Here is a 288,358-nt window from a genome sequence, read left to right on the forward strand (position 1 = left end):
ACAACGTAACCCTAGCGTTAAAAGGAAAAAAACTGTAAAAAAGCAAGAACCTCCTCCCCCACAACCTCGGTCCCTATCTCAGACAAACCCCACCGGGAGTGAAGTGCACTTACAGCCTCGGTCCCTGTCTCAGACCGACCTCACGGGGAGTGAGGAGCTCCCACAGCCTGTTCATCCAGAGGCTGATCCTAACGTTTCACTAGAGCTAGAGGAGGAAATGCAGGAAACTTGTTCTGAGATGGCTTTAGAAAGCTCACAGCATGATGGCTCAGAAAACGAACTTGAAGATCCAGGGAGTAGCTCTGATGAGGATGTTGATTCCTCAGAGATGATAGCTAGACTACACAAAACTTTCAGTAGTTCTCAGCTGCTTACCACATTACAGATAAATGCTTTTTTAGATCTGACAAAAGGGGTTAAGAAACTCAAAATTGAAACCTTCTTTCCCAATCTCTCACGTTTTTATTTGTCATGTCACGTAGTAATGCAAAATGCCACCCTTGAAGAACTTGACCAACAAAAACGCTACCGTCTGAAAAAAATGATGTTAAAAGTGAAAAAGACGATACAACACAAGTTCAAAAATAGGGGGCAATGTTAACTTAAATAAATAAAAAAACATGGCCTCTCTAAACGTTGGCTCACTCAACATTAATGGATGCCGTAGTGCTGAGAAGCGTTTCAGTCTTTTTAATTTTCTGTTCCTAAAGAAGGCTAACATAGTATTTCTACAAGAAACACATACAGACAACAGTAATCAAATTCAGTGGTTAAGTGAGTGGAAAGGTCAGGCTTTTCACAGTCATGGCTCAAACATGAGCGCTGGGGTCGCTATATTGTTCTCTGCAGATATTCGAGAACAAGCAATAAACGCAGTTGAAATTATACCTGGAAGGATGCAGAGAGTAGATATTGATCTACACGAATTCTCGCTTTCCTTGATTAACGTTTATGCTCCCAACATTGGCACAGAACGCGTCCGTTTTTTTAATCTTTTGGATAAAGCCATCTCAGATATCCCTCAAGAAAGGATCATCGTTTTAGCTGGAGATTTCAACTGCACTTTGAATCAGAGTGTAGATCGGAATCATGGCGAACCTCATCCTCGCTCAGCAGAAGCACTTAGAACCGTGGTACAAAACCATAATTTAGTAGACGTGTGGAGAGAAACTCTACCCATAGACAGGCAGTATACTTGGCTAAAATCAACTCCCGGAAAGATTCTTACAGCAAGACTCGATAGACTTTATACTCAAAAATTCAACAGAGGCAGATTTTATAACTGTTATATTCATCCCACTCATCTTTCTGATCATCATTACATTTCTGTCGCTGTCACTACCACACTGAGCACTTCCCGTCAACATCACTGGCATTTTAACAACAGGTTATTACAGGATCATCACTTTATTCACGCCTTTACACTTTTCTGGAAGTCTTGGAGAGAGAGAAAGGTTCAGTACACATCAGTAAACCAGTGGTGGGACATTGGCAAAGTTCAGGTTCAGATCTTCTGCCAACAATACACGGAAAATAGCACCAGAGGAATCAAGGAAAAGATCAACTTTCTTGAAAAGGAAATACTGAAACTCAACAGCTCAATAAGCGAAGAAGAAGAAACAAGAACAAAAGTAACGCTGGAGAAGAACAAAATTCTTCTGAAAAACTTGTATGAAGAGAGAGATCAAGGTGCCATGGTGCGGGCTAAGTTTATACAATATAATAAAATGGACTCATCTACATCTTTCTTTTTTGCGCTGGAGAAAAAAACCAGAGAAAAGAAGTCCATCAGCCACTTGAAACTGCCCAATGGGCAAGAAACCACCGACAAAGATGACATCACTTTACAAGCGTTATCTTTTTACGAGAAACTGTACAACAGCCAGCCATGTGATCCCGAAGCAATTGAAGAACTCCTGAATGGACTACCACAGCTGAGTGAGTGTGAGAGGAATGAACTCGAGGAATCACTCTCGCTTGAAGAGCTCAATACGGCTGCTCACCAGCTGTCAAACGGAAAGTCACGGGGGCTGGATGGATTGACCTCTGAATTTTATAAAACATTCTGGCCTTTGATTGGCCCAGACCTGCACTTTGTCATACTCAGATGTATGGAATCAAAAGTTTTACCCCTTAGCTGTAGGAGAGCTGTAATTACTCTGCTACCCAAAAAAGGAGACCTTGGTAGCTTAAAGAACTGGCGTCCTGTGTCTCTCCTTGGGACAGACTATAAAATCTTTTCGAAGGCATTAACAAACCGCCTTAAAAGATTTTTGGCCACAATAGTACATGAAGACCAGTCATACTGCATCCCAGGACGCTCAATCTTTAACAACCTTTTTCTGGTGCGAGACCTGTTACACCTCACAGAGCTATATAAGGCAGAGATGGGACTAGTGTCACTAGACCAAGAGAAGGCTTTTGACAGAGTAGATCATGGCTATCTCTTTAAGACCCTAACAGCTTTTGGCATTGGTGGACGCTTCATCTCGTGGATTAGGCTGCTGTACACTGATGTGTACAGCATGCTGAAAATAAATGGAACACTAACAAGAACGTTTCCCGTGCACAGAGGTGTTCGACAAGGCTGTAGCCTGTCCGGTCTGCTGTACACTCTCTCCATCGAGCCCCTGCTAAGACGCCTGCGAGAAAACCTGCAAGGGTTTTCAGTGTTAAGCCCTGATCTATCTGATGTGACCATAATCAAACTCACAGCATACGCTGATGATGTGACGGTGGTAATCAGATCTGAGGATGACATCGGTCATATGGTTTCTAGCCTCGATGTCTTTCAGAGAGCATCATCTGCACGCGTAAACTGGAACAAAACTGATGCCTTGCTCCTAGGCCAATGGCAGGAGGAGAATATACCTCACCTCCCATAGGACTGTTCATGGAGCAAGGAGGGAGTGAGAATACTTGGGATCTTCTTTGGCACAGATCGTTATATGCAGAAGAACTGGGATGGATTGACCAGTAAGGTTACTGAAAAGCTAAATAGATGGAGATGGATTCAATCACAGCTGTCCTACAGGGGCAGAGTCCTAGTGATAAACAACTTGGCTGCCTCGATGCTATGGCACCGTCTGACAGTATTAGATCCACCTCAAGAACTCCTACACCAACTTCAGAAGTGCTTTGTGGACTTCGTCTGGAGCGGTCACCATTGGAAACCATCCGACGCACTGAGTTTACCAGTGTGTGAGGGCGGGCAGAGTCTGATCCATCTTCAGTCCAAGGTGAAGGCCCTGAGACTACAAACTGCTCAGAAACTGTTGTACTGTCCAAGTACTGTGCCATGGGTTAGTTTTGGGCTTGCAGTACTGAGGTTTGCGGGAAGAATGGGACTCGACAGACAGATGTTCTTAATGTCTAATAGTGTCACAAAGGCCGTGCCTGTCAGTCACTATTATGGAACAGTTTTTAAAATCTGGGCTCAGCTTAGAACGCAGCGGAAAGATCATTATGGTCTGAACGAACCACTCTTTTACAACACCTGGTTCCCTGAGCAAACTGAGTCTAGAAGCGAGATTACTGCTTTCATCTCAGCAGGAGTAGCCAAGGTGGGAGATCTTATTGACCAAGATAAGCGAGAGTGGATACAAGTACACCAACTTTCCAAAGAGATTGGAGGCAGGTCAGAGAGGATTGTGGGGAATGTGGTAAGGACTTTGAAGGCTTTGTTCCTCACACCCCTACTGACATTCATAAACAACTACATGACTGGAGATCCTGATTAAACGTCTTTTCCAGAGTTGTACATAACTCCCAGCGAAGCTCCAGACGACGATGGCACAGGCCAACTTCTCTCGTACACAAGACTTAGAAACGTCCCCTTTTCAATGATAACAAAAGACCAATTGTACAACTTCTGCATAAAAAACGAACTTTCAGGAGAGCTCAAAGGACGGACAGACACAAAGTGGAGAATACACCTATCCACTCCTCCGTCTCAGTCCCCTATGTGGAGGCTGCTCTATAAGAGTCCCCTACCAAAGCGATCTGGAGACCTACAGTGGCGAGTTCTTCACTCCGCGATGCTGACCAATACCTTCCTGTTTAAGTGTAACTTCACGGACTCTCCCCTCTGCAGGTTCTGTGGACTACCAGACACTGTGTTCCACTGCTTCTGCGACTGCCACAGACTGGACCCTCTTTTGAATACACTGGACAGAATAATTAACAATCTCGGGTCACCCTTTTCTAAAGCAATGTTTATTTTAGGTTGTAAATATTCCCGTTCACGCAGGGAACGATGTACATTGATCAACTTTCTAGTTGGACAGGCAAAAGTAGCCATGTGGAAATCCTATAGACTAAAAGCGGAAGGAAGAGAAATCAACACCGTGAACTTATTCAAAGCTCTAATAGAGTCACGGATTAAACTTGAACATGAATTCCATATAATGAATGACAATGTGGAAATGTTCGAAAAGACATGGTGCGCCAACATGGGTTTGTTTTCTATAACGGATGATGGTGAAATTGTTTTTCACTGGTGATTGTCTGTATTAATTTAACCATTCTTCACCTCCATGTTTAAATGCGTAGATCCTCTTTCCTTTTTTCCTTTTGAATGAGTGATACTTTCTGTTTTCCCTAAACAATTGGTAAATAAAGTGAGTTTAAAAGTCAAAGTCTCTCTCTCTCTCTCTCTCTCTCACCACGGTCCACTCTCTCTCTCTCTCTCTCTCTCTCACCACGGTCCTCTCTCTCTCTCTCTCTCTCTCTCTCTCACCACGGTCCTCTCTCTCTCTCTCTCTCTCTCTCTCTCTCTCACCACGGTCCTCTCTCTCTCTCTCTCTCTCTCTCTCTCTCACCACGGTCCACTCTCTCTCTCTCTCTCTCTCACCACGGTCCACTCTCTCTCTCTCTCTCTCTCTCTCTCTCTCACTATGGTCCTCTCTCTCTCTCTCTCTCTCTCTCTCTCTCTCTCTCTCACTCTCACCACGGTCCACTCTCTCTCTCTCTCTCTCTCTCTCTCTCTCTCACCACGGTCCACGCTCTCTCTCTCTCTCTCTCTCTCACCATGGTCCACTCTCTCTCTCTCTCTCTCTCTCTCTCTCACCACGGTCCACTCTCTCTCTCTCTCACTATGGTCCTCTCTCTCTCTCTCTCTCACCACGGTCCTCTCTCTCTCTCTCTCACACCGTGGTCTATTCTCTCTCTCTCTCTCTCTCTCTCTCTCTCTCTCTCTGCGCATGCGCGGTGGAGGAGTGAGCGTGGTGTGTAGAGCGCGTGAGAGTGGTTTGGCGTCTTGCCAAAGTTTTTCGCAAGTTTGTCCTTTTTTCTTTCATTTAATTTATTGAAGGTCTAGTTATTGAGATAGCGGTGGTTAGTGGGTGAGAGTGAGCGGGACGCCATGGCCTCCGTGGGGGACGCTGTCTCTCCGCCATGGCGTCAGGTGTGTACCGAGGAATGGAGAACAGGTGGAGGAGGTTCTGCTGGCGGTGGGAGAGCAGGTCGGGTGTGAGAACATCTACTCCGCCTCCCGAATGAACAAAGCGGTGGTGATCTTCCTAAAAAAAGAAATATTCGCCAACACGCTGTGCGAAAGTGGAATATTGCTGAAAGGTGACGTGCTACACGTCACCCCTCTTTCTGCCCCTGCGACGCGGGTCGTTGTTTCTAACGTCCCCCCCTTCGTTAAAGACGAGCTGATCATGAAGGAGCTGGCCCGCTTCGGAAAGTTTGCCGGCCCCATGACGGACATCCCGCTCGGCTGTAAGAACTCCGCGGTGAAACACATCCTGTCTTTCCGGAGACAGGTTTATATGTTTATTAACAACCGAGATCAAACACTGGATATAAACTTCAAGTGTAAACACGGCGACAGCAGCTACACCGTCTTCGCCACCACTGAATGCCTGAGGTGTTTTGGGTGTGGGGAGATCGGACATAAACGGCTGAGCTGCCCACGCAGAGCGGTGCAGACGGGGAGCTCCGGGGGAGACACGGCTGGGGTACAGCAGCAGCAGCGCGGAGACAGCCAGCAGGGGGACACCGGAGAACGGGGGCCTGGAGCAGAGAGGGGTAACGACACACCGAGGTCATAGCGAGAAGAGGTCAGTGAGGAACACACCACTGAAATAATCATAGCACCCAGTGCTAACACCGACACCTGCGTCCATACCTGCAGTAACACCGACACCCGCGCCCATACCAGCAATTGCACCGACACCACAGACAGTCCTCACTCTAAGCCCTACACCGCTATCACCGGTAGAGACAGTGACCCCACACAACCGCAACAGAAGAACCTACAGGACAAGAACATCGAGAAGAATAAAACTAATTCGGGAATAATAAGGGAGAAGATGGACAAGGTGGAAGAATCGTCTAAACAAGCACAGCGTAATGTTGAGACGTTGGAGGACTTGGGCCCAGAGTGCAGTGAAGGAGCGGCAGGAGAGGAGCCCCCCACAGACATGGAGGAGGAAAGGGTCACCCCAGAACAACCATGTACTTTCAACCATCCAGAGCAACCTGAAGAGCTTTACACCGTAGAGCAGATCAACCGATTTCTAGAACTGACAAAAGGAAAACGGAACATTTTACTGACTAAGTTCTTCCCGGACAGGAGGATCTTCATTAAATCCGTGCAACACACCATAGGTGTAATGTTGCCAAGGAGACGTTACAGATTGAGGAAATGGGCAGCAACCGCAAGAGAGGATTTGATGTGTTCTTGGAATGCATACGGATATACTGACGATATACTGTTCTGACAAAGTTTTTTTTGGTGGGGTGGTTTCTGAGTTGGGGGGGTCTGTGGGGGTTATTTTTTTTTCTTTTTTCTTCCCTCCTTCTCTTTCTTCTCCTTCTTTTTCTTTTTTTTAAAATGGAAAAAATGATTTTCAGAAGTGTAGATATGTAAATATACCTAAAATTGAACCTAATAAAGGTGTCTTAAAAGTCAAAGTCTCTCTCTCTCTCTCTCTCACACCATGGTCTATTCTCTCCCTCTCTCTCTCTCACCACGGTCCTCTCTCTCTCTCTCTCTCTCTCTCTCTCTCTCTCTCGCTCTCTTTCACCACGGTCCTCTCTCTCTCTCTCTCTCTCTCACCACGGTCCTCTCTCTCTCTCTCTCTCACACCATGGTCTATTCTCTCTCTCTCTCTCTCTCTCTCTCTCACCACGGTCCTCTCTCTCTCTCTCACACACCATGGTCTATTCTCTCTCTCTCTCTCTCTCTCTCTCTCTCTCTCTCTCTGCGCATGCGCGGTGGAGGAGTGAGCGTGGTGTGTAGAGCGCGTGAGAGTGGTTTGGCGTCTTGCCAAAGTTTTTCGCAAGTTTGTCCTTTTTTCTTTCATTTAATTTATTGAAGGTCTAGTTATTGAGATAGCGGTGGTTAGTGGGTGAGAGTGAGCGGGACGCCATGGCCTCCGTGGGGGACGCTGTCTCTCCGCCATGGCGTCAGGTGTGTACCGAGGAATGGAGAACAGGTGGAGGAGGTTCTGCTGGCGGTGGGAGAGCAGGTCGGGTGTGAGAACATCTACTCCGCCTCCCGAATGAACAAAGCGGTGGTGATCTTCCTAAAAAAAGAAATATTCGCCAACACGCTGTGCGAAAGTGGAATATTGCTGAAAGGTGACGTGCTACACGTCACCCCTCTTTCTGCCCCTGCGACGCGGGTCGTTGTTTCTAACGTCCCCCCCTTCGTTAAAGACGAGCTGATCATGAAGGAGCTGGCCCGCTTCGGAAAGTTTGCCGGCCCCATGACGGACATCCCGCTCGGCTGTAAGAACTCCGCGGTGAAACACATCCTGTCTTTCCGGAGACAGGTTTATATGTTTATTAACAACCGAGATCAAACACTGGATATAAACTTCAAGTGTAAACACGGCGACAGCAGCTACACCGTCTTCGCCACCACCGAATGCCTGAGGTGTTTTGGGTGTGGGGAGATCGGACATAAACGGCTGAGCTGCCCACGCAGAGCGGTGCAGACGGGGAGCTCCGGGGGAGACACGGCTGGGGTACAGCAGCAGCAGCGCGGAGACAGCCAGCAGGGGGACACCGGAGAACGGGGGCCTGGAGCAGAGAGGGGTAACGACACACCGAGGTCATAGCGAGAAGAGGTCAGTGAGGAACACACCACTGAAATAATCATAGCACCCAGTGCTAACACCGACACCTGCGTCCATACCTGCAGTAACACCGACACCCGCGCCCATACCAGCAATTGCACCGACACCACAGACAGTCCTCACTCTAAGCCCTACACCGCTATCACCGGTAGAGACAGTGACCCCACACAACCGCAACAGAAGAACCTACAGGACAAGAACATCGAGAAGAATAAAACTAATTCGGGAATAATAAGGGAGAAGATGGACAAGGTGGAAGAATCGTCTAAACAAGCACAGCGTAATGTTGAGACGTTGGAGGACTTGGGCCCAGAGTGCAGTGAAGGAGCGGCAGGAGAGGAGCCCCCCACAGACATGGAGGAGGAAAGGGTCACCCCAGAACAACCATGTACTTTCAACCATCCAGAGCAACCTGAAGAGCTTTACACCGTAGAGCAGATCAACCGATTTCTAGAACTGACAAAAGGAAAACGGAACATTTTACTGACTAAGTTCTTCCCGGACAGGAGGATCTTCATTAAATCCGTGCAACACACCATAGGTGTAATGTTGCCAAGGAGACGTTACAGATTGAGGAAATGGGCAGCAACCGCAAGAGAGGATTTGATGTGTTCTTGGAATGCATACGGATATACTGACGATATACTGTTCTGACAAAGTTTTTTTTGGTGGGGTGGTTTCTGAGTTGGGGGGGTCTGTGGGGGTTATTTTTTTTTCTTTTTTCTTCCCTCCTTCTCTTTCTTCTCCTTCTTTTTCTTTTTTTTAAAATGGAAAAAATGATTTTCAGAAGTGTAGATATGTAAATATACCTAAAATTGAACCTAATAAAGGTGTCTTAAAAGTCAAAGTCTCTCTCTCTCTCTCTCTCACACCATGGTCTATTCTCTCCCTCTCTCTCTCTCACCACGGTCCTCTCTCTCTCTCTCTCTCTCTCTCTCTCTCGCTCTCTTTCACCACGGTCCTCTCTCTCTCTCTCTCTCTCTCTCACCACGGTCCTCTCTCTCTCTCTCTCTCACACCATGGTCTATTCTCTCTCTCTCTCTCTCTCTCTCTCTCTCTCTCACCACGGTCCTCTCTCTCTCTCTCACACACCATGGTCTATTCTCTCTCTGTCTTTCTCACACCATGGTCTACTTTCTCTCTCTCTCTCTCTCTCTCTCTCTCATCATGGTCCACCCTCTCTCTCTCACCACGGTCCACTTTCTCTCTCTCTCTCTCTCTCTTTCTTTCCCTCTCTTTCTCTCTCAGCATGATTCTCTCTCGCTCTCTTTCTCAGCATGGTCCATTCTCTCTCTCTCTCTCTCTCTCTCTCTCTCTCTCTCACCATGGACCATTCTCCATTCATGAAGCTGAACTCTGAACTCACCATCATTCCCCCTTGCAAAAATGAAACAAAAATAAATAAATAAAAAGGTACAATCAGTTGGCAGCAAGAGAGCTGCTTGCTCTTACAAGAAATGAAGGAAGGGAAATGACTTTGCAAATTCCATGGCACTATCCGGTGCCACATATATCATTACTTTATAATTTTTGTCATTTACACATGCAAACGTTATACTTAAATTTCTTTCTGATTAGGTTGATATTTTCTATTAGGAAAGTAAAGAGGTAACTGGAGCTCTGGCGTCACAGCACGTATCAGCCCGAGACACACACACACACACACTGCTTTGACCTTTGCACTGATTATTGGTGTGCATTTGTTTTGCTCTATTTGTGTTATATAACTGCTTGTATAAAATGTCTCTCCTTTCAGTGTATTTGCAGTACAATAACTGCAGTAACAGCCATGCCTGTAAAGTACATTGAATTGAACTGAATTAAATTAAATTGACATTAGTTTTAAAGTTTTAAATTGAAGTTTGCTCTTGTAAAATGTGTTTGTGGGTTTTATATAAATGCAAAGTATGTAATTTACTGCACATGAAGCATGTAAAGAATTAGCTGTGGAACTTTAGATAACTTAGATAACTACAGTAGTTTTCCAGGAATGCTGATAAACTCGTGAAGGCAAAATGTGGTAATAAAAGTAAGTTATTTTTACTGCATGCTATATACATCCAATCAGGTGAACAGTGTCAGAAATGTAAAAACTTTTATGTGTGGTCCCACTTTTTAAGGGATGGAACAAAAGTAATTGGATAAAACAGCTCAACTGTTCCATGACTAGGTGCATGTTATTGCCACATTATTTTACTTACAAGTAAGGTAAGAATTTAAAGGTCTAGAATTTATTTAAAGTGTGGCGTTTGCATTTGTGTTGCTATTAACACTCAATATGAAGCCATCATTAGGCTAAAAAAAAAATCTCAATCAGAGACAGCAAAAACATTAGGTGTGGCCAAATCAAATATGTGGTACATTCTTAAAATGAAAAAATGCACTGGTGAGCTCAGGAACACTTAAAAAGGCCCGATAGACCAAAGAAGACAACTGTGGTGAATGACAGAAGAATTCTTTTCCTGGTGAATGATGCGGAGAGTATGGAGATCGAACTGCTCACGATCCGAAGTGGCCGTGTACTGTATGGCAGCCAGTGGAACTGCATTATTGATGATGTGACTCAGCAGGATGAGTTCTGAAGTGTTTACATCTATATTGTCTGATCACATTCAGACAAATTATTCAAAACTCATTGGGTGGTGCTTCACACTGCAAATAAACAATGATCCAAAACATACAGTAACATTCAAAAGCAACCCAAGGTTTTTTTAAAGCAAAGAAGTGGAATGTTCTGCAATGGCTACGGTAAGTCAATCACCTGAACTGAATCCAACTGAGCTTTCATTTCAATTGCTGCAGGCAAAACTGAACGCAAAACACCCCAACAACAAGCAGGAAATGTAGACAGCTGCAGTTATGGCCTGGCAGAGCATCACCACGGAAGAAACTCAGCACCTGGTGATGTCTATGGGTTCCAGACATTATGCAGCCGTTGACTTTTCATTAAAGTGGCATAATTCCTACTCTAATCACCTGATTTGGGAGTACATACTCTCAAATTAAAGGTGAACGTCTGCACTTTGAGCATATTTATTATTTTATTTAATTTGATTTCATTAGTTAAGTTACCAAAGATAATTAGTAACCCAAAGACATTTTTTATAATCCGTTTTATTATCCGCATATCTTTATGATCCTATATTACTCGGAGTGCCAATACTTCTGGTGCTGACTAAATATTTGTGCATCCGGTTTTGCTTTATTTTATTAGACCGTTTAAAAAGTAAGGACCCACTGTAGTGTTTTGTCATCTGTTGACTCATCCTGCTGTGTTGAGTTAGGGGGCTTACATTTTCAATACTATATGACAAGTAAATATGTTCCCAGCTGTGTGTCCAATTTAAATGTGTTTTAGTGAACGTACAATCCAGTAAATATCACGACAGCATGTTAAGTCTGTAACTGGTGTACTTTGTGGTACTATATGTAGTCTACTGCCTCCTCACCTTTGAACCAAAACCCTTTAAAAAAAAGAACAAGAGGGCAAGAGGAGAGAGAGTGCTGGAAGTTGTACAGGAAGGAAATAAAAAGAGAACTATGACCTCCTGTCTTGCAAGGTTGCAAAACTGTGTCCACATGGACATAGCTACCATGATTTCCATGTACGGTATTAGGGACAATAATGTAAGCAACATTAAACTAGAAAATGAACAAAGAGACACAGACTGCCATGTTGAAAAAATGGTTCAATAAAGTGGACAACATCCTTTAAAAATGGACTTTCCAGAATAAAAAAAACAACATTAAAAAAAAAAAAATGTTTTGTAGACCGCTAAAACCTTGCGGATAAATCTTCAACAATCACAAGAGGAATGTGCCCTCCTCACCCCACCCCCCTTCAACCCCCAATTAAACCCAAAAAAACAGGAAAAGCATGTGAGAGTAGTAGAGTCAAGGTAATTCAGCGCCAAAAGAAATCGCAAAACCAGTGGCATTGTAAATAAAAAGGCAAAATAGGAGTGTAAGAGGAGATCTCACAGAAAAACAAGCACAAAGATGTAGCAGAGGCCTGGTGTCACGATCAGAAACATGACATAAACTCATAAAATGAGACATAAAATCCCACCCCGCACTGCAGCACACTCCCTCCGAACCTCTAGCACTGAGGCTAGATTGGTGCCATCATCTCTTAGAGTACAAGGAAGGCATGCATCAAGACTCTTCTCTGTTCTGGCACCTAGGTGGTGGAATGAACTTCCCCTAGATGTTCGAACATCTGGCAACATTGAGTTACTGAGTCACATGAGTCACTGGTGGTCTTGACTTCCAACCAGAGGTCAACATGCTGACCTTGGCTCCAGAGCTCCAGCCTGGTGCAGCCTTCAGTTGACCTCTTGTATAGGCCTAAATATTGATTTTGATTATATGATTTGAATTTGATTTATTTGTAAATATACTTTTTGATTCATTAAACTATTTTTATTGTTTTTTTTTTTTTTGAGAAACTGTGTCTCTTGACTGCCTTGGTCCCTCACAAATAGCTTACCCAAATCATAAGTCTGCTATTATCTATAGATTATGTAACCAATCTCGTCTTTTTCTTAACAGTATTCGCGTTAATTATGAAACTGTATATAGTTTCTTAGTAGTTCTCCAGGAGACATGAAAGAAATAACAGTTATTGATTAGTGAACTACCGCATTCACCTGTGCACTATTACTATTACTTACTAATTCATTAATCCGAGTTTCTAGTTAGTTAATAGTAGTTACTAGAATGTTAATATTACGTTATTCATTTCTTCCTGTGTCGTTAATCATTAATGACGGATCAGTATTCTAAACTGTTACCCAAGTGTCTGGTGTTCCCTTTGTTATTGAAGTGTGTGGTGTCATTATGCCAAGATCTAAAGAGTTTGGTAAGGCCTTCAGAAGAAAAAAAAAAAGGGTTGTGGATGCCAGTTAAAAGTCTTTTCCCAATAGCTACAGTTTCTCAGAATTAACGAATCATGGGTTGTCATTGAGTTGACCTAAACATATTTTCTGCTGACATGAGCGAATTCATTCATAAGACGTTATTTTGGAAATGTATGTGCAACGTGCAGATATAACGGTTATACATAACCTTTATTAATTCAGTGATCTCTAGTATTGTGTTAGCTATCATGTTTATACGTTACTTTGTCGAGTGATTTAATTGAATTTTAGTGAAAGTTAAAACATTTACAGGTGCTCATGTCTAATCATCTGTCATGAAAAGCACACACTTTAGTATGCAATGCTCAATATGTTTTGTTTTTTTTTTAAAAAAAAGAGGAAAAATTATTTAGTATATGTAATATAGTATATGTTATTCAAATAGCATATTGGTAGAGGTTAACTTTGTTAAATTACATTACTTCAGAATGTGGCATACTGGACATTTGTGTGATGATGTGTGATTGTGCCAGAACATTGAAAGTCAATGTACAGAAGTTGCTACAGATAAGCTGCATGATGTTTTCTATGAGGCTGGGTTGAAATTTTAATGCCATTGTTTGATTAAAATATTAATAATTAATAAATTGTGACTTCAATTATTTGGTATCTGAATGTATAATATATATATATATATATATATATATATATATATATATATATATATATATATATATATATATATATATATATATAATTTTTTTTTTTAAATAGATCTCAAACATATTGCATAAAGTATGCCCATCCTCTTGTTATGACATTTTCCAGTCATCTGAAGCAATGAATCACTTTGGTAAACTCTTTCATCAAAATTTAATCTAAAATCTTGCATTCACTGTGAAATTTGGATTAAAAAGTGTGACAACTATTCCTTTGAATGTTGTGGATTGTCTCTGTCATACAGAACTGCTAATTCAGCACTTTCTACATTATGCAAGTCTTAGGAAAGGGGAAGTAAAAGCACATGCTTTATCAACATTTCCTGCGAAAGACCTTTTGACATGTTTTATCAACACGTCCTCTGAAAAACCTTTTGACATCAAGCGTTGCTTTGCATTACAGACTGATTTAAAAAAAAAAAAATTTATATATATATATATATATATATATATATATATATATATATATATATATATATATTAATTTGGGTTTGAAACCCGTCTGAAATATTTTGCAGTTTCAAAGGCTTAATTTGTGGCTATAAAAATCTGTTCATAAACAAAAATGTTCATAAAAAGTCAAAGTCAGAGTGATTGCTATGATTTAACATAGGTTTAACTGCCCCAAATGTCAAATGAATGTGTCTGTTAGGTTGTTTAATCACATTTTATTGGCTTCCAGCTTCTATGGCTAGAACACCCTGGAGGCTTACTCCTGAAGGAACGTGATGAGATAATGCAACCATGAATATCATTGCTCACGGCATGGATAAATGTAATATTGAATGATTCTTATCAGGTGAACTTTTTAATGAAATGATTAATAAACTCAAATCTTAACCAAAAACAAAAAACATATAAATCTTTCTTACAAATCCTGACAAAAAACTTTTTTTTCATTTTTATTTTGTACTCCCTTTTTTTCATTTTTTTTTTAAAAAGGAGTTTGTACTCATTCTATTTACCGATACACTGCAACTGCAGACATACATCATAAGTCACTTTCTAAGGTTGGAACTGCTGAAAAGACAGAATTTGCACGCAATACCATGATTCAAGCAATATAACAGCAATCCTTACATTTTTTCATCTTCCCTGAAGTCTAACGATTTTCTGATGAAATCAGTCATGAGTTATAACGAAATACATGTGTCATAAGATGTGTGCTCTGCTAGAAAAACAGTCACCAGTGCCAAAGTGACATTGTGAGACTTGGACAGAGGCAGGTTTGACACAGGATTTGGCTGTAAGACTGAAAAACATGATGAAAAGCAAGAGGTTGACAATAACTGCTGTTATTGTGCTTCTGCTTAAAATATCAGATTGCTTTGCTGATCCAGGTAAGTTGCATCTTTCTTTACATTTAATCACATTACTCCAAATTGAAGCCTTTAAAAAAAAAAAAAAAAATACTCAGCAAAGTAATATCAAATTTAAAAAAAAAATGCATAGAAACAATGGTTAGTGAAGAAAATAAATAGTAGTCCAAGTAGTGTTTCGCTATTTAACATTGCATTAAAATGACATGATCCTAATTTATTAACAGTGACAACAAAAAAATAGTACACAAACAGTACAAAATGTGAAGTTGTATTGTGCTTCGTAATGCAGTGCATGCTAAATTATTTTCATAGATGGAAATTTCTTGATCTACAATGCACATAAGAACAGATGCCTGACAGACAGCCTGCAATTTTTAGAGGTGTGTAACCCTCTCAGCACAAAGCAACAGTTTCAATGGACTTCTGAGGACCGAATCTTCAATGTTGCCCAGAAGAAATGCCTTGGCGTAGGGAGCAAGAAGGAGGGCAATAAACTGCAGTGGTACATCTGTAATGCCAAAAATGACCTCCAAAAGTGGGAATGCACGAACAATTCACAGTTTAGTCTGAAGAATGAATCACTGTACTTGTCCCTTCAGGGAGAATCTTATATTCTAACACTGTCCAGAAAGCAGGAAGACAAAAGCCAGTGGACAATACATGGAACAACGGACAGCATTTGCTCTCAACCATATCAAGGTATTACACAGAAAAGAAAATATTCAGTGGTTCAGCAAATATGACAAAAATATACAAAAAAGCAAATTATTAGAATTACTTAAATGCTTTAAGTTCTGTACATTCTTGTAAGTTCTTTAATTCTGTGTCTAAAACCCCATTTGTATATTTTGCTTACTTTACTGGGTTAAATTTACTGTCAATTTAAATGCTCACAAAGCTAGAAAATAATGTATGCTTGAACCGATTGCATGCTAAAGTGGGGGTGTGACTTCTGAACTCAGTTTGCATATTATGTGTTCACAGAACATTAAATTGATTTCATTTTGAGCATTATAGATGGGTTGTTTTCAATATTTGCTGTTTTGTGTAAGCTTTAAGGACTAAGGCTCTTGTATTATGAAATGTTTTTAAAGATCATCTGTTTCGGTAAAGTTTTCTTGGTTCACCCTCTTTGTGTTTCTCAGTCAGATATATGATGTGCGCACACACAACTTAATCTTGGGTTCTGCTAGTTCAGTCTTTATGAAGGCCGACGTGACTGTAATTACTCACCGACCATTAAGTAGTAATGATAATGTTTAGATGATGTGTACTTTATACAGCATTAAGCTTTCTGCAGTTCATTTATCTAAAATTTCAATAAAACAAGAAAATTTCTAGTTAAACATACTTCCATTTTCTAGGAGAATAATCCTTGGTGCCATATAATCCTTACTTTAAAAAATGCTTAGTTAAATTTACTAAAATGTTTTGTAGGTAAGTTGTTAACACACTTCTCTTGAGTAAATTTCACTCCAGTATTTATTTTTTCAGTGTATCAATAGCATCAATAAAAAGTAATGCTTTTTCATATGGACAACACTAAGGAACTGGAACATATAGTTCCTACTACTACACAAACATTAAGGCTGAATAAGCAATAGTCCAAACCTATAATCACATTATATAGAATTTTTTGTAAACTGTATTGAGAATCCATACACCTACTATTACATTGTAAAGTTGTAAAGTAATATGCAAGAGTAACACTGAGAGAAACTGAGTAACAGGTACTCTTTTCTGTATGTTTGCAGAATTATATACGCTTAAAGGAAATGGCTATGGTCGTCCGTGCCATTTTCCATTCAGGTACAAAAATAAATGGTATTCAGACTGCACAAGAGACGATTCCCCTATCAAACACGAGTGGTGTGCAATTGAACTGATATATGAAGATAAGGAGCTCTGGGGTTATTGCCCGACACGTCAGATAGGTACAGTTATATTACTTTTGACAGTTACATAATTACAAAATGTAAAAAATATATGTGAATGCTGAAATGAAATGTATACATGTTATAGCATATAACATACAAAAGTGCCTATTTAGAGGTTTATATCCTTTACAGATGATTTCTGGCGCAAGAACCCTCTCACAGGCGTGTACTACCAGATAAACAAAGAGTCTGCACTTACTTGGTATCAAGCCAGAAAAAGCTGTCAGCAGCAAGGGGGAGACCTGTTAAGTATCACTGAACCCCATGAGCAAACCCTCATATCAGGTATTATCTGAATACATAAAAGAAATTGTGTTGCAATAAAACAACATTAAATGCACAGATATAGTATACACATAAAAAATAATGGTGTATATATATATATATATATATATATATATATATATATATATATATATATATATATATATATACTGTAATCGATCATTTTCATTATTCACATAGGTTTGACTCAGGGAAATGGCCCACCGTTGTGGATGGGGTTAAACAGTTTAGATGCCTCAAGTGGATGGCACTGGATCAATGGCCAACCTTTACGCTATTTAACCTGGCTCAGTGGTGAGTATTTAGCTGCACTATACAGTCCCTGCTGGAGTAAACCAGGAAGATCATCAATATTCCGTGTCATGTTTTGCCATAATACAGCAATATTTATTTAACCTGTGATTTCATTCATTCCTTTTTTCAATCTTTTGCTTTGAATAGGGCAACCATCTCCTCAACCAGGTCATAGCTGTGGGGCAGTAAGTCAGCAATATGATTCCAAATGGTCCACTGATGTTTGTTCTGTGAGACATGGATATATCTGCCAACGAGTCCTCTACACTCCCACTATTCCACCAGGTAATCAGTGTCTTCATTATAAAATTGTTTATTTCACAAAACATAGCTTGTCTTTGCTTGACCTGTCATTTTAGATTCATTTCGTGTCACTTCTTGTCCAGTGGTGCACACAGGTTCTTGCCCCAGACCATGGATACCTTACACAGGTCACTGCTACTATCTTAATCGCGCCAAAAAAACATGGTCGGAGGCAAAAGATGCCTGTCGGCGTGATGGTGGAGACCTGTTGAGCATTCTCAATATAGAAGAACAAAGCTTTGCCATCTCACAACTTGGATACTGTGAGTTCCCATGCATCTGCTTTCCAGGATTACATGAAATGAAATGATTTATTCTGTATGATCTGTGTAAGGTACAAAGAAACTGAGAATTACACATTGAAAAAAATGTATTTGCCCATTAGAAAATTGTACATTATCCAATTTCGTTGTACATTCAATTTAAATATGTTTTGGTTCAACTAAATAGTCGTTTTAAAATACTTTGAAAATAAGATTATTTAGATTCATTATCCTAATGTAACTAAAAACCAACTACTGCGAGCACTCTGTGTGTCTGACTGGCACTGATATGATTATTAGTGATTGATTATTATGATCATGTTTATTAGTGTCTCACAGATTGGCAATTGGTTAACAGGTTCTGCACCTTTAAGAGGTCTCCCAATTATCATATGGAGAGGCTGTGTATCCAGGTGGGACAAGAGAACAGTGCAATGTCTAATAAACCTATTTAAATTTAGGTGTGTTTTTTCTATGAAAAACCAACCTAAACCCAAATTCACCCACAGAAAAGCTGCATCTCCATCTGGAATGACAATGACATTGATTACACAGGTAAATGTTGGCCTGCTCTAGCATTACTGCCTGTCACACTTTCTCCAGTGCCCTTAGGATTACCACTCTTCAGCCTTGCCAACATGCCTACCGCAACCAAAACCATACAGGCCTCCCCGGTCAATAAGGCTGTACCAAGCCCCACAGGCACCGTTAATGCATGCTCAGTGCCACTGGTTCCATGTGGTTTCCTCTGCACCTTATACCACTCAGGCATGTTTCCATATCTTCCTGCAACTAGACCTTGGGTTAGGTGTTACTACCTCAACACTCCTCGTTTCTCCTCACCTGAAGCTGCTTTCCTCTGCCTGTTCAACCAGGACTTTCAGGAACTTCCGCTGGTTTACTCCAGCTACTCCCATATCACGACAGTTGATCAACAAAGTTGTTCCAACAAAACCACGGCATCCTACCTCTACCGGGTAGATGATGGTTCTACAGACAGCCTCTTTGCACTCAGTGACGAGATCATAGTACTTCAGCGTATTAAAAGGCTGTTGTCCAGTGAACGTTAATCTTTGCTACTATTAGAAGAAGAAGAAGCAGCCTTTATTTGTCACGTATACATTAAAGCACAGTGAAATTCTTTTCTTCGCATATCCTAGCTTGCTAGGAAGTTATGTGTGGGACAGAGCACAGGGTCAGCCATTATACGGCACCCCTGGAGCAGATAGGGTTAAGGGCCTTGCTTAAGGGCCCAACAGTGGCAGGTTGGTGGTGCTGGGGTTTCAACCTCTGACCTTCTGATCAGTAACCCAGAGCCTTAACTGTTGAACCAGCATTAAAACACATTGTAAGTGAATCTTCCATAGAAGCCTATAGACTACAGGCTTTTCTGGAGTTCTACAGGCAGTGTGTCAGGCCTTCAGTGGAGAACTGAAACAGTTTGTGTAAAATGAATGACCAGTGTGATACTCCAGTGAAATATCTGATCATTTGATTCGCTAAAATATTGAATTTTAGCAACCCGACATGGTTAAATAACGTAGACACGTTTAAATAGTAACATTTCAATGCTACATTTTAATGAAATTTTATTGGAGGCTGGTCTTCTCATTTTGTCTTAAAGCGATTGCCTCTGTTAGATATAGTGCTAAGTTGTGCTGTGACTCTTTGTCATTTGTTTCAACCTAATTAAACAGTAAAGACGGACGAGTTGTGGATTGGCTTAAACGACCTCAAGACTGCGATGTTTTTCGAGTGGAGTGACCACTCCAGTGTTTCATTTGTCTCATGGGAGAAGAATGAACCAAGCCACAGTGCTGATGATAAAGAGGACTGTGTTTTAATAAGAGGAGAGGTACATTCGCTCCTTCACAAACACAATTTATGAGAAGCTATTCTACACATACTCTGAGCAGGGCTTACGCAGAACTACCAGTAGTTCTGTGAAGAATATACACAGATTAGGAGATACAATGGCTCATTGAAATGCATATTTTTTTTCTAGGAGGGCAAGTGGGCTGATGAAAACTGTAAAAATAAGTATGGATTCATCTGTAAGAAAGATGCCCAATCAAGTCCATCCACTAATGATACGGTTCTCACAAGTCCTGGCTGCAAGCCTGTAAGAGTTTGGTTTGCTTTGGTTTGGTTTGAGTGTTGTGTTGTTACTATCATATTATAAATGAAGCTATAATTAAATGTCTAATTTTAATCCTCATAATTGTCATAATGAAGGGTTGGACCAGATATGGGTATTACTGCTACTTCATAGGAACAGAAACTAAAACCTTCGAAGAGGCCAAACAGATGTGTGTGAAAACAGAATCTTATTTGGTTGACATCACAAGCAGGTCAGAACATTTTTGTCATGCAAAAGGCCAGTTTTGGTTCTAAATAATAAATATAATATAATTCATAACATTTTAAAACCTGTGGGTCAGTTTTTTTTCTTTTTTCCCCCAAGTAGCCCATTCTTTATTTCTGTATCCTATTTCTTTTCCTATCAGAGTTGAAAATGCTTTCCTGGTCAGCTTGGTAGGGATACGACCAGAGAAGCACTTCTGGATTGGGCTCTCTAATAACAAGGATCGGCACACTTTTGAATGGACTAACAGCAGAAAGGTTCCGTACACTCACTTTAATGCTGGAATGCCAGGTGAATGCTAAATCTGAAATATGCGATTGAGTATGCTGTCAGTAACATTGTTCCGGTACACACTGCAAAGTTTATGAACGCTTGTGTAATCAGTGCTACAAAGCTAAACATACATGCAATGACTATTTTCAAACCACAGGGGGGAAACAAGGCTGTGTCGGCATTACCACAGGGACACTTGCTGGATTATGGGACGTGCTAAGTTGTATTAATAAGGAAAAATATATCTGTAAACGGATGGCTGAGGATGTCATCACTACTCCAGCCCCCATAACTACCCCTGCTCCCAATTGCAGCAACGAATGGTTTCCACTTATGAACAGAGACTTCTGTACAAAGGTATATTGGGGATGAGCATTAGCCCATGACCATATGGCAATTGATTGGCTATTTAGAATTTTTTTTAAAATTCTTAATATAACAAAATGATCAGAGTAATGCAAAATGAAAATCATTGAGGGAAAAAAATTGTCTTAGGCTATTTTACTAACCATGAGCTTTACTAGAACATTTTCTAGTGCTATTTCACACATTTAATGATTTTTTTTCATACTCAAATGTAACCAATTGCTGGCCAATGAAACCTTTTGTTTTTGTTCAAGCTATTTCACGTGGAACAGGGACAAATGAAGACTTGGTCTGAAGCGCTCGACTTCTGCCGGGAACTTGGGGGCGATCTGCTGAGTATCCACACTGCTTTCGATTTGCAACTGACTGGCAATATCTAGTAAGATTGAAAATATTTTTTTACTTATATGCAAACAAGATCTTATTATTATGGTTAGCATATTAGAGCAGCGCATACACCATGTTGGAAGGAGAAGGCTATATGTCAAAGGTTTGTTATGGTGAGCACAGTTTAATACAGAAATTCAGTCCACATTACAGTCTGGTGAACCGTATGGTTCCTCATAAGCACAGGGGGCATGCTGAAGCAAAAACACTCTGTTTTCGTGTGTCTCTCTTTAAATGTAAAAGCACTGCTGCTCCCTGCCCCCTTTCCTGAAGAGGGCTCTGCCTTTACTGCTCGTGCTTCAAATACTACAGCGGATGTACCTTTACAGCTCATGCTTCAGATACTAAAATGATTCACCCAAAATGTACACAGTATTCAAAAAGACAATCACCTTACTGTTTTGTATATAATAAAGGTGCGGTTAGGAATTATACAGACAGTAATTATTTTCGGGTTAAAAATAACAATGGCGATATAGCACTGATCTCTGTGAGTACAATCATAAACAATGGTAAATTTAGCCGTATTAGCCGTGGAATCTGCTAACAAGTTCATTCGGAGAGGAGATTTGCAAACATTCACAAAATATAAAGTGCAATACTTCCGTATTCTGGATATGAAGCTGGATCATGAACAGTTGGTACTGATCCATTCTTGAGAATCAACTTTTTAGCAAATCCTGCTTTGTATTGACCCTTGTTCACAAAACAGTCTGGTGTGAAATGATTCGCACAAACATATACGACTTTAGGTATATTTGGGGCACTTTTCCTTCAAAAACACTGTGTGTTCAGTGGCTCTGATGCCGGGAGTACATGAAGACTCTTATGTTCATTCTTACAGACAGCAACAGAACACTTACGACGCTTAAGAAGCTGAGACATTCTTCTTATCACTGCAGCTGCTCCGGCGCGGAAAACATGGCAGACTGTGTGCAGCTCACTCAGGGGAGGATCTATGCTAATAAGGCAGAGTCTGTGGGTGGGGCTTATTCCAACGCGACGTCACATTAGGGCTCATTTTGAGACACTGTTTATGATTTATTGGGAATACAAAAAAGGAGTGGGTGGATTTTTACCATTGTAGGGTGGTTGTGTACACACACTGCCGACACACATTTATGTTCAAACACCATTTAAAAGTGAATATTGCATAATAGGTCTCCTTTAAGTTTGAACCACTTCTGAACCAGGTCTGTGTTCACAGATTTTAAAAAAAATAACATTTGGACCTGCACCAGTTTTATCAGATCTAACAATACATTGTTAACCTAGGCCTGTTCTAAATATGTTCCTAAAATATGCTAATGGGCCATTGTTCAAAAAGCTAAGCTGTTTGGCCTTAATCCAGTCCAGTGTTAAAAACATGCAAGCATTATGTACGTATTTATATTTGCAGCACCCGTGGAGCATGGATTGGTTACAGTATCCAGGATCCCTCTGTTGGTTATGTGTGGAGCGATGGATCCTCTGTAAGTATTGTTTCTTTTTTTAATCGGCAACCCATAACTGAATCTTTAAATTGATTGAAGAGTATAGGCTTGTATGGACTGTATGTTCAGCTACGATTTGGTGTTTCATTCAGACGTCTTATGAAAACTGGCAAGATGATGAACCGAACAATTACAACAATGTGGAAAACTGTGCTGAAATGACTTTTTGGTGGTGGAGAAAAACAGGAGAATGGAATGACTTGCACTGTGAAGACAAAAGGGAATGGTTTTGTGAGATTCGAAGAGGTAAAGAGACCCAAAAACACCAAAAGATTTTTTTTTTATTTTAAAACTACCGCATACTCTACTCAAACAATATTCAGTTAGAACACCACAACCCACACCATATTATATGATTAGATTGCACTGATCTGTTTATATCAATGATTTCATGTCACAGACTTTTCAGGCTGCTAGAGGACAAGATCGGTAACTTGTAACTTGGCAGTGCTGTGACTTGTCAGTTTCTGCTGGGGCTCTAAGCAGACAAGAATGCATTTAATAAAAGACTGCTGTTTACACAGAAGTCCCAGAGAAACTCTGTAAAGCTGATGTTGTACCATTTTATGCGAAATAGTATATAATAGAGGCTTTTGATGGGACAGGATGCAAAATAGTGCACAACATCGAACTTATGCACAGCCTGGGCTGGGGCACCTAAATTAATCATAAGCTACTATATGAATAAATATTTCGTTTTTTCAGTCCAGCAATCAAAAAATTTTCAAAGAAATATTGCAGCTGATATGTTCAATTTCAATACTTAAAATAGAGTGGCTTTTATTTTTAAATTGGTTTTAATTTTAGAGCTTTAGACAATGGGAGGGAAAGCAGGTGAAATCATGTGTGCTTTTAATATTAGCTAGCTAACTGTCATAATGTCAGATAACAGAAAATATATATATATTTTTAAAACAACAACAACAACGAAAAAGACTGTATTTCATTTGGACTAGTTTTATCATGGCTTTTGTTATGGCCCACATTGTTGTCATTAACCCATATTAGAGTGTGCTGTGAGTAGAGGTCTGATTCGGCTAAGATGGTGGCATAGTGCCTCTTTTACTGCAGTAAAGTTAGTTTCATGGTCAGACATTTATGTATTTCTGGTTAATCATGCACGAACAGCAGGACAAACGATGGCAGCTGGTGGTTTTTAAAATAGGCTGTCTGTCTGCAGACAAAGCCGGCCAGCAGTACACGCGCTTGGTCACAGCATTACCAGTCAACCAATCACCTTTAAAGTACAGAGAGAGCTGAAAGAACTGTTTTTTGCCTCATGACTTCTGAATTACATAAGTCTTGGCTATTGATCTGCCCTTCTGTGTAATTCTCAATCTCTCCTCATAAGCAAAATCATCAAAACACTGTTCCAAAATCAGGTCAACAACATTAGCAGTGTCTGCCATGTCATACCCAAAAGCAGCTAAGCTGCTAGCTAACTTTCACTGAAGAAGGTAGTGACAACCAGCTAGCTAGACCTATAAATAAACTAATAATTTCAGAAACAAATGCAGATCATCAAGCCACTGCACTTTGCCAGTCTGTGGTTGACTGATGGTGTTGCGTATGTTTAAGTTTGAAATGTCAGTCAGTCATATTCATTAGCATTTCAGTGACTTGACTTGGTGGCACAACCACTACACTTTTGAAACAGTAACATTAGCAATTAATATTATCAGTTAACATTAACTTGCGTAAAGAGGCACTGTACAGTATGTTATATTTAGAAGCTCAAGAAATGAGTGCAGATAAAATGGAATGGATATTAACAGAAGTGAAATGGACTTTAATTAAAGTCCGCCTTTTATTTTATTCAGTTTTTATGTAGTGTTTTAGTTGTCGTTAACCATAGTAAATATGATTGTGAATTCAATAGTGAAAAATGTGCTCTGTTTCCCTCTAGGAGTTACACCAAATGAAGTGGAAATTACAACTGAAAGTAAATCTTCTACAAAATTTGCAATGTATTTTACACTTTATCGTTTGTATCACCATCAATTACTGAAAATATTTTCCTAAGAAAATTCTGTTTTCTCCCTACATTTGCAGCATATAATAAAACAGACGATGGCTGGACTATATTCAATGATAATCAGTATTATATCAGTGAATACATGTATGTCTCTATGGAAGAAGCAAGGTGGTTCTGTAAGCAAAGGCATGGTGATCTTGTGGTCATTAATGATGAGAAAGAAAGACTATTTCTGTGGCATCAGGTAATTTTGCTAATAGAGAGCTGCATCATGTCATGGCCATATACGTACCTGTAAAACTTTTGTTTTGCATTGTTATGTGGTTTCTATGTCTTCATTAAATATTGTATTTATCATTTATTCCTTTTAGAAACAAATACATAGTGATTATTATATTGGCATGATAGTTGATCTGGATAAGTCTTTCAAGTAAGTAAATCCACCGACATTAAAGCACATTAAATACATTACTAAAGCATCAATACATTATTCACTATATGTGTGCACTACAAGGTGGATGGATGGGTCTCCAGTTGTATTCGAGGCATGGCAAACAAAACAGCCTGCTCTTCTGAACAGTGAAGAGTATTGTGTAAAGATGACTTATACTCAAGGTAAGTCAATCATCTAAAATCATAAATAAAAGATAAAAGTGCATATAATTACGCTACAAAGCATCAAATTCTACTTACCTCTGTAATGCTAGTCATCAAGAGTATTATTGATCAAATAATAGTGTGAGACACCAGACCATCACATGCTATTGCATTAAGAATTCTCCTTTACTGGAACTAAGGGGCCCAAACTTGTTCCAACATGGCAATACCTCCAAGTACACCAAGTGAGGTCCATGGTATGGTTTGCCAAGGTTTTCGTGGAAGAAGTCCCCACGTCAACTCGTCCAACATCACTGCCTGACCTCAGTAATGCTCTTCTGGCTGATGGAGCAAATCCCCACAGCTACGCTCAAAAATTTAGTGGCCTTCCCAGAAGAATGGGAGTTATTATAACAGAAAATTGGATTAAATATGTAATAGGATATTCAAAAAGCACACATGGGTGTGATTGGTCAGGTGATCACAAACTTTTGGTCATATACATCATATTTGTGTTATATTTGTTGTTATACTAGTATCATATTGCTTGTGAAGAAATCTTGGAAATTCTACAACCAGAGTAACAGACTTGTGTCTTCTCAAGGGCTTTGGGAGAGTATAAACTGTGGTGAACAACATAATTTTATCTGTAAACGAAGTGGCTCTGTCGAAGTCAATTCCACTGCTGCCCCCACTGAGCCCCCAAGGGGAGGCTGTGCTCCTGACTGGGTGAAGTTTCAGAGAAAGGTAAATGAGACTTTACATCAAACACATTCTTAGTAAATTATATCATATTATAGTAATAATAACTGGACTAAAACATTGTGCAAACTCATATCAGTAAAATGGAGAATTTTATTTCTTTTGTCTCCTTGACAAAATACAAAGAGTTGTATTCAGAATTGAGTTATGCACCCGTACTGAGACTTCAGACATACTGTAACTATAGACCTAAGGTGATAGTTCACTGAAACTGAAAATTCATAATGGAAATCAGGGGGAGAGTGGTTGTTTGGCAGTTACGGCTCTGGGTTACTGATCAGAAGGTCAGGGTTCAAGCCCTTGTACTGCCAAGCTGCCACTGTTCGGCCCTTGAGCAAGGCCCTTAACCCTCTCTACTCCAGGGGCGCTGTATCATGGCCGACCCTATTCTCTGACCCCAAATTCCTGACATGCTGGGATATGCGAAGAAAAGAATTTCACTGTATATATGACCAATAAAGACTCATTATCATAAAATGCTTTTTTTTCTGCGTCAATCTACACTCCACACCCCATAAGGACAAAGCAAAAAACAGATTTGAGATAACTTTGAAAATTTATTAATAAGAATAAACTGAAATATCACATTGACATAAGCATTCGGACCCTTTTGCGATGACACTTGAAGTTTAGCTCAGGTACATCCCACTTCTTTGGATCATCTTTGATATGTCTCTACAGTTTTACTGGAGTCCACCTTTGGCAAATTCAGTTGATTGGACATGATTTGGAAAGGCACACACCTGTCTGGATAAGGTCTAACAGCTGAAAATGCATATCAGAGCAAAAACCATGAGGTCAAAGGAACTGCCTGCAGAGCTCAGAGACAGGATTGTGTAGAGGCACAGATCTGGGGAAGGGTAGAAAAACATTTCTGCCTCCATAATTCTTAATTGGAAGAAGTTTGGAACAACCAGGACTCTTCATAGAGCTGACCACACAGCCAAACTAAGCAATCGGGAGAGAAGGGCCTTGGTAAGAGAGAAGGCCAAGAATATGTTGATCACTCTGGTTGAGGTTCAGAGATTATGTGTGGAGAGGGTAGAAACTTGTACAAGGTCAGCCATCACTGCAACAGTCCACCGATCTGGGCTTTATGGCAGAGTGGCCAGATGGAAGCCTCTCCTGAGTGAAAGACACATGAAATTTGAAATTTTGGAATTTTCGTCTGGCCAGTGTGCCATGAAGCCCAGATTGGTGTTACAGGGGCCTGGCAGCCAGCTCTGGGAAGAGTCCTGGTTGTTCCAAACCTCTTCTATTTACGAATTATGGAGGCCACTGGGTTTTGCTTTGTCATTATGGGGTATGGAGTGTAGACTGATGTGCAGGAAGAAATAAAGCAGTTTGGCATAAGGTTGCAACATTACAAAACATGAATAGAATAAAGGGCTCTGAATACTTTCTGAATGCACCGTATTTATCCAGAACTTTAATATTCACCTGCATAAATAAGTACTGCATGAAAAAAGAAAAAAAAAAAACCTAAAAATCAAATAACTAAGAGTAAGTACTGAATGGCCATTTGCTTAAAAACAAAATGGTGGTCACTGCACTGTAGGTATGTGCATATAACAACTCTGCTTATTTGCTTACAGTGTTACAAAAAAGAACTGGACCTGAAAACATGGACTGAAGCCAGATCATACTGTAAACATCTTGGAGGAAATCTAGCCTCTATTACTAGTGGACTCCAGCAAGGTCAGTTCTAATAACGATAATCATAAAACTAAACAATCATGCTTAGTTTTACTGCTTTAACTCATTTGAATTTTTGGTTGTTAACTGGTGAATGAAGAGATACATGAACAGATAACATAGAACCTGGGGAATTTTATCAACATTCTCTTTCTCTTAATTCCAGAATGTTTGGACAATATTAGTATTTTATTACTGCTTGGGAGATATCACAAGACTTAAGTGTTCTTACAAATATGAGTTTAATTTAAGAGGACAAGGGAGGTAGGCTTCAGAGAGAGCAGTGCTGATTTTTTAAAAACAAGTTATTTTTATGTACTGCTTGTCAGTACTGATCCAATGAACAAGAGTGAGCCAATTAATAAATTAATTTAATTTTTTATTTAGTATTTTTTAGCACTTTCCTTTCAAATGTAAATCACTGATCCGACTTGAATAATAAGACACTTCTTTTCTTTGACTCCTCACTACCTTCACATCCATCCCTCACATAATTGTAAGTTGCAGTGTAGTAAAAAAAAAAATATCATTAAGTCAATGAGTCACCAGACCACTTGGCATAAGTCAGGAATACACTCTGGAGGTTTACATTTACATTTTTGTTATCTGCTGTCAAACAATTGCAGTCCCACAGCATCAATAAAGAGCTATATTGTTCAGTTTTGGGGTTTTTTCGCTGATAATTGAGAGTGTTCTTAATAGTGAAGTCTCTTAGCTAGATTAGCTAATTTCCCCTCTTAACACATCACATTTTAGAGCATGATGATGTCACATTAGGTGAACCATAGGTGTGAGCACGGCATGAGAGGCCGTCTTGTTTCAGCATATGGCGTGAGAGGCCATGCTGTCGGCCTCTGGCAGGAGCATGGCATGGGAGGCTGCCTCTTCACCCTCTGGTTTGAGCATGGTGTGGGAGGCCATCTCGTCTGGCTCAGGCAGAGCGTGAGGTTGGCATGGGAGGCTGTGTCTTCGACCTCTGGCAGGAACTGAATTTGGGAGGCCATGCCGTCAGCCTCTAATAGGAGTCCAGCAGGAGAGACCACCTCATTGGTCTCAAGCTGGAGATGAGGTCAACAAGTTGACCTCAGACTGGAGCTCGACAGGGGAGATAACCTCATTGGTCTCAGACTGGAGATGTGGAAGTGAGGTTGCCACAGGTGGCCTCCGGCTGACGCTTGGCTGTGGAGGCTGCCCTGTTGATCTCAGGCTGGAGCTCTGGAGGTGGGGTTGCCACAAGTTGGAGCAAGGCTGTGGAGGCCACCCTGTTGGTCTCAAGCTAGAGCTGGGCTGTACAGGCCACCCTGTCGACCTCTGGCTGGAGCTCTGCAGGGGAGACCAAATAATTGGTCTCAGGCTGTAGCTTTGCAGGGGAGACTGCCACATCTCAACCGTCACCTCATAGAAGACAGCTTGCCTCCCCAAACAATTTTAAATCAAAATTAAAGTCACCTTTTCCAAAAATCACTCTCATTTGGCATACAAACTTGGCCACACTTCCCAGGCTGAGATTAGCTGTGTCAGTCAAAGGCTCCACCCATTGGAGAGCTGAACCAATGAACTGGGACAACATGAACCCCAACCAATGTCCCTCTTTGGGCTTGGGGTCAAGCTAACTCCCAAAATAAAACTGACACTGAAGGAAGAAACCATTCAAGAAACTTTCAAAGCCAGCAAAGGGAGCCAGAGCATCCATGTTGAGCCACTGGAGAAATCGCACGGAATCAAACGCCAGCCTGGAGGTCCCAGCATAGCACTCCTCAATGACTCAGCTGGTTAGGCTGGTCTTAGCTGGTCAATGTTTGTCAGGCTGAAATTTACAAATTAAAAAGGCTGACTATATTTGTTCAGACAACTTGGCAGAAGCCCTTATCCAGAGCGACTTACATTTATCAAACTGAGCAGTTGAGGATTAAGGGTCTTGCTCAAGGGCCCAGCAGTGGCAGCTTGGTAATGCTGGGATTTGAACTCATGACCTTCCGATCAGTAGTCCAATTTCTTAACGCTCAGCTACCACTATCCTAGTTTAATAATTTTGTTGTAGAATTTTCAGATATAGTCTAGATTATTAACAACTGAAATAAGTAGTTAAGCTATGCTACCAAGCCTGCCTGACTACTCTTGTAATTTGAGACAGCTAAAGCCATTGTTTTAAGACCTTGCTTTGAGACCAGCTAAAGCCAGCTGAACACCAGCTTGGCCATGCTGGGAGACCAGCTAACCCACCATCTAAAATCATCTGAACACGAGCTAAAGCCAGCTGAACACCAAGCTGCTTTAGCTGGTGGGTCAGCTGGCAGACCAGCTTGGCCAAGCTGGAAGACCATCTTAAACCAGTTACATACATCTACATCCAGCAAAGGCCAGCCAACCAGCCTAGGCTGGTTGTAGTTGTTTTTTTTTTTTCAGTAGGGATACGAGACAAAGTAGAAGCAGTGCGTTCTCTTTGTCATTGTGGTCAGCTTTCTGTGGCAAAAGCGCAAGCTCCAGACCATCTTGGTCAATGAAACCATTTGGATTCAAAGTAGCAAGTGGGTTCAAAGTATAGTGCGAGTAGCACCATAGTTGTGTTTGGATGAGGTCCAGTTCCAGCAGTATTTCAGGCTGGACAGGATTCAGTTTTAAATGCAGTCTTTTAGGATTTACTCAACCAAATCTGACTGCCTATGAGTTATGATTACTCAGCTAATCATGGTATGCATTAATGCATTAATCATCTTACTTTAGATATGTTTGTCCACACATAATTTTTTTTTACTTGTGCATAATTTTTATGCATACCCATCTTTTTTTTTTTTTTTTTACTTTTTACGGCCAGAGACATATCTTAAATATTGGCCAATTTGTAAACACTAGAATTAATTTTTCCTCCATCTACACATTACAGTGTCTGACAGGAGACGGATTACGTGCACTCTACTCTCTTCACTCCCACTGGTAGACTCTGCACCAAGGCACTCCATATTTGCATAAAGTTAAGCTTTGTCGTGCCGCTGGACACGCCCACAATGGACACAACCAATGGTGGTTGTCACTCATGTGGCTGGAAGTCACCAGCTCTCATTGAAAATGAGTGCTCTCCAGCAGCTTTATCGCTGCAAGTCGCTGTATGTGTGAACAGCCCTCTAGTTATGATTAGTTTGTTAATTTATGCCCTGCTGTCTCCATTCCTCATCGTTAACTCTCGTTCATTGTATGCATGCCTTTCCTGTTCCTGTTACCTCAAGTGCGCTTACTCATGTCTGTTAAAGTGTTCGATTATGGATATTCCTTGTTTAACCCTGGCTGCTTGTTCTTGACGATGTTTCTTGGATTCATCTTAATAAATACCACTCTCTGTTTATGCACTTGGCTACTTGCATGTTACACCTAATCAGCAGCTGTCACGAGTCGTGGTCGAGCCAGAAGCAGGTGCAGATAATGACTTTTATTGAAGCAAACGTACTAAGAAGCAAAGACACTAAGACAACTTGAAATAACACTGTGGCATGAAACAAAACACTGAGACATAAACAACATGAGTCTAAGACAACTTAACCTAATACTGTGGCAAAACTAAACATAAACTAACAAGATCAAGAAACATGGAACACAGCGGTCTAAGACAACGAAAGACCAGCTAATGGTGCAGACAAGGACTATATATACACGAGTGCTCATTAACCAAAACATGAATCAGGTGCAGGTGGTCATGTGACAACTAGAGCAGTGCAGTGGCTGATGGGAAGTGGAGTCCAGAGTTTCCCGATACGTGACAGAACCCTCCCCCAAGGGCGCTACTCCCGGAGCGCCCAAAATTATACGTCCTCCATCTGGTGGTCCTGGCCCCCTGGAGAAAATGTCCCCCGCAAAACCAGGAGGCCGGGCGGCTTCTACAATGGCACAGGGAGGCTGAGATATTTCCTCGCCAGAGCATGAAAGCGGGGCGACGTCCTCGGCAGAGCATGAAAACGGAGCGACGTCCCCAGCTGAACTGGAAGGCCGAGCGACGTCCTCAGCTGAACAGGCGGGCTGAGCGACGACCTCAGCTGAACGGGGAGTCTGAGTGACGACCTCAGCTGAACGGGGAGTCTGAGCGACGACCTCAGCTGAACAGGAAAGCGGGGTGATGTCCTCGGCAGAGCATGAAAGCGGGGCGACGTCCTCCACGGGACAGGAGAGGGGAGCGAGGTTCTCCGCGAGGCCAGGGAGAGGAGCGAGGTTCTCCGCGAGGCCCAGGAGAGGAGCGAGGTTCTCCGCGAGGCCAGGGAGAGGAGCGATGTCCTCCGTGGAGCAGGAAGGGGGAACGATGTCCTCCGTGGAGCAGGAAGGGGGAGCGACACACTGAGAGAAGCGAAGAAAAGGAGTGACGTCTTTAGCGGAACATGGAGGCAGAGCGACATCCTCAGCGGAGCAGGATGGCAGAGCGACGACCTCGGCCGAGCAGGAAGGCAGAGCGACGTCCTCGGCCGAGCAGGAAGGCAGAGCGACGTCCTCGGCCGAGCAGGAAGGCAGAGCGACGTCCTCGGCCGAGCAGGAAGGCAGAGCGACGTCCTCGGCCGAGCAGGAAGGCAGAGCGACGTCCTCGGCCGAGCATGAAGGCAGAGCGACGTCCTCGGCCGAGCATGAAGGCAGAGCGACGACCTCGGCTGAGCAGGAAGGCAGAGCGACGTCCTCAGCTGAACAGGCGGACTGAGCGACGTACTCAGCAGAGTGGGCAGGCTGAACGAGAGCCATAATAGGGGAGGGAGGGTGGGAGATGGTATTAGCCCCGACCACAAACTCCCCCTTGTACCTGGACTCCTCCTCCTGTTGGCGTGGCATGGCGTAGTCCTTCATGAACATAGGCGGTAAGTTGAAGCCCAGGTAATTCCTGGCGACCTGCTGCTTTCGTAGCGCAGCTTGGTAATCTTCCGACTGTTGGCGTAACGTGGCAAAGTACTCCACTAACATTGGTGGCATCCTGACGCCCCAGTTATCCATCCTGGCGATCTGCTGCTTCTGATTGTAGGTCTTTCGTTCTGTCACGAGTCGTGGTCGAGCCAGAAGCAGGTGCAGATAATGACTTTTATTGAAGCAAACGTACTAAGAAGCAAAGACACTAAGACAACTTGAAACAACACTGTGGCATGAAACAAAACACTGAGACATAAACAACATGAGTCTAAGACAACTTAACATAATACTGTGGCAAAACTAAACATAAACTAACAAGATCAAGAAACATGGAACACAGCGGTCTAAGACAACGAAAGACCAGCTAATGGTGCAGACAAGGACTATATATACACATGAGTGCTCATTAACCAAAACATGAATCAGGTGCAGGTGGTCATGTGACAACTAGAGCAGTGCAGTGGCTGACGGGAAGTGGAGTCCAGAGTTTCCCGATACGTGACAGCAGCAGTGAACTAAAATATGCCAGATGTGTTTGGACATGCCCCTCAAGAGGAAAATAGTTTAGAATAGAATTTTGTTTGGAGGAAAATGGGAAATGCAGTAGATAAGTTGTATACTGTCAGGCCCATAGTCTATTACCTATAGAATGCAGTGTGTTTCCTTAACATTTTGAGCTTTAATAGACTGTAGGCTCAGAAAATCGGCCAAAGCTTGGTGAGCTCAAGTTTTGACTTCTTTGACTTTTTTATTCAGAGGGAACTAAATCTTCAGTTGATTTGAACACTTGAACACTTACGGTGCTTCTTTTTTCCTCCATCTTTTTTTGTGTATAGCCTTTTTAACCTTAATGATGGATGGTGATAACCCAGAAGATTTATGGATTGGCTTCAGTAACTTGGCAAAAAAAGGATTTAAATGGACAGATGGGAGTGTCGTCAGTTATACAGGCTGGGCCAAAGGACAACCATCAAGAACAGAATATATGGTTAGATGACAAATTCCTTTTTGTTTGTTTGTTTGTTTATCAAAGAGCAAAATCCTTACACTGTTCTGGTTAATAATTTCGCCTATGCACTTTTTACACACTTGATGTCAGTTAGAACATTATGTCAAAATTACAAAAAAATATATTTTTAAGTGTACCGATTCATATAGTGACATATCACAAGGCCATTATTGGTAATTACATTTGGTTATATGACATTTCCACCACACAGCATATTTTGTTTTTTGATAGTTAACCCAGAAAGGTGTGTTAATTTACAGCTGTGTATGCAGTTTTATTACAAATGAACGGCTGTGATTGGTGGGTTGTTGGCCATAGATTAGCTTATAACACAATGGGCCCTTCCACATTTTGCTGTATTGTCCGCCATGCAACTACAAATAAAAAAATTAACAGCCAGCTTGTCTTGAGTGACTGGGCTAGTGACTTTGCCTTCGCAAGTCATTACCCCAGGCATTCAGGACAAGCAGGCTATTCATTTATTGATTTGTAGTTGCATGGTGGACATGAACCAGAACCAGAGAAAGAAAAGAAACCCTTCTTGCAAAAGTTTTCATTTGGTGTCATGTTAAAAAATAATATACTCATATGACAAACCTCGATGCTGCTTGTTCTGAATCCCACTGCTGCTGCACTGCACATCAGTCATGATCTGGCTGAAAGTAGAATGATATTTGGTGTAATATTGAGTGTTAATGAGCGTTTTTGATTAGCACTATTAATGACTACTTACACCATGGGCATGGGTATACAGTATCTTTTCTCATTCGCATCCGTTCACTGCAGAAACATCTGTTTCCCTTATTTTTGAAGGCATCTTTGCTTTACAACATTTTACTACATGTGTGTTAGATTTCCATGTATCTCAGGAATCTCAGATCTCCCGTCATTCCTTCCAGCCGGTTCTACAATTACTTCTATTAACCTTTAGTTCTGTGCTTAGAAAGTGTGGTTCTCCTCAGAGCGTTTCAGATCGATCTGGGGAACCTAAATGAACACACACTAACACATGCATGCTCAAATGGACATCCGAGTTTATTCATGCAAACCAAGAGTATTTATACACATTGTTAACAGCAGTGCATGGACGGTTTCTACTGGCGCAGGGGCCAGACAGATTTAGACAAAACACACAGCTCCCAGGGTCATACTACAAAATAAGTATACTGTAATAAAGATGGCAGGTGATCAGCTTATTCAAAGAGGTAATTAAATGTATACATTCATCATAGGTATTTGATAGCAGTTCATAATATAAGAGAGTACATGATATAAGAGAATTTCCTTTCAATGTGCCTGAAAACTTGTTTCTTGTTTCTGTTTTTATTACAGTGGATGTGGGAAAATGAGGTATTTATTTATTTATTTATTTATTTATCTATTCGTTTATTTACTTACTTACTTATTCACTTATTTAATTATTTAGTTATAGGAAACATGACATTTATATGTTGTTTTTTTTTTTTTTAAGGAACCAACTTGTATTGCAATGGGAAGCATGCAACGACTTGAGCTGGGCAAGTGGGTAACAAAAAGCTGTAATGATACCATTGGATTTATTTGCAGTCGTGCTATTGGTAAATCTACAAGAACCATTTTTGGATCATTTGAAATAAATTTTTTTATGCTTTTATTAATAAACAGCAGATAACACATTTTGAAATTCCAATTGTAAGTCTAAGTCTTTTGTTTCTGTTCAGATCATTTTATTGACCCAAGCCCGACAAAGACACCCACAAATTTAATCAAGGTTGGAAATGATTCTTACATGATCTTGCCAAAAAACCTGACATGGTATGACGCAAGGCGTCAGTGTGAGTTGGAGGGTGCTCATCTTGCTAGTATTCGAGACTTGCTTACTCAGTCTTACATTGAGCTGCAGACCTCAAAACTTGGACAGCCCCTATGGATTGGCCTTAACAGCAAAGAGGTATGGCACAAGAAAATGAAATACTGAAGAGGAGGATGAAGGACTTATCATTCAAGTAATTTCTGGCAATGTTCTGTACATAAATACATCAAAAAGAAAAAGAAAATATGTTTATATATTGCTGTGTACAGACAAATGGATACTTTTTGTGGATTGATAACTGGCAGCTGAATATGGAGAATTGGGCCTACAGTGAACCAAAGAGGGACCACCCTTGTGTTTACGTGGATGTGGATGGAAAATGGAAAACTGCCTATTGCAATCAAACTACCTACAGCATGTGTAAGAAATCAACAGGTGAGCTATACTCAACCGCAAACAAGCACAACATGAATGAATGATATTAATTGAGTAATACATCCCATACTTTCTCTTTATTTTATTCACAGACATTGCTCCAACTCCACCAGTGCAGTACCCTGGTGTGTGCCCTGACATAACTGAAACTGAACCAAAGATGACATGGCTGCCTTATAGAGGGCACTGCTATGCATTTGTGACTGAAAGCGTATCATGGAGCAAAGCCTCTCAGCTCTGTTTGACAAGAGGTGAGAAAAGATTATTATTATTTAGATATGTTTAGATATTTATTTACACATTATTATATATACAGTTTGTCCATACTAAGATTTATTTCCCATCAGGTGCCAGTCTTGTCAGCATTGAAGACACAGATGAGGCCAAGTTTATAGAGAATTACATCAGTTTTCTTGGGAATGAAAATGGCAGGTTCTCGATAGGCCTTTTTAAGACATATGAAGGTAATACTATTTGTATATTTATACTGCTGCTCACCAAAATAGACTTGGTGGCAGAAACTTGTATATTTAAGGCATTGACACTGTGTTGGTTTTGTGTTTGTGTTTGATCCGCACAGAGCACTGGCTGTGGCTAGACAGAAGTGTCGTGGATTACACTAATTGGGAAGAATCTACAGAGTATAATGACTATAGCTATGACTGTGCATTTATCTCCACCACAACTAAACAATGGGGAAAACAACACTGCTTATATTCTCATGCACCGTTCATCTGCAAGACAGCCAAGGGTAATTGAAGTCAGAGCTGTGTGTTGCATGAAAATGTTGTTCAGAATGATTCTTTGTGTCATAAACATTTCTATTGATTTTAATTAGTTCAAAATACTTCAATTTCACAATTTCTTAAGCAAGACCTTCAGCATAATGGAACTCTTTCATACTAATGAAATGTTACGTATGTAACAGTGATGACTATGACTATGTATGGAGGACCACCAAGACAATTTTCTTTGGAACTGGTAATATTGTTTGCTCATTTCATTGCTGACTGCAAATAGCAAAACCATACATTGTAATTGTGGCCCCCTTCTATATCACAGACTTCTCATATCAACCAGAATGAGTAATCCAGCAGGTCCTCCATTCAGTCACAGAACCACAATTACATGCATACCCTTCCCTTCTACTTTTGTTTGCTTTGGACTGTTTTCTTCATTGTCTATTCAAATTACAAATGACACAAAAAGCATAATTTGCTGGGTGGTTGAAGCGTTCGATGAGCCCATTCATCTGTGAGTGGTAGACGGATGCCCTCAGGTGTTTAACCTGCAACAGTCGACACAAATCAGACATTAGTTTGGATGTGAAGGGCGTACCTTGATCAGTTAGTATGTCCTTTGGGACATGTGGCTGAATAGGAGCACGAGTTCCATAGTGCAACACCTCAGGGTACCTGGTGGCGTAGTGCATGATGGCCAGGATGTATTCGTGACCCTAGGTGGATTTTGGGAGTGGCCCTATGAGGTCCATGCCAATCCAGCCGTGTGTGTTTAGGCAGCCCCGCCTTGCAGCCACGCGCTGTTGAGTGTGTCCAAGACAGAAGTGGTACTGAATTGGAACTGTTCTTTCAGCACCACAGTGGCAGTTGTTGACAAACAATAGGCCATGTGCCTGTTCTATGGACACATTGAATCATGGTAAGAGTAGTTCACCCAATTTTATGGATTTATGTCAATGCAAACTCCTTTGATTGAACAATTTAACAATAATATAATTAGCCAGAAAGGATAGAGCGCTAGGTGGCATGGTGGCTTAGCATGCCTTGCACCTCCAGGGTAGGGGATTCAAATCCCACCTTCACCCTGTGTGTGCAGATTGCATGTTCTCCCCATGATTTGGGGGTTTCTTCCATGTATTCTGGTTTCCTCCCCGCTCCAAAGACATGTGTTGTCGGCTGCCTGGCATTTCCAAATTGTCCGTGGTGTGTGAATGTGTGTGCGATTGTGCCCTGCGATAGGTTCGCACCCCATCCAGGGTGTCCCCCGTCTTGTGCCTTTGGAAAGTTCCTTTGGAAAGGCTCCAGGCTCCCCCGCTACCTGTGTAGGATAAGTGGTCTGGAAAATGGATGGATGGAGTACTATATTTACATATTTGAATCTACTTACTCAACTTGTTGACAAGATAAGAATGCTAAAAGGAGGATGACTGTAATATTACTATATAGATCTTTATACATAGATCTTTTAGTAATGCCATTTTAAATGCTATGTAATACAGTATCTACAGAGGATTTTCTGGGCATTGTAAATGTGTATTCATGTGTAATTTATTGACCTGAACATATTTTTCCTTTTACTATTTTTGCTGCAGTTGCAAAACCAACCACTACTCCAGGAATTAGTCCTACAGGTAATAGTCCAGCTAATTCAATACCTCTATTAAATACTCATGCACTGAAAACATTTCTTAAATATGTATTTAATCAAAATTCTTCATATTTGCTTGATTTCTTGACTTTAAAGGATATGAATAATGTCTCACTTGATGTCACCATTCATTACCGTTATTACACAATGCAAGATGCTTCTTGTATTTTTTATTTAGTTATAATGCTGCATCTCGCATCTTAAATGTTGCATTCCCTGATTTCTTGGTAGAAGAGGCTGCAGCACATAGGAACCTTTCTGGTGTGGCTGTGGCTGTGGTAATTGCAGTGCTGTTTGTGTTGGCTGGATTGGCTTACATCTACCACAGAAGGACCAGCAGACAGGTTGCCACACCTGCATATGAGAACCCCATGTATTACACTACAGAATCCCCCTTGTCAGAGGACAAAGATACCAAATCATTAGTTGACCACATGGAAAATAATGAATAAGTTTCATGAATGTGCTTTTTTTAATGAGTTCTTTCTTATATTAATCAATTTATTCTTTACATTAAACATCAACTAATGTGAATATTGACCAAATGCTTCCACATTTGGGGTGTTAGCTAAGTGGTTTTGAAATTATATCAGTGCTTTAGGGCACAATTGTTTATCAGAAACTGGATGCTGGTGTTTCACTTAACAACTAGAATTGCATTGCTGCTCAAATACTTGTTTGTCTTAAGTTAAATAAAAGAATATCAAAGATTTAGTCTTCATGCAAGTTCTTCATGTAATACACGTTTTTTTTTCCATGACATTTTTTTAAAAATGTATTTATTTATTATCTAGTGAAGCAGTTTGGCTGCATTCTTTTCTGTACCACTGGCACTAACGGAGTGTAGAGACAGATGCAAGTGCAGTTCAGTGCTTTAATAAGAGCAAGCAGAAATATCCAAAAAGTAAGGCAAGATCAAAGTCACATAAACAGGCGTACGTCAGGCGCTGAACAAACAATACAAACTAGGCTATACAAGACACATGACTGAAGAACCAGAACAACAAACTCAGAACCGAAGGTTTGGTTAAGTCAGATGATGAACACAAATTTCACAACTTATTTCACAAGAATACTGTAAGTGAGTGTCTCCTTTTAAAGTGAGTGTTTGATTGAGTTCATAGATTGTGTGGGCCTGACAACCAATAAAAATGTATACTTACATTTTTTCAATTAAAAAAATAGACATTTAATTACAAATAATGCTAAAAAGGGTTAGCCTAACCCTAAGTTCAAAACTGTGTTAAACAATATAAAGTCAGAAACCAGTCAATAAACTAAAACATAATTTGCCTATACTTTAGTTAATTAACTATATTTTTAAAATATGCGGATGCATTATCACAGAAATAAAATAGATAAAGTGAAACATAAAAATAACAAAATATACCATTAAAATACATAATGCACCGATCAACCATAACATTCAAACCACTGACAGTTGAAGTGAATACCATGGATTATCTCATTACAGTGGCTCCTGTCAAGGGGTGGGATTTATTAGGCAGCAAGTGAACAATCAGTTCTCAAAGTTGCTGCAAAAATGGGCAAGTGTAAGGAACTGAGCAGCTTTGACAAGGGCCAGATTGTGATGGCTAGACGACTGGGTCAGCGCATCTCCACAATGGCAGGTCTCATGCGGTGCTCAAGGAATGCAGTGGTTAGTACCTACCAAAAGTGGTCCAAGAAAGACAACCAGTGAAATGGCAACAGGGTCATGGGCGCCAAGGCTCATTGATATGTGTCAGGAGCAAAGGCTAGCCTGTCTTGTCCAATCCCACAGAAGCGCTACTGTACCACTGTTACATGTCAGTGTTTGTGTGTTCCCTCTCTGCTCCCCCCCACACTGTTTGTTTGCCCTTCTGTCTCTTGCTGTCTTCTTATAGGTGGAGCCCTGTGGCAATCTCCATTAACTGGTTGACAAGACCTGACCTATAGGAAGGCAGGAACCCGGCTAAAAGAGGCCGAGCTGTCTATTTAAAAGGAGCACGTTGAAACCATTGTGTTAGCCTCTTGGCTCACTGCTAGGCTGTTGTTTTGATTGTCGCTTTGTTCTCTGCGCACACAAGATGGAGGCAGGATTCCAACCACCCCCAGAGGTGCGAGGCAAACGTGCTAACCACTAAGCCAACATGTCCCCCACACATCTTTCATGATAGGCTCCAGATAGACAGACTCTTCATTGCAAGCTATGAAGATAGATTTTTTTAGACTTTGAACAATTCTGCATGTCAAGAAAGGGGTAGCACATAATGTAGTATGGTTTGTACCATGGGTCAATGCATCAAGCTTTTTTTACCCCAGAGTCTAGAAGTATCAACATCCACAGGCAATTGCTTTAAAACTACATGGGAACCCCGGCCTCCTGTAAAATATCATTTAAATGCAGCAATGAAATGTTTCTATGTTAAATGTAGAAATGTGTCTATATTATTATTAAGTCTTGGTGAATTTCACTATTTTAACAAATCAAATGATCAAATATCTCACTGTGATATCACAGTCCAAAGCTTCATTGCAAACCTATGGCAGATTTAAGTGTGCTTTAATTCAAAGATTAAGGTTCATCGGACAACAGGCTTTAAATATGTTGTTTTATGTTCACCTGGGACACACAGCTTCATTAGGAGTCAGTGAGTGAAGGTGGGTTGGTTTTGCATAGAAAAAATATTGCAATTTTTATTGAACAGTGCACCCTTCATTTGTCCCACGTGGACACTTCTCTATATGTACTACTAAGTACTACTGTTTATTGTTTGAGCTGGACATCTCAATAAATTTGAATAATCATGTAAGTGGTGCAGCAGATAGCAGTGATGAGATTCCCTTTGAGCAGTATCCAGTGTATGATTAAGTGCAGAATTGTCAGTATATCTAAACAACATTCCCAACTGTCAAAGGTGGAACTTAATTCTGGAAAGAAAAAAAATGCAGAAGAAGTTAATAAAGCATGACAGTGAACTGTAGAATGTGTGTGTGTGTGTGTGTGTGTGTGTATATATATATATATATATATATATATATATATATATATATATATATATAATATGTAGATATAAAGAGTATCTACCAAGGCATTAATAAAAATAAAAAAAAGAATTAAAAATGTTGAATATCGTGGAAAAGTAAATTTTCCCCATAATTGAATTTAAATAGTGGAACGTTCATATATTCTAGATTCATTACACATAAAGTGAAATATTTCAAGTCTTTTTTTCTGTTTTAATCTCAATGATTACGGCTTACAGCTCACGGAAATCAAAAATCCAGTATCTTAAAATATTAGAATAAAGAATTTATAATACAGAAATGTTGAACTTCTGAAAAGTATGTTCATTTATGCAGTGATACTCGGTCGGGGCTTTAATCCTTTTGCATTAATTACTGTGCAAAAGTATCAATGTGGCGTGGCATGGAGGCAATCAGCCTGTGGCACTGCTGAGGTGTTCTGGAAGCCCAGGTTGCTTTGATAGCAGTCTTCAGTTCGTCTGTATTGTTGGGTCTGGTGTCTCTCGTAGATTCTCTATGGGGTTCGGGTCATGAGAGTCGGATAGACAATCAAGCACAGTAACACCAAGGTCACAAACCAGTTACTAGTAGTTTTGGCACTGTGGGCAGGTGCAGAGTCCTGCTGGAAAAGGAAATCAGCATCTCCATAAAGCTCGTCAGCAGATGGAAGCATGAAGTGCATGAAGATGAACGCTGCATCGACTCTCGACTTGAGAAAACACACTGGACCAACACCAGCAGATGACATGGCAACCCAAATCATCACTGACTGTGGAAACTTTACACTGGATTTGGATTCTGTTCCTCTCCACTCTTCCTTCAGACTCTGGGACCTTGATTTCCAAATGAAATGCAACATTTACTTTCATCTTCCCCGTGATTGTGGTTGTGTACTGAACCAGAATGAGAGATTAAAGCCTCAGGAAACCTTTGCAGGTGTTTTGAGTTAATTAGCTGATTAGAGCTCTTCTCAGATCGACATTTCTGTATTATAAATTCTTTATTCGGATATTTTGAGATACTGGATTTTTGATTTCCATGAGCTGTACGTGGTAATCATTGAGATTAAAACAAAAACAGCCTTGAAATATTTCACTTTATGTGTAATGAATCTACAATATAAATTACGGAGAAAAAAGAACTTTTACACGATATTAAAATTTTTTGAGATGCACCTGTATGCACAAATGCATAGAAATAATCACAAATATATGCATAGAGTAATTATATTTTCTAAGCCTGATAAGACCAATGTAAAGAACAGTGCTTCAAGTTGTGTCAAAAATGTTGTACAATTTGAGATGAATTAGAAAACTGGGATGACTGTAAAAACAGTTAAATAAACCGGAGTTAAAGGGGAACGCACTAACCGAGGCTATGGAACTATACTGTGTGCTAACATTATGTTATAGGCTAATGATCATATGTTAAGTTTGTGTTAAGGTCACCTTTAATAGATCTTGAGAATGGCCTTTTAAAATCTGAGAATAAAAAATACTACTATATTAAGGCAAAGAAAAAATAAACAACTTTTGTCATCTGTGTCAGGGGAGTAAAGGACATGCCCTGGGACAAAATTGAAAGTGTGCAAATACTTCAATCATTATCAGAAATCAATATAAATGTAAAATCTTTCAAATAAATAAATAAATAAATAAATAAATAGAGGAATTCCAGGGCAAAATTAAGAGCTACTGTCCTTGTTTATGATTTTTCCAACATTGTAAAATAAATTTCTAGAAAAAATATAGCAATGGTTAAAACACTTACAACAGTATCAAAGACAGGTTGGTGAAGAAAAAAAAAAGTGCAATATTATGATGCATGCATACAGAAATTGCAAAGTATGCAATGGCACCGTATTTATTGAAATGATCAAAAAAAATTTTACTGCTATATGATTAGCCTCAGCAAGCTCGAAGGGCTGAGAATGACTGATTGAAAGACTAAAGGTGAAAGAATGAAAGACATGTAAGTGAGAAGAAGTGGAGAGAGAAAGCAAACAAAGTCCATACTGTAATGCCAATAGGTGTACTGTGCCAAAAGTCCCATCAATCTCCTCTGAGACACTTTTTAGATTCAAGCTAGCATGATTAGCCTGCCAGTAAAAAAGTGTTGGTTAGCATGTCAGGCTGTTGCATATATGGGCAAGTTTTATAAAAGATAAAGCTACACCAGCAACATTTACAGCAGTTTATATAAATTATTTATTGGAGTAATCTTTTTAGTACGTTAGTATATTTATACACATATATCAACAGTGTTGACTATTATTTTGCTTATATATATATATATACATATATATATATATATATATATATATATATATATACACACACACACACACACACACACACACACACACACACACAATACAGTATACAGTCAAAATAATAGTCAACACTGTTGATAAGGTTGATGTGTAAATTAAAACATTTTTACACCATTTTTCTTTAAATGTTGGAAATGTTGCGGTGTGGCACATGTATAAAGACATTTCCACATGAATACTCATAGTCATAATGAATTTGTGAAAAATGACTGCATTATTTTGTCTTTTCTTCTTTTCTTTAATTGTCAGAAAAGGGTTTGAACCGTGATGATTTGATCATTGAGAAGCCATATTGTGGAAAATAAATACAAATAGCCAGAAAAAAAGAGCTTATGTTAAAATATAGGTAGAAAAAAAAGGGTTTCTCAGAAGTTTCTTAAGGCAGACTGTGGAAGCAAAAACTAGTCTAATTTTGTTATTTCACATGTGTTGTGTAAGATTATGCTCCTATTAGACAGTAGAAACAGCATACTTCTGTAAACTGGCTAAATGGAAATGCCAGGTAGATATAACTGAAAAGATGCTTTGTTCTTTACTGGTTGTTCTTGCAAAGCACTGTCCTTAGCAATATTTAATGTTAAACTATTCTGGTAAAAAAAAATAAAAATTAAATAGATTGTAAAATATTGAGATGAATCAGCTGTAATATATGTTTTAAAAATACAGTACATTTGAATAATAATTAGGTAACCTGCATTTGCACCTACATTCTAAGCCTATACAGTAGTTGTGCATGCTCTTGGTGAGACCTTTGAACGGTACAAGTATTAACATTACACCTAGGTTTCACATAGCAGCATCAGCACACTGCAAATCAGTCAGTGATGAATGTACATATCTCTGCTCCAGTTTCCAGCCTCATCATGTCTGTCGTTGTCCCTCTCCTTGTTCCTGTCTCTGTCTCGCTCTCGGCCACGGTAGTGGTATTTGTGTTCAAGGCTGTAGTGCTGTTCATGTTCAGATGATACATAGTGGTGTAAAGGCAGCGTATGTTCATTAGAAGGGCGTAGCTGTCTGTGATGACTATGCTGCCTGTTGCGCTGATTGTGCTTCAGTTTATAGTCCTGTCCACATTCATTGTGATTGTCCGTGCTCTTGCGGTGATGATGATGGTGGTGGTGATGGTGGTGGTGGTTTTGGTCTTTATGGATTGTAATCTGGGTTGGGTGTGCCTCTGTTTGGTCCAATCCTTCTTCATCTAGCAGCAAACGATGGCTCTGAGGCTCGGAGTGCTTACCTGCCACATTATCTATGTCCATGTTTTGTAAGTGGGCAGGGTGGTGGTTGTGCTGTTCGGTGTGGTCTGTGCTGGTCCGGCAGTGATGGTGACGGTGACGGTGGTGGTGGTGGCTATGTTGGGGTCTCTTTGGCTCACTCTTCAGGAGGCGCTCCTCCTCAGCTGCCTCTTCCTCCCTCACTTCCTCTTTTTCATCCTCTTTCTGCTCCTCATTCCTGGGATGCTCCAGTTGGTTCTCCAGAGATCCCTTCCTCTTAGTAGCCACTGCCCTCCTGCTTTTCGATTCATCCTAATGTCAGAGATTAAAATAATGAAGGTAAATGAATACTCCAACATTGCACCCTTCAAAACATTTTATCTAATGTTCTATCTAGACTGATCAAGATCATTTTTATCAAAATTAGCTTGACATTCTTAGCTTATACAGATTTTTTATTTCACAGTTTCATTTTTTTATTATTAAGTGTAGCTTTCCCAAACCAAATAACAGTCTCTTGTATGCAGAGGGCTTATTCTGAGGACTCTAATGATACATAATCTGACATGTTGTTGAAAGGGAAATAAACATCATTGGGCATGAATCGGTTGTTAAGCTGGTTGATGACATTTCTAAATTAGACTATCCACAAAAAAGTATTGCTAATTAGGATTCATAACACTCATAAGCAGTATCCCATGATGATTTTGACATGTCCAGGTATGATGCATATTTTAAAGTCTTCTTTGAGTATCCATTTAGATGATGGAGGCATGTCATCCCATCATACAGTTAATACTGTAGTATGTATTTGTTATTTATTTATTGTCATTTGTAGCAGGTTACAGAAAAGTGATCAGATCGTTTTAAAACAGAGGCTTCTAAGATGCCTTAAGACGCTTCTTCTTAAAGAGAGTCCTGGTCTGGAAAGCTCACAGGAAATAGCTATAGGCATACCGATCTGGCATACAGATTTAAAGCCATTCATCCATTATCTTGTATTTATTTTTGTCAGGGTAATGCATACAAATTAAAAAGAGTATATTCTGGGTGGTTTAAAAAGTGTTATTGTCCTTAATATCGGGGAAGATGAAACTCTATATAGCACTATTCAAACTAAGTTAATCTACTGTTGTTTAATAGAACATCCAACTAAAGACTAAGACTACTTCCTAAGACACCAACTTTTATACTCTCTCTTATAATCTATTGAAATCCAGCATATGCCATATCACTTACCAGAGTTTCTTCTACCTCATATCTGTCTTCTTTAAATAGTTTTAATTGATGGAAAGAAAAAGAGTTACAAATGACAGCACACACAATGGTAAAAGTGTTCTCAACCACTGTATTTTATATATCTTCTTTTTTTATTTTATATCTTCTCAACCACTGTATTTAACTGAAAAATGGAAGCGAAAACTGAATAGACCCTCCACTGCCATTGTGCATGCATATCTACCTTAGCAGGTGTGGGGCTGCAGGGAAGTGTACTCTCTGTGGGCTCCACTGCAGGCTTGGCTGTTTCCACGTCTGGGGGGTGAGTGGCTCTCCAGTAAGACTCCAGGTATTCAGCTATGTGCTCACAGGCATCTGACAGCTGGTTCTCATCTAAGATTACATCAAAGACCTCCTAAAGGATGAAGAAGCAAGGAGAAATGTGAGGGTGAGAATTAAACTTGCAGGAATTCATTCAATATTTGTCCACTGTATCTGTAGCATAGGTACCTTGTACTGAAAAAAAAAAAAAAGATAAAGTAAACAGTAAACATTAAAAATACACAATTCTATAATGCAAAGTCAACATTAAATCATTATACTAAAACAAAACATTAAAAACGTCAATTAAACTATATGTTGTGTTCATTTAGTATCTTAATTTATTAGTTGTGCATAGCGAAACAAAGAAAAGTACATCTCTGACATTTAAAAATAACATTGTCTTTATTATCCCATGAAACTAGTCTCTGATTAAGCCCTCAGGTAAGACTCAGGTGAAAGAGGACATTCTACTTGTATTTCTAAATGCAATGTTTAATTTGTCAAGAAATATAAAAGATTTAGCAAGTCGTCTGTAATGTTAATAACACACAGATAAAGAAGATGTGCTTTTTAAAAAATTTGTTTTTACAAATTACTTTTACAAATTAGCAACCATAGCAGAGCATATAGTAAGGTTGAACCAATATAAACATTTTGTCACCAGACAATTCAAAGCACTTAAAAACATCACCCAATGAAAAAGTCAAGACATTTGATGAAGGTCTGGAATGGCCAAATAAGATGCTATAATTAAAGTTAAAAAAAAAAAAAAAAAATCTGTATGTATTACTTCTAATACAAGACCAGGGGTCTGGTCCTACAATAAAATGAGCACGAAGGCAAACTTACATTGGGACACTGGGCGAGTTTATCTGCGGCCACCATCTGAACATTGAGATGTTTAGTTTGGGACTTTCCCCTGGTCTTTATCAACCTGGTGAGAACCTGAAGCATCAAATAAAAGAAGGGACAAATGAACAGGAAATAGGTGATAGAAAATAGAGATATACTGTAAAAGTTTTCAGTTAGTGGATTGTGGTCTATTACTGTAGCTCTTGTTCTATTTCACCCCTCAAACGCACCAGAGGCAGTGAGAATATCCTGAGCTCTGAGACCTGTATCAAGGCCAGATAGTGATGTAGAACACAATATTTGCAATTAAAAACAATTAGACTACATGAACACCATATGGATCTATGTACTTAGCCAGTTCTGGAGCAACAAGTAATCCATCTTCCAAAGCTGCCAATAGTCCCCTCTCATCTATTCTGCCCTGGTGAATGTATATCCATCCATCTTCTACCGCTTACTCCTTTTCAGGGTCATGGGGAACCTGGAGCCTATCCCAGGGAGCATCGGGCACAAGGCGGGGTACACCATGGTGCCAGTCCATCGCAGGGCACACTCACATACACACTCACACACCCATTCATACACTACGGACACTTTGGACATGCCAATCAGCCTACCATGCATGACTTTGGACTGGGGGAGGAAACCGGAGGAACCCTACGCTGCATGGGGTTTTCCCCATGGGGAGAACATGGGAGAACATGCAAACTCCACACACATATGGCCCCAGCGGGACTCGAACCCCGAGTGAGGCGGACGTGCTAACCACTAAGCCACCGTGCACCCGGTGAATGTATGTATGAACACACACATTATGAGCTCTTTCCTACATGGATCTAGTCTTGAGTTGGCTTGTGATTTCACAACTGAGCTGCCAAACTCCCTTAATTCAATTAATGTGCAATACTTGGGCTGAATGGAGTTTCCCTCCATTCTCTCCAACATTATCCACTCAAAGTTTTTCACATGTCCCTTTGTCTAAACCACCATCACACCTGTGACTAAACACTGATAGCATGAATGAGTTGTTTTCACTCACTATACCATGCATTGTCCACCGTTCACTAGGTCCGTTTGAGTCCACTAACACGCATCACTAGACTGGAGCTCAGAGAGATCAGATTCTCCCTGTGCACTCCTCTGAGTATTCCTCATCCCCCACTGTCTGGGCAAATAGCAGGCCTGTGGCTACATACTGTTAGCATGGCTGTGTGGATTTCTCTCACCATACTGTGGACTATTCACAGTTTAGCCTGGATCTTTGTTAATATTGAAATCTGAGGCTGGATGTCTGGCTCAGACTGAGATGTGTCCTTGTCTCAGCAAGAGGCACAACCTTTAGTGTGCTAAAGATGCAGGATTTTCTAAGGAAAATCTGCTTCGGAGTGATGCCCCATTGGCAAGAAATAGTCACTAAGGATGCTTCCTTTGCTGGCTGGGGAGCAGTGCAATGCGCCCTGGGGTGACATTATAACACATCAACTATCTGGAATTGAGGGCAGTCTAATAGGTCTAACAGTAAGTTTTTCTTACTGGTTCTAAGACATCATCATTGGAAACCTCTTCCACAAGCAGATCTGATCAAATGGACAAATAGATTTGGCACAACCAGCCAGGTCACCTGTGCCTGCAGGTTTGGTCCCTCCAAATGAAATGATTGGATCCAGTGCATTGGATGAGCTGCAATAATACCTTTCCTTCAGGGACTGCTAGACAACAGCAAGACCATGGATTGCATCTCTCTGAGTTCACAAGAGCTCAGCATGGGATCTCCTCCTTGTACACCTCCTTATGACACTATGCAAGATGGATCTAACATTTCTGTTAGTGATCACTTCAGCAGAAAGAGTGGGAGAACTCCATGCTCTGGTGATAAGCTCACCTTGCATGTGTTGTTGACCAAATGACTGTGGGGTGACCTTGTAGGTGAATTCAGTATTTCTGCCCAAGGTCATAACACCATATATTTTAAATCAATCCACTGACTTTGCAGCAGTCCATGAAGTTGAGCAGAGTATTCCGTGTTGTGCCATGCACATAATCTACAGTACTTCTTAGACTAAACCATAGCGATCCGATCTTCAGGGCAACCTCAGTTCCAGTTCCAACCTCAGTTCCATCCTCAGTTCCAGAGGAAAGACACATGGGGTTCACTGGATGGTCGACATCATCACCAAGTCCTATAGATGGGCTGGATAGCCCCTACCATGACATGCCACTCCACCTGGGTATCACCATGCACTTTGCTCAGGTTCTGCAAGATTAACATCATCCCAGTGGTATGAGTGTGGCAGGCATATCCAAACACCAATCCAGCTATTCCTAAGATGTATCTGCTCATCATAATATTTTGAGATACATTATCTAGGCAATTCTCATTGCCCTTGGAGGATAGAAGTGGTGAAATAGAACATTCTGTAACTGTGGTTCTATGAGACCTGGGTAAACACCAGAATTCCTTGTCATTCACAACCAGCACAAACACGGCGAGAACCCACGGAGAACGTTCCAGGAAAATATGGTTTTATGACAGCTATACTTTATTACAAACACAGTGTGATGCATCACTTTGTGACTTTGTTGAAGTTCTTGGTATCCAGGTGATTCCTGGCAGCTATCTGGATTTCACAGTACCAAAGTTACAAACCTACAGTAACTAGAATTACTCTGTGAATGTGAACTTAAACCTTGGGAGAGGAGATCTTGACATAGACGAGAATTGGGGCCAGGGAGGTCTTGCTGAGTTGGAGAGGGTGGTTTATAGTGTCTGCATCCAGAACCACCAGCTGCAAGCTACGCGCAAGCTCAAAGATCCTCTCAATCTCCCCTTGGATCTGAGCTACAGGCACAGGTAGAGATGTTTTATATTAAACCAGCATACCCTAGTTAAAGAGAGTTTTAAACACCCCCTTCTAGTCAAACCATGAAAATAAGAACGATGAGTTCCCTTGAAACACAATAGCCTTAAGGTTATCTTAACTGTCACAGACTCTATTAAAAGAAAAGAAAGATTGGATATTCTATTTCTATTTATTTTAATATAACCCCTCATAATTACTCATAAAGACAACTCATAATTCGATTGCTGTGATATTAATACAAACAGGCATGTGTAATATTAATGCAGAAAAAAACCACAATATAGTGATATTGTGATCATGCTAGTGATCATGCTAAAACCAAACAGGAATAGGTTTGGGAGCAATACATACCAGCGGCATCTGAGGCAATGAATGGAATAGAGTGGAGAGAATCCATTTAGATTCCCTTATATTAATGTTGGTACTTCACATCTGTCCATACCTCATAGTAAAATAAATATGTGCTTTCTACTGTTTAGTAAACAACGTATTCAATGTAATCCCAAAACACATACTATAAACGTCTGTAGTGTTGTTTAGTCAGAACACTTGGCATAGGTATCTCACCAAGGCTAGAGCGTGTGTTGGAGCGATCCATTATAGCATGTTTGCTAGGGTTGTTTAGGATTGACCGCTTAGCGAGAGCAATGTCTGCTGTCACTCGAGTGATGGTTATTCTGTCAAAGGAAAAAAAGAGAAAGATGTCCCACCATATGTATTTAATATAATACCATATAAGATAACTTTTTTAAGCAGCATTAAATAAACAGATGACAATGGAATAACTATAAACCTGATCAAACTTTACTGACACTAAGACAATAAAAGAACACCAAAATAATTACAATCTGTATTCTGCCAACATGAAGTAACTACATACCTGCCTTCAAATCTGTGTTTTAAAAAATCAAAGAGGGCCTTCTGCATCATATCTGTAACCTGCAAAAGACACAGCAGATTTGTTTATTTTTTTGTTAATCACCACATAATCTGTTCATGTTAAAGTGCACCTATTATGCTTTTTCAGATATTACCTTTCATGTAGTGTGTATATAGAGCTGTTTGCAAATGTAAAAAGTCTGCAAAGTTTCAAACATCAAAGCGCATGACAAATAGAGTTATCGACTCCCGAAAGAAGGAACCGATTCTGAACAGCTGAATCGATTCATTAGTGATTCCAGACTTTACTTCCTGTACTAACCTATGTAGGTTTGTAACAAAAACCCCCGACACTGGTCTTCATCGGCTGCTCGTGAACAATGTGTACGTGTACCAAATGCATAGTTTTGTGTTGTATATACGTGTACAGCCATTGCACAGCTGTAGGCCTCTGCTAACCAGCTAACTCACATTATTGTCAAAGTACATACAAACTTATCACTGAGAAACCTCCTGTTCTCGTCGTGCTTGCGCTGATGGTCCGGGTCGATCTTCCGATGTTTCGCTACCAGACTCGGGCTCAAATTGATAAGGTAAAACCAACGACATTATTACTGAGCTGAAATTTAGATGTGGTAATGGGCATTTCCTTTCCGACACGCACTGTAAACGGTAGCCCAATCACAACAGAGTAGGCTCTCTGAAAGGAGGAGTTTAGAGTTAACGGATCCTTGAGTGAGTCGTTTGTGACACTGAGAAAAAGAGGTGATACTGCAATGTAAATTATGAGAAAATTAAAGTTTTTTGGGTTTTTTTTTTACCTTGAATGCATGTGAACCTATTGTATGAGACCTATAAAACAAAAGTAGGCACGTTTATGTAGCATAATAGGGGCACGTTAAATCCTGAGAAAGTAGACTGCAAAATGCAAGTTGTACAGCAGAGGGTGCAGTAATCCCTGTTTATACAGTAAAATAACCCTTGTACAACATACTTGAACATCAGTGTAAGACAAATTCAATACCATAATACTTCTTAAAGGTTTTATTTAAAGATAGTTTACACCTTTAAAGGCCAATATTTGATTAGCCCATATGGTCATCTTTTTATTTATCCTTTAATGATCCATTGCAGTTTACATTGAGATTTACATAAGGTAGAATTCAAAATGGCGGAAGGCGAAATGTTGGCTCTTTTGAAGTTGTAGGTCACATGACAAAGTATTTTCGTATTTTATTCATACTACACACATATACTGATCAGTTTGTATGGTATCAACGGCCAAGCAGTACGTACTGAACCTAACGAAGTAGGTACTGTCACAGTATGTGATTTCGGATGTAGTCCATGATTCGAGACCTCTTTTAATCTTGCTCCATCTGCCTGTGAGTAGATTAGTTCATCTATGTGTTTAGAATTATTTCTGCTCATATTTCATTATTTTTCATAATATTTGTTCAGATTACTTCATAGTCACGTTTGTATTATTTATCGTTTCGCACGTTCAACAACTTGACCACATGGAAGTGCTGTATCATTAAACGGACATGCTAGTGCACATTGATACCTCACTTTATGCCCCGTCATCATTGAAGCTACTGTATCTAGTGCTACGTCTGTCAAGTCAATCAAGAGTGTTTGGTGATCTGGTGATGTGTGCCTCGCTACACGTTTGGGTGCCAGAAAAATGAATGTCATAAAAAATGAGCCCAAAATGCAGGGCCTAACAAAGGGTCTGACATTAGAAGAGATTCAATCACCTCGTAACCCTTGAGTGAAGGCCCCATCAGCACGACAGGACGCATGGAAGGCACAACGTCATATGCTGCCAGTTGTTCCCCCTACCAAAATCATTTAAAAATAAAAAGTGTTTTAGATGTTATGATTTAAACTATAAGTGCAGTTATTTAGGATGACAGTTCATTGATTGACAGGCAGAGTGAAGCTAATAGTTGGGAATACAAGGGAGGCACATCAGTATGAGGAAATGAGAATTAGCTTTGTTAATTCTGGAAAATACAGTATGTCACTCTGGAGGTACAGTATCAGAGCCGCATACTTACTGATTTCTTCTTCACTTGCTGAACTGTGGTGTAAGATTTAGACAAGATAGATTACATTTAGTGCAATCGTGAAAATATAATACTATAACTCATTTACTCACTTCTCAAAATGAATATTGTATACAGTTTTAATGGAATTAGTATTGTTAGACATTCTGCTAGACAGAATCCATCATAATCATGTATGGTCTAGCCTAATTGGAATAAATAAATAAATAAATAAATAAATAAATAAAGGAGGAGACTAAAACACTGCAGGTATTCAGCAAGTTCAATTTACCTACTGATTCATCTGAGCTCACCTGTTGGAGTAGGAGTGACTTTCTTCGAGTTCATATCATCTTTGGCAGAGCTTGCTGCTTTGCTGAAGTGACAAGCAGGTCAAATGATCATTTGTAGAAACCTTCGGCATGTCTAAAAATTTTTTACACTGCTATGTAAAAGGTTTTCTGCAATGTCTGAAATTTTCTGGACATATGTGTATAGGTTGCTTTGTAAAGAAGGAGTGATATACTTGGCTAGAGCTTTGGCGGCCTTCCTGGCTTGCACCTCTCTCCGAATGAGAATAGTCTCCAGATTGACTGGGCTGGGGATGAAACCCACTTCCCCACCTTCTTTCACCAGCCGCCCAATCCACCAGTCATTATTGAATTTCTGTAAAACCGTGTATACACACAATAATTTTGATGTTGCTAAAATGTAGGTGGTTTATAGGGCAGTGCAGGTGCTCCCTCACCTCTTTAACATGCAGGAAGTCTTTAGCCTCAAAGGCAACTCCTTGTCCTGGGATAGGAACATTGTCGTCATCGGCAGGGGTGTAGGTGTAGTTTGTGCGTACAGCAAATGCAACAGGTTTAGACTGCCAATAAGAAACAGGCAAGACAACTGAAATGCTATACAGTATATTACATATTATGCATCTAATTTTTTATATATATATATATATATATATATATATATATATATATATATATATATATATATATATATATATATATATATATATATTCTGCTAGCCCACTTGTTTTTAGGTCAAATTGATGTAAAAAAAAAAAATTAAGATAAATTAGAAATGAAAATGATTAAGAAATGTAAATGTCTGTTATGAATTGTGAGAACTGGCAGGGGTGGGTAGTATAATTAGGCTTGAGGGGCTAAGGGGCTAAGTTTCAAAGATAAAAAGACATCAATATAAGGTTTAAATTTTGGCATCCCCTTTAAAATTATTTGCTGTTAACAAATTTCCTGGACTATTTTTGACTTATGTGGAACTATGCATAACAGCACCACCAGTGGTTATAAGAAAAATACACAGGAAGGTATAAAGAAGTGAGGCTGGGGCCGATTTCTCTCTATCCCAGACTGTAGACTCCTCAGTAAAAGTCATGTCAGGTGACAAGAGAGTGAAAAGAAATGATTTGATATACATTTGGGATTATATTTTTCCACTCATGTCACTGGCACGTCTGAAACACATCATCAGCTGTGATTGAGAAGGTGTGCATGTGAAATACAGCCATAGCTGTTATGAATGCAAACACGGTTTTTCAAACAAGGTTTTTTTAGGTTTTTCCCTAAAATGTTACTGATGTCTATGGTCTATTTGTCCAGCTAGGGACATCCTTATAATCCTTATTTACATCAGTGAACCATCTTATGGCCCACTTCTATTGGCAAGCATTCACAGTGATGTACACAGATGGAATTTATGTAAATTAACTCCCAGCCACCCCAAAAATGCCATTGTATGACCCCAATTAAGGCCCCCTTCATATGAATTGGGCCACTGAATAGAAATGCACAAGAGGACTACTTTTAGTGTTTACTATTAGTTCTAGAAGTGCGTCTATTGAATATCTCAGCATGTAGTGTTGCAGAGACACGCTCCCAAATAATCTTCTTCTTTTGGCTGCTCCTGTTAAGGGTCACCACAGCGGATCATCCATCTCCATTATGGAAATCAGGTTTATGATCCGCTTATTTGATTTGGCACAGGTTTTATGCCGGATGCCATCCCTGACACAACCCTTTTCATTTTATCCGGACTGGCACTGAGAGTGCACCAGCTTGTGCAATGTCAGTGACTGGGTTTGGTGCCTAGCGTAGGGCTCAAACTCCTGAGATTAAGAGAGTCATGCTCCACCTACTGAACTAGCTGGGCACCACTCTCCTAAATAATCTACAGAGCTGGAATCCCAAAAGAGATTCTGGCAGAACAAGATAACACTTTCATGTAGTGTCACACGCACTATGCAGAGTGTTCTAATTACTGGACAATTTGCAGCAGTGTTTACCATCCCCAGAGGGATAGACTGGTTGAGTGATTTAATTAGTCCCTCAAAAGCATGACTCATATTCACAAGGAGGCTAGGAACTGGGTTAATTGGCTAGAACCTATTGTTTGGGTTAATTGGCTAGAACCTATTGTTTTGGTTTATTGGCTAGAACCTATTGTTTGGGTTAATTGGCTAGAACCTTCCAAACTCTTTTTACTTGTAGATCAGCATAGCAGTGGTTAGGTGGAGCCCTGGAAGGATTAGTGTGTGTTTCTAATTCTTATTTCCAACCATTGTGTTTTCTGGTTTTCCAGATTGTGCCTGCCCTTTTGTTTCGATCATGGATCTGTCTCACATGTCTCAGCCTTCTTGTTTTTTTCACCAATGCTTTGAACTTTGACATTTTGAATGTCCTTAATAAATAATCCACTGAGTTTACAAACTTGCATCCCACCCCAGACTGCTCATTACAAAATCACTGCAATGTATTTATTATGTCTGCGTTCTTACGCAGTGCATGAAAAGGGTCCACAGGACAATGCGTAAGTTGAAGCAGTACGTACATTTGTTTGTACTGCCTATATTGTAAGAAATGTAGTGTACCTTGGCCTTCTCCAGCTGGACCTGAGCATTCTTCTCCTTCTCCTCGGTGGTCCCTGAGTCCTGACGGTCCGCCAAACCCTGACAGAAAAAAGGCAAAAGACATGAACCCAAAATCTTCCTATGCACACAATTCGCCGCACAAAGGGTTCTTGCCTTTAACAACCATGCTTGCTGATACTAATCTTTATGTTCAGGTCAGTCATACTCACCATAAAATGCAAAAATATACCAATGCTATTAAATAAAAATTATAGAAAACAGTCTGGTACCAAGTGATCATGATGCATTTGCCACTGGCAAAAAAAAAATTGGCACAATTGAAAACAGGTCATGATTTAGAATAATTATCAAAACTGTGTGTGTCATACCGCCACGATATCAAATAATGTCAATTTCCATTCTTCATAATACCATGACTGGATTTCATTTAGATTTCAGGCCAATATTTTACTGGGAAAAAGAACCAGCGGCTGACATAACTTATACAATATCATGAGTTTTCTGTTTTCTTTGTCACTTACTATGTACTATGCTGTTTCAGTTTAGTGTTGCAAATTCAAAATTTGTCATCACATGGATGAGACCAACATACAATTTTTAGTTTAAATGAGAAGCGTTATGTTTGGAGAAAGGAAAACACTGCATCCCAGCATAAGAACCTTATCTCATCTGTGAAACATGGTAGTGGTAGTATCATGGTTTGGACCTGATTTGCTGCATCTGGCCCAGGATGACTTTCCATCTTTGACGGAACACTGAATTCTGAATTATACCAGTGAATTCTAAAGGAAAATGTCAGGACATCTGTCAATTAACTGAATCTGAAGAGAAAGTTGGTCTTGCAGCAAAACAATGAGCTTAAACACATGAGTCGTTCTACCAAAGAATGGTTAAAGAAGAATAAAGTTAATGTTTTGGAATGGCCAAGTCAAAGTCCTGACCTTAATCCAATAGAAATGTGGAAGGACTCATGCCTCCCTGCAGCATGGCATGTTCACGCAGGTGAGCAGGAACCCTAGGCATCTTTCTTCTGGTGTTTTTCACAGTCAGTAGAAAGGTCTCTTTAGTGTCCTATGTTATTGTAACTGTGACCTTAATCACCTTCCGCCTGTAAATTGTTCGTATCTTAAGGACTGTTCCACAGGTGCATGTGCAGTAATTGTTTACGATTCATTGAACAAGCATGAAAAACATTGTTTAAACCCTTTCCAATGAAGATCTGTAAAACTTATTTGGATTTTACAAAATTATCTTTAAAATACACTCTCCTGAAAAAGGGGCGTTTCTTTTTTTTGCTGCGTGTATAAGGCAGTGAGGCATCAATGACTGTCATTTCACAAATGAATTAGGATCGAAGTTATAGCTGGAATAATTTCAAAAGTATATTGGTGTCAGTTTCTGAAGCAGTATATTTAAGTAGCATGAAATTGTGTAGTGTATTTTTGTGTACATCCTTAAAACTGGGTTGAAGGAAATAGGAAGTAATTGCAAATTGGGAAAAAATGGCTTAAACACAAATAAATTAGCAATGCCTTTTTACCCAACATGTTTGCATGCTCCTTCAGGAATCCATTACAAATGTATTACTGGGAATAATGTCAGGTGTCAGATAAAGGAGGTGGATGCAAGTGCAAGCAGTTTATTAAAGAAAACACACAGGAAACAAACAACATGGGAACAAGAAGACTAAACATGATCTATGAGCGTGAGACAAGAAACATATACATGTGATAGGTGACAACAGGCTACACACGACAAAAACTAAGGAAGAAAACACAGAGGAAATGGGACTAATTAGGGAGGACACAAAACAGCTGCAAGTGATTACAGCCCATGTATTTTGCGAAGCTACAGAGAAATAATGTCCTTGTTGACATGAGATTATGTAATAACTCTAGGTGAAGCAATGCAGATCCCTGACCAAATGACATAATATACAGTCTGTAGTCTGAAAAGGATGTGGCATAATTTTGTCACGGTGGGCCCCATGTGCAAGCATTACATGTGGGCTCTATTCAGTGCTTCCTCTCCAAAAAAAACCAAACAAAAAAAACAAAAAAAAAAATGCTCAAATAAAGACTCACTAATATGACAACAATCTAGTCCTTTTAGCAAACAGTGCCCTTTAAATACACTGCATCAAGCATACCATTCATTCATTCGTTCATTTTCAGTTACTGTTATCTCCTGGTTAGGGTCTTGGATCCAGAGCCACCAATGAGAGGGGCATGAGAGACACCCTGGAGGGGACACCAGTCCATCGCAGAGCACCATAAACACACACATGTTCACATTATAGTAATTCCTTGGAGCAATTTAGAGTATCCAATTCACATATTGGGATGTTTTTGGGAGGTGGGAGGAAACCCATAAAGATACAGGGAGAACATGCAGAGAAACTCTGCACAGACAGTAACCAACATCCAGGAGCAAACCAGGGACTCTGCAGCTGTTAGCTAGCAAACTAGTAGGTACATTAAAATTTGTTTACCTGGTTATGATAATTTATGACTTACCAGTCTGAGTTTGTTGTCAAATTTTGATTTAGTTATAAATAATGTAATATTTTACTTGCGGTCTTAATTAATTTTCTGTAAATTAATTCTATATTAACATGAGACTAAGGAGGAATAGATGATGATATAGGAGGAGCACAGAAAGGACTGTTATCAATTAACTCAGTCAAGAAAAGGAGCTTTTTTTGTCTATGTTTTCCATAGGCATCTGTTCGCCCAGCATCACACCTCCCGCTGTTCAGTGTCATGCCAAGCACTGTAGAAACCGGTACTTAATTATTTAACAACACTATGAGCTGCTCAGCCATGCTAAAAGGCTATGCTACTTATTCTATTCCATCCAGTGGACCATGGCATGAAATTTAATGCACATCTCATAACATGGGCAACAGGAAGTCATGCGAAAAAGCTTTGTTTCTGTGGACTAGCGCCTGAAGTTAATTTTAATGGCAGGTGATTGCATTTATTGCAGTCAACTGGGCCATTTCTTGGTTACCTCCCTGCTCTGGTTAAAAGGGAGGGCTCACAAGTAGAGAGGAGGCTGCTGGTGAGCCGAACATCCACTTCTTTGGGTCTTTAGCAAGGAATGGGCCCTCTCCTTACCACCTCACTGCCTGTAAGACTGTGTCATAGACCTGCTCCCTGGGGTTACCCTGCCATCTGTATAACCTGTTCCACCTGGAAAGACAGGCCATGGAACGGTATATCAATGACTCCCTTGCCGCCAGCATTATCTGACCCTCCTCATCCCCCCTGGGTGCCAACTTCTTTTTTGTGGCCAAGAAAGACCACTCCCTTTGCCTTTGCATTGATTACCAGGGCTTGAACAGCACCACAGTAAAAAAATAAGTACCCCTTCCTCTCCTCAACTCTGCCTTAGAGCCACTTCACAGGGCCACCATTTTTACCAAATTGGACCTGCGGAATTGGACCTTTTCAGGATCTGCTAGGTGGACAAGTGGAAGACAGCATTTAACACTGCCCTGGGTCACTTTGAGAATCTGGTCATGTTCTTTGGCCTTACTAATGCCCCAGCAGTTTTCCAGGCCCTGGTGAATGATTTCCTCAGGGTTTCCCTATACCACTTCATTTTTGTGTACCTAGATGACATTCTAATCTTTACTTGCACCTCAACTGAGCACATGCACCACATCCATCAGGTCCTTCAGCAGCTGTTAGAGAACTGCCTGTTTGTTAAAGTGAAGAAGTGCCAATTCCATGCCCGCTCAGTCACCTTCCTGTGGTATATTATAGAGAGTGAGTGGGTGAAGGCTGTTCCTGAGAAGATCTGGGTCATTGCCGAGTGGCCCAGACCCACCACCCTGAAGCATCTACAATGGTTCCTGTGGTTTGTTAACTTTTACCACTGCTTCATAAGGGATTACAGCCAGATAACAGCACCATTTATCATGCTCACCTCCACCTACACTTACTTTGTCTGGACCCCTGAAGTGGAGCACTCCTTTGCCAAGCTAAAAAAGTTGTTCACCTCCACCCTCATGTTAATTCATCCTGATCCCTCTTGACAGTTTATAGTGGAGGTAGATGCCTCGGACTCGGAAGTAAGCGTGGTCCTGTCCCAATGCACAGCCCCAGACCAGAAACTGCACCTGTGTGCCTTCTTGTCCTGCTGGCTGTCCCCCATTGATCACAACTAAATCATAGTGAATTGCAAATTGCTAGTGGTCAAGTTGGCACTTGAAGGGTGGAGACACTGTCTCAAGGAGGCTGAACAACCCTTCATTGTATGGAACAACCTTAGGAACCTAGCCTACATCCAAACCATCCAACAGCTCAACTTTCCCTCTCCCATCAATTCGCCTTTGTGGAAGCCCTCTCGAGCCCTGATACCATCTTCCCTCCTTTGTGAGTGGTGGGGCAGTCATGTGGTAAAATGAAGCTCAGATCAAGGAGGCTCAATGCACCCAACCCAACCCAGGTAACATCCCCCCAGGCTGCCCATTTGTCCCTGAGACTATGTGTTCCCAGGTCCTCCAGTGGGGTCCTCCCAGTTCTCCTGTCACCCTGGTTCCAGCCGCATGTTGGGTCTGCTGAGGTGACACTGGTGGCTGACCATGGTTGCCAACACCAGGCCTTTGTCACTGCTTGCTCAGTGTGTGCCAGAGGTAAAGCTTCATACCACCCACCTTCCTGCCTCCTTCATCCCTTGACTGTTCTCAGCTGCCCCTGGTCCCACATTGCCTTGGACTTTGTCACCAGCCTTTCCCCATCACAACTTAACACTACCTTCCTCACCATCATAGACTGCTTTTCCAAGGCAATGGCTCAACCCATGCTTCCTACAGCCCATGAAACTGCAGATCTCTTGGTCAGCCATGTTTTCTGCCTGCAGGGAATTCCCCAGGACATCATCTCTGACCATGGACCACAGTTTATATCTGAGGTATGGAGGTCATTCTGTAATGCTCTCTGTGCCACTGTAAAGTTGACCTCAGGGTTCCACCCCCAGATCAATGGTCAGGTGGAATGGACCAATCAGGTGGAATGGACCAATCAGGTGTTGGAAGCCGCGCTTCGATGTGTCACTGCCAACCACCCCTCAACCTGGAGCTCCCAGCTACCCTGGCTTGAGTATGCCCACAAGTCCCAGTCCAGCACCACCACTGGTATGTCCCCCTTTGAGTGTTCTTTGGGTGATCAGCCTCCTTTGTTCCCCATCCAGGAGAATGATAACACAGTTCCCTCTGTGCAAGCCCACATCCGTTGATGATGCAAGGTATGGAGAGAGGCCTGTTCCACCCTGCTCCACTTGGCTGTTTCAGATCCAGTTTAATAAATGAGGCTCACTGTTGGGAAAGTATATTTGTTTGATAGTTTTTCTTCATTTAACACTTAATCACAGACTAATGACAGTTATCAAGTCAAAGGAATTTCTCATAATTTCCATAAGTATAAAGTGTATTCACAGGTTTGTGTGCTGGGATATTCTGCTCGGGTTTGATCTTATACGTCACACATGAAAAATGCTACCTGCCACCAGGAGCTCAATACATCTTAATGTAAAACACCTCAGCAAACTAATTTAGACTAATTTCCTGCCTGTCACTAACTGAGCACTGGCAGGTTGCCTGCATATTCATTTATTGTCTGATCGTGCCAGTGTCAAATGTTAAAATCACTGTTCCAGTTACACATTACAGTACTGCTGCTATTCAGTAGTAGTGTAACTCTTCTCATAGGTAAAGCTCTGGGACTTAATGGGTATAGAGTTTTGGTAAACTGGTATATTTTAATGGTGTTAGCCCCTGAACCACCACACACATTCACTCAGGTTTGTTTATGTCCCAGTGTGCCCCCATGTCTGTGTTAATGTCTGGCTCTCCCTCTGTCCCTATTAGTTATGCTGTCATAGCTAGTCCTGCTGGAGTCCCTGCTTACACTCAATCACAATGTACATTCCTTTGCCAAGCTACAGTATATATGTACTCCTGCTGCCTCATGGTGATGCCCGATCATGACTCCTTCTGCCTGCTGGACTTGCCTGGCCTGTCCTGATGCTTTATTTCTGCTTGCAGCTTCCTTCTCATGGGAATCACTCGCTGCTGCTGAGAATGTCTCTAAAATAGCCCTAAGACTGCATCACATCCAGTGTCCCCAGGACAGGATCAAGATCCACTGCAACCCTGACCAGGATAAAGTGGTTACTATGGAAGAATGAATGAATGGATGAACGAACGATAAATTACATGAAAGTGAGTGGCATGACAGAAACACCAGTCTGAGCTACAATGCTAGATAGGTTCTCTATCTATGCCTTACTGTTGTCAGTCATGATTGCTTCTCTGTAAGGAGATTAAGATCACATAGGTCAGTCCAGGATTTAGAGAGACAGAGGGAGAGACAAATGCAAAATCCTCTTGGTCAAGCAGCCTTACAAGACTGCAAATAGAGGTACATGTACCATTTCAGAGCAAGAGAGAACCCCTCCCCCATTCAAGTATGAATAAACCTGTTACTTTGTATAAAACAACAGTGTGTATGTAATTAAAATCCTTTATTATAGCACAACATGTATTTTCAGTGACTTTCTGATGTCTTACAGGGCAACCAAATGTTCTGCTTAGAAATGCAGCTGATAGTTATAGCTGTGTTGTTTATAAAGACAAATCTCCTAAATGAAATTGCACAGTAAAATAGCTGACCTCTTTATTTTAAAGAAACAGATGGTTGGTTTTTGTTGTTGTTGGTTTTTTTTGCATTGTTTACTTTACCCTGCAATAATCATGTCCAGATAAGTGCAAAACTGTTGTATTTTTAGTAACTAGATTAAATAACCTAGGGTTGCAAAATATATTGTTTATGAAGTTACAAATGGTGTGCAAAGGTAATTGGAGGCATGTTTGCACAGCAGTTAGTGCTGCCCCTCACAGTTTCATTGACCCTGGTTCAATTATTAGCTCGGGTTACTGTTTGTGTAGAGTTTCTCTCCCTATGTCCGTCTGGGTTTCTTCCGGGTTCTCTGGTTTCCTTCCACCTCTCAAAAACATGTGGATTGGCTATGCAATATTGGCTCCTAGGTGTGAATGAATGTGTGAATGTGTGTGTACATAGTGCCCTATAATAGACTGGCATCCAGTGTATTCCTAGAGGTATTTCTGCCCAGTGTTCCTTGGATGTGTTCCAGATCCACCACAAGCCTAACCACGATAACGTGGTTACTGAAGATGAATGAATGAATGATATTGTGCAGCCCTAGAAATATGAAATGATATTGAAATGGTTATGCAATATCAATTTACAATACAATTAACAGTATAGTCTCAATCTGAGTATATGGCAACTAAATCCAGTGAAGAGGAGACACTCGGGCTCACATGGATTATGGCTGAATGCAACAGATGGCCCTCTCCTCAGATGGCACTTTCAAATATAGCCTACCTCATCACCCATCACACACCCACCCACACACACACACACACACACACACACACACACACACACAAACAATATTCAAAGGGAATGCATCTTACCTTTTTCTTGGGTGGCATACCGACTACACTTGTTTGTTGCTTGTAGCTCCACGACTACTGCACAAGTGAACTGTTTGCAATCTCACCCAGGGAAGTACATGAGATCCCCTTTAATCCTTTCCTTTCTAGAACAGATGACCAATTTCTTAAATATGCATGCTAAAGCAAGACTTGCTTCCTATGTATGGTGATCATTGGTTCCTCTTGCTGTATTACAGATGCAAAAAAAAAGAAAGAAAAAAACCCCCCAGAAAAATGGAGCGTCTGTCCGGCAACACCGAAAGCTTGAGCGCATCTCATACTCTAGTGTGTGTGTGTGTGTGTGTGTGTGTGTGTGTTTGGGGGGTGGGGGGACTCAGCAGCTTTGAGGGCTTATTTCTCGAGCGTGGCATCTGTTGCTTTCTCCCTGCATCCTTCTATGACCTGAACTCCAGCAATCGAATCTAAGCCTGATTCACCTAAAATAAGGTACCTAACAAACTATCCCTACATAAGGTGTGAAAATTGTGCCAGTAAAAAGTATTGAGATAAAATGGCATGGAAAAGCCACGGATCGGTAACGTGGCCGAAGTGTATTATGGATCCATCCAAATGTTTAGAAATTTTCACGAAGCCAGCAAAAGAATCTGAATTGTGAAGTCAATGGAGCTAAAATAAGTCCAATTTTAAGAGAGACGGTGTAGTCCTGTTAGGATTATGTCACAGTACCAAGAGTTTCACATTCACAGAAAAATTTTATTGCAAAATCTGTTGCAAAACTGTATTTGGCTATACTAAAATGGTTTTCCAAAACACTGTTGTACCTATGGAAAACATTTCATATTCAGCTGCAACATGTGTTCCAATAACTGTATCAATATGCCAACATTTATTATTTATTAACATTGTAAAAACAATTCAGGAAACACTATACCAAATAATGAAATTTCAATATTTACAAAGGAGCTCAGTTCTGTCCACATGCCAAAGCAGTTTTTTTTTTTGTTTTTGTTTTTTTTTTTATCTCTGCACAGTCCAAACAAATTCAGGCCAAACTAGATAGAAAACTGTCCAATCTGGCAACCTGCCTGAACTCAAGCTTTGACTACTTATTAAAAGGGGGGGGGGGGGGTTCAAAATCCTAGCACTTCCAAGTTGCCACTGTTGGGCCCTTGAGCAAGGCCCTTAACCCTCAACTGCTCAGTTGTATAAATGAGATAAACGTAAGTCGTTTATGAATGTAAATGTAAATGACACTGCTGCTCAGGACCTATAGCAGGAGTGTACTGAAAACATAACATTCACAAAGGTCTCCCAGACATACATAGTACACTCCAGTCACAATTTCATTCAATTTACGATACTTTTTTATTAAATAAAGAAAAATGATGACTGAAAAGATTCTTTGTTTTATTTATGAATCATAAACAATGCAAAACAATGTGGTTTTTTTTGTATAAAAAATTGCTATAAACAGACATTAAATATTGTAAACAAAATGTACTACAGATTTACCATATTTTAAAAATAAATGCATGTATAAATTCTCCCAATTTCACCGAATAAACAAAGTCTCAGACTTGGGGAAAATTATCTATTGGAACATATTTCCAGAAATCACAAAAAAATAATAATAATAAAAAAAAGGAATTCCTGTACGGACTGATTATTTTCCTACAACAGTACGTCCCAAAAGTGTTTTCTTCCTCTTATACCACAGCAGTGTGCAAACAAATAAATTATTTTACTTATTAGAGTCATTAGTTATAGTTTTATTATGAAAACAATTGTTTATGAAAACAATTGTTTATTATTAATGTTATTGTTAAAATTGTTATTACATTAATATTATTATAATTGCTATTACAGTAAAACAGTTTGCAGATGATGGTAAATGCACCACAGAATCAATAGCTAATAATAAGAATCTAATTATGCAAATACATTGACAGGTGCTTTGACTTTTTAAATGCCTGTGCCTTTTTAAAATCTTTCAATAGATCTTTTTGCTGGATTAAGGGAGAGGGCATAAGATAAATTTTCCTCAAACAAGTCTAACTGCAGACAACATGACTGAGCTCTACAGAACCATTTCTGTTGTAAGATATATTGCAAAGATTGCAAGAGGGAAAGTGAGTGGACCAGAAATGTGTGTGAACCATAATACGTAATCGAGTGTCAACAACATACAGACAAACAGTCAAAAACAGACCTGTATAGCATAATTCAAATGTTTTAGCCACTCAATGTTACTTTAGTTGATGTTATTCATTTTGTAATAATACCCCACCAAAATCTATGATGATGAGCCTCTGCTGATAATTACTAAATAGTCTACCATTTAGTCAGTCACATACATACACTCCAATGTAAGTTTAATTCCAGGCATGGCTTGTACATACGCCAAAATCACATCTCCACTTTTATGATTGCTCCCCTAAACCCCCACCACACACATACACATATCTGTCTGTAAACCTCTTAGAGCATGGCGTGTCAGTGTAAAGCCGTGCTCTGTAATACACAGTGGACAGGGCATGGTCATGCACACATCACCTTAAAAATACCAGCCAGAAAAATGGTCTATAAGCTTCATGCAGTCTGTTCATACAGCCTGGAAATAAAAGCTTGTACCTAAGGCCTAAAGCCTAAGATCTGTACCTGAACAAAATATTTCTACAGATTTTTATGATCTAATTTGTTGCACTCTGGTTACATAATATATTTAATTGTCTAGCTAGACTCCTAGGAGGTTGAGGTGAATTTAATGGGTGTCATTTGTTCATTAGCATAGTTAACGTTATTTAAACTAGCTGGCTAGCTGCTAAGGAGCTACTCTATTTATGTCCTATGTGATGAGGCTAAACTCCCTGTAGACTTGCTTAAAGTTGAAATAGAATTAAAAAAATGACTAAATGAGCTGAATAATGTAATTTATAATATAATATAATATAATATAATATAATATAATATAATGTAATGTAATTTAATAGTACATATTAAGTACATATTTTAATGGAACATTTAGCATTTACCTATTAGCAATGAGACTGCCAAACAAAATACTCAAAAAGGAGTACATACATTGCCCATCACTAATATTTGCACCCTCAGTAAATATGGCCAAAGAAGGCTGTGAAAAATTTGTCTTTATTGTTTACACTTTTGATATTTTGTTTAAAAAAATTCACAAAAATACTCTGCTCTCACAGATATCAAACAATTGCAAACACAACACAGGTTTATAAAAATATATATATATTTGTTTTTTGGCCACTCGAACCATCCTCTTCACAGTGCGTTGAGACTATATAGACACGCGTCCTCTTCCAGGTCGATTCAGAACATTTCCAGTTGACTGGAACTTCGTAATTATTGCCCTTATGGTGGAAATGGGCATTTTCAATGCTTGTACTATTTTCTTATATCCACTTCCCATTTTGTGAAGCTCAACAACCTTTTGCCGCACATCACAGCTATATTCCTTGGTCGTACCCATTGTTCTGAATGACTAAGGGAATTTGGCCTATGTGTTACCTCATATTTATACCCCTGTGAAACACGAAGTCATGGTTGAACAATTTCCTGTTCCTAGTCACCTGCTAAAAAAAAAAAAAAAAAAACAATGGGAATATATTTTTCTCATATGAATTCATAGGGGTGCCAATAATTGTTTCACACCTATATTTAACAAAAATATATATATTTTTGGATAAACCTGTGTTGTGTTTGCAATTGTTTTAGATCCATGAGAGCAGAGTATTTTTGTGAATTTTTTTTTTAATCAAAACATAAAAAGTTTAAACAATAAAGACACAGCCGTCTTTGCTCATATTTACCAATGGTGCCAATATTAGTGGAGGGCACTGTACATACTCAGCAAAAAAAAAAAAAAAAAAAAAAAAAAAAAAAAAAAGGAATGGTGAAGCTTTTTCATTTATCTGCAATATGGCGTATCCACGTGCCAAAAATAGGTCTTAATGTAAGCATGTCCTTCACCTGGTGCTCTGTGTAGCTTGGCATATTGGTGTAGTGAGAGAGAGAGAGAAAGAGAGAGAGAGAGAGAATCACTTCCCACAGCAGAAGTGGGAAAGTCATCCTGCAGTAGTACAGTGGCTAGACAGCCAGACAAACACTTAATATAATTCAGCTTTGCTTAGTGCCAACAGAAGAGTGAGTGTGGGAAAGGAGAGTGTTATATGAGGGCCAATGAACTGAACCTTGAAGTGAGAATAGAAGCCTGTTTTCTTCACTTTGGTTAATTGCTGAAGACTGCAATGTGAAATGTTTTCCAGGTGTAGAGTGTATGTATGTCTGGACGGGAATTATCCACTGGGTAATGTTTTTCCTTTCCTCACTGCTGAGCCATCTAACGCTTTTACAGTCAAGGTTCTTTTGAGTGGAATATTAAGCATTTTAGCTGTTTCTTCATCCATGATCCTCCCTGCCTCCCCAGAGTCAATGAGCACAGGAAAATAGTTGTTTTGTGACCGATATGATAACTTTTCTGGCAGCGTTTATTCTTCCAATTTCTATCATTGGTGTTACATGTTCATTCACCTGGTTATATCTTGACCCTTTTGGCCACACATAAGCTCAAAAATGTCCTGTTACCATTGGATATACACATTCCACCTTATCTACAGCAGTCATTTTCTTCAGGTGAAAAGTGTGTGGTCGTGTGAGAGAGAGAGTCATCACAAAATGCAAGTGCTGGTTCATTCCATCTGCTAGCCACTGCAAGCGTGTGAAAGGGTCATGCTTAATCTGCAGTTGACTGTTTTCTGTGTTAAGAGTCTCTCACCTGCATCCTTTCTTGCAATAGGAAGATCAGAAAACTTCCCAGAACTTTGAATGTTTTTCTGGTCGAATAAGCCATAGGATGAAGCGATTTACCTCCAGGTTAGCGAACAGGCTTGATTTACTCAGATGTGACCCAGATGTTGGGGGAGTTGACGCTGAAGGGAGGCCCTCTGGTGGCATGGTGGTGAACTGCCCGAAAGAGATGTGTCGTGTAGAGTTTTGGCAGGAAACTGACTCTGAGACTGACCCTCAATATTATTTAACATTTACATCTATTGCCTTTGATTGGCTTACAGTCTTCCTAAATTAAAAGTGTTTTTTTTTACTCTGTAATGGTGATCTAAATGTTGAAAGTATTTTATTTAAAAAAAGAAAAAAGAAAAAAGAAAAGAAATCAAGTAAAAGTACTATGGATTACTTATACTCAAAAACGTACTGTTACGGTGAACCATGTACTCAAGTACTGTAATGAGAACACATGTAGTTCGTTGCTTTCCACCCCAGCTTAAGTGTTAGTCAAGCACTATTAATTTTTTTTTTCCTTTTTAGCAGTTCTCTATGGCAGTGGTTTTCAAAGTTGGGGCCGCGGCCCCCTTGGGGGCCTCCAGGGGGCGCCCGGGGGGCCTCAACAATTTGGTCGGAGCCACCAAGCCCATCCCTTCCACTAGTATGTTTTCTCTTTCTTACTCTCAGACAACAACAACAACACACACACACACACACACACACACACACACACAATCAATTCCTAATGTAATGTAAAGATGTAAGATGTAATTATTAATAAAAAAAAGGGGGATATATTCAGAAGTCTGTATTTTTAATGTGTTTTAAAGATATCTTGCAAAAGGGGGGCCTCGGTCAAATGTTAATGCCATTTGGGGGGCCTTGCCCTGGAAAAGTTTGGGAACCCCTGCTCTATGGTACTATCTACCCAGACAGCACATACACATCTGGCCAACATCAGCACACTGTGCACAAATTACAGGTTGTTTGCGAATTGATTAGACATCAACACAATGTCATTTAGGGTCACAGGTAATGGATGTACTTACTATTCTTCTTTCTGTGTTACTGGCTAAATAAAGACTCATGTGCAAGCTGACGTGCTGAAAACGTGCAATAAAGGTGTTTCATTAGACATGTACAAAAATTGTGTCATTTACAGAGGACAAGAGGTGCATGACTATTCTCTTTATTTTGTCACATCAAAGGCACTTCAGTGTCATCTTTATTTGTTCCTAATTATTCTTGATGTGCTTTGTATATTAAAATAGATGTTCTTGATTAATTTAAAAGCCTTTTGGCTTTCCATATCACAGACCACCTGACACATCTACAAGGGTCCAAGAAGCCAAAATAATGTGGCAAAAAAAAAAAAAAAAAACAGACACACCCCTTAATATGCCCAGTTTGTTTTCTGCAGTACCGTGCACATCTACAAATTTCAAAACTAATTGTAATGTGGTGCACTTATAACAACAGAGTGTGTTGAGAAACAACTTGTTGCTAAGGTTCATTCAAAGACTTGCACGAATAATTTCGAGTAGACCATGCAGGTATTAAAAAAAAATATTATTATTATTTAAAATTTTTTGGATGAGTTAGTGGGCGCACTGGGCCTCTGAGTGGAACTTCTGAGTGGGTTCAACCTTAGCGACTAAGGTTGCTGTCTTAATTAAACACATAGACATAAACTATTTTTAATGGAATTGAGTGCTTGCAATGCACAGGAGGATTCAGCCAAACAGGTCACTGACTCACTTCTGTGTCTTATATTGCAGTTTAGCAGGATGTTGCTGAAACTATAAAAATATGGAAGCATATACCCTTGTAGCAGTTCGATTCTGCTATAGATAGATGGCAGGGGCTCGGCTGGTCAAATCAGGAAGAGTCACGCACCCTGAACATCGACCCTGAACATCTGACCCTGTATTAACAGGTTGGTTTTTTCATTCACAAAAAAATCCTCATTTCAGCCAAATGAACAATGTTTGAATACAGCTTTGAAGAAAAAAAAATGCAGTATGACATTCTCAATATCTCTAAATCTACAACAATCATATGTTGACTTTTCTTCATGCTCAAATTTATTATGATATGATGTTACACTGCTAAGGAAACCTACACGGGTTCAATCGCCAACATAGATCATACTAAGCACGTTTTACTTACATAGGTGGACTGTACTCTCCGCCAGTGTCCCAGACCACAGCAAAGCATCAAGAGCACATCCAGAGGTCAAGATGAGACAACATCCCAAGCGAAGCACCGGTCACTTCACAGCTCCCATAGAGCGGTTCATTTCCCAAAGGGGAGACGCATTAGATTTGTGCTGTCCATGTAGAGAGTGTTGTCCATATAGACTCCACTCGTATCTGTAGCACACAGACAAGAGCAGAGAAACTCCAACCTACCTCTGGTGGATGAGTTGAACCAAAAGATTGAGGGTTACATTCATAAACACAGATTTAGATTGGCTCTGGCTTGAGATTCCACAGGCACAAGCTTCAGGTGTGTGTGTGTCTCATCCTTGTGATCATCCCTCTAATGATACCTCTAATGTGAGTCTGCTTTATTTATTTACACACACACACACACACACACACACACACACACACACACACACACACTAGTTAAAGGATTGATTCACAGCAGCGTAAATGTCATTTTCCCATCTGACTTTCCCTGCGTCAGTCTCTCCCTCCGACTCCAGCCAATGAGAGAAGAGAGCAGCACCGCGTCTCTGTGAGCATCTCTGTCTCCAGTCCGTTTAGGCAGAGGCTTGAGCTAACACTCCCTCCCTTTCTCTCTTTCTCTCTACTTTTTCTTGCCAGTCCTTTACCTCAACAACTCCTCACAAATGTACCTCCCCAGATCTCTCTCTCTCTCTCTCTCTCTGCCTTATTCTCCCTACAGAAATTCCTTTACAACTTCTCATTATTATCTCTCCCCAGAGCTCTCTCTCTCTCTCTCTCTCTCTCTCTCTCTCTCACTCTCTCGCTCTCTGTCTCTTTCTATCTCTCATTCCGTTTCCCCAATCACCTGAGACCCACACAACTGTATTGTGGCTTGCAGCTGCATATTTTTTTTCTCAGTTTTTGCTGTCCATCCATGTTGCTAAACAACATGCCGGAGTAAGAAGCGCATGAGACCTGCTGCCTGAATTCAAATGTGTCTCAGCAGCATTACAGGTCTCCCCTCCTCTCCTGTTAGCCAATCAGAACCTACACTCTCTCCTCATCATTCCCATTTGATCAGATTATTTTATCTGTCTACTGAATCAGCATGTCTTTTCTTTCTCTCTGTCCTCTCTCTCTCTCTCGGATTTCGATTACTCACTTGAAGAATGAGAGCATGCATAATTTAATCTACTGCATCCATTTAAATGGAATAAATACGAATTACGCCTCTTTTCATACAGCCAGAGGAGGCACTTGAATAGTTCCACCCTGGCTGGTTTATTGTTTCATCTTATAGCATCAAATATTTTAATTATTCATCATAGCTACTAGTTAACAACCTGAGGAATGTGATGTCTTGTTTACTCTGATAACACATACTGGTACTTGTTTAGTCTTTTTGGTGACATTCGTTGCAGGGCTGCAACTAACAATTATTTTGAAAATGGAGTGATTATTTTTTTATTTCTATTACTCTGTTAGATGGATAATTAGAATAATATTTGACTATATTTACAGTATTTTAAACTATTAATACTGCTACTCTTAATTAAGCCATAAATTCCTTGGGGGGGGGGGGGGATTGGGTTAGGGGGCAATGGGTGGACGACTTGATGTCTAGACACACAACATTTATTATAAAATATACTGTATATTGTGTATGGTAAGAAATGCAACACGACTTCCCACCACCACTGCATAATGCACAAGCTTCATGGCATGAGTTAGGTTTTGGAAGTGAGAAAACGTTTATCACATAAACTGACCATACATGAGACAATGTTTTCTGACAGAACAGGAAAGATAAAAATGATAAATAAGAACATAAATGTGCGATAGAGCTATAAACCCAAAACGCTTGGACAACTAATAAAATAAAATAAAATGCATGTCTGTTAATAAACATGATTCAAGCAAATACAGTGCACTTCTACTTTGTCTCACAATCCCACAAACAAATGATTACAGATCAAAATATTATTCCCATAAAGATATGTCATGGGGTCAACAGCATAGTGTAATGTAAAGCGGTTTTATATATATATATATATATATATATATATATATATATATATATATATATATATATATATATATATATATATATAGTTTAGAGGACTTTGGTCATAATGTTTCATCTGTTATAACATGCTTCACCATGTCCATCACTTTACTTGCATAAGTATTTACCCCCCTCCCCCTCCTCTCTGCCCCCCCGCCCCTTTGATTGCAATTACAACTTCTAGTCTTCAAGGATATGTCTCTATCAACTTTGCACATTCGATATGAATTTTGTCCATTCATTTTGTTCGACATTGTTTGATGACAGGTAAACTGCAATTTTCTCGATCGGATTGAAGTGTTATGTGTCCCACGGAAGCAGGGTTATAAATACTTATATGATCACACAGTTTTTGTTTTTGTTTTTTTACCTGTAAATAATTCTGCAACTTTATTGCTAATTATATTGACCAGCACACTCACACCCCCCTCCCCACCCAAAGCAACCCACCCCATCCCATTCAATATTCCAAAAGTATTTTGTGCAGATCCATGACATATAATAACAGATGAAGTTGATTTGAGTTCCAGATTGCAGCATTACAAAAATGTGGGGAAGCTCAATGGGGGTGAATACTTATGCGAGGCAATGTATGAAGTTTAAATTCAATAAAGGAATGTTGGGTGGAAGCCAATGGCTTGCTACACCTCAGTTCTCTTTATTTCTATTAATATTCCAACTATCTTTCTCTGCTTAGGCAGAGTAGTCCCAGAGAAAGTAAACGTGACGAGGCTGTTAGAACTGTGTTAGTTGTACAGGTTGTAAGATGAATGAAACTTCATGTGTGTTGGATGGTCTGACTGAAAATCACTTACATTACTGCTAACAATCGAATGCCTTATAGCACCTGTAAAACACTTTTCCCACATACATTTTCAATAAGAAATTAGCCACCCCAAACTTTCAGAAATAAACCGGGGGAGGCATATTTTCAAAAAAAAAAAAAAAGAAGCTATGTGGACTCCTATTATTAGTTTGTCTTCTCTGAAGTAACATCAGTGAAAAAAGAGTGTGTTCAATGTTATTAGTAGTTGTTAATATCCACCCCATACATTTCTTTACCCAAAGCGGTCACCAGTAGCTTCCCCTCAGAACAAGGTCTCAGAACAAGGTCTCAGAACAAGCTTCCTCTGTTGAACACCTTCAGTTTTGTCAGGAAGTGAAAGTAAAGAAAAGTCAGACATGTGAGCAGATTTTTCATGATGTAGAGTATCGGAGTCACATAACCAAAGATAGTCACCAGGCAGATGCGTAAAACCAGGAAGGGCAGATCCTGTGCTACGACTCCTAAAGATGCTAGCATTGGATTGTTAGGAGTTACAACCACACGCAGAATGGAGAAAAAGCTTAGGATGTAGATAGGAAAGGCCCAGTTTGAGTTGTAGACCTCCTGAACCCCAGCCACTCTGATCATCTCCACTGTGTCCAGCCAGAACACAAATGTCTCCAGGAAGAGCTCAGAGCGAGGGTCTCGAACCCAGAGGAAGCTAAGAGAGCCTGAATCAGAGTGGGAGGAGTACACGTAGGCCATAGTGGAAGAACGTGCGATGCCATTCATGTCTGCCCAATGTCCTGATGGTAATGTACTCGTGACTTCTGACCTCGGCTCCGAGCCATTTGCACCTCTGTTACTCTGCATGTGTGATGACACCGTGGACACCTGCTCCAGAACAGGCCCAGGACTCTCAAAGTCCAGACTATCTGCTTCATGAGACAAAACCACTTTTTAAAATCAATTCATTTCATTTAAACCCATTAATATCAATTTAGTTAGTAAATCAGCAGTCACTGGGCACTTTTAATAGGGTTTTGGAGCCTATCCCAGGAGGCATAAAGCACAAGGTAGGGGACACTCAGGACGGGGTGCCAATCCATCGCAGGGCACACTCACCCACATTCATCCCAATCAGCCTACCATGCATATCTTTGGACTGGGGGAGGAAACCGGAGGAAACCCCCGAAAGGAATCGAACCCTCAACAATGGAGGTGTGAGGTGAACATGTTAACCACTAAGCCACCATGCCCCCTAGTTTGCAGGCAATTCTTAAAAACTGTTTATATACACCCACCGCCCACTTTATTAGGAATAGCTGTACACCTGCTCATTCATGCAATTATAAAATCAGCCAATCATGTAGCAGCAGCACAGTGCATAATAAACATGCAGATATAGGTCAATTGCTTCAGTAAATGTTCACATCAAACATCAGACTGTGGAAGAAAAACATGATCTCAATGATTTTGACCATGGTGTGGGTGTTGGTGTCAGTTTGAGTACTTAAGAAAACTCTGATCTGGAATTTTCACGTACAAAGGTTTATAGAGATCACACAGAATAATGGGAACTGTTCTTGTTGAGGAGAGAGGTCAGGGTAGAATGGTCATCTGGTTCGAGCTGATAGGAAAAGCTTCTCAGAACATATAACATGCCAAATCTTGAGGTGAATGGGCTACAAAAGCCAAAGAAAGAACGTTCCACTCCTGCCAGCCAAGAACAGGAATCTGACACCGAGACAGCACAGGTTCACAGACACTGGACATTAAACATCAAAGAAAAAATATTGCTGCTCAGTTTTGTAGTCTCAGATTCAATAAAATCACATTTTCCACACCCCGATGTACAGCTCTTGACCTATATCTGCATGATTTGCATTGTGCTCCTGCTGATTGTATAATTACATCCATAAGGCGGTATACCAGTGTTCCTATTAAAGTGGACATTGACTGTATAAAAACATTTTTAGTATATATTGAATTATCTCTCAGTTCTAACCTACTGTATAATGTTGATATGTTTGTCTACAGTTGAAAATTATTTGAAGACTTATACGTCTATAAATACGGTATTTATTTCAGATCAATACCTTCAGTAAGACATACCTTGTCCTCTCAGGCAATATGGACGAATTCTTTCTACAATGTCCACGCAGATAAGGGCAAAGAGCACCAGTGAGACAGGAAGCTCACTAAAGTGGTCATATAAAACTCCCATGTCCAACTGAACCTGCGAAGACATACAGATGAGTCAGGAGAGCTCTTCAACACTACCTGTGAAAAATCCTGAAAAATAACTGTCAATTTGTCATATACGCTAAATTATTTAAGTAAATAAATATACAGTATCTCACAAAAGTGAGTACACCCCTCAAATTTTTGTAAATATTTGATTATATCTTTTCATGTGACAATACTGAAGAAATGACACTTTGCTACAATGTAAAGTAGTGAGTGTACAGCTTGTGTAACAGTGTAAATTTGCTGTCCCCTCAAAATAACTCAACACACAGACATTAATGTCTAAACCGCTGGCAACAAAAGTGAGTACACCCCTAAGTGAAAATGTACAAATTGGGCCCAATTAGCTATTTTCCCTCCCCGGTGTCATGTGACTTGTTAGTGTTACAAGGTCTCAGGTGTGAATGGGGAGCAGGTGTGTTAAATTTGTTGTCATCGCTCTCACATTCCCTCATACTGGTCACTGGAAGTTCAACATGGCGCCTCATGGCAAAGAACTCTCTGAGGATCTGAAAAAAGGAATTGTTGCTCTACATAAAGATGGCCTAGGCTATAAGAAGATTGCCAAGACCCTGACACTGAGCTGCAGCACGGTGGCCAAGACCATACAGCAGTTTAACAGGACCGGTTCCACTCAGAACAGGCCTCGCCATGGTCGACCAAAGAAGTTGAGTGCACGTGCTCAGTATCATATCCAGAGGTTGTCTTTGGGAAATAGACGTATGAGTGCTGCCAGCATTGCTGCAGAGGTTGAAGGGGTGGGGGATCAGCCTGTCAGTGCTCAGACCATACGGCGCACACTGCATCAAATTGGTCTGCATGGCTGTCGTCCCAGAAGGAAGCCTCTTCTAAAGATGATGCACAAGAAAGCCCGCAAACAGTTTGCTGAAGACAAGCAGACTAAGGACATGGATTACTGGAACCATGTCCTGTGGTCTGATGACACCAGGATAAACTTATTTGGTTCAGATGGTGTCAAGCGTGTATTGCAGCAACCAGGTGAGGAGTACAAAGACAAGTGTATCTTGCCTACAGTCAAGCATGGTGGTGGGAGTGTCATGGTCTGGGGCTGCATGAGTGCTGCCGGCACTGGGGAGCTACAGTTCATTCAGGGAACCATGAATGCCAACATGTACTGTGACATACTGAAGCAGAGCATGATCAGTATGCAGTATTCCAGCATGATAACGACCCCAAACACACCTCCAAGACGACCACTGCCTTGCTAAAGAAGCTGAGGGTGAAGGTGATGAACTGGCCAAGCATGTCTCCAGACTTAAACCCTATTGAGCATCTGTGTGGCATCCTCAAACGGAAGGTGGAGGAGCACAAGGTCTCTAACATCCACCAGCTCCGTGATGTCATCATGGAGGAGTGGACGAGGACTCCAGATGCAACCTGTGAAGCTCTGGTGAACTCCATGTCCAAGAGGGTTAAGGCAGTGCTGGAAAAGAATGGTGGCCACACAAAATATTGACACTTTGGGCCCAATTTGGACATTTTCACACATTTCAGGTGTACTCACTTTTGTTGCCAGCGGTTTAGACATTAATGGCTGTGTGTTGAGTTATTTTGAGGGGACAGCAAATTTACACTGTTACACAAGCTGTACACTCACTACTTTACATTGTAGCAAAGTGTCATTTCTTCAGTGTTGTCACATGAAAAGATATAATCAAATATTTACAAAAATGCGAGGGGTGTACTCACTTTTGTGAGATACTGTATGTACCTATTGTACTGCAGGATACATAAGGATATATTTCATCAAGGAAGTTGTTAAGCTTGTCAGTCACATACTCGTAACCTAGAACAATCCTAATCAAAGCTTTTACAAAGTTGGTTGTAATAGAAAACCATTAACATTCCACAGGTGCAGCGCAAGTTAATGATAAAACTGATGTTTTTAGTGTGGCTCACTGAATGCCTTTCATTCAGAACTCTACAAAAAATAACTTGTACTGAAAAAGCATCACACCGAAACTCAAATCAAACAACTTAATTCTAATATCAACTAGCTATAAGTACAGACGTATAATTTCTTACTATTATTTGGAGTATGCCAAAGACAAGACAAGGTTTGTCATCTCACTGCATTAGGACTTCAACATACAGTTAGTTTTGGGCTAATTGTATTGTTTGCTACATTAACCTTCTAGCCCCTGGGCAAAGCTAGAGAAGCAGAACTTGTCTTGACTTATTACCCACATTTAATGTGAGTAAAAAAAAAAAAAACCTTAAGTGATAAAATGTAAGTGAAAAATTGTTTTACTTGAACAGTTCCCTCAAGAGGTTATTTTCAGGTGGGTTAACTTTCAACACCAACTGTCACATGGTTTGTAAGGAAGTAAAGACCTGAGTAACATTTGAATTTGGTATCTGCCAACGTTGAAATGTTGAACGAGATGCTAAGCGGATGTACTATCTGATCATGATATTACCTTTGAGCTGGCAATGAGAATGGCAAAACATGGAAGCGTGCAGAGAAGTGCATGGGCGAGAGTCACAGGTCTCCTGTGAAAGCACAGATTTTGATGTCAACATGTTCAGTTTAATCAAGTTACACATCTATGGTGCAGAAGAAGATATGGACTCCTCAGATATGTCAAGCTATAGGCATTTCATTCTATGAAAACAGACATTATGGGTTTTGTACAGGCTAAACACCAAGAGATTATATCCTATATTTCATGTTTGACATTTTCTTTTTTTTTTTTTAGAACATTACTTCTTGTACATGATCTTACATTTTTCAAAAATCCTACTTCTATTAGGGTGGTATGATGGTGATGCACCTCCAGCGTCCTGGGTTAATTCAAAGCTTGGGTTACTGCCTATGTGGAGTTTCTCATGTTCTCACCGTGTCTATGTGGGTTTTCTCCCACCTCCCAACAAGATACTGTTAGATAGACTGGCTAAATTAACCAAGAATGAGTGTGTGCATGGTGCTCTGCGATGGACAGGCATCTCACGGGATAGTCTATAGATTCACTTACCAGGATAAAATGGCTACTCAAGATAAATGAATGATATGAATGAATTCATTTTAAAATACAAAATGAGTAGCAAAATTGGGTAAACATTCAGACTCCTTTTCCCGAGAAGATGATTTTTTTCCCACTCTTATTTGCAATTACACCGCTATACCTCGAGCCATCAGGAGGATTCCTGCACTTGTAAAGCGATTCTCTGTGTATTTCTGCATTTGATTTTATTTCTAACATGTTAGCTGTAAGAAATTAAGATACACTGAAGGTAGTGAACAGAACGTAAGGGTTAAAGGTCACTGAAGGGTCATTATGTACAAATGCAAGACACACTTACCAGTTAGTAACTTCTTTAAAAATTCCCCAGGACTTCAGGATGAAGTACTTCAGTGGCACCCAGACAAACAGGGACACAGAGGTCACATAGGCTATGGATGCTGCCACCACCAACCAGTAAGCTGTAGTGTTGTTGACGTTTACAAAGCTCATAAGCGACGCAAATCGCTCCAGAACCACGAACACAGGCACACACAGACATATAAACTCTAACACCTCATACAGGATGAGCTTGACTGTCCTTCCAGAAGGCATCCTGACTTCCTGACACTCCAGAAGTAATCAGTGAGAGCCGAGTCAGGTGCATCCACTACCCCCACGTCTAGTTCACACACAGCTAACTGACTGCTGCTATGGACTCTGGACACTGCTACTGCTTACACTGCATTTCCATTTTTATTGTCTTAACGATGAAGAAGTCACGCTTCTCTTTTTATGGAGGTCACAAATAATCCAGTAAAGTGGTCAAATGAAAACTATACTCTGTGTAGTTTCGGTTTTGATGTGAGCATGAAATTGTGGAGAGGTGATGGATAGGTAAAATATCTCTTCTCATAGGTCGATATTCATTCATGCAGTTATCCAATCAGCTAATACTGTGGCGGCAGCGCAATGCATAATATCATACAAGAGCTTCAGTTCATGTTCAAATCAAACATCCATCCATCCATCTTCTATACCGCTTATCCTTCAGGGTCACGGGGAACCTGGAGCCTATCCCAGGGAGCATGGGGCACAAGGCGGGGTACACCCTGGACAGGGTGCCAGTCCATCACAGGGAACAATCACATACACACTCACACACCCATTCATATGGACACTTTAGACACAACAATCAGCCTACCATGCACGTCTTTGGACTGGGGGAGGAAACCGGAGTACCCGGAGGAACCCGCACAGCACGGGGAGAACATGCAAACTCCACACACACGGCCCCAGTGGGACTCGAACCGCAGGCCCTGGAGGTGTGAGGCAAACGTGCTAACCACTAAGCCACCGTGTGCCCCCAAATCAAACATCACAATGGGAATGACTCTGGCCTTTGCATTCGTGCCAGGCAGTTTGAGTGTTTCGGAAAATGATGGTCTCCTAGGATTTTCGCACACAACAGAACAGTGTGGGGAAAAAAATCCAGCAAGTGGCATTTTGTGGCCAAAAACATTTTGTTGATGAGACAGGGTAGAGGAGAATGACCAGACGGGTTTATGGTTTATATATTATGCTGCTGTGACATGATTGGCTGATTGGATAATTGCATGAATGAGCAGGAGTACAGCTGTTCCTAATAAAGTGACTAGCAGGCATGGTGGCTTAGTGGTTAGCACGTTCGCCTGGATTGCAATGGATTGGCACCTAGTCCAGGGTGTCCCCTGCCTTGTGCCTTATGCCCCCTGGGATAGGCTCCCCGCGACCCAGTAAGGATAAGCAGTACAGAAAATGGATGCATGGATGGATGCAAACTTGAATCCAAATATGCTTCAAAAAACAGATTTCCCTCTAGTGGAAGGAAAAATTATGACAAAAAAGTAAAGTCATGTTTACATATACAAATATTTTTTATGTTTTATCCTTCTCATATTGACTTGTAAAATTCAGGATCTTTAACACTTCACAAACTTTTTCCCCAGTCATGAGTACAAACTCACCATATTATTATTATTATTATTATTATTATTATTTATCGTCAACTGTCCAGTTTGCGTGAGCCTGTGCCCATGATAGACTCAGGCTTCAATTTGTGGCTGACAGGACTGGAACCCAACGTGATCTTCTACTGTTGTAGCCCATCCACCTCAACGTTCAATGTTTTGTACATGCTGACATGCTTTTCTGCTCACCACAGGTGTAAAGTGTTATTATATAACTTACTACATCTGTCCTGGCAGCTTGAACTATTTTCCTCTGACCTCTCTTATCCACAAGCCGTTTCCACCCACAGAACTGTCGCTCATTCAATGTTTTGTTTCGCACCATTCTGTGTAAACTCTACATACTGTTGTGTGTAAAATTCCCAGATCAGACGTTTCTGAAATACTCAAACCAACAGCCGTGCCATGATCAAAATCACACATTTTCTTCATTCTGATGTTTCACGTCAAGAGTTGATACTGAAACTCTCGACCTGGATCTGCATGATTTTTTAAATTTTTTTTTTTTTTTGCATTGCGCTGCTACCAAATGATTGGCTGATTAAATAACAGCATAAAACGTGCAGATGTTTATAATAAAGTGGACAGTGAGTGTAAATGCTACTATTAACATCTAAATGTGTATAATTATTTTTTAATATATAAACTGATATTTTATGTTGACCATTTACAGTAAACGGTACATTTTATTTGCGATAGAGTTATATTCTAGGTAGAGGTTAGTTTCAATAGTCATACTTTTACCCAATGATCCGAGATCATTTCACACCCAACCAGAAGTAATAATCAATAGACCTAATGCTCATTTACTGCTTATTTTACTTTCAAACAAAATGTTTAAGCGCATTAAACATTAACGTTAAGATAACGCTTCCCTTCTTCTTATTTTTCACCGTAATAAGCCCCGAACACACCACACCACACCACACCACAATGTATATTTGGGCTAATTTTATTGTGAATACTAATCATTCAGATGATTAAAATAGTACATAAACAACTAGATACATTTAACTGAACTGATACACCAAGAACCGTTAAAACATGGAAACATTCTCCCTGTGAATAAAGTTTCTATCAGGATCACAGCTGTGTGTAAAAAGCAGTGGACCACCGTGGAACTGGCTCATTGTCCCCAGGTCGAGATCTTTGAACAACTCTTTAATATTTAGCTATTCCACCTACACATATGATACCAGGGCAAAGAGGATACGACCTCTGATCCTAACGAACTCGATTTCAGCCTACGCAAATCTTCCAAAATGATTAAAAATGTAGTGACGTTAGGGTGGACGACACTCATTCCCACATATACATCATACACAACTGGTTCTCGATGCAGGGGAATCGAGACGTCTCAAAACGTACAAGGCCATTTTTTTTTTTTTTAGTGTTTTTGAAATCGTAAAATTCCCAGCGCCTAAATATCCGGATCTTTCCGTTAGCCGCTTTAGTCCGTCCGTGGTTAAAATGTTTAACAACTTGAGGTGAGCTCAAACTTGAGACTGTGAGTCAAAATCAAAAGTGCATAACATCATCGAGTAATATTACTACATGCCTTTCACCGTGCTCTTTCATCATCAGAAGGAGCAGCTGCTGTAACACAGGTTCTCATATTATACACACATATATATATATACACATATACATATATATATATATATATATATATATATATAAAATATATACACATATACATACATGTATATATGTATATATATATATACACACACACACACACACACACACACAGACCTACATTTTAAAGCAGAATATCATTCTTCTCTTATATCAAAGTACAGTGCATTTAAAATGACAGTCAAAATAAATAGACATACTACAATTAAGAATCAATTTAACACTGTGTTAAAGAAATGTTTCAAGAAGCTAGGAAGATGGGCTGCACCATCCTGCTGAGAACTGCAGGAGGCGCTGTATGGACTACGCCACTCTGTTAGGGACCATGCTGTTGCTGTACTACACAGTCCGACAGGAGAGGTGGAATGGCTGCTATGCTTTTTTTTTTTTTTTTGTGAGAACTAATGACACGCGAGGGCCGTACACTCGTGTATGCAGACTGACCTCGCAGGAAAACGAAAACTTCTCCTATGAAACCCTGTAGCAACAAACACCTGCGACTGTCAGAAGTTCCAGAACAGAAGGGGAAATTATGTACATGTGCATGCTCCGCTTGTGTTCCCCCCCCAAACAAGTAAGTGTGAATCTGTAGTAGGCATTAGGGTGGCACCGACGCAGTCAAATAACTTAAGAGTGAAGGACCGAGAAAGAACTTGAGAGACATAGATCGAGACAGAGAAAGAGAGCTGGAGAAAGAGTGTGAAAGACAGACGGTGAGACAAAAATGGTCGGATGGAGCTAGCGAGTCAGACAGATAAGCGAGGTAGAGAAATAGAAAGAAAGATGGAGAGAAGATAGAGACAAATAGCAAAACAGAGGATATAGCGTGAGAGAAAGACACAGGCATCATGATAGAGAGAGATAGATGGAGATGGCGAGAGAAAGAGAGAGAGCTAGTGAGATGGCTAGAGAGAGACTGACTCCTCTGTCTGCCTTTCTTCAAATTGCATAATGTAACCAGTCAGTAGTGAATCGATATTCGGTGTCGTTTACTTGGTCAGACAGACGGGTTTCTACCCTCTGGGTGCGTTACTGAAAGAGCGTAGTGTGTATGGACATGTGTACGTTCATCAGAAACAACGACGGTCAACTAAGAGTGCGGATCAGTCTGCACCCGTGCTGTGCAGCCATGTTGTTTTAGTGTTAGCTTGCACCTCTTTGTTCATGAGAAGGGTGTGTATGTATACTGGAGAAGAGAGAAATGTGTTCGGGGTCCTATAAGAGGGCTTTTTCTGGGTAAGGGCTCTGTTGAGGGTCTGTAGGATTGGCACAGCTGTAGCTGAGATTTTGGGTCAGGCCTGCCTGTCCACTGGCGGTGTTCTGGTATGCCTGCTGCACTTCAGCAGGAGCCATGCTGCCCGCAGGAGCGCTGTACACGGGCGCCTGGCCTATGTACATGTGCATATCACTGGTGAAGAAACACACATGTTGAACGTTGAATGGATTACAATGAATTATAGACTCTCCAGGGCTTGAAAATAACATTTATAACATTTCTGTATTTCTCAGGAGAGCAGTAGAGTGATCAGATGTTACCTGGGCACTGGTTGGCCTGGTAAAGGAGCCTGGTTCATGGCAGGAATCTGCTCCACATTGTAACCCTGCACCCCTGTAGCAGCCACCGCATACTGTCCTGCAGATGTTTGCCCAGGATACACCTGCGGACACACGGCATATACTCATGCTCGAAATATTGAGCGTGACCGATTGTACTAAAGTTCATTTGACGGAGCTGCTCACCTGCTGTGAGGTGCCGGGCTGCTGCATGTAGTACTGCTGACTCTGCAGTTTGGCGTACATGGCATACACAGGGTCCTCATTCATCAGCTTGGCATACAGTGAGAGTGCCTCCATCACCTTCACATTAAGCTCAGACAGCTCTGAGTGCTTCCTGTAAGGCAGTGTGAACAACATGAAAAAATATGTTCTATGAAAAAATTCTAGAAAAAATAAATAAATCAGAGTTTCAATTCAATCAATGAATCCATGAATTAACAATGACCTGTCAATTTCTTCCAGTTTCTGATCAATGAGCGGACCCATTTGGTTGCAGGCAGCTGAACAGAAAGAGAAAAAAAAATAATTAAACACACAGATCCAAATAAAAAATTTAAGAGGAACTCTATAATATATATATATATATATATATATATAGTATGCAGAGCCAAGGAAAGGCCCTATGACCTACCCTCGAGCTGGAGCAGCTCACAGGCGTCTGACTCATTATCTGTTGGATCTGCACTCTGGATCATCTGGAGCAACTGATCCATTTTCTCCTGTGTGGATTACAGCATCGCAAAATGACTCCCATACGAAGGGTCAATCAGGTAGCTTTTATCGAGTTGATCCATTTACAAGACATAACGCACAGGAACTAAAACTCCCAATAAGAGCATGACGCACTGATTCGTGCAACTCAAATTATGGGCCGTGCATTTTATTTACAAGAACCCTCACCTCGTCTATGTAGACAGGCTCAGGCTCCGGTTCAATGGTCTCCACCTGGATGTCCTCGCTGAACTGCACGGTCTTTTTCTCCGTTTTCACTGGGAAAACAGGGTAACAAAGACATCTGCGTGACCTCAGCTCGAGTGGCGCATCATAAAACGTAAGAACGTCATGAAACAGAAATACAAAGACAGGAGTATTGTAGTGACAACAGACCACAGCAAGACGACAAAGATAATAAATCTACTCACTCATCTCTGGCTCTGCTGTCAGGTCTGCTGTGACAAAGTTGGATGGAAAAAGGCCCACGCCCTGATACGTCTCACCTTTCCACCAGTTGGGGTCACTGTAATAAATAAATAAATAAATAATTATCACACCGTATGAGCACACCCAACTGACATTAAGCAGTAAATATGACGTATGATCAGATTCATCAAAAAGCTATATAAAGTTTAAATCCCAGCATTGTTCTAAGGTAGAGGGTGACCTGTCATCTAAGATGGTGATGATCTCTCCAGATTTGAAGGTCAGCTCGTTGTCCTCTGCTGCCTCAAAATCATAAATAGCCCGAACTTTCCTTCCCTCTGCTTTGTGGGAGGCGAGAAGGCTGCTGGCGCTTGGGTAAAGCCCAGAGAACGAGGTCTGGTTCTGCAGCCGCTGCTCCTTTAAGGACAACTCAATGGCTGCATGTAGGAGATAAAATCAAAGTCAGCCTTCTACACTTTGAGCACTGTTACAGTGTGGTAAGGCATGGCAACTGAAATAAACTCTTTATCCCATATTTTGTGCTATTTACAAATGACTCGTACCAAACCCAAGCGCCAATGCTTTTATAGAATGTATACTCTGGAGGGGGAAAAAAAGGAGACCAAGGTTCTTTTCGCCATAAAAGTGTTGCTGAGCACTCAAAGTCAGGACCCAGTTCATGCAAATACATTTAACACAGCTTCTTAAAAGCCTGTTTGTCATCTAGGGACATTACAACCGAAAGTCTGAGGGGCACACCTTTGGCCAAGTCCTCTTCCTCTTTCTTGGTTGTGGATGTTGCTGGGTCTTTGGCCACTAAGGCAGGGCTGGCTTTTGCTTGCTCTGCTGCCTGCAAAACAACATACAATCATTGATCCAGCTTGCACATTCCTAAAATTTGACCTACAGTTTACATGCTTGTCTAGTTATTTTATGTTTTAGAAGAAAGCGAGGGGGGGAAAAAAATGGACAGATGGATATTAGATGGATATTGTTATTTATTTTTTTACACCTCCCATTTATTCCCGAATAAATGCCCACCCACCAGCCAAGTCTAACCTATAATACAGCAGCTACCAACACGGAAGGGTGCTAGCTAACAGCATCTTTTTAAGCTGCGTCACAGGGCAACGTAACACACTTGGAGGAAAGCGCTAACTGTACTTGTCAACATACGGAAGCTCACAAAAGCCCACAACTACACTAGTGTCATTGTGATTGATAGGGTATTCCTCCCCTGCCACCCAGACAGCATGTCCAATTTTGCTCTCTTGGACTCCTGACCACTGATGGCTAGGACATCGTTGGGATTCACAGAACTCACGATCTTCAGTTATTCGGATCATTCAGAATGTCAAACATACTTCTCCTTGGCTTACTACTACCAGGCATTGTTTACTGAAACTGTCCAGAAGCTGCAGGGGAGGAGAGTGGAAACAGCATTAGTGTACTAACCTGGGAGCCGACAGCGGGGAAGGTGACACCCTGCTCTCTCAGGTTCTTGATCATAGCTGATATGAGACTGAGCTGGGGGTCGTTTCGGAAGTCCTCAGCCCATTCCACCATGAGGGCCTTGAGCTTCTCACATACTTTTGGGTGGCCCTGATTAAAACAACAACTAATTCTCAGTGTCGGCTAAAAATTAACGGAAGGACCACACTCTCATAAACCAGTGAACATACCTTGTTTAAGACACTGCTAACTTCACTGGCAAACTCTCGCGAGCACACCTCCAAATGGAAGATTTTCCCACAGTTTGACACACAAGCCCCTAATAACTGTGTAGGAGGGGGAGGGAAAAAAAAAGTACAGACTCATCACAGTCACGTGACTTAAAAACAAGCAGACTTGTTTTCCATGACAAGACAACAGCATACAGTCTCCTCCGAAAGTATTGGAACAGCAAGGCCAATTCTTTTGATTTTGCTATACACTGAAAACATTTGGGTTCGGGATTAAAAGGTCTATACGACACGACAGATCAGAATTTCAGCTTTCATTTTCTGATATTTACATCGAGATGTATCAAACAACTTACAACAAGGTGCCTTTGGTGTCAACCCACCCAATTTTTAGGTGAGCGGTTTGAATCTGATCAAATTTCCCTAACCCTTCTCCCATAGACAGCTCTCTGGTCTTCATATTGGTTTATCTGTTTTAACAACAAATGCAGTCTTCACAGGCAAAGCCCAGTCCTCAAACCAAGAGTAGACATTTAGAGCTATTAACTGCTTATACAATCAATCAATCAATCAATCAATCGAACAGGGCACACCTGTGCAACAAGAAAACACCTGTCAATCACATGTCCCAATATTTTAGTCATTCCAGTACTTTCAGAAGGGACTGTACGACATCAGTAAAACCAAAACCACTTCACAAGAATCAAGGGAGAGAGACTTAAGGATGAACAAACGTACTGTCAGAGCCTGCATGGCTACATGGGGATCCTTGTGGTTGACTCGCCTCATAATGGAGCGAAGGCATTCTTTAGGTCTACAAAATGCAAGAAACTAACCATCAACCCTCATTTGCTCTGATATACTGTACATAGACACTCAATCAGAAAGAAGATGAATAGAGTTCAGGACTAGGTAGGAGGACTCACCCGGTGCGTGACTGTCCTATCTTATCGCATATGTCCAGTATGAGGCCCCAGTCCTCAGCCGTGTTCATCTCACTGGTTGCTTTCTCTGCAGAGAAATATTAAACAAATTAAAAAATAATACTGAACGACACCATGTGGCAGACTTACACGGGCTGTCATTACTCATGACTGCATGTTAAAATCATCATTTGTACTAACTTATTATTATAGACATAAAATGCAAATACACCTGAAACTGCTTACTTGTCTGATTTTTTAAAAGGGACAAATATATCTGAAAATTGATATGCATGTTTTGTGAAGGCCTTCAAGATTTGTTATATATTTCTGCCATACAGTTTTGCCCTGACTGTATTAAAAACCATGCCATGAAACATTTTCTCCATTTCTCCATAATAATAACTGATATGGTTTAAAAGGGATACTAAATGAAAGCATAACACCTAAAGTAAAATACTGCTGAACTTCATTACAAAAATAAACAACACTGACAGCACCATGAAAGTGTACTTTTTTTCACATTTTAACCATTAATAAATATTAAAGTAAATAAAAGTTTATACCCAAACTCAACCAAAAAGCAACACTCCAAATATCAAATAAAAATACAGACATCCAAAATTAATCAAAAAACACTTCAAACACCACAATAAAATCTGTCAGTGATGGTTTTTATTTCGCCTCTAGAGGTCGCTCTCATACCGTATAATGACAGCGGACCCTTCTCAGCCGCTCCTGCAACTTTAAGCACTTAAACAGCACAACGTATCATTTATTAATGACTTAAAGACTGCAAAAGGAATAAAACACTTCAGGAACATGCTGCTATAGGAAAATAATCCATATCAGGGTGGTAGACTTAGGCCTCTGGCATACTTCGTTTTTTGTTTTGTTTTTTTTTACACGTACGCTAGTGTATGCGCACAGTCGTATGCATAACCTTTCAAAGTATACTCCATATGACATGTACGCCTACACATACGGTCGACGCATGTGCATCAGGACAACTTGCACTAGTTGACTACTACTTGACTCGACTGGCTCGAGTCAGTACAGAGCAGTAAAGCAGGTATTCTGGTGTGAAGGACTACTACAACGAAGAAGAATCACAATATGAAGAACAAGGCTTGGGCAATCTCTCACATCACGCGTACTGTACGCTGTTCCTAGCGTGCACCACTTTGTAATGATTATTTTCCTATAACAGCACAGCCCCGTTGAGTTTAATCCCTTACTTAATTACTATTCTGATATGCTATATACACCTCGTTTTTTAAAAAATATAATCATTTGCAAATTGCTGCGGTCTAAGATATAATAGAATCAACTTTGAGGCGTCACAATAACCCGTCGTGGATTATTTTCCTGTAACAGCACGCCCCGCTGTGTGCGTACTTTCTATTCTAAAAACCTGCTTTGATATGCAGATGAGCATACCGATCTCATGAATATGCAAATGACGTCTATGACGTGATATTCGCCAGCACGGCCTTTGACCTGATAGCGGTGCTACCAGAAAACACCTCTGGTTAGAATAAAGCCGGCTGGCTCCGTTAGCCAGCCGCTCCCTAGCTTCGCATTTGCAGTGTCACTGTAGCTCCTGGTAAAGCCCACAGACTAAAATAACAGCCCTGACCATGACAACTTTCACTCTAGTTTTCATTCAGGACCGAAAGTGTGTTCTGACATGTTACACCCGTGTAGATACTGTGTGTGTACTTAAACACAGTGAAAATGACGTACCATGCTAAGTGCTAACATCAACTAGCTAACTCTAGCTAATCGGCCAGTCGCTTTTAACCCCATTCAAGTCTACTGCTAGGAAACAAAGACATATCTGTAGCAAAATGTCGTCGTTCTTGCTGCTGTTATTTTCACGTACAGTGGCAGCAAAATACACAGACACAACAAATCAACAGGGAAATGTAGCCAGCTGCTAAGCTAACAACAGTACAGCATCACAGCCAGCCTGTGTCTGTGTGTGTGTGTGTGTGTGTGCTAGCTTGCTAACAAGCTCCACGACATTTCTACAACTTACCAACATCTTGATCAAAAGGATTGGACGTGAAAAGAGGCATCGCCGAGATATAATCAGGAACAACAGCAAGACAGATCTAAGCTATTCTTTTCTCCTCTCTGTCACTTCTTAGCTGTTTAATAAATGAACAGACATAATAAAATATAAAATAAAAAAAACTATAGCAGCTCTAACACTTAGACAGTCACTCCTAAGCAGCCTATAATTGGTGCATTATGGGTAAAAAAGGAACCCAGCAGCTCGGGAAAAAGCTGCCTTACTTTCCACCCGTATTTCTACAAAACCCACCTACTTTATTTTTGTAGTCCAATCGCAGAAGGAAACCGGAGCTGTCGATTCTGACGAAGCACGGGATGTAGCCAATCACTGCACAGCGGGCGGGGTTTAAGAATACGGGTGTTAAACAAAAGAGAAAAAAGAAACACAAATTCGAACGTGTCAGTCATATATTTAAGGGTAACTGCGTTGTTAACAATATACGTCGTGTATATAAATAAATATTTGATTCATGTAACACTGATTTGATTTAGTATTTGTGTCCTTTATAAATCTTCTTAAAATAAAAGAGAACAAGGGAAATTTCTTCAATCATATGATTGAATCACATGACTGACTTTTTGCACAGTCACACGTGGGACTGAAGTGAAGTCATCATCCCTGCCTGTCTGAGATTTCATAATAACAATGAATATATCAAACACATTGCTACGGTAGATATCATAATAGTGTGTACCAAGGACAGATGAGGGTATGGAAAAGACCGGAAGTCCATGATAGAGGTTTTAAAAGGTCTTCCAACTTATGTTTGAATGAACGAAGAAAAAACAACACAAATATTAAATCATCAATTTATACACAGTTTAACAACAGTGTAGAATAATCCAGAAAGGAACTGCAGTGTACATCAGTAATGATAGTCAATGTAACAGTACAAAAATTTTCCAGAGAAACAGGATGTTTTGGCCAAACGTTCTTCATCGGCTGTGCAATTACTGTATAGTGCTTTTAAGACTATTTTAGGACAGGGGTGTCCAATTTTATCCGGAAAGGGCCGGTGTGTGTGTGTGTGGGTGCAGGTTTTCATTCCAACCAAGCAGGAGCCACACCGGCCCTTTCCGTATAAGATTGGACACCCCTGCTTTAGGAGGTTGATGCTGTAATAGCTGTAGTTGAAATATTCATTCCATGGAGCTTCAGTGTTCCAGAAGTGTAGATGAGCTTCTTCTCCGTACGTTTCCACACTTAATTTCTCCCAAATAATGACGTCATTAATGTTACATCCATTAGCATTGAAAGTAATCCTTTTATTTTGATGGCACAAAAGTGCTTGACAAAACAAGCAGCCAGTCTCCTTTTGTTTTCTCCATTGTACAGTTGATTGCAGGAAAGACAATATTGTATGTGAGCTTCTTACTCAGGACTTGTGCAAATGATACGGAGTTTTATTGGAATGTATACAGTACTGTGCAAAAGAAACACTATAGGGCAAAGATACCTTCAAAAATAATTAAATTAAATGTTTCTATATTTTTAAAAAATACTATAAAGAGCAATAAACAGTAATAAATGAAACAAAGTCAATATTTGGTATGATGACTCCTTGATTAAAAAAAAATTAGTAGTCTCAGGTACTACTAATTAGTGCAGTTTTATAAGGAAATGAGCTGTAAGTTTTATTGAGTGTCTTGCAGAACCAGCTACGGTTCTTCTGGAGACTTTGACTGTTGCACTTGCTTCTTATTTTTGCAACAAAATCCAGTATCCTTCATTGTAGAAGTCATCAAATAAAAATGTATAACAAAGATTGTACTTAAACAAAAGTTTAAGACTTTTGCACAATACTGTAGACTAATACCTCTCAAACTCTAAAGGTAAATCTACATACAAAAAACATATAAATATGCATACTTCTAACGTATTAGGTGCTGGATTGAGTTAAAAAAAAAAAAATTTAAATAGCTTATACGTTATTGTGACATATGATATTTCAGTACAAAAATGAATCTTTATATCTTTAACAAACGATAATGATCAAACAGTGGTGTTCAGCCATCTATATATTTATGTTAATCGCCTAAACCATCAGGCACTATAAGCAATGTCATCACAGATGGGTATTTTGCTTACTAGTACAAATAACCTGGAAAATATCTAAGAAATGATGAATTATTTAAGCAATGACATCAACACAAGTGTATGTATGTGGCTGAAAAAACCCTTTTGGAAAACTGTGGTTCAGTACGGAATGTTTACATGGGTCTTTTTCTAGACATGTCCTCAGTGCCCCTTCACTCCATCAGCATGTCAGTCTATTTGGAAAACAAAACATGGTGACGTCCTGTAAACACCCAGCAGAGCCAGATCCTTTTACTGTGTGCAAAAAAAACCCAAAAACAAACAGCATGCACTTCCAAAACTTAATGACAAGTGCGAGAGAAATGACTCATTTTTACTTTGTAATAATTTGGTTCTTGTTCTGTTTATGTTCATCAGAGGATAACGCCTAAGAAGGCCATGTCATGTCACTGAGATCCGTACAGAATGTTTATCTGCTTACAGAGACACAAACATGTTCTTCTGTTCAAGGTTCGTCTAAACATCTTCTAAGATCCTAAAACAAAGCCTGTTTGAACTGCCTCAAACTGCTTCTTATCGGTACACAGAATTATGTCATGCTCTGTGTTTCATATATATAGTAGTGGTTCAGCACAAGCACTTCAGAGCGCTCTCATTATTCTATCCTGCTTTATTCTATCCTGTATTAACCATCTTTCTGTAATAAACCTTTTTACCTTCAGAGGACGAGTCCGCGAGTGTTGTCTAATTTCCATGACAATTTAGCGTCTCCTGGCAGGGCTGCGCGAGTCTTTTCAGCTTTTCTGGACAACAAGCAAACTGGAGGACACTCGTCGAAAAGTTTCACCCTGAAGTCTGCGTTGACGCACAGGTGGTTTGCCCTTTGTTATGCAGAGTGAAAGCCCTATGCAGCCCTACCAGTGACTGGTAGGAATCATCAAGAATTTAGAATTAGAATTTTATAAAGTCATTGTGTATTGCTGTCTGTGTGGAAGGGAGTCAATGATATAAGAAATGTGTGTATTACATTGAGAGAGAAGTATTACATGGAGCGATTTCTTATAAGAAGTTCCAGGAACTTCGCCTCTGCGACAGCAGAGATATTGGTGTTTCTTAGATGACAGCTTCAAAACTAAGATATATACCAACAGGTATATATATAGAGAGAGATAATAACGGTAAACATATTTGCTAACGGAAAGAGTCTGGTTCTAGCAACAAATAAGTAAAGAGAGTACTTATTAAGAAGCGCAAGAGGCGCAGTATTTTTGCGACGGGTTATTATCAAGTGGCATGCCCCATTGACTCATTCCATTATACCAGTGGTACATGATACATTTGGCCATCTTTCTGTTATAAATCTTTTTTTACCTTCAGAGGACGAGTGTTGTCTAATTTCCACGACACAAGAAATGTAGTAGAAGAAGCATTAGTATTTCCAAGATGGGGAAATTTATTACTGGTGAAAGGGATGAATTTGGACATGGAATTAGAAATTAGAGAAGCCATGTTATAAAATCTAGTGGAAAGCCTTCCCAGAAGAGTGGAGGTTATTATAACTGCAAAGGGGGACTAAATCTGGAATGGAATGTGATTACAGTCACATGGGTGTGCTGGTCAGGTGTCTACATACTTTTAGCCATATAATGTACATTTTTATGAGAGCCAGGTAAGGAAATGTTTTGGATGAAGCACCTTCACAGAAATGTATGTCAATCACAGTGTATGACAATCATTGGTAATGCTAACTCTAATTGAAACACAGTGTAGAAAACAAATCACCTCTATCCTATCCGTACAGGATTTCACATACAGGAGTCTTTTTTGTGATTGTTGCAGCCAAAAATGCTTGATTTTGCTGCGGCTTTTTGAGTTTTTTTGTGGAAAACTACTTGAATTGGCGAAATTGCATTTGCGCGGGATTGTTTTGCATGGTCTTTCACAGTGATGTTTGCTGGTAAATGAGATCTTTTAGCTGTACTTATGTTCGGCACAAGTGAATTGGAGGGGGCTTTGGCTGAATGCATGTTGTGATGAGGTCACATGGCACGTCTTGGCCCAAATCTGCAGAAAATATGCGGTAATTAAAACAAATTGTAAGCTCCTGTGAATGTTGCGGAGTTTCATGGATTTTGCTTTAATTTCTGTTATCACAAAACCGCAAAATCCTGGATGGTCTGTCGGTCACCTCAGATGTATGTATTTTTACTACTTTATATGAGTTTTCACTGTATTTTATTGTCTACTCTGTCTATTAAAGCGATGATACAAATTCCAGAACCTGTTGACCATCATTCATTACCTTTTCACCAAATTATGGAACAAACAAACAAATAAATAAATAAATAATAAAAACTGTTAAGCAGGGGGAAAAAACCTCTAAAATTCTATTAGTCCGAATCTTTTTTTTTCCTCTTATAGTATTATACTGACTCACTCTGATTACTCTGTCAATTTTTTACTCTCTCTCTCTCACCTGATTGGCTGCTGACTCCAGCCTATCATTCTGTAGTCACACTTCTTTAATGACTAAAGTGGGGTATAATTTGGGCTTAGGCCCATTAAAGTATTTGCTTCCTGACAATTTGGCCCAGGTCAAATCCAATTCATTACCCTGGCACTAAAGCTGAAGGATAAGCGTTGCATCTCACTTTCAATAATTGCCGATTTAAATGAAATAATCTGAGAAAGCTTTGATTCATTTGATTCACAACTCAGGATGGAATCCAGGAACATACAATGTTCATGGTTCATAACATTGGTTATGTGATGATAGTCTCACAAACCAAATTTAAAATTTCCTTTGTAATTTTCTTTACCAGCTACCCAAGAGTCATGAATTAGATTCAATGAACCAGCACTGTAAAAGGATAAATGGGAGTATCAGAAGTGAATCAAGAATCTTGAGATCATTTGTTAGCACACTACTTCATATGTGAAACCCAAAACTGCTGCGTTTCATTATGTAGACAAAAAAAAACTTTTCGATTTGGTCATCCTTGGAAATCGGTTCGTTCGATTCACCTAAATGAGTCATTCAAGAAAAGTAACCGCTATCACTCCATACCAGGTTAGATCACACACCATGTTTATTTATATCTGATTTATTGTATTACACAGGGAAACACGTCATAGCTTCCCTTGACAATTTTTGAATTCCATTTGTTGCAGACAATGAGAGTATATGGAGCAATAATCAATATTCATATACATTCATTGCGCATAAACACACATCTGTCACAGAATGTCAATTCATCAGATTGAGGAAAAGGATCAACATTACATACAGTGCATTCTGCAGTGGAGAGTAAAGACTTCATTAGCGTCGTTTTGCTATGTGACGAATAAAAACAATATAATTACTCATCGTATTACATTATTGTATTACACAAGAAGTGTGTCTAAAGATTTCTTTAATAAATTCAACATCCATTATCTACATGGAAACCAAGAAATAAAAAAATAGGGCATACATTTCTCTGTAGTAGTTGTGAATTCTTTCAGTCATTACATTAAAGAGCGTTTTCAGCCAAAACACTCCATTTATAAACTCAACAATTATTGGAAAAAATACCAACTGTATTTTATTTCAGATTTAAAAGGAAAAAAAAATAAGGATGATTACATGTATACTGCAAGTTCAAAATGTACTGTTCTATTCATAACTAGCTACTGCATATATTTGTGAGAGATTAATTTATGATAAATCATACCACTGATAATCTAGACAAGAAAAAAATATATATAACCTATGGGCCTTCATGTGAACAACAGTATATTCCCAACTGAATAAACAGTCTGTGTAGCTTATGGTGTTAAGTGATTCTAGCTTACTGCAATTAAAGCTTGCTATATTGCACTGGATAATGCACTGGCATGAATTTTGTTTATTACATAAAGTAGAAAGATTTAATAAAAGTTATTTACAAATGTGTGCTTATAATACATTACAGCATTTCCAATTTTACACGAACATGACTGGCAATCTCTAGTCTAACGCAGTTTATGGCCGTGGCGCATGACTTATTATTTGTTGTCTTTTTTTTCCTTGTCCATCTAGTGTCATATAAAATTGTCTTTTGGCAAAACCATGTTTCTCCTTGCTTTGGAAGGATGTCTTGTAACAGTGACCACCTGAGAATTTTCCATGATTGTCATGTCTGTTCTTCTCTTTTCTCATCAATGGATGCTATAAAACTGGAACTTGCACTGTAGGGATACCAAGAGAAGCTTAATGAGCTGATTTATAACGCTCATACAGACTTTAAATAGAAGACGGACATATAGTGGATGTAAAAATTCGACACACCCATGTTAAAATGTCAGGTTTTTGTGATGAAAGAAGATGCATCTCGTCAGATCTCTTTTCACCTTTAACGTGATAGAACACCCAACAAAATTCCAGTGAAAAATACAAATACAATACAAATGTTTTAGGGGAAAAAGGAAATAGAAAGAAAAGTACAATAACCTGGTTGCCTAAGTTTGCACTTTTACTCCATTTTCCTAAAACGTTTGTTTGTTCTGTTTCAACTTGAATTTTGTTGATTGCTACATCATATTAAAGGTGGAAAAGGATCTGATATCATTTATCTTGGTTTCATTTTTTTATATCACAAAAGCCTGCAATTTTAATAGGGATTTTTTTTTATATCCACTGTACATGAATGTGTGTTTGCAAGTGAAATTATTACTCACTTTCATTCGCCCATTGACAAATGTACCCAATGCGGTCTGTGCAGAAGAAGTCGTTCCACTTGGCCTCATGGATGAGTCCTGCGCAGTCTTCTCCTTCTTCATGGCCGTGGCTCCAGTTATCTGGTTGGCCTGGTTTCCAGTTCCTAGTGTCACACGTGTGGATATAGTCGATTTATTATACATCGTATCTAAAAGGCTCACAGGGAGACTGATACACAAACATTTCGGGGAAATTTGTTCTTTTGTTTGTTATGATGTAACAGATTTACTCACGTAAAGGAGGGAAGGGTCCCATCGACCCATCTCCAGATGTTTTCCTGTACTATGTCTGTAAGACCCAGCCAGAAGTAACTCTTTCCTGCAATTTGCCTCTGAATCCAAATCTACAAACAAAACACACCAATACACACATATGCACATTTACATATCAACAAGGTTGCCTTCCTGTACATTAAAAATGGGTAGGAGTTTCATTCCATGCAGTTCCATGAAACAAAATATTAGATCCATTTTGAAGATCGATTTTCAAGAATCTAGCTATGAACTGTTAAAGTTTAGCAACTAAAACAAAATTTGCAAACGTTATATACCTGTTCATCCTCGTTATGGATGGTAAGCATAATAGAAGTCTTATTTTTGCATATTTCTTTTGCTTCATCGAAATTCAATTGCTCTGACGGAGTGGAGAAGTAGTAGCACTTGTCTTTGTAGCTCTTCCACTGAGGTGGGCATCCTAAAGAGTAAAAGGGTAAGTAGAAATAAATGAAGAGCATTCATTATTTCTTGTCCCTGTTTCATGGTAAGTAAAATAAATAAAAATAAAGTCAAATAAATATATATGTTACAAATGGACAAAGACGGCTTAGATGACGGTATGTTGCTGATACCTGCAGAAAATTGTCTGTCATACCATGCTTCTCAAATGACACCACCTGTCAGCTGATCAGATATAGTATATCATTTCTGCTGAGAATACGAAAAATATTGTAGACCAGCTTTACCAGCAAGGTTTTGACGTGACAATGCAGTGAGATAGGGCCCAAGTTTTATCCATTTTATTCACTTGAATAATGACTTTAAGGTAAATAAGTAATACATCCAAAACACAGAGATGTATACAATATAGCCTCATTATTAACCATTTAATTGAGTCCTAAAGCACTTGTCTGGCTAAAATAAATGTGTAGTCACTTTGTTGTTATTATTTGACAATAACAAATAATCAAATTTCCTTCAATATTCAAATTTCCAGACGGTTTTACCTGTTGTGCTGGTGGGAGGAGGTTCATAAACTTGACGAGACATAGCGCTTTGTGGTTCTATTGGTCGCAAAGGTTTAGCCACTTGAGGAGGAGGTCCAGGTGGGCCAGGTGGTCCCCGTAGACCAATAGGACCAGCAGGGCCCGGAGGTCCTTGTGGTCCTGGAGGTCCTGCTTGCCCTTGCGGACCCGGAGGCCCCTGAGGCCCCTGAGAACCTGGTTGACCATCTCTGCCAGCAAGACCAGGTAAACCAGGGTCACCCCTCTCACCAGGAGGCCCAGCACGACCTCCTGATCCTCTTGAGCCCTTTGATCCAGGGTTTCCCCTTGGTCCAGGAGGACCTTTGAAGCCAGGGACGCCTGGAATTCCGGGGGGGCCTTTGTCCCCTTTAGGGCCAGGCACACCTGGAGCACCTTTTTCTCCACTGTCACCTTTCTCACCTTGTTTTCCTGCAGGCCCCTGGGGTCCTCTATCTCCCCGAGGGCCTCTGGGACCAGGTGGACCTGTAAACAGAATATTATTAAAATTCCATTAGTTCATTAATGAAACACTTCGAGTCTTTAATATTCAAACCGTGAACATATTTAACCACTACCTTGAAGGATAGTGAAGTTGGTTATGAGTTGGGAGTGCTTGCTGTCCACCAGTTTCATTTCTTCCATGACTATGGAGAGGCTGCTCACTTCTTTGTCAAGCCTGGCAGCAAGCTCTTCTTGCTGGGTTTTGAGCTCAATGCCATCTACTCTGGCTTCCACAATGCTGCTGTTGAGGCTCAGCAGCAGGTCCGAGTGTCTCATTACTGTCTCAGAACAGGTGCGAAGACCATTCAGGTCAGTACTGATGGATCCTAGCAGCTGTGTAGCAAAGCTCACATTCCCTGTGATGCGGTCCATGTCCTCCTCGTTGCGATCCAGACGTGCCTCTAAAGTGTCAAACCTGTTGGTGGTGGCATTGTCATGATCGCGCTGCTGATCCATGAGCTCACGCAGATTCTGGTCATGATTGTCCGTAATAGTCGAAGCGTTCTGAAACTGCTCGGACAGTGAACTGAGCTGTGATGTTATGTCCTCAAGTGCATCACTATTGGAACGGGCCAGTGCTGAGTTGTTAGCAGTCAGCAATTGGAGGTTCTGCACTTTTTCTCTGAGCCAATCAGCATCTGCCTTGGTCTGCCTGGCCACCTGTTGTAGGCTCTGGTAGTCATTCTTCAGCTTCTGGACTGCCTGGCTGGTATCCTCTACTGAACTCTGGAGTGTGCTGATGAGATTTCTTTGCTGGCTCTGAGTGAAATTAAGAACATTGAGGCTGTGGGTGGAGCGACTCTGCTCCCTTGTCTGTACCTGAAGATCTGATTGGAGCCGTTCCGTGTCTGACTTCAGTCCACCGATCAGGTTGTTGTATGTGCTTAGTGTACGATTGACAGTGAGGATGGTGTTGGTATTGCTCTCCAGAAGGTCTCTCAGTGATACATGGCCACTCTGCATATCCTCACCTACAACCCGTAGCTGATCCAAAGCTGCCCTGTTGCTCGATGCACTCACGGCAATGTCATTAATTTGGTTTTGCAATGTCTGGATTTCTGCCTTGAATGATAGGATTTCACTCGTAGCATTCTCTGACTTCTCTCCCGTTTGATCATCTGGACGGAAACATTACATTCCGTTAAACCGAATATGCATTAATCGCACTGTATAAAAGCACTTTAGAGACAAAGTTGTGGTGTGTCTTTAGATAGAGCTCACCAAGCTTCTTCAAGTCTGTCTCTACAGCAGTCATTTTGCTTTCATAGTTCTCCATCCCCTCAGTCACATCATCCATCCTCTGGACCACTGACAAACACAACAAAAACACTAAGATATGAATTTCAGACCAACCCGTGTGGTTCGTTTAGGTGGTGAGAACACGGCAATCACACTTACTGTAGGTGCAGACCTATAAATTGTGCCATCTACTGTCAGGTAAAAGAAATGTATTTAATTCATTAAACTTGACAAAGCAGGCCTCACCAGAGATGCAGAAGTGCCAATCACACACATGCACAGCATACACAGTGGGAATGCATACCATATGCACAGTCACACAGGAAATGCATGACATTTAATTTCCTCTGGAATGTCGAGTAGCCACTAAGAGATCCTGCTCTGCATGTTTGGGTGTCTCCTGGACTGCCTTGGTGTTCCCGATCAGTATCTCTGGCACCACCTCTCTTCATTATTGTAATTTTTTTTTTACATTCCTCTACTACATAGACACGCTGTTAGCATTTGTCGCATTTAGTGCGATAAATTGGATTTCTTAATTTAATTTATACCACAGCGTGGCTGAGTTTCAAATCAGAAGGTTCTGATTCATTTTCTGTAAAAAAACAAAACAAAAACATTGCTCTGACATAAGTAATAGGTTTATATTAATGTGCCCATTCTAATATGTTATTGTTTCTGTAGTAACAGCTCTTTTACAGGGACTCATATGGTATGTTCTGTTAGGAAATGTTTACAGTGCGCTACACTAATATTGACACCCTTGGTAAATATGAGCAAAAAAGGCTGTGCCTTTATTGTTTAACCTTTTGATCTTTAAAAAAAAAATACTCACACAAATCAATTCACACGCGAATGTTTGCCGAAATAAAGATTTTAAAATTGTCCAAAATTGTTCTGATACACATTTGGATTCTTGTCACGTGTCCACATATAGCTTTCACCACTAGAGGGTGCAACCTTCATCTACTTTCCATGAACAGTGTATGTTTAAGAGAAACTCAAGTTCTGTTTCCTGTGTTTACAGGTCGAGGCTCATAACTATAATTATAAAGCGTCTTCTTAAACTAGTATACACTTTATTCTCATTTAAACAAATAGGAATGAGTAAAAAAAAAAAAATCAGAAAAGAGAGCAGTGATCCTTTATAGAGTCCTCAATTAATTTGCTCTTCTTGTTTTTATTTTCTTCCACCGATTCGTTATTCAGTAGAGTTTGTTTCATCATCGTTTAAACTGAAACCCACGCAAAAATAAAGTGTTTTCATTCCAGACAGCACTTGTGTAACCAAACACAAAGCAATAGCATGTTTTGCAGAACAACATGGAGGTCCATTTCAAAGGTTTGTTTGTTCACCTCTCACTGGGAGTCCATCAGTGGGAGGCCAAAGCTGTCTTGCTGTCTGTCTCTATCCTCACCTCTATCCTCAGGAGCACAGGGCCAAACTGTAATGACACGGTCTCCAGACCATGAGTCAAAAAGTGCCTTATAGTCAATCTGCTGCTTCTGTCCTTATCTAAACAAACAATATCATTTACAGTGATGAGTATTTAAAGTATACTGTCTAATTAGGATTACGTTCCTGATTTTGGGAAAGTGGGTGAAGATTTGAGTCACAATTAATGTGCAATCTAGTTAACAGTTATTTGGGACAGAATGGAAGTGCCTCGTGTCTAAGCACTCAAGTACTGGAAGGCAAAGTAATTTAGACAACCATATCAACTGTCAATATGTGTGTCATGTCAATGCCAGAATCAGCATGCAACTACAGTTCCCAGACAACAAACATGTCCGCCGAGAACTACACCACCCATCCACCACAGACTCTCTTATGTTCACGTTCTCCTGATTCAATCACACTCACAGTATTTAAGGACTCTCACTTCACTCACTGCAAAGTATACACGCTGTGTTTCTGTACCAGTCTATACTGAGCTGTTGTTAATTGGTTGTCTTTCTGGTTTTGATCTTGTTTCTGGTTGCCTGCCCTAGTTCACATTCATTACGTTTACATGGACAACACTATTCCGATATTAATCCGATTAATATGCTACTCTGATTAAGAAACTAGCATGTAAACAGTGATTATTGATGACCTTAATCCGATTAAAATCATACTCAAAGTAAACACAAATGGAATTAAGACATGTGGAGTATTCCTGTTTTAGTCGCATTATCGACGTGTGTTACAGACATGTAAACCGCATATTTACCTACATGTATTTCTGCTACTATATAGCAGGTAAGTACGCGGTTTGTGACGCAGCCCACGGCTTCAAGCAGTCGTCTATTTGCACGTACAGCATGACAAATAATTAAGTGCACTTGAAGCTTTCGTAAAATTAAAACTGAAACACCCAGAACTGTATACAGTTCCATAACGAAGACCAACTGTATGTCGATATGTGAAATTCTGGAGGGACGTCGGACGGCGTGACGTGGGGACGTAATGACGTGTGACGTTAATCCATCTATGTTCTATAACATGTAAAACCTGAACATGAAAGGAATATTCTAAAAGCGACTCATGTAAACACCTTAATCACAATATTGTCTTATTCAGAGTAAGGTCAATAATTAGATTACTGCAGTCCATGTAAACGTAGTCATTGTTTCTTCATCACCTGACCCTTGCCTGAATCTCGACATTGCCTTGGATTACATTTCGGTTTTGTTTGCAATTCTCAATAAAGTACTGAATACATGCAAATCGTGAAAATGTGGTTGCTAGGACAAGAAGTAAGATTCCCTTATGCTAACACTAAAGCATGCTATGGCATAAAGGATATCCATAGAAGAAAAAAAAACATAACCCAGGATAATTTTGGAGGGAAAATTCCTGCATCTCATAGTGTCTCGGTTCACTGGATTTTATTTCAGTAGTTAGGTTGTTCTTTCTGGACATATATTTAAAGGCTTTGAATTCAGAAATGGCACGACATAAACTGTGCAGCAGGGGCAGGATTATGATCTGCAAACTTTCAGTATATTAGTCTTTTGTTCTGTTCAAAGTAATAAACTATTCTGGTTTAGTTTTCAGGAAAAGGCCATAGAAAAGGCTTGTATCTCCAAAACAATAGTTTTACAGTTGAATAGTTTTGTATTGAACCCTATTTAGATTGAATCATCTCAAATCTTCAAGATGCTCACAGCTGTTTTGACTCCAGGTGTAGTTTTGTGAGATATTGACTTGAAATCCTTCTGTTCTGAATCCATGGTTAACAGCAGTACATAAAATTCATAATTTACACATCATTTTCCAGTGGGTTTCACAATAGTTTAAGTTCACAAACAGTAGAAATGTCACTGAAATGAAGATCATGAAGATAAAGTTTTGTAAAAACATCCTGTTTCTAAGAAACCATATGGCCTTCTGACAAGATGTCTAGTGGTATAACACAAATATTCTGACAAACAGTGGAAAAATGATGACAATTTTCAGCTGCCTGTAGACTAAACAAGCAAAGTGTTTAGACAGAAGTCTTTGTTTTGCCTGAACATCATAATGTAACTGTATCCAATTCAACTTACTGTTACTGTGTATAATGTAAACTAAATTTCAACAGAATTTCTTGAAGAGAATAATGAACTATGTACAGTACAGTCTGAAAGTACTGGAAAATGAGACAACAGATCGGTATATCAGCTTTAATTTTCCTGATATTTCATCTAGATGTTTTGATCAAGTGATCAAAAATATTGCAACATGTGACTGACGGGTTTTTCTTGTTGCCCAGGTGTGCCCCATTAGACTGATTGTTTAAACAATTAATAGCTCTGAATGTCTACTCTTGGTTTGGGCCCTGGGTTTTGCCTGTGAAGATTTGTTGTTAAAAAGGATAAACCAAAATGAAGACCAGAGAGCTGTCTATGGGAGAAAAGCAAGCCATTATGATGCTGAGAAAAGATGGAAAACGATCAGAGCCATTCAACAAGTATTGTGCATAGACAATACAACAATTTGGAATGTCCTGAAAAAGAAACATACCACTGGTGTACTAACAAATCAGACACGGAACAGGTTGGGAAAGGAAAACGACATCGGTTGATGACAGAATAATTGTGAGAGCTGTGAAGAAAAACAAAACAAAAATATCAACATCACCAACAACCACCACAGGGCAGGGGTGAAGGTATCACGTTTGAAGAAGACAGAAGTTTAGAAGCCATACCACAAGATGCAAACCACTGGTCAACAGTAAGCATCAGAAGGCTAGATTGGAATTCCACAAAAGTTCTGGAACCAAGATTAACCTCTATCAAAGTGATGGAAAGGCCAAAGTGTGGAGAAAGAAATGATCTGGCTATGATCCAAAACATACAAGCTCATCCGACAAGCATTGTGGAGGTAGTGTCATGGCTTGGACTTGCCAGGCTGGTTCTGGAACATTCTCACTGATCTTTATTGATGATGGAACTCATGATGGTAGAGAATGAATTTAGAAGTTCACAGGAGAATTTTGGCTGCAAATTTACAGAGAAATGCATCCAACCTAATTGTGAAGAACTTCACCATGGAGCAAGATGATGATCCAAAACACAGCCATCTCAACAAAGGGCTTCATCAGGGGGAAATGCCAAAAAAAAAAAAAATGAAAAGTGTAAGGTTTCAGACTGACCAGGTCAATCACCAGACATTAACCCAGTTGAGCAGCATTTCACCTCCTTAAGAGGAGACTGAAGGGACAAACCCCCCAAAACAAACAACAACTGAAATAAGTTACAGTACAAGCCTGGAAAAGCAACACAAAAGAAGAATGTAACAATGTAATATTGTTTGAAGACCAGCTGTTTAAAGTGACTCAGCTGTTGGACATTTAGGGGAAGTTCATTCCACCCCCTAGGTGCCAGAACAGACTCTTGATGCATGCCTTCCTCGTACCCTGAGAAATGGTGGCACCAGTCTAGCGGTGTTAGAGGTTCGGAGGGAGCGTGGGACAGTGTGGGGTTTGATAAATGCTTTGAGGTAAGTGGGTGCTGGTCCACTTTTGGCTTTGTAGGCAAGCATCAGAGTTTTAAATCTAATGGGGGCAACTACAAGAAGCCAGTGGAGGGAGCGTCACAATATGGTGGTGTGGGAGAACTTAGGAAGGTTGAAAACAAGTCAAACAGCTGCATTCTGGATCAGTTTCAGGTTAAATGGTGCTCAGGGGCAGACCTGCCAGGAGTGAATTGCAGTAGAACAGTCTCGAAATGACAAGACACTGAACCAGCACCTGAGTGGCGTGTATGGATAGAAATGGATGAAATCTTCTGATGTTGTAAGGGAGAACTCGACATGAGTGTGTCAGATTAGCAATGTGAGAGGAAAAGGACAGGTGATTGTCCATGGTTACTCCAAGGTTGCATGCAGTAACCGAAGGTGGGATCAGAGAGTTGTCCAGGGAGATCACAAGATCCTGACATGGTAATGAATCAGCTGGGATGAACAACAGTTGATGGAGTTGCCATCCATGATGAGATGTCTGCCAAACATGCTGAGATCTGAGCGGAAACATGAGGGTCTGAAGGAAGGAAGGAGTAGATGAGTTGAGTGTCATCTGCATAGCAGTGGTACAAGAACCGATGTGAGGATATGACCTCACCAACAGATCGAGTGTAGAGGTAGAACAGAAGAGGACCAAGTATTGCGCCGTGTGGGGTACCAGCGGAGAGTCTGTGGGGGCAGATGTGGATCCCCTCCATGTCACCTGGTATGAGCAACCTTCCAGATAGGAAGGAAACCACTGCCATGCTGTACCAAGAATTCCAAGACTCATGAGGGTGGATAAGAGAGTCTTGTGGTTGACTGTGGTTGACTGTGGAATGTGCTGCTTTGAAGCCAAACTGGTTGGGATCTTGGAGGTTGTTCTGTGAGAGGTAGAGAGACAGTTGATTGTAGACAGTGCATTCAAGGATTTTAGAAAGAAAAGAGAGAAGTGATAGTCAGTAGTTGCCAGAGGGATCCAGAGTGGGTTTCTTCAGGATGGGAACAACCCTTGCTCTTTTGAATGCAGTTGGTACATGACGAGATGACATGGAGCCATTGATGATAGTCGTGATGAAGGGGAGGAGGTCTTGTGAGATGGTCTGGAGCATTGTGGAAGGGATTGGATCCAATGGGCAGGTGGTAGGATTGCAGGACAAGATGACCTGCAGGATCTCTTCTGTTGCTAGGTTAGAAAAATGTGCCAGTGAAGGAGAAGGGGAATACTCAGTGGGTAGTATAGTTGATGTAGAAGTGAAGGCAGATTTTTATCAATCTTCTCATCATAAAAAGTGGCAAAGTCTTCAGCAGTCAGGGAGGATGGAGCAGGAGGAGCTGCTGGGTTGAGTAGTGAAAAGATGTGGAGCTTGCGAGGGTCTTGTGCAGAAGTTTCCAGCTTGTCCTTGTAGAAGGAGGTCTTAACAGAAGTCACTTCAGATGAGAATTTGGACAGGAGAGTGCGGTAAGAGGCAAGATCTGTGTCGAGTTCTGATTTCTTGGTTCACTCTGATTGCTGCGTAACACATGTGACAGCCAAGAAACAGGGTAAGAAAGCTTCCTATGTTTAGAGGATAGAGGGCAGAGGAGGTTCATGGATGAGGAAAGTGAGGAGAGGAAATTGTCTGTGGCTAACTGCAATGGTAGGGAGGAAAAGGAGTCAGGGTCTGGAAGGGATGATAGAGTGCAGAAAGCTATGGCGGAAGGAGAGATAGAATGGAAGTTTTGATGGGTAGGAGAGAAGTATCGGTAGCTGGTTTTAGGCAGGATAGGAAGGGTGCTGGTAAAGGATACCAAGTGATGATCTCAAACCCAAATGTCTAGCAATGTTTACCAGTGTTTAGCAAAAACAAATGAATTGACCTTGCCATTCCAATACATTTGGAGGGGACTATGTGTGTGTAAATCATGTATTTTCCAATATGACCTGTTCTGTACCGATCTATATAAGAACATTAGAATAAAAGGGCTGTTCTTACCTTTGTATCCTAATACAGCCACAGCTATTGTGAGCAGTGCACACAGGACGAACAAGAGAGCAATGGCTGCCCTTAGTGCCCAGTCGTTTTTACATTTAGTACATTCATTCCCCTCCTGGATACCTGTAAAAGAAAGAAAGCAAAACATGTCAGTTTCACAATGCTGGAAAACAAGACCAATAAAAATGCACATTCTATTCAAATCATACGATATGGCAACTGAAACCTGCTTTGCTATTAAATTCTTCTGCAAAGTCTGATGCATTTCTTTACTGCTTCACATTTAAATGCCAAAAGACCAAAATTACAATACAAGTCTTGTAATACCTGATCTGACCTTAATATTGTCGACCATCGAAGGAACAAACGAGTTCCTGTTATCACTTAAGTCATTGAAACAAATATAAACACTATAAACAGTCGTTCTTTCACCAGCCTCCCGTTTTTCTCTCACTCGATGCTAATAAGAAAAGAAATGCAGCTTGCCATGTTACCAAGAATCCACAAAGTGCTCCATCCTGAAGACATTCATGTCTCAGGAAAGCACTGACACTGTAGAGTCCTTCCAAAAATGCTAAATGAACATCTCTTCACAGAAAGATTACACAGGTTTTTAAAATCTATGTGGCATGTTCGCCAAACAAGCCAGTGTTTCATTTGTTATTATAGAAATGATAACATATTACAACCCCAATTCCAAAAAAGTTGGGACGCTGGGTAAAATGTAAATAAAAACAGAATGTAATGATTTGCCAATCTAATAAACCCATATATTATTCACAATAGAACATAGAAAACATATCAAATGTTTAAACTGAGGAAATGTATCGTTTTAAGGAAAAAATTAGGTCATTTTGAATTCGATGGCCGCAACACGTCTCAAAAAAGTTGGGAAGGGGCAACAAAAGGCTGGAAATGTAAGTGTCCCAACTTTTTAGGAATTGCATTAATAAAAACCTTGCAGCTGAAAATGTCATAGAATGCTGTTAGAAAATGAATCACCAATTCTGACCAAACAGAACTGAGCATCCAATATTGTTGTAGTATGAATATCACATATAAACCAAAGTAAAAGGTTGTAGTAGTTTTTTGTGTCAGTGAATCAAAACTCACAAGAAGCTTAGACTTTTGGAGTCTCCTGTGTATCTAATTTTATTTGCAACACTATTTCATGTAAATCATGGGGCAACATCAAAATCCATATGTAACATCATGCTTCAGCAGAAGCACAGCAATGTTCATAGTCAGCAGAGGCTGTCTGTGCAGTAAGGGGAGGAGTCGTGTGGAGCTAAAGCTGATGTGGTCAGGCTTCAGCAAAATAAATATCCACAACCACAATACATTTAGACATTCCACAGCTGGACTGACATTCTCCCCCTTCTCCCAATTTGATCAGAATGTGAGTCTTCATCAGCAGATGGTCACAGTGGCAGCCCTGGCATCTAGGCTGTGCTCTAATAAGAGCCCCAGGAGGGAGATGGAGGGGATGAAGAGGGCAGGTCACATCTTTGGAGCCAAACATCTGTGTAAACATCACCTCAAAGGGCCCCGGATGTGGGAACTGCGGCCCCCAGTGGCCCTGCTCACACTGAGGTGGTCTGTGTGTGGGGGATGAAGACTCCCCTCTAAGATCTTATCATCTAAGAGCTCAAGTTTAACATCAGCACATAAACAAGCACTGCCAGACAGAGATAGAAACACACACAGAAAGATCCTTATGGAAAATACTGCACCGGAGGGTACAGCCCTGTATGTGTTTACTGTTTGGTCCATTGAATGAAAAGCATTTTCCCAGAGATGCCATCCGTTCTCTCAGCATCCTTTGATCTGGGGCATAAATCAGTCTCTTGAACAGCACACTGCTGGTTGAACTTCTACTGATGTGGTGGATGAACTTATGACTTTTTTCTCAAACTTTAAACAGCAAAAATAAAATAAATAAATAAATAAAAAAATCTGGCTCACATTCATAGATTGACACAAATCAGAAAATACAAACAACAAAGCCAAAAACACTAAAATCAACATTAACTCAAAACGGAAAAGGGTAGGTCCTCATTGCTGACTGGTTACAGCACGTGTCAGTCTGAGAGCCCGAGGAAAGAGAGCTGGACAGCGTTTACCTAAAGTAAGCTGGACTATTCAGAAGTACTACTCTTCACTATTATAATATTAGTAGGCTAACTAGAAAACAGACTGAAACATATGATTTTTCCTTGTGCTAGTTATACACCGTGTCCAATCAGATACGAGAATAAAGACCTACTGTTTCCAGTTGAAGATAATGTTATTGCATTTTCTGATTTGCTGTCGTGTTTTTGATTTGTTAACAAGTTTTGCACTAAGATGACATCGTACTCACACAGTCCTCAATCTCAAGCCAATGAACACAGAAATCTGATCGACTCTGACGTCAACACAACTGAGTTTAGGCATAGTGAACTGCCAAGCTCATTAAATAAAGGCTATAAGGAAGCCAGATGTGTCGATCAGCAACCAACCTAACTACAGGGTTTGAGCCATGAAATTCCCAAAAAGTAAATAAATACTAGAGCTTCCTTTTTGTGGTTAAGGTATGGCAGAATCTAACTCGATGTTCTCTGTGGCATAACTGGCAGTGAACAAATATAGTAATCACTATCCTCATACTGGCCCAAAACTCAGATCTGCGACTAAAGCAATAAAGGCGTAAGTACACTGCAGGTGGGAGTCATAAACATTCTACATTTTCTGTTGCTGATGAAAGAAGTAAGCATTGTGAAATAGATGTGTGGAGGAGGTGGTGGAGACATAGAAGGCACTGAGGGGTATGTGAAGGAAAGGAGAGGGGGGATAGAGTGAGAGAGGAGAGGGAGAAAGAATGCTGAGGTTCACATCAATGCATGTAAAACAGCTGTGTTTCATTTGGACTCAGGAAGTCTGTCAAAGAATTCCTCTATTTTTTTTTTTTTTTTCTGTACCTGGAGCAAGAGCCCAGTCACACACAAACACTGGTGATGGAAAGAAAAAGACAGCTATATCCAACCACAGATGCTTCAGGAATAAAATGTATGACAGACAATTTCTCCACAGAGAATACAGAAGAAAAACTGCTTAAAATACTCGTGCAAATCCTCAAAATGTGCAATCTTTCTATGTTTTTTTTTTTTTTTTTAAAGAAAGTCTATTGTCCTGTAAATAATGGCCTTCACTAGTTGAAAACAACTAGGTTTTTCACATATATATTATTATTATTATTTAATATGATGTACTTTGGATGATTAAAAGAAAATGATATTTACTCTAAAATATATAATCAACTCCAGAATTACTGGCACGTTATAGGAAAAAGGTTGAAAAAAAAACCTGCATAAAATAAACATGACACATAATGATTCGATTAGAGAGCGAGAGAGAGAGAGAGAGAGAGAGAAAAAGCAACAAAAATCAATCCATCCATCCATCCATCCATCTTCTATACCGCTTTATCCTTTTCAGGGTCACGGGGAACCTGGAGCCTATCCCAGGGAGCATCGGGCACAAGGCGGGGTACACCCTGGACAGGGTGCCAATCCATCGCAGGGCACAATCACATACACACTCACACACCCATTCATACACTACGGACACTTTGGCACGCCAGTCAGCCTACCATGCATGTCTTTGGACTGGGGGAGGAAACTGGAGTACCCGGAGGAAACCCCCGCAGCACGGGGAGAACATGCAAACTCCGCACACACAGGGCGCCGGCGGGAATCGAACCCCGGACGCGTGAGGCGAACGTGCTAACCACTAAGAAACCGTGCTCCCAAGAACAAAAATCTTACAACACAAAAGAGACAGATGGTCCAATCTCAATCCAACCCAAAATAATAAATCATTTTAAATAGTCTGAAACAATTTTTAAAAAATGTATGTAAAGAAATTTGTCAGAAAGAGGATGCATAAGAATATTGCTCCCATGTACAGGGGGAGGATGGTGAGGGCAAAAAGCTAAAAAAAAAATTAAATAATAAAATAAATAAATAATAATAATAATAATAATAATAATAATAATAATAAGTATATAATAATAATAAGCAGCCAGTTTTGCAGCTAGGTGTCCAGGGCTCTTGCAAAGCCTGAAGACATCATGAATTCTGCTACGCAGCAGGATATTTTACACTGCATCTTGAACATCATTATAGCAGCAGAGTCCAAACTCCCGCCAATTACCCGTCATTTATACGGTGCTATCAGGCAATCGCTGCAGAGCTGATCCAGATGTTTGTGCTTCAGTGATTTTCTGATCTTCTAAACGCTTCAGAAGCCTTGTGTGTGTTCCTGGTCAGTGAAACAAAGTCTCCATTTGTTTAATTACAGTGGGTCGATTGTAAACGGAGTACCTGAGATCTTCACGCTCACCAAGAACCCATGGTTAATATTTTATGTTTGTAGTCTGCTGGCTGAATTTCTCGAATACCTTCGCATAAATGAAGATTTTTGTAAACGAAAGTAGCCTAGAGTATTCGGGGTTATGATTAAAACTTGATTGGCATGACGGGGATATCACGAGTCAAAATCTAGATGCTGATGCAGCATGAGCCGCAGTTCAAGAACTTCATACAATTTCATACAATATGTCTTAGATGAAGCACGAGTTAGCCTTCACCCTCCCCAGTTAGTAGTTGACGTATGACAGGAGAGATTACCACATCACACTCTTAGATTGTATTCTTTTTTTAAATATATATATATATATATATAAATATATATATATATATATATATATATTTATATATATATATAATTATATATTATATTATATTATATTATATTATATAATATTATATTATTATATATTTATAATTTAATTATTTATTATTTATAATATATAATATATTATATAATATAATATTATATAAATATATATATATATATATATATATATATATATATATATATATATATATATATATATATATATATATATATTCTTATCTAATTTCATTTATAAATGTTAAATTACACTTGGTATACTTTCTAACTCTCTGTGCTGCTGTAATATGTGAATTTCCCTCTGGGATGAATAAAGTGATCTATCTATCTATCCATCTGTCTATCCGTCCATCCGCCTCCCTCTGTTTTCTCACTGTATCTTTATTTTTTCATTTTCAGGGAGTTGAGGTGAATTTATTTATTTATTTATTTATTTATCATAATCAGCAGCAGGTTCCAGTCAAACTCGGAACTGTATAAGAACCATGTTGGCACCACAGGTGTGAAAATGCTGCAGATGCCAGTTCTTTCTTACTGAATTAATAAAGACAGGCAGGTATATACACTGTGTTTCCTAGAAACAGCAGACCCCCTGGCTTCCTTACAAAGAACTAAACATTCCTCCTTTTCAGTTAATCTTCTTAAAATGTTATTAAACACAGCAGTGATTGCCATTGCCGGTTTTAATGAGCATTTGCACGAGGTCTGGTTGGTCATGTATGAACTTTAGTTTGCTGATTCTGTACTTCATTCGTGTTATTCGTTCTTCTTTCCGTTCCTCCCCCCATGTATATTACACGACTCCCAAAGTGATGCTGCACCAGATCATTTCCATTTCCACAATCCAGTGTACTGCTGTGCACTTCTGGGACCAATAACTACCCCTCCACTCATACATCAACAATCATGCTGAAGAATGTTAACAAGTAAACACTCACAAAAAAAAAAAGAAAAAAAAAAGGGAAATAACCACAGAGACAAATTACCACACCATTATGTCAGTAATCCTGTCCACTGTACTGTTTGGAATCTGTTTTTAAAATCCTGCTTTAAAAAAACAAAAAAACAACCACCACCAAACAGGTTTATGACTCTTTAAATCGACCAGGCCTCTGAGAACATCTGGAGCTCATTAAACATAGCATGAATCAAAGTATGTATGAGAACATTTGATACACCAACATGCCAAGGACTGAAGGATAAACATCTCAAATGTCGATTCAAATTACAGTTAGGATGCAGAGAGTGCTTCTCTAAATGGTGCCATTGTGTGACAGGCTTCCTCTCAAAGTAATGGATGCATTTATTGATGGAAACACATGACCCAAAGCTGACTCTTTGTCCTAAGTATGTGATGTATAAGATCACACAGGCAACAAAACCTTTTCCTTTTTTTTTTTTTTTTTTTTTTTTTTTTAACTCTACATAAAAAGGCGAGCTGTACTTTGGTCAAAGACGCAGATTATAATATAGTGCTGCAATTGTTCTGTCAGCAGAATGAAACACTTTTGATCCGAATGTCATCATAAACAAGGTGTTTCCGGAGGAAAGAGTACGCTGTCCTCGCTAACGGAATAGCCTTTATGACATCACCTACGTAAAGAACGAGAGTAGAGGAGCAGGAATGTGTCCTCTCGTGAGCTCAGGCAAAGGCAATAAGCGCTTGCTTATACACTGGGAAGGTTATTAGGCCATGTGTGAACTGTTTTCGGCTCCGATCGCTTCCATATGTGATCGTGGTCTCATGCAACAAAAAGTAATTTGGCAGAAACCTAGCCAATCCAGTCTCTCTCGCTCTCTCTCTTTTTTTTTTTTATTAACAGAAAGAGCTAGTGTTGATGTCACGTGAGGCTCTGCCCTGACATAATCGATTTCACCACGGCCATTGTTTGTTTGACGTGACAGAGGAAATGTTGTTCAAGACTTCAGTTGAGAGGCAGGCTTGAAGGTGATTATGTCCCGCCCCAGGGGAGCCATTTGCCTTCTGTTATCATAAGACACACCGTTAAACAAGTCACTTATTTTAATCTGAAGCAGAGGCAGGAAAGAGGATATGTGGAAAATGCGACCTTCAACCCAAAATCATTCCGAACCAGAAAGACATTCGGACTAGAATCTCAAACAGGAAGTCAAACGTTACGCCTATTTTAAACGTTATGCCTCTATTACAGATACCGTCAATCATTTAAACTATTTAAACTTTATGTTCCAGTAGAACATATCAATAGTCAACAATACACAGTCAACTTCAGGAGGTATTATCAACTTTTAGGGAAAATAAATGTAATGCTTGGATATTTTGAGCTGAAAAATGCTTTTTACGTTCAACACAACTTTTTTTATTATTATTATTATTATTATTGTAAAGCCTTCCATGGAGAGAATAACAGTACTGAACTTGTCATATCTCCAGTAATTTCTAACAAGATTGGAGATCATTTTCAGTAACCGCTTTATCCTAGTCAGGGTGTCGGTGGATCCAGAGCCTATCACAGGAACTCTGGCACAAGATGGAACTGATAAAATGCCAGTCCATCACCAGGCACGATGCACACACACACACACATTCAGTCACACCTGCGTAGCCAATCCACACGTTTTAGTGGAGTGGGAGGAATAACCCGGCACATCCCTTCAAATATTTACTTATGCCAGGTAAGCGTCTATGTCTGGAAGCTACAGTGTATCCTGTAATATCCAGAACTGTGTTCTTCTCCACTTAATTAGAAAAAATTACCGTAAATTTTAGGGTTACCAGTAAAGTACTGTAAAAAATTTACAGCAAACAGCTGTAAACATATTTACAGTAAAGTACAATAATATTTTGTATTAAATAACACATAATCCAATACATTCGCTCATTTGGCTGACAACTTACAACCCCAATTCCAAAATATTTGGGACATTATGGAAAATGCAAAAAAACCCCCAAAAAAGTTGTTTGAATATTCACTTCACGCTGTACTATAGTGAAAACACATTATTAAAACATTATTTGATGTTTTAGTTTGTGAATTTAATTTATTTTTGAAAATGTACACTCATTTCAAATCTGATGACGGCAACACACTCTAGAAAAGTTGGGACAGTCGATTGTTTATCGCTGTGTAACATGACCTTTTCTTTTAATAACACTTATTAAGCGTTTGGACGCTGAGTGAAGACACCGGTTGGTCAAGTTTAGCAAGTGGAATTTTCCCTCATTTATCCATTATGCATTTTTTCAGCTGTGCAACCGTATGAGACCTTCATTGCCTTATTTTGCGCTTCATAATGCGCCACACGTTCTCAATGGGAGACAGGTCAGGATTGCAGCAGGCCATGCTAACACCCGCACTCTCTGCTTATGCAACCATGTGCTTGTAATCCAGGAGTGAGGTTTGGCGTTGTCCTACTCTGGATGGCAGCACATGTTGCTCCAAAATGTGTACATATCTTACTGCATTAATGGTTCCCGCACAGATGTGCAAGTTACCCATGCCATGGGCACTGACACGCCCCCATACCATGGGCACTGACACGCCCCCATACCATGACAGACGCTGGCTTTTGGACCTGACGCTGATAACAGCTCGGCCTTTGCCTGGAGAACACGACGGCTGTTTTGTCCAAAAACTATTTCAAATGTCGACTCGTCGGACCACAAAACACAATTCCACTGTGCTACTGTCCATCTCAGATGAGACCGAGCCCAGAGAAGTGGGCGGAGCTTCTGGACAGTGTTGATGTTTGGCTTCTGCTTTGCATCTGTGGATGCAGCGGCGAATGGTGTTGATTGGCAAATGGTTTACCAACGTATTCCTGATCCCATGTCAGGATCTCCATTACAGACTCATGACGGTTTTTAAGACAGTGACGTCACAGGGATCAACGATCACGCACATTCAGAAGTGGTTTTCTTTTAATTATATTGTGCAATGTAGAAAGTGAAATGCCCAAAATCCTACCGATTTGTCTTTGGGGAATATTGTTCTCAAAGTGTTGGATTATTCGCTGGCGCACCTGTTGGCAGATTGGCGAGCCTCGACCCATCCTTGCTCTTGAAGGACTAGACTTTTTTTGGAGGCTCCTTATATACTATGATTAGACGATCGCCTCACCTGTTTCACATCACCTTCTTATTCCAACTTGTCACATCACTATTAGTCCTGAATTGCCCCGTCCCAACTTTTTTAGAACATGTTGCATGCATCAATTTCAAAATAAACGTTTATCTTCAAAAAAAAAACTATACAGTTGATTAGGTAAAGCATCAAATACCTTGTCTTTATACGTTTTTTTTGTTTAAATACAAGTCAAAGTACATTTACAAATCACTCCTCTTTGTTTTTATTAGCATTTTCCATACTGTCCCAACTTTTTCAGAATTGGGGTTGTACACTTGAAGCAGAATACAACTGAGCTGAAGGTTAAGGGTTTGCTCAAGGGTCTTGGTCTTGAGCATATAACCTTCTGCATACAACCCTGTTGCCAGTACATTACTGTAAAAATTACAATACGTTTTTTCTTCTTGAGGAGAGATTGTATCTGCAGCACCAGGCCCTGCATACCATCACTACAGCACCATAAAGACAATAAATTTCTTTAATAGCGCTACACACAGCACACTACCCCATCTCGCTCTCTTTTCTCATTTGCTAGCATATTAACATGAGGTCATATCTAGTAAAGAAAGACCATATGTTACAATGGGGCAAAGTTACAGAACAGGCCTGAGGGGAACAGATTTTCTTAACCACATAAACCATGCACTCATCCATACAAAACATCTATCAGGTTTGGGCACATGTAGACTAGAAGGTGTTCAGTTATAAAACCACCATAAGGGATATTAATGTCAGGACCATGGGTCGAACGTTTATTTTAAAGTGCCTCAAGTGGAAATGATAGCAATGACCTAAATGATAGAGGGCATAATCAAGAAAGAAAAACGTTCCTGGATTTAATCATTCATTGCTAAAAGCTTTTAAAATAACGGGAGAGGACAAATGCACCACAGGGATTGGTGAAAGAACACTTGAACGCATGAACGCCAAGATGGATTTTTACTCCAGGACAGCTCTGTGGTTTTGACAGATGTGTGATGTCATGCTGTAGCTCCACACACCTCTGGCCTTTGCCAAAAGCTTAGTAATTCACCCACTAGTCATATTTTGGCATGTAGCTTTGAACAAGGATGGCAGTGAGAGAAGAACAATTAACATTTCTCATGAACAATGTGTTGTATTTAGAAGATCACAGTAAATACAAATGTTATGTGTCTTTTTGAAGACATGATGGAGATGTCTGGGATAATCACAGACGATATCCATTGTTGCTTATTCACTGCAGGCATTTGCAATGCTCATTGTAGAATGACAGATCACATAGCTTTTCTGCCATTGTCGAATTTTTTCAGCGTGTTTTAGTGACACCAACAGTGGTATTCCTCTCCCAAAACGTCCTTCGTTAGGGAGCATGAGATCACTGAAACAAATGGTTCCCCAAAAGCAAGGCTGGCAATAAAAATAGCAATAAATGAATGATGACATCAAATAAAATGACTAAATCCGTGTAATAAAAAAAAATGGTGAAACAGGAAATCACGTTCAGAAACAGCCAAATCTTGTGCTGTAAAAATTAAAAACAGATCTAGAATTTTTTATTAACGTAATTTAAGTATGCTGACATTTTTTTTTTTTTTTTTATTCAGCAAAGGCAAATTAATAGAAAAAAAAAACACGGCATGTTTTACTGAGACATTCTTATGGCTGTGTAGGAGCACGAAGATTTTCAAATCTCCAAACCTTTTCATTTCAACCCACACTAAATATGGAGATTTGGTGGTTTGGAGCTGGAGAGGCTTATTCCACTGGGTGGTCCAGCCTGATACCTTGCTTCCTGACTCAGCACTTGCCTTCAACGCATTGAAAATCTGTCTGTTACTGCCACAGCTGAACCCCCAAATGCATGTACTGCCTACTTCAGCAAATAAAACCACTATATTCAACTAAGCCTGCATGATGAGAACGAGTGCATCGTACTGAAGAAGGTTGCTAGAACTAATGGTGCTAGAACCATTACTGAAACACATAAATACGAACATACAGCTGTGCTTGCTTCTGTGATCCCCATATTATAGTAATTCCGTGCCAGATCGCCTACGTACAAACAACTCGTCAGAAAAATCCTAAGGAAAGGAATTCTTCTTTGATTGAAAACATTGAGGAAAAAATAAAAATGGATGAAACATGACCTGAAGGAAGGTCTTCGTGACTGCCAAAGTAATCAAAGTTTAAAAACTAAAGGCAGAGTGCCTCTGTGTTGGCCAGATCTGAAAATGGGATCTCCAGTAAGCAGTGCTTTTTGATTCTAAACAGAGCAAATGAAAATACACACCGAACTTATGCTAGCACTCGTTTTTTTTTTTTTGTTTGTTTTTTTTTCAGGCCAGGAAGTATGGAGTTGGTTTTGGCTGGCAAGTGAGCCAAAAGCCTTTCATTAATATATCAGACAGGGTGTAGCACTTTGGGCCTGCAATGAAATAAACACGTCACACTAACATATGTGTTATTTTTGACTAGGTGCCTGCTGAGGAAGAGAGGCACTATGTCCATCCATCATAGAACAGCACACTACCATATGAAAGCCTGTTATAGGGGTGCTGTTTATGAGCAAGATCATCCCTGGAGGTCTGTCGCTGTGACGCTGTTTCCTGGAAGATATGTATCTGAACTCAGCTCTGGATCGGAACGTGTTTTTCACAGCTGGTTGGAGGGAACAACAGATGGCCTGCTTTTAAATGTCAATTTATGTCCATTTGTCCAGAGCAGATTGTTAGGGAATCACTAGTGGCTTATTCGCAGAGAGCACAAGTCCTGTGTCCACCCACTTCCTGACCTTTAAACGATCCAGTGCTCATGGGTCCAGATATAGTACGAGCAAGCTTATTGGGACCTACCACATAAAATTGACCTGTACATGTTATTACAGTTTTCGCTTTGTTGTTCTTCAAAATACCAATGCTCATCTGTAAGATGCTAAATCCATTCTTGTGTTACTGTATTTGTCATTTCCAAAGAGCTTGTTTTTCCTAAACTAATCCCCTTTCCACAACTCCATGGCTCATGCCAAGGACTTCCTGCTGAATATCTGGATATATAGAAAGCGTCCCGTCTTCTGCTGAATAGTGGTTGTTCCGTTCTCCTGATCCAGGGAAACGAGATAAGGTAAAACTATATAGACTAGACCCTCAGAGACTTTTGGAGATAAGGGAATGTTCTCTACTCTGTCTATCCGCTCCCCACGAAGAGAGGTAAAATAAACAGGTACACTACTCCCAGTGAAAGCTATTTGCATGTGTCTCAGATGCGCCGCAAGACAAGGATCTACGATTCTCGCAAGTCAAAGAAATGACAGTAAGATATTTACATATGCAGGCAGCTTTCCATATCAATCCCTAGTGACATGGCAGGAAAGCTTACCTTACCTAGCTTTCTCTGAGTGAGTATTTCCACTAGGCCATCAGGGTAAGAACTATATCGAACTTCAATTCAGTATGAAAATGAAATATGTCCAAGTTTTAATTCAATGCGACACCACTGAATCCACAGTGTAGTATTTATTCTGGCACTGGTTCTGTATTTCTTAGCAGTTTTGTACCAAAGGGACATGAATTTAAGTTTAAAATTTGAGGTGTTTTTTAAAAACACTCATGTTCTACCAAAAACATCACATGAAACACCAAATTTGCAAGTCGTATACATGCAACAAAGTCCGAGCGTGGATGTCAGAAAATGTGTTTGGGATTGTTTTATAACTAAAATCACCAAATGCAATAAAAAAAAAAGCTGAAATTCCTGACTACATGCAGTAGATGGAAATTCAGACTAGAACAGAAATATTAATTCGAATGCTTTTTGCTTTAATCAAGCAATGCAAATTGGCGAAAACTGCAAAAGCCATCAGGTATGTCAGACGTTACCCTACAACCAGTCCCCAGTTACTCCGAAGTTACCCAGTGGAACTGATGTTCCACTATAGTTCCACTGGTTACAGCTTCCCCAACACAACATTACATACCAGTACAGTTACAGTTTATGTTGATATGTTGTGCTTTGTTTAATTGAAACCAAAAACTACAGTAACAAACAGAAAGTGAAGCATGTGTCATCAATGGTGTGTAAAGTTCATAATAATATATGTGATAAATTATGCAGGTGCACCTGTGAAAATATTGTATTGACAATGACAAAACACTGGAAATGGTAGTGTTCAGCCACTATATTCAGCCACTGATTGATGTAAATGAAAGGAAAAAGTGTCTTAGTAAGGTGTTAGGTCACAAAGAGTGGCCACGACACGACACACAATGGCTTTGGCATAGACTCTACAAATCTCTGGAACTGTACTGGAAAAAATTCAACAGCATCCAGAAAATATTTCCTCAATTAGTGTTTTAATGATAGTGGTAGACAATGGGACACAAATCATAAGTCCCAATCTCCCGTAAGTATTTATTTGGGCTGTGATCTAGTGACTGTAAAAGCCCTAGCATATGATTTTCATACTCATCAAATCATTCAGTGAGTCCTCATGCCCTGTGGATGGAGGTGGAGTCAAACTGAAAGAGACCACACCCATCCAAATAGAAATGTTTTGTTGTAGGATAAAGGTGCTCAATTACAATAATGTTATATACAGTAGATTAGAAGTGACCATATCGTCTAAAAGGACAAGTGGACCGAAACTACGCCAACAATTATCGTCGTGTCTCACGGTACAACAGAGTCCCTGATTTTTTTTTGTAAAGCTACAGTACAAACAGGAACACTGTTATTAATATATTTAGACCAGTTTGGGACATTCATAGCCAAAAAAGGTGAACTAGAACATGACCGAGTTTTCATACTTCAAGTACTTAAAAACTCTTTGTAGTGGTCATGTTACAGTATACAAATGAGCTGAATGTTGCAAATCAGTGCAAGGAACTGAATTTAATCCCAGAGCACTCACACTATGGCACTCTCACACTAATCACGAATGCATTTATAACAACTATATAACTGTGACACCAAAAAAACAACAAAAAAAAAACAAGTTATGAGCATGGTTTGAAAGTGTTTCAGACCTCACGTGGAAATACCACCAGAATGGTTTCTCTCCTTGCTCAGAATTGCGGGTTTGCTGCAGGAAAGAGAACTGTATATTTACTATGTCTATATTTTCACTGGCTAAAAAATAAGCCCTGTGCTAAGATGCCGAAAATGTACTAGCAAGCACACCCCCACAATTCCTTGCTCTGCCACCGACACAGCAGGAGCCTGGCCAATCGACCCCCACGCTCTCCAGATTCTCTCGCTCCCTGCCCCCTCCTTGGCCAATATCAGCACCAGTTAAACAAACCCTCTGAGACTGGTGCAGGAAACAGGTCGGCACCTCCGTGGATTTAAACTCTGTCTATGGAACACAGACATTTTAAACAGCTCAGATCTCAAGGTGGATCTGATTACTCTTGCCTCGATGAAGTCATGCTATGTATACATTGCTGCGTTAATGAGAAGTTACAAAATGTTGAAGTCAGTTTTGCTGCAAGCCATAAAGGACATCTGTGGTATTTTTCGACTGCTGACTCAGTAGGCTGAAATAACATGAATTAACATCAAACTCCAATGCAGTGTCCACTCCAGTGGTCTTCAGAGGCCAGTACAGAGCTAATACAAAATAGGAAAGTACAATTTGCACTTATAAATCTTTGACCTGTTTTGTATGGAACAATATGTACTTTTATTTTTATTTTTTTTATAATGATACCATGGCAGTTACATTTTCCTAGCACATGTATATGAATGACAACTCATCTGCACTGCATTTTTCAATCACTGACTACGTTTACACGGACAGCACTAATCTAATTATTGGCCTTATTCTGAATAAGACAATATTTTGATTAAGGTGTTTACATGAGTCGCTTTTAGAATATTCCTTTCATGTTCAGGTTTTACATGTTATAGAACATAGATGGATTAACGGCACACGTCATTACGTCCCCACGCCACGCCGTCCCTCCAGAATTTCACGTATCGACGTACGGTTCGTCTTCGTTATGGGACCGTATTCAGTTTTGGGTGTTTTTATTTTAAATTTTTACGAACGCTTCAAGTGCGGTTAATTATTTGTCATGCTGTACGTGCTAATAGACGACTGCTTGAAGCCGTGGGCTGTGTCCCAAACCGCATACTTACCTACTATATAGTAGCCGAGATGCATCTATTTCGCCTACTATAGGCCTATAGTAGGTAAGTATGCGGTTTGGGACGCAGCCTGCTCTCTTGCTTGCCGTAAAACGGTTGAGCACTGTCGTGTGTGATTGTGTCCTGTTGCAAAATGTGGTGAAAACTCTCACACGATGTTAATAGTGTGATTAAGGCGAGTACATATCTGTAACGCATGTCGATAATGTGACTAAAACAGGAATACTCCACGTGTCTTAATTCCATTTGTGTTTACTTCGAGTATGACTTTAATCGGATTAAGGTAATTAAAAATTGCTGTTTACATGGTAGTTTCTTAATCAGAGTATCGCCTTAATCGGGTTAATATTGGATTATTGTTGTCCATGTAAACGTACTGACTGATTTACTGGTACATTTGTACTGTAGTAGCCTAATCCTGAGTAAAAATTTGCTATTTATTATAAAACTTTAATCAGATTATGGTGCCAAGACCACTAAAAAAAAAAAAAAAACCCCTAAGTTTTTTAGTTTAGTAAAGAAAGGAAACCAGTAATATTAATGGCTGTTTAAACAATTAGTATTTCTGTTCAAGTGAGCCATGACTCACTTGCCCTGTTGATTTATTTCATACATTTAGTAACTGGGGAAATTTATTTCACGGCTTAGCTTTCTGACGTCGTTTCTCCCCCCTTTTTCTTCTATAGACTCGTCATGCTTCAGGCCTGTGTGTAAGGTCATGTGGTACAACTTCTATACTCGTTTTCCACAGCGAATAATAGTGTTCTAATCAGTATTGTGGTAAATTAAATCACTGAGCTATATTCCTCCAAATGATGAGGATTAACTGGATGGCACTTACATCATCTCTGCAGAGTCTTGTACTTCCTAATGGCTTGCTTCCGAGCACACCCACATCGTGATCATGCCTAACTCATGCACACAATCTAAACCAAAACCATTTGGAGGCAACAGCACAGAAGAGGTCCAATACTGGTGTTCTCACAAATCTGTCAGATCTCTACAGGTCCATCATTCCCACTTTGCATGCCAGTTAAAGACAGAGTCCAATTCTTGCCTGCCAGTTTAGAAAGCATGATTAAAGCGCTTTGATCCCTTGCCTGGATCTTCTCACGTCACAAACATCACAATCCCGGTCATGAATCCTCCAACCTACTGGCTCCCTGATGAACACAGCTATGCACAGGCATCTGGAATCTGCATATGGAGTTTAGAGCCAGCTGCTTAACCCTTTCATGATTGGTGTCCACACTCTCAAACAGTTCATTTACGGCTGTTTTTAGACATATATCAGATCTCAATCACCTTCAAACCACTCCGTTAAGTCCAAGTGTTGCGTAACCATCTAAAAATCTGCATATGTTTGATAATGTATGCATGAAAGAGTTAAAGAATAAACAATATCCCATGAGTATGTGATATTGCACGACTAATGTAGTATAAGCCACATGTTTACCTTTAGACTTGACTGAAATCATTCTTCACATGTGTTAAAGTGCAGTGGGGACATCTGCATTAAGTGTTTTTGGCACAACGTGTAGAAGTTAGGAGTAACAGTGACTCGTCATTTGAAACTTAAGCAATAGTCTGGAATGCACAAGATGTGCAATCTCAAGCTTGCCAAGAAATAAAGTCTCTTTAGTACTTTATTATAGAAGCCACTGAAAGCTGCAGAAGGCTGTAAGAATCATAAACATGACCATCTGTGCATCTTAAGGTAAATCATAGCACAATATGGAAACGTTTACGAGACTAAATATTACTTTTCAGTGCATGATGCAAAAAAAGAATACCTTTTCATCGTTCGTGCTAAACATAGAAAACGCCCCTCTTTGAACAAAGTAAAACTAGAGAGGTCTGTTCAGACTACTACCTCAGATGACTTTAGCATATGGTGGCATGGAGAACTGTGTTAAATACTGGGACATGACCCTGTATTCATCTGCTTTATCCGTACAGCTTAGTCCATCTTTAAAACACATTTTTGAGGGAATTCAAAAGGAAGAGACACTTTTTTAAAAAAATTATTATTATTCTTCCCAGGGCCAAATAATCTATGCTTTGACCCTGTGGTGAAGTGTAGGCGACTCACCAAACCGTTTGTAGCCAAAGGATTGCACTTCCTCCTCATCGGTAAAGTCGTCTGCAGAAAGATGAAACGACAACAGTGTTAGACAATGAGTCTCATGATAGTTTTCCACTGCGAATTCATCATAAGGAACCAGAGTGGACTGTTGTGATGAACTGAATGCATTACTAGGACAAATCAATCTTTTGAACAGTAGAAAAGCTTAAGACTCAGTGAAACAGAATGCAGTTGTAGTACAAGCGAGTCTGAACAGTCCAAGCTGTCAAACTGAAGGCTCATTTTAGCCAACCAGTAATAATACTAAACAGGATTTATCTGGATTACTCTCAGTCAAAAACTGCCAAACCCAGCATGTAATAACAGTGCTATGATTCCAAGCGTACAACTACTTTGCAGAAACATGTGTTCTTCTGCTGTGACTATTGAATTAACACTAACTGCAAAGTCTGTTCTCGGGTTAACAAAACAACACCGTCGTCATTTCCTGTTCTTTGGTCTTTATACAAGTATCACACCTGTAGGAAAAGAGGGATGACACCAGAGCCTTGTATCTTCCTTTGTTGGAAGACAGAAAAATAAAGAAATCAAGCTTTTTTTTCTTCAGGCGAATAACCTGCAAGCCACACATAATGACATCAGACAGATGTTTAAGGCAAGACAGTCATGCACCTAACCACCTCTGTTGGCTCGGGAGGCATTAACCACAAACCTGCAAGAACACATAACATGCAAGTGGAAAACAGAACAAGCATAGTAGGTGTTAGTCATGGAGCAGGCATGACGCCTTTTCCACATAGTTACAACCTGAAACACAGTATTTTGCCTAGAAGATGATAAAGTAAGGCAGTGGTTTTGAAAGTGGGGACTGCGGCCCACTTGGGGACCACCAGGGGGCGCCCGGGGGGCCTCAACAATTTGGTCGGAGCCACCAAGCCCATCCCTCCCACTAGTGTGTTTTCTCTTTCTCACGCTCAGACAACCACACACACACACAATCAACTCCTAATGTAATGTAAAGATGTAAGATGTAATTATCAATAAAAAAAAGGGGGATATATTCAGAAGTCTGTATTTTTAATGTGTTTTAAAGACATCTTGCAAAAGGGGGGCCTCGGTCAAATGTTAATGCCATTTGGGGGGCCTTGCCCTGGAAAAGTTTGGGAACCCCTGAACTAAGGGATTCCACATGCTGCCTATACGTGCGACAATATCCCACATGGATCTGATCACATTTTTACAATGTTTACATTTTTTTTAAAAATGTTCACGAGAGTTATTTTGCTCTTATAGACGAATACCCACACAGCTGTGTTACATAGTTCACAACAAATTCCACTAAATCTGATCCTGTTACAGCAGCAGCAGTCCATAATCCATCATTTTGTTAGTGTGAAGTCACTTTGAAAGAATTTCGACACATTTCAGGTGTTCAGAGCCTGCATAAAAAGCAGGTGATAAACTATGAGAAAGAAAGGGTTACAGATAAATAAATAAATAAATAAATAAACAAACAACTTAAAACACAGTACTACCTGATACTAAAGGGGTGTTTCATGAAAATACAACTCATTTAAGAGTTTCGAAAGTGTTATTCTTTTTGTGATGTGAAGGTTTCATATTCACATCTTTCACACGAGAACCAATTCACGGAATGGCTTTACAACCCCGCTTCACAAAAAGAAAAATATATTGTGTGAAAAAATAAGTACACCCTATGGAAATTGTTGGGTTTTTTTTTTTGTTTTGTTTTTTTTACACATATTTGGACAAGCAAACATTTGATTCTTTTTGAAATGGTGGCTATTAATAAATTTGATACACTATCAAATGACACATAAAACTGACACTTTGTAGTAATTTTCACAATTTAAATGAACAAAACAAACAGATCAGTCACATGGGAAAAGTAAGTACACCCCTACATTTATCACACCTCAAGATCAGGTGGAACCGGTTTTATTCATACCCCTCTCATATCTAATGTCTGGTGTTCCCTTTGCTATTGAGGTGTGTGGTGTCATCATGCCAAGATCTAAAGCAGTGGTTTTCAAAGTGGGGCCCTCCAGGGGGCGCCCGGGGGGCCTCAACAATTTGGTGTGAAAAATAAATTCTCACTCTCAGACAACCACACACACACACACTCAATTCCTAATGTAATGTAAAACTGTAAGATGTAATTATTAATAAAAAAAAAAAAGGGGGATATATTCAGAAGTCTGTATTTTTAATGTGTTTTAAAGACATCTTGCAAAAGGGGGTCCTCGGTCAAATGTTAATGCCATTTGGGGGGCCTTGCCCTTCAAAGGTTTGGGAACCCCTGATCTAAAGAGTTCTATACGGCCTTCAAAAAAAAAAAAAAAAAAAAAAAAAAAAAAAAAAAGTTGTGGATGCCTATCTCCAAATTATTTGATACACATCATTCCACTGTAAGGAAAATCATCTACAAGTGGCGCAGGTTTCAAACGACTGCCGATTTATCCAGGACTGGCCGTCCCATTAAATTCAGCCCAAGAGCAGACCGTCTGATGCAAAAAGAAGTCTCCAAGAACCCCAAAATTTCATCACAGGATCTGCTAGTGAGTCTTGCAACTGTTGGTACATGCTTCTACAATCAGAAAGAGATTGACTCAGAAATTTGACCTGCATGGGAGGTGTGCAATGAAAAACCCTTTGCTGTCTAGAAAGACCATTAGAGCAAGACTACAGTTTAGATTTGTTCAGGTATATCAACTTTATTCCTAGGCACTGTTTCAAAGATGATCAACTGTTTGCTTGTCCAAATATGTCCAAAAAAGCCAACAATTTCCCTGGGGTGTACTTATTTTTTCCACATATCTGTATCTATTAAAAGGTTGTTGCTCTGACTGTGATAGTCAGATGAATGTCTGCTTTTTATTTCTCCCAGTAGAGGAAGAATGTGTAACCTTATAAATTCAGAAGTACCTTAATTAAGGGTAGTGGATAAACAGCTGAAACCTCATCTTTTTCTGTATTTCGCACGAGATGACAATTTAAGGCGGGGGGGGGGGGGGAATTAAGAAGTATTTGGCAATCGCCTGAGCATATAACTCGTATAACTATAGAAGATAAATGCATGTAAATATTGGACAATAGGTTAAGACTATAATGACTATCAGTGCAGGATTACAGAATTCATTTCTGTCAAATCTGTATGGATAAATGATTTGCCAAGATCTGAGAAACTGCTGGTCACTTAAAGGGGCCACAACATTTATAGTTCTGCCTTACTTACCAATTTGCATTGCTCTCAGAGTATCCTTTGTAGCAAAGAACATGACTCATTTAGACAAACATTAAGCTCCCCAGTCCTCCATTTTGGTTTTCAGGAGCACACTGGGGCTCTTTTTTTTTTTTTTTTAAAGACTGCATAATTCATGACTCCTTATTTTCCAGTCTTCATAAACATACATACAGCCTGTCTTGGAGCTGAGAGTCAGCGTTTTACTTCAATCCTTTTGTCATATAAATAAAACAGCAAGAAATATGCTAAAATACTACAATACTATGCGTTATTTATGAAGTCACAGAAGGCCAGTACTGAGCCAAGCAGATGGTAGAACGTTTGAACCGATGCTTGTTCTCTGTCTAAACAAAACAAAACAAAAAAACCTTCCCTTTTTGTGGGTAAACAGTTTCTAAAAATGACCGAGGTCAGTGAGAGTGTATTTGGTATACAGATGCTTGTGTTCAACTCTCCTAAAATCAGGCCAAAAACACACATGGGGCCAACCAGCCTTGACACACCACGGGGAGTTAATGGAGGCCAGATGTTGGAATAACACACATTCTTTACACAACGAAAAGAGGAGATATGCTATAAAGCTACTATACTGCGGAGTAGGCCATGACAAAATAGAAAGGTTTCCACAAATTCCTCACTCGTACTACTACTATAGTACATAGGGTGGCTAACTCAAAATATTGTTCCAGCAACAGTTCTCAACACATTTTGTTGCATACGGCATTAAACAGGCTAATAGGCTAAGTCAAAACAGTACACCACTTTAGGTTTCCATCTATCTGTAGTCCATACTACTGTACTAAATAGTATGTAAAATAGTACACTGCTTTAGGTTTCTATTTGTACTCCATACTACTGTACTACATAGTATATAAACAAATCCTTTTGTACTCGATACTAGTTAGTATGTAAAATAGTACAGAACTTTAGGTTTCTATTTGTACTCCATACTACCGTTCTAAGTAGTATGTAAAACAGTATTGCACTTTAGGGTTTCATCTAACTGTACTCCATAGTACCATACTAAATAGTATTTAAAATAGTCCAACACTTTAGGGTTCCATCTATCTGTACTCCATAGTACCATACTAAATAGTATTTAAAATAGTCCAACACTTTAGGGTTCCATCTATCTGTACTCCATAGTACCGTACTAAATAGTATTTAAAATAGTCCAACACTTTAGGGTTCCATCTATCTGTACTCCATAGTACCGTACTAAATAGTATTTTAAATAGCCCAACACTTTAGGGTTACATCCATCTGTACTCCATAGTACCGTACTAAATAGTATTTAAAATAGCTGAACACTTGAGGGTTCCATCTATCTGTACTCCATACAACCGTACTGAATAGTATGTAACATAGTACAACACTTGAGGGTTCCATCAATCTGTACTCCATACTATCGTACTAAATAGTATTTAAAATAGCCCAACACTTGAGGGTTCCATCTATCTGTACTCAATAGTACCGTACTAAATAGTATTTAAAATAGCCCAACACTTTAAGGTTCCATCTATCTGTACTCCATAGTACCATACTAAATAGCATGTAAAATAGTACAACACTTTGGGTTTACATTTGTCCTCCATACTACCGTACTAGTTAGTATGTAAAATAGTACAGATCTTTAGGTTTCCATTTGTACTCCATACTACCGTTCTAAATAGTATATAAAACAGTACACAACTTCAGGTTTCCATCTATTTGTCTTCCACAGTGATAAATAGTAGGTCTGTATATAAAAAAATATATATGCATCAATGACATGTAGTAAACATATATCTATAAATTTAAAACCGTTTTTTCAATTCATTTTGTGAAACTTACCCTTCATTGTGGAATGAAGCAGAAGCACCTTTGCCTTATCAGTGGCGTCAGTTTACATCAACTGCATGACAAAATGAATGACGGTTCAAGAAAGGAAAAATTTGTTGTCGAAAGTCCTGGTTCCAAAAGTATTTTATTTCTCGCAAGCTGTCCGATGTTTGCTGGTCCACCTGAGATGCGAGTGCACTCTTTATGCTCAGGAGGTGGTCTGCTGCAGCAATCCCCACAAACTGCTCCAGGGAAGCACCACTCGGACTTTTAACAATAATATTTCTCTTTCTCCATGCAGATGTCTCCGCGGTGAGAAGAGCTGAGGTGAGGTAAGAGAAGGATGCAGGAGGAGGTTCTGGAGGAGTGTGCAGGCTGTGTGTTGCCCACTTGCTTTTTACATTACGGGAGAACCTCCAGCTAAGGCGCCGAATAGTAAAGAGAAACCAGGTGAAAAAGCCGAGAGGCTCTCTAAAGCTCAGTGTGCAGAACTGCACATCTGGAGTTCAACTTCCTCCAAAAAAGCCAGGGGTGGGAACACGCACACGCACGTACACAGAAACTCACACACACAGTAAGTGTTCCTTCTGATCTCCTCATCTTACTCTAGCGCGCGCGCACTCACTCACTCTCTCTCTCTATCTCACGTACACACACACACATACACACACACACACACACACACAGAGGAGTTAAGGGGAAATTGTTTCCTTTAATCAAAACATTGCAAAACCTGAAAGAAAAAAAAAGAAAAAATCTGAAAGTCAATGCTTTATACTCAAACTTAAAGGTGACTGAAAATGTGCGCGCGCGTGTGGGTGTGTTTTAAATAATGGTATAAAAGAACTACATTTGGTTTTCTAAAGAAGCAAAAAAACAAACAAACAAACAAACAAACAAATAAATAAATAAGTATTTTGGGTTAAGTAAAGAATTTTCTAGTTGCCACAAAATGTTCCACCGCAAGGAAACTTCTACATAATCCTTATATTTATTGTGGGATTATTTCTCTCTCTCTCTGTGGTACTAGAAATAAATCGTCAAAGATCCAGCGATCAAAAGGATCACTCTGAAGAACCTTTATTGTCATATAAATGTATCTGGAACTTGAAATATTTGCAAGGTCCAGATGAGACATACAGTACACGTGCACGTATTTTGTTTATATTTTGAATATGAGGAAAATAATGTACCTAGATTTTTGTCCACATAGAGTTGTAGAATACGCTAAATGATGAAATATCAATAGTCCAACGTTAAAGTCATCAAAGTTGTTTTTAAAAAATAATTTAAAAAATAATAATAATAATAAAAAGTTGCTGGAGCTTTAAAACCATGTTTTAAACAATGGTTGAGGAAGCATAAATCTGTGAGGTGAGGTTTGATTTGAGTTTTGATTATGGGCGTTTATTGGCTTTGTACAGTAAAGAGCACCATTTTATTATAACATTTGTCAAGACCTTCAACAGAAAGCAGGCAGCACAAGGAAGGTGGAAAGCTGTTTATTTCTTTATTCAGACTTTCAATGCACTATATTACTAAGAGTGCAACCATCAACCACAAGTTCGAAGTTTGAAGTCTGTCCCCAACACTACAGCTTCTCAGAATGAATAAATCATGGGTTGAGTCAGGCCAACGTGCCGCAAGGTTAGCCCTTCTGATGTGTTCCGGTCAAATTTCCTCTAGCATCTGACTGGCATATAGTTTACCAACTTTTGTCCAGAATATGTGTCTGAACACATCAAATTAATGATGGCTGATTTCATCGATTTTCTGTATTTTTATTGATGTATTTCTTCACATTTTCTACATCTGTGCTATTCCGGTCAGATTTGACCAGATTTAACCCTGGTTATAATTCTGACCCGGCTCTGTGCACCAAGGGATGTAAAAAAAAAAAAAACCCAAAAACCCCAAACAGTAACATGCAAAAAATACAGCCAATATATTTGCAAGGCATATGTCATTGTGATTACACGTCACCACTTACGTGCATACGTGATGCAACAGAAAAATGTCCATCAAGTTGTAGGGAGATACAATGGAAAATGAATGAATGAATGATATTATGTCTACCAAAGAACCGGCTTCCCCTTTACCCCAACCACAAAGTGACTTCTTGTTCACACAGCCTCTTTTTTTGCCTGAGTGACCATGAGTGAAAGTGGTAAAGCTAGTCACCATAAATGGTTAATGAGCCACTTACCACAGATGGCAGTTAAATGTGGGTACAGTAAAGCTAATTTAAAACAAGATGCACCGCTCCTGCATAGTTGAAATATAATGATCAGTGTAGCTTTTTTCAACTAGCTAGAAGAGAGGAAGTAGGGTACACAAACATTGTACACAAACCACTTGGATCCTTCATGAATTGTTTTTTTTTTTTTTTTTTTTGCTAAAGTGTTTGGGATCTTTCACTAGCTTGTGTTTCACTGCACCTCTTCCTCACTCTACAGTTACTGTCTGACAGTAATCTGAGCACTTTTAGAATATTACATCTATGGGACTTGAAAACATCAGACTCATTATAATACCAGAACTTCAATGTCACTGTTGGGTTGCGAATAGTCAATATCTAAAAGGGTTTTGTGGTATATAAAAAAAAATGAGCCTAGTGACAAATCTATCAGCTTTTTGTGGAGACATTATTTCCTGTCCTGCATGAAGAACTAATCGCCAACGTTTCCCAATAACCAGTCCCCGATCACCATTGTTCCCAATGACCAATCACTGATCAGCATTGTTCCATATGACTAATCCCACTGTTCCCCAATAACCCTGATCAGCATTGTTTCCCAACAACCAATCACTGATCAGCATTGTTTCCCAACAAGCATTCAACCAGTCACTGATTACCATTGTTCCAAATGACTAATTAGCACTGTTTCCCAATGATAAATATCTGATCACCATTGTTTCCCAATGACCAATCAATGATCACCATTTTTCCTAACAAGTTGATCACTGATCAGCATTGTTCCAAATGACCAATCACTGATCACCACTGTTTCCCAGTGACCAATCGCTGATCACTATTGTTATCCAATGAGCCAAATTGTGCATAGAAATAGATTAGCTACAGTTTCTAACTGTAAACCAAAGGGTTATGGGAAACAGGAGGCTTAGTACTGAGAGGAGCTGGGAACATCCAGCATTTTTGTGCTGTTTTTAATTACTGACCAGATAGAACAGATTTTCAGGATCAGAGCCAGCCATGTGAGGAGGGCACTTTTTAAAAGTCCTATAACTTAAGTTCTTTAAACTTCTATAACCAACACTTTCTATTTACTAACCCTTTAATCATTTACAATTTCATTAATACAACTAAACCCTTTATAGCATTTATTTTATCTTCATTCGAGTTATTTGTTATTAGCTGTTGTGTTGACTGCATTTATAATCCTCTTGATGTTCATTTCCACTTGAAAAAACCATAACAATAAAGTATTTATCTACATTTTCTACTCTACGAGACTATTTATCGCTTAATAGCTGACGCTAATCAACATGACTAATTTTGTTTTCGAACTATGTAATATTTCTATAATAGTTCCATGTCACAGGTGAAAAAAAATAAAAAAATAAAAAAAAATTCTCATGTTTTCCTGAATTACTAGATCTGACTGGCTTATGTCATCATAATGTGTGTGAACTATGTGCTACAGTATGTTGTAAACAAGGATGAGGAAAGAAGGCTTGAGTTCTGGATTAGCGGGCATTAAAATTCTTTAATTGGATCACGTCTGGCTCGTCACAGTATAAATAGAAGAGTTCAGGAATAGATAAACATCACGCTCACCCTGCATGAAACACACGGTTTCACATCAAGCTACCAGACGTTTCTGGTGAGTATTACCGATTATATAACTGTAATCACTACTTACTATCTAATTTCATAGATAAACTGCCCATATATATGTTATGTTCTGTACTTGTACTGACCCTGGGCCTGATCTGAATTACAGCTCAAAGAGCTTCTAACTTTGTGATATTGTTATCACAAAACATGTTAAAAAATGTATTTGCTGAACTGCGTTATATTTAGGAGTATATTTTACCGTGAAACATTTGGATCCATACTGATATGTATGTAATGCACGTAAATATTAATGCATTCGATTAGACGGGGAGTATTGGAGTATGAGTGATTAAACTATTTTACAATAAAATACAACAATGAGAATTTGTCTTTTGAGCATGTTTGAGGCATGTCCTTACTAATTTTATGTACAGCTTAGAGCTTAACTAATGACTTACTTAAAGCACTGAATACTTATCCGTATATATCTAGAATGATGAGATAAGATTACAATAGCGTGTGAGTGTAGCTAGGCAAATATCAAGCCGTTTCATAAACTAGTTCAAACAACACACGGCTATACATTAGCACGTGTTGAATGGTCAATTCTGATTGGTCAGAAGGTGTTGATTCATTTCCTATAACAGCTCGTCACAGACAGTTGTTCCAGCTGCCAGGTTTATGGGTGTTTTTTTCTAATATGTTGTGATTTCTATTGTAACAACTTGCGACAGGGCTTTGTAAGACCCGAGTGGTGCAAAAGAAAAGCGTTCACCCTGATGGCATTACTCTCTCCCCTGCCAATCAGAGCAAAGCCAGTTAATCTGTGAGCTCACGTATGCAAAAGTGGGTAAATAGTGCGTTCCTCAAAGTGGGTTACATTGCATGGTCTTGCAACAAAAACTGCAGAGAATTTTTTTATTTATTTTTTTTAATATGGTGAGGAGACATTTTATTCAGCATTTTTGGAAAGAATCTTAAGTGTCAGCATTTTGTAACAGTTAGAGGTAAAGCTGATCCTTTAAGTTCTCAGACACGTTCTTCAGGACGACGTGTCTTGCAGTTACTCTATCAAACACAGCATTTTTTAATTTTTGTTTCGTCTTATTAATGTCGCTGTTAAAAGTAATGACAGAAACGAATTTGTTTTGCCACAACATTAACGTAATTATAACTATAAACCAATCAAATTCTTTAATTAATAATACTAATGAATAAATACACAAACGCTGCGGTTTTAGAAATAAAACACTAACTAAGAGCGATAATGGCATCGCACAACATAATTTCTAATTATTTTCCTGTAAATGCATGCCGTGTCATGTTTTACTCCTTCAACTTAAATTTCGCACAAACTCTCACTCAGGCCCGTGGATGTTTAGTGATGTTTATAATAAACCCTACCTCTTCTCAGATTTTGCCGTGCTGGAGGAAAGATTTTGTCTTTCCGCTACACATTGACACGAAGTAAGCCAGAAAGTCCCGAGTAAACACAGGTTTAGATGTTACACGTGAACACCCGTTAATTCTGCAGATTTGGGTTCAATTGGAGCTCATGGTCACAAGACCTCATAAGCATTTCCTCACATGCTTGCAGCATTACAGTCATTTTAACACAGAATCTATAACTCCTTCACGTTTGAGTGGTGTCGCTCGGGTTTGTCTGGTAACATTTCTGTATATGAGATTCATCAGCCACATTTTCACCCGGTTGCAGAATTATAGGCACCCTGCCAAAATGTTTGCATAACATAAACATTAAATATAATCATTCAAAATCACTTCGACTCAACAGCTGCCCTCATCTCTACCTCAAAAGCATATGTGGCAAAAATTATGAAGAACAAAACCTACGGTTCAGGGATGCATCGTTAAATTAGATTCATTTTGACTGGGCACTTGAATTAGTTGATTTAAATTTTCACCCAAACCTCAGCAACTAAAAATAAGCAATCCTATAAACAATGTCAAGATGAATTTAATGAACATTTTTAATATAAATATGTTTTGTGAGTAGAAGGTCAGGGATAAATAAATAAAAATTAGCCAAACTATTATTGTACATATGTAATTGATGACACTAATATGATGTAATATAATATAATGAGTGGATTATAATAATATAATTCATATCCTGCCACTACTACTACTACTACTAATAATAATAATAATAATAATAATAATAATAATAATAATAATAATAAGGGGGTCCACCAACCACCTGTCATGAAACCACCTTAGCTAAAATACAAGCAAACATGCAAAATATTACACAATATTACACGTTGGAGCTGTTTTGAAAGGTTGCAAGAAAAAGTCCTTCCTGTTAGCAACCAACAAAGTGCAGAGCCTGAACTTAACCGAGACTCATTGGAACTACAAATACCAACAAAAAACACAACCCAAATCAAACTTTTTGGCCATGAACACCGTTAGGACAGGAAAACAGTGACTGGAAACAAGATAAAGCTCACATATCAAGGAGAAAATATAATGATGGATTATTGATGCTTTGAGGCTGTTTTGCAGCTGGTCCTGGAGCTCTTGTGAAGATTGATGGTATTATGATTTCCGCTGAGTACCAGGATATTTTAGCCCCAGACTCTGTTGCCTCTGGCAGGATTTCTCTACAAGTGTTTCCAACCTTGTTAGAATTACAAGGATGTGCAAAATGCTGTTATTCTCAACCGTGGAGTTTTCACCAGATATTAATTGTGGGGGTAATTTTGAAACCAAATGTTCCAATGCCCAACCCCGGCCCCCCCCCCCCAAAAAAATATATATTTTTTTTTTACATTTTTTGTTTAATAACATCACTTTTGTGATGTTCATGCTCAAGATATCAGTAATGGCATGACATGTTATGCTTTATACGTATTCATTTAAGCTCATTTTCTTTTTCAATAATTCAGTGAATCTTGAATGATGATTTGTAGTGGGAACAGTACAGCGCTGTTTACTAAATGCTTACACTACTACTACAGTCCTTCTGCCTGCACTCCAGCTCCCCTTAGTGTTCACTTTAGAGTTGTTATTTTACAGAACCAAATTCTCTTACCTCAATAGTAACTCTAACTCTGAAAGACTGACGGATATAGGCATTTTTATACTTTATTTAATGCTTTTAGTCTTTAGATTATTTCAAATTCAGATTACGCTACACATATACTGTGTGCGCACTTCAGTAGTAGTTGTAAATGTAACAACAACAACAAAAAAAACCCCAAAACAAACAAACAAACAACAAGGTTAAAGGGCACAAAGGTGACATCTTGAAACTTGACTATAAAAGCCTAAAAATAGCAAAGTCCTGAAACAGGTTTTTGCTTTAACTATATGGAAAAGATGTCTCGTTAAGCACTTTTTTCCATTACTGGTCAACTACTAAAAATTTGTCGCCCTACGACCCCTTCTGTCAATAGAACATTTCAAGGTTGAAGTGAGTGTAAAGAAATAATCTTATATTTTTATTGTAATCTCATAATGAGAATTAATATTTAACGTCGAGTATATTCAAGACTATTCACTTTGATCTTGGATCTTTATCAGAAAAAGATATCCTCCATTATAGGAATAGATATGGGAACTTTAGGAGTTCTTCCACAGAACCAAACCAAAAGAACCCTTTAAGGTGCTAAATTGAACATTTATATCAGTGGAATCAATTTGCTTATTAGTAAATGCAGGTTTCTTAACTAGACTCTACGAGTGTGGAGCGACTATAAGGAGAAGATGCGGGTGCTGCTGTTCTCTCTGGCTTTACTGGCCTTGCTGAAGGTTTTCCACTCAGCTCCCAGTCGCGCTCCACCGGCTGTATCGACCGAAACTGTCAAACGTGAGTCTGAAATGATAACACCTCTCCATGAGGTACAGTTTTATCGAGTAGCTGCTTTCAACATGCTTATTCGACTGTCACACACGGTACCATTCTGCCGATTGTTTCAGGACTCTCTCTGGAAGGGGAAAAGCTCGTGGATGAGGAGGTGCAGAGAGCTCTCTATGGCATTAAGCAGATGAAAGAGGTGATGGCCAGCAACGAGAAGAAACACAAGCAACTGATCAAGACGCTTGAAAACAGCAGAGAAAAGAAGAAGGTCAGCAGCACTGCCTAATATGTTCAGAATTTATCGCAAAGTCCTCGCAAAGGCTCTTAAGGTGCTGAAGAAACACTTCTGGTGTTCATCTTGTACTCATCTGGCTACAGACCAAAGATGTGAAATACTTCCAGCCTTGATCAGTGTAGTGAAACTATAGAACATCTCTAGAGAATCTCATCTAAAGCGAATAATAATGATTCAGTGATTTAATATAACAGCCATGTATCTGTCAACAGGAGGTGGCTGAGATGGCTCAGCATGTGGTAAAGAAGTTGGATGAGGCTGAGCAGCAGTGTAAGGAGACTTTGAAGTCCTTGTGGGATGAGTGTCAGCCCTGCCTGCAAGAGGCCTGCAAGAGCTTCTACAACAACACCTGCCGTCGTGGCTTTGCTACTTTTGCCAATAAGGTGGGATGAAAACTAGACCGTATCCAGAGACGATAGCACGCCTGACACAACATACTGACCACACTAAGCCATTTACTTAGAAGGTCAGAAGGTGTTGATTAGTTGTTTTTTTTTTTTTTTTTTAATTGCAGCTCTGAAAATGCTGGCTACAAGGCAAATCACAGGTTTATATTACAGTTGTGTGCAAAAGTTTGGGCACCAAAGACCAAATGACATTTCATTGATTTCTGAATTGAAAAGAAGTAAACACAACATCTACAGCAAGCTATTAAAAAAAAAGGATTTCCTACAAATGTTAACGCATAGTTACTGTACATTTAATGGGCTTAAAAATAACATCTTAATTGTGTTATGTGCAAAAGTTTGGACATGCTACTAAGTCGACTTCGTAGTACTCACTTTGGCTGACATCACAGCTTGTAAAGGCCTAGCCATCTAGGAGTCATATTCATATGCTTTATTATTATTATTATTATTATTATTATTATTAACTTGAAGAGAGAGAAAGAAGGGAGGCTGGTGAGAGAAGAACTGTTTATAGTTACTATAACAGGAACTAACTGGTTTTGACAATTTTCCTAACAGTAAATGTAACGGTAAACAGATAAATAAAAAGAAAAGTACAATGCGTCATTCCTTAATAAATAAAATTCATCATCATGGGCAAAGTGAGACTTCAAGAGAGGTAACCAAAGTTGCCACATCACACTCTGGCATTGATTATTTTCCTATAATAGCATGCCTTATGATTTATTCCTTTTATATATATATATACATATATATATATATATATATATATATATATATATATATATATATATATATATATATATATATATATATATATACACACACACACACACACACACACACACATACATACACATACACACATATATAATAAACCATGCTATATATTCAGTGTGACATGTTTTTATGGTTTTTATCTGTATGTTTTTGTTCTTTTCATTTGTCTGAGTAATTTTTAATAATCTTTTTAACTTTCCTTGTTTTAAACCGTATGAGTATGAAACAGATGCTCCACAAACACAACTGATAATGGTGATGATTCTTTCGTTTTAGCTGGAAGGCTTCTTCCACAGGGTAAACGCACACTTTGGTGTGCCTAGCACTCGGGAAGAACTCACTGTGAACAAGAGTGCAGAGATGGTCGACTTGGACTTGAGGAGGATAGAGGACTCCTTTAACGATCTGGTCTCCAAAGTTGACATCCTGGTAAACCGCAGCATGGCACTCGTATTCAGATTCCACAGCAAGCTGGACGAAACGCTGCAGCAGGTCTTCGCTCCAAAGCCACAGGAAGATAAGGAGATCGAAGCGCCGGACTCGGACTTCATGCAGGGAATAGGAGTAGGGCTCAAGGAAGTGTTGGAGTCCTTTGTCGACTTTACGAGCAGCGTGATGGAGGAGTTTGAATCGGTGATCACGCAGGCTTTTGATGACCTGCGTGGGGTCATAGAAGAAGAAGAGACGGAACAAGGTAGAGGTGTTTGAAGGTCGTTGTCAACATCAACGCCGGAATCGGCGTATACTAGAAATGTCTAGTATTGTCAAAGCTCGTGATAACCTGTATAATCTAGGTTTGTCGTAAAATCTTGATGTTCCTGGAGACTCATCCAAAGGTTTCTAAGTTCAGTCGCCTTCGTTTATAACCATTAAGCAGAAAAAGATGCACATGCCAACATTCAAAAAACTTGTGGTGCCCCACATATAATGGTTTACTGTAATACCTTACATGATGCTACGTTTCAGAGAAACATCTGCTCCCTGGATTCATTCAGAACAGGACGTTGTGTAGAGATCTGCGCAGACAGTCAGCAGAGTGCTGGCAACTCCAGAACAAGTGCCAAGCCTGCCAGGGACCTCTATTCTCTGGTAACGGTACCACCAAATCAGCTGTGTTAGCATATCATTACAACATTGCCAATTATTGTGCTACAACTTATATATGAATGTTAATTAGTATAAAATATAAGTGAAAGTCTGAGTAATGTGATTTGTTTAATATGGTTGCTGTTTGTCACTGAATTGCGTCAGAGTGTCCAAGCATGCGGGAGTTACACATTGAGCTGAATGAAGTATCTGGGCTTCTGGAGGTTGCTAAGGAGCAGTATGAAGAGGTTCTAGGTATTGCGGAGCGTCACACTGTGGACACCATCAGCTGGATCAACAACATGGCCGGCCAGTTTGGCTGGGTGGCTGAGCTTGCTGATGGTGGTGTCACGAATGAGAACTTCTTCAGCGTCACCACGGTGAGAGGAAAATTCAATTCGATTCGTATAGCGCTTTTAACAATGGACGCTGTCACAAAGCAGCTTTAGAGAAACAAATAAATTCAGGATGTACATTTAAAATGTATGAATTTATCCCTAATGAGCAAGAGTGGCAAGGAAAAACTCCTTGAGACAATATGAGGAAGAAACCTTCAGAGGAACTCATCTGAGTGATCATGGATAGTGCAGTTATAAATAAATCCCTTCTAATAAATGGTTAAAAAGCACAACTGTCTAACCAGGATATTCATTATAGTTTTCACATGAAGTTATTTTTGTTGAACTTCTCCACTGTTCACGGATGAAGACTTGAGTGACAAATTGCAGTCCTTAAAACCATCGTAGCATAACTGTTCATTTCATATGAATTGTGATCCAAAGTCATCTCCATGGTTTTTAAGTGGTACCATCCACGGTAATCTCAGGATGGATCTTCAGGCTGTCCATCTGGAGTGATTTCCAATTTCCAAAACGGTTCTGAAAGTGATGCGGTCGTACCGCTGAAATATCAATTTCATGCTTTGATTGAAACTCACGTCAGGTGGAGAATGAAGAGGCAGTTCACGTTCCAGGAGAAGGAATGAACACTCCGGCGGCTGACACTAAGGTTGAAGTGAACATCCTGAATGCTCCTCCTCTTATATTCACTGTTCCAGGCAGCCTGCAGCCACAAGACCCTGCTTTCATCCAGTACATAGCCAATGAGGCTTTGGGTTTCTACAAACACAAGATCAGGTAAGACAGAGCTCCAGATGATACATGGTTACACATTTCCAGTCCCGGAGAGCCAGATATCAGCATGGTTTGGTGATTTCTCTGCCCAAACCCCCTCTCAGCACCTAATAATAAATTATTTGGTGTTTTCAAGCAGGGAAATCCCAAAATTGTGCTCGACTCCAGGCTTCCAGAACTGTTATATAACACAATGTTTGCGCAAGGAAAAATACAAAACATGTATATTTTATAACGGTATGATTTAATGTCATTGTAAACAAGTATTGTATCCTTAATGTCTTTTAAGAAATAAAACCATTGGTCTGAGCCCTGTAGCTTAACTCTTTGAGGTGACATCTGGTTCTACACCCTGATATTTGTGCTACAATGCTAAAAGGGACGTCCAATCTTACCCGGAAAGGGCCGGTGTGTGGGGGTGCAGGTTTTCATTCCAACCAAGCAGGAGTCACACCTGATTCCACCTGTTTAATCAGCTGATCTTGGCTTTCAATAGACTCAGGTGTGGCTTCTGCTTGGCTGGAATGAAAACCTGCACCCACACACACACACACACACACACACACACACACACACACACACACCGGCCCTTTCCGGGTAAGATTGCCCACCCCTGGTGTAGGTAGTTGTATAAATTGGAGATCACTTTTGACAGGGTCACATTTTGTGTTTACAGGATGGAAGATGCTTGAGACTGTCCGGAGAACGAGGTCTTTAACACTTGGATAAACGAATGTAGGTGTAGAAGTGTGGCGTACCTGTTAACATGGCATACATTTGAGTTCTCCGGTACAGTAAACTGTTTCAGTGTAATGGTAATGGTTTAGTATAGCAGCTAGGGTAGGGGGTCGACCATACAGCTCAGCAGGTTAGAATCAGTCCAATAAAAGGTTGTAACTCAGCCCATCAGATCAATTCAGAATTTATGCTATAAATTAATATTAACTTGTGAGCCGTAATTCAATGGAATTTTTTTTTTAAAGAAAAATAGAGCAATAAACCCAGGACTATAAACTCGGCCACTGACAAAATGTGCAACAATTTAACACAAGCTCCTAATTAAATTAATTTAGAGTTTCAGGTCATAACACTACAAAATGTAGAAATGTATGCAAGACACAGTATGGTAAATCATAATTTGGACGTTTGTTTTTTACTTTTGGTAATGTACTGCAGTCTGTTCATGTGTTTTGTATGTGATATATATATATATTTGCGCTTGTGCATTCAGAATGTACATTTCAGATTAATGCCATAACTGAACACATTTAGAGTTGTTGTTGATGTGATACTGGTCTAATAAACTGATTTCTTTTTGGTCCAGCCCACTCGATATTGGACTAAGCGTAAAATGGCATGTCAGATAAAATGAGTTGGATCTAGACACCCTTGATCTATTAGTGTCTGATAACGTCATGATGTGTTTATCTTAATAATGCTCTAATATTAAACACTATAAACTTCTAGGGTTAATTTTTTATTATTGTTATTTTAATTTGTACTGTACATACAGTAGGTTGGTCGGATGTCATACACCTGACTTAGCTTCTCAAATAAATTAAGCTTTACCTGAAAACTGCTTCAATGATTACTTGGTCAAGACTCACTCCTAGAAACAAATTCTAGCATCTCGCTATTTTTTTTTTTTCTTCCCGACCAAAAGACATCCACCATTTCTCTCGTTTGTTTTCTTTCCATTATCCTCGATGTAAATAAAAGTTCCATCAGAACTGCAAGTTATCTGATAATCTGCAGTTTCTTCTGGAGCTTTCACGATTATACATCCTCACTGTGTCAGACCATCCTTTCGTGCCAAAGTTAAATTTGGGTTAAAATACCACAGTCAGGTTTTATTGGTAGACTTACTGTGCAGGTATAATAGACATGAAATTGAAGTAAATTAAGCGATTGATAATGCTGTGAAACACCGAGTTAGAATCGCAACCATGGATTACATATGAGATTTGGGATATCTGGCAACCACTGAGCAGGTTTTATAGAAACAAAAATACTTCATGGTATTTTATACCAGACTTACTCTTCCGTTAGGGGAGACTGGGGTTAGATGTAACATTATCAGTCACTTAATCAGCAATGTTCTACAGTAATGACAAGGGGTGTAATGATGCACTGTTCTAAAACAAATCGAAATACAAAAATGTGACAGTGTGCATCGTGGAAATGTGGGCTAGCAATATATTAATTATGCATCTAATGCAATTACACCGTTTGAACGCCAGATATCTTAGTCTGCACAACCCATACAGTTCAAATATATAGAGATATAGAGAGCACACTGGTCACATGATCATATTCTTGCATCATTACCGGGAATCTGCACTTGTGTACTAACCGATAGCTCCAGATTGCAATAACCAACATGCATTATAGGTTATAAGGTTACACAACCACATGACAACAGTTTAAAAAGCTCTCTCAGCCTTGTGCTCTGCAATTTACAGTGCCTGAAAACGAGACGGCAGAACCCGGGCATTGTAGCCAACTTTGGAGCTCTATTTCCAGTTAAAATGATGCCTCAGGTGCTGTTACAGAATTTTGTTGCTCAACAAGGAAAATACATACATAGACCATAACCGGCATCATATCTGCAATAATACAAGGTCATTAATATGGTTACAAAATTGTTATCCATCATCAATCTTGGATACAAAAATTCTCCGGTTTTCCGAACGAACCGTGCTCAGTTTATGACTTTTCACTCAATTTATCTTCAGTCAGATTTTGTTTCAAATATTCTGAGAAGCAAACTGAATCAAATCAGGACCGGAGTGTATCGTTACACCCCTGGTAACCGCACATTCTGCACATGCTGAGTAGCATCCTCTGCATTCCTGGAAAAGAACAGCAATTTAAATCATAACACTCAACAATATATCGTCATTAATCAAGATCTTGAGGAAGGAAAGCAATTTTCCTCATCTGGAGAACATTTGCAAAATTTACAAAAAGAAAAATTGAGAGAAATTACAACTGACCCCACTCTCCCCTTTCGGTCAGTCGGTGGCTTCTTTACAGCAAACAGTGCTAATGCGTTATTGTGTAATTCGAATACTTTGCGTCAATCACTTTGAACGAACATTTCTTTGATGAAACTTGTACACAGCTGTGTGAGCTGACGTGCACACGAAGCCAGAGACGATTCAAAAGCATTACGTACAACTTTATTTTTCACTGTACAAATTATTCAGGTTAGTAATTTGTTGCCAACATGACGGTACACACCTCCATACTCTGCTTCAACCCTGCAGCCCAAGCGCTTCAGTTCTCTTCTTCAAAAGTCTCCATGATAGAACAAAAGAGATCCATTAAACTGGTCCATAGCCCTTTGAAAACCACACAGATGTCAAGGGGCGGGGGGAAAATGGAAGGAGGAGTTCGTTCTTATGACAAAAAAACCCCTCGAGACCGAAACAAATGGATAATGACACAAAGGTAAAGACCTCTCTACACACACACACACAAGGCTTTTCAACTCGACTTTCACGTGAAGTGCATTTCAACTTGCGTCAAGAACCACAGACAGACAAAACAACTCAATACAGCACCTGTATTACTTTGTTACTGAGGTAATGGACTGTTAATATTAGACCAGTCTTATCTGCTTTAAACAACAACGACGAAATCACCGTTTATAGATCCGCGGTTCAGGCACAATTCAATTGCAGACACTCCATCAAACTGACAGTATGAAAGGACAAAAATGAAACACCAGGAAGTGATGAAAAACCACCCTCAATTCTCCCTGCAGAATGAGATGGCTTCCATTTAGAGAACAGAACTTGTATCACCCAGTGGAAGTGTAACAGTGCCCAGAACATCACCCTTTATCATTCTAACAGTCAACCTGTGGAGGGCGACAGAGCAGCGTCGGAAAGCTGGGGACGTGACGAAGCAGACGGAACTGTGGGATTTCACCCGTTCTTAAATTTACCTCGGTGATACAAACGATAAAACAGGTTCTGTTCCAATATGAAATGCAGGGATTTTATTTCTCCATGGAATTAACTTTGCTTTTGTCATAACACGGTATGAACAAATCTCGCAGACCCTATTGTTAAAAATCTAACGAATTTCTAGGTCCTCTTTCAATATATAAACCGTCAAGCTGAAGAACTAATGTGATTTGAAATGGCATTTTGAAGGGTGCTGTTATAAAAAGTAGTAATAAAAAAAAAAAAAATCTGAGTCTAAGTCTCTGAAACGGTCAAGACTGAACATCGCTTTTCCAAAAGATTGCTCTTTTGATGATGGAGTGAACCTGTGCGTGGATCCTGAAAGGAACCACACCCATCAAGATAGAAACGTTTCGTCGTAGGATAAAGGTGATTTTCGTACTGATTTGCAGCGACCTAAAATTTCTCACAGCATGATAAAGCGACAGTATTTCCGTTTCTCACCTAAAGTGACTAAACATTTGTGCAGATTTGAAGTGTTTAGTGTCGGGCTCGTGTAAATTCAAGCTCCTGGAAGTAATCATGACAGTAAGATGCAGAAGTAAAACTGACAGACTTGCATTACACAATGGAAAAAGAAAAAAAAAAAAATTGTACAAATATCATGTGCGCAAATTATAAACAGGTTTTCCCAGAACTGATGCTGATTCATCGCCTTAGTGTACGGTTAGTGCACTCTTAAAAGATTTTTTGGCTGGCACTAAGAGTGGGTTCACAAATATAAATCAATCAATCATGATGGATCAAATTAGAACAGATTGCTAAAACAAATCATCTATTTTTCCCCATTCAATAAAAAAAAATCTTATTTTCCACCACTATTTTAACTTACAAAGTCAAACTTCACCACCCTCCAACCCCCTCTCTCATGCTCACACTCTATTCATACATTCATAATTTTCACTATTCTCTCTCAGTCACAGCATCACTGACAGTCTTAGGTGATACCGTCGTTTTCAACCACAGTTATTGGTCACTTTTTTTTAAAAACAAACTATTGAAATAAATGGGGGGGGGGGGGGGGGGGGGGAGAGGACGTGAATTGTAAAGTAAAAATCAATAACAATAACAACAAAAAGAAATCAGTTCTTGATCTTAAAACAGTCAGAAAATGTAGTGTTTGTGTGAAAACTAAAACAATAAACGGGAAAGAAAATAGACATTTATGTAATCAGCACTACGGTCATTACTTTCTCTGCAGCTCCCGCTTTGTTCCGAACCGACATGCTCGCTTCCCTACCGAACTTCACTTCACACTTATCCTGAACTCAACAGAGGGTTAACAAAATCCAAAAAAAAGGTGTTACACGGTGCCTCCTACACCGCTGTAAATATAACAAAAAAAAAAAAAAAGAGAAGTCAGAGGAAAAGGAAGTGTGCACAGATGGTTTAGGGGGAGGAAGCAGCAAGCCGGTTTGGGACCAGGCAGACGGCTCTACAGGTTGTCTCCAGGCTGGTACTGCGGCTCGGTGGCAGTGAAGTAGTCCTCCAAGAAGGACTGGATGTACTCGAAAGTGGGTCGCTCGTCAGGGTCTTTCTTCCAGCACAGGCGCATCATCTCGTGCAGCGACTCAGGACAGCCTTGAGGACACGGCATCCTGTAGCCTCTCTCTACCTGCTCCAGAACCTCCCTGTTCACCATGCCTATACAAAAAGAAACGCACAGAAATGATCGACACGTGGGTAGACATACGTGTTCAGCACAGATACGGTCAACAGTCAGCCAGCTCTAGACGTACTGTCGCCCTTGATGAAGGTGTAAAAAGGTTATGAAAAATAAATAAATAAAACGTCTGTGGCCCAAACATGCAGAAAATCTGCTGTAATGTAGAAAAATTTCAAGCAATTGCAAGAATTTTGCGTTCATTTTCGGCGAACGCAAAATCTTAGAGGGACTGATAAAAGTACAGAAAAAAAACTGAAATAATAAAAAAATATATATTTCGAACAAACCCACATCATTATTGTGATTGCCCATAGAAATTCATAGAAAGAAAATGGAACTGTAGTATGTTCCTACTTATATTTCACAGCGTGGCCAAATTCCACTACCCATTCACCTACACCATGAATCAGGGAAAAGTGTGTTGACTTTAACCAATCAGGCAGGAACTATAAAAACAGCTCCATGCCTGAAAATGCACACAATCCAGTGTGAGCAATAATTCATGGGTTTAAAACAGCCTGTCTGGAAGAGGATACAAGTGTACTAAACCGTCATGAAGACTGTAAAGAATGCTTAGAGGAGCAAAAATGTCTCCATGGAACATGGGCGATGATTTGCAGAAGACAGCAACGTTTTGCGAATGCTCCAACATGACAACGCCCCCTACATGCATTGTTGTGCTTTGGAGCAAAACTGTTCGAGCATGACGGTGCCCCTGAGCACAAAGCGAGCTCCATGAAGACGTGTTTTGCTAAGAAAGAACTCGAGTGGCCTGCACAGAGCCCTGACCTCAACCCCACTGAACGCCTTTGGGATGAAATGGAATGCAGAATGTGAACTGGGCATCTTCAAATGACAGCAGTCTCCGACCTCACTAATGCTCCTGAAAGATGGCTGAAAGAGCAGAGCACACTCCAGAATCTAGTGGAAAGCCTTCCCAAAAGAGTCGGGTCTATCCGGAACTCTATATTAATCCCCAAGGTTTTGGAATGGGATGTTCAACGAGCACATATAGTGTGATGGTCAGGCGTCCACGTAGTTTTGGACATACAGTGCATGTATTTTTATCGTCGTAGAATAAATACACTTAAAGATTAAGCTAATTAAGTGCTTCACAAACCAATCTTTACCAAGAGTGGAAATCATTCTGGAGCTTACTGTAGATTCTGAACCTGCATATTTTGATAGATGACTGGCCAATGGTTACTCACTTGACTTTAGTTATGACCTGTACTAAAGTGGCCTATCAGCACCATCTACTTCTAATTGATAACTCTTACATAATTTACCCTAAGTGGATGCTTGATCAGCTGCTCTCTGCAGCATGCACAACTCGGTGTGTTTCACATGTGCTGTGTAAGTGCCTGCTCACGACTACCTAATGAGAGCTTTGCATCAGTTTTAAGTGATCATTACGGTTTGTTTCTTCCTGCTTCCCGACATTCGACGCATGCCGCTCTACAACACTGACGTGCAGTAGCTAATGCTGAGCTTAGCCGGTCATGAGCAGTCGAATGTGGAAATTTAGATCCTTCAGTGTGCATTACCGAGTACACGAATACCCGAGGATTCGGGACTTGAACGAGGAGTTCGTGAATTAGGCATGAGCTCGAACGACGCCGAACTGACGGGCGCAAACATAACGCACAGACAGAGAAAGTGGAAGGATTGTAGTTAGGCCTTGATCCTGTCCGGTTTTTTTTTCTCGTGTGAATTCTGAATATGCACATATGAAAACGAAAAATAAATCCGGTGAATTTCCCAGAAATCACGAGTCGAATCCCACGATGCCACGGCCATCCATAACCGGGAGTCCAAAGGGAAAAACGCCATGCTCTCTGGGAGTGAGGGATGGTATACGCTCCCTCCCCTGTCAATCACAGCGACAGTACCCAATCGTGGACATATGCGAGTTCATGCATGTGTAAGGCGGATAAAGCTTTGATCAGAGTGCGTTACGCCGCCCTGGGATGCTGCAGAAGTTAAAAAGAAGAAGAAGGAAAAAAAAAAGTAGTTGGCTAACTTCACATGTCTTGGAGGAAGCATGTGGGAGAACATTAGGGAGAAAATTCATTTATTCCATCAAATCAATCAAAAATAAAAATAGAACTAAAAGACGGACACTTGGAGCAGAGAGGAAAGCATGAGTAACCCAGTTACTGAAGTCGCTAGAAAGTTGTGGTGAAAGCAGCAGGAGGGCTTCAGGCCTGGCCAGCACAGATGGCAATAAATAAGAACTGGTGCCCAGTCAGCCTCCATGCATGGCTCATCCAGATGGCAGCCTCCGTTCAGTCATCACACACCCAGCAGTATCCAGCAGGTGGCGCACAAGAGCGCATACCGAAGTGCCGCTCACCATACTATTCAACTCATCATGTCCTTGATAAGGATCCACAGATAGCCTTTGTTAAGCTGGCTGCCAGTGAAGGTGTTAATTAAAGTTGGGTCACGTTACAATGGCAGCTGCCGTGTAGGCCTGAGTGAAAAATCTCAACCAAGCGGCTTAATACTGTAGAACAAAAGAACCCTGGTCTTTTCACAACAGTGAAAAGTTGTGCGAGCTGCGAGTTTGGTTTGAGTGCACGTATTATATGTGTGTGTGTGTCTCTCACCTGGGTATGGCACTCTGCCCTTGGTGACGAGCTCAGTCAGCAGGATCCCGAAAGACCAGACGTCAGACTTGATAGTGAACCGGCCGTAGAGAGCTGCCTCAGGTGCTGTCCATTTAATAGGGAACTTGGCTCCTAGAGGAACAGAGTTAGCTGTCAAAGAGTTTCCGACCCTGATCGTGTCAGAAACCAGTATTACAACTCCAGTCATCTGTTCTCTAAAGTTTCAGAAGCTGCCTTGAAATAAATATACTATAACATTATATTACAAACATACAGACAGTAGCCCGTTGAAAAGGGAGCGACATATAAAGATAACATTTGCACACAAACACAATGACCACATATAGGGAGGGACGCTCAGATCGTTCGGCCGCCGGTCGCTTTCGGCTGACGATCGCATTTCTATGACTCGATTGGTAGTCTCTAAATTTGGCCGATCTCACGGACCGATCGAAATTTGATGACGTAAAACTTTAGCGCTGCAGTCATGTCATCACCGGTGTGGAATTATTATGAGGTCTCAAGAAACCATGAAAAATTCGCCATTTGCCGTGTAGGCCTATTAAAACGTTCCTTGTAAAATGAATGCGTTGTGCTTATTTATTTGATTCTCGATTAAAAATAACAATCTACATCAATGTAAATAATATAACAAAGTATTACTTTATCTGGGGGACAAAAACATTTCTTAATAAGGTAGTGTTACAATATTGTAAAACCATGATCAATGCCATCATTACGATTTGAAAAAGAACAAAAAAAACAACTAAAGAAATGAATACGTTCACAAAGTATAGCCCTTGGTTTAATAAGAGTGTCATTTCACCTGTCCAATAGGTAGCCATTTGGCTATAATGAGTGTTTACGGTGAGTCTGGAGTTCAGCAGTGGGGTGCACTGTAATCAGACAGCACACCCGATCCTTACCAAGTCTGTCCGTCTAAAATGCAGCTCCCTAATCCAAGGATTCTCAAATGTTTTGGTACAAATTTATTTTATGAAAAGAATCCAACTACAGTTCAGAGGGCAGCACAATAATAAAGTAGTTACAATGAGACTTTCCATGATATTTGTACCAAATAAAATATCCAATGAGTCTTGCTACAAGTTTGATTTACCTACGAAACTGGCAGCTCAGTGTATGATATAAAGCAGGGGTGGGGAATCTTATCCAAAAAGGGCCGGTGTGTTGGGGTGCAGGTTTTCATTCCAGCCAAGCAGGAGTCACACCTATTTCCACCTGTTTAATCAGCTGATCTTGGCTTTCGATAGACTGAGGTGTGGCTTCTGCTTGGTTGGAATGAAAACCTGCACCCACACCGGCCCTTTGCGGGTAAAATTGGACACACCTGATATAAAGAGTAAAAAAAACAAAACAAAACAGCGATCCAGGGTGGAGGAAACAAGGGCGCCAGACAGAAAATCTAAGCTCTAAATCAGTCTAGCAGGTCTTCCAGCAGGGGGCATTAGGGGATGCAGCGACACAAAGTGAGCTGAGGCTGGGAAAAACACTTTTCTTCAAACTATAGACATCAATTTCTAGTTATATACTGAAAGATCCCGAAAGCCTGGTTTCTGCTTACAAAAACATTTAGATTGTTGCATTAGATGACTCATAAAAAGACACAATCAAAATAAATATAAATACACTCAATGTTTCGCTTCCAGGATCTTCTCACACATCTAACCCATAATCTCAACCTCCTGGCCTTACCCCTCTATATTTCACATAGCTTCTGCACATGTTGTGTGCACAAGTTTTCACCCCCCCTTGTACTTTTTTATATTGTGTTATGTTACATCCACCCTGGAAGGAACACATGCATTTATAAACAGATCATGTGACACTTTAATTGCACACATTGAACTAATTATATTATCTACAGTGACTCGTTTCACACACGAATAATTACTCAAACTATATTGATTCCCCCCCTACCCATTTCAGTAGTATGGGCTACTTTGTGTAAATCCATCCCAATCACATCCGTTCCAGTTCCAACACTACAAAATGTGGAACAGTTCAAGAGGGGGGGGCGGGGTTAATACTTGCAAGACACTGAACACACCGGTTTAGGTTCATTAAACCAGTCTAAAAATGCTTTATACAACCACACACACACACACCTTGTCGTGCAGTGTATTCGTTATCCTCGATCAGCCTTGCCAGGCCAAAATCAGCGATCTTGCAAACCAGGTTTTCTCCCACTAGGATGTTGGCTGCCCGCAGGTCTCTGTGGATGTAATTCATCCTCTCGATGAAGGCCATGCCATCGGCGATCTGAAAGAGATCACAGAAAAGCAGACAAGGGAAAATATAATAGCATTAGGGAAAAGACAAAAGCAATTACAGTCAAGGACATTAGTATTTTAATTAAGGACATGTATAACCTCGAATTACGACAATTACCAAAATCCTAAAGCGGTGCAGCTGATTAGAAAACAACCTTAAATAGCTCCGTGTCAGAGGGAGTGTGAGGAATAAAAGGACATAGGAAATGTTAGTCAAATTCCCAGTGCATCACTGACAAGCACTCGTTTAAGAAGCTGTCCAAATGATTTATGTTTATCCGGCAAATACTCCCCTCTGTGGCAGAGACAAGACAGAAACGCTGGAAGGCTTAATTAAGACAGTGTGGTGGTGACAGCAGCTTGAAGAGAAGAGAGAAACAGACGTAGAGAAAGTGGGGTGGAGGGGAATAAGTTGGTTTAAGAGCAAAGTGCAAATCTGCACTGGCACATTAAAGTGCAGTGCTCCCTCAGGAGAGGAGGTTAAGTGCTCCGAGCGTTAAGTGAAAATGAGGATGAGAGCTCCTGGGAATGGGTGGAACCTGCAGATGGTGAAATGCCATGGCGCATTAAACAGAAGTGACAGGCAGACAGGGGGAAAAGAAAAAAAAAACCTTCTGCCAGACATTCCTCAGAGCTAAACTAGACAACTGACTGTTGACTCGTGTAACAGTAAACAGCTGGTTCTATATGACACGACAGGCCTGCAAAATAGGAAAGACATGGTGTGAAGAAGTGCAGAAGAAGGAAACGTAGGAGTGATGTACTCTTACCTGTGCTGCCATGTCCACTAGCTGGGGAAGCTTGAGGTATTTGCCTTCACCTTCCTTTAGGAAATCCAGCAAACTCCCTGACACACACACGACATCACAAGGACAAATTTTTTTGTTAAAACATTCCTATATTACTTAAATGCAACCAAGCCAAACTCTCAAATGTTGAAACTTCCATGAAACAAAGTCATGTTTAAACAGATGCCTGAACTCTATCGCACGGGTTTGGATGTGTTCCTAACCGACAGTGGCATTTCACGTTTGTTCTTTTTTTTCCAATTCTACACAAAATAGGTATGATACTGCGAAGCGACGAATCCAAATGACATGCTAAAATGACCTCTCGCACCAATCCTGTGGTGTGTATGGTGTGCCGATTTTTCGGTTCCCCCACCCACTGCACGCTCACGAGTTCTCTCTCCACACCAACCCGACACACATTTTAAGCAACAAGCAACTCACATATCCTATGTTAGAGTGAACCTAGGACACCATTTTAGTTATCTACTCATTCACCCACACACGCACGATGCAATATTTATTATGCAGACATCCTGCCTCTTAATAATCCCTGCCAAAGTCTAGACAGCTACACCTGCGCGTTAAAATTCTCACGCCATATTAATACTAATTACAGAGCACATCCTGTATTACCTTTGCCCATGTACTCGGTCACAATATAAATGGGTTCCTCAGACACGACGGCATACAGTGGCACTAGCTTGTCATGCCTGAGCTTCTTCATAATCTGAGCCTCCTGAAGGAACGCCTCGGGGGACATGGTGCCAGGCTTCAGCGTCTTAATCGCCACCTTAGTAGTACCGTTCCAAGTGCCTACACCGGGGAACAGACAGAGGGAGAACCAGGGGTCCAATTATATAAATTATATGCAAACATTACCATTCAGAAGCATGTAGAGTCGAGCTGAAAATAAAAGAACTAGTGATATCGGTACAGATACACTGCAGCTACTGCTTTGAGATTACTGCCATTTTTTACATACTAAAAGAAATAAGGATCGTGAAAGAGAAAAAAAAAATTGAGATATATTGCTTTTTAACCACAGCACTGTTGAAATCTGGGGAAAAGGAGTTGACTAATTTTCTAAATCAGAAACTCTGACAGTATTTCCAGCCATAATTCAAATGATAGGTTTAATAAAAGAGGTCGACGATAGTGGACTTCACTGATATCGATAAGTTTATTTTTATAATAAACAGTACTGACTGTACTATGAAAATGTACTGTACTTTGTTTTAATGAAATAAACATCTAAATATGAATATATATTAACTATTAATAAATATTAAAGTAAATAAAAGATATACATCCAAAATGAACTAAATAGTAACAATAAAAATGGAGACATCCAAAATTAATTAAAAAACACTTCGAATATCACAACAAAATTCGTCATTGATCGTTTTTTGTTTCGCCTCTAGAGGCCGCTCTCATACAGTATAATGACAGCCAACCCTTTTCAGCCTCTCCGCAACCGGGGAAAAACCGTGTGTGGATTTTTGTCTATAACCGATAGATTAGCAATTGTTTATCGGCAAAACTGATCAATTGGTCGACCTCTAGTTTATAGCAATGAGCTGATGCGTTTTCATTTCTATTGTAACAATTCGTTCACAGAAACGTGTTTGGTAAACAACGCGCAATAATCTAAAGCTTTCTGTAATGACGCTTATTTATCATTCATGGAAGGAAGCTCCAGTGTCAGGGCTTTGTAACAGTCAGTAAGTTTTCTTCAGGACTTTTTTTGGTCTTGGTTTTTTGGTTTTGGCTTGTATCTTTCTCATTTGTAAGTCGCTTTGGATAAAAGCGTCTGCTAAGTGAATAAATGTAAATAAATGTAAATATTACATGTCAATATAAATGGTTAAAAGTATGACATCGATCATTACAAATAAAAAAAAATCGCAAACTACCGAGATATACATGAGGAATAAAACACCGGTACGAGCCGTTATAGGGAAATAACAGCTTTGGGGTGCTAAACAGCCGTATCACACCACCCAGTCATAGATTATAAGCTTAACACCTCGCTCGGTTGCATTTTATTCCTTATATATAATTCATAATACGCATGTATGTGGAAACGCATCGTTTCTGAACGAGCATACTTTATGGTGCACATGAATTTCCACTGAATATCAAAAGCAGGTTCGAACCTGACTGTCAATACTGCTCAAGTTCCACTGCTGTGTGCAGAGAAAAATTCCTGGGATTGCATAATCACATGTGGTATGCCAAGACTTGCTGCAGGGTAGGCTTTGAGAGGGGCGATGAAAGCGGTAAGATGTGTTTACTAAATCACACTCCTCCAGAGACAGCCACACTGAGCCTCAAACTGCTCGTAATAAACAGTGCGCAGTTCGGGATGTGTAGTTTAAACGCACAGCGAGTGAGGCTGTAATGTTTGTGCGGATTATCGAGGGATATTTGAAGTAGAGCGAGGGTGTTTAAAGTCCGGCTCCAGGGCTCTGTGCGGACCGTGGGACAGATGTTAACCGGCCAGCGGCTTCTTTTTAAGAATGCATGATACTCGGGTTAGCACACTGTATTTTTCCTTTCACCTTGCAGCAGACTGTGTTAACACAGTTAGCTAAATGCTAAATTGCAAAAGCCTTTTCCCCCCTCTGACAACACCTGCAAACGCAGGCATGTTAAGTGATGACGTTCTACAGAAAACAAGTGGTGAGATGGAACTTTAAATACAATACCTCTCTTATATAAACCTTTATTATCTAATCTCTGTTGTAGCACAGTGAAAATACTCAACATCTTACGCATTGGAGAAAGCATTCAGACTAGTGGTTTTTCCATGTTGGGTGCAAAATCACAACAGTAAGTCGTTTAAATGTTAATGAGACCCGACAATGGTTTAAAATGTGTGAAGGAATGAAAAGAACAACGAGGACGATGAATATTCATGAGATCAGCCATCCACTGAAGTTCTTAACACCGTAAGATGTGCAAAAACTTTTGTTCTTAAACATGAATTGGGAGGTAGAAGCGGGACTACTCATTATGCACTCAAAAGCAGAACTGTTTAAACCCTGATCACTAGAAAGGATGGCAAAGAACACTGTGTGTGCGTTTAACTCTTACCCATCCAGACCTCTCCGAAGCAGCCTTGGCCCAGCTTGAGTTCCAGGCGAAGCGATTCACGTGGGATCTCCCAGGCGTCTTTAGCCAGGCCCTGAGTTTGGGGCTTCACAGTCGGACAGACTGTAGTGAGCCTGTAACAGAGTCCGTCTGCATGCTCTAAACACAGACACAAACATCAAAACAGTGGGTTGGGTTAAAGTGAGTAAACAGTCAGTAGTCTGGTGGCTAAATAAATAATAAAAAAAAAAAGAATGCGTGAAATTTATACTGTGTGCCTTTTAAAATGCATCACTCGAATAACTGCGTTCAAGTTCATCGTCTCATACAGAGCAGCTTCCCAAAGAAGTTTTGGTGCCTAAACAAGTTCACCGGACAAACTGGGGGGAAAAAAAATAAATCCAGCCATCTCATTTCTGTGTTTATTTTTGCACTGTAACATTCTGGACCAAGCGTAGTATATGCGACTGTGGCGGCGAGCGTGTGGCTGAACGTCAGCTGTGGATGGAGAGGCGGCGGGTCGAAACGGCAGGTAACACGCGTTTCTCACCTGTGTTGGATTAGCCCAAGTTTAACTGTGTGTGTGTGTCTGTGCCTTCAGTGCAAGCGAGAGAGAGAGACAACCAGCACAAAGACGTGCGCGTGCGTGTGTGGTTGAATGTGTCTACTGAACCGCAAAAGTAGAAACAGAGCGAATAAAAAGCCCTTCCGAGTTGTCCTCAGCCTTCCACCTCCTCATTCCCAACCCAACCCATTCTTAACGTATGGAGCAGGCTGCATCAAACACTACCCCCAAAACGCACATCTTCAGCTTTAGATCATCAATAACCACCATACACCAAATAATACAGTACGACATTTCATTAGTTAAGCAAAATCTGAGCTTACTGGTATCCAGATAATATTCAGGGTTAAAGCAAGCAACATTTCATCCATTCATCCAACAATTTTCAGTATCTCTATCCTGGCCGGGGTCATGATCCGAGAGCCGAGCCCAGGAACAATGAGTGTGAGGCAGGAATACACCCTGGATGGGATACCAGTCCATCACGGGCACAACGGACACACATTTATACACTCGTTCACACCTAGACGCAAATTTAACATGGCCAATATACCTACTAACACCCCCCTACTAAACAACCCCACACCCCCATTCTTGCCCTGAATTCCTTGATGCGCCATGTGGAATCTGACTATGCTTCCTGAACAGATAACCAAAACGTTGGAGCTACACATTAAATAGCTACAATCCTGATATTTACAGAACTCGATGCATGAGGTAAAATAAGACCCGGCACAAAAGTGGACTATGTCGAGTGCGCATGTCTAAGAGAAGTGAGGGAGGTTTTACCGCCGGTGTTCTGTTCACTACTTAGCAATGGATGTACTCGTCACGCATCATAACGACTTTCAGCAGCTGAGAGAGAGAACGTTTTTTTTTTAAAATCACCAACACATCCGTTTTTATAAATACTGTATGAAATATACAAAAGCTTGAATTCAAGTTTACCATGCTGCTCAGGTGTTGTGCAACGATACCTGTGTAGTGTTTGACCAGTTTCTGCAGTGTCTCAAACTGGGCTCTTGTGGTGATGTAGTAGCCACCGTTATCAAGCTTGCGGATTTTGTAGTGCTTCACATTGTCACCCTTCATGTCATCCCAATCGCGTATGGACAGAGAGTAAGCCCCTGTCAGAAAGAAAGAATTCACGCATGTTCTTACACACGAAACATTCACGCACCACACACCATGCTAACGGCTCTCTGCTCTAGCATATCTACGGTGTTATAGAACAACGTTAAAAATCGATTCCGACTGAGCCTCACCTTTCGTCGTCTCGCTCTCCCTGACCAAGAACGTCCCTCGCTGGTTTCCGGGAACCAGTAACAGTCGCTCAGCATCTTTGCGTCCCATTTTCCCAAAGTACCACCTGTGTTCATTCAAAAATAAAATAAAATAAAAAGAGACACGGAAATGAATTACAGCCCGGCTGCAATGTTGAACTCTTGGGAGCTTAGAGAACAGTGAAATATACACAGACGTGACGTAAAATTGCACGTGCACAGCCTACGCTTTTATTTTCATACATTTTTTAAGTGTTCATTATTTATCACCAGGTTCTAGCCTTAATCATTCAAACTATTATTAGCATACAGTGTGGTCACACAGAATTATGAAAAGAACCCTCTTTATGCATATCAATCCCTACTGATTTTATATACTGACTTGCACATCTGTTCATTTTTGTCACCCCTCAAAGAAATGAGTTTAATTGTGCGAGTACATCATAACATGCGCGTCATGGGCTCATTAGAGAAGTAGCTGACACTTAAATTGATTTACATAGCTCTGGAAGAAGCAGCTTCGTGTTTTACACAACTTACAGAAATAAGAAAAACAGAAGCTGTCTACTGGACTGGTTTATTACAACATCTCCCCGAGTGTCATGCTTTAATGCACTAGGAAAGAGCTAAAGGGTGCAGACGTGATTTCTCTCGTCCTCCTTTCCCATTCGACGAGAGGACAGCGCAGTGACCGAGTGCATTAATGCATCCAGTGGAAAAGCTTAACGTGAGAGTGGTGTGACGTGTAGAGAGAGGCTCTTTTGTTATCTAGTCATGCGTGCGTTTTTCGAGCGCTTGGCCGCTGTAGTGCGATTGCCAATCACACGCTCTTAATTACAGTGAGGGTAGAAGTAGCAGCTCATGACATGGGATCAGTAGGAGAGGAGTATCTTACTCTTCAGCCTGGATGGAGTCTGCAGGGGCCACATAATTGCTTGGAATGTAGCCCTTCTTGCCCGTGTTGATGGAACGGGCCTCCCACCAGTCTCCCTCTCTGTGAAAGTGAGCCAGCACAAGAACAGCATTAATATACATACACAGACAGCCCTGCGACGTTAATAAGCCCTGGCTGGCCGGCCAAGATATCAGCACTAAGAAAATAAATAAATAAATATATAAAATGCGATGAATCCTGGGTATTCAAAGCATTTACATAAAACACCATGATGAGCAGAGTGGAATCATCCATCATGCTGTTATTAAGAGACAAACTGGATGGCTGGACTGAACAGCCGGCCCATTAAAGAGCATTAACCCAGATACCCTTCTGTACCAGGCTGCAATGCAATGACAGATTAAAAAGAATAATAATAATAATCAGCATCCAAAATCCTGTCAAATTCAGTTCAGCCTGCTAGATCATCTTTTAAGCAAAAGCAGAAAAAAAACCCAATCAAAATCAATCAATGCAGCCCCAGTCACAATGCACTCATGTCAACATGAACTATTGTTGATCAATGCATAAAGCAATGCACTCACGTGTTGTTGATGATCTGAAATCGATCGCCTTTTTTGAACGAGAGGTCATCGGATGTCCTGGCTTCGTAGTCATATAAGGCCACAAAAAACGTCACACCACCTTAAAAAAACAAAACAACACAAGAGTGTGGATTCACGGTCGTCATAATGGACTCGGTTTAAAGCTGAGGTCTCGGCAAACTACATACAATTAAATACAAGTCTCAGACTTAACGCATAATGGTTCCAATCTCTGATATAAACACCGTTTAGTTGAGGATTTATAGAAGCCCATAGGGGATACTGATAGAATTACTCGGTGAAATCAGTTAATGATAGGCTTCACCATGTCTCTAATTACAGAAACAGCTCCTCCTCTCATGAGGTGAGTGGAAATGGGCCTAACTGACAGGTGAAACCCAGCGGGCCAGATTAAACCAGAGTGAATAAACCCCACCCACGCAGAATACCAGATTATCTCTCATTGAATCAGACCTCGGCTCGTGACACGCTCAATGACTGCTGTTCTTATTTTACCAGAGGAACAACAGATACACAAGTGAGGTCTAGTATCACCTACATGAGGAATAGAACCAAATACGTATGCTCTTTGCAGAATGCACAGAGAACATGTAGTTAACTAATCGAGCTGCAGATATTAATAGAAGTGCATGTGCATGCTTGTTATCGGCTCACGTGACACGGTGTGTGTGCCATCATGTGCATCATCACACCATTAAGATATCCGATTATCTGAATCTTCCTTGTCCCAGCGCACAAAATGGCCGAATTCACTTGCTGAATGCAATCTATGAGAAGTTTATAGACGTCAGACAAAGATTTAGTTATCAGTGGTTTCTTTTTTTTTTTCTTCTTTTTTTCCCGGGTGCAGACATGACAAGACAAATATTCCACAGAAAAAAGTGCTGAAAAGAGACAAGCAGTATCAATAGAGCTATTCACAATCTTGCTTGAGGAAATGAAGCAATTCTCACAGAGAACAAAATCACACTCGCTCAAAAATCACTCTTTATTCCACACATACGACTGGAACAAAAGCGTGACACATTAGTGCAGGATTTGCGTCAGTCGAGTCGTTCGCATAAATTCATTTGTATACATTTAACATGCTGACGTAACGGTAACAAAGTCCTGCGTTTTAGGAAATTCTTGAGAAAACGAGCAAGCAAACCGAGTACTAATTCACATTACAGCTGACACAAATGTGTTTTGTCTCCTTCGTGTATACCGTGTTTATACTCTTCAGATAGATAGAGAACAAGATCACAATCCTCAGCCACCCACCTGTGACGCCACCAGGGAAGGGGTTGCTCACGGTCACTGTGGAAAAGGAAGAAGCAGCTCCACCGAATGGAGTGATGGCGGATGAGGAGCCACCAAATGGAGTGATGCCAGAGGCATGGCTGTTGTAGCTGCTGTTGGGACCCTTGAGGGCAGGTGACTGGCCAATCTGGGTGGGGTCTGGTCCATAGTGGCCCATGTGGGAGGGAACAGGGGTAGGGTTAGGAGCATCTGGTCGGTACTTCAGCGATGGTGCTTTGTCCTCTTTACTTTTGACGCAGCCCATGATCAAGCCTGTAGAGAGATGGCAAGAGGTTAGGGTACCAGGTCAAATCTAACTCATGACCCCTGCTCTACTGGTTTCTCATTTAATACCCAACACTTTAAACACACATTATAAAACGCCAATAATGTTCATTTTAGGTATGTTTTTTGGTTCTCCAGAGAGATGTCGTGTTCAACAGCCTGTTCATCAATTAAGCCCTGGCCCTTGGTCATCCTGACATGCGAATTTATTGGAAGACACACTGGTAATCAGATATAATCTAATCGTAGATTATACCGCTCTAAATTCAAGTAGCATTTAGCAATGACTCACTTGAAAAGTATTCTACATGGTTTAGAAATCCAAACCGATTGTGCTTCCTGGTCATTAACATAACCAGCTTGGACTAGCAGAATAGCGTGCAACTTAAGCTCGGACTACAATTTGGAGTTCGTTCGAGTGTTCCAAATTTAGATCGTAACTTGGGATGTGTTACGGAAGAGTCGTGCGTAATTTCCGACAAAAGCGTAAAACCGGGCGCAAGGTTCTAGCGCAGAAACGGACAAAAGCGATAGCTTTCAAAGTGTCTGAACAAGTTAGAGCAAGAGACATGGCAGAGATTGAAATAAATATAAACAGTCGTGGGTAACACAAGCGGAGGCAACAGCAGAAGAAATGGTGGAGCAGGTTCTTCGTCCTGTAAACTGTCCTGACCAGACTGCAGGAATAATTCCTTCTGCTAAAGATTCAGTAAATTCAATCCAGGTAAAGTGTTCCTTAATTGTGTATGTGTGTGAATACCTGGTTACTTGCTTGAGGCGAACGTGTTTGAATAGAGAAATCACTGATATTAATCACTAGAATTAACTATACTCACATGACATCAGTTAGAATACAATGAATAAAAATGCTACACCTGGCAATATTTTGATGCAGAGAGCAGCACTGTTCTGGTGTGCAAATAGGACTGTGCGATATGGCTATGCATAGGGTAGGAGGATAATCACCCTTAGACAGATATTTTCCTATATATCGTCATCAGTATCGTCAACTAGCGGTGTGCTGTAACAGAAATAAGCATGGAGGAGCGTGACACAGAGCACGAAACTCCCTGCAACCAAAATAAAAGCTGAGGGGGAAAAAATGGAGGTACGTCTGTCGTCCGGATTCCTGAAACCTCGAGTTGAATACAGTGACTTTGTATTTAATATTGACTTTGTTTTTTGTACTCGTTTTCATGTTCAATGTCACTTCCAAATAAAAGGAGGAAAGAAAAAGTGCTTTTTGATCATTCTGTGGAGTAAACACCAGCGAAAACACTCATGAATGCACTCGCAGTATTTCTTTCGTCAATTTTAAGAGAAAAAGTAAAACACACACACACACACACACACACACACACACACACACACACACACAGAGTGGAGGAAATAAGTATTGAACGTGTCAATTTTTATTTTTTTTTCAGTAAATATATTTCCAAATGAGGTTATTCACATGAAATTTTCGCCAGACGTCAGTATTAAATAAAGTAATCCGGAAATATAAAGAATTCACAACATTAAAGTCCGTAAATGAAGTTCTGTGTAATAAAGTGGAATGACACGGGGGGGAAAAAAGTATCGAACAAACTAACTGAAATGTATTTAATACTTAGCGGAGAAGTCTCTGTTTGTAATGACTGCTTCAAGACGCTTCCTGTATGAATTTCTTTATTCGTGTTATAGTTGCATTTTAGTGTCAAAATTAAAATAAATAAATAAATAAATCAGTCTACCCTGATAAGACTAGGCTTTTCTTTCAGGGTTCAGAAAAAAAATGATTTCTATTTAAAACACTCAGGAAATGCATATCAATTATTGTACCCCCAGATAATCACCGATCCTCCACCAAATGTCCCAGTGGGTACGAGACACTATGGCTTATAGGCCTCAATCAGTTTTGGCCTTAACTGCCCAGCCGTGCTAATATCACACCTTTCACCTAAAAAAAAAAAAAAAATTGGACTAAACAACCAGGAGAGTCCAAAAAACATGCAGCTTTTATAGAGATTCAAACAGAAACCTTGAACATGGGGTCCACTACAAGCTTGGATAGCCACTTCGTGATTAAACAAATAGCGAACAGGGTGTAGACTGGAGTGTACTAATTCAATGAACTGTCCTATATGTCCGTGTTAGGTTCCTTGCCTCATATCTCCTGACCCTATGCCACCCTGTTCGTGTTTAATCCTCCTACTCTGACAGGCTAATCCCTTACAGGACACTCTGTCCACTGATGCAAACAGTTTAAGCGACTCTCTTTAACAGTGAGAAGCAAAGGATTTCAGGAGTCAGACAGGGTTACTTTAGATTACAATACTGTCTCGAAAAGCAAAAAAAAAACTGGTGCTGCACAGTTCCTGAAACGCAATTCTGGCAATGAATTAAATTCTTACATTCCAAATCGTGGATGTTGGATTCGTTGGTTTACGTCAGCTGTATTGTCTTCATAAGGGGGAAAAACATGCAAGAAACCATGAAACGCTGGAAAAGAAACCTCACAGAAACGTGCTCGTGCCATATTCGTTTATAGACGTCCAGATGCGAGAGTTTAATCACAGGGAAGACATTATATTACCGACAAACCCTGAGGAACACTGTCAAAAGATTAAACTGGTATTTTTAGAAAGTATTTGGATCGGTTTCTGTTGTGAGCCATTGTATAATTTATTTATTTACTTACTTTTTTACCAGACTGCACTTTCAAAATTGGTGAGGACATGTCTGTAGTCTAAGTTACACCTATGGCTTAAAGTAATAGTCACCAACCCTTTTCCTTGAGCTCTAGGTCCCTGTAGGTTTCATCTCGGTTTTAGTTGATCAAGACCTTCTTAAGGCTTCTAATGATTAGACAGTCAGGTGGGTATGATTATGGTTAGAGCTAATGGCTCTGTCTGAATATCCCTATCACCCTACCATACAGTAGGTCCAAAGCAGTACGCAAGTAGTATGTCCAAATGCTGAGTATAGGATGACCTACTACTTCTGCCGAGATTCTGCAGTAGGGAACAGGCGGATACTGTGCTATCCCATAAGGCAATGGGACTCGTGCGGGAGAGCTGTCAGAATAAAAAAATAGCGTAAGGCAGAATGTCGGCTTTTTTTTTTTTTTTAAAGTTGTAGGTGAAACGACAATGCCGACATGGTGGATGTAGCATGTCCGGATTGTCTTCGTGCTACACACGTATGGAAACTCGAGTCTGCGATCTGGACTACCGCCGGCGCTCACTGGAAGAACTACGGCAACTCAAAAAGCACATTTTTTTCTCGTGGTGACAGTCTCTATGTTCCAGATGGTATAAATCACCCTCCGAAGGGCACTTTGAAGGGACAGCAGTTATGCTGTAAGATTGCTTCAAGCTGAATTTCCAATAAAAATGATAGTTTGAATAGTTATTAATACGTTGAAAGTAATAGTTTTTCGAGTGTGTACAAAAATGCAATTAATGATTCAAGTAAAACCTTGTGTGCTTTATCAGACTATCTTGAATAAATGAACAAGACATTCTGTAGGAGACATCGGTTAATATTTCAAAATTGATTTAGCCTCATACGCTGTTAATTACAATAACTAGCTGAAAGAACTATTGCTAAAAATAGAGCAACGTAGGGCTGCAACAACTAATCGATAATTAAAATAATCGATAACGAATGCCATTATGGATAAGTTGGGTCTGTGACGTTACCGTGGATTTTGTACAATGTTCAAAGGACAACACTGGGCAGAATGTGAAAACTTTGTCTTTTTTTTTTTTTTCAAAAAAACCATACAGGGGAAAAAAAAAAAAAGGGCCTTTTAATCAAACTAATCGATTAACCGAAAAAATAATTGTCCAATCAATCAATTATCAAAATAACCATTAGTTGCAGCCCTTGAACAAAGACTTGAGACTTGGCTTGGACTCCACCTCAGAAACTTGAGACTTGACTTGGACCTCGGTATGTATTGAATCAACCGCTGAGTAGTAGGTACTGAATATAATGAAGCAAAGTGTCACAGTAAGCGATTTCAAACACAAACAAAAAAAAAGACAACCTACCACACACCCCCTTAATACAGTTTCATGACCTATTCCTATATTAGACTCATTCAAATTTATACAATACATTTCAAGCTATTTGTTGGAACTTTTCAGTCCTGAACTTTCCCAGTTGACAACATTTACAGGTGGCTTGTTTTTCTAGATACTAAAAGGCTTGAATTCTACTAATTTAATTCAACTGATAAAAATCATGGCGTCTATATATGATTGTTCGGCGTTTAAGCTCGTTTAAACTCGGTTTGGTTTCAGGAGACGACAGAAACGTGCACTTTCTGGATTGTATTTAAACTTAAGAAACAGCATGAAAACTCTTTAACCAAGGATACGATGAAATCTTTACCAAAAGATAGAGTAATCTCGTAAAATATTCAACATTGTCAGTACTCCTGACTTTACTGTAAGATGAAAAAGAATGGCTACAAAGAAAACCACTCCTGCATTCCGATTCTAATACTTATATTATGTACTAAAAGTACGCACTACGTTGGATTGGTTGTTTAAACAGTTAATAGCTCTGAATGTCTAGTCTTGGTTAGAGCCCTGGGTTTCACCTGTGAAGACTGCATTTGTTGTTATAAAGGAGAAACCAACACAAAGACTAGAGAGCTGTCTATGGGAGAAAAGCAAGCCATTTTGAAGCAGAGAAAAGAGGGAAAATCAATCTGAGCCAATGAACTGGCAGAGGCCAAAGCCAATACAACAAATTGGAATGGCCTGAAAAAGAAACTACTGGTGTACTGATAACCAGACGTTGAACAGGTCAGTCCAAAAAAACACCAGCGGTTGATGACAAACATTGTGAGAGCTATGAAGATCTCACAATCCAAGCTCGAAGAAGTCTTCGAAAGCAGAAATATAGAGGCCATACCACAATATTCAAACCACTGGCAATCATCAGCAGTGAGATTAGGAAAGCCAGATTGGAATTCGCAAAAATTAACGCAGAGATGAGCCACAAAAGTTCTGGAATCAAGATTAACCTCTACCTAAAGCTGCGTTTCCATCAAAATCACCCAGAACAATTAATCCCAGGAAATTTTTCAAGGTACCATTTGGTTCTTCCAGACCGTTGTTGTCTGTGATTAGGCAAATTAATCTGGTGATGTATGACTGCACACGACAAGCCCTTGGCGAGGATATGAAGCCTCGAAGAATGCTGCAATCAAACCCAATTACTGACAGAAAGCAAGCTGATTTCAATGATGTAATAATGTAAAATATTTGCTCAGCTCATAAAAACGGACGGTCTGGAAACGCTGGAAAAAAAGGTCTGTGTAGATAAAATTTGGGGTTGAACAGCAGCAGATACACTTGACTGAATTCTTGCACAGCGGATCAGCCCTGATAAACACGCGGTCGTTTTCTCACTCGAAGCCCCTGCTCACCCCACGGGTGGAACACTGCTCCGAAACCACACGACATGGGCTACTAAAGTTTATACAGCACTACAACATAGGTGAAAAGGAAACACATTAAGAGATTGAGAGAGATTAAGAAGACTGTAGACATCATGTTTCCCGAACAGACGTTTAAACCGTCCAACACGACGGCCATCGCTACAGATCGTCTTCAGCCTAGAGCAAAACCTCGAATTTATCAGCAAACTCTTTTGCTATCTCGAGCTCAAAATAGAGAGTAGAGTAAGCTACACGCCGAGCATTCGAGTAACTCCCGCACGCCTCAGAAGTCTGAACCAGCCTCCAAAGACTCGCCACGTGTAATTGACAAGAAATCAATTTGAATCAAATTGACGTATTGGTCACATTATACTGCTTCAAAGTGTGTGACTACATTAAAGCGCTTGACGACATGTAATGGAGTCGGGAATGAAAGGGCAATAAATGCCAGCTGGTGACGAAAAATAGTCAGGAACTGTTGTGTTTAACAAACCATTATGTCCAAGCTTAATGGAGAATACTTGTAGCTCCTCGAACAGGCTGTAGCTGTACTGTGATCATTCACGTGTGGACTATTGATACAACATTTGATCAGATTCTTTACAATACCTTGGTTAAGTAACACTCAAGTATTCTTCGGAAATGAGAACGTTCTTCCAGCTTCATCTGGGTACTCCTTCTCATTAGTTTATGTTACTGCTACACTTCTATGCTCACACTCTCTCTCACTCTCTCTTCATATATAGGAACAAAGGTGTTAACAGAACAAGCTTGAGGTTGGGCTAACCGTAAACACAACTCAGTTTGAATTAGCTACTTAAATAAATATACGACACAAGACAGAGCCACAATGAACAAACACTTCATATGGGTTTATCCCGGTACCTCGTGTAGGTGTAACGAGTACATCACCTTTGGCGGATTTCTGAATTAAGATAAATATTTACAGCAAATAGAAAGTGCAAGTGTGTCATTACTGTGGAGTTTGTGTTTCATTTGCCAAGCCAAGTGAAATAGTAAGAGTTGCAAAACAGAGCCCCATGTTTGAATGTGCTGGTAGATGTGTGTGTGTGTTGGGGGGATATGAAATTGTACAAAATTGTTTACGTGGTCTTTCGCAGTGATGTTCGCTGGGAAACGAGACGTTTTAGCTGTACTCGTGTTCGACGCGTGTGAATCGAAGAGCGCTTTGGCTGAATGCGTATTGTGATGAGGTCACATGACGTGTCTCGGGCCCAAATCTGAGGAAAAACTGCAAGCTCCTCTGAACATTACGGAGTTTGCTAGACTTCGCGTTCATTTTTGTGATCGCAGAATCCTGGAGGAGGGACCGTCTACCCCAGTGCCTGTCTGACCACTTGGACGCCATGCTGTGAACGTAGCGTGATCGTGTGACCGTGTGACGCAGAGATCCGGGTTCGTAGAAAACATCCCAGGCCAGATGCGAGAGTTTCATCGCTGAGGAGAAGTGGTGTAAAACACTTATTACCGACACCCCCTTGATAAACTAATCCAATCCAAACAGGGCTATAGGTGGACTGATGTACTATAGTATTATAATATTTGAGAAATGGCGCACCGTTATATCTAGTGCTGTCCCCTGAGTATCACAGAAGCATTGTGAGTATTACAAGAAAAACAACTTCATAATAAATTCCTGAGCACAGAGTGAAAAAACAACTCTCGCCTTTAAAAAGAACTCATCTTTTACCAAGCACAGCAATGTTACCTAAATAGTGCATGAACAAACAGTCTCGTGCTTTATTGTGATCCTGCGGCGCTGTGCTTGTGAATGCTTCTTACGACCGCACTCGCTCTGTGAACACAACAGCACAGACCTGATTAGCTGGCTAACTCTAGCGTGCTAGCTAAAACACAAGGCCTTGTTGAAAAAGAGCGCTGTCTGTTATGATCAGTCAATGTGTTGCTAATGCAGATCTGTGGAGCGAGTGAGTGAGCGAGCTCCTTTCTCTCTCACGTTGCGAAGCATGCAACGCTTTGATTGGAACATCAACCAACCATACATGTTACGGAGCAGAAAGAGACGAGTAATGATTTGTGAAGAGAAACGTTTTCAGCAGAGTTCTGTAAGAAGCAGGGAGATGGGGGTCGTCTGGTGTGGCGAACAACCGCAAGCAATCTGCTGACAGAGGGCCGAACGGTACAAGTTGTCCTCAGGGCTCTGTGTGTCTGCGGTTGATTACTGAGATCTTCCTTGCCAAGTAATCAAGAAAAGATTTGTCGTCATCCTTGAGTCAATACACAAGTTCATAATAGAAATTTAATATCGGGTCCTTGGCTGTACAATGTGCATCTGCCCTGGCGTATGATTCTGCACTACTGCAGGTTGACTAAGCGCATCTCTGCGATGAAGTATTCATTTTGTCAAGCAACTTGTTTAATTATAACGCCAAATACCTCCTCTAAAAGCTAAATCTACTTAATAAACTAATAATTCACTACTGCTGCGCTGACAGTTTCCCACCACAGTGAATAACCTACACCCAAAACAATATCACCAGTAAATACAACCAGCAAAACGGCCTCGGAAACTTTCATTCAATCCTCGGTAGGTAATTAAAAGCAACGTAGGCGAGTCAGTTTACCGTCGAAAGCCTCAATAAACGTACATGAACTTACAATTAAAAGTAAGACTGACAAGAGCGAGACAACAAGAAATAAAACCGAACGAGGCAATCGAGGAAAGCTACACTGCACTTCCTGAAGTCAGCGTGAGAGGATATTAGTTACTCATTGCAGAGCTCTTTATACCGAGTCACAGTGGGAAGCGGTAGAGCAATATCCATGACACGTAATCAGAGATAATAAAACCCGCCAACACAAGTATGGTTCTTGCAACATGTCCAGTTGTACTGCTCAAACAACTCGTTTTTTTTTTTTATGTGACTCAGCTCGACATAGGTAACTACCCACGAGTGCACTTGAGGTGTGGCAGGACGTGATTATTAAACTGGTGCTACAGACCAAGTCAATGTAGTGATGATAACAAGCTAAAACGTACATCAGAGGTGCCAACATTGCTATCAAGAAAAAAAGAAGAAAAAAAAAAACACCCTGATTATATGGTGCCTATCGGCTCAAAAAGCCAAAGTTCACGTAGATAAAGTTGCCTCAAAGCTACAGTAAGTAGTACCTGAAGCAAATGCTCGTCTTTCACATCCCATGTCCTTTCCTCTACAGCGAATTGTCTTTTCTGACAAGGGAATTTCATTTGTCTGATGTGATCGCTTTATAGAAACACACTTTTTTTTTGTGTCGAGTTTTTTTGTGATCGTTGCAGCCAAAAGTGCTTGATGACAATTTCACCATGTGAATGGTTTCCCCCAAGAAGCCCAAGAAGAAGTATTAAACCAAAGAGGTCGAGCAAACGTGCAGGATGACTCGCTCTCACCTGATGTATGAAAGATTAAAATAGAAAAACACAGACAGGCACGGACACCTCCCGTTAGTCAAAAGCCAGATATCAAGAGTTGCTAAACAACTTCAATCAGCTGACTATCGTAATTCAACCCAAGGAACCTGCCACTTTGTCACTCAGTGGCATAAACAGAGGATTACACAAAAGGTAAGACAATTAAAAGCAACACAGGATAGCGAACGTACAGTCACTTCCAAAGGTCTTGGAATAGCAAGGGGTAAAGGCATCAGAATCCACCGTTTGAAGAAGACTTTAAGAGCACAAGTCCGTACCACGAGATGCAAACTACTCATCAGCAGTAAGAGTCAGAAAGCCAGATTGGAATTCGCAAAGAAATACAGAGATGAGCTACAACAGTTCTGGAACCAAGATGAACCACTACCAAAGTGATGGAAAAGGCCAAAGTGTGGAGAAAGAAAGGATCTGCTCATGATCCAAAACATACGACGCATCTGTGGAACATGGTGGAGGTAGTGTCATGGCATGGGCTTGCATGGCTGCTTCTGAAATGTGCTCACTAATCTTTATGGTTGGTGGAAAAAAATTGAAGGCTTTACACTGGCCACGTCAATCACCAGACCTTAACCCAACTGAGCATGCATTTCACCTCCTGGAGAGGAGACTGAAGGGAGAAGCCCCCCTGAAACAAACAACTGAAAGAAGCTCCACGAAAGAAGAATGCTCAAGTTTGGTGATGTCAGTGGGTCGTCAGCTTGATGCACATAATTGATGCAAGCAATGGATCTGTAGCCAAATATTAAGCGTTGGGACGCACCGAAATTTCGGCCGCCGAAAATGGCACTTGGGTTTTTGGCCTAAAATATATACCGCCATGCCCCGCCCCTCTATCATCTCCTTTATTTTTTGATCCGAAACCCAAATGTCTGTCGGTAAAACACAAAAGAATTGGCCTCGTCATTCCAATACATTCGAGAGAGCCTGTACTAACTTTGCTTTCTTAGATTGAGAACATGCAAATGTGCTGTTATACACAACAAGCTCCCTTTTGGGAAAACCTTAAAGGTTGGGATCTCTATTACAGCACACAGTTGAGACAACACTTAAAGCAAACCATGTATGCGAGTATACACACACACACACACACACACATACACACACACACACACACATATACATACAAAGGATACCACAAGAAAGACCTTTCCCTGTGCCAGCAATATGACACAAACCAACAAAAGATTAACCTTTCAAAAGCCACAGGCAGTTCACCCAGCAAGAGTGTGCACAAGTATAGACAAGAACATGGAATCAGATAATGATTTAGTCTGCTTTCCCACTTAGCCTTGCTTTTTTTTCCTTTCCTCTTTCCAACTGCAGGGCACGTTTTAAACGCAATCCTACGGGACGCAGGGTTTTAAAAAAGCGCTTCCGCCTGCAAGGTTTTTTTTCCTTCATGGGCACCAAAGTTGAAAGAAAGTTCAAGTGACGTCAAGCGCTGATCAATCAGGGCAAAATCTGGGGGCAAAAAAATAAAATAATTAATAAACAAATCTTGCTAATGAGTGACTATAAGGAGATTTACACACAATAGCAATTTGGCTGTTTTCAGGCATTCCCCTTAGACTAGCTACATAGCCAATACTAGCTAGCAATATTCGGAAGAGCTTGCAATTTTTCTAAATTACTGCAGATTTGGGCCAAGATTTGTCGCCACCACAACGCACATTCAGCTAAACCCTTCTTTGATTTACATGTGTCGAACAAGAGTACGGCTAAAACGTCTCACTTACCAAACAAACGTCACTGCAAAAGACCGCGCAAAACAATTTTGCACGGTTGCAAATTCAGCAATTCAAGTAGTTTTCCACAAAAATAACAATAAACCTCCGCAAATCGCATTGCAAATTTTGAGCTTTGAAGATACGGCAAAATCGAGCATTTTTGGCTGTGTCAATCACAAAATCCTGTGGTAAGAACATTTTTATTATCATATCCTGCATTTGAACTAAAGGTCATAACTTGTAGCTCGTATCGCCCCTTTAATTCCTACTTGGGATGGTCTCCTCATCCCTGACCTCAGCGAGTGACATAATGAGCCACGCGTATACAAGTACTTACTTTGCATCGATCAATCGCTTGACACGAACATACCGACTAATACAGTTCACGGTTCTGCAGAGGAAAATATACAGAAAATCACAGTTATTGGCTTGATTGTTGCTAACAAAAGACCAACATGGAGTAGATGGGTTTCCCCCCTTCGTAGACCACACACGGTGGTCGTGAATGCCGTAACTTTGAGCTCCCAATTCTGAGGCAAGTCGAATGCAGCAATAGTGTGTATGTTGCGTGTCCTGCTTTTATTCCATATCATTTGTTCTGGAAAATAAATAAATAAATAAATGAATCCATAGTATAACCGTATTAGAGCAGATGTTCAACTCAGCAGCTAGCCAACGCAACCAAGTCCAACATCATGTTATTATGTAATAACCTAAACCACACGCTTAATCCCTTTAATTCTGCTGCCAGCCACACGCGCTCCGTGGACAGGTTTTAATCCGAGAAGTGAATTTAGAGAAGACGTTTTCTGCTATTTATATCGTCTGTTACTCTGGTATTACAGCCGTACTCAGCATCTGGAAGACACAAAAGCTACATTACAAACTGAATCCTTCCTTTCACAGTACTCTCCCCGCTACAAATAACATTTGCACTGAATCAGACTATCAGTTTCGATGAAGGAGCCGCTTTGAGAATGCCGTGTTTGTAAATAGAAAGGCAGGCCGTGAAGGCAAGGCGGCGTGTGTAACTCTGTAAATTAAGCTGCCATTCTCACAGCTCTGCAGAATCGCTATGGCATCCTGCCGCTACTGCCAATCAGAGCCAAGAATGTGTGTGTGGGGGGGGGGGGGTGGAAATACTTCCTTCCGAATCCATTCATACCACAAAAGCCACCTGCTGTGCCTGTCAAAAGCTAGAGCGATGGGGTGAGGGGGGGAGAAACAGGAACACGAGATGGAAGATGAGAGAAAGTTGAAGTTAAAAAAAAATGTAAAGGAAAGAGGGAAAGGCTGGGCACTTTGTTGCGTAACATCTCTATATAAACAGATGTGCGTGAGGAGTCCGGACACATGCATTCTGAATTCTCTCGCCGTTCGAACGATCTGATCACCTCGGACTTTCCGTGCATGGGGTACGCCGTTATGGAAACGTGTCTCACACGATGCTTAGACCCAAAAAAAAAAGTTGAATCTGGCTTGACACTTGACAAAGAAACAACGAGTACAACTTCAAGTTCACATCGTCCGTGTTGATTAAATCCTAAGTCCTGTAATCGTCTTTCCGCTGTAGCGGATTCATTTGTTGTCCTTTGTTAAACAATCATGTTCGGTACCGTTCTATTCCTGGAAAGATTTCCGCCTTTGCCGGAGATAATAAACTGCTGAAGAACACAGGACAGCCGCCTTTTTAAAAGCAAACATTAGGGACTCAGCCATTGTTGACCCTCTACTCCTTAACATCTCCAACGTTAGAAGTTTGAGAGAGTGCTCATGCACTGTTAGCAATGCAAGAAGTTTCAAGGACATTACGGTTCCAGAATAAGAATTGCACTAGGAAGCCCGAGAACAACACGGAAAGCGAAGTGGCTGTGTTTGTTTGTTCTCCACCGGTCCGTTGCTTGGAACTCACGTGACTTGAAGTTACACTTTCACGTCTGTTTACCAAAGATCTCGCTTAACTGGAGCACTCGCTGTGTCTTTTTTTTTTTTCCCTTCCTCCAAATAAGCGACCTTGTTTCAGAGACCGAATGGAAAGTGCAAGCGCACTGGAACTGGCAGAGTTTTGCTCCATTGAGAGAGTTGGAGGATAGTTAGTTACTCCACCGCTTGTCTAACATCAGACACAAAGAAACCTGCTGTTGTTCAAGTGGCTTTATTGTTATTTCAAGCATATACAGCTGGTAGAGTAAGGCCGCGAAACGAAACAACGTTCCTCCAGGATAGGGACGGGCGAGATCTTATCGTTTGCGATATACCGGTACAAAGTATCCCCACAATAAGAATTCGTCTTCACGCGACAATTAACGATACAGCCTAGTTGATGACATATTTCTGTGTGCGACGGTTCGCGACCCGTGCAGAGCGAAAGCAAGTACGGCAGAACGCGGACGTGAAGCCGAGGAGGAGTATCTCTACGATCTGGTACTGGTTTGGTTACAGAAAATCAGATGTACAGCAAACGACCGTAAAACAAGACAAATAATCGTGTTTTCCATTTGAATGAGAGAATTTTTTTCTTACCCCACTGACATAGTTTTGCTTGTTTTAAGCAAAAACTCAATTTAGATTTTCTTTTCGTCCAGAAAACAAGATATATCTTACGGGATTTTACTTATCTAGTAAGTGGAAAAAAAGAAAAATGTGGTGAACGGTACTATATTAATATCGTCACTGATATCGTTATCACAATAAATACCAAAAAATATCATGATATAGTTCTAAGTCAATATTGCCCATCCCTACTCCAGGACCATGGTGCTACATAAAAACACACGCTAACCAGGAGACGACTAAATAAGATCTACACACTCTACACAACACAGGACAGTACAGTACTACGAAACCAGGACAATAGGCAGAGTAAGAGACAGTGTAGCGCTGTTTTAGTGTGGAAGTGTCTGATAGAACACGTAGTGCAGAAGATAGGAGGCAAAGAGTAACAATATCATTTAGAAATGGTATAAATGTAAACATAACATGCTGTGACTGAGGACTCAGCAGATTATATAATACCAAACATGGACATAGAAGTTATTGTGGAAGCAGCCAGGTAAAGTGTAGAACAGTGTTGTGAGCCAAAATATTACTCTGGATAGGGTGTGTGTGTGTAGAATAACAGTGAAAACGCTATATAGGTTGTGTGTGTGTGTGTAGAATAACAGTGAAAACGCTATATAGGTTGTGTGTGTAGAATGAGAGTGAAAACGCTATATAGATTGTGTGTGTGTGTGTGTGTGTGTGTGTAGAATGACAGTGAAAATGCTATATAGGCTGTGTGTGTGTGTGTGTGTGTGTGTGTGTAGAATGACAGTGAAAACGCTATATAGGTTGTGTGTGTGTGCGTGTGTGTAGAATGATAGTGAAAACGCTATATAGGTTGTGTGTGTGCGCGCGTGTGTGTGTAGAATGATAGTGAAAACGCTATATAGGTTGTGTGTGTGTGTGTATAGAATGAGAGTGAAAACGCTATATAGGTTGTGTGTGTGTGTAGAATGATAGTGAAAATGCTACATAGGTTGTGTGTGTGTGTAGAACGACAGTAAAAACGCTACATAGGTTGTGTGTGTGTGTGTGTGTGTGTGTGTGTGTAGAATGACAGTAGAAACACTACATAGGTTGTGTGTGTGTGTAGAATGACAGTAGAAACACTACATAGGTTGTGTGTGTGTGTGTGTGCGCGTGTGTGTAGAATGATAGTGAAAACGCTATATAGGTTGTTGTGTGTGCGCGCGCGTGTGTGTGTAGAATGAGAGTGAAAACGCTATATAGGTTGTGTGTGTGTGTATAGAATGAGAGTGAAAACGCTATATAGGTTGTGTGTGTGTGTAGAATGATAGTGAAAATGCTACATAGGTTGTGTGTGTGTGTGTAGAACGACAGTAAAAACGCTACATAGGTTGTGTGTGTGTGTGTGTGTAGAATGATAGTGAAAACGCTATATAGGTTGTGTGTGTGTGCGTGTGTGCAGAATGATAGTGAAAACGCTATATAGGTTGTGTGTGTGTGTGTGTAGAATGATAGTGAAAACGCTATATAGGTTGTGTGTGTGCGCGTGTGTGTAGAATGATAGTGAAAACGCTATATAGGTTGTGTGTGTGTGTGTGTGTGTGTGTAGAATGATAGTGAAAACGCTATATAGGTTGTGTGTGTGTGTGTGTGTGTGTAGAATGATAGTGAAAATGCTATATAGGTTGTGTGTGTGTAGAATGACAGTGAAAATGCTACATAGGTTGTGTGTGTGTGTGTGTGTAGAATGACAGTGAAAACGCTATATAGGTTGTGTGTGTGTGTGTGTGTGTGTAGAATGACAGTAAAAACGCTATATAGGTTGTGTGTGTAGAATGACAGTGAAAACGCTATATAGGTTGTGTGTGTGTGTGTGTGTGTGTGTAGAGTGACAGTAAAAACGCTATATAGGTTGTGTGTGTGTAGAATGACAGTGAAAACGCTATACAGGTTGTGTGTGTGTGTAGAATGATAGTGAAAATGCTACATAGGTTGTGTGTGTGTGTAGAACGACAGTAAAAACGCTACATAGGTTGTGTGTGTGTGTGTGTGTGTGTGTGTGTGTAGAATGACAGTAGAAACACTACATAGGTTGTGTGTGTGTGTGTGTAGAATGACAGTAGAAACACTACATAGGTTGTGTGTGTGTGTAGAATGACAGTAGAAACACTACATAGGTTGTGTGTGTGTGTGTGTGTGTGTGTGTGTGTGTGTGCGCGTGTGTGTAGAATGATAGTGAAAACGCTATATAGGTTGTTGTGTGTGCGCGCGCGTGTGTGTAGAATGAGAGTGAAAACGCTATATAGGTTGTGTGTGTGTGTAGAATGATAGTGAAAATGCTACATAGGTTGTGTGTGTGTGTAGAACGACAGTAAAAACGCTACATAGGTTGTGTGTGTGTGTGTGTGTGTGTGTGTGTAGAATGACAGTAGAAACACTACATAGGTTGTGTGTGTGTGTGTGTGTGTGCGCGTGTGTGTAGAATGATAGTGAAAACGCTATATAGGTTGTGTGTGTGTGTGTGCGTGTGTGCAGAATGATAGTGAAAAACGCTATATAGGTTGTGTGTGTGTGTGTAGAATGATAGTGAAAACGCTATATAGGTTGTGTGTGTGTGCGTGTGTGTAGAATGATAGTGAAAACGCTATATAGGTTGTTGTGTGTGTGTGTGTGTAGAATGATAGTGAAAACGCTATATAGGTTGTTGTGTGTGTGTGTGTGTGTAGAATGATAGTGAAAATGCTATATAGGTTGTGTGTGTGTAGAATGACAGTGAAAATGCTACATAGGTTGTGTGTGTGTGTGTGTGTGTAGAATGACAGTGAAAACGCTATATAGGTTGTGTGTGTGTGTGTGTGTGTGTGTGTGTGTAGAATGACAGTAAAAACGCTATATAGGTTGTGTGTGTAGAATGACAGTGAAAACGCTATATAGGGTGTGTGTGTGTGTGTGTGTGTGTGTAGAGTGACAGTAAAAACGCTATATAGGTTGTGTGTGTGTAGAATGACAGTGAAAACGCTATACAGGTTGTGTGTGTGTAGAATGACAGTGAAAACGCTATATAGGTTGTGTGTGTGTGGGTGTGTGTGTGTAGAATGACAGTAAAAACGCTATACAGGTTGTGTGTGTGTGTGTGTGTGTAGAACGACAGTGAAAATGCTATATAGGTTGTGTGTGTGTGTGTGTGTGTGTGTGTAGAATGACAGTGAAAACGCTATATAGGTTGTGTGTGTGTGTAGAATGACAGTGAAAACGCTATATAGGTTGTGTGTGTGTGTGTGTGTGTGTGTGTAGAATGACAGTGAAAACGCTATATAGGTTGTGTGTGTGTGTGTGTAGAATGACAGTGAAAACGCTATATAGGTTGTGTGTGTGTGTGTGTGTGTGTGTGTGTAGAATGACGGTGAAAACACTATGTAGGTTGTGTGTGTGTGTGTATATAGAATGACAGTAAAAACGCCATATAGGTTGTGTGTGTGTGTGTGTGTGTGTGTGTGTGTAGAATGACAGTGAAAACGCTATATAGGTTGTGTGTGTGTGTAGAATGACAGTGAAAACGCTATATAGGTTGTGTGTGTGTGTGTGTGTGTGTAGAATGACAGTGAAAACGCTATATAGGTTGTGTGTGTGTGTGTGTAGAATGACAGTGAAAACGCTATATAGGTTGTGTGTGTGTGTGTGTGTAGAATGACAGTGAAAACGCTATATAGGTTGTGTGTGTGTGTGTGTGTGTGTAGAATGACGGTGAAAACACTATGTAGGTTGTGTGTGTGTGTGTATATAGAATGACAGTAAAAACGCCATATAGGTTGTGTGCGTGTGTGTAGAATGACAGTGAAAACGCTATATAGGTTGTGTGTGTGTGTAGAATGACAGTGAAAATGCTATATAGGTTGTGTGTGTGTGTGTGTGTGTGTATAGAATGACAGTGAAAATGCTATATAGGTTGTGTGTGTGTGTGTGTGTGTGTGTGTATAGAATGACAGTGAAAACGCTATATAGGTTGTGTGTGTGTGTGTGTGTATAGAATGACAAGCTGCGTTTACATGGACAACAATAATCCACTCTTAATCCGATTAATACCATACTCTAATTAATTAACTACCATGTAAACAGCAATTTTTACTTACCTTAATCTAATTAAGGTCATAATCGAAGTAAGCAATAATCGAATTAAGACAGGTGGAGTACTCCTGTTTTAGTCGCATTATGGACGTGTAGTAGTGACATGTAAACACCTTAATCACATTACGAACGTCGTGTGGGAGTTTTCACCGCATTTTGCGACAGGACACGATCACACACGGCAGTTTTACGTTTTACGGCGAACAAGAGAGTTCGGCTGCGTCCCAAATCGCATACTTTCCTACTATAGGCCTGTAGTGGGGAAAAATACATGTATCTCGGCTACTATATAGACGGTAGCTACGCGATTTGGGACACACCCACGGCTTCAAGCAGTTGTCTATTAGCACGTATAGCATGACAAATAATTAACTGCACTTAAAACGTTCGTAAAAAAAATAAATGAAAACACCCAAAACTGTATACGGTACCATAACCAACACGAACTGTATGTTGATACGTGAAATTCTGGAGGGACGTCGGACGGCGTGGCGCGGTGACGTAATGACGCAGGCTGTTAATCTAATTATGTTCTAAAACATGTAAAACGGGAACATGACAGGAGTATTCTAAAAGCGACTCACTCATGTAAAACACCTTAATCACATTATTATCTTACTCAGATTAAGGTCAATAATTAGATTATTGCAGTCCATGTAAACGTAGTCACTGTGAAAACGCTACATAGGTTGTGTGAGTGTGTGTGTGTGTGAAGAATGACAGTGAAAACGCTATATAGGTTGTGTGTGTAGAATCACAGTGAAAATGCTACATAGGTTGTGTGTGTAGAATCACAGTGAAAATGCTACATAGGTTGTGTGTGTAGAATCACAGTGAAAATGCTACATAGATTGTGTGTGTGTGTGGAATGACAGTGAAAACGCTATATAGGTTGTGTGTGTAGAATGACAGTGAAAACGCTATATAGGTTGTGTGTGTAGAATGACAGTGAAAACGCTATATAGGTTGTGTGTGTGTGTGTAGAATGACTGAAAACGCTATATAGGTTGTGTGTGTGTGTGTAGAATGACTGAAAACGCTATATAGGTTGTGTGTGTGTGTAGAATGACTGAAAACGCTATATAGGTTGTGTGTGTGTGTAGAATGACTGAAAACGCTATATAGGTTGTGTGTGTGTGTAGAATGACTGAAAACGCTATATAGGTTGTGTGTGTGTGTAGAATGACTGAAAACGCTATATAGGTTGTGTGTGTAGAATGACTGAAAACGCTATATAGGTTGTGTGTGTAGAATGACTGAAAACGCTATATAGGTTGTGTGTGTAGAATGACTGAAAACGCTATATAGGTTGTGTGTGTAGAATGACTGAAAACGCTATATAGGTTGTGTGTGTGTGCACAATGACAGTAAAAACGCTATATAGGTTGTGTGTGTGTGTGTGGAATGACAGTGAAAACGCTATATAGGTTTGTGTGTGTAGAATGACAGTGAAAACGCTATATAGGGTGTGTGTGTGTGTGTGTGTGTGTGTGGAATGACACTGAAAACGCTATATAGGTTGTGTGTGTGTGGAATGACACTGAAAACGCTATATAGGTTGTGTGTGTGTGGAATGACACTGAAAACGCTATATAGGTTGTGTGTGTGTGGAATGACACTGAAAACGCTATATAGGTTGTGTGTGTGTGGAATGACACTGAAAACGCTATATAGGTTGTGTGTGTGTGGAATGACACTGAAAACGCTATATAGGTTGTGTGTGTGTGGAATGACACTGAAAACGCTATATAGGTTGTGTGTGTGTGGAATGACACTGAAAACGCTATATAGGTTGTGTGTGTGTGGAATGACACTGAAAACGCTATATAGGTTGTGTGTGTGTGGAATGACACTGAAAACGCTATATAGGTTGTGTGTGTGTGGAATGACACTGAAAACGCTATATAGGTTGTGTGTGTGTGGAATGACACTGAAAACGCTATATAGGTTGTGTGTGTAGAATGACAGTGAAAACGCTATATAGGTTGTGTGTGTGTGTGTGTGTGTGTGTGTGTAGAATGACAGTGAAAACGCTATATAGGCTGTGTGTGTGGTTGTGTGTGTAATGTATAATGTATGAAATCTCTGGCAGTGTTCAGCTACAAATCTGACCACTCACTAGTCCAACACCTTCAAGCGCCTGCTTTCAGTCCTACAGTTTGTAAAAGTCTGTTACACTCTGGATCCTGAGGGGAATCTTGAGGAAAGCCCTGGTTTTGGAAATGGACTCAGGCCTGAATTACTTTTCGAGCTGAGAGAAACAATAAAACAATAACAGTGGCGTTATCACGAGGCCTCTGCTTCACCAGGCCTGGTGTTTGCACGGAAATTAAGAACCCAGTCATGAACTTTCACAGAGAGAGAGAGAGCCACGTTTCATTACACACATCTCTCTACGCTTAACAAACAAACAAACAAACAAACAAACGAGCGTGCCCCAACCATTTTCTCCCCCAAGTCCTCTCGATGCACAATGTAACAAAAATAACCACTAATTCAGTGTGAAGTGACAAATTAACACCAACAACAGTGTTTCCGAAACATCAAACAGACTTTCGCAGCCCGTTTCTAAATGTCCTTACCTTCACACAAACCTGCCTTCTTTTATTTTCATACGTCTTCCGCCGTCCACGCACTCGGCAAACGCTGGAAAGTGCAACTGTTTGCTACAAAATGACAATCCCAGTCTGCCGCGGTGTTTTTTCCATGCTTCACACGACACCACGCGAAACCACCCAAACTGGTTGTTACTGCTGGTGAAATCCGTTACAGAAATCAGGTCGCGTCACTAACGGGCGAAGAGAAATGGAGACCAAACAGTGGTAAAGAGAAAGAGGAGGGAAAAAAATAGACTTTAAACCGGAACCGGTAGAGAATTCATGACAAAAAGGTAGCCTGAGGAATTGTGAGTGCTTCCCACAGTGCTCCTTTTTCCTCTCCTTCTTTTCTTGTGCGCTTGATACAACTTGCACCAATGGCTGTAGGCCAAACGGCTCCCTGCCCCCTGCATAAGTGCACTACGTCGTGTGTAAAATAACGCCTTCTGGACGCACTCTAGCGCACTTCATGTCCCAGACGGAGGAATTTGGGACCGGGCCAATACATCCCAATACATCCCACAATATGGCCGCCTCGGGAATCTCTTCCGGGGAGAATATCAGTTTGAATGTGTTTGAGTGGAAAGCAAATATGATTTGTCAGCAAATTTGTGGGAAGTGCAAATATCGCAGTTTTTCCCCTTCATTAAACGGAGAGGTTTTATAACACAGACAACTTCTTGGTGAAGGTTTAAATTAGGCTTTTGCCGCCCCCTGCCTGTGGGTTATATGTAATGAAGTTCCTGGGTTTATTCCTCTTTCCTTCTGTACACACACTTTTCAAATGAATGAATCGTGTGAATATTTTCATGCTGTTGTTTATTGACTTTAAAACGACCCTAGCAGCATATATTAGATTGACACTGAATGGCATGGACAACATGAAAGTACTGGGTCTTGGCAGATGATGAATACCCATTTTAGTTCACAAATGAAAATGTTACCGAAAGTAGTAAAAGTCTATATTGAAACAATTGTTCATATAGTTTTGTTTGCTGTTCTCACACTCAATATATAATTTAGTGAGAAATGTGGGAATTAAATAAACTGACTCATGATATACATCGCCGTGCATAAGTATTCGATCCCTTGAGTCTTCCTACATTTTGTTGTGTTATGAAATAACATAATAATTGGGCATTTTAGCTTTTTTTTTTAATTCAAGTCAATATTTTCACAGTTTCCGCTGACGAGAAGCACCCTCACAACATGATACTACCGACATCATGCTTCACCATGGGGATGGTGTTGCTAGGGTGATGAGGAGTGTTGGGATTTCACCAACTGTAGTGCTTTGTGGCAAGTCCAAAAAGTTCAGTTCCAGGCTTCATCAGATTACAGTCGAGTTTTTCGCATGTTTTTTGAGTCTGTAAATGATGGGGTTTTGTATGACCTTTTTCATTGATTGCTTTCTCCTCGCCATTCTTCCATAAAGCTGGGCTTTATGGAATGTCCAGGCTGTGGTTGTCCTGCAACTGACATCAATCTAGCTTATAAAGACCCCAAAAGAATTCCATTAAAGATATTAAAAATATATAAACTATGTGTATAAAGTAAAATAAGTGCGTGCAAGAAGGCAGGAGTTGTGGAGGAACAAAGGGTGAGGATTTTTAGTTACTGTCATAGTGAAAGAAGGACCAAGTAAGAGCACTGTACTAATGTGATGATGTGACAATAAAGTGACTGAGTTACAACAGATGTGCACTGGACATGTAAAGTGACTCATTCACAACCTGGTGGTGAGAACGGAATGGAGGCTATTTAATAGCTCTGATAGCGTGTATGTAACAACCGTTCATTAGCCTGGTTGTCTGCCAGAAGGCCGACATCTGATGTGATTTTGTAAGCCTTCCTCAGCCACTATGGCTGATAATTGAGACTAATAAAGCTGGAAGATTGTTGCCTGTGATGAAATCGGTTCTTTCATCACCAGGCCTGGATGAATACCACATAGGGTCCTGGGGATAAGATGACTCCAAGGGCCTCTGTCAGTATGCCTCATTTCTGTGTACTGTGTTCATCTGTCACTCTTCATTACTGGGATAACATGACATGACCAATTAGATAAGAGACATAACTGACTTAATGGGCAGAGCTGTGAAGTTCAAGGCTGCACATTGGAGCCCTGCCATTCGCCAACTGGCTCAAATTCTGCTTGCTATTATTAAAGGTTTTTTTTTTGGATAATATTTCATTTCATGTTATATTTACTCCTCTTCCTTGCTGTTACTGAAAGTGTGTAGATTAGCTCATTGCTGCTCTATTTAAAGATATACACTGAATAAACATTTCCCTATCCAGCCAACCAATGGGATGCTAATGTGCTTGAGCTCCAGGGCTTAAGTCCTGCCTAGCCCATATATTAATCCATCCACGCTGCCACTCCATATAGTGAGCCAAACAGTCAGGATCAACTGTGTGGTACAGTAGTAGAAGTTGGTGAGGTGTCCGGCAGACCTTACTGTTATGTTGGTTTGGAGGGACTAGATAAGATCATTAAGATAAGAAGCAAAGAGCTGCTGACACCTTCCACTATAGCTCTCTGGATGTATATAGGGGTATGCTGTCCCCCAAAACTTCCTGTAGTCAACTATCAACTCCTTCGCTTGATGCTGACATTGAAAAAGAGTTTGCTATTATATCACAACAGTGACATTGCTCTGCTCCCCTCTATACAGGCTCCTATCCATTTGTGATTAGACCCAGGATGGTTGTATCATCAGTGCACGGAGAAATGATGTAGGAGCTGCATATGTTGACGCACTTATTCTTAAACAGAAATTACAGGAGGGGGCTTAGCACACATACCTTGGGGGAGTTGTAATTACTGGTTCGTTCGATGGTGTTAAATGCCAGGCTGTCATCAGTAAATGACATTCTCGCGTGTGTCCTTTTCTCCAGATGTGTGAGAACAGTGTACATCATCAGAGAAATGGCATCTGTTTGGAGAGAGTCCGTGGTGGCAGGTAGGAATGAACAGATATGGGGTTCATGTAGCTGGTTAAAGTATTTCATAATAGTAGAGGTCCGCACAGTGGTAATCATTAGTAATCATTCTAACAGGAGACAGAAGGTTTCTTGGGAACTTGAATGATGGTGGTGCTCTTTATGCATAAGAGGTTGTCTGACAGGCTTAAGGAAAGGTTAAAGATATCAGAATTTTTTAGCATCTAGCAAGGTACAAAAAACATCATAGGATACATCTTATGAAGCCCACTAGAGTTATGAATTCAATATCATTATCTAATGGTAGCTAATAATACACTGAAGAAATCAAATGGTATGCCTCCAAATAATTAATATTATTTACATTTAAGGTTTGACCAGTATTTGTTTGTTTGTTGTAATCAGTAGGGCTAGGTAATAGTTTGCTTTTGTGTTAGATAGCTAAACTTGCCTGTTCCTGCATGACATTACACTCGCTATCAATCCCTGTTGTTGGACAATGATGAAATGAACAGAGAGGGTGTAGTGGGTATTTCATTAAAATTCAAACGGACCTATCACAGCCGGAAGTCATCCAGTTCCACATCATATGACATTGGTAACCGCACTGAAAATAACAATAATAATAATAATAATAATAATAATAATAATAATGTCTTACTGGGGTGGCCAGAGGGGTGGTCATGCTAGGGTGGCAGTGGCCCTTAGCCATCAGAATTAAAAGTGTTAATTAAAAGAAATAGTTTATTCCAATAATGGAATATGAACTTGCATATTTTGAATACCATATTTCCACACTATTAGCCATTCATAAGACTTTTGTGACGCAGTTATCTGCATCAGCCAATCATGTGGCAGTAGCGCAATGCAAAAGTCAAAAGTTAATGCTCATCAAACATCAGAGTTAAGAAAAAGTGCACTAAAAAAGAAAAACTGAGTTAAGTGAAGTTAAACTGAGTAAACGCAAAAAAGCTGTGCAGCAAACTGCCTGGAAATTTTAAATTAAGTCAACTTTTCTTTATTTTTTTTTTACAGTGTGTGATCTATGTGACTTTGATTGTGGCATGGATGTTAGTACAAGACGAGCTGGTTTGAGTATTTCAAAAACTGCTGATCTTCTGGGAATTTCATACATATAGGAATATTTCATACATATACACATTTTCATATATATATATATATATATATATATATATATATATATATATATATATATGTATGTATATATATATATATATGTATGTATGTATATTATCTGTATTTTCATTGTATATAATCCATGGATAATCTGGGTACTGTTGTATATACAATGTACATATCTCTTCCATATATTTATGACTATACTTATATATAATATCTTTTTTGTTTTATACCTATTAGAAGTTTTCTATTACATCATAGTGTATTTACCATTCATACTGTTCTCCATATATATATATATATATATATATATATATATATATATATATATATATATATATATATATATATAGCTACTGCACATAGCCTTGTTATTTATTTACTTAGCCTACAGTATATACATTTTCATATTCAACCCGCACTTTGTTAATTTGCAAGATGCTACTATTTGCACTTCTGGTAGATGCTAAATTGGATTTTGTATGACAAATAAAGTTTTATCAATCTAACTATCTATCTATCTATATATCTATCTATATATCTATCTATTTCTGTAAGCAGAATTTTCATTTATTCATATATTCCGTGCGGATAAAAGGCTGTGTATGTGCATTATTCCAATGCTGTTATGCGTATAATATACAAGTACCATAGTGTATACAGAAAAAAAGAATTACAATAAAATTATAAATCTCAATCATTTGTATGAAAACGTATCATCAGCCACAATTGTTTAACTGTGACAGGCATAATCAAAGGCCTTGGGTGCACTACAGTTTTGTTCACAGTGACATGGAAATGAAAATGGATCACATTATCCTTAGGACCCTTAAACAAGGAACTCGATGGCAATTACATTATGAAACATTTACATTAATTCTAATGCTTTTTGTCCAAAGAGACTTACTAGTGAGGCAGAATCCAATCTAAACTGTTGATCATTGATGGCCCAGAAGAGGTTCTCTGGAATTTAAGCCTTTGAGCCACTAACACACCTATAGTACTATTCAGTTGTATTTGTTGTGCCAGTAATATAATGGTTACACAATGCAAAACAGCTGAGGAAAGGACAAAGATTCAATTATTTTAATATTAAAAATGCTGCCATTAAGCTCTGCAGTCAACATTATAGATATATCAATCAGTATATATAAATATATATCAGTTAGGGGTGCTATTTACTGGGTTTCATTGCTTATATGTATTTAATTCCTTATATTGTGGGTTATAATGTCATTGTCAAAAGACCAATTTTGATCAATTATTAATCGGATATGTCATCAGTAATGTTTGTAAGGGAGTTATAGACCATATATACACTGTAATTATGTTTGTTTGTTTTGTTTGTGGTGTTTTGAATCCCCATTGGGCACAAAAGTCTAGTGTTAATGCTGAAATTAACTCAGGCATACTGATTTGTGTGGTTTATGTACTTTTATACTTAAGACACGTCTTTTAGAGTATATTGCTTTTTTTTTTTTTTTTTTTTACATGTATTTATCATTATCGAAGTGGATTAATTAATCACTTTCATCAAGGTGGTACACCCTAGATTGTTATTTTCTTTTAATATGGTTCTTAATTAAACTATAGCTGACAACAGCAGAGCATCAGTATATACGCAGTGCCCAGTAAGTATCCTGTTGCCCCACCTACAGCAGTGTTAAACATGCTGTAATTTGTAATTTACCTTTAGCACAACCTGCTGGACAAATGTCTATTAATCACAGTAACACTATGATATTGCTATCATACTGTAATTGTGGAGAAGAAAACTTTCTAAAACCAAATTTAGATTTGTGTATCACTCTGTAAGCTAGCTTTCATCGATTCATAACATTGTAGGCCTAACTTTTATACAGTGGCTTTAATTAGTATTCACCCCTCCAGAACTTATCGTCATTTTGTAATGTTACAACCTGGAAGTGAAATGGACTTGCTTATCTGACTTTTGGTGGATAGCCTCCTTCGGGCAGAATCGTACTTATGCCATTTTTTTCTTCATTTTTTTTTTTTTCAATAGTGGATTTAATGTTGCTCCAAGGAATATTCAAAGTTTGGGATTTTTTTTTTTCACAAGCAAACCTTGGATGATAGTTTTTCAGAACTTTGTCCCCGACTTGTTTTGATCACTCATTGTTTTGATGCTGTTTGGTTAGATATGTTCTCTAGCAAACTTTGGGTGATTCCACAAGCATGTGTATTCATACTGAGATCAGGTGACACTTTAATCAAATGTATCGGTTTCACAGCAACCAGGGTGAATTATAATATTGTCTTTGTAAATAATTTTGGAATAGCCCATTGATAAGCCCCACCCCACTCACCCACCCCGGACCCCTTTCCACTTCAACATTACAGGTGCAGATTTTGTGCAGATTCATGATTTACAATCCCAGTTAAGTCAATTCAATTCAGTTTTATTTGTATAGCGCTTTTTACAATAGACATTGTCTCAAAGCAGCTTTACAGAAATATCAACACGGTATACAGATATTAAAAGTGCGAATTTATCCCAACTCAGCAAGCCACTGAGTGGCGATGGTGGCAAGGAAAAACTCCCTAAGATGTTTTAAGAGGAAGAAACCTTGAGAGGAACCAGACTCTGAAGGGAACCCGTCCTCATCTGGGTAACAACAGATAGTGTGAAAATGTTCATTATGGTTTTATATGAAGTCTGTTTGGCCTTAGAAGCAGCCGTAGTCCCAGCAATCTGGAATTGGAATGGATGAGAGCTCCATCCAGAGGTAAGACACCTGAAATGGATCAGGCAGGTCCGGAGAGAGGAAAGGATCAGGATCTCTAGTATCTACATAAAATCGTGTGTGGCTCTATAGAAGGAGAGAGGGAGAGAAGAGATTATTAGCACTGTGCTTAGCATAACAGAAAGTCTAGTCAGGGTAGGCTTGAGTAAACAAATACATTTTAAGCCTAGACTTAAACACTGAGACTGTGTCTGAGTCCCGAACACTAATTGGAAGACTGTTCCATAACTGTGGGGCTCTATAAGAGAAAGCTCTTCCCCCTGCTGTAGCCTTCGCTATTCGAGGTACCATTAAATAGCCTGCATCTTTTGATCTAAGAAGGCGTGGCAGATCATAGAAAACCAAAAGGTCACTCAGACACTGTGGCGCGAGACCGTTAAGTGCTTTATAAGTTAATAATAGTATTTTATAATTAATTTGAGATTTCACTGGGAGCCAATGCAGTGTAGATAAGATCGGGGTGATGTGGTCGTGTCTTCTGGTTCTAGTTAGGACTCTAGCAGCTGCATTCTGGACTAACTGGAGTTTGTTTATGCTGGAACATCCAGACAGTAAGGCATTACAGTAATCTAGTCTAGAGGTGACGAAAGCATGAACTAATATTTCTGCATCATGTAGTGACAATATTTTTCTTATCTTAGAAATATTTCTGATATAAAGAAGGCGATCCTAGTAATATTATCTACATGAGCATCAAATGATAGGCTGGAGTCAATAATCACACCAAGGTGTTTTACTGCTGCACATGATGAAACAGAAAGTCAATCCAGAGTTACTATGAGATCAGAAAGATTACTTCTAGCTCCACGTGGTCCCAGTACAAGTACTTCTGTCTTATCAGAATTAAGTAAAAGGAAGTTAGTTAGCATCCAACGTCTAATGTCCTTTACACAATCCTCAACTTTATTAAGTTGCTGTCTGTCCTTTGGCTTTGCTGAAACGTACAGCTGTGTATCATCAGCATCACATTGGAAGCTAATTACATGTTTACGAATAATTTGACCTAGAGGTAGCATATATAAAGTAAAAAGCAGTGGGCCTAAAACAGAACCTTGTGGAACACCAAATTTAACCTCAGTATGCGTGGAGAAGTCTCCATTTACATCTACAAACTAATAAGACCTGAGCCAGGAGAGGACTGTTCCCTTAATGCCAACAACATTTTCTAATCTATCAAGGAGAATAGTATGATCTATAGTATCAAAAGCTGCACTAAGGTCAAGTAACACAAGCAGCGAGACACAACCCTGATCAGAGGCCAGTAGTAGGTTGTTTACTACTTTAACTAACGCTGTCTCTGTGCTATGATGAGGTCTAAATCCTGACTGATACATTTCATGAATGTTATTCCTATGCAAGTACGAGCATAACTGCTGTGCTACAACCTTTTCTAAGATCTTGGAGATGAAGGGGAGATTTGATATTGGTCTATAGCTGGACAGTTGAGAGGGGTCAAGGTCAGGTTTTTTAATCAGGGGTTTAATATCTGCTAATTTAAGTGATTTAGGTACATATCCAGTGCTAAGGGAAGAATTGATTATATTTAAAAGTGGTTCAATTTCTCCTGGACAAATCTGTTTAAAGAAACATGTAGGTACAGGATCGAGTATGCAAGTTGATGAATTTACTGAAGAGATTACTGTAGCTAGTTCGGTTTATCTAAGAAGAGTAAAACATTCTAAACATTGATCTGATATTGCTATATTATCGTCTATAGGGTTAGTTATAATACTGTCGGGTTTTACTTTAATAGCCTGAATATCACATCTAATATTTTCAATCTTACCAATGAAAAATTCCATGAAATCTTCGCTGCTATGTAATGTTTGAGTGCTTCTTTCTGTAGTGGTTTTATTCCTAGTTAATTTTGCTACCGTGTTGAATAGAAATCTAGAATTGTTTTTGTCGTCTCCTATTAAGGTGGAGAAATAGACTTTTCTAGCATCGCTAAGAGATTTTCTATAGTTCAGTAGGCTCACCTTCCATGCTGTTTGAAATACTACCAATTTGGTTTGATGCCATTTACGTTCTAACTGTCGAGTGGTCTGTTTTAAGGTACGCGCTTGATCATTATACCAAGTCCAGTTGAGTTACAGTTTGTAACACAACAAGATGTGGAAAGGTTCAAGGGATACTTATGCAAAGCACATGTATGTGCTGTTGTATAACACACCTGAATACAAGCACTCCTGTGTCTTATTGAGACGTTCTGTCTTTTCCCTCACTATCTTGCACTGGTTTATAATCGGTTGATGGAAACTTGGAGCGTGTACTACCTTTGTGTGCTATTGAAATTTTTTGGCACATGGAAGTCTCTTCAAGTTCTAATTAATTGTGGTGGTATTTCCATAATTATCGCTGCGGAAAATGTTAAATTAAAAAATGTCGAACCAATAAATGAAAAGAATGTCACGCTGATTAAAAACAAGTTACTAGTGTATGTAATGCAATTATTGGTTAGAAAATGCCATTCTGAAAGGCACTAATTGCTCAACAGCTGGATGGCACTTTCACACTACTGTAGCTCACGACACTCAAAAATGCTTTCTTTGGATGGATAAGTGGTTTTACTTGAAACCTCATCTGAAGTAGAAACCACTGCAATACACAGAACCTAGCAATAACAGCACAGGACAGGTGTGTAATGGGACTGCAGCGGTTGAAATGGTTTTTTGAATGGTTCTCAATAATCATCTCTTGGCAGTATAAGCTGTAATGTAATATATTGCTTAAACTACAATTAGATGAGTAATTCAGATGAATATATCTTATTTCAACCAGTTCAGCCTAGTCTTCACATAAGAACCCTGATTAACATATAACACTGCATAACATACGTTAGTCTCAGAACACACAACGTCAGCAATCACATTTGCAGCACAAATTGCTTAGGCCTATATGTGGGCTGAAACCATGAGCATGACTCATCCTGACTCATTTCTCATACCCCTCCCCTTGCTTCTTCCCCAACATTCCTGGACAAAACTGAAGAACACTGCCCTTAATTAAAATGGAGAGGACAACTTGTGAGCTGAGTGATTCAAGTGGCCCTGATTAAGATTTTCAAAAGCACGAGATTGCAATGTGGTCTATATTTATTAGAATTAAATGGGCTATTGCTAATAAAGAAACCCACTAAACAAACAAACAACATTACTCTGAATCCAGGTATTTAAAGTAAATTAAAGACTTAACAGGCATTAATAAATAAACCCAATTTCCATTTTAAAGCTGTATAAAACCTAGAACAGAGACCTTTCACAAAATATTTGAGGCACTTGAAGCAGATCTGCTTAATTAATAGAAATTAGGGGACACTTCAAAACACGCAAGCTAACAGAGGGTATAGGTTGTGACTCTATTTTACATTTATGTCAATGCTTTTATGTCATGAATGGTAAATGGTCTGCACTTATGTAGCGCTTTTTTAACCTTAGAGCTTCCAAAGCGCTTTACGCTGTGTCTCATTCACCCATTCACACACACACTCACACACCAATGGTAGCAGAGCTGCCATGCAAGGCCCTAACTTGCCAGGAGCAACTTGGGGTTCAGTGTCTCGCCCAAGGACACATGTGGAGTCATGTGGGCCGGGAATCGAACTGTCAACCCTTCGATTAGTGAACAACCCGCTCTACCACCTGAGCCCCAGCCGCCCCAACTGAACCTTTTATGTGTTGCAAAATGATAATGTAGGCTGAAATGAAATGGTGGACAGAGCTCCAGTTGTTCAGAGGAAAATATATCCTTTACTAATCCACAGGTTCCCAAGCCTAATCCTGGAGTACCCCCTGTCCTACACATTTTAGTGTTTTCCTTGTTCTGACACATCCACTTCAACTCAGAAAGGGGCTGTTAATTAGGTGTTAATCAGGGGTTTTGGCAGCAGCAAAAAATACTCAAATGTGCAGGACAGACCAGGTTTGGGAAACTGTGCTCTCATGCATTCATTGGCAATATAATTACAGCGAGCCGTAGACCGACCTGCGACCGCACGATGGCGCTCTTGAATCGTTTAAACCAGTCACACCATATATATAAATATATATATATATATATATATGCTCTATATACGCACACACTAATACATGCACACTGATGATGCAGCACGCTACAATTCACGCTCCAGCGGAACCACGCACGGCAGGCGGAATGAATGGCTTTTAACGTCACACTACGTCACGTTTAACGAGACGTCGACGTGAATTATTGGATTATTGTTCTCGGAACGCATGATCCGTTTGTCAGGGCAGTAAAGCGGATTGGGTTACAGGATTTATTGAAAATATACCATATAAACTTGACATGCTAAATTCGGAGTGCTGTATGCAACAATATGGATTGAAGCATTTAATTGGTGTTAAAACAGCACTGTGGGGCTATACCCTTTGCAATTGTCCTGTTTACACTTAAGTTAAAACAAAATTATTTCTTTCCCTTACAAATGACTTTATTTCTGTGAACATATAGCCAGGTTTTGTCCTAAGAATCATTGATAAGCATTCATGAGAAACTATGCGGGTATGGGGGCAATTTATTCCACATTTAAGGGATCTTCTCACTTAGACAAACCCTTGGGGTTCTGTGTAAAATCCAGACAACAGACTGATTCCCTATAAGTAAAGGTAAGAACCCTTAATTATCCAATGAACCATTAAATAACCACTGCAGGACATTTTAAGAGGCTGAATAACGAGCTTTGGTGTTGCGTCGATCCGTCAGCACCACAAGTGTGGACAGCTCCCCGCTGTCTTTAATTATTATTATTATTTTTTTTCATGCTGTCAGTTCTACGTTTTATTTATATACCATTAATCAGTTGACATTATAAGCTACAATTAATAATAATAATAATAATAATAATAATAATAATAATAATAATTAAAAACTAACTAACTAAATAAATATATATCTGTAGGCTAGAGAAAGACAGATGCGCGTGCAATCTTGTAACATCCGGGAATGGTGTCATCTCAGCTTCCTGTAGAATTGCGGGGAAAAAACAAAAACAAAAAAAAAATAGTGCAATTTGTTTCATCCTTTTAAAAAAAAAAGAAGTTTTAAAGCGAAAAGTTCCGTTTGAGGCGTGTCAGAGTAACTTATCCGTCGATGAGGAAGAAATTACACAGTAATATTCCGGGAGGAAGGGGCTGATGACGTCTGAGGCATACTTAATGGGACTTATTGAAAAAAGGGCAAGAGTCTCCATTCATGGATAAAAATCGGAGGGAACTGGAGGGGGGGTGAAAGTTGAGCAAAAAAAGGACATGTGGACGAACGAATAGGCCGTGCACGACCAATCTCACCGACTATTTTTTTTGTCCGCAAAAAGGCTATTCTTTGTTTTGTTGTTTGTTTGTTTTTAGCAGCTACTTATTGTATAAAAGTCAAAGGCGGTTGATCAGGACGAGCCCATCAGGAAACGGCGTTTCAGAGAAGAGGTGCCGTGAGAAAGATTACCTCGTCTCTCTTTCTCTCTCTCTCTCTCTCTCCCTCTCTCTCTCTCTCTCTCTCTCTCTCACACACACACACACGCTCAGCAGCCGCACCCGAAGCGCGTCCCGCAGCCTCGCTCTCTGTTCAACCTGCCGTAGGTACGTGACCGTTTTTGCCTGTTTAGTTTCAAAATCACAAAATCGTGCATTGAAGGAACTCAAACTCCAGGATGCTTCATGTTTTTTTTCCTCTTTTTTTTCTTTTCCTGTTTTGTTTTGTTTTTAAATTATTACTACTACCAGTTTTGTCGGCTTACGGAGAAAGGACTGTGTTTGCGTCAAGCGAAGGCTCTCCTTAAACTTTTGAAACCCGACCGGATTTTTTTTTTTAGAGAATTAAAGAAACGCCGTGTGGAATCTGTAGCACGTGACAGCTCAGAAGTTTATTGCGTTATTAGAAAAAGCTTGGAAATTGGGCAAAAAAAAAACAAAAAAACCCAACAACAACTAAATGAGCACGTTTTAGGCGTGTTACAGTGTTGAGTTGAAGCGTGTAAGTGATTTAACTTTTTTCCCTTTACAGCATGGCCAAATCTAGTAGAGCTACTTTGGCTCTGCTCATCTACGGGATCTTAATGCGCTACAGCGCCCAATGCACACCCATCGGAATGGGCTTCCCCAACATGAGGTACGTACACACCGCCCAAATCCTGCCTTTTCTCCTTTCATTGTTTAATCTTAAATCTTGGCAGTTGGTTATAAGACGAACGTGTGCAGTCTGAATTTCATATGTCGGAGATTTATTTATTTATTTATTTATTTATTCATTTATTTGGATTAGGCTGTAGATCTTATTTGGCAGAAGAATGAACAGTTTTATGTTGGAGCATTTAAAGTGAACCATTCTCAGAAACGTGGAGCATTTTGCACTAATATTACCCGAGAACCATTTCTGTATGGATTTGCCTCATTGTGGGAAACGGACCGACTGCCATTTGAATCCAAGTTGCTTCTACAGGAAACAAAGACATTTCTCGGGGAGTGATTACTCTAGGGGTTTTAGGCGGTGTATTTCTATGCATGGGACGTGCCTATATGAAAATGAGAATGAGTCTGTAATGACGGCCGAGTGGCGTCACACTGCAAGCACGAGCAGTAAACGAATAGGAAGCTGCTGTGACTGTAAGCCTCGGGAATATCAGTGTGAACTCGTTCATGTGCACCAGTCTGACTTTCCTACTGGCGCAATGCTCACGCTCCCAGCAGCAAGACTCACATTAGCGCACTGTGTTTAAATGCCTGTAACGAACGAAATGCACCTTAATCATCTTAATAATCATCATTAAAAATGAAGTCGCATTTTGCTATTTATAGCCTATCTTTGCTATTTATAAGCGTTAAAACGAAGTAGCGTTTTGATGGGTATATAGCCTGTGTGTGTGTGTGTGTGTGTGTGTGTGTGTGTGTGTGTGTGTATAGCCTATATCGACTTCGTTTTAACGCTCACAGCGAGATGAAATCTCATATGTAACGAAAGTGTGACAAAATGCTTTAAAAAGCAAAAAAACAAACAAACAAAAAAAAAACAATTTAATTCTAACAAAGACATTGATTGTGTACATGTAGGCACGGTTTTATTAAGGATAGAGCCCATGTGTATTCAATTGCGTATTTTCTATTTTTAAATGTTGTTCTTATTATTTCGTTTTAAATATGGGCGCGAATCCAATCTAATCTAATTTGCAAGCAAATCGAATTATATACATATATTATAGAGGTATATATATATATATATATATATATATATATATATATATATATATATATATATATATATATATTATAGAGGTATATATATGTATTATAGAGGTCTGTATGTGTGTGTGTATATATATATATATATATATATATATATATATATATATATATATATATATATGAATGATGAATGATAAAATTCTCATCTGGTGCAGTTAAAAAATTCTTCTTTTCTCCTGGATCCGGATTTCAGGCTAGAAAACGACGTGTTTGGGGACGAGGGAAACTCGTTAAGTGAGCTCTCCTATGAGCCGGACACGATGAGCGCGCGCAGTGCTCCAGCCCTCCCGGAGGACGCGTACACACTGTATTACCCTCCCGAGAGAAGGTGAGCAATACACACCCCCCAAAACCTCACACACACAAAATATTATACATGCATATATGTGATCGCATTCATACTATTTCTTTTCTTTTCTTTTTTCTTTTCCTTACTTTTTTTTTTGTTTGTTTTTTTTTGTGTGTGATTAAGGTGATCATGCATGTAGATGCACAATTGCAACAGTCAGACAGACAGACAGATAGACAGACAAGACAGACAGACAGGTACAGGATCAGGAGACAGATCGATTGATTAAAGGAAGAGGACAGTAGTGTTTGGTTCTTCATCGTTTGATTGGCGTGAAACAAAATCGGAAATGCTAAACGGAACACTGTCGTGTGGTGTTTCTTGTTTCTGCTTACCCTTGTGTGTGTGTTTGGCGTTTTATCTCAGAGCCGAAACGCATGCAGACGGATTGTTAGATAGAGCCTTGAGGGACATCCTGGTTCAGTTATCAGCCCGAAAATATCTGCATTCTCTGACGGCAGTTCGTGTAGGGTAAGGGCATTTCATTTTAAGCGTTTACCTGCCGTCGACTTGGTTTCATTTTTTTATTATTTTTTTGTTTGGGTTTAAAAAAAAAAAAAAATTTACACTCTTCCCTCTATTCATGTCTCTCTCTCTCTCTCTCTCATGGCGGTGACTTTTCCGTTCCTGTCTTCGACTCTTCCCTTTTTTTTCTTTCTTTTTTTCTTTTTTTTATTCCCTCTGTTCTTCTCCCCGGTATATTTGTTGTCTCTTTGTACTTGAACTAGCTTCGGGTGTGACACTTGGGTTGGGTTAAATTGTGAGTAGACAAAATGAACAACAACAGGAAAAATAAATAAATAAATAAATTAAATAAATAAAAAATCATAAAAATAAAAATAATAATAAAAGTTAAACAGTCTATCGACGGTCTGAACTGTTGATTCCCGAGCGCCTTTTATTGAATCTGTATTCCAGCCAATATAACGGCGCATTAACACATCAACATTTCACTTACAGCCTGAAAAAAAACAAACAAACAAACAAACAAAAAAAAAACTATCACTTATAAAGCTTTTCTTGATCCCGAGTTCTGCTTCCGGTGTTATCTTATATGTGAAAAAAAATGTGAATATATATCGAATTTCCTGAATGTTTGTTTTGTTTTATTATGATGATTTGTTTTGTTTGTTTGTTTGTTTGTTTATTCCACACCTACACTGAAACCTGTTAGCATGCTAGCATTTTCTTTAGCTCTAGGCTAACGCGCGCGCTTGTGTTCGCAGTGAGGAAGAAGAGGACGAGGAAGACTCGGAGCCACTGTCGAAGCGCCACTCGGACGGCATTTTCACGGACAGCTACAGCCGCTACCGGAAACAAATGGCCGTAAAAAAATACCTTGCAGCAGTGCTGGGAAGAAGGTACAGACAGAGGTTTAGAAACAAAGGACGCCGCTTTGCTTATTTGTAGCGCGCACGCGCGCGCGCGCGAGAGAGAGAATAGAGCAACTGCCCTCCCTTGTGTCCATTCAATCATACAGTCAAAAAGTCATTCTAACTTAAAACTGAGCAGTCGGTGGATCTCGCCTGTGTTCTTTTAAACATGTATTTTATGTACGAAGTCAAGCCATTAAAAATATTTTAGTAAGAACATGTTTTTTTTGTTCCTTTTTTTGTACAAAAGCACTTGAGACCGCACAGTTCTACTTTGTGGACCAATCGTTCAGTTGATTGAATGTATATAGCTTTATATGTTGAAAACGAAACTAAAAAAAAAAAAAAAAACCAACACTAGGAAAAAAAATTGATATATATATATATATATATATATATATATATATATATATATATATATATATATATATGACAAATGTGCACCTTGAACGTTATGCGCTTGATATCTTTTTTCGAATTCATCATATGCAGAAAAATAAATAGATTTTAAAAAAGACAATCAAAGTTCTGAATGTTATACTTTATTTTTGTAATGGAGATTTAAAACAAACAAACAAACAAAAAAAAGAAGAAGAAGAAAGAATAGAGTTTTTATTTTGTGCAAAGTTGGCCCTGGGATGTAAGTGACCATAAGGCTGACTCTCTGTGATGAGAAAAGAAGGGGGGGGGGGAGAAAAAAAAAAAGAAGCACAGGCTGTAATGATCCTATGGAAGGGTCAGGGAGCGATACACACTGGCCAACATGAGTGAGTCCCTCATTAGTCAAAACTACATTTGTGTAAGTGTTTTAGACCTGCAAGTCACCTGTCTGACTAAATGCAACATTTTGGGGGGTTTTTCTTGCTTTTTTGTTTTTTTCTTTATGTTTTGAGTTAGGATTTGTGATTGAAAACGAATGACACTGGAATTTAGCTCATTAGTGCTGTCCAATTATTATTATTATTATTATTATTATTATTATTATTATTATTATTATTATTATTATTTGTACTGGCTTGCTTTCTAAATCTCAAAATAACCATCCCATCTTCCTTGCACCTACATGCATGATGCATGTACAATCCTCTGTGCATCGTTTGTAATACAGACCCTCTTGTGTTACAGATCATATTCTTGAGAATGGCTGGTTTTTTTTTTTTTTTTTTTTTAAATTATTATTTTATTTGAGATATTTCTGTTGTATTAGTTAGACATGCTTTCCTGATGACTATTAAACATGTTCATGCAGCCTACTGCAGAGTTCTTCATGGAAATGAATGGAAAATAGTGGTATCTCTATCCTCCCCAAACCCACCCCCCCACCCCCCTTTTTGGAAAAAAACAAAACCCAAAAACAAATTTCATTTGCATGCTGTGATAGCCTTTTAAAAGTGTTATAGCATGTCATTTTCTTTGACCAGTTTTAGGCATGTTTGCAGTGACCCTAGTCATGGTTTTGCGTCATTTCTATCTTTGTATTAATCAGATTCGTTTCTAATGTTGTATGCTAATGTAGAAGTTGTGTATGTGTTGGGGGGGAAAAAATAGAGATGTGTACTCAATCACTGGAAATGAATTCATATTTGGGAGAGAAAAAAATTGTTATAAAAAAAAGAAAAGAACTTCAGAATGTCCTTTGTTAAGGTCCAGTGTATAGACAGAATAGTACACTTGCCTACACACCTTAGGGACTTCAGATAAGTATTACTGCATACTGCTAATACTTCTTGCTATTACTTCTGATAATTCATTAGCCTCTACATGATCAATATGCACAAGTCATTTGTGTTATGCATCTCTTTCAAGAAAGTGGGAAGAAGTAAGAGAAGTGATGCATGGATAGAGGACCAGGAAACCAAAGCATCCAGGGATGTGGCCCGAATGTTCAGATAATGCCATCCCTTAATCCATCCCTTTGAACCCTTGTAGTTTTAAGTCAGAGATAAGTATTACGCAGCACTTAAATACTAGAATATCCTCTATCGCTCAGTACGATTAAAATGAGATTTTATTTCTGACTATAAACCGCAATCGATGGTTTGTATATTCTATACAATATCACCGACACCTTATTTCCCCACGAATTTAATGTTTAGCCTATTGTATCCAGACATGAAATTAACCCCCCTGCAATTTGGCATCAGTTCCTAGGATTTCTATGAGTGTAGATGTTTTTATGGAAGCTCTATGTGTGAATGTGTGTGAATGTGTTGCAAGAGTGTGAGCATGTATAATATGAACCTGACAGTGGTATGTGACAGACAGCATGGCTTCTGGCTTTGGTGCCTTGCTACAACGTATGAGAAAAAAAAAAAAATCGCCACTTGATATGGATGGCAATTTTTAGTGGCCCTATAATGCTGCAGACTATTAGCTTACATTTCACTAACCATCTTTTCTTTTTTTTTTTCTTTCCAAATTTGGCTGGGCCGATATCTTAATTCCATCCGAAAGCATGGCCAGCTTTACATTGTGATCCGATTTAATATTGAACTGATGTAAATGGCAAAAGTATTAACTGTCTCTAGGCTGTTATAAGTTCAATGAATGTGTTGTTGTGGCAAAGTAAAGTGTTCCTGTTTCATTGTTCTCAGTAAACTGACTCATCATATCCCAAGCTTATGTAGAGGGCCATGAAGCCTATAGCTTGATTTTGTGTTGTTTCTTGTCGCATCGCTTGAGGGTTATTTGTCAGCTAGCAAAGAGCCTGATGGAGTGCAGCCCACAGCCCAGCCTCTTGTGTACATTTCTAAGAGCGCCAAAAGCCTTAATGTGAAAGTTTTATCTATATCTGAAAATATTATGTGTGAGAAGTGAATATTAGCAAATGTGAAGTCGAGATATTAACCCATACTCCTTAAGGGGTGACGTTTTTAAATGTTGAAAAAGTGTTGTAAGATTTGTATGAATAAATTTTTTTTGTAAACAACACACTTTCTAATCCATGTCTAATCTTTCTAAACAAACACTGTAGAACAGTCTTAGATGAGATATGTATATATACAATATTTTCCATGCTGTTTCTATCCAGTTGTTAGAGTAGGTTGTCATTTTATGAAGAATCTTAGGCCACTAATTCTTCATTGACTGCAATGAGTGACATGGTGATGTAGGCCTATATATATATATATATATATATATATATATATATATATATATATATATATACAAGACAGTAAGAGGGATTGGCCCAACCCACAAAGAGACAAAGAGTGTCTGATAGTGACCCAATGACATGTACACGCTTAACAACATTCATATATGCCAGCCTTCATTCACTCATATAAGCAAACACACACTGATAGGCTCAAACAGAAGAGAGAGAGAGAGAGAGAGAGAGAGAGAGAGAGAGAGAATAATGCACAAGTTGAAAAACATGCATTCATAAACACTCATTCTTTCTTGGGGATTATCCTTAATGGAGAAATAACATAAACCAAATGACAATCATGGTATTAACGGCTATTACAAAATAATTCTTGACAATGTAAAATAACGTCTTGGTTTGCAGAATGGACTTGTCTTTGGAGAACCGGATAAAAAACATATCATGGGGCTTAATTCTTGTGCACGCACATATGGGTGTAATGATGATTAAAAGTAATCAGGCGTTACAAAGACGAAATAATGAACAAAACGCAATACAAGGAAAGGGTCGAGGGTTCAACAAGATATCGGAAGCTTTGATTTGAAAAGCAATACCCCATTTCTGTAAGAGATTAACACGGAAATAAACACAAAAGGTAAGTGAAATGAATACAGCATAACAGTTTAGGGCTATGCAGTGACTGTACAAGAATTGGTGTATTATTTACCAGAGCCTCTTTCTTTGAGGTGGAGTGAATTCTCACAGCTCTACAAACAAAACTACAACACAGTATGAACACGTGCCGCACATGTTACACTTGATACGTGTTCTGTGCTCCAAGCTGGCATCCAGTCACAGTGTGTACCTGACTCACTTGCCATGTCAAGACATGCTGTCAGTCCTGGAGGTTAAGAAAGACTTCTTTAATGCCCATCAGCCTGCATAAGCAGTAAATTAATTCATATTAACCTTATTATAACCTTACTGCAGTCCTAGCACTTACATCAGTATCAGAATACGACTTTACCAGAAATATTCACTCTTCCACTTCCATTCCTTCCACCCTTTCACATTGTCTTTCTCTCTCACCCTCCCTTCTCTCACCCTGGAATAAGTCTATCAGCCTATCTCTCGGACTGGTGAAACTGTAGTCACAGCGGGCTGGGAAATCACTCTGAGTGTGTCTCCATGTGGCAGAAGCTCCATCTGCTTCTGTTGAGAATTGAGGATTTGGGCTCTGAAAGCTCCATCAAATGCTTGCTCTTCCAAATGGGTACTTGGTTACAAAGGGTACACAGTAAAAACGAATGATGAAAACTCCATGCTGGTTCTAAATGGAGCTAACCCAGAGCTCATGGAAATATAGCAGGGATGAATGAAATCTGTCCAGGAAAATCATAACCTTACATTTAAATTTCTTACATTTCAGCGAGTGATATTAAGTGCTATGTAAGGCATGGAAACCAAATAAGAAAGATCAGAGTATGAGCTACAGCAACTATTTGCACAGGTGCTGGCATTCATTCAATGCAGAGTTAAAATGCAAACTTGTGCTTTCTCCCCTAAGACTAGCATAATGCCAAAGAAAGGCAAATTTAAACAAGAAGTTTCAAATCTCTTTTAAATATGCCATGTGTTAGTAGGATCTTTCCATGATGGCAGCCTGGTCGTCATGCCAGTAAATATACTTTCTATGTAAATATAGCAATATTTATTCCATTGCATTGCTCATGGCCTATGGAGAGTCTGGGCTCTATGAGATCTAGGCTCGGAGAGTGCTCCACCACCCATGGGACAGGAATGAACATGTGGCTGCAGCTCCATTAGCGTGATCTGATCCGGCTTTCCACATAGATACCAGATCCTTACTCCCATAGTCAGCTAACCTAATCAGGGAAGTGTTGCTGAGCAACAGGCCACAGAGGAGCAAGTGTATGTGCGTTCACCTATGCGTGATCAAGGATGTGACTGCTCCTGGAGAACTTGCGAAAGATGTTTCTTGAAATCGTTTAGTATAGTACCACTCACACAGTGTTTCAAAAATGTCACTGAGTTGGTTTTTTTTTGTTTGTTTGTTTGAGCTAGTGAGGAAGGAGCTGACTGGCTCATTCTGAACCTTTCTTCCTTCAATTAAAGCTGTGAAATCAGCAGCCAGTCAGGCGCCATGTGGGGAGCCTCCATCTTAATGTTGTACCTCCCTCCCTGCCTTCCCCCAAACTCACCCACACACCAATCCTAAGGTGCCAAATGTTTGATGGAAGGTCGTAAAATAGGGGTTTCTGTGAAGGGAACTCCACTCACTCACCTCCAGCTTCTCATCTTCTCTTGCTGGTGAAATATGACTAGCTTATGTGCATGCGTGCATTTGTGTGTGTGTGCGTACATGCAATCTCCCAATGGGAGTAATTTGCTGTCATAGAGCAGTATGTCAAAGGTAAATCTAAGTGGGGTGATGCAACCGGCTATCTTCTGATTCTGCTCTTAAACGTGGAGTTTAGAGTGATGTTAAATACAAACGCCACTTAGCGGTGATACAATGTCCCTCTAGTGACATGAATTTATTAGATGGTGTTAAATGGGCCCAAAGGCTGGTCTGTTCTTTGGTCAAGCATGGAGCGTGACACACAGCAGTCCAGACTGTGATCTCCTCTCCTGCTGCTCTCACATCCAGCCCCCAGTACTACACTGACTCTGACACACGGCCTTCCTCCAGAGAGACAGAGAGACAGAGTAATGAGTGATGAAGCATAACACGCATAGACATTGACGGGCTGTCAAACCTTTGCCTGCTGATTTGCTAAACAAGGAGGCACTTAACCTGAATTTCTCCCATCGCTTGGTTAGGAACACATTGTGACAGAACGGTGACTGTCAACCTAAAGTATTTTCATCTAAACGCCCATGAATGAACTAGTATTTATAGAATGCGTGCGCATTTTCAGGCTAGGGCACCAACTGGAAAATAAGAAAGTCATGCTTAACACTAGAACTTGGCAGCATTATCACTTTCATAACCTCACAATTCCCTTGAGAGATTGGATCTGAGTATTTTGATCCAGCGCTCTAGGGTATGAAAAGAAATATTCGATAAGCTTCAAGGGTGTATGTGAGCTGACATCTGGCCGACTGTGGTTACAGACACGTCAGCAGTAAGGACAAGTTAGCCAATTGAATTGGCGCTAATTCAATTTCGTCATTTGGATCTATGGAATGCATGAGCTGCTTCTCAGCTAATCTTCAGAACTTGCTCATGTAACAGAGATAAAAGGACAGGGAGCTTATCCTGGTTCAAAAAAACATCATGTATGTAATTATTTCCTTCGTGGATTCAGTCTGGAATTAGCTTCATAATCGTGAATGAACCTTATTTGTTCCAAGTACTTCTTATCTATTCAGTCTGGCTTAATATTAACGAGTCATTTCTAAACTGATCCAGTATTTGACACTGGCTGATATTAGACGCTATATAAGAGGTGGAAACAAACTAGAATTCATAATATAAATTATAGCATGAAAAATGATTTCTCACTGTCAATAACATGTATGTTCTATTCTCGACTGAGTTTAGCTAGATCATTTACTTGTTTGTGTTCTAGACTAGTATAATGCCAAAGAAAAGCAAATTTAAACAAGAAATCTCTTTGAAATATGCCATCTGCCAGTGGGATCACCAGTAATTATACGTTATATATAAGTATAACAATATTTGTTCCATTGCATTGTTCATGCCATATGGATTCGATGAGATATAGACTCTGAGACGCAAAGTTTCAAAGCTATACCCGAGCTCACATCTAGCAGCCAATGATTGCAGCCACATCAGTAATAAAGATAAGTTAGGCAATCGCAATGGCAATAATTCACTTTTGTCATTTGATTTCTCTTTTCTGCGCACAGTGGCTTAGTGGTTAGCACGTTCGCCTCACACCTCCAGGGTCTGGGGTTCGATTCCCACCAGGGCCCTGTGTGTGTGGAGTTTGCATGTTCTCCCCGTACTGTGGGGTTTTCCTCCGGGTACTCCGGTTTCCTCCCCCAGTCCAAAGACATGCATGGTAGGCTGATTGGTGTGTCTAAAGTGTCCATAGTGTATGAATGAGTGTGTATGTGAGTGTGCCCTGCGATGGACTGGCACCCTGTCCAGGGTGTACCCCGCCTTGTACCCGATGCTCCCTGGGATAGGCTCCAGGTTCCCCCGTGACCCTGAAAAGGAGTAAGCAGTTGAAGATGGATGGATTTCTCTTTTCTTTACATTTGGTTCTCAACCTACTGTTTGTTATAGTACTTTTAGCCAAATGTAACCATATACTGGATTAGCCTCTCTAATTTTTTTGCGAATACAATGCCTTTTAATCTTTTACAGACTTGGCTAATTTACACAATGATTCCTCTTAAAGCGTAGTACTCAGTAACTATGAACTCGTCAGTAACGACAATGAAGCTAACCGGAAAAGTATGTAGTTACAAGTGTGAGGAATAAGTGTGGACCTACTGAGCTCTCCAGTGTATATTTCTTTCATTTATTCCTATAAAAGCAGCATATTCAGCCAAAAAAAGTTCTAATCTTCCTTTAAAAAAAAATGATTGATTATGCTAAAATCAAATTAGACTTTACCAGTATCTATTAGCATCTCTTTATTTTTTTGCATTTCCATGTCTGACTGGACTATTTCTTTGACAGATTTAATCTTATCTATACTTGATCTTACTGCATTCTTCAGCCTCATTATAGCCATTATATTTTACTTGCATTCATATCTCCTTCGTCCTCACATGGTTATGTCTCAGTGACAGACAACAAGAATGGAAACAAGGCTCCAATTAAGACCGTTCCTGTTGTGCCTGTACAGAGACTACAAATGAACCCACAGATACTGCTGCATAATAAGAAACCGAACGGAGAGAATACAGATGGACATAACAGATCATCGTTTCAGAATCACTGAACGGATTTAAATATGAACACCTGACCTTGTAAGATACAAAATAAACAATAAACAAATGCACAAATATTAATGATAGACTTCATGACCCCCCTTACCAACACTGTGATTGCAGAGGCACAGCTAACCCCCCCCCCCCTCCCCCAAAACAACACATTACTTTCCAAGTACAGCATGATATCACCATAATTACCCACTGCACAATGTACCACTGCACATCAAACAACAATATCTCATTTTGGTAGCATTTGTATCATGTATTTGTCACTGTGTTATGTAGAGGCACACGGCAGCTAAGGAATAAATGATGAGAACTGAGAAATGTTGCTAGCATGCAGGTTCCAGTATTTCCAAAACTGAAACAGATCATGTCTATGGAAAAATTATTTCCTTTAAGAAAGAACAGGGGAAAAAAAAACCTGCAGGTCAGTGATAAGCGTACATTTAAGATGCAACAGCAGGCTAGGCATGAAGAAGGCGTAGGACCTATGGTCACTGGATAATTAATTACATGGAAATTTATATATTTGGCTATAATGAATTACTATGCGATCGTGAAGTGTGTTTCCATTGCCAGCAGGCCGTGTTTGCACATTTCTGGCAGCTGAAGCATTAAAACCACAGCGGCTCAGGTGCTGTCTGAGCTGTCCATGGTGCTGATCTGTCATCCATATGGGATAGATTAAGCTGACGGCCTATAATTGGTAATACGTTCTTGCTATGCTGGTATGTCAAAAAAATAAATCTAATACAGATGGCTCCCTGCTTTCCTCCCAATTGTGGCAACATAAGCTAGTAATAAATCCACTGTAAATTCTTTATTCTAATACAATTTAGTGTACAATATTGTACACATCATAAATACAACCCACTATAAAAGCTTAGTCCCCAGAGCAAAAGAACCTACATTTATCAGTACTTGTACGGTCAAATTCTGTTATTATCTATTTACCTTTTTACATTATGTTAATGTTAATGAAAAAGCTAGACAGTTGTTAATACAGGTTTCCCCATAGGTGTGTTATATGCTAATACACTTGCTGATCCCTGCTGATGTATTATGAACACCTGTACCCATGATCATTCATTCACTTATACAACCAGGCAAACATGTGGCAGCAGTACAATGGATAAATCATGCAGATACATGTGAAGAGCTTTAATTAAACACTGACCATGGCGTGGTTGTTGGTGCCACATGGGGTGATCTGAGTATATCAGAAACTCCTGATCTTCTGGGATTTTCACTTACAACAGTGTCTAGAGTTTACACTGAATGATGCAGGGGAAAAACAGTGAGTAGCAGTTCTGCTGGCTGAAATGCCTTGTCAGACTTGTTGTATATGGGATGTAGATGATAACTTAAATAACCAGTCTTTACAGCTGGGTTGAGCAGAAAATCGTCTCAGAATGCACAACACATTGAACCTTGAGGTGGATGTGCAACAATAGTTATAGACCACATTGGGTTCCACGCTTGTCAGCCAAGAACAGGAATCTGAATCCATAACCAAACCTGCCTTGTATCAACAATTCAGGCTGGTGGTGGTGTAATGATTTAGGGAATGTTTTCTCTCAGACACTGGTCCCATTAATACCAATAATATACCAGTAATACCCCTTAATACCAATACCAGTAGCTCATAGTCTGAATGCCACAGTCTGAGTATTGTTGCTGCCCACATAGCATCCCTTTATCACTTTATTTTATAATGACTACTTCCAGCATGATAATGTACCATGCCATGTCATATCAAACTGCTTCCATGAACATGACAATACGTTTGGTGAACTTTAATTGGCTCGCCAGGCACCAGATCTAAATACAATGGAGCACCTTAGGGAGCCGGTAGAATGGGAGATGTACAGAATAAATGTGCAGTTGACGAATCTGTCCATGTCAACATGCACTAGAATCTCAAAGGAATGTTTCCAACACCTTGCAGAAGCCATACAATAAAGAATTGAGGCTATTCTTAGAGTACGCTGTTCCTAATAAAATGGCAGGTGAGTCTCTATCTATCTATCTATCTATCTATCTATCTATCTATCTATCTACCCACCCACCCAGCTCAGAAGGTATTTGCTTATTTTCTTCGTGAGTAAAAATAAAACATGCACACCTCTTCTTCGCTTCCTCCTATTATCACCCGCATCATCCACTTCCTGACATCATACTGATTTCCTGAATGAAAAATTGTGATAATGAATGACACTCTCTGACTAGAGCCAGGAAATGCAAGGAAAAACATTTCCAGCCTCACTCATGATTAAGAAAGAAAAATCAACTGAAACCTGCCATATATGTTGCCATATGGCTGCAAATACACTCAAACTGTCACAAGCAGCAGAAATTGGTGGAAGAAGGCTAGAGAAAGAAGCAAACATTTATAGTCAGTGGTCTAAAAAAAGACCCTCTCTGCTTGTCAAACATTGTCATCGCAGTAGTCGGTTTAGGGCAAAAGTCAAGTTCGACAGATTGCCCACGTTCACACAGCGAGCTATAAATAATATGAAGAGATGAAGAGCACCTGTCTTGTCTTGATTCACAGTTTATCATACAAAAATATCACATGCTTTTTATAGGGCTTACACCTACTCTAGATATGTTTTTTTTTTCCCCTTGACATGTATTCCTGGAATGGTTCTAAAAACTCATGTGTAACAGGAGGATAAATATTTTAATGTCAATCATTCCTTTTCATGTATTTAAGGATAAACTTACAAGCAGAAAGAGAGCTGTTACTTTACCCCAACTCTCCTGTTGACACTTGTGGACACCCTGGGGTCTGCAAGAAGTGCTGACAAATGCTCAGGTCTTATATTGTTCGAACTATCTGCAGCTTTTGATATGGTAAACTAAAAATCAGATTGTCCGGCAGATTTTCTCCAACCTCTCTAATCTGATGGCCCGAGTCCTACCTCTCAGGAAGATTCTACAGAATGTCATGGAGGGATGACATCCAAGTTGGTGATAAGCAATAAAGTGACGACTGGTGTGACCAAAGGGATCCTTGTCTCACTGTACATTTCCTGCTCTGTCAGCTAATCTTAACACTGCTGTGATGATGATAAAACTCATTAGTACATGCGCTTCTCTCTGACAGATCTTGTACGATTGTGCTCTTTGACAACAAATGAGACTGTACCTGTTGGACTATGCGACACAAATAATTATCTGGGGCACTTGTCATCTCTAAGCTCGATTATTGTAGGTCTTTGCTGGCCAGTGTACACACTCCATTAATCCAGTGAAGATGATTCAAAATGTGGGGACTATGGGCAGCAATCAATCAAAACACTTACCTAGTTTTGCAGCACGTGTTGGCCTTGCTGTAACGCGTATGAGAGAGAGGCAGGACGCAAGTGTGTAAACTCTTCATGGAATTTATTAGAGCTAATCCAATAATCATGGTTATGGTCCATAGCAAAGGTCAAAGAACAGGCAGGCAGCATTAGAGAAGGAATATCCACAATCAAAAACAAGCAAGACGGGCGAGGATCAGTACCATGAAACACAGAACATAGAACATAGGAATACAAGGCTTGGATTTTACTATATTAAGAGCACAATTCCAGACAAATTAATTGCAGGATTAACACAGAACACATGGACACAATCAGATCAGGAAACACCAATGACAGTACAGGAGCAGAAACATGACTAGCACATGGTGGTGTAAACAAAAGCACATGACATGAAGTAAAAGAAAACACATGAAATCACCGCACACAGCTGTTTGAAGAAGGGGAATTTGTAACACTAGCTTATGATCTCACAATCTTATACAGGATTATGTTGTTGTAAGCAGGGGTGTGAAATACTAGTAGGATGATGTTCTTCTTATGCATGTTACCTACAATGAGGATTATGGGGTCATTAGTATAACGATACTGTAAGAGCGTGACAAAAGTGTTTTCTAATCTGCAACTGCACTGCCAGGCTTCCATTTGAGTCTAGAAGGGTGAGAAAACACGAGGAACTGCCATGGCAGTGAATGATTACAGTTGTTTATGGGCAATACAAAATGGTTCTGGTTCTGGAGATCAGTCAGAGACTGCCTGAGATGGCATGAAAGACAAATTAATAAATAGAAATTGCCTTGGATAAAAGCATCTGCCAAATGTATATATGGCATTAATTATAAATACAGTGTGACCTAGCCAGCCATGCATAGGCTGAAAAAAAAATCTATCTGTTGTATGTACGCCAGACTAAATTTCAACAACTGGCAGGGTCCCAGGACCCACTTAGCAGGGGTGGAAAGAGTATAGAGAAATTATACTTAAATAACAGTATACTGGATCAAGTATCCAGCCAAAATTTATTCAAGTGAAAGTCAAAATGGTGCTCCTTCTAAATGTACTCAAGTATTAAAAAAGAAAACTTTTAAAACTGTTCAGATGACATAATGTCAACTTTTCTTACTTATCTAGAACTGTTATAAGCAAGTATGTTGTTTTGCCTGAAACACTTCATTTAATCATTTAATATCTGTAAGTTTGCATGGCATATACATGATTAAGTAAAATATCCTATAAATAACCAATATTTACTATTAGCTAGAATTTGATTCGCTGCCTAGCCAATGATGTAAGCTACTGCAATCAATGTTAGTCTAACCTGGCATTTGCAAAGAAAACAGGGTAACATAACCAGCTAACATTAGCAAATTAGCGGAACTTACGTCAACATGCTTTTTCAAATGAGATGGAGTTAGTGCGTTCTAGAGAGGCAAAGGAGACATTTTATATGAGTCTTTCCTTGTACCTTTTTACTGAGGTAAGGCCAGGGGCCCTGATCCTCAAGGTTGATGCTGCAATCCGGTGGATTATCCATTTTACAATGCACACCGATCGCTATAGCGCTAATTACATTGTCTAGAACGACCGATTACTCCAGATGATTAACTGACATGATTCTCAATAGGTTTTTTTTTTTTCTACACTGATGAACTTCACTAAATGCTATAAAATGAAATATAAATGAAGTACACAGGATTTTCTATTAACATATAGCATACCTTCTATTGACATATAGCATTCAATCAATGCTTAGATGAGGGAAGTAGAGACCATCGAAATTTGTAACATGGTCTAAATAAATAAATAAATAAATAAATAAATAACAGGTTCATCAATTGCACTTCCCCAAAGATACTTGACAGTGAGACATGTCTTTACATGTTCTGTAAATCGTTTTTTCATTTGCTCTACATAATCAATAGCTTCTTCCATATATAAGAGTAGGATCACTGTGCAGTAAAGTGTGTTAAGTATCAGAGTAAATCACGGCAAAAGAGTTTCTCGCTAATTTCCACTTAATCCCTCAAGGATGTTTACTGACTGCCAGTGATTAGCTCTTATACCCAGTGGCAAAGCAGCTCTCTCGCATGAAATATCTGGGATTCAATCTCATGCAACATTCACATTCATTTGAATGCGTATAAGCTATTTTTCTCGGAGGTGTTGGGCTCGTGAACTTGGCCTTGTTTGATCTGTTTGAGTACTTTCTTGATTTGATATTCAGGGGTTTGCCGTTGAAGGAAAATGCTGCTATTCTCTCATTTCATCTTTTTTTCATTTGAAAAGAAATTACGCATTGGACTGTGTGTGTGCATGTTTTTTAAGCGAAGGTACTTTAGAGACAGGGCTAGGAAGGACTAAGTCTGATGGAATTCAAAATCAAGGTATAAGCAAGAACAGCTTACGAGTCTTACAGAACTTTGATGTGAACGGATTAGGAAAAGACACGTTTTTGTGGCATGGACACCAGTTCTGTGAGTGCTCTGAAGATTGAGCACCCCAGTATTTCCACAGTATTTTCACCCTTTTAAACAAATACTCTACATTTTACACTTTGTTATTGATCACACCTGTTGGAGTGTAATACCAGTAGTACCTCGTTGTAGTGCCTATTTTAGACACAATTTTGAGAGCTGGAGATTGTTAAGGTTGTGTCATGAAGCCCAAAATAGCAAACTAAATATTATGTTAAAATAAGATGTCTATATTTGACATGCTATTTAGTATGCTGGTACAGTATGCAGTCTGGGGGACAGCCTGAGGCAAAACATTCATTAAAAAGCATTCGCCATGCATTGTTGCCAGAACAGGGGGAGCCAGGTGATGCAATTATCCGGGTGAAAGCTGCTGTGAACTCAGGTGTCATGCATTCAGACACAGCTCTCGGAATGTCTGAGTTTTATCATAGAAGAGGCATGCAATTCATCCACTGACCAATGAAAAACATGTACAGCGCCCTCCGCTATTATTGGCACCCTTGGTGAATATGAGCAAAGAAGGCTGTGAAAAATCATCTTCATTGTTTAACCTTTTGATCGTTTCTTTGCAAAAAAAAATCACAAAAATACTCTGCTCTCATGGATAGCAAACAATTACAAACACAACACAGGTTTCTAAAAAAAAAAATCTTTGTTAAATATAGGTGTGCAACAATTATTGGCATATGAGAAAAATATATTCGAAGTATATTCCCATTGATATTTTACATTTTTAGTACACCTGGGTGATGAGGAACAGGAAATTGCTCAACCATGACTTCCTGTTTCACAGGGGTATAGATATGAGGTAACACATAGGCCAAATTCCCTTAGTCATTCATAACAACGGATAAGACCAAGGAATATAGCTGTGATGTGCGGCAAAAGGTGCCCATTTCCACCATCAGGGCAATAATTACGAAGTTCCAGTCAACTGGAAATGTTCTGAATCGACCTGGAATTGGACGTGTGTCTATATCGTCTCAACACACTTTGAAGAGAACGGTTCGAGTGGCCAAAAAATCTCCAAGGATCACAGCTGGAGAACTGCAGAAGTTAGTTGTGTTGTTTACAGTACATAGACATGTTGTTTACAGTACATAGACAATGGTTTCAAACAAAGGTTTAGACGTTATGCATAATGAAGCTACTACAAATCTGATAAACAGTTTGAAACAATAAAGTAATCTATAAAAATATCACAAAAAGAACGATATTTTCATGGGCCAGAACATTCGATTAGTTAAACTTGACTATCACTTTGCAGCAGTTTACGGTTTAATATTACACAATAACTTTATTTGATGAATGAAATTCATCAGTCGACCAGTAAGATTTCTTTTACATCATTTTAATCATTCATTTAATATATACCTCATACCTCACATAAAAACCCACCCAGCTGACTGTTTATTAGGAACTATTTTAGTAGCCTACTTTCACACCCAGGTGATAGATATTTCTAGTTTCGACAGACATTTCTGTCAGCCAATGCACATCCTGGTGTGCTTGATTTATGAGATTTCAGTTGATCTTTTAAATGTCAACTGATATACCACTTCCATATATATATATATATAAACCTGAAAACCACAAAAAGTGGTGATGCGCGTTTTTCTTTGGAAAAAATGTTTGGGGAAAATAATAGCCCACTTATCCACAAATATTTTCTGAGGTTACTGAGGGTGCATTCCAGTCTCGGTTTTACAAGCACCAGTCAAAACAGCTGCACTAATTTTAAGTCAGTTACTGGTTTGATTATAAATGCTCGTATAGTCAGATGAAGTGTGCATGGTGCATCACAGTGCTAAGACTGCAACTAGCTAAAGCAATGCCAAACAGGGTTAAACATCTTGCCCTGCTAAGACAAATGCCCCTGTTGAATGCAACAGCAAAAGTATCGATCGCTTGTTCATGAGCAACAACCTTTGTCAGCAAAGTTCTATTTTTAAGCATGCCATGCAGCAGGCTGCAGATGAGACATCAGGAAACAGCACCAGGGTTAATTCCATTTCAGTTCAAGCGCTAGGCTGAAATTCAGCACTCTTGTCATATGCGTCATTTACCAACAAGGTGATCTGGAAGTGACTCAGAAAAGATTCAGTTCATGTCTTAGCTAAAACCTGTGGCATCTCATCTGTTATTAACATTGTTTCTTTTTGTTTTACCTTAAGACCGATATAAACATCCCGAATTAAGAACCTCTTACATGTCTACACCACACCTTATGTTAGCTGTCAATATATGGGAGGACATTCGATATCCATGTTAATTATGCAGTCTTTAGGGAAAGCAATCTATACTAATTTAACCTCACATGTGACAGATTACCTATGCGTTGCGGATGACACATATAGTAATGAGGAACATTGAGTCTGATGTCAGCATGGCACAAATATATGGTATACAGACCATGTTGTTTACAGTACCTAGACAAGGGTTTCAAAGAAATGTTTAGAAGTTCTGCATAATGAAGCTACTATAAATCTGATAAGCAGTTTGAATCAATAAAGTAATCTATAAATATAGCACAAAAAGAACGATATTTTTTAATGTTTAAGGACTTGAACATTTGATTATAAATGACTGGGTAATTCCTCCCCCGGATTAATTAAATCAGAGGTCCATGTTCGCACCTGAGACCCCCCAATTTAAACCTAACACAATCTGGTATGTGGCCCCACCCAATATATTATAGTCTCATAGGGCACTATCAGGGGGCATGGTGGGGGGTTCCCCCGTTAATATTTGGATGCTATTCTTTGTTGTGTGAGTCTGGCAGCAGATGAGGCCCATGTATAAATCCAATATAGATGTGAGACAGAGCTTGGGGGCTGGGTGGGCACGTGAGAGTGGGGAGGGCATGTGTGTGTGCGTGTTCAGACTGTCACTTCACTGGTCTTGTGAGAAGTGTGCTCCCTTATTAACAGGCTCCCCGTGTCACTGGTGTTAGTGGTTAATCCCAGCACCCCTGGGGGAATTCCCCCCCTTTAGCTAGTCACCTCACTTCGACAGATGGGACCCTTTTCCAGAATACTAATCACAGCCATAGAAGAATTCCAAAGACATGCTTTTCCTTTCTTTCCCCTGCTGGGTCTATAGGAAATAGCACAATGATGCAGCAAGCCGTGGAATCAACCAGCAGTGCAGCGTAATCAAAAGGACATAAACAAATAGATTAGTCCTGTCTAAATGAGAAAGCTCTCAGTCTATTGGTAACAGGCTTCTGACTTCTCATCAGCGTCTTCGAAACATTATTTACAAAAACGGATTACCATGTCGAAAATGTCAGAGTGTGTCTCAAAGTATGAATATATTTATAGAAATGGCTTTCGTTTTTGTCAGCGGAACTGAACTTGTGGGAAATCAAATCAATCCAATATAACCTCATTCACCTTACAAATTTAATTTCCACCTCAGTCTCAAAGGAAAGTCATCCTTCTCATATGCCAAAAGGTATAAGAACCTAAAAATTCAAGTGAAAGTTTGCTTTAGAAATAATGTAGAATTTTTAATAGATATCCTTCACAGAACCCTGTGGTTAAATTCTATCTTAACCCAAGGACACTCAGAACCACAAGGACTAAACTATCTACTGTATATAACATGCACACATGCTATATTTGAGCCCTACAATATAAAATCTTTGTAGTTACCAGCTCTCCCATGACACCCCAAACATACACACACACACACACACACACACACACACACACACATATATATATATATATATATATATATATATATATATATATATATATATATATATTGCTTGTTTCCCAGGATGTACATTGGCCACTATGTAATCAGTATTTAGCTCACCTGAAATTAAAAGAACTTATATAATTAGTACAGGGGCCTTAGGCTATATTCAGAGTTGGAGAATGAAGTTAAAAAGTTAATGTCAATATTTACACGTTATTCAGAATCTGACTATGTAGCTGCTGAAGTTCATTTTTGAGCAGGTCGTTCAGATGATTATAATTACCATCTAGTTCACACCTCCATGGCTGCCAGTTTGTTCGTGAGGCGTCCATGTTCAGGTTTTCAATAGTGTATAGACCACCACCTTTAAGCACAAACACTTGCCTTTAAGCGCCCCGAAATTTGGGGGGATAGAAAATATATACTGAAGGAGGAAAAATATATATTTTTTTCTTTGCTGTCTAATTTATTAGGATGTAACATAAAAAGCAAGAGTAATCTAATAGTACTTTAGTATATTACCAGTACACTGCTGCATGAATATACTTAGTTGTAATTATCACATTAATAACTGCAAATTTGGTTTAATTAAAAAAAAAAGCCTTCCACTCTCATTATTACCCTATTATTTATTTAATAATCATAAAACAACATTAATCATGATTCATTATGTAGTCACCGGATTTCTGTGTGTGGGATGTAACAGCTTCCACACTTAATAATCTTGAGTTGTTAAATTCAACGTTTTTGTCAAATGCTTTTGTAAATTTGATCTCTCATAAAGAACACATCCCATGCCGTAAGTTGACTGAGCACTCATCGTACTTTAAGTGTCAGGTGAACCCAGTCAGTGCACCCTGTCTCGGACTACACTTCCCAGAGCTCACACACACTGCCTCCTTCTCAGTCACTGGACTTTTTATTACCTGTTCACACTCACAAGCACCCTTTAAAAGAGACTTTCACTCACTCACAGTTTAGTATACGCTCAGTGTGCTGTTTGTGCCTGCCTTTGAGATCCTGGTTTGACCTTGATAACCAGATATCCTGGTTTGACCTTGACTTTGCTCCATGGTTTACATGTTCTGCCTTGCCTAGTAAGGCAAGTCCTGTTTGTCAATCATCTGACCTAAGCCTGTTGTTGACTATTGTGCCTATCGTGTTGGATTTGTTGAACTGTCTCCCATTAAAGCATTTACCTGCAGTTGCATCCGTCTCAGCCTCCATTAAATGACAGAACACTTCGGCAATAACGTGAATGAAGCGAGAGAACTGGACTCCATCACGGCTCACGAGCAGCATTTGGCGGACCTCGATGCAAAGATTAATCTACAGTCACAAGCCATCGCCGCATCCACGCCACCCCGTGTACCAGCTTCTACAACCAGCCCACTGATGCCCACTCTGGAAAACATTTTCAGGTGATGCATTTCAGTGTAAAGGTTTTGTAATGCAATGCTTTTTCTATTTTGCCAGTCACAAGGGGATGCCGGAACTGCAGAAGATCTCAGTGAACCTGCTCACTGGTAAAGTGCTGAAGTGGGAGCAAGGAGACGAGCTCACGTCCTCATATGAGTGATTCATGGAGCTGTTTTGCCGCATGTTTGACCACTCACCCGTCAAAGGGCAAGGAGGCTGGAGAAGCAGCTCCAGACCATCTTATTTGGCAGTGTTCCTTCTGTGCCCAGACCGTTCCAGTCAAGAATGGAGTCATGAGGTAACAACACCATCCTAGTAGTCACTGACAATTTCTGAATGTCCCTGCACCTAATTCCACTCCCTAACCTTCCGTCTGCCTTTGCTACAGAGGAACTCCTGGAACACTAGCCCCACCAACTCACCAGCTGTGGACAACTGGTTTTAGTGGAATAAGCAGGTCTGGGATAACATGCACCAACATATTGAGCAGATCGCCCAAACTTACAAGGCATGTGCCCACCAACAAGGGGTCAGACCCCCACCCCCTCTACCAAGCAGGAGACCAAATCTGGCTCGCCACTCTTGTCCTCCTGTCTCCCATTAAAGCATTTATTTACAATTGCATTCATCTCAGCTGCCATTACATCACGTTAAGATTATTCATAATTTTAACCACAAAAAATTCAGTCCTCAAGATAAGCAGCTTCTGTCCCATCTTATGCTCTCTGATATGCCTTGCAAGCACAACTGCATCCATTTTTCTAAAATATGGCATACATTAATTTTTCAATCAGAGTGAACTGCATATACTAAAATGTATTTTAGTGAAAAACTTCGACGATCCCATGCTATATTCAGTCGAGTATACCTCTCAGCAGTTCTCAGAGGGCTGAGTAGCATAAAACAGGACATTTGTCTACATTGTATTATTTTTTCCACCTTTTTAGTCCAGTGGTTAAATAATTGATTTCGAATGCCCAGGTCATCTGTCATATGTCTTTTAAACGCATAATGATTTCAGCCTCCTGATGTGAGAAAAGCACATGCGCCAACAACAAAGAAAACCACACAACATGTATGATCTCTGGAACAAAAAACCCAAAACAGTTTCCTCATCCTGGAAACTCTGTGATGCTCCCAGCAGAGAGAGAGAGAGAGAGAGAGAGAGAGAGACAGACAGACAGACAGACAGAGAGAGAGATGTTTTTCTCTAGAAGTGTTAGAGATTTTCATGTCTGACTCGTAAATCTCTCCATTTACTGAGAGTGAATCTTACTTTAGAGGAATTCCCCAAGCACGCTCCCGGGAGCAACAATGGCCGCACACACAACAGATGGCTGCAAAGCAATGTTGCCTAGCAATGGCTCGTCAAGCCACTCCGTGAGCTCGTTTTTTTTTTTTTTTTTTCCTGATGGAGAACTTGTTTATCATGCTCACACTCCTCCTTCGAGCAAAAGGAAATCTTAAGAGAGTTGGAGACAGTGAAATGCCACATAAATGGATGGTGAATTAAAAAAGGCACAGGTAACAAGCGGAAATTATTTTGTATCTAGCAGGTATTAGCACTATAAGTTATACTAAGGTATAACATAGTTAACTACATTATAATAGAAAAAAAAAAAGAGTTCAATATTAAAATACTAAACAGTTGTCTACAGTGGGCAAGGTGCAATCAGTACAATAATTAGACTGTAGTCTAATGAAGCACTTCCTCACTATTCTTTAGTGACGATGATTGGTCAAAGATGGTGTTGCATCCCAGGTGCTCACTATATATGCTGCCATTTTTATATTTCATTTTGGTACCTAGACTAGATCACATCAAATAAATTGCATGATCTGTTCCTTGATCATCCATATCCCTTCCATATGATACATCCCTGACATAATCTTTCCTTTTCCTATACATCATAGTGAAGATAAACACATGGTTAATAATGAAACTCATTCAGATATGAACAAAAAAGGGATCTCCTATTATGATTACACAATAACGGATGAATATGACACAAAATGATAACTTTCTCTCCAATTCTCCCCACAGCTACGTGTGTTTCTATGTATGAGACAACTTTTATGATTTGAAGCGGAACAAAAGCCATTCGCAGGAGATCTTGGAAATACCAAAGCAGAAACAAGCTGAAAATGATCCCAGATGCCAGTCTGATCAGACACGGAAAGACACATTCCCTGCAGTAAGTTCAAAATTGGAATGAGGGAAGTGGGGGAAAAAAAGCAACAGAGAAATCTGTGCAAATCAGCATGTGCTTGGAGGGAAGATGAAGGTCGCACCTTCATCTAAAACTAAACATAGAACTGTTTCTCATTTCTCTGCACACTTTTTATATCCTAAAATATAGCAAACAGACTGTTCACTCTGAGGAGGTGGAGAGACGGAATTTAATAACAGACTTTCAGACACTCTCAGTCAGTGCTTCGTAGGTCTTCTTCAGCTGGGGTGGAGCCTATTTCTGGGCTGGAAAAATGTAAACCGAGGCTTTAAACAAATAAATTGGTACGAGCCATTGCATGGCGATGTTGCAAATTAATATTTCTGGGGTATATTTGGAATGGGATGCCAAGGTGTTTGAGGGACCGGTAGAGAGACTCGATGTCAAAGCCTCTGCAACAGCTCAAGATAAGCTCTGGAGATGTTCTTTTCAGTCAAAGGAACATGCTGGTGTTTTGCCATGCCCCAACAGAAGAAGTTAAATGGGCTGGGGAGGGCATCCTAATCTGACTGCATCATAAATACTTCTATTCCAAGGGTTAAATCCATCTAAGACTGTCTATCCCATGTTTGCTTCCCAACTGCCTTTGCGGTTGACCACCCACTCCCTCTTTGTCTTGCAGTTGGTGAGCCCACAAGGCTCCACATCACCATTCTGGCCTGGGTTACATGGGTGGCCCAGTCACTAAATACTCCTATGACTTTTTTTTTATTATTGCCTGTTTTGTTAACGGTTGACATCATTCACACACACATTCACACCTTGAGGCAATTTATCTTAGTCAATCCTCCTACTGGCATGTTTTTGGCAGGTGGGAGGACACCAGAGGAAACCCATGCAGACTGGAGAGAGAGAGAACAAGTGAAATGCAGACATAAACAGTCATCTGATGCCAGGATCACCAATGCACCACCGTTTATTTAATGCTGACTTCTTTTATTTAACGATCAGTAGTAGTAAGGGATTGGCTAGTTCAGGGATAGTAAGAGATTGGCTAGGTTCAGGGGTATGGTAACCATGCCTTGTCAATGCTGAGTGCAGTCAAATAGCCAGGCCATTGCTTGATGTGTCTATAGATGTCCCAGTAGGATGATATTAGCTATTTATCTAAGCAAGAAACAAAACAGTAATTAATAAAAGCTTAAATAACTTGATCCTAATGTATGGTATTGGAGCTGTTTGAGAAATTAGATTTCAATCCGGATTCCTGCAATAAACATTAAAGACCATGGCCGATGTTCTAAAGCCTGTGGTCCCAACCCTGGTCCTGGAGAACCCCTAGAGACAGGAGGTTCTCTGTTAGCAAGGAACCAGTGTTCTTGATCGTAGTTTCACAGGACCTCTATCTAATTTAAACAAACATTTGGCCAGAAATTTACTCACTGGTATTCAACCTGGTGTGCAAACTACAGACTGGGTGTATATATATATATATATATATATATATATATATATATATATATATATATATACACACACACACATACAGGACCAATACTACTTAAAATTACCATAGAGAGTTGTTCTCAACTTTCCAGTGCTACTGTGGCTGATTGTTTGGATGACACATGTGCTCTTTGCACTATATATATATATATATATATATATATATATATATATATATATATATATATATATATATATATATATATATATATATTTTAAATTCTGGTTATTTTTTCTTCCTGATCTTTCCAAAGGCATAACATATTATCCAAAGCTGACACGACTTAAAGTTGACATTATTTAAATGATTCATATGCTGACTTGTTTTTGAGTTATTGAAATTTGGATTAAACCCAACAGGTTAATAACTATAGGAGCTCAATAACAAATATAATAACTTTGATACAGGTGGATTTTGATTTCCTGTACAAAAAAAAATTAAATAAAAAAAACACCACACCACACCACATTGTGAGAATCACCATTGTTGAGAGAGGCAAGACTTCACAAACAGCAGGAAATCAAGGGTGTTAAATTGGAAAGGTAGCAGTTAGAGACAGCGGTAACCAATAACAACAAAGATGCTAACTACTACAGGAAAAACAACATGTAAAGACACAGTGGTTCAAAATTAGTGCATGGAATTACATTCGAAATTCATTAAAAAGTGAAGAAGCTATAAGCTTGCCTTAACCTGGGCAAATGTGACAGCACTACACAAATGAATAAAAGTCTCTGAGAACCACATCTGGCATGAAAATGTTTAATAAGTTTAATATAAAAGATAATACCGCACACAGTCGGAGAGGGAAATAATTGACAAGAAATATTTTAGCTGAATGGCAGGCCTGTAGCAGGGGGTCGTCAAGGGTTGTGCAGACCAGAGTAATTCAAAGTCATGTCCTGATTTGACACCCTTAAATGAAACTCGGCATGGCCCTATTTGACCCCTGGATGACAAACCAGTTTAATGATTTCTTTCTTTTTTTGTCCTTAAAGCTGACATGAGAAATATGACGGAATGGAGGAATCCTGCGGGTATTGGTCTCTGTTGTGAGTTCGTCGTGAGATTGTCCTTGGTGGTAAACCCCAAGAAAGCGGACATTCTTTTTTTCAAAACAGCTTTACGCACCATTTAGCTGTGTGAACTGTCAGACACATGTGAGACAGGAACTCCCCTTGGAGAAATCAAATAAAGTAGCACAGCAGCAGTCCAGTAAAATCTGAACAACAACCATGATAGTGGAAAAAAAAAATAATAATAATAACCCCATAATAATACAAAAAAGGATTATATATTTTTGACGATCCTTTTTGGGGAACAAATAAAGACACAAATGTATTACTTTAAATAGTACATTCTCATATACAGTGAGTATGAGTCATCTTAAAACCTACGTATTTCCCCCAAAAGAATTCCAGTAGCAAAACGTAAATTGCTGAACAAATTCTTCTGCATTAGGTTAAAACAATGGGGAAAAACCCCTCCAGATGTTTGAGCAGGAAACGCCACCTATATTTTCTAACCTTTACTATTTGTTTGCATTTGTGGTACAAATGATGATGCAAGCAAAATAAAGGCACCTGTAATAAGTCTGGTCATTAAGCCCACAGCAGAGTTGAGTCTTCTGTCTGTGTCAGCGTGTATGAAAGTGTGTGGGTGGATGTACTAAGTCCCTGTTCCTTATAAGCAGGAACTGCATGGTGGGTCGATAACAGCCAAGCCCACCCGTGTTCCACTGAAGTCCCCCACACTGTAGCCAGTTCCGCTAATCACCATAGCCTCATCTCACTCTGTGCTTAATCACCTCAGGGGCTGAGAGCCAAACCATGAACCTCTGGCTTCACATTACATTCATATCTCTTTTATCTCTGATCTGTACTGTACCACCCTCTTCCTCTGCCTGATGCTCAAGCACTGGGAACTGATATCTAGAGAGGTATGACTAAGGATTCAGTTGATCCTGAACAACTGTGTTTGAGAATGCTAAAAGTGGTCAAGTGTCATTGAGAGAGAAGGGCAGTCTATGTGTGGGCATGTTTTTACATCTTGGTAAGGACTAAATGTCCCCAGAAACATATGGCAGTTTCAATTGTACTTGATGATCATCATGATGATAATGATGATTATTATTGTTATTATTATTATTGATGATGATGTTGATTATTATTATTAGTGATGATGATGATGATTATTATTGATGACAATGATGATTATTGTTATAATAATAACAATAATAATAACAACAACAATAATAATAATACTAATAAATTAATGAATTTCTTTATTTTTTATAATTCTGGACAAATATCTGCTAAAAGAGCCAAACTTTTTTTGTTGTTGTTTACTGAGATTAAGTTTAGGCATAAGGAGTAGGTATAGGTTCAATTAGGCAATTAGCTACAGTGACACACAAGTCCACGGAAACACCACACAAAGATATAATTACAAATGTGTGTGTGTGTGTGTGTGTGTGTGTGTGTGTGTGTGTGCGCGCGCACGTGCGTGCGTGCATGTGTGTGTATGTGGTATGTGTCAGACAGAGAGGAAGACGAGAGTGTGTGTCCTGGTTAAATGTTAAGCGTGTGTATTGATGCTAAAAATCCTTCTGTGTCTGAATGTACATAGCAATGTTCAGGCACACCTAATCCTATCTCGTTCTCGCTGAGACCTGCTCCAGCCCACACATTTTATTACTGAGCTTACTGAGCTGTATCTGCCCAGAATAGACAACACACACAGTAGGAGTGAGAAGGATGAGAAAGAGAAGAAAACAATTATAGAAGCAATTTCTAAGGGCCCAATAGAGGGTGCTAAAACAAATCCACTGGAAACCGGAAGTGCTGAATTTGGCCTGGACGATGAGAACATGTCTAACCAATTTAACATAACCAATGTATCAATTTAACATCACTAATATTATCCCGATACACTCTATAGGTTGTTGGTCGCAGATTTACTTCAGCCTAGAACCCTACATCCTGGAATGTTATCTCTGAATTTAGGCAAGTCATGCCAGTAATTTGATCTAATTTATTCAATAATCAAATACATCTAATCTAATTTATTCACCTAATCGAATCTTTAGTCTAATGGTCTGTCATATTTAAGTACACAAGGTTTTTTATTATATTAGTCAAAAAGGTCACCATTAAGCTATCATATCATCATGCTCTTGTTCTTTTGTCCCACTAGGCTCAATAAATCTTATTGTGTATAAAATACAAAACTTGAATTTAGTGATTGTTGACAACTTGATGAGTTAGTGCCAAGAAGAAAAGAACATAGCAGGTTATTATTATTATTATTATTATTATTATTATTATTATTATTATCAAAAACATATTTTTATTGTTTTTGTCAGACAGTTATATTGAATTTACATTGTATGTTATTTTAATGCATGGATTCAACACTGCTCATTGGGACCACCATAAATAAAGATGCTCAATAATATTTTATGTAACATTTCATGCTACATAAAAAAGGTATAAACATAAGTTACATTATTTGTAATACATTTTCCTTATATGGAAAAACTCTAGCGCGATCCAGAGAACTGGCAATTCAACATCGAAATGTTGTTCTCACCTACATGAAGAGCTTGGGGCTCAGGTTGAACCTCAAGAAAAGTATGCTTTCTCCAGTGCAGAGAACAACTTTTCTAGACATTATAAGGATTCTACTATGATGAGGGTCTTTATATCCCCACTATGCATAGGGTCAATCCTATAAACACTGAGCAAGATAAAGCTGTATCTTGGCATCTACATGAGACTGTTGGGGTTTATGGCAGCAGCAGCTAACGTCATACAGTTGGGCCTATTGCACAGGAGACCGTTTAAGTGGTGGCTGAAAAGTCGGGGGTTTGATCCAAGGACGAAACGTCTAGGAGTAATCAGTGTCACGCGGTGATGCTTGTGTGCTCTGAGAATTTGGAGTTTCTAGCCTTGGGTCACACTCTAGGGGTGTCTCCTTATCACAAGATGGTAATGGCAGACACTTCCCTCATGGACTGGGGCATGGCCTTTGACGGCTGTCCAGCTCACGGTCTCTGGAGCGGCCATCATCTGGAGTAGCATAAATCACCTGGAAATGCGGGCCGTGAAATTCTTTCTTCCTCAATTGAGAGGTCACCATGTGTTAGTTGTCTCACATATCAACCACCAAGGAGGATTATGTTCCCACCCCCTGTTCAGACAGGTGCAACTAATTCTTCTCTGGGCAGAGGGAGAGTTTTTGTCAGTGAGTGCAATGTACATTCTGGGCAACTGGAATGTGGGGGTGGACATCCTGTTGAGACAGGGGCTGAGGTCCAGGGATTGGAGGCACTATCCTTATGTCCATATGGCGGAGGTTTGGCCGAGCGGAAGTGGATGTGCTCGCCTCCGAAGAGACAACACACTGCCTGCTGTGGTTCACCCTCACTCCTCCCACACCACTGGGGTTGGACGCCATGGTGCACATGTGGCCAAGGTCACATCTGTACGTTTTTCCTGTGATCACTCTGCTCCCACAAGTTCTAGCAAGACTTCACCAAGACTGTCTACGTCTGCTGCTACTAGCACCTCGTTGGCCAGCTCAAATATGGTTCTCAGAGATAATATCCCTGCTGGACGGCACTCCTTGGGAGATTCCCATCTGCAGGGATCTACTGTCTCAAGTCAGAGGGCTGATTTATCACCCTCGGTCGGAACTATGGAAACTGTGGGTCTGGCCTGTGAGGGTCACCAGCTCATAGATTCTGGTCTTGCAACTGAGGTTGTAGAGACCATGTTGAATGCTAGAGCACCATCCATGAGGAAATTGTATGCACTCAAGTGGCGACTTTTTGTCTTTTCGTGTGAGGAATGTCAGCTAGACCCAGTGAATAGCTACAGTCCTGGAGTTCTTACGAGGACATTTCTCAGCAGGGTCTACGTGGCCACCATTTCGGTCAGCCACGCCCCTATTGATGGAGCCTTTGTGGGGCAACATCTTCTAACTTCGAGGTTTATGCGTGGGGTCAGGTGGCTGAGGCCCATCTGCAGACCACGCATACCTTCCTGGTACCTTTCTGTGGTCCTGGAAGGTCTGTCAGGTGCAGAATTTGAGCCCTTAGAGTCAGCCTCAGAGAAGCTTCTGACTCTAAAGGTAGCTCTTCTGCTGACCCTAGCATCTCTCAAGTGAGTAGGAGATCTACAAGCTCTTTCTTCCTGCCTTGACTTTGCCCCTGGATTAGCCAAGGCCTTCCAATATCCTAGGCTGGATTATACTCCTAAAGTGCCTATGTCTGCTGCCAAGCACGTTCTATTGCATGCTTTCTGCCCTCCTCCGTTCCTCACACCGGAACAAGAGAAATTGTGCCTACTGTGTCCAGTAAGGGTTCTCTGAATTGCAGAATGGTTGGTACTTGTTTCATGTTGCTATAATAGCTTTACAACTGCAATTGCAATGAATAGTTTTGCATTCAAGTCCCCATCAATGAACAGTTGATAACTTCAACAAAATAGCCTTAATGTGAAAACTATAATGAATTTCCTGGTTACACAATCGTACATTTTGACCATGTAGTACACGGCTGTAGAAGGGAATCATTTATAATTGCACTATCCGGTGTCACCCATATGAGGATGGGTTCCCATATCTTCTCAGGGAGTTTTTCTTTGCCACAGTCACCTCTGACTTGCTCATTAGGGATAAAAAAAATGTCTTTTTTATGAGTACGCTGTGCACATTTTAACTGCCACCTCTCAGTTTTTTGTCTGTTCTTTTTTTTTATTCCTTCTTTCTTTTTCCATTTTTCACTGTTTGTATGTTTTCTGTTGTATTGTTTTAATGTACTTGGCCATTAATCGATTTTGTCTGTTAGGTGCTGGTGGTGGTGGAGTGCCAGACTCAAGATTTGAGCAGCGGATTGCTCTGTGTGTGATGAATGTTCACCCACTCGCTATGGACTGAGTGAAGCTTCTGATCACTTTTGGCATGCCTGTTGCTTTTGTTGAAAGCAATGTGTTTGGTACCATCATTCTGAGCAGTCTCAGGGTTGCTTGGCCCTCTGTTTGGCAGTATGATTGCTTTGTGTGATGCTTCTTCAGCTCTGTAGATTCACGGCATGTTCAGAACGGTGGTGCCCGGTGGCACTGCGGCCATGTGCGCTCCATGTGCCATACCAGTGTTGGCCATATGTGGAACTATAAGCAGCTACAGCACCAATATTAACTCACAGCAGCTTTTGAAGGAGACTGTCTTGGTGTTTGATCTTTTTTTTTCTTTGTTTGTCATTATTTTTTGTTTTTGTATGTTTCTTGTAATTGTAAGTGACCTTGGTTGTGAGAAATGTGCTATATAAATGTATTATTATTATGATGATGATGATGATGATGATGATTATTATTATTATTCATTGATTAAATCTAATTTCAGTATGGGCGACCGTCCAAGCTCTTAATGTATGCAAACACAACCAAGATGGAGATAATGAAAGATTTATATGTGAATATTTCTGTATTAATATTTGAGTAGGGGATTTGAGTGTTGAATATGTGAACAGTCCTTTGGAGAGCGTGCTATACTCAAATAGCGTATAAAATTTTTATCAGCGCTTTTAATTTTCATAAACATTCTACATTGGGAGTGACACTGCATATTAACTGCTTTTAGTGCTCCCTGTCCTGATCCATACACAACATAAAAGGTACAAGTCACATCACTTCCCTTCTTTTAAAGGAATACTCTAGCGTTTTTCAAACTGCAATAAGCTCTAGCTACGATATCTGTTGCATGTGTTTGATTACCACTGACAAGGATATTTTCCTGTGTTAAGAAAAGAGCATAAAGTTGCTTTAAATGAAACACATTTAAAACAAAAATCTTTGAGTAGTAGTTGTGGCAGTCAATAACCATTAATGCCAAACTTTTTATTTTTTTTTCAGTATTTCTGTAGAATATCACGCATCAGGAATAATCAAATTTCATGAATTCTTCAGTCAATGTCTTCAGTAAATCTAAAAGAAAGCTCTGAATCTGTATAATTTGTCCTTTTTCGAACTAGTCTTGTTGGTGGAAAGAATTTGATGTTATATATAGCGTTTCTGGTCAATGTAGCGCATGTAAACATGGACGTTCATTAGTTTGCACCTAAAAGAATTGGCCTAGTATTCAAAAAACAATTTGCTAGTTCTGCTATGATATTCCCTGATGACTGTTTCACCCAAAGACCTTCACTGTTAGAGTTGAATGATAGTAGTTTTGATTTTGCATCGATATTTTTGTCTTTTAAGCATCCGCTGGCTGTCAAGATTTCCATTACGAGTGTATTTCAAGCCAACCGGTCTTCTGATATTTTGTCGATACAGGAAAAATTTGTCAATGTAAATTCTTTAATATCACTCTTCAATCTTTGCAACTCTGTTCATGTCACAGTGGAGTACAAAGTGAGTGCACTGTTACGTTATTTTCAATATAACAATATTATTTTGAGATATACGATGTTTTTCCTCGCTCGGCTGCCTTGATTTGAAGAACGATATTATGTAACAGTGGCAAAATATAAGACAGATGTTGTGTAATGGTTTGTGTTCTCTATTATTGATAGTTTCAGCATGGATTGTTTGAAAAGATTACATGAATTATATTATCCTGTTGCTGTCAAATATACTGAATGAGTCAGGATTATACAGACACAATGAAGGTACTGTATACACCTGTAAACATCATCCTGACTCATTCAATATATTTGACAGCAATGGGATAATATTATTAGTCTATGTAGTAGTAGTGCAGTCTATCCATCTATCTACCTATCTATCTATCTATACACAGCTATTTGTTAATATTCTTTATATATTATATCTTTATCCTACCGATTTCACTCTTATTTCTTTTATTTCTGTGCTCTTGTGTTATTTATAATTGTTTTGTTATGCTGTAACACATTTCCCATCTGGAATCATTGACATGCTATCCTATCTCAGTTGTGTCTGCTTAGGTTGTTCCTTAATAATTAATAAAGAAACGTGTTTGTTTTACAGACCTTTGTATTTAAAAGACACTACAAGCTTAGTCCAACCTCAAATCCGTAACGAGATTTTTCTCATTATAAGAAAAGAACAAGGTAAAAACATTTTTGCATCATCCCATGGATTAATCGTTACTGTTATTCTCACCAATTCCCAATAGAAATGTTTTAAATAAGTTTGTGAATATAATTGTATAAAGCGTTCATAATGCTGTTTACAGATTTCATTCAATCAATCAGTCATTCATTCATTCATTCATTTTCAGTAAGTGCTCTATCTTGATCAGGGTTGCGGTGGCACTGGAACCTATCCCAATACTGGGCGTAAGAATACACCCTGGACAGAATGCCAGTCTATCACAGGGAAAGTGGTATGATTATTAGTGTTGTGGACTTGAGTCACATGACTTGGACTCGACTTGGACTCGAGTCACAAATTTGCTGACTTTCAACTTGACTTGACGTAATCTAAGAAGACTCGCATCTCGATTTTGACTTTGACATTAATGACCCGGGGCTTCACTTGGACTTGGACATGGAAAGACTCGGTGCATTTTCAAAACCGAAGATTAAAATGATCCATTTAAAAGTGTGCAGTGAATCAACTATTCGTTTTCCCAACAAACAAGTCATTTTCAGCTAATCGGTATCAATCTTCCTTTGCAAGTTCACCATTCAACCAGCCAATCAACTTGAACGGCAAATTTGAAAGACCACACATCCTGATGACAGAGGAGCTTTTTGGTATCCATGCTCCAGAAGATAGTAAATGGTAAATGGTGCACTTATATAGCACTTTTATCCAAAGCGCTTTACACTGTGTCTCATTCACCCATTCACACACACACACACACACACACACACACACTCACACACCAATGGTAGCAGAGCTGCCATGTAAGGCGCTAACTTGCCATCGGGAGCAACTTGGGGTTCAGTGTCTTGCCCAAGGACACTTCGGCATGTGGAATCACGTGGGCCGGGAATCGTACCGCTAACCCTACGACGAGTGGACAACCCGCTCTACCACCTGAACCACTGCCGTGCATAGTAGCTTACAGAGATTCCAGTTCAAAGATTAATGTTGTTTAGCAGCAAAAGGGGTTGCAACATGTAAAACTTGTGGTTCAATAATAGCAGATGTAAAAGCAAATCCCAAAGCAAAGCCAAATTGAACTGAAATAGATGGGTACCCTTAGTGAAAAGAGTCTACATCTTCCCTCATGTGAAACTGAACTGAAATATTCAGCATTTATAATCATAGTTATGCGTTTTTAAAATACTCGTATGTTTCCACTGAGCTATAAAGTTTGTCCAGTCTGCATGATTTGTGTAAATTTGCTATAATAATTATTACCTTGGATTTAAATTTGGTAAAGAGCACATTATGCCTTGTTTAGGACTTGAAACTTCAATCAAAAGTTAAGGACTTTTATACCACGGTCTGTCTAAATACTCAATTCTGATTGGCTGTAAGGTGTACGTTCAAACCGTATAATGCACAGGTAGTTTCATTCAGTTTAATCACTGTTCTAAATTAACAGTTGTAACCTTAGTAACATACAGTTACAACTGTATAGTTAACCTTACAGCTTCATTATTAGTAGAGACGCGGCACAGACGCAGGTAATTCACACACACAATCTCTCTCTCTCTTTCCCTTTCTCTCTCTCTCTCTTTCTCTCTCTCATAACTATTTATTATTAATTCATTCAAATAATTGTACTTAAATAATACTTTATGTCTGTGTATGATTTACAGCGATCAGAATTTCTAGCTCTGACGACCCATATATAAAATAATTACGAACACTAACCGTTATTTTTATTCTTTCAGTCAAATTTTGCACTTCAAACATCAATAACAGCTTTAACTTGTCAATGCTGGCAAGTGACCATGGGATAATTGGGATAATCTATGGCTAGGTGTGCATTACACAATTTTAATGCAGTTGACGGTTTTTAATTGCCTCCATATCATGCATTAAATTCATGTAATGCACAACTAGCCATGGATTATCCCTTAGATAAGCTAGTTTTAACTTGGGACTTGAGTGGCAAAACTTAAAGGTTTATTTATGACTTAAAAAACAATGATTTGGTCCTACCACTGGTGATTATTGTCAGTTTTGTCGACTGTATGGCCAGTGTGTATAAATATGACACTTTTGCCCCCCTCTTTCAGCTGCTCCTGTTTGGGATTTCCACAGCAGATCACCCATGTGCATATTTTGATTATGCTGGATGCCCTTCCTGATGCAACCTTCCCCATTTTCCAGGGCTTGGAACTAGCACTGAGAGTGCACTGGCTTGTGCAATCCTCCAGTGGCTGGGGTTGGTTCCCTGACCAGGAATCAAACGCAGGCTGTCGTGGTAAGAGCGCTGCATACTAGCCACTAGTCCACCAGGGAATCTGCAGAAATATGACACTATTTAACATTTGACCAAAAACATTACTTATAACCTCAAATTCTTTCCACGAACAACACTAGTCCCAAAAGGACAAATTATACAAATTTAGAGCTTGCTTTACCATTTATATTTACTGAAGAATTCATTAAATTTGATGATTCATGATCCATGATATTCTACAGAAATACTGAAAAAAACAAAAAAACAAAACAAAACAAAAAAAAAAAAACATTTGGCATTAATGGTTATTGACTGCCACAACTACTACTCAAAGATTTCTGTTTTAAATGTGTTTCATTTAAACCAACTTTATGCTCTTTTCACAACACAGGAAAATATCCTTGTCAGTGGTAATCAAACACATGCAACAAGATATCGTAGCTAGAGCTTATTGCAGTTTGAAAAATGCTAGCGTATTCCTTTAAAAGAAGGGAAGTGATGTGACACAAATGAGATAGGATATCATGTCACTGATTCCAGATGGGAAATGCGTTACAGCGTGAAAACAATCACAAATAACACAAGAGCACAGAAATAAAAGAAATAAGAGTGAAATCGGTAGGATAAAAGATGTAATGAATATAAAGAATATAAACAAATAGCTGTGTATACATAGATAGATAGATAGATAGATAGATAGATAGATAGATAGATAGATAGATAGATAGATTGCACTACTACTACTACTACATAGTTTAAGAATAAGCAGTATTATCCATTTAAAGGCTATTATGGACATAATTATAAACAATATTATTTTAAGATGTACACATAGCGGATGGACGCTTGGTCAGCTTCTCCTTTAAACCACTGGCATGTTTTCTTTACAGGATAAAGCACTGAATTAATAAAAGTCTTGGAATTATTTGATAAATTCAACAACTCAGAGTATCAATTTAAACGTGTGATAATACATCCTACATCCCATATGATTTCATAACATTGATTTAGTGTCCACGGCTTCATTACGTCGTACGGATGATATCAGTTGTTTCACGTGATAAATAAAATGCAAAATAATAGAATGTCCCGGATGCTATTTTTTTAAGCTGCTGAATGAAGCCGTATTGTTAAACTAAACCAAAATTGTAATGATTAATGTGATAATTACAACTAGGACTATTCATGCAACTATACAGTACATTGTCAATATACTAGACTCTTGTTAGATATTTATTTAAACGCTTGCTATCTTCTCCTTTATACACAATCGTATTAGCCTGTGTTCTTTTATTTTTCTATCATCTCATTTTTCCAGGTTTAAATGCAAGTGTCTTGTTTAAGTAGGTGTATCTTTCGATGCATATCAATGACAGTGTGCTGTATATATGTGTTCACTTTCCTCATGGTGACGATGCCAAAGATCTCAACTTCAGACGTGACTTGACTAATGATTTGAGTTCAACCAACAAAATCATCACAAATTTTTTTGCACATCTTGTCTACACTGCTTTTTCTTTGTCTATTTCAAGATCACACCTCCTTACAAATATTTTGCTATTTTTATTTTATAAATATTTCCTTTAATCTTTAATCCCCATCATCATGTATCCTTGATCAAAGGCATTTGCTTTGGCTTATTTGAGAAAAAAAAAAAGAAGTAATTTTCACTTTTCAGTTATTGATTTCGAGCATCAATCATAGCACTGATCCCATAAATCTTATTCTAAATTGTGCCATGACTGACATGGAGGAAAAGGATCAATGGATTAATTTCTTTGAGATGGGTGTTCTCGTGGGCAGTGGACGTGTCTGCACATGCAAAAAGTGGGATTATGAAATTTGAGGCGTGAACTCTCAGGTTGATTGGCTCAGAAAAACTGTCCTAAACATGAGGTACACAAGAGGAGCAATGAGAGCTCTTCCTTACCAGCTCAATCACACTGAATAAACACTGTGTCACACAAATATGGACTGCCTTCCATAAAGTGATAGTTTGGTCAAAAATGGAAAATTTTTTTCCCATTAATCAAAACTCAAGCAACGACAAGATGGCGCCTGAAGTTTCCACAGTTTTAGGACACTCAAACCGCTTTGTCTTGTTCATTTAAACAGACTCACCTTTATGGTTTCTAACAATTCTGTTATTTATTAAAACATAGAAAAAATATTGCCCACCGTGGCCCTGTGTGTGCGGAGTTTGCATGTTCTCCCCGTGCTGCGGGGGTTTCCTCCGGGTACTCCGGTTTCCTCCCCCAGTCCAAAGACATGCATGGTAGGCTGATTGGCATGTCTAAAGTGTCCATAGTGTATGAATAGGTGTGTGAGTGTGTATGTGATTGTGCCCTGCGATGGATTGGCACCCTGTCCAGGGTGTACCCTGCCTTGTGCCCCATGCTCCCTGGGATAGGCTCCAGGTTTCCCTGTGACTCTGAAAAGGATAAAGTGGTATAGAAGATGGATGGATGGATGGATGGATGGGAGAAAAAATATTGCACAGTTGCCTTAAAAAGTAGTAGCCACCATTTTGGAGTCAGAATCGCTTTCGTCTTCACTATGTTCTCCTGCATCATACTTCATGAGTAGGAAAATGTTTACATAACCTACAGTATGAACATTTAACCAACAGTATTCTCTGAATGAATCAGCAATTATTTGACCATCGGTGTTGTTTTTCCAAAAGTGACTTCGGTTACAAATGTAGAGGCAAGTAGGGCATTTGCCTTGATTTGGCCTGTCAAGTCAGGATCAAATAAAGCAATTCCAGCTGAGATCTAGTTTATACAAATACTGATTTCGGATCATCTCTAAATAAATCCAAAAACCTGCATGTGTCCATCTGTCTGTCTTCATGACCCAGAGCTACCAGTATTTCCTTTCATTTAGAAGATTTTACTGCCTTACCTGTCACTATTGTTTAAAACATGGTTTTCAGAGCACAATCAAACGCTCTGAGAGTCTTGTTGCAGCAGCTGGAAAACATCATGTTTGTGCAGTATATTAAAACACCCTGCTGTCTTTCCTTTGTTATTTTATCTTTTCTGTGTCTTGGCTTTTGTTTGAAATGTAGCTTATTCACATTATTATGCTATAATTTGAGCATTTAATTGAAAGGCACTGATAAGAAGTACATTTTCACCCATAACAGGGTGAATTACACACACCTCACACGTCTTCTTCCTCTTTATAGGAAAAGAAATGAATAATGCATGTGTGTGAAAAAAGATGTGGGAGGCAGAAGTGTCACATCAAGCAGGTTGACTAAGTTTACCACAAAGTCGTCCCCCCCCCCCCCTTACACACACACATAGTGCTGTCACAGGCCACCATGACACACCATGAGGACATTATGTGCGTATATATTCCATTCTTCCATGGGAGATCAGCCATATGTGTATGTGTAGGGTTGGACATATGTGATTTGGACATGTAGACAAGCAGAGGGTAGTTAAGGGCACTTAAATGCACTTGAAGGAAGAAGAAGTAGTGCAAATGCCCCTGCCATAGACACACAGTTTCCTTCAGAACAGTAATGTGCTGCTTTGTTCTAACGCTATAAATAGCAGAAAGGAATGAACTATATTAAAAAAGGGTAGGGCGGGGGGGGGGGGTTGGGGGGCTCTATTTTCAAGCCCGCATGCAAAACAAGGCATAAGAGTGATGTAATATATATTTTTGGCATCTTTATGACCATCGACCTGGGTGGTAAAGTGATGCAGAGTGGCGCAAATATGAAAAAGGGCGGAGTTTTATTAAGAGGTGTGTTTAAGCATGCTACTCTGGCATCTAACTGATCTAACATCCAATCCAATAGGTCTACAAATAAAATGACATTTGATCTATAATTAATAATTAGCTTCCTAAACATGATGAATGACTAGGGTGGGGAGGGTTACTTTAAAAATGTATTCCGTTACAGTTACATAATAAAAAAATGTCATCAGTAACGTAATCCAAGTATCACAATATGCAAGGGTTAGGGTTAGGGTTAAAAAAAACAACAACTTTTTGATGTGGTACACAACAAAGCTTCACCTTTTCGCATCACTGATTGTAGGCTAATGGTTGAGAGGCAGGAATTTGGCCAGTAGTTCCAGCAAGCTTTTTATAATCGGCCAATCGGTGTGCGAGGAGGCGGGATTTACAGAGAGGGGTTAAAGCGATACAAACACGTGCACACATAATAAGTAAATAGCCGAGTAGAGAGATTAAGACGAAGAACAAAGAAGTGCACAGGACAAATAATGTTGCTCAGTGGTAATGTTCGCATGTGCTACTGTTTCTCCTCGTACGTTTTGTGTGCAGCAAATGAGATTTCTCTGATATTTTTGATTTAAGTCCAACACCTTAGTTGTTTTCTCATTTATTACCTCCTGCAAATAGAGGTAGCTCTGAGCAAACATATGTTACATTTTTATACAGCACTTGCTAGTATGAAATATAGTGTATTGAAGGAAGGTATATAAGGGAGGCCAATTATTTTCAAGTCAATTCTGGAAAAAAAAAAAAAAAAATCAATAAAAAAAACTAGAGATCATTAACATGGCGTTATATACTATCAGATGTATAGTATGCAGTAAACATTATGGTGGTGGGGCCGGAGATTTCACTGCTGGTTGTGTCATACAAAATTGTTCACCTAGAGGCATCGTTACTCCTCAATATGCCAGCAGCCTCCATACAGACCTTTCACATTATTGCCCTACTAAATAATTCATTACAGTAACTCACAGTGCTTAAAATGCACGTGTGTATGCGCGTATGTTCCTGTGCACTGTGAAAAGACATGATTACGAACACTCCTCCTTCTACATTACAGTAGATATAGTGATGCTGGATGGGAGTATGATTTGCTGCTTTGATTTATTTCAAAATATGCCTCACCAATGGGAACACGACATATGGAGTTTACGGATCCCAATTCCGGTATTAGATTACACACCTCCAGGCTAAGATGTAATTCACTCATCAGCAGGTTCAAATTGCTTGACAGTGTTAGAGCAAAAAGCGTTAGATGCGATGAGGGATGTGTTGTCCATCAGGACAAGATATAGATATAACTAAAAGTGGCAAACACTGTCAAGAAGAAACTAGAGAATTAAGACGGATTGCACTGATTATTGAATACATGCACAACTTCAAAAGCAAGTAATATGATGTGTTTGTCATACAGTTTCATTAATAATCAATGACATTGTCATGAAATCAATTTCTCATTTACCTGCCTCTATACATAATTAATAAAATACTTTGGGCTCTGTTTAAGTGAATATAGTCCAAGGCAAAATACATATAGTAAAATTGGTAATGTGACGTAGAGGGGTGGAAATGAAAACAAAACTGGGTTTGAACTAATACACTATCAAGAGGTGTGGTTCAAATATAGTCAAATCAGCTCCTCTCAGTCCATTTACATACTGAACACAGTGATATTTACATTAAAACGAGGAATAGATTTTATTTACAGAGTTTAAGTATCAATATGTGTCAAAATGTATCAATCTATATTGAACAGACATTATTAACACATTATTTGATGTTCAGCACATTACTGATGTTGATATTTGAAAATAAACACTCATTTCAAATCTGATGACTACAACACACTCCAGAAAAGATGGGACAGTCGACTGTTTATCGCTGTGTAACATGACCTTTTCTTTTAATAACATTTATTAAGCGTTTGGACGCTGAGTGAAGACACCAGTTGGTTAAGTTTGCAAGCGGAATTTTCCCCCATTCATCCATTATGTATTTCTTCAACTGTGCAACCGTATGAGACCTTCGTTGCCTTATTTTGCGCTTCATAATGTGCCACACATTCTCAATGGGAGACAGGTCAGGACTGCAGCAGGCCATGCTAACACCCGCACTTTCTGCTTACGTAACCATGCGCTTGTAATCCAGGCAGAGTGAGGTTTGGCGTTGTCCTACTCTGGATGGCAGCACATGTTGCTCCAAAATGTGTACATATCTTTCTGCATTAATGATTCCCTCACAGATGTGCAAGTTACCCATGCCATGGTCACTGACACGCCCCCCTTCCCATGGGCACTGACACGCCCCCATACCATGACAGACGCTGGATTTTGGACCTGACCCGGATAACAGCTTGGATGGTCCTTTTCCTCTTTGGCCACGACGGCTGTTTTGTCCAAAAACTATTTGAAATGTCGACTCGTCAAACCACAAAACACGATTCCACTGTGCTACTGTCCATCTCAGATGAGACCGAGCCAAGAGAAGTGGGCGGAGCTTCTGGACAGTGTTGCTGTACGGCTTCTGCTTTGCAGAGTAAAGCCATAACTTGCTTCTGTGAATGCAGCGGCGAATGGTGTTGACTGACAATCATTTAGCAAAGTATTCCCGAGCCCATGTCAGGATCTCCATTACAGACTCATGATGGTTTTTAAGACAGTGCTGTCTGAGGGATCAGAGATCACATGCATTCAGAAGTGGTTTTCGGCACTGTCCTTTACGCACAGACATTTGACCGGATTCCTTGAAACTTTTAATTATATTGTGCACTGTAGAAGATGAAATACCCCAAAATCCTACCGATTTGTCTTTGGGGAATGTTGTTCTCAAAGTGTTGGATTATTCGCTGACGCATCTCTTGGCAGATTGGCGAGCCTCGACCCATCCTTGCTCTTGAAGGACTAGGCCTTTTTTTGGAGGCTCCTTATATACTATGATTAGAGGATCGCCTCACCTGTTTCACATCACCTTCTTATTCCAACTCGTCACATCACTATTAGCCCTGAATTGCCCCTGTCCCAACTTTTTTGGAATGTGTTGCACGCATCAATTTCAAAATAAACGTTTTTATCTTCAAAAAACTATGCAGTTGATTAGGTAAAGCATCAAATACCTCGTGTTTATACGTTTTTTTGTTTAAATACAAGTCAAAGTACATTTACAAATCGCTCCTCTGTGTTTTTTATTAACATTTTCCATACTGTCCCAAGTTTTTCAGAACTGGGGTTGTATCTCATAATCAACCAAAAGAGGCTTCAGTGTTCATTCATTCATTCAGTAACCACTTTATCCTGGTCAGAGTCATGGTTGATCCAGAGTCAATCCCAGGAACACTGGGCGTGAAGCAGGAATACTCCCTCGATGGGACCGCACTCCATGACAGGGTATAATAGACAGACATTCTTTTAAAAGTATTCTCAAATGTATTTGAAAGTATTTTGTAGCTTCAAAAGTTCCTGATGAATGACTACGGTATATTATTGTTTTCCTCTAACATTTTCGCTCAGTACAAAACAGCAATGAAACACTGACTAATAAGCACAGCCAAATGCACATAGGAAATGATCAGTGTCAATATAAAGTGGCAGAGAAGTGCTCTTAATAACCCATCTCATAAAATATGTATTAGCCCACAATAATACAACGCAAAATGAGTTGCAGATATTCCACAGAGCTGAAAATGAAAGTGCATCATCTACATGTACACTTGTGTCATATCGTAAAGAAATTAGTATCATTTACAATCTGCTGTTGTCAGTCCGGTCTCAGGGACCCAAGCTCGTGTTTACTATTGAAAACCAAACAGATTAGATTATTACATCTCTAAACATTGATTTGGTGTTTCGCAATAAGGCTTATCCAAAATCTCAGCAGCTAAATCTTTTCAGGCAATTAGGGCCATCAGTGCAGATGCAGCTTCGCTAATGTGGGCATTATGTCATCTGAATACAGTTAACACCCATAAAGCTTTCACAATTATTATTGTTATAGATGCTCGTTGCCCTACAAGGAGCCTCACCTGGCAAATATTTTTTTTGTTTACAACCTGCAAACTTCTGTACAATGTACATTTCTCAGCATATCTATGTCCCTTTATGACAGCCTTACAGCGCCGTTCATATATTTCCAGCAAATGGTCCTTTAATAATTAAGTGTTAGCACTACTCGGAGGCCAGAGTGTGCCCTCTTCTATAATTCATGATCTTTATAGCAGCTGATGTCCCACTGCAGTCAGCCAAGTGACAGTAGCCCATGACTGATGAAACCTTTTGCTCATCAGGGAAGGTAATGATGATGAGTCTCGCAAAGCATCCACATAATTGTAGTAGCTCGGTGTAAAGGTTCATGCTAGTAAGCTGAAGCTTCTGATTTCACATCTCTGCCAAAAAAAGCGACTGTTGGACTACTCTTGGATCATTCATTCGTTTATTCATCTTTTGCCGTTGTCCCAGATCCAGCTGGAAAAAAGATTTGATACCTCTCTGATTTGGAGTGCCCATGTTGTAGAATACTTTGTTGTCATTTCTTATAGAAGTAAGTAAAAGTGAGGTGTTGTTTCTGAAACTTGTTTTGTGATGCTTAGCACATAGGAAATATGCAACAGACATAATTTCCTCCAGTCGCCTCACAGCATGACTGAAATGTAATAGTTATAATAACTTGTTATACCATGGTCATCATACCTACAATATTAGCGCTATATGAGAGGGCTACTTTATGTACAGACAGTAACCCAAGCTCAGGATCAAACTAAGAACCCTGAAGCTGTGCTACAATGCTACCCTGTGTTCTTGAAATGTATTCTGCTTTATCTTGTCTATGCTTTTGACAGATACAATACACTTGACTTCAGTTCCCAGCTCATAGGCATGTCAAAAGTTGAGGTAGCAAAACATTTTCAGTTACTATACAAAAATAAATAAATAAAAGGGATTAAAAATGAATGATGTTTTTTTCTTAAAACAGTCAGGATATGCCGCTCATGGGCCTGCTCTAATCTCAGCTGGTGTCTTGGAGAATTACATGACAAGCCTCAGACGTTTTACAGGCACTTCAAAAGATGTGATCTTTACAAACGTTTGATAAGACCTTGTAGAGAATAATCGTGTGAAATAAGTTGAAAACTGGATTTTCATCACATCACCTGCTGGCAAGTGTGATCTTGTGTCTTATTACATTTTCAAGTCCTGCCAGCGTAACACAACTAAAAAAAAAAAAAATCCTCATGAAAACCTGTTGAGAGGCAACCTTGTGGCCCTCACCTTGCTGCGTTTTGAGGAGGAAGTGACATATCCATCAGCACTCACTCTGTAACTACTTACAGTTGCTGGTTGCATCAATTATTTAGCTAGAGAGCTGTTTTTAGCCAGGCTCCCAGTGCCACAGATAACTGTCTTTATGTTCAAGCCTCTGCATGGAAAAGAATATCAATACGTACTGACACCTTAACATGCATCAGGATGTGACTTATCTAAACAGAGACTTATGTTCCCAGACTCCAGGAACTGATGCATATAGTCTTGTGCGCAAAATCTCAGGTCAGAGCTACATCATGGGACCCAAGGGACTATGTTTTCCCTTCGCCATTAAGTATGATCACAGCCTTCGTCATGTCTTCCATTGTACTGTTTGGTTTGCTCTCTTTATTTATTTAATTAGTTAGTTAGTTAGTAAGTTGCATTTTTATGCTCTTAATATTGGGAATTTTAGAAAAAAATCAGATATTAAATCAACATATTTATATTTTAATATATTTTCCATGGAAACTAAGAAGGTGTAGCTAATGCTGCTGTTCCTTCCTCATCAAGCCAGCGAGCGGAGCCTGTCTTGTCACTTGTCCAAAGGGCACATTAATTGATAATGGCCCTAGCACCCAGTGTTTTTGATAATATTACTGCTTTGATGGTGAGGTTATGCAGAGATGGAAGAAGGGTTGGGATAATGGCTCTATAAAATGCATGAGGGCTTAAAATAAGTACTTTCTAAAGAAAGCTTTAAAAACACACACACACACACACACACACACACACACACACACACACACATGGGCTGATACTGCAGCCATCTTCAAAGCATGTGAAATATGACAGTTCTTTTCCAATGCAATATTCCCTGAGGAGGCTTTGCTACTTGCTACAAGTTTAGTTACTTGAAATGAGTGGTACAGTTGCACCTTTTGCACTCTCCATAGGTTTGACAATGCACATCGCTGTGATAAAGGTCACTAACATGATGTTGCATTGATCTGGTGTAATGTCATACTGTCTACGTGAAATTGTTATTCACATTCCCCGTTTCAAGGATAGCATCAGTTTTCTGCATGACCTTTTTCAAACTGGACACAAACAGAAAAATGTCACTGGCCTTTGTGAGAGGGCAAGAGAAGCTGTGAGTGTGTGGAATACTTTCCATGTGATCAGAAAACACCTAATACTGGACATCCCATCTGGGCACCAATGCACCCATCATAAATGCACCCATCACTTTGTACTGTCCTAGTAGCTTCAGTCTTTATGAGCCTTAAAGATCCAGTAAGTCTAGAACTTAGCCTTTCCAATGGATGCCAAAGTTGGAAGTCTTCTGACTATCCAGCTGTGGGTGTGGTTTATGATACCTGTCCACATTGATCTTCTGGCAATAGACAGTGCATTGGAGGTCTTCCCAGGTGTGTTCACTATAGTTAAGGGTAAAGCAGAACCAGGTAAAGAATGGCACCCAGCAAGCTTGGTGGGGCTTTAAACAATTGGGTCGATTTAACATGCTTGAGATTTTAAGTAATCATCCCGATGCCCTAATTCATCCTGATGCCCTTTTGATTGAGAATGTACTCACACTCACACACCAATGATAGCAGAGCTGCCATGCAAGGCTCTAACTTGCCATCGTGAGCAACTTGGGGTTCAGTGTCTTGCCCAAGGACACTTCGGCATGTGGAGTCACGTGGGCCGGGAATCGAACCGCCAACCGTACGATTAATGGACGACCCGCACTACCACCTGAGCCACAGTCACCCATCACTGTGTGTTCTTGTTCTGAGGGTTGAAAGAATATCATCTATATAATTATCACAAACAGAGTGCCTCAGTTACAAAGGCCTTGAAGATGAAAGAGGCACTGAACAATCCACAAGGCATCACCAGATATTCTTAGTCCCTGGAATCAGTTACCTCAAACCTTCTCTAAAGCCACTGAAACTACGAGCAAGGGGTATCTGTACTTGACAGTGACTGTACTGAGACTGCTATAGTTGATGCATGGAATTGCTACAGGAAATGTTAAGGGGTGGATATATCCTAAGGGTCAAGCCTTGCTGATATAAGAAAAGGACAGGTGATTGCCTATGATTAATAGGGGCATAGATGCAGCAAAGGATTACACCCTCTGTACATTAGATAGACTGTTTACTTTATATTGTATTGGGGAGTGTGACTCTGGTGTCGCAATTGGTTAATTCTAGGTTAACAAAACATGTAAGGTTCTTTACCATGACTCGAGGGTTAGCAGTAGCCTATGACATGGTATCTTAGCAGACTTTTGACAAATTCCTTCATAGCTTACTGTATGTAATTTGCTGGACTTGCTGCTAGTGGGTGCCTAGCGACATAGTTTGAGAAGTAACAGCACATCACATAAAATCCCTGTTGTCTTGCAAACAAGGTATACTAAGGTGTCTGTAACAAGGTGACTCATTAACATTATCCAAAGCTGAAAATCAGGAAGACATATGTTCTTCCCAATCACAATTTGCAGGGAAAAAAAACCCCATCAAAACAATAGTCAAAACATGGCAGGTTAAAAGGTCAGGTACATGGTAATCTCAAGTAGAATAGCAAATGCTCAGAACTTACACAGATTCTGGGTTTGGCAATACTACACAAAGAGGCTATATTTACTCTTGTGCTGCTCAGTAGATGTCAAATGATTTGGTGGCTGGGAGGGATACCCAATACTTTACTATTAACAAATAAAAGAACCATGTTTAGCATTTTTATTAGATGAACCACACCATTCAAAATCATTTTAAAATGCAAACAACCTCAAACCCCACACATTTACACACAGGTAATGCACTTGTAGTTTATATAAACTCATATAAACAAAAATACAAAAGACCTACCCAAAAGGTTCATGAATAGGAAAATGCAGATATTTTTCTCCTTTGCAGGGGAACAAGTTAACAGTGGTGTGCATTTCTTATTTGCAGTATACTATATATCTGCAATATGCAGAAACTGGTAATTTCCCCAGTCATTTCCCCCATATAGCTTATACAGGTCGTGTGCTGTGTACAGAGCATATCTCGGCAGGGCTTTCCAAAAAATTATGATTTAATTATTGTAAAAAAAATAATAAAAATACTGCAAAACTTGTACACGCATTGTGCTTGTTTTTTGTTGTTCTTAAATGTGTTGCTCTTAAACGTTCTTCTCAGAAAATCATAAAGGCATTATACTGAAAGGGTGCTGAACGGACCCAATTTTGACTTGCTGAAACATTGCATATCCCGCCATTCATAATAGATTCTGGTACTGTGTCCAGCAAACGTTTCTGATATTTCTGGAGTGTAATGTGTCCTAAAAAAAATGAAGTAAATCTGGTCAAATATTATTAGATGGTTATTGTTGACATCTGTAGCCTCATTATATAGTCACAATATAATCATTATATCATTATAACATTATATAATCCCTAATTTCTCCATCTGGGGATTAATAAAGTATTATCTTATCTTATCTTATCTTATCTTAATACATAGAAGATAGAAAGTTTTTCAGAAAGTTCCATAGGGTGTCTGGTTTAGAAGTTGAATAATGTAATGTTCTGCCAATTGCTATTTGTTGTTATAATATGTGCATGAAAATGTCTTCTTTCTTCCAGCAGCCCAGTTGTGTCAGTGTTTTCTAGCATTTCCAGTGCACTAGATACACTAAACAGGTAATGACACTGCATTACACCCCTATAATTTTAGTTGTATTTTTCAGTGTGCAGAATGCAGGTATTTCAGTACACAAATGAATCCATACGGTTTTCCTGATAACAGGAAAAATCCAGCTATGCCAACTCATATGCTGTATCTGGGGAATATATATATATATATATATGCATAAACTCAGGAGGCAAGTTGTGACAATGAAAAACAAGGTTGTATACTCCTCTGTAGCTGCGGAGTGCAGAGCTAATCTCAGGGAGGACAGCCCATATATTCACTTTAGACAAAATCACTCCATTAATCTGTCTTCTACTCCTCTCTTTCCCGGGAGCTCTTGATAGTCAAAGATGCATGAAACCTGTTGAAGTCAGTACATTTGCCTTTGGAGACCATCTTTGTTTCAGGTAGCAATAGCCTGTTTCCATGGGAACAGTTTGATTTTAGCATGGTGCTACCATCAGGGCTGTAGACTTGGTGGAGCCTTCCAGAGTGTTAAAATATGCTTATTTTTCATTCCCGAGAAAAGCACAGTTTCGATACATACGCTAAAATATGATAAATACTGATTGCCAAAACCAGGAGATATGAGCAAGACTACTGTATTCCCAAAACAACACACACACACAGACACACACACACACACACGGTCATATTAAAATCTAAAGGTTAAACTGGCATACAGACTTACCTTCTTCAATCTCATAGTCATAAGGATCTTTCTATTTCCTCACTGTAGTTACTTAGCACTTCATAGTAGTTAATGAACAACGTGCTTTAAGTGAATTATAAGCTGGGACCATAGAGGGTTAATGCTGCACAATAATGATCCCATAACACACCCACTCAGCATTCACAAACAAAAACCAAGAAACCAGATAGCAGATTGGCATGCCGGAAGAGGAACTCTTTTTAATGAATTCCAAATAAAAGTAAAACCAATGGCTAACATTAGAATGATTATTAAAGAATATGCAGTCAGTATACCCTGGGTTATTTCTTTTTTCAAGGTAACGTCTGTGCAAATTGCAAAATTCTTGGTCCTTACTTGAGAGCACAGATGGACGATGATGATGGCAAACGAGCACGTCCTATCAGTGATTTTCTAGCTCCCTTGTTTGTAATTAAAACATTTACAACAGTTTCTTTTCATCAGAGTCCAAACTATTCACCTTGCGGATTGGGCTCACTGTTGTAGTGGAGCATGGGACTTTTGGTGTGTAGCAGGGCTAGTGTGTGACTCATTCTTCTGGAGTGCCATGCCACAGCTAAAGCCCACTTCCAGTGCAGTACTGGGTGCCAATAAAGGACGGACGGGAGAGGAACTGCAGAGATGTACATCTGTCTGACTTGGCACTGAAGCTGTTCATTGGGAAAAAAAACAAACATAGATGTCGAGTGATTCCCTGAGCTCATCTTGCAAATACACTAATAATGGATTGCCATGTCAAGATTTTCTTGCTTAAGGGCAAGGTTTAAAACCAAATTAATATGACTTAATGCCAAGGCAAACCCAAAAGGGACATTGTTTTATTACTTAACACGGATGCATTATTGTTTGCCTAAATAAAGGAAGCTTCTAATAAAGTTAGATAACCTTGATTTTTGGAGCTTGAAGCTAGAACAACCAAATGTAAAACTCAGTAACACTTAGCAGAAGCTACATTCAGAGCCGCTGCATGCCAATGGTCTTTGCAAGGGTTATCATTTTTGGCTCAGGTATCCTGGATCTGAGCCAATGTATAATTATACCAGGCTTTGTGCAAGTCAAGACAACCACTCCCAAAATATCTTACTAATAGTTAATCATTAATCATAGTTGTAACACCATACAGGACATTGATGGGCTTCCCATGAGGAGAAAATGGGGAGAATATGGCACTGTCTACAGCTGTCTAATCAAATGAATACAAAATGAATACATACTGTATATTTTTGCATCTGTAGGAAAATGCATAGACAGTACAAGTGCTATATATGTATTTATAACATCAGCCAAGCTTTGTATATGGTCAAATGAAATATATGGTTACTGTGATGATCTTGAATCATCCATCTATAGCCAAGTCTTGACTCGCAGAGTCTACCAGGTTTTGAATTGTAATATCCTGTAAATTAGCAGAAGTCATGATCCCATCAGTCTTCACAAGAGGATGCAAATAAATGCAATAGATGGAGCAATAGATGCAAAACAGCCCCAAAGCATCAATGATCTACTGCCATATTATACGCTGGGTATCAGGTGTTATTTTTCTTGTATGCAGTATTCTTTTTTTCCCCCTCAAAAATGCCTATGGTGAGGCAAAAAGAATTTGGTTTATTTAATGCATCGTTTTTGTTCTTTTTTATGAAAGCTGCCAATCATTCAGAAAGCTGTTATAGATTGGTTTATTCGTTATTAAAATATCTCAAATCATTTAAAATCCAGTCTCCGTGTAGCGTCCTTAAATTGGAATACACTGTCCAAAACATTTTAATCAAGGGAACCACAGAGTGTTAATATAAATTCAATGCTATTAGAAAAAGAGAGAAAAAAAATTGAAGATATTGTGCTGCTAGTCTTGGAGAGCCTTATAAATCGGGAATATCACGTTGGCGTGGCTTGGTTGGATAGTTTCCCTGTCACCAGTCATGCCTAGCATCCACTGGCAAAGTGTGAGTGCCTACCGCTGAGTTGGTGAGCTCAGCTGATGGAGCCATGCCAGTTTTTTTTAGCCTTTTACTGAGTTCAGATATTAGTCACCAGTACCAAGACAAGGTCAGCCAACTGCACATGCCAAGTGGTGGAAGTTGATGAGAGTCGCCTGCCTCACACTAAATTACAACATCCACAAAAGCCTTATTTACCATCTACAGTACTTACAGGAGCTGTGGTGGTGGCAACTGTCAGTATCTCCATGTGCCCTGAGAATGAGGAAGGCATCTCGATGAGGAAAGAAAAAATTAGTCTGACAGGAAAGGGGAGGAAGAAGAAAAGAATAAATAAACAAATGATAATGCTAGCTCACATTGGCTTTGTTCAATTCCCTAGTGTCTCAAAGCATGGTGATGAAAAATTCATGATCTAATACAAATTGAGATACACACTCTTGATGTATTCTTTAAAATGCAAAGGCAGAAGGAAATAATGTTCCACCTTAAAAAGTACCAAGACAAATGGAAGGTAAATTTATACAGTTGATCTATTGTCAGAAATTTGAGCTTTACACCCAGTATGTTTAGTGGAAAGAATGACATGCTTCTAAAAGACTTATAAACCCAGATTCTTCTGTATTCTAAACAACAGTGTAAAGCTTAATGGCATTGCAATATGCAGAAAAAAGCACACATGAAACGTATACATTTATGCTCAGTCATTTGTTCAACCAGCAAACAATTTGTTTCAGTTGATCAAACTCCATGAAACCCAAGCAGACATGTAAGATTTATTCAAACTTAGAAAAAGCCTGACTATAGTCCAAAACACATTCAGAAGTCAGTCTTATCTGCTGACATTCACATGATTTGGCAGAGAACTGTATGGCACTCCTTTCAGACCGATGAGAGCGATTAATAGAGGAGTTTTGTAAGCCAGTGAAGGAAACTGGGCCTCCTGTTGCTGTTCACCTGCCTGTAATTCGGCGAAGGCTCCTGCTGCTCCATCTCCGCTGTTTGTATGTCAAAGTGCCACCCATGTTTCATTTCATGTGCCAGTAATTAGCTATCAAACCCCAGCTCTCTTACAAGACCAAGTCAGGATAAAAAGGCCCATGACACTTTTGGTAAACATTCAGACTAATTAACAGGCCACATCATTTAAAAGGTGCACGCTGAGATTTTAATGATTGATGATAGCAGATTCATATATACAACTTACATCAGGTTAATATCCCCGGCACCGTTTAGTCAAATACAATACAGATCTAAGCAGGCGTGGAGTATATGAGCCGATTCCCTCTCAGTCACGGATCAGCAAACGGCAGCTAATCAAAATTCAGCCCACTCCCCATTTTCTCTAGAACTCAGAACTAATTCAGGAAAATTGACTGGCACGTGAATGCATTAATTACATGAAGTTGTGGCTTATTCATTGTCATTCTTCACGGAGGCATGCACCAATTCCCTGGTGGCCTACTCTCGTCGTGCAGATTCCTGACCCAAGCAGAGAGCAACCTTCATTTACACAGCCTAATGAGGCGAGGCCTGTTTTCTAAAGCAGGGACAGCACCACCCTTCCCAATCTTACAGCCATGTTACCCACCCCCATCGACCCACAAGTCTCGCCCCCTACTTCTCTTTACGTGCCTCTCAATTGAACAGGGCATGCAGCTGAATTAGCCAACAAATACGCAGTACCCCACGTGTGGACTACACCAATAAATCTCACTCAGCAGCCCTCCCATCCTCCCATGCTGAGCTACAGTAACTGCGCTATAGAGAAAGGGAGTTATTCCACATTTTTTCACAATCTTGCCTGTCACCAGACTCAGTGCTACAAAGCAAGATCAATTTGACCAGGACAAGCCTGGTGATGTTTATGATATTTGTTAGGATACATAAAATAGATGTCTCATTTATGTGGGCAGACATTATTCTTAAATAATTAGGCCAAAAAGTTTACATGCACCTAAGTTAACGATATTCAGTCTCAGTCACATTTCGTGTTATTATACATTTCATTTGGCAAATAAAAAAAGAGCATCTACTTTGCTCAGATTTGATAGGTATATTGATTTACACATACCAACTTGACTGTCTCCTTAAACAGTCTGGAAGATTCCAGAAATCCATGTAAGGATGTTTGCTTTTGATTGGTCAATGGTCATCATTTGGAGTTTATTAGGAGTGCACCTGTGGATGTATTTACAGACAGTGATTAAAAAAAATTATTATTATTATTCCTTTTATGGGAATTTCATGGGAATTTCATGGGAATTTCCAAGCAACTCAGCCAAGACCTCAGAAAAATAATTGTGAACCTCCACAAGTCCAGTTGCTTCTTAGGAGCAATTTACAAACAAATGAAGGTATCATAAGCATCTGTAAAAAATAATCATATGCAAATATAAACATTTTAGGACAATACAAACAGTGCATCGTTCAGGAAAGAGACATAAATTAACGCCCAGTGATGAACGAACTCTGTTCCAAAAGGTTCAACTGAACCCCAAGACAACAACAAAGAAACTAATGAAGGAATTGGAGGCATCAGGTACCAAAGTATTTACATCCACCATAAAGAGAGTCCTACAAGGAAAGTCATGCTAGGAAGAAACCCCTACTTTAAAACCAGCATAAAAAGAAGCCAGATTGATGTTTGCAGGTGATCAGCTTTTTGGATGAGTGTTCTCTTGTCAAATGAGACAATAAATTAAATTTTTTAGCCATAATGGATTATGTAAGGAGGAAAAAAGCCTGAGGTTTTTAATCTGAAGAACACCATTCCAACTGTGAAGCATGGTTGTGGTAGCATCGTGCTGTGGGGGGGGGGGGGGGGGGGGTGTGTGTTTTGCTTGAAAAAGGATCGGTGCGCTTCAAACATCAGACGGAAAGTTTAAACAGGCCTCAACTGGGTCTTCCAGGAGGACAGTGATCCTAAGCATACCTCAAAGGTTGTAACAAAATGGCTAAGGCAACAAAGTGGAAGTATCGGCATAACCATCACAAGCCCTGAAACCTGAATCCCACAGAAAATGTGTGGACTAAACAGAAAAAGCATGTGTGAGCAAAGAGGCCCAAAAACCTGATTGAGTTACACCAGTTCCGTCAGGAGAAATGGGCAAGTATTCTGGCAAATTATTGCGAGAAGCTTGTAGAAGGCTACCCCAAACGTTTGATACTGGTTCTAGCAATTCAAAGGCAATGCCACCAAATACTACTAAAGTGTGTGTAAACTTTTAACCAACTGAAAATTGATATATTATTTAAACAAACAAAAAAAAACCTTAACTATTATTACACAGGAAATGTAAAGTTGTGTAAATTGAGTTTGAATATTTTTAGCCTAGATGTATATATGGCCTCAACATTATATTTGAGTTCCCAAAGAATTCCTGTCAGCTCGACCCATCTGGCTGTTCTCCTATGACCTCTCTCATCAATAAGATGTTTCTGCCTGCAGTACTACTGCTCACTGGATGTTTTTTTGTTTTCTGCACCATTCTGTGTAAACTCTGGAGACCAGGAGATCAACAGATTATGAAATATTCAAACCAATAATCATGCCATAGTCAAAGTCACTAAGATCCCCCTATTCTGATATTTGATGTGAACCGAAACTCTGTATCTACACAAAGTCTTATGCCACAATGAGCTGAATGGATAATTCAGGTGTTCCTAATAAAGCTGCCAATGATTATATATTACAAATATATGTGCTTTATATATTGGACATGTATGATTTATTATTGCAAAAATACAAAAGACCTATTAAAAGAGAAAGAAATCAGTATCATAATTAAGTATAATTACAAGAGATGCATTTGATAATTCGCTCAGCTGCTTCCGTGATGCTGTGTGGGAATATAGGTCTGTAGAGGAGTACTTGAAACATTGTTGTTGCCTGAGAATAATGAGGTGGTCAGCTAACGAGCAGTCAATGTATTATGTGTGATTAAGAGAAGAGCTATGTTGGTTGCTCTCTCATACACACAGGCTTAATTAGATGTCCTCTGAAGCTGCTCGATGGAGTCTATAAGTTGACAGCTACTAAAGGATGAATCAAACTAATCGAGAGGTAGAATCTTCACTCTTACTGTTTTTTTTTTTTGTTTTTTTTTAGCTATAATTGAAATAAAATTACATTTAATAGCATGATGTCTTGTGCCATGTATGTTGCATTCACTTGTTCTTAATTTCCAAATGAAAAGTCTTTGGATTTAAAATAATTGTCATGTAACGAAGGTGAGGTCAGATGCAGTCACAGTTTAGAGCTTTATTGGAAAGAATATAACCCAGAGGGTAAGGCAAAAACAACAACAAAGACAGGCAGAGGTCAGGCGAGCAGGTAAACAGGCAAGCACGGCAGAAATCAAGGTCAAGGACGAAAACAGAATCTTCAGCAGAATTACAACACGATAGCAAGGCTCGGTAAACAACGGCAACTGAGCATATTACTTCACAAAGAGATAGTGACTGAACAGTCTCTTATATAGTGTGGTGTGATTGAAACAGGTGTGTGTGTGTGTGTGTAAGATTAGTCCTCAGAAGAAGGTGACATGTCTGTACTTTTGGGAGTTGTAGTCGTCGGCCATGTTTGTAGTTTGCGCTGCATTCTGGGAAATGGATTCACTAGTCTGCCGTGAAAGGACAACAATAAATATGACATAAAGCTCATCTGTTTCTCCTTTGCTTGTTTTTCATCATTTCAGCTGCAATTAAAGAATAGTTTCATTCTTTTAGTTTGTATACATTGATCCCGTTTTCATCATATCTTTTTAAAAAAGAATAAGGATCTTAACCAGAGTATAGCCTGTAGATAGTCTAAGTGTAGGCCGGCAGCACTCATGCAGCCCCAGACCATGACACTCCCACCACCATGCTTGACTGTAGGCAAGACACACTTGTCTTTGTACTCCTCACCTGGTTGCCGCCACACACGCTTGACACCATCTGAACCAAATAAGTTTATCTTGGTCTCATCAGACCACAGGACATGGTTCCAGTAATCCATGCCCCTAGTCTGCTTGTCTTCAGCAAACTGTTTGTGGGCTTTCTTGTGTATCATCTTTAGAAGAGGCTTCCTTCTGGGACGACAGCCATGCAGACCAATTTGATGCAGTGTGCGCCGTATGGTCTGAGCACTGACAGGCTGACCCCCCACCCCTTCAACCTCTGCAGCAATGCTGGCAGCACTCATACGTCTATTTCCCAAAAACAACCTCTGGATATGACGCTGAGCACGTGCACTCAACTTCTTTGGTCGACCATGGCGAGGCCTGTTCTGAGTGGAACCTGTCCTGTTAAACCGCTGTATGGTCTTGGCCACCGTGCTGCAGCTTAGTGTCAGGGTCTTGGCAATCTTCTTATAGCCTAGGCCATCTTTATGTAGAGCAACAATTCTTTTTTCAGATCCTCAGAGAGTTCTTTGCCATGAGGTGCCATGTTGAACTTCCAGTGACCAGTGTGAGGGAGTGTGAGAGCGATGACACCAAATTTAACACACCTGCTCCCCATTCACACCTGAGACCTTGTAACACTAACAAGTCACATGACACCGGGGAGGGAAAATAGCTAATTGGGCCCAATTTGGACATTTTCACTTAGGGGTGTACTCACTTTTGTTGCCAGCGGTTTAGACATTAATAGCTGTGTGTTGAGTTATTTTGAGGGGACAGCAAATTTACACTGTTACACAAGCTGTACACTCACTACTTTACATTGTAGCAAAGTGTCATTTCTTCAGTGCTGTCACATGAAAAGATATAATCAAATATTTACAAAAATGTGAGGGGTGTACTCACTTTTGTGAGATACTATATATATATATATATATATATATATATATATATATATATATATATATATATATAGTAAACAAAAGTAAATTATATATATATATATATATATATATATATATATATATATATATATATATATATATATATATATATATGGATTCATGAACATTTGATTTGTAGACTTTGTGTTGTGAAAGAAGTAGAAACTATTTAAAAAGAGTCATTTTTTTTTTTACTTAATGATTAATATTCAAATTAATTTAGAATATATAGAATTGCCTATTTAATTAAAAAAAATTAAACTGTTTCCTTGTGTCCTTAGCTATGGCATATGGCTTTCATGTTAGAATAAACTGTTACTGGCTCTCTTGTACGTTTGTTCACAATGTTCTACTTATTAGGTTTCTATTTCCATGCCTGTCATTGTGAGACAGAAATATACTGTAAAACCTTGACAACCTCTGCTGTAATTCTTTTGCATAAATCTCAAGCACAAACCACTGAGTAACTAATAAATGAAAAGTTAGTAAAAGTTGCAATAGGTGTCCAAAGAAATTGGATTGTCTCCGGCAAAATTCCATCATCATCCCTCCAAAGTGCGTCTGAAGCTGTAGGAGGTGAAACCAGTTGCTTCTCTGGAAATGTACAGCTATTTTTTCTCCCTGTATAATTCTTTACATATTTACAGGTTTGTAGCTGACGTGATGGATGTCTTCTATGGCTAACCATGAAGATGAGATTATGTTTAAATTAATCTATCCAATAAGGCCACATTCAGCAAATTCGCTCATGATTTTAGGCGATGTACACTGAGCAGAGCTGGAGTGAAAGAAACACAGTTTGAATGAGGGATTGATCTATAACCCGCATCTCATAGACGTCGAAGAAATCCAATTTATAAAGCATTCTCCCCGTCATGGTTAAATAAATAATGGATGTCCTTTCAGAGGGCTTGGGCAAGACAAAGAACTAAAAGCATGAGGGAAATATTGAGAGTTACATGAAAAGGTCACTATTTATGACTGGCACCACCAACCACTGAGACCCCTGACAAGTCAAATAACACTCTGAGAGAATCAAACACACCATGGAGTGGTGCTTGTTCATCTTAAATACAAAATAATCGAATCAAACTTGCTGCAACTAGAAATGGGTTTGTGTTTATGTAGAAATAGAATATAATTAAAAAAAAATAATGCATTCCCAAATAACAAGGAGATTTAAAGTAAAAAATAACTGGATAGTCTATAACATAGTGTCATTCAATCTGACCCACTATGGCTCCAATGTCATCAGATTTCATTAATTAGCTCTCGTTCTTGTTAAATAGTTCCTCTCATGAATTAAATCATCATGTGTAACCTGGGACTCTCCATATAAGGTGTTTTTCTTTTCCTCTCCATGAATCACAGAATAATCAAATGAGAAAGTTCCAGTAATACACCAGAGATATGCAGCACTGCTTTTCCTTTGAGAAACTGGCAGTGAGTCACAAGACATTTGCATGCCAATTGGCTAATCATAAATTCAAGTTTTTTGTTTTTTTTAATAGCCTTAGATTTCCAGTTATTGAATTTAGATCTAACTAGATGTGTGCCATTTTAATGAGAGAAAGTTGGTTCATGATACATTCTGCTTTTCTACAGGAAGTTTCCTAAACAACAGGGGGAAAAAATGATATTCGACTATAGTTTGTGGCATTTAACGCCATATTAGCGCAAACCTGTCTTAGGTAAAAATTTCACACTACATCCATTCCTCTGTGGTTTGAGAAGGAGACAGTTTACTTAATTGCACCTTGTAAATGCGAGCCAAATGTCAGAGGGACACTAATGAGGCCACTGATTGTTATACTGTATTACTTGGGACTGGTGGGGCACGAGAAAGAGAGAGACAGCACTGACAGATGATGTTAGCCCCACAGGAATGGTGATCTAGGCGGTCTCAACACGGGCCAGAACCTGGGAGTCATATTTAGCTTATGAAAAGTTCAATTCTCCATAAACAAAATGGAAGGAGAGGAAATGTTGCCCGAAACGATGAAGGAAGAAAGCAGGAAAAGATTTATTTCATGTTAGACAGCTGAAAAAAGAGTGATGAAGTAGCGATCAGTGTAATAAAAGTGACACATTACCAGCCACACGGTAATAACATTGATCTCAGGTCATAATAATTGCATATGTGTCCAAAATTTCTCCAAGGTAAGAGAGACTGCACATGGGAGGCAGTAATATTTCACGGAAGTACTGTATATTGCATCTGTTTACTCCGACTGAGAAAACACATCAAATTTAGGATGTTTCTGTTAATAAGGCTTAGTTCTGGCCCAATCCCAAGGGTGCATTACAGAGCAGTTGGGAGCAGTGCCATGACACCACTGCCAATTACATTTGTTGGATGACTTCAATATCATCTTTTTATTAAAGAGATATAATTTGCGGTATGGATTTACAGTCAGCATAATAGCACTTTTGCCTTACAGGCTTTTTTTCTGTGCATCTGTATAAATCATATCCTGAGATTTCGGCAAGAAGGCGAGAAGACTGTAGTGATGCCACAACGACGCTCTGCTCACACGTGGGGCTTTTCTTTTTAATGAGCAGAGTTGAGAAACAAGTTTGCATTAGCAAAAGCAACATAAACTACCACTTTCTGCGTATGAATTTTTTTTTTTTTATCCGTATAGGGGAAAATTTCTTCTCCTTTGTTCCTCCTCTGGCAGTCCTTAAACAACAAATTCTGAGGATAAGACGACGTCGAAGGTATTCTAGAAATATTTTCTTTGAAGTAATGCTTCGCTTCTCACTACCACACAGTTTCTCTCTAACTTGTTGAAAGTCAGCCCACTCTCACACATCAGACATCCCCTGCAAAGAAGAGCTGCGACATTACTGATGAGTCACTACTTCCGGATGAACAAAAAACCCTCACGCTGAAAAAACGATTCCGCCAAATAACAGGGAAACAACATGAACTCGGTTGTACTTCAGACCAAGAACACGCTTCCTCTCCAGAATGCAGATAGTGCACTTACCAGTGGAAACATTATACAGTTTGGTAGTTGCTTGTGGGTAAAAGAAAGACAGAGTGCGAGTGGTGTTAAGCGATCCATATTTGACTGGCAGTCTTCTACGAAAATGCATTTAAACTGCCCTGCTGAGGAAAAGTCAATATTGATCTCAAGACAATGTACATCTTGTTGGATAGATGCTAATTCGTCAGCTCTCGTTTCTGTTTAGGTCAGGAGAAAGGTCTGGTCTAAGAATAGTGGCAGAAATATCAGCCTCCAAATGCTCACATGCTATTTTAGTGATTGGCAAGGAGCCGGTAACAGAGCAGGGAGCCATTGATCGAGCTAGTTGCATTCAGTAGACTTGTTTTGCCCCCCCCCCCCCCCCCCAGGGGGTTGAGATTCCTGCGCTTGGGGAAAAAAAGAACTTAAATAAATATATAAATCTTTTTTTCTTTTTTCTTTTTTTTTTTTTAACATAACCATACATACCAGATGGACATGCCTGCCAATTTCTGTCAAAGCATATGGCTCAATTATACTGATAAGTGTAATACTAAATGCAACTTATCAACTAGCCCTCAGAAAATGTAATCTACAACTAATTAATACAGATTAAGCCAAAGTCTCTTAGAAAACACTAAGAAAAAAACATGCTCAAGCTAAAAAAAAACAAAGAAAGAAAGAAAAGAAAGCATTGGAGGACTAATTGCATGCTTGGTGAATCTATAGTATGGTATGTATATTATATAACTAGTCACTAGCTTCATAATGCTTCATTTTTTTTTCTTCTACCAATATTGACAGTATGTGATGTCAGTGTCAGGATGATCAGAATTTTCTACCATTTGACAGAATGCTGAGCCTACATGTGCTAGGCAGAAATATTTACTTCAGGAAATGCATTTTCACCAGACTTCCTCTCCCTCTTGGCCCACCAAATAAACATAATATATGTTGGGTCCACCAGGGAGCACCGTCTTGTTATAAACAGCCCTTTCTGTTGATGTAGGAAAACCTGAGGTTGCACAGAGTTGAGTCAGTTGTGTTTACTGACAAGTGTGAAAGACTGTGGCAGTAAATCTGGAGTCCACCCCCCCAGGATTTTCAATCCTGATTCACTTTGATTTCCCAATTATCACAGACTTCCTACCCAACTACCTTCATTACCACCACCAATGTACTTCCCCTATTGCATGATCGGTACCAACCAACCAAGGCTTCTTCTTAACTGTCAACTACAGTATACGTGAGATAGTTTGCTAAGTGAAGATTTAGGTTTAGTTAGCATATGACAAAAATATACACTGTGTAATAGTTAAGCAATGTAACATGAGCAAGAGTGCAGTTATAACGTTGCACCGATATGTACAGTATATACAGCGCATGATTGCGAGTGCGATGTTGTTTTTATACAACAGTTGTGTAAACAAGAAATTAATAACAGAGTAACTCTGATAATAGAGTAACTGACATTTCAGACACAATATGGCCAAAGGTTTTGTTTGTTTTTGGTCCGCTAGCGGAAATCGATTCAGAAGAAGCTGCACTCACTTTGTAGCATTTTGGCTAGCTGGCTAGCTAGCTCACATGGAATTGTACATTCCTGTTAAAGGTACTGGTAATTTCCAGTGAAATTGGCTTCTCTTCTTCCATTTCATCATGTGATGAGCTTTCATATTTTAAGTCAAAAGTTATGCTCATGAAAAATGGATCATTTGCCATGTCTGTTGATGTTGTCGCTAACTCTGCTGTAGTAACAGTTTCGAACTAGGACGTGGAATTGTATATGGCGAACAGAGACGAGCAGAGTGAGACAAACAGTAAAGCATCCCAGTAAGGTTATATTAAATATGCTTATATTTAGTATAACCTTACTGGGATGTTTTACTGTTTTTTTTTTTTACTTTACTCTTGGAATGCCACTCGACCAATCAAATGGACCAGCACTAACTGTTGCATAATGTTATAGAGTTGGAGACAAAATCACATTAAATGTTTTCAGTTTGCAGATTTATTACAAATTGCTGGCCTATACCCAGTGTTGCCAACTTTGCAACTTTCTCACTACATTTGGTGACTTTTTACACTCCATTAGTGAGTTTTTTTTTTTTTTTAAAGAGCCTAGCAACAAGTCTAGCAACATGCTGAATAGATATTAGTGACTGTCATGGACTTGATATGAGTTGAGAAAGCAGATTCGATCAACTCACCATCAGTGTGTCGTACCTGACTCGATAATCCTTCGAGCAATCATGAATCACCATTATTTACTGCACATGTGCACCTCGTTGTTCTTTATTTTAAACTCTCTTCTTGGATATATCTACAAGTAATAAAAGCAAGTTCACAATCCATAACTGTTTTCCTTCATATCTATTTCTAATGCTCACTACCACTGCTTCAGTTTATCTTCAATCTTGATAGAAATGATAGTAGGAATATATAAGTTATATAAGTATTAATATGAAGAACCAAAGTCTTTTCTATTCTGATTAATCTCTATTCAATTCTATTTTATTCTATTCTATTCTAAGAGTTTTCAGGAAAAAAAAAAAATCTTCCCTATTCATTATGCTGCATTTTGATATGCAAATGATCATGAGAATTCAAAGAATATGCAAATGAATCTATGACATCATGTGTTTCATTCTGGCAACACAACTATGGAAATGCAAGTCAAATATTTGAAATTGGAGCGGGTGACGTAATTGTGCCATGCAAAGGCCTGTTTAAGGGAGTCAAATCATTTGATGTTTAGAGACCCACTGTATGGTCCCCATATTTTCACTGCAAAATTTTGATCCATATCATATTCCAGGAAATTACTAAAATAATGTTAGACAGTCTCATAAATGTTATATATGCCATAAGGAAGATTAAAAAAAAAAAAAAAAAAAAAAAAAAAAGCAGTAATTATCTAGTTACTGTGAGTTTTGCTTTTGCCAAGTCACATAACCTCCACAGCACATCCATAAAGAATCTCATCTGAAAAGCTGGACTGGACTGATGAATTGGTTGATTTATTATCAAACAAAGGCTGACTTCAATCTCAAGTTCAATTATCTCCCAAGTGACACTTGGGTCAATAATTGTTCCATGATTATCTCTTGACAAAGAACCAAATGAAAAATGGGGATAAAAATCAAATAACAAATATCCTTTATATCCAAATAACATATAATATCCAAATAACAAATATCCTGTGATATATCTATATACAGTTCCCTCTGAAAGTATTGGAATGGAAAGGCCATTTCTCTTAGTTTTGCTATATACCAAATTGTCATACAAAAGGATGTGTCATTTTACTCGATGTGATTAACGTGAAACTAAACAGGATTTTTCTTCCATCGTATACACCAACACCTGCTGTCACAAGCAGCAGTGTGTCTTCATCATACTGGAGGTCATGATAGGAGAAGGCCCATTCTGAAACTTGCTGAACGTATGCTTATATTGTTTTCTCCTCTATATAACTAATGATCATGTCAAGTTGCATGATCAGTGACAAATGACTGCTTACAGGAATGACATAAATCAGCATGGGTAGCATAATCTCTCAGTATGTCACAAAGACAATTTTATTAGAATGAGAGGACAGGCAGCCACAGTCATTGTATTGAAAGTGTTTGCCAAACATACAATGAGGATATTGCAATATAGGGGTAAGCGCAGATGTACATAGTCCATCATAGAAAAGATGGCACCGGGGTGCACTGTGGTAAGAAGGCAAGCCGGTGGAGGAAGTGTGCTGCTCTGGGCAAATATTCTGCTGGGGAATCTTGGGTCCTGGCTTTCATGTGGATTTTACTTGGACACATACCACCTACCTAAACATTGTTGTGGACCAAGTACTTCATGGGAACAGTATTCCATATAGACAGTGGCCTCTTCCAGCAGGATAATCCAATGAAAATTCCTCAGGAACAGTTTGAGGAGCATGACAAAGAGTTCAAGGTTATGAATCGGCCTCCAAATTCCCCAGATCTCAATCCAATCGAGCGTCTGTGGGATGTTCTGGACAATCATGTCCGATCCATGGAAGTCCCACGTCGCAGCTTACAGGACTTAAAGGATCTGCTGCTAATGTCTAACAGCACATCTTCAGAGGTCTTCTAGAGTCCATGCCTCGATGAGTCAGAGCTGTTTTGGTGGCACAAGGGGGACCTACATGATATTAGGCAGGTGGTTTTTAAAGTTATAGCTGATCTCAAAAAGCAAATAAGTGAATACCATACATCCATCTTCTACCATTTACTCCTTTTCAGGGTCACGGGGAACCTGGAGCCTACCCCAAGGAGCATCAAGCACAAAGCAGGGTACACCCTGGACAGGGTGCCAGTCCATCGCAGGGCACAATCACATACACACTCACGCACCAATTCATACACTACGGACACACCAATCAACCTACCATGCATGTCTTTGGACTGGAGGAGGAAACCGGAGTACCCAGAGGAAACCCCCACAGCACAGGGAAAACATACAAACTCCGCACACACAGAGCCACGTGAATCGAACCCACAACCCTGGCGGTGTGAGGCGAACGTGCTAACCACTAAGCCACCAGTGCAATTTGAATTTGAAAATTCTGTTGTTGTTGTTTTTCTCAAGGTCATTTTTCCCTTTCACTGTGTATCCTTTTACCCTGCAGTTGATGTGTTCTTGTTTCAACTATGGTATACTGTTCAGATATGTTGCTTTTCTTTCAACCTTCATACAGATTCATGTAGACTGGCTCTAAAAACAACATGGTCTCGAATTTGAATTAAGCTTTTGACAGCAAGTTGTTTTTTCACCGTGGTACCCATCTCTCAGGGGGAAGTAGCCTTGTTGAGCAGCTAAAGCTTGTGTTTAAATGTATTGTGGTCTCTATGGTGAGCCATCAGAGGGAAGGATGATGGATGAAATACAACTATCTCAGTACTACTGACATTATTCTCACTGCTCAGACTGAAAGAGAGAGACGTAAACAAGGTATTGCGCTTCCATGTACCGGAATAATACAAATACTGATATGTGTTTTTATAAGGTATGAGGAAAAACAAAGGGAGACAGGTGTAGAATAGTTCAAGATGTATTACAAACACTGATTTGTAAAGTAATAGAATGCCTAGTCCTTCTGATAGGTGTGAAAGTATTTCACATGCTAGGATCCTAAAAAAAGTATGAGTAGGCATAAACCTGAGATTGCAATCCTGGACGATTATTTCTCTCGTATAATACACATAAGAATCAGTAGAAAATAGTCTACTATGATTTATTTATTTATTTTGGCTCGCCATGGTTTTTCTTCTTTAAACTCTTCACCTTTATAAAAGTATGTGCAAAGCTCTGATCAGTTTTACAGGGGGAACAGTAATGATCCAGGTCAATGCTTCTTTCACACCCTGTTGCATGCTGGGAGGGCATGTGGTGAGCGTGTCCTTACATCAATCACAAACATCAGAGAGGAAATGCCTGTGTCTGCTCATTAGTGTCATCGAAGTAATCCAGTAATGCACTCTGTACTAATCAGGTATGCCAACCTAAGAGGCAAAAGAGTCATAAGAGTTTAATGTTGGCTTTTTTACCATCTCTGATACTACTGCAAATTTTTCTTTCTGATCAGTTCATCTGGAACAGTCAGTGCCACTAGCTATTTATATTTTCTTTCATCAAGAACTCTTCTTCCCCACAGAGGACTAACATAGAAACACAGGTCAGTGCTACAGGTTAATAGAGTCTAAATCAGTGTAAATGATAACAGTGTAAGCGCATGACAAAAGAGTATAGTAGCAAATTTATAAACTAGCATTTTTTATAAACTAATTTGCATTACAAAAAGGTCAAACACATATAAATCTTATCGATCTTTTGCATATGGTTTGGATATTATGACATACTTGTAGGAATAAGACAAAGTGAAAATGGCACAATGGCAGATTGCTATGTGAGGGTGGTTTGTCCGAAATAGCAAAATAGTCACTGAAGTAGTTATTCTCAGTTTTATAGTACACTAGTGTGTACAGCCTGACGGTGTTGTGCGTGTGCAAGCCTGTGTTCCCAACAACTAAACACTGATCACTATTGTTTCCCAACAACCTACCTCTTACAGTATTATCATTGTGTCCTGATGACCAATTACTGATCAGCACTGTTCATGTACACTCACAGAGCACTTTATTAGGAACACTATGATAGTACAGGGTACATGTTATATTCTTCATGGCATGGACTCCACAAGATGTCAGAAACATTCCTTTGAGATTCTGGTCTGTGTTGGCATGACACAATTCCTGCAGATTTTTCAGGTGCACTTTCATGCTGTGAATCCCCTGTTCTACCACATCCCAAAGGTATTCTATTGGATTCAGATCCAGTGACAGTAAAGGCCACTAAAGAACACTGAAGAACATGGACATTGTCATATTGATGAAACCAGTTTGAGATGACTTTTGCTTGGTGACATGGTGCATTATCATGCTGGAAGTAGCCATTAGAAGATGGGTAAATTGTGCTCACAAAGGAATCTGCTGCTTGACTTGACTTGAATTGGATGCACATGGTCAGCAACAATACTCAAATAGGCTGTGGCATTCAAACCATGATCGATTGGCATTAACGGTCCAAGTAAATATTCCTCACACCATTATACCACCTCCACCAGCCTGGACTGTTGAGACAAGACCGTTTACGTCCATGGATTCATGCTGTTCATGTCAAATTCTGACCATACCCTCTGTGTTCCTCAGCAGAAATCGAGATTCAGCAGACCAGGCTACGTTTTTCCGGTCTTCATCTGTCCAGTTTTGGTGAGCCTGTGCCCATTGCCACCTTTTATTGTTTAAAAAAATTACAAAAATACTTTCCTCTCATGGATATCAAACATTTGCAAACAAAACACAGGTTTATCAAAATATATCTTTGTTACATGTAGGTGTGCAACAATTATTGGTACCCTTTTAGTCAATACTTTGTGCTAGCTCCCTCTGCCAAGATAACAGCTCTGAGTCTTCTCCTATAATGCCTGATGAGGTTGGAGAATACATGGCGAGGGATCTGAGACCACTCCTCCATACAGAATCTCTCCAGATCCTTCACATTTCGAGGTCCACGCTGGTGGACTCTCCTCTTCAGTTCACCATACAGGTTTTCTATGGGGTTCAGGTCAGGGGACTGGGATGGCCATGGCAGGACCTTGATTTTGTGGACAGTAAACCATTTTTGTGTTGATTTTGATGTATGTTTTGGATCATTGTCCTGCTGGAAGATCCAACCACGGCCCATTGTATGCTTTCTGGCAGAGACAGTCAGGTTTTCATTTAATATCTGTTGATATTTGATAGAGCCCATGATACCATGTATCCTAACAAAATGTCCAGGTCCTCTGGCAGAAAACAGCCCCAAAACATTAAAAGATCCTCCACCATATTTAACTGTGGGCATGAGGTACTTTTCCAAATGGCTTCCTCTCTGTGTGCACCAAAACCACCTCTGGTGTTTATTACCAAAAAGCTTTATTTTGGTTTCATCTGACCATAGAACCCGATCCCATTTGAAGTTCCAGTAGTGTCTGGCAAACTGAAGACGCTCGAGATTGTTTTTGGATGATAGTAGAGGCTTTTTTCTTGAAACCCTTCCAAACAACTTGTGGTGATGTAGGTGACTTCGGATTGTAGTTTTGGAGACTTTCTGACCCCAAGATACAACTAACTTCTGCAATTCTCCAGCTGTGATCCTTGGAGATTTTTTGGCCATTTGAACCGTTCTCTTCACAGTGCATTGAGACAATATAGACACACATCCAATTCCAGGTCGATTCATAACATTTCCAGTTGACTGGAACTTCGTAATTATTGCCCTGATTGTGGAAATGGGCAATTTCAATGCTTGTGCAATTTTCTTATACCCACTTCCCATTGTGTGAAGCTTAACAACCTTTTGCTGCACATCACAGTTATATTCCTTGGTCTTACCCATTGTTATGAATGACTAAGGGAATTTGGCCTGTGTCTTACCTCATATTTATATCCCTGTGAAACAGAAAGTTATGGTTGAACAATTTCCTGTTCCTAGTCACCCCGGTGTACTAAAAATGTCAAATATTAATGGGAATATACTTCAAATATATTTTTCTCCTATGAATTTATAATGGTGCCAATAACTGTTGCACACCTATATTTAACCTTTTTTTTTTTTTGGATAAACCTGTGTTATGTTTGCACTTGTTTGATATCCATGAGAGCAATTCTTTAACAGAAAATCAAACAGTTAAACAATAAAGACAATTTTTTCCCAGCCTTTCCCATATTTACCAAAGGTGCCAATAGTAGCAGAGGGCGCTATATGTTACAGGATGGTGTTCGAATACTTCTTCACACTAATGGCACTGTGTGTTGTTATTTAGGCCATTCCATAGCAAGGATCAAAACATGGGCAGACTAGGTTATTACAGTAAATGTATTATGCAGACAAGGTCAAAAGCAGACCAGACAAGATCAACACTAATAACACTGGATACACAAAGAACAAGAAGTTCAGGTTGGAACTGCTATGGAGACATATGCACTGATATCTGCACTATTCCCTGGAAAAAATAATAATAATAATTAACAAAGCCTAAAAATGAAGAACTGGTGTAAACCCTTATCATAGGCAGTCTCTAGAGCAGAATTTGAACAAGAGTGACAAGAGTGAGTTAAACAAGAAGTTAACTTTGTGTTTCCTGTGACATGAAGAAAAAACGAATACAGATCTTCAGTTGTGCAGAGTTTTGGAGTTTTGGCATGAATGAAATCTCAGAGACTCATTCAGTGAGTTCAAATCCTGTTTAGCCACCCTCGGTTGCAGCTCTGGGAGCCTCACATCAGAGCCCAGCCAATCCTTCCTACACGTCTACACAAATAGCTAAACCAAACAGCACTAAATCTGGCAGGGGAAAAAAAAAATAACTTAGTTCAAACTTGCTAAATATTGCACAGCTCTCAGTGAACAAATTTCAAACAGACATAAACACAGCAACCTGTTCTAGTATAGAAACCCAGTTCTACATTTCTTGAACAACTAACCTTTTTCTGTTACAACCCCAGCCACGTTTTATATTTTATACTGTATATTGATAACCGGTGTTGTTGTTGCCAGAGTATGAAACCATCCTGACAGAGTTTTAAGCTTAATTACTGATGTTTTACCAGGCCAAATTTGCTATATGAAAGAGCTATTTTATAATCAATGTATACTGCTATATGCGATATATTAAGATTGAGACTTTTTGTTTGTTTGTTTCTTTTCAATTGGAATGTAGAGGATATCATAATATCTAGTAAGCTGTGAACAGATTTGTTCTTCATGTACAGTAGAACATGAGCACATGGAATAATATGCTTTTCCCCCCTGTGCATTTATATTTTAAGCAAAACCTGTAGGAAGTGTTGATCAAAACTAAAGCTAAATGGGTGACCAAACATTGTGTCAGTTATAAATGAAAGCGAACAGGTCTGGGGATCATCTAAGGGGATGACTCACATAATTTGCTCCCTTAGAGGTCTGCACTTGGCTGTGTTATATTCAGCAAGTCCTTCTATCCACCCCTCTTGATCATCCCTTTCCAGAGTTACTTTGTCTGCTGTTTTATTTTGCACCACCTGCTCCCTTCATCTTGTCCTCACCAACGCGCTGCTAGAGAACAATAGAAAGTCGTATAAATAAATATGCATTTGGAAGTGGAGGAGGCTGTGGAGGGGCAAAACTGGTGAAAAGGAGAAATGTTGGAGGATGAGTTTCAGAAATTGTACCACAGGAACAAAAATGTATTAGCCAAAAAAAAAAAGATCTGATATATTGCAGACATGAAGAGACGTGATGTAGATGTTCCAAATATAATACCATTTCTATTTTAAAATCGTTGAGGGCACATTCAGTATAAAGAGTGATTAATCATACCTATTAGTTAGCAGCATTATTAATTTATTCCACTGCCCCAAATCCAAAATGAATGAAGCTCGTGACCAAAGGCGAAAGATCATCTTATCAATCACACGTCTTCTAAATGACTATTTCCGGCTGGAGGTCTAAAAATATATATGCACACTTGATAGCACCCACGGAAAAAACGTGGAAATGATTTACTAACAGGGTCTACGTAGGATTGCATCTTTCATATGAGCTAAATAGTACATGCTGGTCAATGTCTATGCAAACAGGTAAGTGTCTATACAAGCATTTTAATTGAGGAATTTCCGGAATGTGATTTATCAGTCTGGCCGGTCGATGACTACACAAACTCTTTAAAACGACCAGTTTTCTGTCTTGCTGATGATGGGATCTGAAATAAAATGTCTCCTTCATGAAAATTGTTTTGTATTTTTTTAATCTTTTTGCTTTTCATGTTTGCGGCACACATAGCAATATGACCCCCTTATTGTATTAATGTACTGTACATCAAAATAAAATTATAATTGTGTAGGATATGCATGTAATGTATACAAAGGATTTATAGCAACTTTTTTTGTCGAAGTCATTTAAAATATGCAGGATTATTATTCCATTATTACTGTAGAGTCTTACATAACATGTGTCTGTAGGTAACATAGTGGTTGGTGGTTCGATTCCCGCCGCTGCTTTGTGTGTGCGGAGTTTGCATGTTTTCCCCATACTGCGGGGGGTTTCCTCTGGGTACTCCGGTTTCCTCCCCCAGGCCAAAGACATCCATGCATGGTATGCTGATTGGCGTGTACAAAGTGTCCGTAGCGTATGAATGGGTGTGTGAACGTGTATGTGATTGTGCCCTGTAATCGATTGGAACCCTGTCCACAGATAGTCTCCAGGTTTCCCCGTGACCCTGAAGGATAAGCGGCAAAGAAAATGGATGGATGGATGGATGGATGGATTTTTAGCAGGTTTATTTATCTAGTTGTAGAAACAGGGTCTAATACTAATAAGCCATTTCTACATGTCTTTGATAAAGACGTGACTAGAGATCTGTGCTGTTGTGTTCTTGGGGCCCACACTTCCAAGATTGGGGAAAATTTGGTAATCAGGTTTATACTAATGTGCTTTTTCCAATAGGTTATTATTTCTATAGTAATAATGGTTTGTATGGCCACTCAGATGCTCCCATAAATGGATTAAAAAAGCCTCCTTTGGAAGGGGTCCCAGTGTCTTTGCATTGTAACAGTCTGAAGTAAGGCTGTTCCTTTAAGTTAACAACATGGGAAGGTCTCCAGGACCTTCAAAAACCACTGCATTTATTAGAAAACATTAGCGATTTCTAGTGGTTCTTTATTGATTTGAATGTGTTTTAGGTGGTCTGTAAGGGTAGTTCAGTAAGTTGTGTTATTTGTAGTGGTTATTTATGGGTTTATGTCATTTTTCTGATGGTAATCATCTGCCTATGAAAAATACCCCTATTGGGTTCTGGTGATAGTTAATAGTAAACTGATAGCATTGACCTCTGGTGGTGATTTGTGATGTTTTTAGTGGTAATATTTGATAATATAATATTTGATGGACATAATGTTCCTTTATAGATAAAATGGTCTGTATAGTTTTTTTTTTTAATGGTTTAGTGGTCAATGGTAAAATAATGTACATTGTTTGATTCTCTTTTAGCAGACTCTTCAGTATCTACTTTATCCAAGTAAGGGCGGGTCCAAAGCCTAGGCAGGAATACACACTGGATGGGACACCAGTCTATCACAAGTTATCTCTCTCTCTCACACTCACACACACACACACACACACACACACACAGGGAAAAAACTGGAATACCATACAGGCACTGGGAGAACATGCAAAACTGCACACAGACAGTAACAGGAATCAGATAAGTACATAATGGAAACCATTAAGCCTATTTCCATTAAAGTTCATTATATGATTGAAATCATCACAGATTTTTCTAAAATCTTTTGTAAATTTTTCTAATGTTTTGCTCATTTGTGTCGGACTTGTATCGGGTGCAACTCTGCTAATTCCACAGCAGTTACACTTTGCTCTGTTTAATTACAGGTGCAGGAGTGTAGGTGTGAGGGCCTGCTGAGAAGTGTAACCCTGCCTGCTTCCTATACTGGCTCTCATAAACACTTCAACTCTCTGAGGACACTTGTCACACCTCTCAGCCATCCTTGTAACACTTTACTCAAGGAAACACTTCTTTTCACAGGTATTTCAGACATACAACCCTACCCCTAGTTTCCTGTTTGAAATCATCTTTTGAGAGTGGGCCTAAATAAGGATCAAAAGGCCATGCATGAGAGAATGTGAAAATGAGGCTAAAAAAAAAAAAATCTGGAAGAAATTTGATACATTTTAGTATTTCAAAGAAGTTATAGGTATAGTGAGTATGGTTCAGTGTTATTTTCTCTTGTTTAGTTTTATTTGTTTTGGTTAGTGTGATTTTTAACAAAGCCAGTTTTGTTACCCAAATCCCAAATGAGCTAAGGAGGTGATGGCTGGTCATTGGGATTAGCCTGGACTCCCTCAAATCTGCTGTTGGCTGGCTAAATGGTTTCTTATCATGGACAGTGTCTTCTGCCGCCTTCATGAGTGTTTAGTTAAGCAACGGGGCACGTTCAACTCTTGACTGATCAGCCATGAAAGAGCAGTATATCTTATTCTTCCTGTGGCAGGAACAAACCATGGACACGACCCACCAGACCCACCGCAAACATCTGGACCCACACCACTGTGGCCATGGAAAACCTAATATCAGTGGCTGTCCCATGATGCTGACATGCAACAATATATGTTGTCATGGTCAGTTTGTGCCCAGGCTGTCACCTCACCTCCTGGCAGCTGGCACTTTGGCAGAAGCAATGTTCCAGCATGTGTTTCATTGGCTGCTGGAGGAAAATATGGCATACCAAATATCACAGTTTACTTTATAGGTGTTGCAAGCCATGGAGAGGATCAGCATTATCTGACATCACCATTCAGGGCATAAAATAGCATAAGTCAGAAGAAAAGAATAATAAAAAGGTACAGTAAATGATCAAAAAAGAAGAATCATAAAGTTTTATTTTTCATTTAGTTTGACTGTGTAAGACTTTAAAGAAATTGTTAAAAGCGTCTTTATTAATAACTTGCTACCATTTAGATAAATATATATCGATAAATATTAGCCAGCTGTTATGCAATGGATTTCAACAATAGGTAAACAGATATTAAAGAGCACGTATTATGCTTTTTTCAGATATTACCTTTCATGTAGTGTGCTATAGAGCTGTTTGTAAATGTAAAAAGTCTTCAGAGTTTAAAAAATCAAAGTGCACGACAAATGGAGTTATTGACTCCCAAAAGAAGGAAGCTGAAACGAGTCGTTAGTGATTCTAGACTTACTTCCTGTACTAACCTAGGTAGGTTTGTAACAAAAAGCCCCGCCTCTGGTCCTCATTGGCTGCTCATGAACAACGTGTACTTTGACCCGCCCTCAAGCACTATAGTTGAGGTTGAGTCCTGAAAGAGTTAGGTTCATGTCTAGAAGACGTTGTTTTCTGCACTGCAAAAGCAAAACCACTTTGCATGGATTCCCTAAGCATGAGGATGTAAAGCGTCAGGGGTTAGAATTCATTTTTAAAACAATACCACAACATTTCAACTCCGACCTTCGTTTGTGTTCCTGTGATTTCACTGACGACCGCTTCTCAAATCTAGCTGAAGTCAATGTGGGATTTGCTAAACAATTATTCATTAAAGACGGAGCTGTACCCACTTTATCTGGACCATCTTGTGCCTCTGGATCACAACCTGTAAGTATGATTAATTATTTATGTATATATTTTCTACTGAGTGTTCTAAATGCGTAGTTTTGTGTTGTATACATGTACAGTCAGTGCACAGCTGTTAGCCTGTTAGCTATTAGCCTCTGCTAACCGGATAACTCACGTTATTGCCAAACTACATATAAACGTGCCACTGAGAAACTTCCTGTTCTCGTCGTGCTTGCGATGATGGTTCTGATTGATCTTCCGATGTATTACTATCAGATTCAGGCTCAAATTAATAAGGTAAAACCTACAATATTATCACTGAGCTGAAATTCAGACATGATAATGGCCGTTTCCTTTCTGACACATGCTGTAAGCGGTAGACCAATCATAACAGACTGTGCCATCTGACCAATCAGAGCAGAGTAGGCTCTCTGAAAGGAGGAGTTTAGAGTGAACAGATCCTTGAGCGAGTCGTTTGTAACACTGAGAAATAGAGGTGATGCTGCAATATAAATTATGAGAAAATTAAATAGTTTTTTTGACCTTGGATGCATGTATGAGACCGCTAAAACAAAATTAGGCTTTTTTAAACTGTAAACCAATAGAATTATTAATGATAATTTTATTAAACATACACTATATGGACACCTGACCATTACACTCATATGTGCTTTTTGATCCCATTCCAAATTTAGTCCTGCTCTTTGTTGTTATAATAACCTCCAGCCTCTGGAAAGGCTTTTCACTGGATTTTGGTGTGTGGCTTCAGACATAAGAGCATTAGTGAGGTCGGGCACTAATGTCTGTCGAGAAGACCTGGTGTGCAGTCAGCATTCCAATTCATCCCAAAGGTGTTCAGTGGGGTTGAGGTCAGGCAAACCATATCTTCATGGAGCTTGCTTTGTGCACAGGGGTATTTGTCATGCTGGAACAGTTTTGGGCCCCTTAGTTCCAGTGAAGGGAAATTGTAATGCTACAGCATACAAAGACAGTCTAGATAATAATGTGCTTCCAACTTATTTGCATCAGTTTAGGGAAGACAGTATGAGTGTGATGGCCAAGTGTCCGTAAACTTTTGGCCATATAGTGTATTTTTAATGGTCAAATCATGAATCACATTCTTTGTACTGACTGAAAATTCAGTTTGGCTGAAATTGTGGTTGAAGTTCAATTTGGCAGTTGTCACTACACCCCAGTTTGTGCAATTTTGTCCCTTTATTACATAACATTCAGCAGCAATCTTTTGACTGTTGAGACCCTCAAACATGGAAGAAGCAGTTATACACTTGGCTCTAAGCCATAAATACATAAGAGTATTGAGTATAAATACAGATTGCTCTGTTTAGCAGCTCATTATGGACCATTTGTGAAGATAACGTGCTACTCTAACACATCTTACATTTTTTAATTTATAACGAATTTATTTATACATTTCTGGATTTCATTTATATAGTTGCAGCTTATATTAGTGTTATCAAAGCACTGACATTAGCACTATGAAGTTAAGGTAGCTAGTTAATGTTAGACATCTAGTTTCTTTATTTGAAGCATTTCATATTATAAGTACTTGCAGTGGTCTTTAGGTTTATGAGAATAGTTTATGACATTATTACAACACCATTTTTATGCTATGCTGTTCAAGAGTGTGACCTCTCTGTGACCCTGCTGTCTCTCCCCTGTCATCAAACAGGTATATGAGGATGCGAGGGGACACAATAACACTGCTGGCCTGAGTGTTTGTGCCAAGTGTTTCTTTTTGATTCAATAGATTGATAAAAACTTTATTCAAAACATCAGAAAAGATGTCATGTCACACATTTCTCAATTTTATGAGTGAGTCATCTCTATAAGTAGATTGCAGGGTGCAAAGTTATTTTTTACACCAGCTAAATTAACTGAACCATTAAATGGATTTCAAATAGCTCCCTACTGCCTACATAAATGCACTACATTTATTATGAAAACTGGGTTCCACAGCCTATGGACTTCTAACTCACTTACTGCTTCTGTGGATAGTCCCACATGGCAAACCCAAGGATTTTAATGTCAGAAAAACGTCTGGTTTAGGCATGTAACCCTGTTCCCTAAGAAGGAAATGAGATATTGCATGAGCTTCACACTGTGGGAAGCACCCTTGTGCGTGACCGGTACCTGAAGTCTGTACCTGAAATCAAGCCTATTTATAGGCCTGCCATGGTCAGGTGACGTGGCACTTCGCGTGTTGCGTGATTATAAAATGCCACCTGTAAACAACGTCATCACCCTCTATTATCTGAAGCAAAGACACAATTCACAGGCATGCCTCCGTATGATAAATTTACACAATGTCTAATTCCCTTCTCGAGGAACAGGGTTACATGCGTAAACTAGACGTTCTCTTCCAAAGGGAACTCAATACTGAGTGAGCTTCACACTGTTGGAATGAGTATACCCACTCCGTCATACTGAGGGTATGGTCTGTTCAAAGGGTCCGAGCCTGAGGGTCACTGCAAGACACTCGAGCCAAGGGTGGAATATATGTCCAAACTGTAATGTCAAACAAATGTGAGTGGCATAGACCACCCCACCACAGTATGCACATCCTCTAAGGGTACCCCTTTGAATAAAGCCTTCTCAGAGGTGAGCGCCCTAGTGGAATGAGCCCTTATGTCCAGAGGTGTAGTGAGACCATGCGCCTTATAAGCGATAGAGATTGTCTCCACTATTCAATTGGATTGAATTGACATAGTATCATCTCTAGTGTCACCGCCAAAGCAGACCAGCAACTGCTCTGACTTACTTCACTGGCCGGAGCGGTGGACATAAGTACAGAGAGCCCTTACTGGACACAGTAGGTGCAATTTCTTTTATTCCAGTGTGAGGCACGGAGGAGGGTAGAAAGCCTGCAATACTACTGACTGGGCAGCAGACATAGGCAGTTCAGGAATATAATTTGGCCAAGGATACATGTGTAGCAAGGCCTTGGATAATCCTGGGGCAAAGTCAAGGCAGGAAGGGGCAACAGAGAAAGCTTTTAGATCTCCTACTCACTTGAGAGATGTCAGGGCCAGCAGAAGAGCTACCTTTAGAGTCAGAAGCTTCTCTGACGCTCAGAAGCTACCTTTAGAGTCAGAAGCTTCTCTGACGCTGATTCTAAGGGCTGAAATGGGGCACCTGACAGACCTTCCAGGACCACAGAAAGGTCACAGGAAGGTATGCACGGTCTGCAGATGGGCCTCAGCTGCCTGACACCATGCATAAACCTTGATGTTAGAGGATGTTGCACCACAGAGGCTCCATCAATAGGGGCATGGCTGGCTGAAATGGTAGCCACATATACCCTAATTGTAGAAGGAGCCAACCCTGCTGAGAAACATTCCTGTAAGAACATCCTGGACTGTAGTTATTGCACAGTCTACTGGGTCTAACTGATGTTCCTCACACCAAGAGACAAAAAGCCACCACTTGAGTGCATACATTTTTCTCATTGATGGTGCTCTAGCATTCAACATGGTCTCTACAATTTTGGTTGAGAGACCAGAATCTATGAGCTGGTGCCCCTCAGTGGCCAGACCCACAATTTTCATAGTTCTAGCCGAGGGTGATAAATCAACCCTCTGGCTTGAGATAGGAATCTCCCAGGAGGTGCTGTCTAGCAGTGATATTATCTCTGAGAACCATATTCAACTTGGCCATTAAGATCTTGGCAAACTCTCGCTAGAACTTGTGGGAGCAGAGCGATCGGGGGAAAAGCATACAGACATTACCTTAGCCATGTGTGTACCATGGCGTCCAGTCCCAATGGTGCTGAAAGAGTGAGCGCAAACAACAGAAGGCATTGTGTCATCTCCTTGGAAGCGAACACATCCACTTCCACTTGACTGAACCTCCGCCATACAGACTCCACCAATTGTGGGTGGAGCCTCCAATCCCCAGGCCTCAGCCCCTGTCTAAACAGGATGACTGCCCCCACATTCTGGTTGACCGAAATGTATATTGCACTTACTAACAAAAACTTTCCCTCCACCCAGTGAAGAAGTTGTTGCACTTGCCTGAACATGGGGTGTGAACATAACCCTCCCTGGTGGTTGATATAGGAGACCACTGCTGTATTCTCTGTCATAACTAACACATGGTGGCCTCTCAACTGAGGAAGAAATGATTTCAGTGCTAGGAAAATGGTCTGCATTTCTATGCAATTTACATGCCACTCTAGATGACGGCCTCTCCAGACACCATGAGCTGGATGGCCATCTATGACCGAACCCCAGCCTATGAGGCATCCCATGAGGGGATGCCCAGACCCAGCTTTATCTTGCTCAGTGTCGATAGGATTGACCCTACGCATGTTGGGGATAGATATGCCCTCATCATAACGGAATCCTATATCCCCTGACACTTCCATCCCTTGCTTGGCATTAATGATCTTTTTAAGATCAGGCATACTATCAGGCCGCAACTGTGGCTGCATGGTCCCCCTGGCTTTCCTCGGAGAGAGGCGGGCCACCACACTTGCCTTCTGTGCCTCCCTCACACAGGTGCTGGCCCAGGCTCCACTTGTGGTGAACTCAACACAATGGGGAAGGAACTTGCTGAATGCCACCGTTTGTTGTTTTGCCTCACAAAACCTGTCGGCAATTGGAGTTAACCGCACCGCTGAACAGGCCAGAAGGTTCAACGGGGTCTCCAGCAAGAAAGACCTTATCCGCATCCACCATTCCTGAGAGGTTGAGCCATAGGTGTCTCTCCACCGTGATCTATCTATCCATTAAACGGCTGATATGATGGGCTGTTTGTTTGGTCACCCAAAGAGACAAATCCTTGGTTTGTCGAAGCTCCGCCACTGCCTTGGCCAAATTCCTTCCCCACTGTTGAGCTCATTCAGCAGGTCTGCTTGGTAGGCCTGTAACACTGCCATTGTATGAAGTGACCCACAAGCGAGACCTGCCGCTGCATAGGCTTTGCCAGCCAACACCGAGATGGCCTTACACGGCTTGGATTGCAAAGCCAGCCCCTCTAAATTCTCTGCCATTGATGGAGAGAGGTCGCTCGCAAGTGCCTCCTCCACCTTTGGCATAGCCAAATATCCGTACTGTTCATTTCCCATGATTGACAAATAATCAGACGTCGCGGGGTTATAAATATGGCTGATGTATGGTTTTCCCAGAAGCATGATATTTCATTATGCACTCCTGGAAAAACGTGAGTTTTCTGTGGTGTGAGGGAGTTTTAATTTCACTGGGGAGAACGCACTTGTCCAGCCTGCCACAAGCCACTTCCTCATCCCCACCCCAATCTAAATTCTACAGCCCTAGTGATCACTTCAAGCAGCTCTTTATATGATTGAAAGCTGCTCTCTGATTGTAGTGCACTGGCTCCCCCCTCTGGCTCCTTGGAGTCAGAGAGGGTGGGTTGGGTTGACTCTTCATACTGGAAGGAAGAGTCGTGATGCAAGCTCCAAAACCAGGAAGCAGAAGTCAGATCCGGAGGACAGAGCAAGAGATAGAGCAGTGCTCATCTCCGGTTCCTTCTCCAGATCCATATGGGATCCCCAGGCCCAGAACCCCAAGGCTCTGAAACCCAACTCCTTTTGGTTGAGAAGAGAGCAAGCTGAGAGCGGAGCTGCCTAATTGTGAAGCGTTCACAATGCACGCAGTCAGCCTCCTCACGGTCTTCTGCAGCATGCTCCACCCCCAAACACTTCACACAGAAAGTGTGTCCGTCCCCGAAATAAAACGAGAGCACAGAATAACATGAATTCATGAATTCTCTCTCACAAAGAGGTGAGGAATATAAAAGTAAGAGATACTTTTTGGAAAAATAGAGAGGAAGTGAAGTGATTTTAGGAGCGTTCACACAAACAACCAACATGCAGTAATAAGATAATAAGGCTGATGATGTGATTTACAGGTTCCCTTTTAAAATCATGCAATGTGCAAATTGCCACATCACCTGACCACGACAGGCCTATAAATCGGCGTGATTTCACACAGACTTCATGTCCCACAGCATGAAGCTCATGCAACATTGAGTTCCCTTTGAAAGGGAACAGTTTGCACACAAAACTCAACTGGATACTATAGACTTCTACCTAAGAACTGCTGCTGTAACTGTAGACTATTATATAATTCTCACATTGAATATCCTTTCAACACAGTTAGTACTGTTTGACTTTATAGTATACAGTTGTGAAAGAGTAAACATTTATAAATCCAGTGTCACCCAGAAGAGAATGGTTCCCTTTTGAATCCTCTCAAGGATTCTCTCTCATGACATTTCAGGGAGTTTATCCTTGTGACTGTTGCGTCTGGTTTACTCATTGGCATCAAAATATAAATCTACTTCTAGATTTCTGTAAATCTGATTTGTGACGATGTCTGTTGATATTTCATATAAAAATGAAATTGAATTGAACTGAATACTATAGGAAGCTATTTAGGATTTATGTTGAATGCTTGTCACTAAACAGACTTAGCTAATATACTAGATTACAGATAACTTTAGTGCTTTTCTATGTTTCAGAGCAGAGCAGTTCTTGCTGTTCACCAATAGCCTGTATGTGATCACATTTAACAGGTAACCTTATGACAAGGCTCATAACCAGAACCTGATATAAATACTTTTAATAATACATTATAAGAACACTGGAAATTGTGGGCATGCTGAAACTACTAAACCAGAGCAAGTAGACTTTTTGCAGGAGGAGTTAGCAGGGGCACTTTTCAAACTCAGAATTAAGTGTTGGCAGAGAGCTCAGAATCCCATTTAGCTGTGAACTGCGGACTGACCTATACATTACAATTTACGTATTTGATGGCACACAGTTTCTATTAAACTTTTAGTTATTTCACTTTCAGCAGTACCCACAGGATACCAAGGCCAAACCTAGTGTTCACTTTGAATATCAAATATGCCTTGCAAGGTTTTTCATTATGATCCTTTAAAAAAAAAAAAAAAAAAAACTGAATCCATAAGTGTTGCAGCAAATGAAAAGGTTTTCTCTTTCACAACATTTGCTTGCTTAAAAAATAAGAGGTATTTTACTTTGGCAGGATCAGTGCTTTGAACAAAAACATTGCCCTTGACTGGGAATTATATTATTTGTACCTAATATTCTCCTAAGACAGAAAGTTGGTATAATATACAGTGGTGCTTGAATGTTTGTGAACAATTTAGAATTTTCAACATTTCTGCATAAATACCACCTAAAACATCATCAGATTTTCACACAATTAAACAAATGAGACAAAAATAGTATACTTGGTAATCTGTTTATTGAGGGAAATGATCCAATATTACATGTATGTGAATGGTCAAACCAAAAAAAGATCACTCCATGAGCAAGACATGTAATAGTCCACGAGGACACAAAGGAACTCTGGGTAACGTCTAAGCAATTAAAGGCCTCTCTCACATTGGCTAATGTTAATGTTTATGAGTCCACCGTCAGGAGAACACTGAACAACAATGGTGTGCATGCCAGGGTTGCAAGTAGATAGTCACTGTTCCCCCAAAACAACATTGCTGTCTGTCTATCTGCATTTGCTAAAGATCATGTGGACAAGCCAGAAGGCTATTGGAAAAATTTTTGTGGATGAGACCAAAATATAATTTTTTGGTTTAAAATAAGAAGCATTATGTTTGGAGAAAGAAAAACATTGCATTCCAGCATAAGAACCTTATCCTATCTGTGAAACATGATGGTGGTAGTATCATGATTTGGACCTGTTTTGCTGCATCTGGCCTAGGATGACTCGCCATTATTGATGGAACCATGAATTCTGAAGTATACCAGCAGATTCACAAACATCTGTCTGTGAACTGAATCTCAAGAGAAAGTGGGTTATGCAGGAAGACAATGATCCTAAACACACAAATCGTTCTACCAAAGAACAGTTAAAGAAGAATAAAGTTAATGTTTTGGAAAGGCCAAGTCAAAGTCCTGACCTTAATCCAATAGAAATGTTGTGGAAGGACCTGAAGCAAGCAGTTCATGTGAGGAAACCCACCAACATCCCAGAGTTGAAGCTGTTCTGTACTGAGGAACGGGCTCCACGCCGATGTGCAGGACTGATCAACCGGGAACACTTCGGGGGTCATACCAGATACTGAAAGCAAATGTTCACATACTTTTGCAACTCACATATATGTAATTTTGAGGGGGAAAAAAACCTCAATAAATAAATAAACAAGTGTAATATTTTTATCTCATTTATTGAACTGGGTTCTCACTGTCCACTGAGACCTGAATCTGATGATGTTTTAGGTCATATTTATGCAGAAATTTGAAAGGTTTCGCAAACTTTCAAGCACCACTGTATATTTTACATTCATTAAATTAAAATGACTTCATTTGTGTCTCTGGGTGGTAAACCTTTCTCAAATGTAGCTAAAGTCCAATAATATAGGACATAAAGGGGAGTGTACAAAATAGTATGATATTAGTATATCATATATACTATCATCCATACCCGTAGTCTGAATGTCAACATATAAAGTCAGCAGTCATCAAACAGGGTTTTTTAAAAAATAAAAAAAAAATGCACAGGGCCTGACCGTTAACCTTTCAGTGTTATTCTTAACATGTAAAACACTGACCAGTGTGTCTAAACATCATGGAAACGAATGCCCACCACACTATCTGTTGAGAACAGGCAAGGGCATAAAGCTGTGGATCGTCATTAAGACACTTTCACACTAATCTCTGATACCATGGAAACAAATCCACAAAACGCTAGCAAATGCCATGGAAGCAAATTTATATGCAACCAGGTGCAGAAACAGAGATGATTTAGCAGGGGAAAAAAAGTGCAGAATTCTCTGAACGTAGTGAGTTTATACATGCCCCAGGGCCACAGAAAGTAAATTTAACACAGATCAATAGCTAACAAGCTCAATGCAATTTGACCAGACTTCAACCTTTAGTTGAGTTCTACATTTATTTTAAAAAAAACAACAAAAAAAAACACACACACATGGTCTGAATGATCTTCTCATGAATGGGTTGTTTGCTCATTTGATATTCTATATAATCTATATTTCTATAGGAGAGTTATTGTCTTGGTTTGACATTTTACATTTTGAAAAAAAACATTTTTGAGTGATTATCTCAATCAACTGTTTTTCAAGATTCACATACGTTTCTATAAAGTATGTAATAAATAATTCATCTTGTACATTTTCAGGGATTTGGGTGGTTTGCTGTATACGTTCAGTCTTACAAGTTGCATTCCATATGCATAATTATTGGGCTAGATATAACGGGAACTTATTATTTGTCTTAAAATATAGAATTCAATTTTGATTAATTGAAATTGTGAGGATATTAGAGCTTACTTTTGTGTTTAGTTCATTCCAATAAATATGGCAGTGCCAGTAGAAAAGGAAGGAAGGGATATCTAAACCCTACATTATGTATACATATGGTCAACATCTAATGGATCAGTGGATTTTCTAAATATACCAGGCTAAACACTAGCATCTAAAGATATTTGAGCAGTTAGCTTACAGTTTCTAGTGACCACGATTGGGTTGGACATGTGAACTTATGAAGCAGAAAATGGCAGATATCAGTGCTCTGTGAAGCCATCACACATGATAAATTACTCCAGTGGTGAAAACAGTATAAGAAAATTCAATTTGCAAATGCCAAATAAGTTCTAATTGCATCGCCACTGTGTTGTGACCCAGGCTAAACTCGTGATCTCCTCAAAATGAAAATTTATTAATGAGTACTCTAGGTGTCATAAGGTCATAGGAAAACAACATTGATTAACCCAGCAATGACACTAGAATAAACCTAAAGAAAAAATAAGCTTGTCTAGCTTCATCATATGCACAACAGCATCTGGTGCTAAATGACCCCTCCCCCCTTGCTCTCAGAATACAAGGTGTTCTAGGTGGGTCCATGTTCACATGAATGGATTATATCATTTTTTCCCACATAAGATTTGTTAGCTGCACATTCATGCTGCAAATCTCCCGTCCTACCACATTCCAGAGGTGCTCTATTTGATTCAAATCTGATGACTGGTGGAGGCCACTGAAGTACTCTGAACTCACTGAACCAGTTTAATATGACTTTCTGCTTTGTGACATGCATCGCACCATTATACCACCACTACCAGCCTGAACAGTTGACTCAAGGCTGGTTTGGTCCATGGGTTTTTGCTGTTTCTGACCAAAATATCTGGATGTCACAGCAGACATTCAGATTCATCAGACTAGGGTGATGTTCCAGTCCATTTTCTTTGAACCTGTGCTCAATGTGGCCTTAGATTCTTGTTCATGGATGGTAGGAGTGGAACTTGATGTGGTCTTTTTCTGTTGTTTCCAGCCATACACCTCCAGATTCAACATGTTGTGCATTCTGAGATGCTTTACTGCTCACCATGATTGTAAAGAGTTACTGTAACCTTCCTAGCAGCTCAAACCAATCTGGCCATTCTCCTCTGACCTCTCTCATCAACAAGGCGTGTCCTCCCACAGAACTGCTACTCATTGGATGTTTTTTGTTTTTTGCTTTGTTCTGTGTAAAGTCTAGACACTGTTGGGTGTGAAAATCCCAGGATATCATCAGTTTCTGAAGTACTCGAACCAGCCTGGCACCAACGACCATGCTATCGTCAAAGTCACTGAGATCACATTTTCTCCCATTCCCATGTTTGATATGAAGCTCTTTACCTGTATTTACATGATGTTATGCATTCTGATGCTAACAAATGGTTGACAGACTGGATAATTGCACAAATGAGCAGGTATACAGGTGTTCCTAATAAAGTGGCAGATGAGTGTGACACACTGTGTGGGTATGTGTTTCTTTATATAATTATACTTTTATATAAATGTACATATAGTATACAAAGTGTCTAGTGAAACAACTTCTTTACACAAAAGTTCATCTGATGTGCAAACAAAATGCAGTAGGAGGTGAATCCCTATGTGTTTTCAATTCAATTGTGTGTTATACTTTGTATCACATACTGTAATATATCATATTAATTTTTTTATTGTATATATCAATTGAGTTGAAATCTGATGAAGACCATGGCATATGATTTAAGTTATTTTCATACTCCTCAAACTGTTCAATTATCCCTTGTACCCAGAGAACATTACATGCTACAACTGTAGTCAAAAGGGACATTGAGCCCATATTAAGGCATATCTGAACCAATATCACCAGGGAACAGTGGTGTAGTGGTGTAGACAGTCGTCTAGTCAAGGGTAGTAACTGTAAAAGCTCAACACATAAAGATGTTTTTATGTGTCGCCGGTATGCAGACTCAAAAAGAGAGACAATGTAAAACAAGCCACTGATTAAGAGGTTGATAAAGAACACATGTTTGGATTTAAAGTAAGTGACTGTCAGTTCTACAGACTGCATCAAAAGGGACTGATGCTTGACACAGGAGTGACATCATACATTGTTACAGACATCAGAAAGTTCAAGAAGTTCTAGCCAGACAAACATTACATCGAGTTGGCATACGGCAGCGCTGAGAAGAGGCAATGCAGGTGTACCTGATTGACAGCAAGGGACAACAGGTGAAGGCGACGCTTAAGAAAGTGCTGTACATCCCTACCTATCCACAGAACGAATGGAGCCCCAATCAAGTTCAGACAAGGACATGACAAACTCATTCACAAGAAGTTTGACAGAGTACAATAGACTCTGGTAGTTGTAATGGGTGTTTCAAACATAACACGAAATCCTGGGTCACTGCAATCATGATGACGAATATAGTAGAGGGAATGAAAATCAAGGGTAATATTGATAAGACTAACCTAAAATGTGAAATCTGCACACAATGGAAAAGAGTAGAAAAAGAGAACCTGATACACGAGCTAAGGCAGCACTTAAACTACTGCATACTGATTTAGCTGGTCCAGTTGACCCAGAGGCTAAAGATATAGGTTTCTGGTATACTCTGGCATTTATGGATAATTATTCAGGTGCTGTGTTTTTGTACTTTACGAAAGCTCAGAGTGGCACTGTGAAAGCTACTGAAAAGTTTCATTGCCGATATAGCCCCTTATGGATCCATAAAGTGTATTAGGTCAGATAACCTTACAGAATTCAAGGCAAAAGAGTTTCAGTCACTGCTCAGCAAGAACTGCATAACGCATGAGACCTCAGCCTTCACCCAATCAAAATGGGACTGCTGAGAGAAACTGGCGAACCCTGTTCGAAATGGCAAGATGTATGCTCTTAGAGAACAATTCACCCAAGATTTTGTGGAAATATGCTGCAGTAATTTACAACAGGTGCTACAAATATCGAATACAGCAAACCCCCATACTATATGTTGAGAGGAAGAAAACCTAGCATTTATAAAAATGTCGGTATTTGGTTCAATGTGCTATGCATACAAACATGAGAAGAAAAAGCTTGACTCATGATGTGAAAAAAGGGATTTTTGTAGGGTATGTCAAAAACAGCAGCAGACACAGACTGACCTTTCAATGGCGGATGATGATTTCCATGGGAAGGGATATGTACCATTTATGCCAAAAAACAGACACTGCTGATCAGAGACCAAAGATGACTCGAGAGTCTAAGATCGACACTTCTGATAGTCAAGGTAGTGCTCAGAAAGAGCCTAACCCTAACCCTCTTTATTTGACTGACTATCTGATGTTGAGTGTGAGGACTAGGTTCTAACCAACGTTAACTACTGTTATAGTGTATGTAACATACCAGAAACCTTCAAGGAAGCTATAAGTTCAAATATGTCACATGTTTGGACTAATACTTTAAAAGGGGAAATGGATTTCCTTAGGGAAAATGACACATTTACTTTAACGATGCTACCAGAGGGTAAGCATGCAATGGGTGGTAGATGGGTCTATTCTATCAAAAACAATGCAGATGAGTCTGAAACATACTCTACAAGGCCAGATATGTTGCTAAAGGTTATAGCCAAGTGATGGGAGTAGACTACAAGGTGACTTTCTCTCCAAAAGCAAATAATACTTCAATTCAAGTCTTGGTGCAAATAGCAGCACAATATGACCTTGACCTTCGCAAGATGGATGTGAAAAACTACTCTGCAAACTGAAAAAAATCACTGTGTGGTTTAAAACAGTCAGGCAGGAACTGGAACAGAATATTACATGACTACCTTAGTGAAAATGATTTTGTGCAGAATTCAGCTGACCACTATTTGTACATCAAGCGAACTGGAAAAGAAAGAGAGAGTGAGTGATACGGATAATCTGGGTTGATGATCTGATTATTGCTGCCAATTGCTGCTAACGATGATTTACCGAACGACATGAAAACGATGTTGACGGTTCAAGATGAAGGACCTTGGGAAAATGAGACATTTCTTAGGCATTGATTTTCATCAAAATGAAAGAGTTGTAAAAAAAAAAATCAATCAAAAGAGGTACATTGCCAAGATACTAGAGAGATTCAATATGTCAGACTCCACCCCCAGGTCAACACCATGTGAACAGAAGCAGTGATGATGGTGATTCTGTTGATCGTAAAAGGTAGCGTGAAGCAGTAGATCTATCTGATGACGTGTACTAGACCTGATATTAATTGGACTAAATTGACTATCTCAATACTTGTCTGAACCAAATGAACAACAAGTGATGAGGTACTTTAAGGGTACAACCAGCTTCTCATTCTTTGTGAATGGGACTGGTGTTACATGCACGTTGGCATCTGTGCTTTCAGAAATGTAATATTGCCCGCTGTAGAGATGGACTTTATCATTAAGAGAGAGGGGCGTCCCCTTCTCAAGTGTCGGACACTAATGTGAACTCGTCAATCCTGTAGGGATGACGTATTTTTGTAGACCACCCCAGAAGTTAGCATCACCCTGGTTCCCTTGACAAAAAACCAATGGGATTTTTCCATTGGCTTTTGAATTATTGCAGGAAATAAATTCTGTGACCAACAAAAGTTTATGATTCTTACACGTTTCGTTCATTAAGATAATCTTCACAAATGAACACAACATTTATGAATTTTGAAGCCTAAATACAATCGACAGAAGTAAAAAGCTAATGTTAGGCACTAAACAAACTACACCACGGTCGCATGACTTCAACGTCACCAGCACTAAGCTTCCGGTAATTCTTTCGATCTTTATTTAAAAAAAAAAAAAAAACACTACAATTGGAAAATACTATAAATCGATAGATGTACAAGTTGGAAAGTTTGAGTTGCAAGAGCGAGAGTATAAACACAACGAGGCTGTAGTAGATGAGTTTTCCTGTTTGGCGTGATGATGTTTAATGTCCGCAACAACCTCTGTAGTCCCATTTAGCCACTTGTTAGCAACCGTCTGTTTCAAGGCACATAAGAGCTTTTTAAAAAATCCTCAGTGGGGTATTACTGATGTCTTTTATATCATAGTATAAAACAGGAACATGAGCTTGTGTTAACCGCAGACCTTATTTCAGGCATTTAACCAAAAACCCATTCAAAAAACCCCACTGACTGCAGGACAATGGATGTCGAGTACACAGAAAAATTAAGTCGAGATCACAAGAAAACAACTTCTGTTATGTCCAGATCATGAGAAAACAACTTTTGTTATGTAGTTTACACTTGTAATAGGTGTCCCCTCATACTGCTCATGTCGTTTGTGTACGTGGCTTATGTTTTTCATAAATGGGTATGTGCAAAAAATATATATATATTATTATTCTTCCGGGTGCCTCCGTTTAATATGAATAATTTGCTAGTTATTGTCACGTAAATAGGCTTAGTGGTTAGCACGTTCACCTCACACCTCCAGGGTCCGGGGTTCGATTCCCGCCGGGGCCATGTGTGTGCGGAGTTTGCATGTTCTCCCCGTGCTGCGGGGGTTTCCTCCGGGTACTCCGGTTTCCTCCCCCAGTCCAAAGACATGCATGGTAGGCTGATTGGCGTGTCTAAAGTGTCCGTAGTGTATGAATGGGTGTGTGAGTGTGTATGTGATTGTGCCCTGCGATGGATTGACACCCTGTCCAGGGTGTACCCCGCCTTGTGTCCGATACTCAATGGGATTGGCTCCAGGTTCCCCGTGACCCTGAAAAGGATTAAGCGGTAGAAGATGGATGGATGGATGTCACGTAAATAGCGGAGAAAGACTAGAGACTACGATTCCCATCAACCACTGCACCTAGTCACATGTCTTATTTCAGCTGTTTCACGCTTTTGGTTCATTAGTACCGGTCTATGTCTGGAATCAGCACTGCATTCGTTGTCTTGCGTTGTTTAGTATGTCTATCTGTATCACATTATTCTCGCGCTTGTTTCATGTTTCTTTATAATTGTACCTTGCCACGTATTCTAGAAGTCTTGTTACGCGATATTAATTTCTCGTTTACAGAACTGTTGTATAAAAGCAATATCACACTGGCAATCATGCTGTTGTACTGAATATCAGCAGGCTATAATTACTTGTTGCGCTCGTGCCTACAGCTGAATCACAGCTATGATGATATTCACTACAACAGCACTCTTGCTCATGCGATATTGCTTAATTATGCCTACATAGTACATGAAATTGTGAAATTATTTGTAGCTGTTGGTGTGTGAAGAAGATGATGTAGATCAGTGGTTTGGTGCCAGAAACCCCTTTTACTAAATTAAATTTCATTGACCCCTTCAGTACAGATTTTATGAGCATGAACCAACTATTCCCATATTAGGCTCATTATTCAAATGTGTACAGTAGTGTTTATTTATTGGTCCCATAGAGCTTTTTTTTTTTAAATTCCTAAACTTTCCATCACAAACATTAGGTTCAAGTTGACAACTGAGTTATTGAGGTTGGGGTTAAACCCATTCAATTCAAGGTAAACTAATCAAATAGGCGAATAGCTATAAGAACTCAATAAATATAATAACTTTGGTAATGATGGATTTTTATTTCCACCACTGTAACTTTTTTTTTTATTTTAAATGGTTCTGTGGGTCTCTGGGGGCTGGCAGGGGATTTTATATAAACCTCTGAAGTAAGATCTGTAAGTGAACTCTATATGACTCAGTTCTTTAACGAGGAGCTGATTTGATTGCATATATCAGCAGCACGATAATGTATTCATTCGAACCCGACACCTTTTTACATTTGTAGCTCTTTGAGCCACATTTACCACCTACACCAAGTCTTATGGACATTTTACACCATGATATTACACCTTGTTTTTGCATGTGCAATCTGATCATAAAAAAGCACCCTGTGAATTCAAATCCCAGCACTGTGTGTGTGATTGTTCAACCTACAAGTAAGGCCCTTTAACTCTCAGCTCTTTAGCTAAATACTGGTATTGTATGCTGTCTCCTTTTTAAATCACGTTAAAAGATATTTGCCGAATAAATAAATATTAATGAAGTTGACAGCAAGGGTTCAGATTGGGTGTTTGTATCTCACTGCATAGACACTAAATAAAGTCATTAAATAAAGTGGGGCGCATTTACATTGAATTCATTTGGCTGATGCTAAAAAACATATGATCGTACTAGTACGAATATTGACTATGAAGGTAAAGTGATATTGATGAATCTGTGAGTCTTCAGTCATTGTTTAAAGGTATCCAGGGACACCTGCTCAGACAGGAAAATTCCTGGTACCAGCATGCAGAAAAGTTTTGATGCATGTCTACCTTGTGTCTTGAAAGATGGTAAGTCGAGCCTGCCATAGTGCAGTGTGGGGCTTAATTGTATTCAAATAGATGTGGGTGGTCTATTTTTAGCTTTGTAGGCAAGCATCAGTATTTTAAATCTGATGCAGGCAGCTGCAGAGAAGCAATGAATGGAACGCAGGAATGGGATCAAGTGGGATAACTTGGGGAGATTGAAATCAAGGCCTGCAGTTGCATTCTGGATTAGTTGGAAGATTCTGATGTTGCACATGGGAAAACATGACAGGAGCTGCAGTAGTCCAATCTTGAGATTAAAGCAGATGGAACGAACTGGGATTGAGCTGCCATCTCCATGCTGAGATGTCTGCCAGACACACTGTGGTCCCTGCGAAAGTGTCTGAAGGCGGGGGTAAGAAGGAGCTTTATTAAAAATAACCGACAGATGAGGGAAATTCGCAAAATGATCAGTGGTAATCATGGTAACTTCTGTTGTTTTTTTTAGAGGTGATGACCACTGGTTGCAAATCATGGGATTTTGGCCTTGTGATTGTGACATATAAACACGATGGCCAAAAGTATGTGGACACCTGACCATTCATATGTATAATACACCTATATGTATTTGTTGAACATCCCATTCCAGATTAAGTCCCTCTTTGCTGTTACAATAACCTTCAGGTTTCGGGGAAGGCTTTTCACTTGATTTGGGAATGTGGCTCTGGTGAGTTGAGTATTAGTGAGGTCAGGCACTGATGTTGGACGAGAAGTTCTGGCATGCATTCGAGGTTCCAATTCATTCCAAATGTGATGATGTGCAGGCCACTCAAGTTCACATCAACCTTGGCAAACCATGCTTTGTCTACAGGGGCATTGTCATGCTGGAACAGTTTGGGCCTCTTAGTTCAAGTGAAGAATAATATTAATGCTTCCACATACAAATACATTCTAGACAATTGTGTGCTTCCAACCTTGTGGCAACTGTTGGGGGGGGGGGGAACCCCACATACTTTTGGCCATAAGGTACTGTATATTTTAAATACAATTATAGCATTGGACTTAAAATGAAGATGATTGCTTTTCATAAGATTCTATTTAAAAAAAAAACAACAACATACATTTGAATTCATTGTTCAGCGTATTACATTACACCAGAGGTGTCCAATCTTATCCAGAAAGGGCTGGTGTGGGTGCAGGTTTTCATTCCAACCAAGCAGAAGCCACACCTGAGTCTATTGAAAGCCAAGATCAACTGATTAAACTGGTGGAATCAGGTGTGGTTCCTGCTTGGTTGGAATGAAAACCTGCACCCACACTGGCCCTGTGTGGATAAGATTGGACACCCCTGCATTACGCCTTGATACATTACATTACACCTTAACCCACAATGTAAAATGGAAGAGAAAATATGTACCCTCTTGCCTTACCATTAGTGCACAGACAACTTTCATAAGTATATATATATATATATATATATATATATATATATATATATATATATATATATATATATATATATATATATATATGGCCATCTCTACTTGAATATTGTAATCTTTTGCAATATGACAGTGTGCATGTACAGAGACACAATCTCATCTAATTGGGAACACAATATCCAGTTGCTAAATAAATTACAAATAAATAAAAATAAATAATGTTAATTCCCCTTCCTCAGCAAGGTATTACTATGTTCAGGTAACAATAAAATTTAGAAATTTAATTTGTAAAAAAATTGTATGTATATATGAATTATTTAAGCAGTGTGTGTATCACTGGAGCTCTCTGTGTATATGTGACATGAATATTGATGGGCTCATGAAATCATCATTCCAGTAATTAAAGAATAACGGCTTGATATAATCTATCTACTGTCATGTTTCCATGTTAAAATTATGCATTTTTAAGAAAAATATTTTCCAACACATTCAGACTTGATTGGTCGAGATGCCTTTGCACCTTATGTTCAACAAATAGTGCCAGATTATTTATGTCAGATTTGCCAAGTGAGAACTCCCTCTGTATATCTGAGAAGCCAAAGCACACCCTCTCTGTCTCGCTTGAAAATGAAGAGGCTGAGCTGGAGCTGAAAATATTGCATAACATTGTATTCTCTTTGCATTCCAAGCTTCGCTGCATTGGCTGTCCATTAATGAACTGTACATGAGGGACCGTTTGAATAAAAAGATGAATGGTGATGTCCATTCTGTGAAGTGGTGGCCGAACTAGCATCGGGCCGAAGCTCTTTTGACTAGTGATGCTGCATGCCCACTAATTGCTACCATATCAATGCTAACCCTAAAATAAGAATGATGGTATACACTACTGGCTAACGATCTAATCAGCAGTGCATATTAGATAATGCATGTTACGTGAGATGAAGAATTACCTGGTTTATTCTATCACCCTCCAGTGTCACAAATTCCCCCTGCATGAGAGCTCAGGTCTTCTCAAGTTAATTCCATGCGATTTTTTTTATGTTAAGACAGGCTGTACTTTTGGTTTTGGTCCTGTCTATGTCCCTGTCATGATATTAGTTGATTATCCTTTTATTTCTCATCGCCTTTAGTTTGGTTATTTCTCCCATGTTGTTTCTGTTTTCTCCTAGTGAAGACTCGTGTATCATTAAAGCTGCAGTATCAAACTTTTTTGGTTGAAAATGAACAAAAATCTGTTATTGAGCAAGTATGTAAAAAAAAAAAAAAATCAGTGTTCAAAACTGTCTCCTTACCTTCACAATGGTAAGCTTATAACAGTGATTTATAATTTGAGCTCTTGGGTCAGATTTCGCAGGAAATGTCAGTTTGATGTCATTCACCTTTGCGTGGTTACGTTGTGTCCGCAAAATGAGAGGCTCAGGAGGAGCTTCCTCACTCAGGCCATCAGACTCCTCAATATGGACATCCATACAGATGCCTTAGACTCCATAAGGACTCTACAGTTCACTCTGCATCACACTGAAACTTTGCCCACCGTAAACTGCACTTTGTATTGTATTGTTACTACACGTACATACCGTATATTTTGTACGTCCATTTTCTGCACATTCCATGCTAATTTTGTACGTTCGTTTTTTGCACATTTCTGTACATATTTCTTATCTTCCATTTCTGATTTCATTTTTTTTAATTTGGTACTTAATGTACAGTCTAAAGAGGAGTAGGCCGGGTTTTCATTTCAGTGCAAGTTATATACTGTATATACTTGTGTGTGTGACAAATAAAACCTTGAATCTTGAAAACAGGAAGAAGACCTGGCTACTTTATGACGTGTGTGGGTGCTGAGGATGGTGGAGTGTTTGTAGCTTGTCCTTACGAGAGTTGCTTAGTATTGAAACTTGTCATCTAGATGGCTGCTTTTAATCTGGATAATTCTAAATGCAATCATCGTTGACACCTGGGGAATCACCTGTTATCAAGACCAAGAAGCCTCGAACTGCGGAGCGCCTGCAGTCAAAAAGAAAAAGCGTCAGAGCCCATGCTAAAACGAGAATAAGGATCACCATGGCTTTTGAGAGGTGGCAAAAACTCAGAGATCTGAAGAGATTGAAGCAGAGATGGCTGAACAGGTAAGACATTTCAGTGGCTCAATACGTAGCTAGCTAATACTAGTGCCCTTGTTCACTTGATTCAGCTATATATCGAGTTTCCTATATTGTTCTAATATACAACCCATACAAATGCCTCAGACTATCACATTCATCTTCGCAGTGGAGCAGTGCCAAAGCACAACCCACATAAAAAATTTAAAAAATGATAAGACAAACAATTCTTTAAAAGCTTTAGCTGTGTAGTGAATGCCCATCTCTAGCTTCTTATTTCTATGTAGGTGCAAGTGTATTTTGCTGGCAAATATTTCTAATTTTGTCATGTTCTGTTGCTATTTATGTGGTGAGAATAAATGTGCCTGCACTGACATGGTGTGTGACATTCGAAATTCTTTGGTGTGGTGGTATTATCATAATCCACTTTAGTTGAAAATTGTTCTTGTGTTGGCTCCTTGTGTTTCCAATGGCAACAGTGTTATGGGATTGTCTGGGGTTTTTTTGCATGTTGTTGTTTTTTTTTTTTTTTTAAATTACATTTTAATAAACATCGGAGAGAAGAGAATGATGGTTGACTCGAGCTCCACCAAGGTTTTGAGCATTGTCAGATGGTGTGATCATAGCATTCTCCAGGAAGATAATCCCATCTCTTGATGGGATTCAGTTTCAGATGATGAATAGGCATCCACACTGAGATATCTGCCAGACATCCCGAGATCCACACAAAACATTAGCGTCTGAGAGAGGACAAGTTGAGAATGAAAGCTTCATTACAGGCAGAAATCAGCAGTACTAACCAGTAACGTCAGTTTTTTGTAAATGGTGGGTGAGTGCTGCTTGCAAATCAAGGGAATTTTAGGTTGTGACTGTGACATAAGTATATATTTTAAACATTATAGCATTACACTTAAAATGAAGATTATTTATGCTTATTTTCATGTAAGTATGATATAAAATTCATAGAGCCCTTTTTCAAATCAAAGTCCCACTTTCTATACATTTAATATATTATTCAAATCATAACATAATATACGTCAATGTGTAGTGTAAACGTTTGTAAGCAATAAGATTCAAGTCTGATCTAGAATTCACACCAGATTGGACAGCATGTAGCACCAATAAGGTTGTTTTCAATCAGCTGAACTGATTTCTATCCTCAAATAGCTATTTGGACAATTTTCAATCTGGTTTCCGGCAGCATCACAGCACAGAGACGGCACTCATAAAGATGATTAATGATATCGGCATGGGCAGCTATGAATCTGAGTGGACGTCCATGACATATGGAGTCCCACAAGGCTCAATCCTTGGACCGTTGCTGTTCAACCTGTATATGCTCCCACTAGGCCAAATTATAAAGAGGAACCAAATTGCATACCATAGTTACAGTATGCGGACGACACCCAGATCTACCTAGCCCTGTCGCCTAACCATTCCCACCCCATAGACTCCCTGTGCCACTGCCTTGATCAAATTAACAGGTGGATGTGCCCAAACTTCCTTCAGTTAAACAAAGACAAAACAGAAGTGGTTGTATTTGGAAACAAAGATGAGAGTCTCAAGTTGAACACGCACCTTGACTCCAGGGGTCTAAAGAAACTTGGTGTCATTTTGGAGTCTGATCTAAGTTTCAGTAGTCAAGTGAAAGCAATAACCAACTAAGCCTACTATCAGCTCAAAAATATAACGAGAAGTAGGTGTTTCTTTTCCAGTCAAGACTTAGAGGAACTTGTTCATGCGTTCAATACCAGCAGGGTGGATTACTGTAATGGACTTCTCACCAGTCTTCCCAAAAAGACCATTGGACAGTTACAGCTCATTCAGAGTGCTGCTGCCGGGATTCTCACCCCAACCAAAAAATCTGAGCTTATTACTCCAGTCCTCGGGTCTTTACACTGGCTTCCAGTTACATTCAGAATTGATTTTAAAGTACTAATACTAGTTTATAAATCACTACATGGCCCAGGACCTAAATACATTCCAGATATGTTTACTGGATAGAAACAGAACAGGCCTCTCAGATCATTAGGATCGGGTCAGTTAGAAATACCCAGGGTTCACTCAAAACAAGGTGGGACAGCGTTTAGTTATTATGCCACCTGTGGCTGGAACCCGCTTCCAGAAGAAGTAAGATGTGCTCAAACGCTAGCCACATTTACAACCGGACTGAAAACACATCAATTTAGCCGTGCATTTACTGACTGAACACTACGCTGCACTCTAGTGATTGATCTAGATCATTTTATCCTGATATATATCCTGCTTATTGTAATGCATTTTTCTCATTTTTATTTCTTACTTTTATTTCTTCTTCTTATATTGTATTGTATTTTCTTTATCATTTTTAGGTAAAGTATACATTTGAATTACCATTTTGTATGAAATATGCTATATAGATAAACTTCCCTTGCCTTGTCAATAGAACATGGGGAAAGGGGGCAGTTGAGTGGAACAGAGAACAAAGTGTTTATTCTTTTTATTCTGTTTGCACATGGTGTAATGAGTGTGTCATGTAAATTAGATGCAGTGGATGCAAGTACAGATGTTTATTTTAAGTGTGCGTGAACAAGTAACTAAAACAGTGAAAAACTAGTAACATAAAGCCAAACAGGAGATACA

General features: G+C 39.6%; 7 protein-coding genes across 8 annotated transcripts; 3 read left to right on the forward strand and 4 right to left on the reverse strand.

Moving 5' to 3' along the window:
* Window positions 1–14,925: 14,925 nt before the first annotated feature.
* On the forward strand, window positions 14,926–39,190 carry mrc1b (mannose receptor, C type 1b). The gene is made up of 31 exons (XM_053628147.1): window positions 14,926–15,008; window positions 15,303–15,689; window positions 16,745–16,924; window positions 17,060–17,212; window positions 17,393–17,506; window positions 17,654–17,791; window positions 17,893–18,072; window positions 19,770–19,927; window positions 20,078–20,194; window positions 20,308–20,423; window positions 20,580–20,728; window positions 20,868–21,067; window positions 21,331–21,455; window positions 22,863–22,935; window positions 23,049–23,202; window positions 24,863–24,898; window positions 25,009–25,175; window positions 25,303–25,361; window positions 25,446–25,546; window positions 26,133–26,275; window positions 27,886–27,988; window positions 33,694–33,845; window positions 35,199–35,216; window positions 35,338–35,443; window positions 35,567–35,796; window positions 35,928–36,093; window positions 36,186–36,344; window positions 36,441–36,557; window positions 36,674–36,844; window positions 38,426–38,464; window positions 38,713–39,190. The coding sequence occupies exons 1-31, from the start codon at window positions 14,930–14,932 to the stop codon at window positions 38,931–38,933; spliced, it is 4,311 nt and encodes a 1,436-aa protein (XP_053484122.1). The 5' UTR covers window positions 14,926–14,929; the 3' UTR covers window positions 38,934–39,190.
* Window positions 39,191–44,078: 4,888 nt separating this feature from the next.
* Window positions 44,079–64,098, reverse strand: cacnb2b (calcium channel, voltage-dependent, beta 2b). Its single transcript, XM_053628148.1, has 14 exons — window positions 63,620–64,098; window positions 56,113–56,190; window positions 53,970–54,092; window positions 53,748–53,887; window positions 53,536–53,597; window positions 53,234–53,256; window positions 52,931–53,011; window positions 51,172–51,230; window positions 50,859–50,968; window positions 50,643–50,651; window positions 50,118–50,269; window positions 47,428–47,523; window positions 46,499–46,669; window positions 44,079–45,348 (listed from the first exon to the last, which is right to left on the reverse strand). Exons 1-14 carry the CDS (start codon window positions 63,635–63,637, stop codon window positions 44,641–44,643), a joined length of 1,830 nt encoding a protein of 609 aa, XP_053484123.1. The 5' UTR covers window positions 63,638–64,098; the 3' UTR covers window positions 44,079–44,640.
* Window positions 64,099–73,087: 8,989 nt separating this feature from the next.
* tmem236 (transmembrane protein 236) lies at window positions 73,088–79,343 on the reverse strand. Its single transcript, XM_053628149.1, has 4 exons — window positions 78,987–79,343; window positions 78,104–78,176; window positions 75,528–75,651; window positions 73,088–74,350 (listed from the first exon to the last, which is right to left on the reverse strand). Exons 1-4 carry the CDS (start codon window positions 79,238–79,240, stop codon window positions 73,761–73,763), a joined length of 1,041 nt encoding a protein of 346 aa, XP_053484124.1. The 5' UTR covers window positions 79,241–79,343; the 3' UTR covers window positions 73,088–73,760.
* Window positions 79,344–81,568: 2,225 nt separating this feature from the next.
* On the reverse strand, window positions 81,569–129,385 carry LOC128609589 (collectin-12-like). Its single transcript, XM_053628151.1, is given in 23 exon segments — window positions 81,569–83,680; window positions 83,809–83,930; window positions 84,013–84,163; window positions 84,275–84,329; window positions 84,461–84,548; window positions 84,730–84,818; window positions 84,972–85,066; window positions 85,211–85,406; window positions 85,729–85,819; window positions 86,425–86,571; window positions 86,652–86,747; window positions 87,390–87,465; window positions 87,578–87,662; window positions 89,616–89,722; window positions 96,449–96,532; window positions 96,663–96,772; window positions 96,980–97,122; window positions 97,652–98,152; window positions 98,245–99,288; window positions 99,392–99,478; window positions 106,352–106,474; window positions 123,413–123,463; window positions 128,505–129,385. Coding segments are annotated over 23 exon segments (3,741 nt in total). The 5' UTR covers window positions 128,512–129,385; the 3' UTR covers window positions 81,569–83,487.
* Window positions 129,386–135,808: 6,423 nt separating this feature from the next.
* clul1 (clusterin-like 1 (retinal)) lies at window positions 135,809–141,480 on the forward strand. The gene is made up of 8 exons (XM_053628152.1): window positions 135,809–136,126; window positions 136,237–136,385; window positions 136,625–136,795; window positions 137,879–138,296; window positions 138,569–138,691; window positions 138,854–139,068; window positions 139,631–139,824; window positions 140,498–141,480. The coding sequence occupies exons 1-8, from the start codon at window positions 136,024–136,026 to the stop codon at window positions 140,511–140,513; spliced, it is 1,389 nt and encodes a 462-aa protein (XP_053484127.1). The 5' UTR covers window positions 135,809–136,023; the 3' UTR covers window positions 140,514–141,480.
* A 1,505-nt stretch (window positions 141,481–142,985) lies between these two features.
* On the reverse strand, window positions 142,986–179,638 carry yes1 (YES proto-oncogene 1, Src family tyrosine kinase). The gene is made up of 12 exons (XM_053628150.1): window positions 178,999–179,638; window positions 158,860–159,150; window positions 157,576–157,675; window positions 156,992–157,090; window positions 156,079–156,182; window positions 155,791–155,940; window positions 154,252–154,407; window positions 151,789–151,968; window positions 151,135–151,211; window positions 150,200–150,353; window positions 148,074–148,205; window positions 142,986–145,439 (listed from the first exon to the last, which is right to left on the reverse strand). The coding sequence occupies exons 2-12, from the start codon at window positions 159,140–159,142 to the stop codon at window positions 145,231–145,233; spliced, it is 1,644 nt and encodes a 547-aa protein (XP_053484125.1). The 5' UTR covers window positions 159,143–159,150; window positions 178,999–179,638; the 3' UTR covers window positions 142,986–145,230.
* An 11,246-nt stretch (window positions 179,639–190,884) lies between these two features.
* adcyap1b (adenylate cyclase activating polypeptide 1b) lies at window positions 190,885–195,126 on the forward strand. 2 transcript variants are annotated; one of them, XM_053628154.1, is made up of 5 exons: window positions 190,885–191,458; window positions 191,883–191,987; window positions 193,311–193,445; window positions 193,833–193,937; window positions 194,693–195,126. In XM_053628154.1, the coding sequence occupies exons 2-5, from the start codon at window positions 191,884–191,886 to the stop codon at window positions 194,874–194,876; spliced, it is 528 nt and encodes a 175-aa protein (XP_053484129.1). In that variant the 5' UTR covers window positions 190,885–191,458; window position 191,883; the 3' UTR covers window positions 194,877–195,126. The 2 variants fall into 2 exon arrangements, with proteins under 2 accessions (XP_053484129.1, XP_053484130.1); XM_053628155.1 differs by lacking the exon at window positions 193,833–193,937.
* Window positions 195,127–288,358: the final 93,232 nt, after the last annotated feature.

Source organism: Ictalurus furcatus, chromosome 7 (assembly GCF_023375685.1).
Source record: "Ictalurus furcatus strain D&B chromosome 7, Billie_1.0, whole genome shotgun sequence".
Taxonomy (NCBI): Eukaryota; Metazoa; Chordata; class Actinopteri; order Siluriformes; family Ictaluridae; genus Ictalurus; species Ictalurus furcatus.

Excerpts from the sequence above, each read along its gene's own strand:
- mrc1b (XM_053628147.1), top strand. The coding sequence starts at position 14,930 with ATGATGAAAAGCAAGAGGTTGACAATAACTGCTGTTATTGTGCTTCTG. Across the intron at positions 17,507-17,653 it reads CTATTTAACCTGGCTCAGTG|GGCAACCATCTCCTCAACCA; the intron begins GTGAGTATTTAG and ends TGCTTTGAATAG. Across the intron at positions 25,547-26,132 it reads AAAGATGACTTATACTCAAG|GGCTTTGGGAGAGTATAAAC; the intron begins GTAAGTCAATCA and ends TGTCTTCTCAAG.
- yes1 (XM_053628150.1), bottom strand. The coding sequence starts at position 159,142 with ATGGGCTGCGTCAAAAGTAAAGAGGACAAAGCACCATCGCTGAAGTAC. Across the intron at positions 157,676-158,859 it reads CTTCCCTGGTGGCGTCACAG|GTGGTGTGACGTTTTTTGTG; the intron begins GTGGGTGGCTGA and ends TGTTTTTTTAAG. Across the intron at positions 155,941-156,078 it reads GGAGAGCGAGACGACGAAAG|GGGCTTACTCTCTGTCCATA; the intron begins GTGAGGCTCAGT and ends TCTTTCTGACAG.
- adcyap1b (XM_053628154.1), top strand. The coding sequence starts at position 191,884 with ATGGCCAAATCTAGTAGAGCTACTTTGGCTCTGCTCATCTACGGGATC. Across the intron at positions 191,988-193,310 it reads ATGGGCTTCCCCAACATGAG|GCTAGAAAACGACGTGTTTG; the intron begins GTACGTACACAC and ends TCCGGATTTCAG. Across the intron at positions 193,938-194,692 it reads CTGACGGCAGTTCGTGTAGG|TGAGGAAGAAGAGGACGAGG; the intron begins GTAAGGGCATTT and ends TTGTGTTCGCAG.
- tmem236 (XM_053628149.1), bottom strand. The coding sequence starts at position 79,240 with ATGCCTTCTGGAAGGACAGTCAAGCTCATCCTGTATGAGGTGTTAGAG. Across the intron at positions 78,177-78,986 it reads TTTAAAGAAGTTACTAACTG|GAGACCTGTGACTCTCGCCC; the intron begins GTAAGTGTGTCT and ends GTGCTTTCACAG. Across the intron at positions 75,652-78,103 it reads TTCTCATTGCCAGCTCAAAG|GTTCAGTTGGACATGGGAGT; the intron begins GTAATATCATGA and ends ATGTCTTCGCAG.
- cacnb2b (XM_053628148.1), bottom strand. Across the intron at positions 53,888-53,969 it reads ACTTCCTGCATGTTAAAGAG|AAATTCAATAATGACTGGTG; the intron begins GTGAGGGAGCAC and ends ACGGTTTTACAG. Across the intron at positions 51,231-52,930 it reads CTTCACTCAAGGGTTACGAG|GTTACAGATATGATGCAGAA; the intron begins GTGATTGAATCT and ends TGTCTTTTGCAG.
- clul1 (XM_053628152.1), top strand. The coding sequence starts at position 136,024 with ATGCGGGTGCTGCTGTTCTCTCTGGCTTTACTGGCCTTGCTGAAGGTT. Across the intron at positions 136,127-136,236 it reads ATCGACCGAAACTGTCAAAC|GACTCTCTCTGGAAGGGGAA; the intron begins GTGAGTCTGAAA and ends CGATTGTTTCAG. Across the intron at positions 139,069-139,630 it reads ACTTCTTCAGCGTCACCACG|GTGGAGAATGAAGAGGCAGT; the intron begins GTGAGAGGAAAA and ends AACTCACGTCAG.